Source organism: Oreochromis aureus, linkage group 22, assembly GCF_013358895.1.
Source record: "Oreochromis aureus strain Israel breed Guangdong linkage group 22, ZZ_aureus, whole genome shotgun sequence".
In the NCBI taxonomy this organism is placed as follows: domain Eukaryota; kingdom Metazoa; phylum Chordata; class Actinopteri; order Cichliformes; family Cichlidae; genus Oreochromis; species Oreochromis aureus.
The window spans coordinates 25,796,649-26,015,121 of record NC_052962.1 but is presented as its reverse complement, the minus strand read 5'-3'; the positions used below and the strand labels follow the sequence as shown (position 1 = coordinate 26,015,121).

Sequence of the window (218,473 nt, the reverse complement as noted above, 5' to 3'; positions counted from 1 at the left end):
TGCTTTTAATAGTAGTGCACATGCTTGAATAAAAGCCGTTTTCAATCTTTAAAAGACATTTCAAATTTCAGACTTCACTCACGAGTTTAGACCTAATTCACATGCTTTCAGTGGTTTCACCTAAGCCACTGGAAGTACCTAAGCCACTTACACGATTATTTAAATGCTTCTATAAAAATAAAATTTGAATTGTTTTTAATATTTCCATAGTAATGGGATACGTACAAAATGTCCTTGTAAATACTGCTTTGTTTAGCACAGTTTATCAAAGGGTACACAGTCTGCTCTGGATCAGCTGTTTGTAATAACCACGCAGATCTCTTGCTTATTTGCCTTCTGTAGACTAGAAACAGGTAGAAGCCGAGCAGCACGGAGAATGGGACCAATTAAAACCTTGTGACATTTGTTCTTCTGCAATTTGTTTTCTGAAAAAAAAAAAAATGCACCACACCCCCTGTCTCTATCACGTCTATCCTTCTATCACTGGTATCATCAGATGTGGGTGTTGAAAAGCCTTTTTGTTCCGTCTAGCTGCACAGTCAAGTTTCTAGGCTTTGAAGCTAAAGGACCATCTGGTCATAGAGAGGCACACCCTGAAACCCTCCGTTTACTTTCAAAAATGGCCAGCATGCTGCCTCATTAGTTTGCTTATCTTGGTATAAAGCTTTAAAATGTCAAAGCTATAACTTAGTTTCAGTTCTTTGAATGTCATGAACTGTGTGTGGCCCAATGCAACAGCCTGTCAATTATTTATTTTGGGGAAAGTCAGCCGTGAAGTACAAATCGTGGTCAGATTCCACAAAATGTCACCTGTAAACAAACCTGACTATCAAGATTCCTACTTGACGCTCAAGTATGACTGGGTTGCCATAGTATTTGTACAGGGAAACGGTGTGGACAAAGCTGTGAACATACTGAGCACTGATTGGTCAGGATCTGTGACTGACACTCAAGTGGGTGTACGGGGAGCAGCTGTGGCGCACTGTGGGTGGAACTGACACGCAGGACTTGTTGGAGGGAAGGTTGTACCAAAAAAAAAAAAAAAAAAAAAAAAAGATACACTACCTCCACTCGTTGTTACAGCTTCTTCTACAGGTAAGAAAAATAAGAATTCCTTTTAAATAATTTGTTTAAGAAATAAGCTGGTAACAGGAATCAGCTAGGACCTGGTCTCCTCCTTCATATGTTTAATCACAGGTTACTGTCATGAATTCTTAGATTCTCAAAAGCTATGCTATAGACTTTAAGTTTCATTGGAGAATCTCTATTAAACCTATTAAAATAAAGTTAGCATTATTTGTTTGTTCCTTGATGTTGGCTGTTAACGTCTTTGCCATTTCTGTTTTTGCTCACATTAGATACAAGCAAGCCATGGATTCTGAGTACTCTGACTCTTATGTAAGTAAACATTCCCAGAAGTACACCTCTGCCCCGTCTTCACTAAGAGTTATTGCTCTCCTCACTAAGACTCCACATTTGCAAATAGCCTTATCTGCGGTCATGTTCAGTCTGGCTATCTACATAGCAATAAAAGGTATCTATAAACAGGTGCTCTGAAGGTTGCTGCAATGTCAGGTTTAGATTTTAAATATAAAGAAAGCCAAGTAATACAATTCAACCAGTTTGTTTCATTAATATTTTCTGTTGAACCATCCCCCTCCACACACACACACACACACACACACTTGCGAGCTCCTAGAAGTCAGTAGTATGACATACTTCACATTCTTTAAATACAAGCGTAGGTGATCTGTATCGTTCTACAGCTACATACCTTCGTGGTATGTTCAGTATGACGTTACTTTCCTTATTACACATTTCACTTGATTCTTGCCACTCAGTTGTTTTATATATTTTATAGAGAGCGGATACCACAATTACTGTCCCCTTTTATTAAATAGGATATGTACTGGGGTACCCTTGGAACAGTACGACCCTACTCCAATTTCCACCCAGACAGAGATGTGACGGAGATCGTGACAGCGCTGGAAAACAAAGGCATTCAGTGGCATATGTTGAAAATAAATTCCCACTATTTCTTTTCACCCTTTTCTTGGTAATTTATTGAATATCGTGTATCTCGCTCAGATACAGTGACACTATTGAGAATAATAACCAATAGGAACAACGCCCAGAGGCAAGTAATTGCTCAAGTCTTTGAAGAGCTAACACATAAGGTGAGAAAAACAGAAACAACCTTTCAAAGAGTTTCAAAATGAAAACTTTAATGGTTTCGTGGAAAATATGAAGTGTAAAGTTGTCTCCTACAATAAAATATATTAAGCAATGAAACTGAACGTTGAGTTTCAGGTTTAGTAGTCACAACAGTTTAGCCTTGCTCATCTCTAACTTTGAAGTGTTTGCTGATCAAATAATAAAAAACGGTGACATTAAAGGTGTGAACACACCTTTGTTTAGCAATGGACTTCAGAAGTACTGTCACATGCACAATTGTAGTGTGTCTCACAGGGAAAGAGTACACCGTAGTGGGATAGTCAGGCGGGTTTTGTGTGAATCCACTCCCAATCCCAAGTATACTGTGGGAGGGGGGGGGGGTGTTTTTTTCCATTAGTCAATAGAGGTTTTTTCTACATATTTACTGTTTCTTTACTAAAACAACAAGAATAAAAAAAGAAAACCAGAGTGAAACTCCTAATTCAGTGTTATTTTATTTATGCATGTGGTGAATTAGGATATAGTAACTGCTCTGAAGAAAGCTTTATCTGGAGACCTGGAGCTTCTATTGCTGGAACTGTTGATGCCCCCTGTGGAGTATGAAGCTTACCGTCTCCAGGAGGCCATGGCGGTGAGTGGTTGCTTTCATTTTTAGGATTTTGGAATAGATGTTAAAACCGTTGTATGTCAAGAAATGTATATGGTATGTGTATGTATATGTATATGTATATGGTATGTGTGTGCAGGGTTTGGGCACAGATGAAGAAACCCTTGCGGAAATTCTGAGCACAAGATCTGGAAAGCAGCTGCAAAGCATCAGTGCTGCATACAAAGAAAGTAAGTCAAAGATCTTTTAAATGACCAAAAAGATTGTTTATTTAAGATTGGATGTTTAAATCCTAATCCTTTTTTTCTTTTTGCTCTTTCTGTTTTAGTGTATAAGAAGGATCTGGAAAAGGAAATCGAATCAGAAACCAGTAAAGACTTTGAGAAGCTTCTTAAAGCTTTGCTAAATGTAAATATTTATGTTATTGATCGTCACCTTTGACTGAATTATAACCAAAGAATTTGATCTACAATGAATGAAATCCTACGCTTTACTTTAGCCTGAATATAACTTTCATTGGGAACACAAACAGTACAGCTCATATTTGAAATTAAGTCCAGCTTCTGAAATTACAGCTCCTCGTGTTTTTTCTTTTTCTTTCACCCTCTCTCATAACAGAAAGGATGTGTCACTGGTGTGGTTCAGACAGACATTGAGGTATTATTTACTTTTATGTACAAACACAACTAAAAGGCACTGGAGTAAAAAGTATATTCGAGTGCTGTTTTAATACATTAAACTGTATACATCTACTGACTACTTAATTGTGAAATAGTTGAAACAAAACTGCATTTTTTTACTCCTTTAACCCTTAATGTGTTTCATTGTTATTATGTTTGATCATTTAGACTCTCTCTGCATCCCTAAAAGGGAAGAAAGCTGAGGCGGGACAATGGATTGACATATTGACTTCTAGAGATCTAGAACATCTTGACAACGGTGAGTATCACCTTTTTTAAAAATTCATTAATCTTTCTGTGTTAAAAAGTGTTTTGATGTTGTTTTTAAATCCCAATATCGTCATCCCCGCGACCTTGTGCATGATTGACAGTGTTGATGGGACTGGAGCTGGAGCTTGGGCAGACGGTGGATCAGATCATAGAGAAAAGGTTTTCAGGAGACTTTCGCTTGGGTCTGAAAATTTTGGGTAAACACAGTTTGACATACTGTTTGAACATTTATTTTGCACTTTATATGATTATTAGGTGGCTACACAATATTATCCTAATATTTGTCTTATCACAGTACAGTGCATTCAAAACCGTGATGCCTACCTTGCCACGAGACTTAAGACTATGAAGGTGAGATGATTCTGTGGTAATTTATCTATGATTAGCTGATAGAAGTTCATAAGACAAAATGCAGCATTTGTCCTAAACTATAGATATTTTGGGAGAAGATTTTAAAACTCCTCAAAGAGGGATTCCACCAAAATTCCAAATACCAGAAGGCTATATCACAGGGGTTATATCACATAGAACAAATGACATGCTGTCTGAGACTCTAAGATAAGTTTATCAAATGATTGAGTCCAGCTATGGTGATCCTCACATAGTGCACTTACACTATACTTACAAATCATCCATTTTTTAATTTGCATTCTTTCCTTACATTTAATATGTTATATATAAATACATCTATTTCATTTGCATATTTGCTTTAGCGTTTCAGTATTTATTTAGGTGCCCGATACAAGAAGTGATTTTAGATATGACTGAAATTGAAATAAAACCTATGTAAAAAAAATCCAGACTTTATGGAATCTAAACATGAAACATGAAATGTGCTAGCAATTCTTTTCAACTTACTTCAGCCATACTTCTTCTCAACCTCACAATGAGAAAAAAAAAACTAGAAAAACAGGCTTACACGGGAATAAAGGAAATCGAAGAACTACGAGAGGTGAACGTTAAGTTACCAACTGGTGTCTGATTGTTAAATCTCTTCAGAGTTCCTATTCGCAGTGGAAATAAAAGAGAGAAGGGGAAGCTGTGTAGTTCCTGGGTATTGAATAATTTTGAACTAAATATAACCAGATATTTGCAAACACAGTCTGCCCACAGTCATATTTGCATAAATTATTTCACACTACTGGTACATTTAGTACTTATTACTATGCCTGAGCACTGGCTTGGAACATAGGAAGTGCTCCTCCACAAATGCCCTTTTGTGACTCTGCAAAATGTGGCCATTGTTCACCGATATTAAACAAATTCAAAGATAATGTCAGAGAGTGAAAACACTGTAACTTCTGTCACCTCTAGGAAATACCCTGAAATGAACCGCAGACATTTTATTATTATTTTCAATAATTTGGGGGGTATTTCTATTATTTTCTGTTGCTTAAGAAACTCATAATCACTGTAATTTTATAGCGTTTATTAGAAGAGTCAGACACCATGTTTCTTTGCAGTGTAGTGGTTTAATTTTGATGAGTGGACATGAAAAAACAAACTTCTTCTGTACAGATGGGTCAAAATGACAAAATATACATCTGAAGAGACTGTCGATGCACTGTTTACCCATAATTCATTTCACTCTTACAGAAAGAGATAGTGCAGCAGATTATGGTGTCTCACAGTGAGGAAGATCTGCTCTGTATCCGAGCTGCTTTCATTAAATTAACAGGCACTTCCCTCTACACTACACTGCAGGTTTGTCACACAGATAAAATTGTAACAAATATAAAATATATAGTAAATATATCGATTTTTATTTCAAATATTTGCATAAATATATTGATGTAATTGTATTTTCTTGCTATTTCCCGTTTTTCCAACAGAACCACTTTAAAGGAGACTATCTACAGGCACTGCTTGCTATATGCCGATCTGAAGATTAAATAAAACCTACAAGTTTTAGATGCACCTCCTACTCACTGATTTGGTAATGTCCTTCCCAATGCTAGTACAAAAATAAGCTCTGTTTTGTGCTAATCCTCATATTGTATTGAATCACTTACTTTAGGTATATGCATTTTAAATATTACTTATTGGCTTGTACTTATAGGTGCAATATAATGTAAGGAGAACAGGTTATGGTGGCACTTTAATGACTGCAATTTGGTAATTTGTTTATATGACTTTAACTGTGTACTTCTGTGCTTCCTTTAATTCAATCATTCATTCAATCATTTATTAATGTATATAACATCATTAAATATGGTTTGTGTAATAAAGCCTTTTTATCACTTTCATTTGTTCTCAATTGTGTTACCTACATTTTTATTTATTTTTTCTTTCTTAAATCACAATCACTTTTTTTTTTTTTGCACCGTGAGTTTAGCTCTATTGTACTGCATGGTTCTGTTCCCCTGTATATTTAAGAAACGCATTGCAAAATTCTATAAAGAGCACATAAGATTAGGATAGGTCTACATATATTTTGTGTACAAAACAAAAAGGGGTCAGGATTTACCTTAGATGTTGTCCTTTGTTTCTGTGATTAGAGTGCATCTACATTTAATGTATGCAAGCTTCACAGACAATTAAACACAAGGCATGTAGAGCAAGAGTGGAAAAACAAGACAAAGCACAGAAGCTTTCACCTCCGAGCCTCCATTTGCAGTGGTGGTAGTCACTGTTGTTGTGATGTTTTGGGTTAGAGTTGTAGTGTTGTCCTGTGTGGCAGCTGTGGTGGCGTTGGCTGGGATAGCAGTTGTACTGTTGGCGGCTGGAGTGCCAGTGGTATTGGTGTTGGCCTGTTTGGTAGTGGTAGCTGTAGTGGTGGTGGCAGGCTGTTTGGTAGTTGTAGTGGTGGTGGCAGGCTGTTTGGTAGTTGTAGTGGTGGTGGTGGTGGTGGTGGTGGTGGTGGTGGTGGTGGCAGGCTGTTTGGTAGTTGTAGTTGTGGTGGCCGGGGTGGCAGTCGTAGATGTGGTGGCCGGGGTGGCAGTCGTAGATGTGGTGGCCGGGGTGGCAGTCGTAGATGTGGTGGCCGGGGTGGCAGTCGTAGATGTGGTGGCCGGGGTGGCAGTCGTAGATGTGGTGGCCGGGGTGGCAGTCGTAGATGTGTCGGCCGGGGTGGCAGTCGTAGTTGTGTCGGCCGGGGTGGCAGTCGTAGTTGTGTCGGCCGGGGTGGCAGTCGTAGTTGTGTCGGCCGGGGTGGCAGTCGTAGTTGTGTCGGCCGGGGTGGCAGTCGTAGATGTGTCGGCCGGGGTGGCAGCTGTAGTTGTGTTGAGTGTATCAGCAGTAGTGACACTTGGAGTCTCAGAAGAACAAAGTGGAACGTCATTTCAACAAGTGTAGTGACTAAAAGCACAACAGCAAAATTTCTGTCCCTATGCTGCCATCATAACCCATTATTTAGTCTGTTAAATGATTTCTATGGTATTTGGATGACCTAAACTCTCCTTGACCTATTATTTCTTTCCAGTAAGGAACTAATACATTAGATCCCAAATTAATGGTTTCTTTCTCCGAATGAAGTTAATCATTCCTCCAAAGTGTCTGCTCCACAAATAACTACAGTTACCACAAAACTGAAATTTCTTGAGTATATACTAGTGGAAGGAAAGGATAACTAATATTAATCTATAATGGTAAAACAAATGTAATTCTATTTTATTAACTTCTTTACCTTTAGATAGCCTTCTAACAATGTTTGGCAAGAACTTTTACATAAAAACTCCTCTAAATGTTTCAATCCTTTTAGACAAGTCAGCTCATTACACTCATGTTTGTGAAACATTTTGTATTCACACATTTTCTGCAATTAATGACTTTAATTTTTATTGACTTTTTATCAGTATAAAACTCAATAAAACATTTTTAAAAAATAGATCATTACCTGTGCCAGCAAAGCCAGTGTGAATAAACCCAGACACAATAAATCCATGATGGAAAGAACCAAGGAGGTAGATGCAGATGTTACAGAAATAGTTCTGTTGCACAAAAATCAGAGTATAATGTACTTTTGTGCTGAGTTTCGTTGAACCTTCTCCTTGCAACCTGTTCCTGACTTCAGGGACACTGAGCTTTTATACAATAATATCACATTTCAGGAGGGGTGGGTGTGACATAGTGTGTGACCTGGATGACCAGCATCCAGGAAGTTGTCAGTGTGTTTCTGAGTGTGTGAGATGTGCATGTATGTGCGCTTGTGTTTGTCCAAGGTATTTCCCCTAGTGCAATTTTAATAGAATTTGCATTAGTTATAAGCATAAGCAATAACAAGTGCCCAGAACTGATACTTTATTCACTGTGCTGAAAACATTAGGTGGAAAAAAAGAAATCCTTCAGCATTAAAAAGATCACACAGACAAGTGTCACAAATTTTTTAACCTTTGTCAATTATTTCCAGCGTATGGAAAGTATAAGTTCTTGTTACGCCTTTCAGCTAACCTTTACCTTGAATGCTTAAATTTCACAATAACACATAAACCTTTTAACACAACTATCATAAAAAATTGACTAAGCCGCTTCTTCCCGACTTGTATTTATGGTTCAATTTGTAACCTATGTTTTACTACCTTCCTTGTACTATTGTTGCTCCTTAAGCATCGGAAACACAAAACATTGACGTGTGCAGTTATGTCCAGTGTTGCTCTGTTTATCGTCAGTCCCTGAATCTTACTTCCTCCTGTTAGATGACCTATAACCCAAATGAGTAACAAAAACATTTGACCTTGAGCAAAGTTAATGTAGGATTACGATAAGTGTCAGTAATTTAAGAATAGTAAGGCATATATGGTTTCTCATTTGAGACAATAACAAACCTTTGACCCTGAAAAAGGGTTTGAAAACAACAAAAAGAGGCTTCTTAGTTTTCAGCTGCAATTAATGATGGCACTGAAAGAGTCTTACAAGCGTAAATGTCAATCTACAAATGATTATTATTTTAAAGTCAAGTTTCACTCACTGGCTTTTTTTACAGCCTTAACAAATAACCGTCTTTGTAATGATGTTACTTAGGCAGAAGAGGGCAATGGAGACTACTGAGTTTCAGATTTAAATTTAACTTCAAACATATCACAACAGTATGTGCATCACAGTTCATGCTATATCATAAGATGTTTATAGTTAAAATGTGGCAGCACGGTGGTTAACACTGTTGCCTCACAGCACAAAGGTCTTGATTTTAATTCCACCATCAGCCCAGGGTCTTTCTGTGTGGAGTTCGCATGTTCTCCCCATGTTCGTGTGGGACAAAGACATGCAGTTACTGGGGATAGGTTAATTGGAAACTATAAACTGCCCATAGCTGTGAATGTGAGTGCGAATGGTTGTCTGTGTCTATGTATTATCCCTGCGACAGACTGGCGACCTATCCAGGGTGTACCCTGCCTCTTGCCTTAAAACAGCTGGGATAGGCTCCAGCTCCCCTGCAACCCTGAAAAGGATAAGTGGCATGAATGCATGGATAGTTAGAAATGTGAAAAGAAATCCCAATATCAATGTATTTGTGTTATTCTGTCTTTTACTCTTCAGTAACTTCTCTTGCTTATTAGATATCTGCTAAAGTGTTTTTCACCTTTTATTTTATTCCTTTTATTTGCATGTTTCTTTTCCTTCTTTCGCAGACCTAATATCATATTGCATTGTCATTGCACAATGACTTATGTTTTCTAAGACAGAAAAACGAGTTAAAGGATAATGCACCGTCAAAATATGTCATCACTTAGCTGTTGCTGAGACTACCCCTAAAACATTTAAGAAGCTTGAAGCTTTCTCTGTATTATTTTTGTGGCTTTATATGACAGTAAAAAAGCACTTTTGTTGTGGTTGGTCTGTTTAGGTTCTATAAGTATTTTAGTTTGCTTCCACATAAATGTCCAATCTTGATCACACTGTTGTGCAACTAGAGCTTGTATTGAATGTAAGCGAAGTGAACCTCTGCACGTTTTCTTCAAATATTTTTTTTGCATCACAGAATACAGAGTCCTGTCTGACTACTTTTTAGATCAACCGTGCCAACAAAAACCTGATCCCAATGAAGCATACTCAACATTCATAATGGATATCTGGACTGAATTTTGTTTTCTTTTTTTGCCGTGGTGATTAGCACTGTTGCCTCCTGAGTTTGACTCCACCTTGTGGCCCGGACCTTTCTGTGTTGAGTTTGCATCATCTCCCCGTGTTTGTGTGGGTTTTCTCCAAGTACTCTGGCTTCCTCCCACAGTCCAAAGACATGCAGTTAGTGGGGTTAGGTTAACTGATGATTTTAAGTTGCATATAGGTGTGAGTGTGAATGGTTTTCTGTCTCTCTATATTAGCCCTGCGACAAAGTGGCGACCTGTCCAGGGTGTACCCTGCCTCTAGCCCTATTGTAGCTGTCTGACTCCAGCCCCCCTGCAACTCTGAAAAGGATAAGTGGAAGAAAATAGATGGATGGTTTTAAAAATGTGCAATATAAAAAAAAGACCAAAACGTAATTGAATTATTGTTTTTAAAACACATAATCACATATCCATTAAAACAATGCTCAATGCTGTTTTATTACCATTTATGTTAGACAGTGTTTTATGTTTAATCTATTTCACACATTAATGCACAGAGATCAAATAATTATTGTAAATTGTGTAAATAATTATACTAATACAGAAGGAAATCTTCAACATCACTATATTATAACATGTCTACAGGTTAAATTAGACTTAACTTACACATCAAGTATCACACAAGACAATAAACAGGTAATGGGTACAATAGCATAAAGATGTGGAAGGGCATGTCACCTTCAAAATAAAACAACTGAAATGTGCCAAAATATGCTTTGACATGCTTTTAAAAGGCACACGATTCTCCTTTACATGTCATCAGGCATTGTGCACTTTCCACTGTGAAAAGTGCTCTATAAATCACCTTTACTGACTTACACACATATCTGTTGAGATGCTATAGACTAGCTCTTTCACTGCCATCATCTACAACTAAATACAATAAACTCAGATTTGCTGTGTGATAAATACCTTTGTAGTCTAGTTCTGGCTCTGAGGCTCCAGATTGCTCACTACACAATGGCTTGAAAAGCAAAAGATCCCAACAGCAGAGCCACAGAGGTGGCGAAGTGGCTCTCTCCACTCTGGGTGCCGCTGCCAGAGCCGCTGTTGCTGGTCTGATTGTGAGTAGTGTTAGTACTCAATCCTGTTGATGCAGTGGTTGTCCCCATGTCCTAAAGAGCAAACCAAAAGAATTTATGACACTGCATTGTGCTGGATTTCACAGAGTATGATATTGTATACTTTACATGTAATAACTTTATGTTCAGGCAGTGGTTTTAATGCAATGCAATAACACTGAAAAAATGTAAAAGCAGGATAGTTTTTCCATTAAAAATGATCTTTGTTCACTGGTAAGGTTTCCTCAAGTATTTTTTTATTTATACATTTATTTATTTTAGTGTATGTGTTTTTCATATTTCTTTGAATTCAAAGAAATATGAAAAACAAAGATTTCCATTTGATTTATTTTTTTTGTACTTTTAATCTTTTTTGATCATTTCTTACAGCAGGTACTGTATTTCATCTACAAGTAAATACAATAAACTCAGATTTGCTGTGTGATAAATAACATTGTAGTCTAGTTCTGGCTCTGAGACCCCAGATTGCCCACTGCACCATGGCTTAAAAAGCAATAGATCCAAACAGCAGAGCCACAGAGGTGGCAATGCGACTCTCTCCACTCTTTGCATTCAATTCAGTTTTATTTCTACAGTGGCAAATCACAACAACCGTTGCCTCGAGTTGCTTTGTAGTCACCTTGGTTGACGATGCCCCTGTGACTGTGGTCGTCATGCTGGTGGAAGCCTGGGTGACGCTGCCAGAGCTACTGTTGCTGTAAGGTTTACTGTAAGTAGTGTTAGTACTGGATCCTGTTGATGCAGTGGTTGTCCCCGTGACCTAAAGAGCAAACCAACAGAATTTATGACACTGCATTGTGCTGGATTTTACAGAATATGATATTGTATACTTTATATTTAATAACTTTATGTTCAGGCAGTGATTTTAATGCAATGCATTAACACTGAAAAAAGTAAAAGCAGGATAGTTTTTCCATCAAAAATAATCTTGGGTCACTGGTAAGATTTACTCGAGTATTTTTTTAAATTAATTTAATGATTTATATATTTATTTATTTGTATATTTATTTTAGTGTGTGTTTGATCACATTTCTTTGAATTCAAAGAAATATGAAAAACAAAGATTTCCATTTTATTTATTTATTTATTTTGTACTCTTCATCTTTTTTGATCATTTCTTACAGCAGGTACTGTATTTCATCTACAAGTAAATACAATAAACTCAGATTTGCTGTGTGATAAGCAGCATTGTAGTCTCGTTCTGGCTCTGAGACTCCAGACTGCTCACTATACCATGGCTTAAAAAGCAATAAGTCCAAACAGCAGAGCCACAGAGGTGGCAATGCGACTCTATCCACTCTTTGCATTCAATTCAGTTTTATTTCTACAGTGGCAAATCACAACAACAGTTGCCTCGAGTTGCTTTGTAGTCACCTTGGTTGACGATGCCCCTGTGACTGTGGTCGTCGTGCGGGTGGAAGCCTGGGTGTCGCTGCCAGAGCTACTCTTGCTGTAAGGTTTATTGTAAGTAGTGGTAGTACTGGATCCTCTTGATGCAGTGGTTGTCCCCGTGACCTAAAGAGCAAACCAACAGAATTTATGACACTGCATTGTGCTGGATTTTACAGAATATGATATTGTATACTTTATATGTAATAATTGGATATTAAGGCAGTGATTTTAATGCAATGCATTAACACTGAAAAATACAGAAGCAAAAATAGTTTTTCCATCAAAAATAATCTTGGGTCACTGGATAGAATTCCCTAAATATTTCTTTATTTCTTTATTTATTTTAGTGTGTTTGATCAACAAAGATCTCTATTAGGTTCTTGTTGATTTTTGTTACTTTTATTTATTTATTTTTACTTTTAATGTCAAGTCTTACCTGTAGAGAGCCAAATCCCAGCAGAGTCAGGAAAAGCAGCAAAAGGAAAAAATGCTTCATATTGGCTGAAATATAATTTTCTCTTGAAAGCTAACAGCTTAAGATATCTTGTTAAAATGTGATTTGTTTTCTGTACGTAAAGGTCTTTGTTTTGTGCAATATGTGCTCTCTTCCAAAGCTGGCCTTTTTATATTGCATTCACATTGTTCACCTGTCAGCCTCCACCCAAGTGATGGACCACAAATGCAAAACTTTACACTGTGCCAAATGAAACCTAACCCATAGATGTCAGTGATACCTTCTCTCTACTGTCTTTCTTGCGTCTCAGGCTGCTAACTCGATGCTATTTTTATTTTTACAAGTGATTTTTTTTTTATTCTTTTGTCAAAATGTAACCGTAAACTTACTGAACAGTTTCAAATAACATGTTATTTTACCTCAGTTTCTCTCATCTTTTTGAACGAGGTACTGTTGTAAAGTACAATGTTTCACTGAGGTTTTTGTCTTTTGTGATCCTTTTTAAAGTACCAACAGTACATCAGCAGCTCCACAACTACATTTACTTTAAACTTTCAAAGTTCAAACAGCACGCTGATTTGTCATGCTTACAGTTAGGCCCATAAATATTTGGACAGAGACAACTTTCCTTCTCATTTTGGTTCTGTACATTACCACAATGCATTTTCAATTAAACAATTTTCAATTCAATTCAATTTTATTTACATAATATATATTGTTAGGTAGATCCTACAATAATACATACAGAGAAAAATCCAACAATCCGGTGACCCCCTTTGAGCAAGCACTTTGGCGACAATGGGAAGGAAAAACTCCCTTTTAACAGGAAGAAACCTCCAGCAGAACCAGGCTCAGGGAGGGGTGGGGCCATCTGCTGCGACTGGTTGGGGTGAGAGAAGGAAGACAGGATAGAAGACATGCTGTGGAAGAGAGACAGAGATTAATAACAAGTACGATTCAATGCAGAGAGGTCTATTAACACATAGTAAGTGAGAAAGGTGACTGAAAAGGAAAAACTCAATGCATCGTGGGAGTCCCCCAGCAGTCTACGCCTATTGTAGCATAACTAAGGAAGGATTCTGAGGCACCTGTTCCAGCCCTAACTATATGCTAGAAACAACTCAGATGCAGGTAAAGTGCATATTTCCACTTTCAATTCAATGGATTTAACCAGAAGAGTTCATAAAAATGTGACGAACTAAAACATTATTTTTAACACACTCCCTTCACTTCACTAAATATTCACATTTCAGGAAAATAAAATGCTCATTTCTAATACTTGGTTAAAAACCCTTTGAGGCTAATGACAGCCTGAAGTCTTGAACTCACGGACGTCACCAGATGCTGGGTTTCCTCCTTTTCAGGCCTTTACTGCAGCAGCTTCAAGTTTCTGTTTTTGTGGGCTTTCAGTCCAAAGTTTAGTCTTCAACAACTTAAATGCATGCTCAGTTGGCTTAAGATCAGGTGACTGACTTGGTCATTCAGGAATATTCCAATTTTTTGCTTTAATAATCTCCTGGGCTGCTTTGGCTGTATGTTTTGGTTCATTGAACATCTGTATTATAAAACGATGTCCAATCAATTTGACTGCATTTAGCTGGATTTGAGCATACAGTATATCTCTTTTTAAATCTAGCCTTTCTATTCTTGAGGCTTATGAGTAGTTTGCAATTTGCAGTGAACTCTCTATACCTACTTTCATGCAGTCTTCTCTTTATTGTTGATATCGATACACCTATCTCCTGGAGAGTGTTGGTCACTTAGTTGGTTGTTGTAAAAGGGTTTCTCATGACCACTGAAATGATTCTGCGATCATCCTCTGTTTTCTTTCGTGGACGCTCAGGTCTTTTTGCACTGCTGAGTTCACCAGTGCTTTCTTTCTTTCTAAGGATGTACCAAACTGTAGATTTTGTCACTCCTAATATTCACCTGCATGGAGAGCTCCTTTGACTGCATGTTGTCTGTTCACAACAAAATCTTCTAAATGCAATCACCACACCTCAAATCAACTAAAGGCCTTTTATCTGCCTTTTAACTAATAATGGCATAATGAAGGAATTGTCCACACCTGCCCATGAAATACCCTTTCAGTCAATTGTCCAATTACTATTTGTACCTTTTAAAAAGAGGGTAGTATATGTCCCATAAACCCATCATCTAATTTGAATCTGGATACCCTGAAATGAAAGCTGAGAGTCTACACATTACATTCGGAGACACTTGAAGTAGTTTAGTTTTTCCCCAAATAATGTAATAATATACATATAATAAGATCCATAAATACTAGGGGTGCAACAATACTCATATCGATATTGAACCGTTCGATACAGTGCTTTCGGTTCGGTACGCATATGTATCGAACAATACAAAATTTTTAATTTATTTTATCAACTTTTCTTCTGACGATGCTGTCTGTGTTGAGCGCTCAGTGGATCTGTGTTCGACTACTCCGCCTAGGCTACACTGTCGAATGCAGATCCACTGAGCGCAGCACAAGCTAGCAAGACTAGGCTGTATCCCAATTCAGGGTCTGCAGCCTTAAAGTACGCAGCCTCAACGATCCTCAAGGGCCGCGTACTCAAAGACCGCTAAGGCCGGAAGTGCGAGGCTTGTGAAATGGGACGGTCTAGCCTCCGTCGCTGCCCAGGTTGCCTAGCAACCATGATAGCTGGAAACGTGTGGTTGACAGAAATGAAGGAGAACATATTTTGTTCATTTGTTTGTTTGTTTCTACACGAGCTCTGTGTGATTTAATAAGTATCTGAGGCTGAGACCACAGGACTGTAAAACATGATTGTTGGCCTTCATATCTGTACTGAACAGTCATTTTAAGATTAGCTAGTAAATAACAATTAGCTAATGTTGTTCATGAGACTAAAGTCAGTGTAAATATGATATGGCCAATATTACAGTTATTATATTAATCATTATAAGTTATTACAGCAGTGAGTTTGAATTCTCAAATCAAATCACTTCTATTGTCACATCACATGTGCAGGTACACTGGTACAGCACATGTGAGTGAACTCTGTGTCAAATACTGAGCTTCAGTAAAGATTCAAGTTGCAGCTATTTATATTTCCTGTCACCTTAAATCTTTACTCAAAGACAAGTATCTTTGACAGTGTATATATAGATGTATTATATATAAGAGACAAATGTTGTTCCTTCAGTATGTTGGCATTACTAAATTTGGCTCAATGCTTACATATATGTGTAAATAGAAAATGTACGAGCTGTGATAACTGTTTCTTATAGAATGAAGATCAGACTGATATATTAAATATTCCTTTATTGGGTGAGAAAATCAGACCATGTCATAACTGCTTTAAGTCACACAGAATAGATATCAGAGCCTTAAACAGGCTGACTTCTGCTAAATGGGTCAAACTGGGCAGAAAGTACACAAACACATAACATCCTTATAGAATATGATGTAACACTATAGATCAACTTACCTCAGAATATATAAAGCATATAAACAATTACAGCAATATGATGCAACAAACACAGCAGTACTACTAATCCAAAATACTCAAAGCTTCATAGAACTGAAACAAACATTTATTTTTAGCTCCGTTCTGCTGCTGATACATACTTTAGGTTTCTGAATATTAAACTTGTTGCTGCCTTTCATAGTGTGTAACTTGAAGGCCCTGAGTACTTTCTCCCACACTGAAAACACTGGAATGATCAAATTATTTGAACATTACCTAATAAGACTGATTCAGGACAGACAATTAGTTATTTTAAACTTTTCTTGCAGTCCTTCACAAACAGGGAACAGTCTGTCTATTCTCTCCATCTGTCAGCTGCTGCTGGCTCTTCCTCCTCCTCTTCCTCACACACTGCTGAGTTTGTCCTGGTGGATCATCAGGGGTGCAAAGCCTCACAGATGATGTGCAGCAGTGGGTCCCTCAGTCCGTCCTCACTCTGGACACTTGCAGTTGTCACACATGGAAATCAAATGTGTGATAAGCTGCAGGATTCAAACACAAGTGTAACTTATAAATACATGTTCATACTTTTATTCCACAATCAGAGAGAAAGAAACAGAGAGAGAGTGCAGGACAGACAGACAGGTGACAGTCTCAGGTGTACACACTGCTACAAAACAGCACAAGAGAAGGAGGATTTAGTGTTTGTGTTATTACGAGTGCTAAACAAGAAGAGTTCCCAGATGGTGCAGTGGACACATGTGTGACTCCTGTGATTAAAGCATCTTTCTTTCAGCTTAACGAGTGAACCGTCAGCTCGTTCAAACACACGTTAAAGTCCGTTTGGCTCGACACCACCGAACAGAGGCAGCAATATAACATAGCTAACATTAACAGTGCAGTGAATCCTGCTTGTGCCGTCATATTCAGGACTGCACACCGAGCAGCATCACTGACTTTCAGCTTGTTGTGTTTGTGGATATATGACTGACTTTAATTATGCATAAAATCATCACATTCTCTGTAAGATTAAGGTCAACTATATATATATATTTTGAAGTAGAGGCTTTAAAACCAAGTTAACGCTGAAAGTACTAACATCATTAATGTCACATAACTTTGCCGACATGTGGCCAACAGTAATGTTTTAATGTTCTTCGTTATTAAACATTTGCACATAAATAAATGACATAATATTCAGTACTTACGTTTAACAGTTTACTCTTCGGCCGCTCCGCTTCTGCCGTCTGCGGCAAAATGATCCACACCGACTGCCGCGCTATGAATTGTGGGATATGTTGGGCCACGAAGTCTACACCGCCACAGCCTTAAAATTCAGGGAAATGAAGGACGCATTTGAGGGTCGCATTTCGAGCAGCCTTTGAATTGGGACAGCCTTGGGCGCGCCGCTGTGACGTAATCGGCCTTAAAATGCAGCCTTTAAGGCTGCAGACCCTGAATAGAGATTGAAAATGTGACGTCATTGAGGGGTAAAACCGCAAAGGATTGTGGGAACCCAAGGCAAGAGGTACTAGCGCACGCAGGCTTTCAATTGAAATAAGTTACACAGCGATAAAAAAAAGAAACAAAAATGCCAAGAACCTGTTGTATTATTAACTGCACAAGCCGGAGAACGACAGCCGCGTGAAGTCGACGGAAATGCGTTTGGTTTTTATCGGATTCCGGCGTGGAAGAGAAATTCTCCAAGCCATGTCTCCGAAGTCACGAAGAGGCGACGGATGGCCTGGATTGCCGCTATCAGAAGACCTAATATAACGTTCGAAAACACTCCACCTCACATGTTAGTCTGCTCCAAGCATTTCCACAACGGTAAGTGTTTTGTGGTATTTAATACGTCTTATATGGCGCTGAACAGAAATCATCACGCTATGCTCCTTTGTTTATTGTGGCTCTGTGTAATGTTTGCTGTATTTTGTAGGCAAACCAGCCTACGAAATGCTGGAATGCGATCCAGACTGGGCACCCTCTCTCAAACTGGGCCACACAGAAGTTAAAGCTTCTACCACTGCTAGATTTGATCGGTTAAAACAGAGATCGAAATCAAAACAGCCACGAAAAGGCCTGCGTTCCTCTGGGGCAGAGACAGCTCATGCAGGTGAAATCCATCCAGGTAAAATTGTCAATGTACATAAATAAATACCACTTTTTCCACATTAAGCACTGTCTTATTTTTGCACTTTCAATGATCTTGTCTTTGTCTGTGTGCATGTATGTCTTTCAGCACCAGTCACTACGGAAACTACAGCTGAGAGCCAACCACAGCAGATAAATCCAAAGCACGAGGATGAAGATCTGCAGGAGTGTAAAATGTGTTCTCAAAGGTTACAAGAAATAGCACACCTTCAAGAAGAAAACCTAGTGTTAAAAAAGAACTGTCCAAAAGAAATTAGACATGGAATTCTTGAAAGACGAGAACTCTAAAGTTAAATTCTACACAGGGCTGCCTTCTTTTGCTTTACTAATGGGGTGCTACAACAAATCAGCCCGAGCTTGCCAGACACTGACAGGAAAATTTCCCAGTTTCAGATGCTCTTGCTAACTCTCATGCGTTTAAGACTCAACCTTCCGATTGCACATATTGCACACCTCTTTGATATTAGCCGGACAACCACTTCCACTGTGTTTAACATTACTGTAAATGTGTTGTACGCTCACCTGAGTCCATTGGTGCACTGGCCTGGAAGACATTGCATACAGGCCAGTATGCCACACCAGTATGTAGAGATGTTTGGTGACCGGGTGACAGTTATTATTGACTGTTTTGAACTGTTCATAGAGAGGGCACAAAATTTACGTGCCATGGCGGAGACATATTCAACATACAAAAGTAGACACACAATGAAATATCTCATTGGGATCACACCACAGGGGACCATCTCTTTCATTTCTAAAGGATGGGAGGGGCATACAAGTGATAAACGAATAGCGGAAACTTCTGGCTTTTTACAGAAGCTTTCACCCGGGGACATAGTGCTCGCAGACCGGGGTTTTGATATCAGGAAAGTGTTGCCTTAATGGGTGCCACTTTAAAAATTCCAGCATTTACACGGGTCGCAGTCAGCTACAAGCAAAAGATGTGGAGGACACACGAAAACTGGCACATGTCAGGATCCATGTTGAACGTGTTATAGGCTGTCTCACGGTCCAAGTACACTATCCTAAACGACACCATCCGTCTAGGTTTTGTGGTGCCATGCGAAGGTGAGAACATGACTTTGCTGGATAAGATAGTTGCTGTATCATGTGCGCTCACAAACATGTGCCCAAGTGTTGTTGTAAAGCAAGCAAGTGATGAATAACTGTTTTCCAATTTGGTCTTGTTTTGTTGTGCAGCTATGTTTTTAACAAAATGAAATAATAATGCACAACGGTATATTATTTTGCCTTTGTCCTGTAAGCTTCGATAGTAACATGTAAAACTTGTCAGTTCTAAATAAAGACAGTCCTGATGAATGACTTGTGCAACACTTACTTTATTTGTATTGGTTCTGACACTGTATATTAGTACAGTCTGAAAAGAAAGATTGCGTATGGACATAAAGAGATAATAATTTACAGCACAGCTGTAAAGTGCAGTGGTGTGAGACACATTTATTGCAATTTTAACACGTTATAATAATTCACTGTGCGTAACAGAACAACAGATAACAAACCATAAAGTGCAGAGTACAGGAAGATGTGTCCACCTTAATGTGACACTAAACATGAAATCACAAGAAAGTCCTTCAATATAAGAGTTGTCTCAGAATGTGTGTAACTGAAATACTTTGATTAGTTTTCTATGCAAGCTTTTGTCTTTCTTTTTTTTTTTTGTCACGGTGACATCCATGTAATGTGGCCCTTGTGAAACACTGGTTTCTGGATCACTGTAGTGATTGGCCAAGAGCTCAGGCATCACAACTTTGTAGAAAAAATCCTGAGCGACAGGCAACATTTTAGTCCACAAGTCTATATCTGGCATCACACGTGTAACAACACAAGCTTTTGTTGTCCACACAACAATGTCACAAAAGTGTGACTTTGTAACATAGATCTGTGTTTGTACCTGCTTGTAGTAAATGTGTGTCTTTTTCAACTCAACCCTTCCATCTTTTAACCCCAAACAAAACCTGTCATCTTCACAGGCCTGCAGGAGGTTGTTGTTGCGGTGTTTATATGGGCACTTAATTTCCACACATCCTTCACCACAACATTCACATTTTACGAGCGCATCAGGGTGGCACCTAATTCTGGGAATGCGGGGGTTGATTATGAAACCACACTTATCAACTTTAAGTTCTCTATGCTGCACCTTTCCCTGTGAGGTGTACCACTCGCGTGCTGTGTTTTCATTGTCTCTTCCCACTTGAATTGTTGCGGTTCTTGGTTGGAGAGCTGATGTGACAGTTTTTGTGGGTAGCACACTTTCTTTACAGTTGACAACGCAGGACTGGCAGTGGAGGTGGACACAACCGCATGTATGTTTGACGCAGTGATTCTTCCTGCTCGTGCTGTGTGCCAAAGGTCACATTTGTGCTGCTCCCTGGTTTTCTCCTCCAGTGCCTCTGCCTCAGCCTTTGAGACAACGACACAGTGCTTCAGACGTTCACAGTGCTGCAGAAGGACAGATAGCTGACAGCCCTTCAACTGTGGGTCAAAGATGCGTAGCAGTGATTTGGGGAGGACACGAGGCTGGACAGGGTCAGCATATAGGTGGCAGAAGTCCTCCATAACAGCGCATAGGCCTGACCGGTTTTCATGCATGAGATCTGTGAGAGACTTTTTAATCGGCCAGTGTGCGCACTTGTAGTGAGCTGCCACCAGTGCGAGTCCGGATTTTGGGTTTAGGAGAACAGTCACTTTGTCCAGCACTACATGATTGGTCGAGTGCCCTTTTTCTTGCTGCACTGGTGGTGTAGTCAATTGTGTGGCCTGGTACTCCTTGCACTCTCTTGATGTTGGAGGGCATAATCCAGTAAGCTTTGACATCTGTCGGCGTGATATTACCTCGTAGACGCACAGTAGTGTCAACTTTGTAAAGGAGAGCCGCTACATGCACACACTCTCTGCCACACCAGCCATGCATGTGCAATGTGCACTTTCAACGTCCCCATTAGATTGCAGAATAACCCAGGGCTGAAGAGGCTTTTGGCTGAGGCGCATGGAGTGATTTACCTGAAACAGTCAATGCAGAAAAACATGTTTGTGAGGACAGAATGTACAGTAAATGTGTAGCTTTGCATAAATGGTAAATTGTCCTGGCAGAATATTGCGTATCGCTTCTGTTATTACCATGGTACATAGACAACAACATATACTTTTATTCACAGGATATATGACAGATTTTTGTCTCAGTGATTGCCCAGTACGATTACAGCATACAATATTATTATCACTGCTACATTTCTGTAATGCATACCATATATTCTTTGCACTACTAATTAATTACCGTGAGCTAAAAGGTCCTATTTATAAACGGTTCACGAATGTGTATTTATGAAGACGATTTGTGAGACGGGTAAACTTACCGTTGTGCGTACGATGGTCTTGTGCTCAACACGGTGCATTTCCAGGTCCTGTACCCATCCGTCCGTGAACTGCACCTGGGCCTGTTGCAGTGACCTGAAGTTACTAAAAACTTCATGAGTGTATGCACTCACTCCAAGAACCATGTAATTATAAATCTGAGCGTGGTTAAAGTTGGGCAGCACGCTGATGTCTTTTGTCCAGTCTGTGTGCTCGTAAGGGTCTAACCCTTTCACTCCTTTGATTTTTTCCAAGTACCTTTTCTTTGCCTTTTCCTCGAGTCTGTCTTTGTACGGACCGGCATTGTTCTCCTTCGTTTTGTACATTATTTTTTGGTGAGAAAAGAAAAAGCAAGACGGTATTGGAACGTGAGAAAAAACGTTTTGCGGTGCTGCAAATGCTTGCATTTGATGCGGTAATTTAAATGTCCTGCCTTCACCTCCCGGCATGCAATGCGCGAAAGTCACGTCTGTCAATCTCTATTGGGATACAGCCATAAGTTAAGCTCGTTGCAACATGGCAACTGCCCCAATGCTACCCGAAATTGAACCTCTCCCACCCTCATTCAGATCCGGCGTTTGGAACTATTTTGGTTTTCATGTGAAGTATGACCCTGATGGTAAGCGCGTCATGGACAAAAGTAAAACCCTATGTCGGACGTGCCACGCAATGCTCAATTACATTGGTGGGAACTAGTGCGTTAGCGCAGTTAGCTCGTTAACATGTTGACGCTGTCCAGCCTCACGCACGGGGCGATCCGCTGTAACTCGTTAACGGAGATTTGCCGCGTTATGGTGTTAGTGTCATTTTAACGAGATTAACGCTGACAGCACCAGTGGGAACACAACGAATATGAATGCACATTTACGCCGACATCATCCTAGTGCAAAGACAAGTGGAAGCAGACAAAAACAACAAGCACGCATGCTACAAACTTTACCCGAGTCATTTAGATTCTCCTTATGGGGACCTGATATGTTTGATTTCTCGATCTGATAGATTTATTTATTTTTTTATTATTTTGTTGTTTCAGCAACATTAAATTTAAAAACTGTACTTTTGAGTTAAAATATATATTTATAATTTTAATAAATGACAAATTAAAAAGGCATGAACATTTTTTTGTATCGAAAAAATATCGAACCGTGGCACCAAAGTATCGAACCGAACCGTGAATTTTGTGTATCGTTGCACCCCTAATAAATACATTGTTGGCATAACCTAATAGTGGTTAAACAGAGCAAAAAGAGAAACAAAACACTAAAGATGGTGCCGTACAAGCAGCATGAATTCAAATGTAATGTTGCCTATCTTTTTTACTATTAAAACCAACATGCAAATGGAGCTGTGGGTGCACCACTGCTGTTTCCTTCAGGTGAAACAGACCTGAGGTTGGGTGAAGTGTTCAGTATAATAAACTCTTCAGCCTCTGCAAAATATCATCATTTCACTTTATTTGCCAAAAAACATTAGTTTCCTTTATTCCCTTTTAGTATTTATGAATGAAACATAGCATTAATATTTGAAACACAAAGTCATACATAACTTGTGGATATTTGTGTAAAGGCAGAGAAAGACTCAGTGCAAACAGAGCACATCACAGCCTTAAAGTAGCAGCCATTTAATATGAGGCTGTAATAATAATGTAATATGTTTCCACAATATTTAAGGATTTAAATACAGATTCTGTACTTTCATACATTTATTCCAATGCACAGCAGATCAGAATAGTGACAGCAAACACCAGCAGCTGACTGCAGAACCCAAACAAAGGAGCAGATCCTCCTTTTGTCGTTGTAGATGAGACTGTGGTAACATTATTGCTGGTAGTCTCTGAGGAGGGCTGAGCGGTGGATGCTGTGGTTCCAGGTTTTTGAGTAGCCCCAGAGGACGCTGAAGACCCGTGTGATGAAGTGACATTATCTGTAGAGTGGGAGGTGGTGACAGATGGTATTCTTGTGGTTTCAGAAGTTTGGGCATGGGTGGCGTTTGTCGTGTAAGAAGCAGTGGAGTCCCATTGAGGTGTGGTCGCTGCAGGCTGAGTGCTTTGACTCGGAGTGCTGTTATTGGGCACTGCTGTAGTTGTGTCATTTGAGGCTTGGCCCTGTAAGAGAAAATAAAAGTTCATGGTGTAAAAGATATATCTAAATATTCATGCTCATATCTATCCAGCAACAGTGTTTTAGCTATTTTAAATAAATTGCAGACGTCAATGTCAGCAATTCATGTGGAACAATTTTCTACTGTAAAGTAGATCTAATTAAAAAACGACAAACGAGATAACATGAGGCATTCTAATTTATATCATATATGTTGATACACCGATTTGATATTGATATCATATACTTATTTGTCATACTTATCACTACTCTAAATTCAATTTCCATGTTCTTCTGTGTGCATTTCCACTCTGTGTCAAACTTCGTGGAATAAATAAAGCTTACAGATGTGTCTCTGTTTCAGTGGAAAATCCTCTGTAGGCACAAGCATGCAAAAGTTAGGTACACATTGCTTCAACAGTACGCGAAGCATGAAAACATTAACTCAACTTTGCATACCGCTGTGATAGGCAGGGCTGCAGGACCCGATTATCATGTTCCCTGATGGCCTAAACCTGAGTCCTGCTTCTTTGTTCTGCCCACATGTAATTCAGACCTATGCTTTATGTGGCATCTGATAAGTCATACTTAGTTTACTTAAATGTGAATCCTGACACAGAAGAAGAAAGCATTATTACGAACAAAATAAAGTAGGTTGGATATATTCAGTTTCACAGAATCCTAGCAACGCTGTAAATATAGTTCTTGTTCACTGATGCACTGATTCACACTAATTTCACTACTAAATGGTACAAAAAACACAGTCTTATCAAATTTAAGTACAAAAGTTGCATGTGGAGAAGCATTCTATAAAGTAACCAATGTTTGGGAGGGTTTTTTTGCCAGTCTCGAGACCTTCTCATGTAAAAATGTACAAGTCTGTAAGCGAATCAACTTTTAAATCACAATCTAAGAAAATGTCACTGTTTACACTTACAGCCTCCATGTGCTGAGAATGATAAGGTGATTCAATTCTACATCCTCAAACATGTACAAAATTAAATACAGTCAAAAGGTTTCGGTTGTGTTTCCTTTTGTTTTCTTGTCTTTCCCTGCGTTTGCATTGACTTTTGACTGAATTTACCTCTGATTTGAATCAAACTACACTTAAGCTAGAAAAACAAATGATTGTGTAAAAGCATGGTGACCTGAACTGGCTTTTTTTTTTTTTTTTTAAATAAATGCAACTTTGGTGAATTGAGTGAAAATGCCTCTTACCTCTTTGCCCAAAAACATAAAGGTCAAACAGACACATAGGAGAACTGTCCCGGTTATCTTCATCTTGGTGTTCTTGGTAAATTTGCTTTGTACTAGATGGCTGCTCACACCTTTCTGGCTCACCTTTTATACCTGACAACTCCCAGTAGTACTGATGCTGATAACAGAAAAAAAAATCATGCCCTGTTATATACTCTGGTGCACTTTCATAACATATGACAGGAAGTTAAATGTGTTTTAAGTGTAAAAAGGAGTAACGCTGTGAGGGCAAACTGCTTCCACTGCACTTTGTTAAAAGTAGATCATGTGCCTCTTCTAAACCTAAGGTTAATTTTTTTTTTTTTATAACATGGTGACTGCTTCCTGATACAACTCTGAAGCTGCTGAAACTATGCTGGAGGATGCACACACACATTTTTGTGACCACCACTTTCTCACTAGTGTCATATTACAGGATATATTATGTTACCATGTGTTATTTTGTGAAAGGTTATGCTAATAGGTTGGGTGTTTTGGGTACAGTTTTGGCTAGGGACTCACTGTGTAAAGTAGTTTTTTTTTCATGAAAGAATAAACCTTTATAACAAAATTTGCTGGGCTTACAGTAGTTATGGTACAAAAAGGTCTGTTTTTTTATATAGTAATCTTATGTGTTTTATATTACTAAGGATGGATCACATGAGGACTTGTGTGAAGTGGGAGGAAAAGGACATCTTGAGACTTGCTAGAGACCTATTAGAGCTGCGACTTCTTCAAATTACAGCTAGTTTTATTGAATTTGTCATTTGAATTTGAGCGTTCTCACTAACAACACAGCTCTCAGTGCTCAACTCTTTTTATTCATATTAAATTTCTAGACTAATAACCTTGGTCTTACATTTTTATGAAATCTGTCTCCTCTTTATATTTAACTTTCAGGCAAGGTCAGATAAGGCAGGAATAAACCCGAGGGTAAGTCAACAAAGAAAAACTGTGAAGCAATAAGGTCATTCAAGGGAAAGTGAAGATGGAAAGCTAACCAGCCCTCTGTAGTTATACTGATAACACAAGAATTCTACTTTACTAGCCTTCACATTTTGTATTGATTTTTTAAAATGCTAAATTACACACATTTGATTTCACCTTGTCTGTTGAACTCTTGGAATAACTGATGCAAACAGAAAGGAATGTGAACCTGTGATATTTAGTTTCTGATATAAGGTTTTACAAATATTTGAGGAACCCTATCAGGTTCAAAAAAATCTAATGTGACCGAATCATTGCGAGAGAAAGAGAAGTACTGTTGTTTTTCTGTTGTACTTGTTTTTGCACTCATTTTCCTTTACAAAAACAACGTACAGCTATGGTCGGAGGTTTACATACTCTCTTCATGGGCATAGATGACATGGTGATTTTAATCATTTCTTCGAATAGTTCTTTTTCCAGGGTGGAATCATTGTAACAGAATACATCTTTAATTAGATAAAAAAAACAAGAATTAGATGCACAACGTTGAATGCTGAGAGGAAATGGCGCCATAATCGTTTGCATTCTGTCACCTATTAGGATGTATCAGGTTCTTCTCACAGACACATGATTCTATCTGCAGAGAAATAAAGCAAATGAGTTTAGCTTGATAGAAAAAATATGGTTCAGTTTTTTTAAAATAGCCAGGTCATAATTTCTGGAAAAATAGACATTGGTGCTGAGGATTTCAAGTCTATTTTAATTCTATTCTATTTTAATGTCCTGACACATGGCTATACACACCAAAACAAGCCAAACACATGGCACTATAGTCCAAATGGAAAAATCTGTCATTTGAACTTGACGTGTATTGTCCCTTTAAATTTTAAGACTGATAGTCCACAGCTGCAACCCATTGCGCAAGTATTTAATATGTGAGTATTTATCAGGTGCATACTGGGTTTTTTATAGTTGTTTAACGAAAGCGTATGTATCCTGTAATGTGGGGGAAGTCAAATACAAAGCTAAAACTACAAAACATTTTAAACAACACACACAACTTCATTTCTCTCCTACCACCGTATTATTACAACAATAGAGAGGAAGCAAACTTGTTCCTGTAACAAATTATTCTGTAGGTATGAGATCACAAGTAGCCTTTTGTAGCACGTTATCAGCTGGTTTATCGCAGCACTGCGTATTTCCTGGTACCGGAAAATTCCGATAGCCAAATGTGCCAGGACACAATATAGCACAACCATTACAAGTGACACTCTTACATGTTTCCATGTCAGTGTCAGGTTTTTATTTGTTCTATTTTTATACTTTTAGAAGGAGTCTGAATCACTGCTTAAGACTCAATAATTAACCAGTCAGTTCTTTCCAGTCTTCTTTGGACTTCCTTTTTCTCTACAATGTTTAATGAGATTTTAATGATTTTTTATTGCATTGGTGATTCATCCACAAAGATGAGAGAATGCTACTATTTGATTATATTATGTACAGTAAAACTTAGGTGAAAAAGTGGCTCAAAAGGTAGGAAGGGCCCATTTGACGTGATTATCAGATGGTCTGCTTTATATTACATTGCATACACATATACAATCACTTAAAAAATATACGATAATGAAATATGCTGGATTTTATTAATGCAGTACACATTTTCCTTATGAATTTTAGCACCAAATACGTTTTTAGAATAGTTAATCAGCACAGTGGCTCCAGATACAACGTAGCACCGGAGGTTTGCAAAGTGCAGAGCTCAACCCAACTGAATTGCTGTGACAGGACCTTAAGAGAGCTGTGTATATATGAATGTCTGCAAACACCAATCAACTGAAGCAATATGGTAGAAACAAATAGGCCAAAATTCCTTCACAACAACGTGAGAAACTAATAAAGTCATACAGAAAACAATTATTTCACTGTTGTTAAAGGTGGTTCTAGAAGCTAGTGGCTCATGGGGTGTAATTAGCTTTTCAGAGAACTATATTGTCATTTGAAACCTTTTTTCCCCACAGGGTCAGATTTTTGAGCAATAAAAGATACATCTGTAAATAAATTCTGCTTATTAATTTTCATACTGTCTACAAACTAAACAACACTGAACAATGAAGGCTGCAGAGATATATATAGCATTAGTTAAATGTTCACAAGATGTTCATATCCACTGTACATTATTTACATGTTGATGTGTATTTTATCATGTTAGCACGCTAGCATTTGCTGTCAGAGGGCACTCGCTACTAAAATTAGTATCTTAAGAGACTGAGAAAAAGAAAGTAACAATTTTTTCCATGAGTTGTATGACTGTGAAGATACACAGATAAAAGTTAATGTTCTATTTCCACATTTTATAAACTTGGTCCAAAATATAATCTGTTATGAATATCAACATGTAAAATGTCTTAATCCAAACAACTAAAAACACTATAGAGCTAAACAACTAATGTAGCTTTAAAAAAAACTATTTCGTGTAAACTGGAAATAGGAAATTTCCTTTCAGTTCCCTTCAAATGATACTCAGGCAGACATGAGTGACTCAGAGGCAAATAATCTTTGTTCACGTGTTAAAAAAAAAAAGGCTCTGCCAATCAAAACTTTGATTGCTATAGTGATTGCAGAAGTGTTACAACTCTGAGGTTATTGGGGAAAAAGGTTATTTTTACAAGCTTGAATTGTACTCTTGACTGGAAATGTGACACGCAATTGCTCATAAACAAGCACCACCCTCTTGTTTGCATCTTTGAGGAGCAGGTTAAATGGTACCAAGATGAAGAACTACTTTAAGACCAAAGATGGCCAAGGGTGCTGATCATCAAGGATGACTTGGCTTTACAAAGATCTTTTACAAACACTGTCTGACATGGGTTAAGTGCCTTGAGTCAACTGTTGTTGTGTTTTGGCACTATATAAATAACACTAAACTGAACTGAATGAATTACCAAGTTGTGCACAGACTTCCCAACTCAACTGTATCTTCTATTCTTAAAGCAAAATAGCGACAGATTAAATGTGTGTATATTATTCAAAGATTCAGCCTTTTATTTAAATGACTTAGCTGAAGTTATCATTTTGAACAATGTGTGTAATAAATTCCAGAATTGACACTAAAAAAAAAAAGTATTTTAACAAGCAGTCTTGCTTTTTGAGCCCACTGTGGGTTAAAATGCATCTATCATTCATTGTTATCAGTATGCTCCTGTACACTGCGTGTTGAAGATCTCCATGCAGATCTTAAACCTTAAGAACAAACACAGAGTTCAAGTTGAAACGGTACATCAAACACATATGGAAATTATGGTGTGACGCAAAAACAAAGAGAAACATACAGGCAAAATGAAGTTGCAAAGTAGAATGAAACATTTTTTCTGTTTTTGCGTTGGATCTATTTTCAATCGATTTTAGGAAAAAATACAAGTATATAAACTACATCTTTTTTAAATCTGAGCTCTTTTTCCGTTTAATTCTCTAAAATGTTGCTCCCTATATCAGCCCATTTTACTCATGTTTGTTCAAAAGCAATAAAGTCTAAACCAAATCCTTGAAGGGAGAAGCTGTACTTCCTTGAACCTGCAGTTGTTGTGCTAGGTTGACTGCAACCTTTGAGCCTATATAAACCATGGAAAAAGTCATGCAACCAGACTCATCAAATAAAAAAAGTAGGTCCACATGTGACTGACAAAGCCAATCCTTTCCCCAGTTTTATTGGTCTGACTTGACAGCAAAGCAAACAAGTGGAATTCGTTTCACTTTGAGTCAAGCAAAATTGGTCTACTGTTTAAAAGTCTGACATATCTCCATCCATCCATCCATCCATCCATCTTCTTCCGCTTATCCGGGGGCGGGTCGTGGGGGCAGCAGCCTAAACAGAGAAGCCCAGACCTCCCTCTCCGCAGCCACCTCCTCCAGCTTGTCCAGGGGAACATCAGGCATTCCCAGGACAGCCGAGAGACATAATCTCTCCAGCGTGTCCTGGGTTTGCCCCAGGGCCTCCTCCCACTGGGACATGCCCGGAACACCTCACCCAGGTAGAGCCCAAGAGGCATCCTTGTCAGATGCCCGAAACACCTCAACACTTTTCAATGTGAAGGAGCAGCAGCTCTACTCTGAGCCCCTCCCCAATAGCCGAACTTCTCACCCTATCTTGCTCTTTCAGTCACTACCCACAGCTTGTGACCATAGGTGAGTGTAGGGATGTAGATCGAAACACCAATCAACTGAAGCAATATGGTAGAAACAAATAGGCCAAAATTCCTTCACAACAATGTGAGAAACTAATAAAGTCATACAGAAAACAATTATTTCACTGTTGTTAAAGGTGGTTCTAGAAGCTAGTGGCTCATGGGGTGTAATTAGCTTTTCAGAGAACTACATTGTCATTTGAAACCTTTTTTCCCCACAGGGTCAGATTTTTGAGCAATAAAAGATACATCTGTAAATAAATTCTGCTTATTAATTTTCATACTGTCTACAAACTAAACAACACTGAACAATGAAGGCTGCAGAGAGATGTATAGCGTTAGTTAAATTTTCACAAGATGTTCATATCCACTGTACATTATTTACATGTTGATGTTTATTTTATCATGTTAGCACGCTAGCATTTGCTTTCAGAGGGCACTCGCTACTAAAATTAGTATCTTAAGAGACTGAGAAAAAGAAAGTAGCAATTTTTTCCATGAGTTGTATGACTGTGAAGATACACAATGTGGAAATAATGTTCTATTTCCACATTTTATAAACTTGGTCCAAAATATAATCTGTTATGAATATCAACATGTAAAATGTCTTAATCCAAACGACTAAAAACACTATAGAGCTAAACAACTAATGTAGCTTTAAAAAAACTATTTCGTGTAAACTGGAAATAGGAAATTTCCTTTCAGTTCCCTTCAAATGATACTCAGGCAGACATGAGTGACTCAGAGGCAAATAATCTTTGTTCACGTGTTAAAAAAAAAAAAAAGGCTCTGCCAATCAAAACTTTGATTGCTATAGTGATTGCAGAAGTGTTACAACTCTGAGGTTATTGGGGAAAAAGGTTATTTTTACAAGCTTGAATTGTACTCTTGACTGGAAATGTGACACATAATTGCTCATAAACAAGCACCACCCTCTTGTTTGCATCTTTGAGGAGCAGGTTAAACGGTACCAAGATGAAGAACTACTTTAAGACCAAAGATGGCCAAGGGTGCTGATCGTCAAGGACGACTTGGCTTTACAAAGATCTTTTACAAACACTGTCTGACATGGGTTAAGTGCCTTGAGGCAACTGTTGTTGTGTTTTGGCACTATATAAATAACACTAAACTGAACTGAATGAGTTACCAAGTTATCCACAGACTTCCCAACTCAACTGTATCTTCTATTCTTAAAGCAAAATAGCGACAGATTAAATGTGTGCATATTATTCAAAGATTCAGCCTTTTATTTAAATGACTTAGCTGAAGTTATCATTTTGAACAATGTGTGTAATAAATTCTAGAATTGACACTAAAAAAAGAAGTATTTTAACAAGCAGTCTTGCTTTTTGAGCCCACTGTGGGTTAAAATGCATCTATCATTCATTGTTATCAGTATGCTCCTGTACACTGCGTGTTGAAGATCTCCATGCAAATTGCGTTTCCTTAAGAACAAACACAGAGTTCAAGTTGAAACGGTACATCAAACACGTGGAAATTATGGTGTGACGCAAAAACAAAGAGAAACATACAGGCAAAATGAAGTTGCAAAGTAGAATGAAACATTTTTTCTGTTTTTGCATTGGATCTATTTTCAATCGATTTTAGGAAAAAATACAAGTATATAAACTACGTCTTTTTTAAATCTGAGCTCTTTTTCCGTTTAATTCTCTAAAATGTTGCTCCCTATATCAGCCCATTTTACTCATGTTTGTTCAAAAGCAATAAAGTCTAAACCAAATCCTTGAAGGGAGAAGCTGTACTTCCTTGAACCTGAACCTGACTGCGACCTTTGATCCTATATAAACCATGGAAAAAGTCATGCAACCAGACTCATCAAATAAAGAAAGTAGGTCCACATGTGACTGACAAAGCCAATCCTTTCTCCAGTTTTATTGGTCTGACTTGACAGCAAAGCAAACAAGTGGAATTCGTTTCACTTTGAGTCAAGCAAAATTGGTCTACTGTTTAAAAGTCTGACATATCTCCATCCATCCATCCATCCATCTTCTTCCGCTTATCCGGGGGCGGGTCGTGGGGGCAGCAGCCTAAACAGAGAAGCCCAGACCTCCCTCTCCGCAGCCACCTCCTCCAGCTTGTCCAGGGGAACATCAGGCGTTCCCAGGACAGCCGAGAGACATAATCTCTCCAGCGTGTCCTGGGTCTGCCCCAGGGCTTCCTCCCACTGTGACATGCCCGGAACACCTCACCCAGGTGGAGCCCAAGAGGCATCCTTGTCAGATGCCCGAAACACCTCAACACCTTTCAATGTGAAGGAGCAACGGCTCTACTCTGAGCCCCTCCTCAATAGCCAAACTTCTCACCCTATCTTGCTACCCACAGCTTGTGACCATAGGTGAGTGTAGGGATATAGATCGACCGGTAAACTGAGAGCTGGGTCCTGGGTGAGGGACCAGACAAAGAAAGATTCAGAAGACCCCTATGAGTAGAACATCAAGGGAACAGTTCACACTGCCTCTGATAGGGTTACCTGGGCCCTGACCTGGAGCCAGGTCCAAGGAGGGTGCCCGAGGGCAAGTGGCTGGGCCTTAGTCCATGGAGCCCAGCCGGACACAGCCCACAAAAGGGACATGGGCCTGTCCTCCTGCAGGCCCACCACCCACAGGAGGCGCTGTAGGTGTCGGGTGCATTGTGTGGAGGGCGGTGGCCAGAAGCAGAGGCTGTGCTACCAAACGTTTTCTACTTCCTTAACTTATAAAATCCTTGTTGATAAAATTATTCAAAAATAAATAAATACTTGAAACCATCAATGACACAGCTAAAGCGTGAGTGAAAAATAGTAAACAAGCCATTTGATTTACTGACTTCAATATCCATTATATTAAAAAAAGACTGTTTTGATTAAGACATTGATCGACTGATTGTTTTTTTTTTTACTGTAAACACACTTTAAAAAACAAACAAACATTGCAAACAGAAGAAAAACAAACTAATAGGGGAAAAAATGTATGAATATCTCTGTATACCACATAATTTACATGCTTGAAAAGGAGTAGGATGACACTTTGCAGCTATAAAACAGTAATATGTAGGACATTTAAATGAACATGACCACACACATTCAATAAGGCTTTGCATACAACCTATCATAAATAGATTATTTTATAGCTGTTTTTCTAATAAATAACTTGATGGCTATCATATAATATTGAAATTACATTATTGCTGTCTTTGAATGAGCAATTGTATTTACTGCATACTTAGATTTTCCCTTTTACATTCATCCAGTGTAAGGTCTTGATACATTTTACATGCAAAATATGCGATACGTTTCAAGTGTGCTTTGGAATTAAATTGAATTAATTTTACCATCATGCTTGAGTAATGTCAGTCCAACATTAACATTTTCTATGATGAAATTAGTGGCATTTGATGAAAAGTGATGACTTTTAATGTGTTTTTCTCACTATATTTTTTTTTTAAAGTTTTCTCTTTAACAGCGCGAATTAAAAACAAATGTATATTTTTACACTATAGTAGTTAGCTAAAATTGTTTTGTTGTGTTACAGCTGATGTTTACCTTCAGGTATATCAGCGTCTACTGTCGCCATCTAGCGGTGGGAAAATTCATCCTATTTTTTGCCCGGAAGTGACGCATAACGTGCTGCGCTTTCTGAAAGAAATCAATGGAAGGGTGCCAGAGATCATGCTTTATTTAAAATAATAAGTAACTAGGCCCTTTTTTCACAAAGGCTGCAGCATCTGGGAGATATCTGTACAGCATTCAGCCAAAGGACGGTTTGAACTTGAGTAAGTAGCTTTTTGCACAGCTCGTGGCTAACTAGTTAGCTTAATTTGCTTGAGCTAGCATGTTTAGCCAGTAAGTTAAGTTTCCCTCCCTCGTCTCCATTGAAAGTACATTTTAAGGAGTTTCCTGCTTTTTTAAATATGATCTCGAAACGTTTGTAGTTGCTCTAATAAGCTTACATTAGAGGGTACATCCTTGCTGTGTTGAGAAAACGTATATTTACGCTAAAAAAAACATGGTACAAGACAAACAAACCTTTGTCTTGTACCATCGTATCCCCGCAGATTTGTGTGGATATGGCAGCTTCTTTACCTCAGAAGCCGGGGATGGCAGGGATGCCCCCACAGCAGCAGCAGCAGCAGCAACAGCAGCCTCCTCATCTTCCCCCCGGTGCTGCCCCAGGTGCTGGTCAGCAGCCCATGCCTCCTCAGGGAGCCCTTAGGGAGATCTCCCCGGTGTTCCTCTGCAGGATCGGACAGGAGACTGTACAAGATATTGTCACACGCACCATGGAGATCTTCCAGATTACACGAGCCACACAGGTAAGGGACACGAGGCTCATGCTTAGCAGCAGGAAATGTTTTCTTGTTTTAGTGTCAGGGACTTGATATCAAAATAACGATATTGTCGCATATCTATATGTAATATGAGTATAACACACATGTTCAGCTTTGTGTATGGGTGTATCATTAGCAGATTGATTTTTCTCACTGTTCATTTCTCATCCTCTTCTGTCACACTAACCATCTTCGTGTCCCCTTTCACTACATTCATGAATCTTCTCCCTTTCTTCCTCATTTCCTCTTGCCTAGCAGCTCTATTTTCAGCAATCTTTGTCAAGTATATCCATTATTCCTATCTGCACATGTTCCAGCCATCTTAGTCTGCCCTCTCTTGCACTCAATCTGAGCCATCCCTCTGATTACATTTCCAATGAAAATCTTAATCTTAACCTTGCCGTCTCGCGTCTCTTTCAGGTTGCATCTTCGGGATAAGATGTAGTCCGCCTGTATGCATCTTCCTCAAGTCTTATATGTCACCCTGTGTTCTTCCGTCTTCTTGAAATATGAAACCTCCTTATCAAATCTATTTCCATCACCCATATGTCTATTGCCTCCTCCTATCGCCAGTCTCTTACACTCTGACTGTGCTTACTGCCTTATCCAAATTACTCTGACATCCAACCTGTAGTGAACGCATTCAACATCACCTCTTTGATTTCCAGCTTCAATCCTGTATGTCACACTCTTCACTTCCACATTTGAGTATACCTCTAATTTCTCAGCCGTGGCTTTCTTCCCACCTGGTCTCATTCTCTCTATCATACCAGCCAGCTGTCTCCTTTTACCAGCCCTTGTCCCAGCTCTCACCTCTGCACTCCTGCCTCTTAAGTTCTCATTCATATTGATTTAAAGTCCAAATCTACACCTGTAAAGATAGTTTTTAATATTTATGTAATCTGAATGACTTTTGAACTGAATCAAGTGCAGCTTCAAATTCCTCATACCACATATAAATAACATTTGTTTTGTTTTTTAAATTAAGGATCCTGTTTATTTAATTTATTTATTGTCTCCTAGAAGAGAACAACATTGTCTTAGATTTAAAAAAAAAAAAAAAAAGCAACTGCCTAAACAAACTAGCGACTGACAACTATTAAAATAAAAAGTGGGTCATTGGAGTGTGAACACAAGGCTCTGTGAATGCCAATTTGGTGACCTCACTGACACTATCAGGGCACCAATTTGACCTCCTCCTGGTGGACTTAATGTACACTGTGTAAAACTATTATAAGATCAAGCTTTTGGCCATAATCTCCAGAGCTGTCCGTGTCCTCGTCCGTAAATGAGTGTAATCCAGGCGTCAGCCAATTACAATCCACACTTCTTGGACAACAGCACCTCTCACTTTTGGGTGCTTACATTACTGGTACACTCTTCCTTGGAACCTTTTGTACATTTGGCATTTTAACAGAAAAATCAAATTACTGCAGGTTTACTGATTGATTAGTTCAATAATTACCTGCTGAGTCACCAGTCTGCATTTTTAGATGAGCAGCACGGACGGTTACTCATATTTTACTACTACCAAAAATTGCAGTTATTGTTATGTCAACAATATTTCTTTAGCTTAAGTGGAGCAAATTGCACCACCAGCTCTGGTGTATGTGTGGCTGTTAACTGAGTGGGTGGTGTTTATGTGGCTAAAGTGGTTCCACTGTTCCCTGTCAGTCTCAATTTGGCCCCTCTTCTTTTCTGGCATATCTGCTCGGCATGCCTGTCAGCATCCCTCGTACCCATCCTCCCATCTCCATTTGAGCCGTGTTTCCAAATGTGCTTCTGTGTTTTTCAGTGTAGCGCTGACTTCTTAAAGCTCGTTCTTGCCTATTAAGGCAAACTCCTTTTTTTTTTTGTAACCCTTGCAGCTCAGAGAAGAAAAACACTATGCTTTTGTGTGGCCATGGCTTTTAGTTGGTTTTGAAAAATGATTGTCTACATGTCCAATGTACATGCAGTCATTTACATTGTCTGACACTGTCAGCATTTTCCTTTACAGAAAATGGGAAACCAGCATTACACTGCTGTAATTAGAAATAAGAATGTAAGTATTCCAAATGAATTCATGTTAGCTGTTGTGTTTCTTTGATTTAGCTTCCCAATGGGGTGACTCAGAGCCAAGCGACGTATCAGGACCGCTTCGGGAAGCTCCAGGAACACCTTCGGCAGCTCACTCTGCTCTTCAAAAAACTCCGACTGCTGTATGAACGCTGTGTGGAAATGACCTCTGACCTGAAGGAGGGACCAGCTGAGGTTAGAGAAGACCTTTGCTGAAAATTGGCTGTTTGGCTTTTTAGCTTCTCAGGATCTTAAATGACAGCACCATTGCAATACTGCTCGTGTATATATACAATTATACTGTAAGATAGGGGGAAACCACTATACTTGGTTTACATCATATGTACAAGATATGGGACTATCAACTTTTTGTGTTTGAATAGTGCAATAACGAATAACCCCAAAAGTTTTAAATTACTACTATATAACTACTGTAGACCTATGTTCTTTCTTTATCTCAGTTTGATCATGAAAAAAAATGCAATTTTAATCATGATTTGCCTCGACTGTGTCTTCAGCTTGTGCCGTACGCTGGAGAGGAGCTGGTTTCTGTCAGAGTGGAGCCCTGCAGTCCTACTGTCATCCAGGAAAGAAAGGAGGTCCTAGAGGTGGGTTTCTGTAATGTTCTTGTCGCCTTGGGAAACGATCAGCAGTGACGGGGCCTTTTTTCGGGGGGAGGGTTAAGTTAAAATAAAATAAATAAAAAAGCAGTACACACACAATTCCAAGTCCAGGATTTAGAGACTTGTTGAAAACATACGTGTTGGTGCCATCAAAGGCAGTATTACCTTTTGTTTTTTAAATGGTGCATTTTCCCAGTTTAAACATTTGATATGTTTTCTCTGTACTAATGTGAATTGTTATGGGTTCATGAGTTTACAAATCATTCTATAATAATTAATAATAATTGGTCTTGAAATTGATAACTTCCCACTGCTATAAAAGGACATCTTTTACTGCCTTGTTTTCTCCGAACAACAGCCAGAAAATCTATTACCATCACTTTATGACACAAACATGAAATCCTAAACAGAAAACATCATTAGCTACTAAGAAAGAAAAAAGGGTTGGCAGCAAACTCTATGCCAGTCAGCTAGTTTATTAATTGACTAATTGCTGCAGCGTTTCTTGAAATGGATTCAAGAAGTTAATGAATTAATTTCTCATATATTGTTTGGTGTTCCACAGTTTATTATATAATTTATTAATTGGGGACAGTGTTACTCAGCTATGCTGAAATGAGCAGAATAAAGTGGCTTTCAGATTCCTCTAGGTGGCAGTGCTGACACAGGCTAAACTAGCGTCTGGATTTTAACTGAAAAAACTCTGCATTATTTACTCATTCTGAATTGGGGTGTTGTTTTTTGTTAGAGCTAATATTTCAGCTGGGTTACAAAACTGCCTTCAGGGAGCCAGTGGCAAAACACTGGAAAATTCTGCCTGAGGCTGAGAGGACTGTTGGCTTTAGCATCAGCATCAGTAGAAAAGTATTTTTCCTCCAGGTGTGAGGCAGTGTGAGCATCACTTGTTAATATGTGATTAGATATTTCCTTCCCGGATTGCTAATATGCATAAGGATCTTACAGGCGATCGTTAAAGTCCACGTTTTCTACAGAGTTTGACTAATGGCCAAATGTCTTGTTGTTATACAGAAAGTGCGTCAGAAGAACCAGGAGATGAAGGTTCTGATGGACCAGATGAGGAACCTTCTGTGGGACGTCAATGCTATGCTGACACTTAGGAAATGATGGCTCTGAATGAGACTTGCGCACTTGTTTCTTAGCACTGCACTCCTCTGCGGGTGAACGAACTAGAAGACGGCAAAGACCAGGTGAAATAAGGGAACTTCTGTAGGATTTATGGGACCTTCCGCCTACTCTGAGCTGGCACTTCATCACTGAAACTCATAATTTACTTGCACCTTTTCATCTAAGAGCCCGTGTTGTTTGTTGTATTGGAGCCGATAAGGGGGAAATCATAAACAAGCCAGGAATAAGGTATCGAGTCAAAGCCAAAAACAGGATAAGCTGACACACTCCAATTCTAACAGTCATTCTCTTCTTTTGTATGAGGCAGCTGATAACCCAATTTTCATTTGGAAAGTGCTCTGCAACTGTTTTGTAACTACTTAAATAAGTTATAGAGTTTTATTTCACACTGATGAAATAATAAGTTGGAACCTGGATCGCCTCAGGTAACAAAAAGCATAGAAGAGAAAGGAGCCTAAAATGCCTACTCATGGTGTTCTACCTCCAGGTGCTGACTTGACACCAGACAGTCTTGAATTCATTGCAGGTAATTCTTCCACAAAGCACAGAAGCTGATCTGATATGTTTGTTTACAATAGGAACAATTGCCCATATTTGTGCTCTGTCAGTTGTAAAACACTGTGGGTTCAGAATTCCAATTGGCCCTTTGGCAGCTATGTATCTCAGGTGCTTTGTACATAAGTGTGTGCATGTGCTTAATGAGATTAGCTTCCTGAGTGCTAGACATCACACCTGTTTGCCCTGAGGGTGTTGAGACTTGCTTACCTGTGAATTTATTTTTGTAAACTGTACTACAAATGCTTGGTGTACTGGGTATTTTTTTTTTTTTTTTTTTGTAATAAACTTCTTTTTTTGAAAGAAAATGTCTGAATATATATTTTAAAGTCCTGCTTCTAAATCCAGGACGGGCCCACTCAGACTAAAGTATTAGCTCCACAGTGTCAGTCTCAACCCTGAGGGTGGATGTAGGAATGCATGAATTGAGATGATATATAAGTACATCCACCTACTCGTAATGATGCACACTCTGACCTTGACCTTCTGTATTCATCTTTACATAGCAGCAGCTTCTTTGTGTAGTTTGCCTACATTACAACAAAGAGCTTAAGTCCTCCCAGTCGTGTCGGATGCTATCGAGCCACACTTCTGATTCCTGTGATTGTGCTTAGTATAATACTCTTTATTAATTTATTTTTTAAGGAAACTCATCCTGTCCAAAATGGTTTTCTATATTTTATTTTACTTTGTAGTGGAATTGTACCTGCCACAATACACATTTTCAGCGTATCCATGGGAAAGCAAATTTTGCTTGACCCCCTTTGGCTTTCAAAATTGCCCTTATTCTTCATGGCATAGATTTAATAATGGGCTGATCTGAATCCCCTGTTCCATCTCATCACAAAGATGCTCTGGTGACTGTAGAGGCTATTTGAGTACAGTGAGGTCACTGCCATGTAAAAGAAGCCTTTTTGAGATTATTTGAGCTTTGTGGGTGGACATGGACAGCAGCAATATCCAGATGGACTGCCATGTTTAATTGATGCTCAGTTGGAGTTTGCCAAGAAAATATCTCCAACAACATTAGACTAACACCAGCAGCTGAACTGTTGATACAAGGCAGGATGGATCATGCTTTTTTCAGTCTGGTAAGCTCATGTGAACTATAAACGTAGTTCTTAGCTGACAAGAGTAGCGCCAAGTGTTGTCTTCGGCTGCTGTAGCCAATCTGCTTCAAGGTTTGATGTGTTGTGCATTCAGAGAAGCTTTTCTCGATATCTTGGTTGTAGAGAGCGGTTGAGTTGGCTTTCTAGCAGCTCAAAGCAGTCTGTACCTTCTCCTCTGACCTCTGACATCAACAGGGTATTTTCACACACTGACCTGCCGCTCTCCATTCTTTTTAAACTCTAAAGATGGTTGTATGGGAAAATCCCAGTAAACCACCAGTTTCTGGAGTTCTCAGACCAACCTGTCTGGCACGAACAACCATCCCACCTTTCTTCCCGACTCTGATTTTCAGGTTGTCTCAAACACATTTACTTCCCTAAGTTCATTGAGTTTCACTGGGTTTGCTCTGCATGACGAGCATTTATCTGCATATATTCAAAACAAACGCCAACTCGGACTACAAATGACAAATCCATGGAACAAAGATTTGGGCTGTTTTCCTACAGATTCTGGTTATTCATGTAAAGATAGTATTATTAGTGATTGGTTCCTCATTAATTACATGTGATTTCTATTTTTTGTGTGTTTTTCAAGAAACTGCTTGACAGTGTGATCTTCAGCAGTGTAACCAGAACTACATGATTCTTTTTATACATTTGTAGCATAACAAGATGAAAGACGGACACATTATAGCAGCCTCTCTGATTTCTTATCTTTGTTGCTTGTACCTTAAATTACAAGATGAACTTCGCCTCTACTGGAAATGTGGCCACACACTATGTATTTGGCAATTATGGGACAAAATATGTGAACATTCTGCAGCACGAGTCCAGAGTTTGCATTTATAAATCACTTTATTGGTCTTACAGTTAGCATTTTAATGTGAAATGATCTGTTTCCTTGGCAACAGTAACATGGAGACAGATGTTGCCAGCTGGAGTGCATGGCACCGATACCAGTCCCTTGGGTGCTCCTGGCATGAGATAGTCATTCTCTCCTCGTTGCCACTGCAGTAGCACTGACATTTGAAGTGTTCACAAATGTTCCTTTTTTAATTATTTTAATCGTCCTTTCTCAGCGAGAGGGCCAATCGCAAGGACTATTTTAAGGCCCCAAATTTCTCAAGACTCATGGAGGTTGGAGAAGCATTTGAAGTACTTTTTATAGACTCCTTTCTCTTAAGATCTTTACATAGTTCAGATCTCCTTGGGTCTGTCTTGATGATTGTCCATGTCACCAATAGACCTCGGTGCCTCTGTGTCCACTTCCCATGCAATCCTTGAAAGACATGTCTTGAACTTTCTGTTACTTATTAATCCATTTCTGTCCAAAATGGCTCGAAACATGACTTCAGCGCTCTCTAGTCTTTTTGTCCAGAAATGTTAGGCCCTCTCCAGGTCTTTGTACTTCTTGCGGAGAACAGAGACTTGATCTTTGAAGAGAACGGGGTCCAGGCGAAACTGAGAATGCACCAGGGGCATGTAGCCAAACCAGTTGGCAAAGGTGTTGATGCACTCTTGCCTCTGGTTGAAGTGTTCAGGGTTGGCCCAAGGGACGCTCTTCGTACCCTGGGAGCAGGACAGGCACATGCTATTTAGCATCCAATCTTGTTCTAACAACCGAGTCAAGAGGCTCCAGAGACTATTACTTTAAAGACAATTCGGTACCTACCTGTGGACTGGGGAGCTCCTTGTACTGCTTCCTTTGAGCCACTTTGATCGGTGGCTGGTGAGTCACAGCAGAGACCAGGAAGTTCATAAGGATGTCCTCACAGTTGGAGGTGCGATCCACCAGAGTCCGCAGAGACTGAGGCAGGTAGTGAGTGAACAGGTAGTGGTAGTACCTGTGGGGAAGTTGAAAGTGTTACATAAACATACATTGTATTCTTAAAGCAAGCAGGTAATGGTGCTTTATAAAAGAGATACGTTTAAAAAAACCCCATCTGACAACAATATTCTGCCACTTCTTCCACCAATGTGCTCTACCTGTCTCGCTTTCAGTAGCTCTAATGATAGTTTTAGCCTCTCGTACCTACACTCATCATACAGACAAGGGCCTCCTCTAACCTAAAATAAAACTGTAACATAACATGATTAACTGGAGGTCAAGCAACCATCTGTTAGCAGGGTTGGTGACCTCTACAGAGTAGATGGTGTGATGTATGCTGATAATATGTATCTGGGACAAGTTAATGATTTCTCCTCCGAGTGAGATTTAAGCTTCACGGTGCCCAGCCGACTAAACTCCACTGATGCAATGCATATGTTCTTCAATATCAGTTTTAGGAGTATAGCGCTTTCAAATTAGTTATCATTATATTTTCAGACTAAGCAACTGTCACTCTATTTTTTAAAGAAGGTTTAATTGTGCTTCACAACCAAAATTGGCCACATTTATCTCTATGTAAGTTGCCGCAGTTGAGTCTCGGAGCGCCGTCAGATCAGTTTACTAATATGATACGCAGTAAAAATTAGATGAAGACTAAATTATCCATTCCCCCATTGAGCGAGTCGTGTTTTATAGGCTCACTATTCATTGGTATTTTTCTGTTTAAGCAGTAAAAAAGGGTTATTAAAGTTGGCGCTGATGTGTCTATAGGCTTTAGAGATTCAGATTAGCACGACAAAAACGTGTTTTTATTGAATCTGCTGACAATAATGACCACATTGTCTCAAAATGTCACAAGGTTTCAACACCTTTTAAAGTCCCCTGTCTGTGGTGTAATTACATTCTCATTGTATAAGAACTCCCATCCCTCTCCCATTGCACATAATCGACTTCGTGCTTTTCGAATTAATCAAACTGCTTGAAGTAATCCCTGAGTAATTCACTCTCTCGCCTTCTTTTCTTTCCCCTCCCGCTCACACAAATACATAATTATTCTTGATGCCTTTTCTTTCTGTTTGATTGTCCCTTATTGCTCATCATGTTGATATTTGTGCCATTATGTTCGGAGCTGCTGGAGTTCAAGTTCTCCCTTGCTCTCAGTTTTTAATCTTTGAAGCAGTCTGTTTTGAGAATTTAATGTCTGTTTTGAATTAGTTTGTCAAATATTGCAGTTATTATAGACGAATATATCAAACATATTAAGAAGTCTCAGTACACCCTGGAAAATTGAATGAACTTTTAAATTTAGCCATTTGTGGGAGCTTCTGTTTTCCTGTAGCTGCTTATGGAGCTTGCACAACGGTAAGAACTTCATTTTTAACCATTGCCTCCTACAAAGCTGACTCAGTTTGTTAACATTTCTGGGATGTATGGACTCTACAGCCCTCTTCAGGTCTTGCCATAACCTCTCAGTTGAGAACTCGGCTATTCCATAACAATGATCTTCTACCTTTTCAACCATTATTTTGCTGACTATACTATGAGCTTGGGATCAGTCTCTTGTTGCCTCACCCAGCATTTTAAGGTCATGGACTCCTGCCCTGACTCGTTTAAAAAAAATATTGATACATTCTTAAATTCATTGTTTGAATTCAGCGACTGCACGGCACTCAATCCCAGTGGGAGCGAAACAGCCCCAAACCATACTCCCATGAGATTTTGTCGTTTTCCTTCCTTTAAACATGTTTTTGTCAAAATGCTTTAGCTTTTGTCTCACCTACTCACACAACCTTCAGGCTTGGTAAACTTGGGATCTGCCGTATTATTTTGTTCTCGAAAAGCATTGTGTCCTTAAATTAAGGCCATTCTATTGAATATCTATTTTCATATAGTAGAAATATGAACAAAGATTTCATTATGTTGCAAAGATTTCTATGATGGTTTTGCTGTTACCCTTGAGTTTTTCTCCGACCTCTCAGGATTGCATCCTGGTGTGATCTTTTCAAAGACAACTGCAGTGCTAAGCGAATCGATGAACAGCATTATGGGTTGTTATAAAAGATGCTGCAGTGGAGCTAATACTAAAGGGAATAGGAAAAGTAGCACTGAAGCGCCTTCTCTTATCATTTAGGTAATTTGATTAGCTCTAACTATGGCTGCCACCTAATTGTTTCTAAGCCATTTAACTCAGTTATGAACCTTTGTAGGAAAACCTTCCTTGCAACATTGATATGCCTTATTTATAGAGGACACGCCAACCCACACAGCCAATCTCATCTCCTTAACTGAAGCACTTGACTCCAAGTAAGAGAAACTGTAGGCACAAAGATTCACATACTTTTTCCAGCATAGATGGGAAAGATTACTCACATCTGTATGTGAGTAATCTTTCACATCCATGCTGTGATCGATACATGAAAGTGACATGTCTATAAAAGCGACTGAAGATCAGACCAATTAATGTAGAAATCACAACTCCAATAAAACGTTTTCCTGCTGTTATGTAATAGCAAATTAAAAGTCTTTTTTTCTACCACCGGAAAAGTGAGACAAACCAAGATTTTGCTGGGTGATTCAACTAAAGTGCCTTTCATTCTTCCTTTGAATTTGTAATTAAAAGACTAGTAATCCACAAAGAAAGTTTTCAGTTATAACAAATATGAAACAAATTATTAATTATTATTTTTTTCCTCCTGTGTTCATGCACCTGTGGTAGAAGGCAGCTCCAGTTAGGACAATAGAGTAGTCGTTGGTCCATTTGGAGGTGTAGCCCCAGGCCCGCTTCAGGGGATCCCAGAAGTGGCTTCTGGGAGGATAACCTACAATCCGCTCAGGGAAGCTCCGCCACACCAAGAAGGCAAAGTTCACCTGCACGTACAGAAAAGGAAGACTCAAATTTTTTATTTTATTTTTTTTAGAACTATTAATTTATTCGTGTACAGTATGTGGGCGCTTCTGGTGTATGTATTGTGTGTTGTACATGTTGTAGGATTAAAGAAATTATTTTACTGCTACTGTTCATAACTGCTACTGTTTCTTCAGTTAATGGTAACAATGTCCACACACCTCACTTGTCAGTAGGACCGTATCCTCATCCAGACTCAGCACTGCTTCCGTCTCTATGGCAACATGAGGTAGAAACCGACTGGTGGTCTGCGAGAAAAACAAAGTCACTAGTTTTAGCTCTGGTGCTGTAGCCCGTGGGATGGCTGGCTTGTGCTCTGAGAGATTATGAAATACAGTAAATCATGTTGAGTGACTGAGATGGGTGAATCACTATAGGTTTTGCCTTGGGAGGAAGAAAAACGTCTGAAAAGACACACATGGAAGAAGGGTTGAGAATGGGTAGCATCTATAAAAGTAAATGCTGCACGGATCGGTGGACACGTCAGATAAGCACGGATGGTAAGAAAGACCAAAAAAAGAGACATCAAGGCGAAAAATAGATTAGCAGATATAGACAGCGAGTGAGAGACGCATAAACAGACTGAGCAAGTGACAGTTTGTCATTCTGTCACTCAGACGTCACAGCAGGCTTCAGCTTGAGTTGTGAGTGGCACTGGCCCTCACCTTCCTCCTGCCATCTGTCACAGTGAGGGGGACAGGCATAGGAGGCCATTTGCTCCGACTGGGTGGCGGTTTCTCGCTGTTCCACAGAATAATGATCTAAAACAGAAGAGAAGTGAAGCTCATATATAACGTCGACATATAGATGCATTAGATTGATTAGAAAAGTAGCTGTCATCAATCAGTCAGGGATTTCAGAGGTATGATCCCTCACTATAATATGATGGTTTGCTCAATGATTAATCTTCATAGTCTACAGTTGCCTTAGGTACTCAAGTATCCAGACCACTTTAATTTTTGCACTCTTTTCCACTTCATATCGGTGAAGTTTAATTTTTGGTGCTCTGTGGGGTTTACGTTTGGGCTTTAACTCAAGAACCAATAGAAACTTGTTCTAAAATCAAGTATGTATGCTTTGGTTTATTGTAATGCTGAACAGGATTCCTGAGGGGTTTAATACAAATGAAAGTCAACACAGCCAGGCTTTCCCGGCTGATTTGACAAAACCTAAAAACCATTTGGAGGTAACCAGTATCACAACAGTAGTTAACAACTTTCTCTTATTAAGCCAGGCTTTCTAGTTCAGACTGTGCAACGTTCATATAAAAAGGTCATAGAACTCTTCTTCAACACAAAATGATCCCTATGAGTGCCACATACACCTACTCAGAGATATCATCACATAATGGTAAAATGGTGACTAAACAGTAAAATGCAATACTGTTGCAAAAACGCCAAGAGATTAAGGCTGCAAAAAACTGTTATTCTGGTATGTTAGAGCTAAAAAAATAAGCATTTTAATTCAAGTTAATCATTTTAATCGCTGAGTGCACTCTCGATGCTTGGTTTTAAGGTAAGATGTGGTTTAACTATGTGTACATAAAAAAAAAGAGTATTCCCGCAGCAGAGAATCTGCATTACACTTAAAATATGGTGCTTTGAACATAACCTGCTCATGACTGCATAGTGTTCAGCATCAGTGATTTATCCAAGTAAAAAGAGAAACTCTTTTGAGAAATAGAAAACGCTGACTTTAAGCTCGACGTAGCTTGCTAACCCACTAATCTTACTTTGTAGTTCACCCCTCTGGTCTCAAGTTGCATGTGCTCTTCAGCTGGTTTTCTTCAAGGACATCTCTGTTTTACTCAGAGCAGCTTTTCTCGCGACTTTTAGCATAAAGGCCTGATTGATGATGTGCTCCTGGGGATGGCTGCCCTTTTTTTGGCAGATCATCTAATTCCTGCAGAGAACATCTACTGACTTGTTAGAGTGACTGTTGGGTTCCAGGTCACTTTTGCGACCACGGCATTTCTTGCTTGGTTGCTCAGTCTGTCCAGACGCACAACTTTATGAAGAGCATTGCCCAAGTGTGGAAACTCGTCTTTTTTTCCCCCCAGCTGCTCAATTTTATAACCTGGTGAGATCTATACTTCACTATAATTTTGCCCTGACATCACTGAATCTTATATATGCACAAACTAAATTATGCACAATCCATTCAGTTTACGGCAGAAGTCATTTAAAGGGGAATTTGAAAACAGTGGGGAGCACTGCAGCAGGCGTAGACATGGATGCTTTTCAAATAAGAGATTTGCAATAAAGGTATGATAGGCCCCGTGATAAACAGTTAAGAAAATGAATACCTGAAAGGCACTGTAGTATGTTCTCAACATTTTCTGAGTTACTGAGTGTAGCTTAATAGAAACATTCACAATTATGCATTTCAAGTTAAACTTACGATTATAATATGCGCAAAAGGTGACTACTTTCTGAAGCAACTGTACACACAGTCCAACTTTTGCTTAATATTCTGAGAAAGTTACAGAAAGGATATCTCAGAGTATGTACCTGTGAGCAGTACTTTGACTTAGAAACCACCTGAAGTAGCTTCATGATTGGTTGAGACTGGGAGACCAATGGAGAGACGGCATGGATGACAGCAGTGAACTCCTGTCCTGGAGTGACTCCTGAGCAAAGTCATGAAACAAAGATGTGCACATGATGAAATGTCTTATCTGTCTGAACATGTGCAAGGTGCTGCTAATCTAAGCCTAATAATACTAATATTTATCTGTACTGAACATCATCAAAATAATTTCAAGCCACCATGAAGAATCTGAACATTTAAAACACTGCTGTAGAGAGCAATGCTGCAGTTTAATGCTGCCACAATTTATAAAATAATGTATTTAAATGGGATAAAAGAACAAAGTTTTGGCAGGAATGCAAAATTAAAACCTTTACAGACAAGAACTTGAGTAAATATTTGAGAATAACTTGTGTAGTGTTGAGTGTGGCGTCTTAATTATTCAACATCCTTAGCGTGCAATCAAGATTTGCAAGCTGTGCTGATTTGTTTAAATAAACTCTGCATTTACCTAATCCAAGGTAGTAGAAAGGGAAATGTGCAAGATGAGTGGAGTACTCTGGCAGGACCAGCAGACCTCCTGGGAGGTAGTTCCACATGTACTTGTTCCTCGATATGTGAGAAAATACACGGTCCTTAATGATCTAAGAAAGGGGGGAAAAAAATTGGATGAGGTTCGATGTGGGTTGCAGTGTGAGAAATACATGTTGGCTTTATGCAGTAAAGTGCCTGTTGTACTCATCTAGTATAAGCCTGCACCACACTCATTTTTTCCCCTTCTAAGCCAGTGCATGAGAATTTTAGAGTTTAATATAAACTGCACTGCAGTTCAAGTCCTGACACACTTGTCTCTGCATATTTTAGCAGTCTGTAATGACAGGATCCGTGTACTTCCCATTGTACACCAATAGGAGGTGTCCATGCAGCAGCAACACTGGCATCTGAAGTCCTCTGCCTCACTGACCTCAGGCTGACTGCACAGCTGTCTCTCGTGCGGAGGGGGTCCCCTCTACGTGCTGTATGTATTGTATATAACCAGCTTATCACTAACCTCCAGAACCTCTCTCATTATCCCTTGCACAAATTCCACACACCAAATTAACTAGGAGCTCCCAGACTCCACTTCATAAACATCTGATTATAAAGTCTACCACTCTGATTTCTTCAGATTTCAGCAGGATTAAATCTGTTGTTTACTCACATTTTTAGGTGCTAAAATTGACTTTATCAGAGTGTGCAAAAACTTCTTATATAAGGAGGTTTGGCATTTCTTTTTATGCATCATCTAACTGCTGGGCCAACCTTCAAATGACATTCTCTGAGCCAGAGCAGCTATCTTTGTAATGCATTTCTTTGCAGCTTGTTCAAAGACAAAAAAGTGAAACTATATGCACGCAGAGAAAGATACTGTAAGAACAAGACTGGACACTGGTGCTGGGAAATATGAAGAAAAATCCAAGGAGCTCTTTGTAACTCCTATTTAAGTTTTTTCTTCTACACCTGATGTGCAGCATAACAAAAGTCATAACAGTCAGCAGTAAAGCAGAAACTGGCAGGTTGAGACTGATATTTAAGTAATGATATATAATTTCTATACATTAGGGGATTTCTCTAAGACGGATCAGATGTGCCCTGCTTTGAAATGTTTCACAGACCTAATTCAACACAAAACTGAGATAGTGAGAGAGTGGAAATATAGACCATGGGCCAACCCTGTAATCATAATGATACAAGGGCGTTTGATTCAAATATGACAACTCTGCTGCAAACCAGTCTTCTGAAAGAGGACTGATGATACAGGACGCAAGCAGAAAAAGGCTCAGGAGTAGTAACTCCGCCTGTGTTTATAGCACCAGCTGTTTTCACTGGAAACGTTTGAGTTCTACACATTTCTAAATATTTCTGTATAGCAGCAGAGAAAAACTAGGTTTGCAGTACGACCCACACCCATGTTTGTGGGACACGGATCTTGTGTTGACACTAGGGGGTCAAAGCTTAATGTGATACAAGCAAAGCGGATTTGTAAATTCCACTCCCACTTTAGTCAAAACGCATTTGAGTACAGAGCAGGGCATGCTTTACCGTGAATATCCTTGTAACTGTACAGTTGTTTCTCAGTTAGATTCACCCCTTGCTACTCATGTGCAGTTTCAAAATATCAAGAAGGCAAAAGCCAAAAATGTTCAGACTGAAGCTTCAGAACGGGACTTTACTAACCAATAACTGATGTCACTGTGGCTACAGGCATGTGAAAAATAAAGTTTTTACAAGAGTTTATGCAGTCCAGTAAAGGCTAGGTATACCCCATGATTCAATGACTTTTAGTAATCCTTTTCAGTATGATGTCATTAGTCTCTCACATGATTGTAGAGGAATCTTGGCTGACTCCTCTTCACAAAGTTCCTTCAGTTCATCAAGGTTTGTTGTTTTTTGGGTTTTTTTCAGCACAGCTGTCTTAAGGTCGCAGCACAGCATTTCAGTTAGGTTGAGTTCTGGACTTTGCATCATTGCAATAACTTAATTCTTTACTTTTTCAGTCATTCTGTTTTAGATTTGCTGCTATGTTTGGGATCAAGGCCCTCTTGCACAACCCAACTGCATAGTTCTTTTAATAAACAGAGGAGATCATGGTCCGTTCAGTAAGTATACAAGGGCCTGATGTCTTGTGGGTGCAAAATAAACCCAAATCATCAGCCCTCCACCTCCATGCTTGACAGTTGGTATGAGGCGTTTGTGCTGACAAGATCTGTTCACCAAACCTCTCTGTTTTATAATCCTCAGACTAAAGTGTGAAAGTAACTGGATGTGTAGTAACCTGTCTCATCAGATAGTTCAGTAAGTATTCAAAACCTCAGTGAAGTACTAGAGCCAAACTGAAAAAATCTTGCCCTGAACTTACATATTACCTGTTAAGAGATCTACGTTAGTGTGTTAGAGTGGAAATGTCTGAAAGTGTTACAACAAGAAAGTGTCCTACATGCTATACCCAGGAAACAGTCCATCCTCTAAATAGTGAGTTTGGACTTTGCCTTTGAATGTCTGACCCTGGATTTTACCAACAACATCTGGATGGATTTTCTGTGGCTGGACCTTATTATCAAGAGTTTGTCCATTTTTGGCCTGACCTCCAGTGTGGTGAGGACTATCTTGTCCACCGAGGAAAAGTAAGCTTCCCACAACATCTGTGTCCTTTGTCGCAGAGCCAGCACTCTCTCGTTCCCTACTGCTCTCACTGTAGATGGCACCTGAAGACAAAAGAGGAAAAATAACATGGTAAAATTTAAAAAAAAGAAATTAAAGAGAGAGAAAACACAAATACGATTAAGATTTTTCCTTTGATGGTTGTCAATCTAAGGAAAATCGTCTAGAAAAGGATAAAAAGGGGAGTTGTTTAATTTGGCCCTATAAAACATTTGACACAGATCTGATTTAGGGGCTGTCATTCAGATAATGAGACCCTGATTAGTGAGGATAAATTGGGGTTTCAATGAACCACCAAAATTGATTTAATCACAGAGATCTGAGAGTTTTAACTCAAAGTGGAAGAAATACGTGTTAAACTGTGGGACGCCACAAAAATCTCCTCCTTTTTTGTAAAATTCTCCTTCTTATTAATTTTAGTGCATGTTAAGGACGGCTTCACTAATGCAGTTCTCACTTCATCTACTGTGTCTGCCTGCACTCAGCCTTGCATTAGTTGCGCTCAGATCGTAGACGATGCGAATGTCGGTGTGTAATATACGCCCGTTTCCAAGCGAGACTTTTGCAGGTGTGCAGAAATTCAACTGATGAGGTCAGCTCATTCAACCAATTCTGCCCTAATTTGAAAATGTCTCCCTCGCCCTGAGCTCCAGGGAGCTCGTGCCTGCTCATTAGCTGAATGCCAATTCATGTCCTCTATTGGTCAGGATCAAAGCGGATCAATGCAGAGGAGACATGATGTAATTTGTGTGTGAGGGAGAGAGATAAAGGTTGTAGCAGGGAGAGAACTGGCTTTTCTCACTCGCTGTTTATTTGTACGTCTGTGTAACAAGGCGACACGGCGAGGGAGCGAGTGCTTTTGAAATAAAGCTGGATTAAGGCCTTTTGGGGTGTTTAATCTCAAAGGAGCTCGAAGCTGTAACCACCACGTTTGATACAGGTAATGCCTACCTGGATGTTCTGGGTGTTTTCCAAGGTCCATGTTTGCATTTAAACTAAGCCAATCCTCTGCACAGATAGAGATAATACTGGCTATCAGTCTTTGTAAGCCTTACAAAGTAGGGTTTAGTAGTTGTGTTTTTCTTAAAAACTGTTTATTCTGTTAAAAATAAAATAAATGAACATCTGATTTAAAAATCGAAAGGTTGCGATACACCCTAGATCCCTTAAGCTTGCTTCTTTGTTGAATATCACATCCCTTCACATGTTTCCTCGCTACTGTTGCTGCCAAATAGTGGCTTAAGTCCAAAAGAAGGTGGTAAAATTTCTCAACTTTGCCTAATCCAACATGACTCCTTAACCACGGATACAAATCTCTGGATATGTCTTTAATTATAGTCATATATTCATCCACTAGAACTGAAGACGCCTTATTTGATGACAGAGTATAACTTAAGGGCTAGTGAGCCACCCATGAACTAACACAGTTGTATGTTTTCTTCTTTAAATTATGAAAAAAACTCAAGTATGTATTTTATGCAGATGTTATGCTAAGACCCAAAGCATCCCGAATGAACATCTGGCCATCACACAATGTCTGTTACATCTGTGTGTGGACACTTGTAAATGCTTATGTCCGTTACCTGAAGTAGTAATCTCTCGTCTCCCTCAATGACCGCTTGGTTCCACTGTATGACGTCAGAAAACGGCAGCTCCCAGCCGTTACTCAGCAGTACTGGGATACACGCCGCCTGGACACACACATACACACAGAAATAAGAATTTAAAGAGCCTTAAAGGAAACAGTAAAAATAAGAAACCGACTTGTGTAACGTAGGACAAAATATAAGATTTGAGAAGCTGCAGATGAAATGGGCTCCTTCTAGTTTCTTATAGCCAGGTCGCCCCTGATGGCGCTAAACCCAGGATGTACGCCTTTGTGGGAGAGAACATTTGCACGTGTGAGGCAGAAGCTGTAATCACGCCGCGTTACATACATAGCTCTGGCTGTGCACGACTGATTCTTGAGAATATATAGAGCCACCCAAGAACCAAGCAGCCCTGCTTTGCCAGAGCCTTCCTTTTTTAAACGTGTAGGTTGCAGTGTCATAGGTTGTTGTTGTTTCCCCAGAGAAAAGCGGATTTTGAAACTGGTAACATGCAGAGAATGCCATGTGAAATTCACGCTTATATCCACAGTTGACATCCAGTGAGTCAAAATAGGTTCCTTCTGATTCAGCCCTCCTTAGCTGCTGGCTTGGGCTCCCCTTTGGCAATAAATGCTATAGCTTGATATACTACAGCTGCATGAATACAATGTAGTCTGTAGGAGTGCAGCCCCAGCTGCTTGGCACTGTGATATCCCAAACTGGGCAGATAATATGATCAATGCTTCTGTGTGTGTGTGAGAGACCCTCACAGAGTGGCTGGAATGAGTAGTAACTTCGTCTCTACTTTCCCTGGATACTCCGGAGGTTTGTTAAACACTGTCATTCATATAGATGCAAACACAGATGTGGCTGACAGGGCTGACTCACTCCACGCTAATTAGGTACAACCACTGAGGGGGACATGTGTGGGGAAAGAGGAACACTGAGGGAAAAGAGAGCGGCGAAACTAAGAAGCAGTTGATGCGTTACAGCATAATGCTTCATTGAAGTGGATTTTTGATGTTGTCTTATTTCTTCATTTACTGACAGGTTTTTGATGTTGTTCTCCTTTTTTTTGCTACCCTTGCACCCCCCTTTGGTCTTCCCCTCTCTGTAAATCTATCAGATTTTCTCCTTGTGTACTTGTTTTTTTCAATTTCTGTTTGCAGCACTTTCATCTCATCCTGCTCAGTTTTTCTTTCTACTCGCTGTGGTCTAGACTGTTGGTAGATCTGGGTTTGTTTCCACTTTTTTTTTTTAATTAAACCACCAGAGAGAACAGCATCGGCAGCTGATATTGTAGAAATCAACCACTCTCCCTGGCCCATCGAGACTTCCACGCTCCGGCGTTCCATCAGAGAATCAACCTGCTGAAGGACACTCAAGCAGGACCTGCACGTGCATGCGTGTGTGGGAATTAGCACCTGGTTAGAACAAGGTCAGATGAAGATCCTCGAGTGATAATCCAAGGCCTTTAATTTTAATTTTGCAGCAGCTCACCGGAGCCTTCTCCCTGAGAGATAAATCACTGTGAGGGTGAGCTTCAAACGTTTTAAAGCCCCCTCTGCCTGGAGGTAGAGGAAAATGAAGGCCTCTGTGCTGTGTAGTTGTTTTTGGTTTGTTTGCATTGGGAGACGAACAAGGGGGCTCTGAGCGATGGTGTATGTGGAGGAGTGTGCAAATGTGTGTCTGTGTGTGTATACTGGAAAGCTGGCAGCAAGTTTCCTACCACAGTGGTAATTGCCAGTTCTTCTGTGGGCTTGGCTAGCACCAAAAAAATAATACAAAAAAATGAAAAATGAAAAATAAAGAGTACACAAGCGAAAAATCTTAAAAAGCGGCTTGAAAGGAAGAGAGAGAGAGGCCAGTAGGGAGGAAAAAACAGGAGAAAAAAAAGGAAGGCAAAGAGGAGAAAGGGACCATGACTGCTGCCTGCTGCCAAGCCGAGTGGGTTGTGTGTGGATTTGTCCATTCAGCAGACATCAGCGGTGGGGCAGGCTGCCACTCCCATAGATGCTTCCGGACTATTCACGCACAGTTAGAAACACACACTCACACACACCACGTAGCCCCAGAGAGCAGTGCAGCCAGGGAACACTGTAGCAGCCAGAGAGTTCAGTGTTCGGCAAAGCTAAAAACAGCCACTGCTGCTTCCTGCACTGGTGTGAGACCATCAACTTGGGTGGCAGAGTGAGAACTACAGCACAATGTTTAACCGTTTAAACCATTCTCTCACTCCACTGCCTGTGGTTTCTTTATTGTTTGTGTGCTTGCACATTTCACTGATGGACTTAAATGAAGGATTCTAGAGTTTGTATAAGTGCTCGCTCGCGTCTGTGTGTGTTAATGGATCCATTTTAGGCTAAAAGGCCTTTCAAATAGCAAATAAAGACTTTATGGCTCAATCTGCATTCAACATAGCACAAAGGTCTGGGGCAAAACACTTGCAGATGTGACCATTAAGGTGTCAATAACCAAAAACACTACATAAACCGCAGCTTTGGAACATAAACATTCTGCATTCTTTGCACTTCCCTGTTGATTGAACGGTAGTATGTGAGATGGAGCTTGTTCGGCATGAACGGTTTCAGTGCGGTTTAGTTATTCTAACAGCGTTGTGGGAAAATCAGCAGATAATGCTCTGATAGTTACTGTGTTAGTATATTACATGTGGGATTTTATCTAATTGTTTATGCAGGATTTAGTAAAGTCCTGAAAATAACAACAGGGTTTTGTAAAGGGAAAGCTTCTGAATCATCTTTTCATTAGTATGTTACTACAAATGCTTGGAAATAATTACGATTGGTAAGCACATAGAGTCATGTGAAAAAGAAGGTTTTCACAGGACTCTGTGCAGTCCAGTGAAAAACCCCATGATTCAGTAGAAGTAACCTTCTAGAAGAAGCAGCAATAACTCAAATTGTTTTCTGTATAACTTTATCAGTCTCTCACATTGTTGTGAAGGAATATTTGCCCATTCTTGTTTATAGAATTGCTTCACTTGATTGACGTTTGTGCTAACTCATTTATCCGCAGCTCTCTTAAAGTCCTGCCACTGCATTTCAATCAGGTTGTGGTCTGGACTGTGACTGGGCCATTGCAGCACCTCGACTTTTTTATTTTGTTTTCAGCCATTCAGGTGCAGATTTACTGCTGTGCTTGGGATCATTGCAATGTTGCATGACCCAATTTCAGCCGAGTTTTAGCTGTCAGACAGTCAGAGTTCATGGTCAACTCAATGACTGCAAGATGCTCAGGCTCTGTGCCTGCAACACGAGCCCAAATCATTGCAACTTTACCAACTTGCTGACTGTTGCTATGAGGTGTATGTGCTGTGTTTGGTTTTTATTAAATGTGGTGCTGTGTGTCATGGCCAAACATCTCCACTTTGGTCTTGTCTGTCCAAAGAGCAGTGTTTGCTCAAATACAGCTTTGCAAGTGTCAGCTGCCATGTTGTTTTTAGAGACAAGAGGTTTTCTCCTGGCAACCCTTCCAAACAAGCCATTCTTGTTCAGTGGTCTTCTAATTGGACTGTCGTGAGCTTTTAAATTTAACATGCTAACTGAGCCCTGGGGAGTGTGAGATTTGTAGTTTGTAGTTTATCCGAACATTCCATGGAGTAACCTTGTTGTGAATTTGCTAGGGCGTTCACTCCTGGGAAGACTGGCAGCTGTCCCGAATGTTTTCCACTTGTGAAGAGTCTTTCGCACAGTAGAATGATGGACTTCAAATTATTTAGAAACGTCCTTAGAACCCTTCCCAGATTGATGGGTAGCAACAAATGCTGCTCTGAGGTCACTGTTGATGTCTTTCCTCCTTGGCATTGTGTTAACTCACACCCGAATGTTCCAGACCGGCAAACCAAAACCTTTGCTTTTATAGAGGTGCTCACATTTGATCATTTCATCAGCTGCATTTTATTAGTATTCCCTGGACGCTTTAACTTCTTAATACGTATAAAAGCAGTAGGGGTGGACTTTTTCACAGGACTGCAGAGACTCCTGTGAAACCTCTCATTATCACACTGTACGCCTTTTGCATGAAACATAATAATGTACGCTTGTTTGAAACCAAGTTTAAATTGGCAACATTAACCATTCATAATCAAAAAGGTAAAAATCTGGCATGATAATAAGATCATCTAATTTGCTTCATTCAGCTCCTGTTGGTATCTTAAGCAAAGAGCCCACCAACTGTTAGATCCTGACTCAAATAACACTAAAGCTCATCGGTACATGGAAGTGTGTGATGTGCATGAGCAAGAACACAAAGATAGCTAATCTCCAGGAGAAATCAATAAAACTGTTGAATCTTTAAGCCCTTATTTCGCATAGTAAAAAAAACCATTTGAGATGACTGGGCCTTTAATGTTGAGAAATTTAGGTGTAAATCATGAAAAATGACCTCTGAGACTTTAAGGTGAATAATGTTCATAGTGAGCATTGTGCACAACAATATATATTTACCTGCAGTGACTCCAGGAAGCGGAAGGAGCCCAAGCGCCGACCTCGAGGCACCAAACAGAAGGTGGAGTTGTGGAGGAGCTCCTGGTAATCAAACCTAGCAAAGAGCAATTATAACACATTGTTAGTCTTTATCAACATGTATATATGCAGAGGCAGCATTCATTCCTTATTAGCAGCTGACCTTTTAATCCACAGGAATTATTAAAAGCAGGCATAGCGAGACATTTGTCATGATTCTGGTTACCTAACCAAGCTACGCAGAGTTTTGTAAGACAGCAGAAAGGTGGAAAAAGAAGAAATGTTATTGTGCCTGGAACCAGTTAAAGAAGAAACTAAAATCTAGAATTAGTGTCAATATTAATATGCTAACTGGCATATTAATATTGATACAAGCAGAATAGTTTTGTAAAAGCAATGATGATTAAAAGCGGTCACAGTGTGAAGGCCTAATCTACTAAAATGATAGCAAACAAATCGAATAAATAGTCTGCCAATGTGGCAGCACATGCTCCCTCTAATACATCAAATTTAACATCTGTCACACATTAAATAAACCAGGATTTTTGTGGCTTTTCATTTCTGATATTTAGTCATAATGGCTCAGATTATGTGCCGTCATAAATCTTCCCTCTGCAGACACGTTGGCACCAGTACAGATAGCTACTGCATGTTGGAAAAGTATCTATCACTGAGCTCATAAGTAAATATGCCCTAATCTCTCTTCTCTGTTGTAGACAAGATGACTTGAACTCATGCCAAGTAAGAAATTTTGAGTGGACCCCTCCCACTGGCTGAGGTCCACTGCCTCATACTCGTATTTCATACATCTACGATGCACAAGATGCCAAATGGAAACCTCTGAAACAATACTCTCCTTCATACCCTGAGTGGAACGGCAACGGTCGAGTGGCGTAACGGTTTCATGGTAAAGAACTGCGGGGAAGAGTAAACAGATGAGGAAACAAACGGCCTCTTAAGCGAAAGTTCAACTTTCCCCCTTCTTTCTTCCTCCTCCACATCTCATCACTCCACCTCCCTGTTTAAGTCCCGCTCTTTTTCCCCAGCCCTCCCATGTCTCGGCATCCAGCGCTCGGCTTGTTTATTTGCAGCAGAAACATCAGTGCAAAATATGCCTCCTATTAATCTTCTCGGTCCCTTACTCATTCATCTAACCCTTCATGAGTGACAAGATCCAGTCTTCCTTTGCTCCCCAGATGACAAAATTGGGCTTCCATTGCTCATGTTGGCAATGGTTAACACTGGCACAGGCAGTTCTGGAGTTCAAGATCTGAAAGGATGTCACTGTTATAGCTCAGCGTTGGCTGCATATCCAATATAAATGTGTCAAAACACACCGAACAGACACACGCAGACCTACACAAACACTGGCATCAGTTTACTGAAAGACAGGCCTGTCTGGCGTTAGCTCCAGCTCCGCTCTGATATTCCTCCACCTGTTGATGGAGCTGACAGAGAGATATCTCCACTGTTTTATGCACATGCATACGCGCGTGGGTGTGCGATGAGGATCTGTTTGCATGTACAACAGCACCAAACTCCAGTGAGCAGCGCTGATGTACATTTGAAATTAATCTTCCAGCAAAAATAACCGTCATGACTGTTAAAGAGATTTGCACAATGTATTTCTGAGGATTTGCTGTCCAAATCTTGTTCCAAGCTCGAGATTTGGGTAAAGATATGCGTTTAGTTATGCATGAGCAAATGAATTTGTAGATTGCATCTGTGAAAATGTACAGCTCCTCAGTGTATTCGTGTGTCTGAGCAAAGGGAATAAATAAATGTGTAAGTGAGAGTGTGTGCCGCATTCAAAAGTCTTTTCTTCTGGAGGAAACACACTGAGGTTTTTGGGCTTGCTGGTCTGAGAATACACGGATATTCTCCTAAACTGTGTATATGAGTGTGCACGTGCCGTACATTTTTACGAATGCCTTTGCATGCATCGTATCTAATGCGAAACAGCGGGACCCCGTTGCATTTTTTAAATGTAGTGAGACCGAGCTGGTTAGCCTGACCCACTTCTGTCTCTGGGTTCTGCTGCTTCTGCATCCCTGCATGTGTTTTAGTGTGTGTTTGATAATGCATAACTGCGACTCAGCTTGTGTGCATGCAACATGGTCTGTCTGCAAATCTCGCAGTCTGCCTAGCTGGCTGCTGTTCTTTAATGAGGGAATGCATCGATGCAGGGAACAAGTAAATCATTTAAAAGCACTTTGTTTTCAACGACAAACAACCAAGCCTGCTGCCTCTCCTTCAATCGCTCTCATTTTCTTTGTTTCTGCGTCTTTCCTTTGACCACGCATGTGTTTATTGATCTCCTCTGTCATACAGAGTCCACACGCAGATGTGCAAAGTGGGCAGTGTAGGTGTGTTTGTGCAATACACACAGGTTTTGATTAAGTAATAAATGCACATCAATTAACAGGAGAATGAAACATTTTATAATTCTGTAAGGAAAATGTGATATCACAAAAACATGAAAAACCAGTCCCACATAAACAAAAGCATACCTTTTAAATTTAATTCAACACGCGTGAATGAAATGTTGCTTATTATATTGCTTGAATTTGAAAGAATAATAGTGCTGTCCCTTTCTTTGCATCACCCTGTGTCCCTCCGGTTTAGGTTAAAAATGTTTTCATTCTTTGCATATTTCTTCCGTACAAGTCAGTTTGTTAAATTTCTGTTTGGAAATCTAGATTTTTGGGCACTATCTGCTTCCAAGCAGTCCCTGTCCTCGTGCCACACTTAGAATGCCCCCCTGCAAGTCCTATTCTCTAAGTGCTTCAACCACCATCTGGAACATGTGCTCGATCACTTCCACGGTGTCAAAACGATGACCCTTCACCTCATATTTTGTACTGAGGAAAAGGAAGAAGCCGCAGGGAGTCAAATCTGGTGAGCAGGGTGCTTTGACACACTGTGAGCAGGCAGACACTGACATAGTGACACGCACCACAGTTCAAGTTGTTTGCACTGAATGTTCTCCCTCACACCCGTCAGAACTTTGCAATGCAACTTGGTGCTGACAGTCTAACCCTTGGGGATGAATTCATAGCGCACAACCCTCTGAATGCTGAAGAAAAGTGCAAGCTGTTTTTGGCTGAATAAGTGAGTTTGTCACGTACCTGAGGCCTCCATCACGTTAGTTAAAATTCATGTCAAAATGTAGCCACGTAGCGGTCCTTCACATTCATTTTCATACACACAGATTAGTATCCCTACTTTACATTAGCAACGTATGACAAATGTCCACAACCGCACATCAGCCTGCCTACACTACACAGCAGCTGAGCGGCGAAATTTGTTGGTTTGTAAGTCGAGGAAGCGTCATTTTAAATGAGAACATAACCATGTGTATGAGTGAATAACTCTCTTCTGTGAGTGGAGTAGGTAAACCCGGTGAAATAACAATGACTCACTTTGTATTAATGTACGAGTGTGTGACTGCATGGAGGTAATTCTATACTGTGCCAAAAAAGGAGTGCACCGCACTGGATCCCCTGCATGATAATGTGGGAAAGCATGTAATGTGCACATAACGATCTGCATTTTCAGTATTGTGGAGTGAAGTATTGAGGGTTTGAGGTTAAAGTTATGACCTATTACCTATGATTTTTAATAGATAAACTTCTGCACATCGCATGTTCGGGTCTTCTCCTCCATCTCACAGTCCCTTCCCCCCGTTTGACTACCACAGGGTTTAGAGCCGTCAGCTGCTCTTCTCCTCACCTCTGGAACTCCCAGATATCCATAACACTGACTCTTCCCCCACTTTCATATCCTGTCTCAAAATTCACCTCTTTAAACATGATCATCTTCCACATGAATCCTCTGTTTTTAAATGATTTTATATAGTGTAAACTTGTTTCACTGGCTTTTCATATTCTCTTGCTTTTTGCTACTGCCGACTAACGGCACCAAATCAAAATGTGATTATAAGCCTGTGTTGCATGTGCTATTTGTTTCTGCTGACCTGAGACGGATGGAACAAGTATTTATTTGGGCAATGATGCTTATTAAATGACTTAAACTATCAGTTTTCATTTATTTCAGAACCACGCTAGTTATTTTGGTGCATGTGTGAAACTTGTACTTAACATTTTGACACTAGGTGTTGTCTGAATACATTTCCATCTCATTTGTATGCCCTTGATTGCATATTGAGTGTTTGTGGTTTTGTGATGAAGGGTTCTGATTATGTGTACATAATCTGTAGAAGTCAGCACTGCTCTGTGTTTGAATTTGTGTGTGCTTTTGCCTATATGTGTATAAACACACACACACACACACACACACACACACACACACACACACATCATCCCAACTTTTTTCCAATCTCCATGCCTCCCAAGAGAAGAGCTATAGTTAAATATTAAACATCCAATCTACGTAGATGGATAAGAGAAGTTGATTTGTAGTCAAGACACACACTCACCCTCTCTTTTTCCTCTCTTACAAACACACACACACACACACACACAGATTTATGCCTGATATCTGCATATTTCTATCTTTTTTAATATATATTTTTGCCTCATACAGTCACAGTCTCTCTCGCTCCCTCGCTCACTAATGTGCACACACAAAGTGCAAAGTGCACAGCAGTTTTTCTCTCTTTAAGTCAAGTCATTGGGCTCAGTATGATACCCATATCATCAAAGCTGTGTTTACTAAGATGGCACCACTCTGAGTCGCCGACTGTGTGTGCACGCCTGTTTTGGGTTGTCTGATAAGCAAATCTGCTTTTCTTCTGCCCTGTCATCTCCCGATTCCTTTTCTCTCACTTGCTCAAACATCAGCTTCACCCTCCCTCCCTTTTCCTTTCCCATACATATACATATATACATATATACACATACATATATACACACATACATATATATATATATACATACATACATATATACATATATATATATATATATACATATATACATATATATATATATATATATATATATACATATATACATATATATATATATATACATATATATATATATACATATATACATATATACACATATACACATATATATACATATATATATATATACACACACATACATACATATTCACTTTTCCTTTCTGTCTCCTTCACCCACACATTCTCTCTCTCATTCTATACTAAACACTGACTAATGAATATTGACTAAGTGTAAGCGGAGAGGTGAGGGATGGAGGGAAAGAGGAGGGGTAGGTGGGGTGGATGCTCCTTGACTGACAGGAGCTTCTGGTCAGTTGATTTCCACTCTGCTTCCTGTAAAGGTCAGGTGTCGATGGAGCGTGAACGCGTTCCAGTATTTGTGTGTTTGCATGCGTGAGCACGAGCGCGTGGCTCACAAAGGTTATGGATTAGCTGCCACGGCGCTAACAGGCCACTGCCTGTGCATTTCATTCTCATGTACACCTCACCGAGCACAGTATGACCTGCATGACTGGACTGTCTCTGTAATTTCAGCACAAGTCTTACAAATTACAGCAAAAACTGTAGGCCCAAGCAACCATCATTTACATGTTTCATTTAGTTTTTTGTAAAATGCATATTTTGTAAAGGACCAATTGACATTTTGCATCAAGACAAATGAGAGCTAGGAGTAATGTTTAGAGGGGAGACTGGGAGTTTCTGATGCTGAAAAATCCAGTGGAATAATATCCAATAATTATGGCTTATTCTCCAAAAATATTCAGCATATCCAGACCTCTGCTGCCTGCCTGCTTAGTCATTCAGAAATATGTATGTAGCCAGCTGCTTCAGCCTCTGGGACTGAAGAGGAAGGGAGGGTCGGACGCGAGTAAGCCTCAAAACTACAGCTCTGTCTGCAGGCAATAGGTCAGGCACTCGACACTATAGCTTACAATAAACCTGCCATCAGATGGAAGCAGGGGCAGACATATTACTGTTGTATTTTATTGTACAATAGGCATTATTTGGACAGTAAAACACTGGGAGTCAAAACTGAAATAAGACAAAGAGACAAGTGAGAAATGTGAACAGCATATTGTAAAGATTAGAGGGTGAAAAAGCCAAAAGATGAGGAAACAGTAAACAGAGAGGGCGCAAAGGCAGGAAGTTAAACAGAGTTCAGGTTTCAGTGTGCGGAGGAATGAGGTCTTCTAGTATCCTCTTACAATACACAGAAACCAAAGGAGGGAGACAGAGACAAGTGTTCGTGTTCTTTGTGTGGAAGATGTCTCTGTGATGTCTCACAGTAGCAAAAGTGCCCAAAATCTTATCATTTTTTCAACGCTTTTCCCTCCTCCTCCTCATCTCTTCTGTCTTTATCTTTTTTTTTTACGCTCCGCTAATCTCTGTGTCAAGGAAAAACAAAAACAAAAAAAAACACAAAACTGGGCTGATGTGTGTGTCTGTGTGTGACAAATCAACAAGAGGCAGGGACAGAGAAGGTGTATCCCGATGTTAAGTCCTCTCCTGCATCTGGTGCAGGAAGGAACCATCTTTCACGGACACGCAGGCTCACTGCCTGACAACAGCAGATGGACAGATAAGCTTCAGTCCTTCAGCCACGCCTTCTTCTTACTATTCACTCTGCTTCCTTTTACAAAAATATTCACATTTGATTGCATTTTCAGTATTTCTCTGCAACTCAGTTCAGCAAAGAGTTAAACATGAGGGGATCAGTGCAATTTGGGATTAAAATAACGTAGCATAAATTTAAAAAATACTGAGAAGTCAGTCATAGTGCAGATCATCTGCTGCATGACAGTGATATTAAGAATGAAACAGAGACTCGAAAGCCCAAGATGCACAAGCGGTAACACAAGTAACTACAGGAAGACGTCTCAACACGGTGATATTGAAACGGTGTCAGATTTTGAATCTCATCCATCCCACTGGAACACTTTTGTCTAGTGTTGAGTGAATCCTCCATGTGAACTGATATCTGCATGTCACTGACAAGCTACATATCAATAGTGCCACAATTTACAAGAAAGCTCTAACCTTGTCTTTGCAAACGTGCTTTGTGGTGATTAAAAACATACATATATTAGTTTGATGTGGTACCGCACTTCAAAACGGGAAAAAAAGGGATATTAATAAAAAAATCACTTGAACTTGATTTGATTAAAAACTGGCTTTTAAAAATTAACGTAGGCAAGATTTTGCTCATCAGTTTTGGCATGTGTTTTTATTGGTTATGACACTTTTGTAGGCTCACACAGTTGCCACAGTTGGAATTCTAAAAAATGAATTTGACCTTTTTTTTCCTGCCAAAATTCAGACTGAATAATTTAACTGCAACTATTCACATGAAATATCTCTTCACTTCCAAAAGCCCCGTTTTTTTCATGAGATGAAGTGCATTTCGTTTTTAAACTTAAATTCATTTCTTGCTACAAGCTGCAAAAACGACACTGGCATATTATTTTGACATCCAGTAGAAACTCCGAACCTCCTAATGTCTCCTTTTTTGTCTGCTACATCTAAAAACAGACAAATCATGGACCCAGATGTCAAATAATCCGATTGGTGACACAAGAAAAGCAATATCTGTATGCAGGCTGAACCATATTGGCATTTCTGTCAAAATTCTGTTATTGTGACAGCGCTGCTGCAATCCCCAAATTTCTCTCCCTTTTGGTCTATCCTCCCCCCCTCCCACAGTTCCTCGGCCTCCTTTGCCAATACACAGACACACCTCAGAGTGCTTCAGGTATTAGTCATCCACCAGGGCTCTGACATGCAGGCTAACTGCCAGCTTTCTCGAGACGCTTGCAGAAAAAGACAAGGCAGTTCCTTTTACTGTATCAAAAGCCACCATTCCTCTGTGTCTCTTTGCTATCTAGCAGCAGACTCACTAATGGATTTTCTGCCATGCAGCTTTGTCTTCCTCAGTTACCCAGAGTCATTAGGGCCGACCTCTGGAAACAGACAAGGGGGCGATTTCTTTGGATGAAACTGGTCACCGTTTCCTCTGGGGTAACAACGAAACTCTTCAGCTAGTATAATGAACTGTTTATAATTTCCCTTTATAACCACCTTAAGCTTAAAAGTTCCTCATCCTAATGTGCAATACAGAGAAAACACACATTATTCACTAAAAAAGAAAAAGGAGGTAATTCACATACCGCATGTGGTCTTTAACAAAAACAGGATTACATCAAGTCAGAAACTCTCATCTGTATGTCAACACCCTTCACAGCATAAAGAAAACTAGGATCACCTGCTACCAGGGGGGTAAGTTATTATACACTCCTATCATTTCTCACAATTTGCTAATGCACAACCTGTGATGAAGAGCTGTAAGTTTGACTGTTAAATAGCTATACAGTGCACATCATTTTTCGTAAAAACAAGAAAACATAAATACTTTAGAAATATTTGTGAAAACTTAACTCAACTGGAAACGACTGAGTCTTTTTTTACCCAGATTTGAACCGGCACACTGGATTTTTCTGAGACGTCGGAAAATAATCAAGCACAACACAAAAAATTTGAAAATTCATGGACTACAACAATAATTATATCATAGCATCAAAAATATCATTTTTATTAAAGAGCTGCCCAAACTGTGAATTAAAATATACAAAAACATTAGAAATTTATTCTGGTAATAACCAGTGATGTTAATTTAGTGCAGCTGTGGCATGAACCTTACACTGGGTGGTGCTGCTCTAGTAAATCTTTCTTTTTTTTTGCATGGAAGCACTGAACTCTACTTTTACAATAATATTTATTATTGAAAAAATATTAAAAAATGTAAAAATGTGCTGTGCATCATTGTGTTTTATGTTTTCGAGCATGTACCCAGTGTAATACACCCAGTGTGAAGAATTTCCAGTTTCTGCGAGACCGTTCTCATGCTATAATGAGATATTTTCATGTTAGGGTGGCATATTTCTCTCATTACTGGATACTGGATAATTACAGCGTCTCCAGTTACCGCCGCTTTTTATTTAATTAAAATTGGGACCGCAGTTTTTATTCTTCTGTGTAGGCCACCTCATTTTTTTTAAATTATTTTTTATCTTCTTTGCTTTTTTATGTTGCTTGATTTTCCTTTTGCCTTTTATATAAAGCACATGAATGGTTGCTGAATGATGCTACAGAAATAAACTTGGATTACCTTGGTGATTAATCTGCTTAATGAGAAATTGTCCTTACGTCACATCTCTCATTATTACACAAACAAAATATTCCAATTAAAGCTATTTTTCTTTGTTACCCAGTAATGTGCTATTATCTGTATGTAGTAAAACTTTGCAGGAAAAAATATGCACATTCCTAAAATGTAATCACTGATACAAGTGTTTGCACCGTTATTGCATGTTCACCTACTTCACATACTTTTGTCTGCTTCGTTTAAACACTCACACTGCTGTATTCCCGTCATTATCTCTGTTTACACTATAAAGGTCCTGAACTCTGCTAGACGAGCCACATATCCAGTCCAGCCCTTTCTGTTGTTGGTTCTGGACTCAGTACTTTGCTGCACAGTCGTCCATCATGTACACAAATACACTGACCACCAGGAACCCTGTCATTACACATGATCCCTTCTCTGGTGAGCATGTGCACTAGCTTCTTTTGATATCACTCTATTCTCCTCATTGCCTCTTTGTCTTTATCGTTTCCTTGTCCTCTGTCTCTCGTTAATTACACAAAGACGGGAGGACTAAGCTTTCTAATCTGATGGGCACGACCCCAGCTCTAGCTGATCCCTTCCTTAATGCTTTTACTTATACCTCAATACAGAGCTTACACACACAAACACATCTACAGGCATAGCTGACACACCAACAGTCACAAACAGATCCACAGGAAAAAGGGATTTGCATCTTTAATCATGTATTATATCAAATAAAAGGCAGACAGAGTGGATCTGTCATTATATGATTCATAATGTGTGTTTAACTTTCAAGGCTCGTAAAAGTCGTTCCAAGGATTTTATAAATGTTGCAGAGAATTACGTCACCGTTCTCTTGAAAAGTGGACAAACCGATGAAACCGAAGAGCCGAAACGGAAAGGGATTTTTATTTTTACCTCCTGCATCCATTTAATAACAGAATTGTGGTTTTATGCAGATTACAGCTACATTAAATACTGCATTTAAAGTAGTTCCAGCAAGGCTTATCAACGTGCTTTTCACTAAATCTGTTTAATGTACCCTTAATTTTTACAAAACCCATGTTTCCCATGTTTAGCTTAAATGATTAAATAAAAAGAGCAGCATAAAATATTCCAGTTTTTAAGCAAAAAGCCCCTGAAAATATTACAAAAGACAGCAGCTTAAAATTCGGGTTTATTTGTGCAAGCTCGGCATACATACACAGAGGGGAAGACCAACTGCAACTGGTGGTATTTTGCTCTGCATTGGCTTTTAAAATGGTTTCTATTTTCTATACCCGAATGTATTCTGACATGTTAGGTCCAGCATTTAATATTCCATCTCTGTATTTCAGAGGTGTACAAAATACAATGTCCTGTGAGGCTACAGTGTTTCTCTGGGCATTAACTTGGGGGTCAGTTACATGAGGAAGAGCGAGGGTGTGACAAACTTCATCATGTGGGGTTGCTGGTTAAATATAGAAATGGGAGCACAGCTGTCTGTCCATTAGGCTAAAAGCACAGCAGGACAGGAACACGACCATAAAGACATTGGCCTGCTTTTTCTCTGAATGATGAGAGGACGAGTAAAAAAAAAAAAAAAAGAAAAAGACAGGAAAAAAAGGATTCACATGTCTGCGAGACGACACTGAAAAAGGGGCGGAAGGAGAAACAAAAAAAGCAAACTCAGGACAACTAACACAGTTTGGGTTGATTTAAAGACTTGCAGGTGTCTGTATACAGGTAAAACAATATAATAAAATAATAAAAAAGTGTAAATGATCAAAAGGTAAAGGGGGTGGAAAAGAGGGAAATAGAACTATGTTTTTCTTTATCAAGTGTTTGGGCAAGCCAGTGAATGATCCTCTGATGTCTGCCAAAAACATGTTGTGTTATGATATGACTGCTGTGGTAGACTTATACCAGATTTACCTGAACTAGACCTTATTTTTACATAGCTGTCGCTGTTTTTGACTTTACAGGATCCCTTTGCTCGTGCATCATCGTTACACGTTTTGTCACCCATTTCAAGTGAGAAGTCGGAAATCTTGCGTTACCACTCAGATTTTCCAGCTGGAATATCCCCTCCAGTTGGAGTTCCCCTTCGGAAAGTTGCAGAAGTCACACTAATGCTGACTTTGCAATCCAAGATGGCGGCATCAAGCAGAAACAGTAGTGAAGCTGTAGAGCCTGTCATCTGTATGACCAATGTTACACATTCAAGACTCGCTAAATAAGCCATACACAGGGTTTATTTTATTACCTTATTGACAGGATACAAATCGAAATGTTAGGCTGGTTCCCAAATAGCTTACTAATATTACTGCGAGCTTTGACAGTAGTTACGATATATTAGCTTAAGCATTTTAATACATCTTACACATATATAATATTTTAGTCTATAAAAATTAGTTGATTTTACAATTACAATGACACTTGCATCACAAAAAACTGTAATATGTATTTCAGGGTAACAGCTGAAAATAATTTTTACCCAACTCATCTGCACTAGTTTCTGTCTTCTGTGTGTAGTGTTTCCTGTGATTGTGGGTTTCCTTGCTCTTTATCAGCATATGGGAATAAACAAGAATGCTTGTAGGCTATGCTGCCCTTGTGAATTTTGGATGAATGACAGTATAACAGTACCGTATGGTAAAAACAGTACTGCAATACTGTAATAGTAAATTTTAGTATTGAAAGGTATCTGCATTAGTAGCAAATTCTTCGGTTTTTGATGTTTAATGGCAGTAAACAGATGCCAGGTGCATTGCCACAAGCTTCTAGTGCTGGTAAGGAATAGATACAGTATCTATCCATCCATTCATCCATTTCCTTCCTATCCAATCTAGATTTATGGGGGGCTCCCTGATGGCAGCTGGTACCTAATGGGGCAAGAAGCTGGGTACAGCCTGAACAGGTCGCCACTCAATTTAGAATCACCAATTAACCTAACTCCACCCGGAGACAGCTCATGCAGACACAGGGAGAACATGCAAACTCTATGCACACTATTCAGTTTATTTTGTATTTAACAGCTAATGTATACACCTTTATAGACTTTTTTTCTAGCATTAAATAAGATAAGATGCAACACACCTGCTGAAACTAGTAGATAAGCAGATTTTATTACCTTTCATCCAGTTGGTATTGCTTTTTACCCCGTGCATTTTGAGTCTTAAAGCGATGATATGCTGAAATGCTAATGGATTGGTAGTAAAGGCGCTTAAATGAGAGTGGTATTGATGTAACTACTAACAAAAAAAAGCAAGTGAGCATATTTCCCAAGAAACTTTTGTCCCTGGGTTTCTTAATAGGATACTCCAGTCACTCAAAAAGCATTTTGTCTGTTCTTGAACTCATAGAGGAGCAAGAAATAGACATAGTAATTCTTCACAGAGGAAAGAAAGAAAAATCTATCAAGACAGAAATATTCTGGTCTATTTCGAATAAGAAGAAGAATTTTGCAGATGCAAGTTTTAGCTCACTGGAGAAAGAAAGGTGACACAAATTTAAAAAGTAAACAGGTTGCTTCATCATTTAAAAGAAAGGTTACATACATATAACTGCACTCAACACATACAGCTATAATATTTTTGCACCGAGGAAGTGCTTTACTCTGTGCTTGTGAAGAGGAATATTAGACAAGCAAGAAACTAAGAGAAAGCAACGGCCGACAGGAACAGAAAATAAAACGCAGCCTGAACACTTTTCAAGGTAGGAAAAAAAGAAAGAGAAAAAGTCAGTGTCTCTATGCCTGTCCGCCTCCCCCAGCGTGCAGTAGGTGTCTGCTGCAAGTCTAGCGTGACTGATCTGAAATCAGGTTTTCAGCCTATAAATATAGAGCAGAGCAAGGCGAGGACTCTTCCACTTCTCCTGTTTTTCTCACCATGCAAGTGCGTAGGCCACAACCCCACTTTCATGTTCCATTGCGGCTGGATACTTTACGCCGCGTGCCCATCCCAGAGCGAGCAAAGGAGGACGGTGACAGTGGGTCTCGGAAAACACTGAAAATTAGAGGGTTTTTTTTCATTACTTCGCTTCATAAGTAATGATGGTGGGAGAGATGGATACAGGAGGCAAGGAAAGAGAGATAGGCGTAAGCTAGAAGCAGCAGCAGCCAACACGCGTCAAGACGGTCTTTTGGGTGAGACGAGATAGGAATTATTTATAGTGAATTTACACATCAATGACAGTTTTCTCCCCCTTATGATTTCTCTGCTGCATGCTGAAAATAAAATGTGTTAGGAACTTATATGGATGACTGGAAATTGTACATTTGTCAGCGTGTACATGTGTATGTACGAAGGAGAGGCAGATAAAATGTGTGCACGTGTTACCCTCTGCCTTTAATTGTGTACTGTAACCACAGGGAAGAGCCAACAAATGCTTTGTTTGTCTCCTGCTTGCCTGCGAATAGCCAAATTTTGGAGCTTGTGATGAGACAAGCCAACTGGCACCTCGCTGCGTTGTCTATTAACAGCGGAACACGCGCACACACAAAAACCATCAACTGCACCACTGTCATTGCTGGACCGCCTATGGACTTTTAAACTCGACAAACAACAGACATTACATCAGGGAGAGCAAAGCTGCTTTTGAGAGCACAGTGTCAAACACACTGTCATTAAAGCTATTTTAGCTCTCAGCAAATACTCCTGCGTATAGACAAGCAGCTGTACTAATAGCGGTGGTTGAAACGCCCATACACAGGTGGGGACACAATAGGTATGGCTGTCATGTAGCAGCTCCTTTTGAAGTTAAACAGGGAAAGTTTGAACTTGCAGAGACTATAGGATCATTAGTGTATATACATAAAACCCTCCTTTCATGCACTCACAAAGGCCTAAATAGCTTCTCTGTTAGCATAAAGGACATGGCATGTATATTCTCCCTGCTGAAGTACAAACATATTGTGGAAACTCAACCGCAAGAGTTTCCAAATTCAGTTTAAACACTAGTCCCACTTGCTTTATTTTCTATATACATGAACATTATATCACAAGAGATTAACTGCCACCCTGCAAAAATAGAGAATGAATCCCATTTTGCACTTCAAATGGCACTGACCTTATGCTTTACGACAAAACATAAAACAGTGGACGGCTGCATGTTTTATGGAGCCATCTCTAAATAGAGCCTCTATTCATAAAGTCTGCCCATTTATCGTAAACCTTCACGGTCAAATAAGTGGGATTGACTCTTCCAACTGGCTTGGCTAAACTTATGATTGAATGTCTGTGACCGGTGGGTGTTCTGCAAAGACGTTTTTTGCACTGTTTTGGAAACTTGTGACTAATGACTGTTTCAGAGGAATAATATGTAACAGTTTCATATTTGGCTTCAAAGTCATTTTGATGGTACACTTACTCGTGATAAGGTGAATGGCATTGCTTTCTTTGTTTTGACGTTATCTAACTTGCGTGCACGGGCGTGATACCACAGGATACATAGATAGATACAAGGCTCTGCTGGTGCAATGAGCTCTGGTTGCATGGAGTCAAGAGAGAGTGATGTAAACAGAAAGGGGAAGCCAGCTGGGCTGTTACCAGAGCTAAAAGGTTAGCACAACCACTGTCGGGTGACTATTCCTTCACCTTTTCCAGCAAACTTTCACACACATAAGTAAGCAGTAAATCAGACTCCGTGCGACAGTCGATCTCCAAGTGGGCTGAGACTCCTGGACACAGAAAACCAGTGAAAATCGACACGTCATAAATACATTTTCACAAACTACTCTCTGATTAGCATCAACCATCCAACTGAAAAGAGAAACCTTACATGTCACTGGGTCAAATATGCATTTGATTCCCAAGCAAAACATAACTTAGTACATGGTGGAGAAACGCTTGTTGGCAAGCACAGCAGTAAGAAGTTTCTTGTAGTTGGTTTGCACCAAGTTTGCACGTCTCAGGATGCGAAAGGTGGGAAGGTGAGTGGTGCTAAGTGAAATGACTTTTGGGAAACAAGTGTAACTCAGAGAATGCACACTTAACACTAAATTGCCTGTTATGAATAGTAAAATTGCAGGTGTGTATAGAGATGATGGATTTGTGTTTGTTAATCGAATGTTATTTTTACAGAATCCTGTCATTACCATATGTGGCCACAGAGGCCACTGTTGAGCAAATTCTACATTCACTGCATTGTGAAAATGAGATTTAAATCTACTTTTTTCATATTTCCATTCAGTGGAGTGTTACATATTTCAGATGATTTGGAGATTGTGGCATAACAAAAATACAGAGGAACAGCTCAGGTCGAGTGATTTGGGGACAAAGTAAAAAAGGCAAGGCTGAGATGACTCGGATATGTGCAGAGGAGGGATAGTGGAAGATATGCAGAGGTTTGGTGTGACAGAAGAGGAAGCTAGAGGTAGCGTGAGATGCAGGCAGATGATATGCTGTGGTCAGCATCTGAAAGAAAAAGGTTTTTGGTCTCGTAGCTTAACTATTTTCAGATCACTATTCTTCTTCTCACTAACTTTGTTTCATGTTCAGGGGTATTTCCAGTTTGTTAATGTGATTACAGCAGGTTGGTTGGAGGACTTGCAAATCTTAAACTGCACTGCTATTACATATAGAACAAAAAAAAAAAAAAAAAAAAAAAAAAAAAAAAAAAAAAAAGGAAAACAGTATGCAAAGATTTAGCATGAATGAAAACATCACTTTTTTCCTCCATGATTTGCAAAACACCAAAGTGAAACATGCGCTATAATTGCACGATATTAACCCAGACAGACTTTTTTCTGATGAGAGGGGGATTGTTATGCATTGTTGAGTGGGACTACTTAAGATCGTTGAGGAAAATTCTCTGCTGAGACTCCCTGGTGTGAACATAATCTGCTTCTGTGATATTTCACCCTCTATTAATAGTCACACGGTTTAGGGGGTTTTGCATATTTCATTCAGATGTGTTCTGCACCCAATGCCATCGCAAAACTGTGAGTCATGATCAAGCACGGCTTAACACTGATCTGTCCATGTAGACTGTTATTATTAAGCAATCTGTTTGACTCGAGCACAAGCACGACGTCTGGATACGTAAGAGGAAAATAACAACAAAATCTGCAGGTGTTGGTGAAAATTTAAACGACATTCCTCAGATAAAATGGGAAAAACATATATTTTTAAGGAAATAAAGCTAACATCTAAAAATGTTCTGCTTGACAGTTTTCACCTATGGAACATATTTGGTAGGCACACACAGGGCTTATATTTTCGAGAGGGTTTAAAGGATATCGGAGCTTGCTGTGACCCTTTCACCGGTGAAGGATATTGAATGGACAAAAGACAGTCTGAAGTGGGCTTGCTGCAGACGTGTGCAGACAAGTGGAGCGGAGAAGAGAGAGGACCAACAACACTGAAACAGACAGTGTGGGATAGGCAGAGAACAGATGTGTTCCTTTTGTAGGGGCCATAAACGTGAGCCATTCAACTCTGAAGATGGCTGAAGGGCACCGAGCGTTGTAAATAAAAGTGTGAAGACGGATACGATGAAAAAATGACTGCACTGCAACAGGAGGACAGAAAATGCAAAAGACAAAACGAGCCGTGATGCAGAAAGAGGGTAGAAGTGCAAGAATTAAAGCGAGCAGGGTGGAAAGAAGGAGAAGGAGCAGTGGGCAGACTAACTGGTCTCTTTTCAACAGCAAATGTGCGCACAGTGAAATCCATCACTGAAGGTACGGATGGCAGCTCATCTACTCTGCAGCCTTTGTTTTATGGCATTGACACCACCACCGCTGCTGTGTTTTCATCAGTCAGGGCCCTGACACCAGCCCCAAGGAGTCGCACATAAACAAGCATACGTGTGGGCAAGGATTTCAGCGCATCTGCATATTTATGTACGACTGTTTGTGTGCGAGCTCACACTTGTTAGTCCCTACCTGGTTGTAATGAGTGATGCAGTGTGTTCCGAGATCTAAAGATTAGTGAGCTAGACGCTACAGCAGACGAACAAAAAAAAAAAAGAAAGAAAGAAGCCGCAGCACCGTCGGCCCCTGATTAAATCCTTAAAATACTCAAGTAATCTATATAAGAACCTCAGTGTGAGGCCGCCATGGTTTTTTTTCATTTCTAGTTTGGGGGATTATAGTTTTTCTTTGTGGCACAGGCCTTGCAGCTCCGAGGAGTTTGTATTTCAAGCACTAATTCTTCATGCTCTAAGGACAGCAGCAATATTTCCTAAAGAAACTCCCTGGGGTGTTTATTTAGGCCACAGATACAATAGGTAGTACCATGTTCAGAACTTACAGAATTGCAGAGGTACACTTTTAAAGAAAATACCTTTCATTTTCTCCTGTAGCTGTGTGTAACAAAACTGGTAATTACTTAACTTTTCATGTATTTTTTTTAATCTAGAGAGCAGATTAATTACTTGCATTTCAGAAACACAAGTCTTTAATCAAGCAGAATCGATGCATACTATTTCAGCTTTTAAATCCAATGGTCTTTATTCAATATATTATAGCACAAACTTGTGTATGAGCTAACGTGTAATATGTCATATGGCCAAAGTAATAAGAATGTTGATTCCAACAGTTGTATTGTAAGGTAAAGTCCTCACAATAACACACAGAATACCCAAATAATCAGACGATCCCCTATGAGCAAAACTTGGTGACAGTGGGAAGGAAAAACTCCCTCTTACTCCCTTTTACTTTTGTCATTCAACCCCAAACTGTTGTTATACTATGATCAGGGGACACTATCTGTCTAAGAGTCCTTGCTTTTCTTAATGATGATTGTGGATCTGGCGCCAGACTGTCTCTGTAATGTTACGTGTTTGTGCGCTCATTATGTTCAAGAATTGTGAGGGTTCATGACATAAGATTTGCAACTTTGTTATCACAGAGCTAACCTACTGAGAGTTAAGTATAGATTGAAATGTCATCGTTAAAATTAATTTTAATTATGCTGAATGGTGACCTTTATCTGAAATAAAGCATCCCTGTTGTGTTTGAGCTGCGCTCTGAGAAGAAACTAAACAAAAATTCTAATATATATACCATATATATAACTCTTATATGCCCTGTTGTTTTTTATCCCCATTGTACAGATCATTATAATGTACTCCTTGGGTCTTTCTGGCTCTGACCATACTCTCCATTCCTGATATTTTTCCAACATAGAGCAAAGCACAAATGGAAAAAGGCTAAAACATTTGTGCATGCAGTGTCACGAGTCCTTCCATTAATGCATGCTGACTGATTGCATGTGTTTTCCAAACAAGACACCAGGCATGAGGTGATTACATGTGGTGCAGTGGTTAAAGGATGACAACAGCTTGGTGTTCTGAAGGCTTTTCAATTACTCAGATTACTACATTGAACCTGCGCATTTGTATGTGTGAGTCGCTCGGAGAGTACAGAAGCCATCTGGCAAAGATTAGGGAAGCGATATGAAAAAAAGAAAAGAAACTATTTATTGTTGCATTACTTTTTTCTGCCTTTCTTATCCTGATTTATGTTTCATGACTTCTGATTTGTCATGTGATTCCCATTTAGGGGACTTCAGTGTTTGCCATGAATCATTGATGAACAGCGATCCTGCAAATTTGAAAAGTTATGGATTATTTTATTGTGTATTTGTATATAAAAATTTAGGCCTCATTGGACCAGTAAATCTAACGCTTCGCTACGTGATTGTTTCTTTGTGTGGAGTATATGAGATCCTGTATAACATTATAAGATCAGTATATAAGCTCCTGTAACACAGACTGCTCAATAAAAAGGACAAAACACAAGGGCTTACATCAATAGAAACAGTCATATTTTAAGTATGTTGGTTTGTGTGTGCGTGTGTGTTTGGGTGTGTGTGTGCTGCAGGGCAACAGTGATCAGTGTGTGCATGTGTCTACCAGCATTCGTCCCTACTTGATCAGTTTTACTGCTTCCAGGCAGAAACACCATCAACCACAGACTCTTACGAGGTCGCCCGCTTCTCTGGATCGCAACAAAACAAACAAGCACACATAAACACACTCCAAACAGCTCGACCAGGCGAACAATACACACCCACACACACATTACAAAATAAACTGCAAAGCATGTGACCCCAATTGATCTAGACACACAGTGACCTCAGGTTTTACAATGACCCAAACACATCACAAGCCACTCCCCCCCCACACACACACACACACACACTTACTTCTGTGGGAGACGTATGGAATGTCTGGAATTTGCTTAGCAGTAGATAATTTAGTGGAATTCCTATCACATCTTTGTGTTTGTGTGAGTCAGCCGCATTGTTATTGTTGTTGAGTTTGTGGTTGTATTTGTTTATTTTGATCCATATTAAATGCACAATAGGTCAGTATGGATAGTTTCCTTTACTTTAGGATTTACACAACTATTTGGATGTTATTAGAAACTATTATGAATATGTATACTACTTTGTTTGGTTAAATGCTGAAGGACATGGAGTTCTTAAAGCTGGACATAGGATACAATTAGCCAAACTTAGCATTAAGCAGCCAGGCTAGCCATTTCCTCTATTTTCCAGTCTTTACGCTAAACCAACCCGATCATCTCTCCTGTATCACACTGAATGGACAAATTTGAGAGCGTTATTGATCTTCTCATGTAATGCTTGAAAACCTATAAGTGAATTTCCCAGAATCAAATGATTCCTTCAATGCTGTTTCCTCCACTGATATAATGTTCTCTCCCCTTTATAGCCTGTCTCTATGGTCAAAAAAGCAGAGCATGAACCAGACTTCAGATTACAGGCATGACGACAGACTTGAAAAGCTATTGGCTTCCTGAGTCACTAAGCCTAGAGCTGCGGCCCGACACGGGTCACAAGATAAATCTGTAGGATCATAGAAAAAGAGAAAAAAAAGAGCTTTTTCAATACAAATTCATATTTAATCGTATAATAATCGACTAATCTTTACTTTGTTCTTGTTCGTTATAATTAAGGCCAATAAAAGTTGTTAAATTCTGCCCAGCATTCATACAGTTCCCCACCTGTCTAAAAATATAGCACATTTATTTGATTGTATATGTTCTTTCTAGTCACATTACTTCCAAGGTAGGGTCACCCTTGGCTCTAGGGTTCAGCTACTGCTTCCTGTGTTACTACACTGCCTTTTTATAGAGAACAATTTCTCCACTAAAAATAGCTACGATGAACTATGTTAACAGGAGCAATGTGAGTAATGCAAGTTTTCTCAACCGCCTGCATCACTGGCACAACAAGGAATAACAAAGGTTACAGCTTGTAGCTGCCCCGCGGTGGCCTTTGAAGTTCACTATAAGGTTGTTGTCTCTTCAAGGACGGCGAAAGGTCAGCTCCCCAGACAGCGGGCTGGTGATAATGCAACCATAGGTTTTCTTTTCTAACAAAGGACTTTTGAGAATAGCGACAACATTGGTTCCTGTTCCATTTACTACACTCAGAAGTGATTTGTATCCTTCACAATTTAGTACGGTTAGTTTACCTTTTCATAAAGCTTTAAGTTGATAAATCTGAATTGTTCCATTTCGACATGAGATTTGATATAAGACATGGCACAGGCTGACTGGTCATTCTAAATTAGTTGTGAACTATTTTCTCTGAGATATACTGGTTCTCACCAGTTATCAGCTGGGACAGACAAACTTAGTTCTATCATTATAAAAATGATACATTTTTATCTCACTTTTCTTCTTCATATACGTCTTTGATTTTTGTAGGCTAGCCTCCAACTGGACTCGAACCTGTTCAGTAACAGATTGTTATTGTGTGGCCCAGCCTCAGAAGGAGCAAAACATTCTGGTTGTTACAGGGAACATTTTTTGCACCATTTTCCACTCTCAAGCTAACCTTGAAGTTTTATCTCTTCGGCATTTTCAGCCTGGGCTGATAGTGATATTTATGTGTAAACAGGACACTGCTTCTGGATCAAAGTAATTTGTTACATGTGTTTTTTTCTTTTTAACTAAAACTCCTTCCTGCCAATGAGGTTTGACATGATAGATGATAGGAAAGCAACAAAGCTATAAAACAGATGGGATTTTTCAGTCGAATTCTAACACAAATGTTGGATTTTACTTCTTTTTCTTGTGATAGCACTATAATTTGGGTTCCTAAACGGCATGCCATCCTTATCATCTACACTCAAAGCCTCTTTTGATACAGAACACCGGCGTTCTTCAGCTACAAGCTAAGCAAGGGTCAGCCAGTCTTAGATAAATATTGTGGCACTTAGAATTAACTATATACTCTACTGTCAGTGTGAAGTCTGAGTTGATACCTAAATAAACGGACATTACAAACGCAATGACTACTAAAATTCATGGTTTGTTTCTTTCGCTGATTTTATACAACAACAATTATAATTGTGATTCAAACACAATCGCCTCTTGTGTTTTACGGGTGTGTGCGCCTCACGGAGGAGCACACCCATGTCAAAAATCCTTTAATTATCGATGCCCTTTTCATGCTGTCATTTAATTGGTGGTATAAAATACAAAGGATCATGCTGATAACTTTCATACAAACAGCAGTTCGAATGCAGAGCTTGCAGTAGTGGAACTGAAACTTAACCTGGAGATCTAAATATCCGTTCCACCCCTGGTGAACACACGCATTGATGGAAAGCAGGCCAGTGGTTTTGAAAGCGCAACGGTTTAACAAGCACTGACACTACAGGGGTCCGACTCAGTCTCGCTCACAAACGCACACATTCATGCACACGGTCTCCGGCTTCCTTATTGGCCGTCCCATCCACAGCTTGTGCAGCTCTCGATGCAGTGAGATGGGAGACAGTGGGTGCTGTGTGGGGGGACTGGCCTCACTCCAGAAACTCTCCAGAACATTCCATTAAGAGACCGCCGGCTGGCAGGCTGGATGGTTGCTGGTAAACAAGCTAAACAACAAGCAACAACGCAGGCTCTACATAATTCCTACGGAGATAAAAAAAAAAATCCATTGTGAAAAGGGGATTAACCCATGTCATACTGTTCCTGTGATCTCTGACAATTCTGCCTCAATTTGCAAATAAAAGAAAAGGTCTGCTTTCAAAGGCTTGATTATGCTATCAGTGGAGAGCTGCTCTGCTGATTCTATTACGGTATTTGGGATAATTTTACAGGGATAAGTGCTCATTTTACGGTTCTGAACCATCGGTTTTGTAATGAATGTTATGCTTGTTTTAATGTTATAACTCGCCTATCTCAGGGTGGATATTCACTTCAGTGGCACGGTACTTGAAAATGCAGCGCTTGTCCTTCAGCTGTATTCCCGTCATAAAAAGCTGTAAAGCGCTGCCACCAACAAAATAAATTAGCAAACGCAAACACCAGCTGTTGACCAGACAGCGTATGATTTGTTTCCAGTTGGCTTCTTTTTTAATGGTAAGTTTTTGTAAGCAGTTATTGCAGATCTGTTTGATAGCTTGATGATGTAGCAGCAGGGGTTAAATGAGGATTTGCAATACATTGAGCTCTGACTGCAGGGTTCACACTGGTTTGCAGCCGAGACAGTAGTGGCAGTTTTTGTAACTAATGCAGGCAGCATTAAGAAACCTCATGAGCACAACAGCATAGACAACAAATTCATTTACTCTGAAAAAAAAGAACTTACCTTGAGTTATTAAAGGTCTGTGCCGTCAGCGGATTCTCTCATAAAACAAAACCGGCTGACCCTAAGAGGGAAAGGCTCTCCCATTCATTTCTAGTTAGCCAAGCTCCACATGATTGACAGCAGCTAACTTATTGAATCTTCTCACTAATTGCTGCTGTTCCACACACATCAGACATGGCATTTTGTGCTGTAGTAGCACAGAGTGGGCGGAGAGAGCCAACAGTCATTTCAATTTAGAAAACTATGGGGCTGAGTCACAGTTTAGGAGAGTATAAATCACTTTCAACAACAGAAAACTGAATGTAGCTGCTATATTTGTGGAACATATCATAGAAATATACAGCTGAACATTATTTCTAAGAATCATGTGTTGATATAGCATGAAAGAAAATGATAATTTAATAAGTTGAAAACAAATATGAAGCTATAGCCTTGCAGAAAAAGCTAATTTGGCTCTGTGCAAAGATAAAAGTAACCTCAGTCTGAGCTTTTAAGTTCTCAAGTATCACACATTTGATTTCATTTATTTAATCCATGCAAAAACTTGTGAAAAAATCAAATGCCTGCCTGAGCCAATCACAGCTGTTCCCTGCAGCTTTAACTTTCCTGGATGTTGTCTGGATGACCAACACCACGTTAAAAGATAAACAACAAAATTCAAAAGTGAAGAGCCTCAAAGCAGATCATCATCCGTTACTTCAAATCCAGGGCAAGTGATGTTAACCAAGAACAAATTATATGCACAGAGTCTTGTAAACTTGCACTTGTACTGCAAAGCAACCCAACTAATTTATTCAACTGCAACAACTACACAAACTGCTCTACAATGAATGCATCAAGGCCAAGAAAGACAGTGCACTGGCTGTTAGAGTGAATCATTCAACATCAAACATCCATAAAAGCAAGACCGTGCAGCCTGTGCAGTTCGCAAACTCGCACTGAAATCCCTAAGCAATCGCATTCGGCCAAAGATATATGCCCACTAAACATGGTGAGTAATGAAAGCTTCAGGAAAACTTGAATGGACAAAAGATATGTTATTCCCCCGCGCAATTATTTTCCAAAGTGGCAAAACCTGCACTGTACGCAAAACGCTGGGGAACAAGAGAGGGATCTCACTGATGTCAAGTACTTGCTACAAGTTGAACTCACATCCATCATTCAGGTACAATGAATGGAGTGAAAGACTATATTTTGCTTTTAGGGAAGTAGTAGGAGGTGCACTTAGGTCAGGTCAATAAACGCCATATCTGTCAGCAAAAGAAGAAGGTTTAAGTAACAGGAAAGTAGCACAGTGTAAAGGTGAGAGCAGGGCCCTGAGTTTTTAATTTCCTGTCAGGTTTTGGTACTTTTTTCCAAAGAAATGCGCTGAATAAATAAAGAGGACCAGTTTTATTTCGCTGCAAATATTTGTACGTAGCAACAGTGTAACACAACATGGATGTGAAAGCGGTGTTATGCTTACAAGACTGTGCAATAAACACATTTTCTGACTGAAAATCATTGAATAAGTGCGATAATGAATCTCAATATGGATCAAAATAATCATAATAGTCATTTTAGCCATATCTGATGGTCACACACAATTGACGTTATTTGGTAATATCCATTCACACCACATATTCATAGAAATCTGATAGAGATTTAAGCTTTTACGCTCCACCAACAATCATTCACTGAAGTTGCTTAGCGAACACTTAGTTTGGATTATTTGGTTTTAATATACAGTAGATTATGGCTAAATGATGGTAATTACATTTGGTTGTTTACAGGGTTGTTATTTTTTTTACTGATTTTTTCATGTTGCATTAATTGTTTGTACTTGGTTTTCATGAGTTACCTGCCTCCTGGTTCAACACACCTGAGGTTAGAGCTGGTTTATAGGCAGAGACCAGCTAGATGGACTTAACAATATGCTTTGACCACATGGGTGAGAACAGGGTTTCTTAATTGTAGATATTGACCCTGTGGTTTCCCTCTTTGCAAATTGTTTACTCTGCTAGTACATACAGTATGTTGAGCTAAACGGCTCTTGGTTATTAAGCAATTTTTAGTAGAGGTCTGTCTATTTGATCTTGTTCATGGGTCCACTTATTTAAAAAAATTGATTTAATTGAAAATGCATTTCCTTTGACTGCTTGGTCCCTTACACCATAATTGTGCACGTGTACTTTATACACCTGGATAATTGGACGTTTATTTAGAATAGAAATTGAAAGACGACATTTTTTAATTAGTGAGCTTCCCAGGTGTCAGCGGGTTGTTTTAGACTGAGTGCGAGCAGCTGCTTCCATCTGTTTCTGGTAACTGTTCTGTTCACTACGTTACACTTCTTTGCTGAAACTTGTGTTTAGGATTTAACTCTTAGAAGGAAAGTATAAAAGCATCTAAATTCTGAAGTATTTTTCAGTGTTAAAAATGACTCTTACATTCTTATTTACCTTTAAAAATAAGAAATTCTGTTGCAATTTCTATATAAATCAAAATAATGTGAGTTGTAATGTCTTTGAAAATATCTTGGTGAGCGACTATATCAGAGCAGTTGTTATTTTTTGGTTGTTTTTTTTTTTTTTTTTCGAGAAACAGAGACACGAGTTGCACATTGATTGTAGCACCGCTAGACAGCCACCACAGCAAAAGACATCTCCAGCAGAAAACACAGATAGATTAAGCATCGACTAGAAGTTAGAGGTGATTGAATCTCGCTTTTATCGATTTCCCAACCCCTCCGGAAAAGCTGTGTGATGCATGCAAATAACCAAATGAGTCTTTGGATGTGAGTGTTTGACCAACTGTACGATCTAAAATACTCCGTGTATATGTTATGATTACGCATTTATATCTGTTTGCATCTTTAGATCTGTGGTTTATGTGCAACTTTAAAAGCACGAGCATATTGTCTATGTGTGGTTTCCATGTGTGTTATTCTGGGTTCATGTGTATGCAAGTGATTTTGTCTACTTCTGTGTGTCTCTAGATAAATGCATTGGTATTCTAGTGTCTATCTATTATGTGATTCTGTGCCCGTCTGTGTGTACTTCAGTTGTTTTCTTGTGTGTGTATGCCCATGAGTGTCTATGTCTCATCAGAATGAGCAGACTGTCTTTGTATTCCCCAAAGTGGGTGTTGTGCTGCAGGTTTAGGTTCTTTAAGAATTCATAATGGACCTGTGATTAATGAGTAAAAACACAAGTAACAACAGGAGGTCCTACGGAATGATTGAACCCCACTGAGCCTGCTATTGTTAATATGTGCGCGTTTTAGTAAGTAATGCTGAGGATATAATCCGACTCTGCATGATATCTCTATCAAACAGACCTTCTACGCAGACATGCACAACAATTAACACATCCACTTCTCATTATCGCCATCGCTCCTCAAGCATCTGTCCGTGCCTGATCCTCGACAGTTTAGCTGTGAACCTAAAGTTGTATTCAGTGCAGTGTCGGTATCCGCGCATGTGGACTGAACGCAATCAACTATTATCGCAACATGAATTCTGCTTGTGCCAATTTAGCCACCACATCTTTTGATTATGATGGCAGTGTGCAAGTTTATTGTTACGATCTTTAACAGATGTCAGGCGGGACAAAAAGACCCAAGCAGACAGACGATAACACAGGTTGTAAAACTAATTTACAGTTTAGTCAAATGATCTAAACATTCTGCAAATGTCTATAATGAGTCTTCATTGTTGGGTTTCTGCTTGTGCTGCATGTTAACAGATAACAGCTTTGAACTGTCAGAAAATACTCCAAAAATAAAGTTCAATTCAATCTCATCTTGAGCGTTAGACTGGAAGTCACATCTTACTTTACAAAGTGAAACTCAGGTGTTATCACGGTAAGTAAGTAATCAAACCACTGATTCATTTGCCCTAAAAAACAACAGGTTAAACAGGCCTGAATCACAGGGTAAAACCTGAAGAAAGCAGCATTATAACATATGTGATCTATTAGTTTGTGAACTCCTCCATCAGGTCAATCAGGTCACACATGTGCATATTAGACCCCTAAAGGTTCTCATCTACATCAGGCATTGTGCTGGCTAACAAACACATAGACCATTAGACATCACCATCTGCCTCCATCTCACCCCATAATCAGATTTGTTGTCCAATATATCCATTATCCTTCATCTGCTCACATCCAAACCATCTCAGCCTTGTCTCTCTAACTTGTTTCTAAACCGCTCATCCACCCTGGATGCTCCTTGCAACTTCACTCCTTCTCATTCACACACATGTATTTTGTCTTGGTTCTATTAACTTTCATTCCTCTTCTCTCCAGAGCAGGGGTAGGGAACTCCAGGCCTCGAGAGCCGGTGTCCTGCAGGTTTTAGATCTCACCCTGGGTCAACACACCTGAATCAAATGATTAGTTCATTACCAGGCCTCTGGAGACAAGACATGTTGAGGAAGTAATTTAGCCATTTAAATCAGTTGTGTTGGATCAAGGACACATCTAAAACCTGCAGGACACCGGCTTTCGAGGCCAGAGCATACTTCTACCTCTCCAGGCTCTCTTCCACCTGCTCTGTACTCTCACCACAGAACACAGTGTTGTCTGCAAACATCATAGTCGATGGAGACTCCTGAATTAGCAACTGTAAGTGGGCAAGCCAGGCCTAACAAACCTAACCTGCATTACTATGCATACACAAATGATGCTGCTCCTTGTGTCCATGTCTATAGCGATGACAAGTGGTTACCAGCAGGAGCACATTAAACATAACATGCTAAGAAATGCAGCAACCCAGTAGAAAAGAAAGGGAAGCTAAAAAGAAAAACATATGCATTTGATTTAGTGGGTGTTAGCCAGACCTTGAAGTACCACTTGCACAAGGTGCTTTAAAGACTTCTACAGTCCTTAAAACACATCATCAGGTTCAAGTTTTGTGAGCAGTTTAAGCTAGTTAGCAGCAAAAATCTACCAGTGACCATTTGAGCAATTCAGTCAACAAAAATCACTGATGTCAGGTTCAAATGAGACGACTCAAAGTGCAAGCACAGAAAGCTTGACAGAAATAGTAACAGTAACTAAATGAGGCCTGGCCTGTAGCTGATCGCATGCTGATAGCAGATATAGTACAGGAGCATCCTTTGAAAGCACTCTACCCGTGTAGTAAAGCCAAGAAAAAGTGATTCATAGGTGATTCTTCACCTTCACTTTTAGACATTCCCCAAAAATAACAACCCCACAACTCTCTCACCCGCTGAGAGGATCACACACTCATGACAGCCCTCTTGCTCCTTTCCTCCTCAGTTCTCCGCCTCCCACCTTCTGCGCCAACGCCAGGCCGATATTTCCCTCTCCTTTTAAATATTTCACTTTCATTTTAAATAATTCGCTCTCATTTTTAGCATTGGCAAAAGCCACAATGCGCAGCCGAGCCCACACACGCGTGCTACACAAGCACACACAAAATGAGGCATAAAGTTAATTAGACATGGAGCTGAGAAAGAGCGTCTTCCTGCTGTGACACAATCATCTACACTGCACCTCTAGGGAAGAGAGGGCTTGGAAGTATGTGTGTGTGTGTGTTTGTGCATTAATATACGCACAAATACACCCCCACATAAGCTTACATACATCTAAACAAACATATAAATGCATGCAGGAGAAGCAAAATATAAATCAGAATGCACCCTGATAGAGAAACACACATACAGAACTAACACAGCATCTCAGATTCAATTCACTGCTGTGAAACTACCTAAATTACAGCAACACGCAGAGTTCAATCATTATCAGGCATCATAAACTTCTCTCAGATGCTACATAAACAGTTCAGTGAAGATATTTCATCGACTACCTCCCCTGACATTCTCTGCCTCTTTCTCGCCAGCCTTTAATGTCTTTCTTTCTTTGCATCAAGGTAAAGTCAGACTGCTGTATTTTCTTTCAGTCCCTGCCTGGTAATGGTAAGGCATGGACAAACAGTTCCTCAGAAGAGTTACCTTGTGATGTCCTGTTGTTTACCCTGCCACATGCATCCGCAGCTCACCCATGCTTTGAATTCACAAAAGCCTTTTTAGGTCCGCATACCCGACAAACTCTTTGAGTGCGTGTGTGTCTCTATACTCTCACAGTAAGAGTTTGACAGGAAAAAAACGGGTTTGAAATAATGCATGATGCAATATTGCTATATGATGTAATAACATTTTATATTGTTATGTAATAACAACCGCATTCTGTCAAACTCTGATGAATTTTTTAATGAAACAGCCTGAATGCAACATGTAATACACGACTGCATATTGCTTTTCAATGCTAAAAATGTGCTTGTTATGTAATATCCATTCAAAATTCATTAATAAAGTTGTTCTTGGTGTTATAATAACACAAGTTCATATCATCAGGTTTCATGTAGTGTGTGCATAGAACTGATGCAAGACGCTGGGTGTTTCCACTGGAGTTGGTTGCCAAGGTTCTTTAACTCATCTGTGATGATGACGATACAGCAGGTGTGTAGAGCACCCATCCCTGCAGCAAGGTTGAATTGTTGGACTGCTTTAGTAGAACTGTCAGCAGGCAGCTGCTGAAAAAGTCCAGACCGTTGCACTTGCCACAGAGAGGCAGGAGGTTACTGTGTTCTCATTCTGAGATCCGCTGTGAAATACACTCAGCTGTTCTGAGCACTTGAGAGGCGAATCCATCCAATCGGGCTCAGAGGGTCTTGTTTAGTGGACACGTCTACGACTTGAACAGGAAAACGCAGAGAACTGAGGGACTATAGATGCAGAGCTTTTTTTATCTGGAGACTGAATTACGTTTCCACAGTAGCTTCTGCAGAGCCTGCATGACTGTGCAGCTTGGGCTAGTTGGTTAGCAACTTCTGGTTTAAGATCTTGAGTTTCTGGGAGCAGCGAACCCATGTGCATGTGTCCAAAATGTATATGTGAAGGATGGAAGCAGTCTTCAACTTTTCCTTTGGCTAGTTCACCTTCAGGTCAGCTTCAACTTGGAATATGAGCAGCGTCTCTCTCAGCTGGTCGATTGTCGTGCAGCGCATCGTTAAACACGCTCTACCACAATTCAAAATGACCCACTGAACCCCTCCACCCACCCATTTACACTTAGAAACATATTATTGGAGACACAATGTTATGGTTACTAAGTTCCCATAACAATCTTTTTAGCAAACCTCTTTGCGATCCGCAAGACATATCAATTCTGAAAACAGTCCTCACAGTGCCCTGACTCTATTATTCCATCCTGAACTATTTATTTATTCATGATCTACTTCTTAAGACCATTGTTCTGCCAAGACTGAAAAGGCTGGCTCTGGTTGGTTGGCCTAGGTCATTTCATGGGTTTCTGCAGACAAGTCCCAACATTTCACAAGATTCTGGCAAAAAAAAAAGTTCCATAAATCATTTGAAGGAAAAGCTTAGGATCACTTGCAAACATGAGCTTTTAGATAGAAAGAAAGAAGGAAAAGGAAGTTTAAAAGCATGTAAAATATTCTAGAAAAATAATACTCACCAATCACAATCAACAGTTTTTGCTGATAGATTTGTGTAACCTTTTAACCCCCCTGCCTTCCATTTGAGTCCTTCTCTCCCAAGTCTGTGCTTCTAAAACTGCATGTTTTCCCTTGTTACACCTTGTTATCTTTATTCCTGTAATGCTCTTTCACATTCAAATAGTCAGAGTCACTGAGAACAAAGATTATAATGAAACACTTGTGCTGTCCTTGTGTGAGGAGAATAACTGAAGGAAAATAACAGAACAGAACAAAACAAGGGAGGGGCTCAGGAGGGAGATGTCCAAATGTTTGTTTATGCCTAATTGGGACACAGATGGGCCAGTGGCCATCTCGGATAACGTTCAGTATGAAGATGAGGGAGAGGTACGTGAGGGTATGAAACAACAGATGTCATAGAGGTACTGCTGAGATGAGGAACATGAGGGGGTAGGGGTTAAAAAGATACAGGAGGAGGAAGTAAAAGAGTGTGAGAGAATATCAAGACTAAAACTGAGGGAATGAAAGAAGCAGAGTGATGAATTAAAGTAGTAGTGGGACCTCAGGGGAAGTGGATATCCAGTAATTAAACAACAAGACTTGTGAGCAATGTGTGGCCGCACTACAGAAGTCCTCATGCGGCTCCCCACTGAGCAACATTCAAAACAACACATTGCATCTAATTAGAGAAACATATTAGACATAGCATTCCTACTGAACCTGCCTAGTAGGCTCATAAAAAAGCTGAAGTAATGCACAAGCATACATAAAAGGGCATATCTGACAAATATGCTAATACGTTTCATCGCATTGCTAGTGCATTGCCCAGAGCTAGAGGGGCTGATATGAATGCAAAGATCAAAGTTGGTGATGAAATGGACAAAAAAAAAGTTTTTTTAAAAGGAGGCAATCGCATGAAATGAGCCTACTCGTACCCGTCTGCTGCAGATAAACGGCAAGCCAACACTCACAGTTTTGCTGTGTACAGTAAATAAAAAGTGGTGGGAAAGATTCACTTTCAAGGTGACCTCAGAGCTTTCTGACTTGTGATGAGCGTCAGTCTGTGGCATTAACTGAAAGCAGCAGTAGCTTAAACACTGTAGAATCAGTTGTTTTAATCTCCACTCAGGCTAAATTGCAAAGAGGCATTAAAGCAGAAATCTGGGCAGCGTAATTTAGTGTCATCAGCAGGCAGCTGGATGTGGATGAGCCAGGCAAAAAGTTTCAAATTACTATTAATTTGTACATTTTAATTCACCTTATTTTGTTTAAACCAAAACAATGAAATAAAGGGATTCAGTGAAGCAGAGTGCAACAAAAATATTTGTTTATAACAACTGGGACTAATATGAAAAGTACTTTCTATAATTTTACACAAAAAATTGTGAAAAAACATCCAAAATATGCCGTGGGCTGAAGCTGTAATTAGTGGGTAATCATTCAAGACGATCCTAATTCATTAGCCGTTTAAACGCGAGTAAAACAAGTCGACTACTATCAACAAATTTTAAAAAGACAGAAAACATTTATAACAATCTAATGGAAGGAGTTAAACATTAGCCAAACGAATATTTTGTGTGTTCCAGGAGCTTATATGGAATTGACAATCACTTTCCTTGTTAATCAAATTGTCTTTTACATGTCGCTGTCATCCAGTTCGGTCTCACACTGCCAACATAGGGTACAGCCCCTATTAAAAAAACAAACAAAGAAACTGCACCAGTAAGCACAAATGTCATCTGTTTACTTATCATCATGCTCGACTACAACTTCCCTTCACAAAGAGAGAAAGCAGCATCTGTAAGGCTCGAAGGTCCCTTTCAGCCAGCAACTGCTGTTTTACATAATTAAAAAAATGGAACGATAGGTTTAACCGACTAGCAAGGGCAGCAATATTTACACGTCCAGTCAACTAGTCGCACAAATCCTACACAATCGAATTATGGGTGTTGATGCTGTTGGACGATGATGGTGGACAAAATCTTAAAGATGAAAATCAGACAAAAAGAATGAATGCACATTTATTGTGTTGACATGCTGACAGCAAACAGAGGAGTGCAACTGAATGGACCACCATTCTTCTCATCTGGCAGCACGTTCAGACAGAGCATCACCTTCATTCATCTTTAAGTTAATAAAATATCCAAAAAAACAGAACAGCTACGCTTGCTTTCTGTAAGAACGCTGACAGCGATACAGAAAGGAAAGCCGGCTGTTTGATAGGGTGGATGTGAGTCAGGTGGTAGAGTGAGTAGATTGTCCACCAATCAGAAGGTCTGTGACTCTCCATGCCTTGGACAAGATACTTAACCCAGAGTTGCCCCCAATGCATCACAGAGAGTGTGTGTGTGTGTGTGTGTGTGTGTGTGTGTGTGTGTGTGTGTGTGTGTGTGTGTGAGAGAATGTTAGAAAGCACTTAGCTATAGATAACAGTGCTGGGTGAATGTGTGTGATGTGGTGAATGAGATTTGTAGTAGAAAGCACTTTGAGTGCTCATCTGAGTGGAAAGGTTTATGTAAGTACCCCACCGGTTACCAAAGCGAGAAAAAGTTCAGAAACTCAAACTGTGGGACAATGAATATCTATATACCTGCTTATGTATCCTGTGGGAAACAGTAAAGACCGACTTGGCAATGACTCCATTAAAGAGTACAGAGACACAACCACAAACATCAATATTCCTCCTCTCCCTCCTTCATTCAATCAGAGGGAAATTCATTATGATTCTCCCCAGCTGTCCATCAACCACTCCCACCAGACTCAGGTGACTTGTCTTGCTTTTTTTATTTAATTTTTTTAACATATTAGCGAAAAACTTGCAGTGCCTTGTCACTCTCTCAACCCCAGCTTTCAATTTCCTGTGGGTGGCTGACGTCTGCTGGCTGTCAAAGCAGCATGATGCTGGATATTTGATGTCACTGTTATCTGTTTTAAGCGGGGCGGGCTAGGTTGTGGTTTTTCTACTGGGGACCCTAAAGCTCTTGGGAAGAAGTACAGAGAAGAGCGGGAGATTGAAGTCACTCCAGCTCCCGCCTCAGAAGCTGACAGCTGAGAGATTAGTGGTTAATTAAGTCAGACTAGTTGACTGGCATGCAGGGAACAGCCCTCGAGCCAATCAGTTTCGTTTGGTTGGAAAACAAGAGGAGAACTACCTCAGCCTCTAGGGAGAGCTCAGTAAAAGAAATCAGACTGTAGCCAAAAGCAGCGAGAATACTTCCTGACTCCACGGCTTCTCATCCCTCCCGCACATCTGGAAAGGCTAGATAAGGAGCATGTAATGAAAACAATATGGTGATTGACACCTAGCTTGCTGTGTGCATATTTAAAGCTTTGCAAATTTCCAATTTCAGGTGCAGAAAGATGCGAAGAAGAAAAACAGTGGATCAGAGGGGAGGAAGATACAGTATGTGACACTTGAGAATGAAAGCAACAAGGAGAGAAAAACACAAGGGAATGGAAATTTGCATGGTGCATTTTCAAAATGTCACGCCTCAGTAGGAACATAAACACCATTCTCTGACCTCAGCACCGGGGGCAAACACACACACACACACACACACCACCATCGCACATAAACACCACAGCAGTTGCCTTTGATAGCTCCATCAAAGAGAACTTTCTGATTTTCAAAGACATGGAAATAGCTCTCGAGTTACATCAAACATGAAAATCACATCAAAAGGAAGGGCGAGCTGAATTTTCACCTGGAGTAGGTCATCGTAATCTAATTTATTTCAAATTTGGACTACTTATGTTATCCTCAGTTACCGTCACATTTTGTTTTTAGTTCAAATTCTTATTGAAGTTGGTTTATGTGCTTTCTCACCATGAATAGATGAGAAGATGCATGGAAGACGGGAAATACGAGGCTCCCGAGCAACCAGGAAGCTGAACACAAAGCCTGGAAACTGCAGGCACAAGTATTTCCAGGATATATATTTTCGATAGTGAACTTTGGATATTATTTTTATTTTTCTGACCCAGCAAGATTTTTTTCGTACTTGATAATCTGATGAAAATAAAGCCAAGATCATTTTCCCGGAGCTCTCTCGATCAGGCCCTTCTAACCCGAACTGTTGTTTCGCTTTTGTTTTGCCTCCTCCAACAGCAGGGCTTTTTGTTTTGTTTTGTTTATTGCAGCATAAAGTTTCAACAGCTCTTCCTGAGTCTACCCTTTCAGCTTTCATATCCAGTAGCAAACAGCATGCAGACAAATCTAAAGGCCAGCGGTGTCATTGTTCAACAGCCTCTCCACTGAACCATCAACATTTACCTCTTAATGACCAATTGCCCTTTAAACGAATGTGTTGGTTTATTATTATCATACTTGTTTTTGTTGTTGTTGTTTTTAAGAAATATGATTTACACTCTTTCAGCAGCAGTGGAAAAATAAATTATGCATGTTCGGGCAATGATTTATTACACTCAAATGCACAAATAATAGCCCCCGTGCATTTCATTGAATAATTCTGGCAGAAAACATATCATTTACATTTGGTTTACTCGCACCACGGTACTCCTGCATATCTTTTTTTAAAAGCAAATATCAATACAAGCCAAACAGACTCTACCCAAAGACTGAAGAACATCCTTTATATTTTAGTTTTAAATTTTTCCGTCTCTATAACTGTCTAAAGACCAGCTCAGGTGTAAGTTCCCTTTTCAGTACTGTGTCCTTGGTGAAGTTACCACAAACACAATTCTAATGGGTTTAGTTTAATTGTAGCCGCTGTGCTTTGGCGGCTGACCCACCTGGCAGGCGGATGATGAATGAGAGGAGGAATGAGCACTCTTATATCGCAGTGAGGGAACAAGGGACAGGAGACATCTGAGAGGATGAGGCAGCATTGTGGCCTTAGGCGTTTAGTGTGTGTGTGTTTGTGTGCGAGCGATAGAGGGAGAACACACGAATTTACGAATAAATACAAACCAGAAAACCAATATTTGACTGCAAAATAAAGGCATTTCTCCCCTGGGTATTTGTTATAGCCCCTCTTTTATTTATATAGTATATTATTTAGTGTCTTCCTCTCACCCCTAGGTTTTGTGGAGTTGGCCGTTTTTCAGTTGTGTCAAACTAAGCTGGCAATAACAGGCTTCACATTCAATTTTTTTGTACATATATATGATTTGCTGCACCAATCACAGCTTTGCAGCAGCTGGGGGACTCTAATCAGGAGGTACCTACGACTTAATGAGCAGCTTCATGATTGAACCCAGACCTCATTTCATATTTATACACTTATATGAATCCTTAGATGAAAGCGCCTGCGGATGAGGAGGGAATAAAGCTGAATTTTTGAGTCATTGTTAAATTTAATTTGTCTGTAGTTTATCATTTCCGAAAGTTAAACCGCTGCAGAAGTTTTCTCTGCAAACTTTTCACAGCCCGTGCGCACACACTGCTGAAAGCACTGCTCAAACCATCGCTTTTGCCATCTCAGTTCACTTGGCACTTGTAGTCTGGCGCTGTCATCATTAGCACCACTTGCCACAGAGATGAGTCTGCCTCACTGTTAGCTGGCAGCCGCCCTGCAGCATCAGAAGGCTGAAGGGTTAAACACGTCTGGCCGGGACAGTGGTTGGAACTTAGAGAGGCAGAGAAAGCTCAGAGAGAAAAGGAAACATTAGGGATGAACTAGTGCAATCAGCCCAAGGCAGAGCAGAGGCTGAGCAGGGTTCAATGAATTAGCACTATCTCTTCCCAGCATAGATCAATGGAGCATTACCGTAAGAAATAAGGGGCGACGGAAAGAGGGAGGGACGGTGGAACAGAGGCGAGGGGGGGCGGAAGACCGTGAGAAAGAGACAGTAACGAACCAAAAATTGGTCTCTGCCCTGAGCATGCTTTCTCTCTCTATGTATCCCTCTTTCTTTTCTCCTCTCGAATCAAACAGGAAGATCACAGATTCAGGATGGCAGGTTTCCAGCCAATAATCAATGAGAAAAACTATCTGAATACAAATGAAGGCCTGATTATGGGTTTAATGAATTAGGAGGTTACGAGGCTAATAGCACTATTGTACACTCACAGTTAAGCAGCCCACACACGTAAAATCAAATGTAATTTTCCACAATCTCAGGCTAATTTCCATTGAAATTCAGACTTTTTTTTTTTGTCTTGGACAAGAAGCCTCTGGGTGTTTTACTGCTTTTGGCCTCCCACTATAATTCCCTGCAGTTTAGAAGAAATAGAATTCAGACATTATATCCATGTGCCCATATTCATGTCTTTTTTCTGTTTTCTGTTTATTTTCTGCATACAGCCTGCAAAATCTAAACAAGCTTTTTTTTTTTTGCCATTTCCGAATAAAAAGCCCTTTGCTGACTACCCGACATTAAAATTGCCCAAGCTAGATTAACCACTCGGAGGATTTAACTTGGCCTTGTTAAAGCTCCTACTTTTATCATTTCATTGCACCTGGGTTTGAGTTTTTATATAAATGTGCAAATGACATTACACTCTCTGCTCACTGTCAGTTACCTTAGAGCTACGGGGGAAATGAAACTCGGGAAGCAATACCTCAAAAAACGTTACCATATGACTTCATAACCCGAGGTGTAGTGACAAATTGAAGTAAAACTCTGAATAAATAAGTCTAGCGTGCTTTGATTAAAATCAAGATATCAAGAGAACGAGATAATCTACAAGAGAAGCAGTCCAGATTTACACAGCGTGAGGGTGGAAACGTTTGGATGAACATGTTAGACGCTGTTCATTGTTAAGTAGTGATGACCGGTTAAGACGACTCATGTCTCCAGTCGAGCTTCAGAGATGTATTGACAATGTTCTGCCGCCTGGTGATTAAGACCAAAATCTTACAATTACTACTACTATTACGCTAAATGTACATAATCAGTAGGAGTTTTGATTGGTCATCTACTCAGTAGGGTCTCTTAGGCAGGGGCGTCCAACTCCAGGCCTCAAGGGCCGGTGTCCTGCAGGTTTGAGATATCACCCTGGGTCAACATACCTGAATCAGTTGATTAGTTCATTAGCAGGCCTCTGGAGAACTTCAAGACATGTTGAGGAGGTAATTTAGCCATTTAAATCAGCTGTGTTGGACCCCTGTCTTAAGGTATATCTATTGAATGTATTCTTACAGCCATTTTGGAGAGTTTTCCAACATGGAAATGTTTTTCTGAGCCATTCAGAGCTAGACTTCCTGGTGTTTTTCAGATCATTGTCCTGTTGCATAACCTGAGTGCGCTTCACCTTCGGGGTATGAACTGATGGCCAGACATTCTCCTGTCAGGATTTCCTGGTAGAGAGCAGAATTCATGGTTCCATTAATTATGGCAAGTCATTCAAGTCTTGAAGCAGCAAAGCAGCCCCAGACCGTCACACTATGACCACCGTGTTTGGCTGTTGGCATGTTCTTATGTGTTAGTTTTATGTCAGGTGTAATGGGACTCAAACCTTTAACAAAGGTTAACTTTTGTTTTGTCAGTACACAGAACATTTTTCCAAAACTCTTGGGATCATCAAGATGTTTGGAACATGTGAGAGGACCCTTTGTGTTTATTTTGGTCAGCAGTGATTTAAACCTTGGAAGTCTCCTGTGGATCTCTCATGTGTTAACAGTGACGTTAACTGAGCCAAGCAGTTCTTTAGATGTTGTTCCAGGTTTTTTTGTGACATCCTGTATGAGTTGATGCACTCTTGGGGTAATTCTGATAGACCGACGATTCCTGGGAAGGTTGTCCACTGTTCCAAATATTCTCCATTTGTGATAATGGCCCTCAACTTGGTTGGAATCCGACAGACTTAGAAACCTTTGTAACCTTTTCCAGACTGATAGATGTCAGTGAGACAGGTTCTCTAACTTCTTGATTCAACAGGTCTGGAAGTAATCAGGCCAGATGTAGCTGGCGACACTGAATTCAGTTTTCTTAAAAAAAATGTAGTTAATCACATTTAATTCATGGTTTAAAACTGTAAAATAACATTTTTATTTACTTGGGTAATCTTTGTGTAATATTAAAGTTTGTTTGATGATGTGAAACATCATCAAAAAGTAAATCAGGAATGGGCAAATACTTTTTCACAGCACTGTACTTGATTCCCTTGATGTTTTAGAAAACCTCAAGCTGAACATATCACTTAATTATGAACCAAAAAAAACGTTTGTTAAGTGCAGATTAGTGCAGAAATCAATACTGTCAATGTGCCAGCGTGCCACTGAGTAAGACACCTGCAACTATGTCACTTTCACCACCTGTTCTGCAGCTTCTTCTGACCTCGTAGTGAAGAGAAATTTGCTGCTGGGATCGATAAAGCCACACATGTTTAATCATCATTGCATTAACCTATGATGGCATTCTGGCAGTGGGGGCACTCTCACGGGAAGCTGCATTTTATGGGACACTAACATTATTACTCCTTCTGGCTCATTTGCTGCAGTCGCCCCGTAGAAAACTGATAGCTGCAATGCTCAGAAAGCACACACTCATTAGCTAATCCATTTTCTCTTTTTCTCTCTCTGAGTCTGTCGCTTTCACTTAGTGGCTTACACACACACACACACACACACACACACTCTCAAATCCTAATGCATTTACACATGCACTAAACCACTGGACCTTTTTGTGTACGAGACACACAAACGAAAAATAACCACTCATACACACTCCACCTTCACAAAGAAAAAGTCCATGCCCCAAGGAGTATTGCATTCCAGGGAGAGTGCCTCCATAGATCAGAGGGTGTTTATTGGCACCACAGAATCCCTTGAGTTCATCAGGCTCCAGAAGAAGAGAAGGAAGTGCAGAGACTGAATATAGATTCACTCTCCCACTGTCTGCTGAGCATGCCCGTCCACTCCATCAGGCCAGACCCTATTAGAGGCCATGATGGAGTGTGACAGAGTGTGTAAGTGCTTCATGTGCATAGTAAGTGGGCAGAGGTAGGGTTGGTGTAGGGAGAGGGTGTGTAATGCATTGGGGATGTACCAAACACTCTTACTGCAAACACTTAAGTGTATCTAAATTGTCTGAAAGCTTTAAGTCATCTAGGGAAGCCTGGATCAGCATAACGGCTGGTTGCTTTCTTTTTTTGTGTGTTTTTTTTTGGCCCATTCACTACTTATTTCATAGTATTTCAGCCTGCACATAGATTAATAGTGCCCAGAAAATGGATACACAGTTGATCCCCTGAGGTAATAAGTGCAACCAGCAGGTTAACACTGTGAGGGGTGTAAAAGACATTTTAAAAAAAGGGGGTTGGCATACGAGCTACAAAGAGGACACAAGAGTAATCTTTTTGAAGTGAATATAACCAGAGCAGTGCTCACACACTGAACCTGATCGAGTTACATACTCATATAGAGAGATAGCAAGACAGCTGGATGAGCAGCGGGATGACAGACAGCAGTGCAGCAAAGTAAATTCTGCAGTAAAAGCGCCAGAAATAGGGAAAAAACTGTTTTCCTAAAAGATATGAACAGAAATAGACAGTAGAAAGCAAGATGACAAAGAAGGGAAAGAGAGATGTGTTATTATAGGATGAAGACTTATCCTATAATAAGCGAGGTCGCTAGACGGAGAAAGAAGCAGAGCGCTCCGGTTACTGGCAGCCAGTGGACAGAGAGACAGTGATAACCAGGGGACAGCTGGAAACACAGAAGCAGGGCCAGGAGAGCAGGGCACTGCCAGACGGGCACACGGCGAGTAACATGAGCAGCGGCCTGTGTGACCACTCGTGCTTGTGCTGAAAGAACGATCGAGTAGAAAAAAAAGAAGCCGCAGCAAAGACGAGAAAGAGCGGACGAGTGTGTGAGGACATGCAAGGTGCACGTATGTGTGTAATCTGCTGCTTGGCACTGGGTGAAAGGTCGGGAAAGACACCGAATGCCACTACTAGACAGCTAGAGGTCATTATAGTAGATGCCAACAGCAAGCTAATAATAGTAATGGTACAAACATACACAGCAGTGAATAAATAGATCAGGACAAAACTGAATGACCCCAAGATAATTGGAGAGGAGAGCATGAATAAAAGTTAGAATACACATGTAAAGTTCAAGTCATCAAATGCATCATAAAAACATGAGCACACTCCGGAAAAAGCTGTAGCAACTCTAGTAATCCTTAAATTTTCATTGATGTTTTTTTTAAATGTGCACAACTAATGATTACCTGTGTCTCACACCGCCATGAACATACTAGGCTCAAAAACCTATTTGCACAACACTAGTATTACCTGGGAACCATCGTTTTTTTAATTAATTTTTTTGTAATAACTACAAATTTGTGTCTCTGATGCCATGCACATTTTTTACAAGTTTGTAATTTATGAAGTACAAATTCTACTGTGTTTTGTGTGTAAATGTGAGGAGGCTGCTGCGAAGCAACATAGAGACCCACTCATATGAGTAGCAGACTCAAATCTCAGATACAGTAATACATTTTTCTATTTTTCATCGAGCTCAAAAGTTATTATGTGGCAGGTGAGCTAGGTTTATAATGCAGACCAAAGATATCAGACAGTTAAAGCAAATCACAGACTCTGCTGATCCCGTGTGGATGAGGTTGGCTCATAATACTCCTCCTTTGGGAATACAACTTAAGATGGCGAACACGGTAAACAAGTTTCACAATAAACATTAGTGTGTTCGTTTTGAGTTAATCTCTACAAGCAGCTATCTGCTAAAGATTATTTAGAATCTGCAAGATACAAGAGTTTTTGGTCCTGAAAGATTTATGATTTCTGTTTGCAGTTCACTCACACTGTGTAGAGGGCAAAAAGGGAGGAGGCCCCATGGGGCAGGACATGTGTCTGAGCCATTTTCACTAAGCAATGAGTGACAGATGGAAGAGAAAATTTTGACCAGTGCACCATTAGTTTAAGAGTTCAAAAGAGAACCCCAACCTGCGTCTCTCTCTTCTTTGAGCTTCTTGGAGCTGCTAGCATGGCATTGACTGACGTCTCCTTTACTATGCAATATTTTAAATGACATTAAATGTCGCTATATTGTGACTATGCAGTCCCCCCCCCCCCAACAACGTGCCTTTGTGCACCTGCTTGCTGAGAAATGAAGATGCACACAGATGGCTTTATCATTAAGTTCATGGGACAGTGCACTGGCTGACTTTGGGCTTAATATACTTAATGGTGTATATAATGTAAAGGAAATGAGGACTGAAATGAGCATCAGATTGGAATGAGTCAGGGCCTGCTGTAGTGTGAAGGGGGCTCGGTGTGCCGAGGTTTTAATCTAGAGAGGAGTCTTTTGGGCCAAGCAGGCGGAGGCAACATAAAGCCCATTTTTCACACGGCAGGCAAACCTGACAGTGTTTGTATATTCGGTGCTGTGCCATTTGGAGGAAAGCTGTTTTGTAGCGTGCTGTAGGTGAGTGTTCAGTGTAGTAGGCCATCTGACAAGAAGAGCAGCAGGCCATACATCACAGACTCGGAAGTGAAACTGTGGCTTGTAGAGTTTGTGTCTATGTTGCAGTTTCTGAGAGACTGCACCGCAAAAGACATTTCTGGAGCGACTAAAGGGAAGCTTCTCCCTTTACTTGTTTTCCCATTCATCAGAGGTGATGAGGAGGGAGACGAGTGAGAGGTTCAGAACCCACCCCGGCATGGCTATCATTAAATAAGAGCTCAACAGCATAACTCATGAGAAATTCATGATCATCTACACATTCTTCATCTGCTAGGTAGCAGAATAAAAGCCCTTATCTGGGGCACACATACTGCATTGTCTGCTGTTGGGCTTGGCAACAGTAGCGCGCAGATACTGATGCACACACTTTCCATCCAGTAAAGAGTGCATTGCATTGCAAAAGAAGCAAATAAAAAGGTGACTTTTTTTAAAGCATATCTTCTTTCTACCCTATCTTCATAAAAATACAACAATTAAAATGAGAAAAAGATCTTTTGTCACTCGTTATGTCCACTTTGTCCAATAAATGCAGGCTTTTCTCCTCTGGTCATAGAGGAGTTGGTTAAACAGGACAAGAGCAGGAGTATTGTAGGTCTGATTTCAAAGCCTCTCTGATATTGTAACAGTTTAAGAGAGAGACTGTGTTCCACTGATGTTCTGGCTGCCCTTTACAAACTGCTATTTATTGATCAAAAAGTACCCAGTGTACTCTGTTAATACAAGTACCTGAGGTAACAGTACGCTATACACTCCTCAGATAAGGGCACGCGAGACAGGTCACGATCCAATAAAGTCCCTGAACTCTCTGTTATCTACTTCTAATGAAAGTTCAAACACCAAAATGATGAAGTGAAGTGGAACTGAGGGAGCCAGTTCGGAAGGAACACAAACAGAAGAGAAACACAAGCATGTCACTTTATAGAAGAAAAAAAGAGTTGAAAATGACTCAGTTTCAAGCAGGATTTGCAGCACAGGTCAGACGGGCTGTGCCACCCATGTACGCCTTTTCAAAGAGCAGAACTGGCAATTAAAGAGCACATCTTGTACTGAGAGGCTACAGCAAGCGGAGAGCAAGGCTTCTTCTGAGAGAACTGTCTGAATATTTGTTTCTGGAAGAAAGAGCTTTATTGTCTGCACTGCCCACACACAGCGTTGACTTGCATGCAGCGCAGGTAGCACAAAAACTAATTGGAAAAAAACTTTTTTCAATCTAACAAGCGACGGCTAGTTAAATTTCCCTTATTCTTGTGATAAGTATGGCCTCTATTCTATCCAGCCTTTATTGTGATACTCCTGCAAACACTGTGGCCAATTCTTGTGTAAAATAAAGGATCAGTATTCAAATAAGCATAGCATATCAAAATCAGTCACTTCAGCACCACCCTTGTGTACTTGCTTTGTTTTGCTTCTTTTACACCTGCTGGTGCTATGGAATGGGTGTAATTTCCTATTCATAGTTTTCACTTTCTACCACGTCATTATTGGACCTTCAGGGCAAAGCAAGACTTTCCTGCGTTGCCAAAATGCCGTGCAGTTGTTTAATTAGTTGCACTAACAACATACTCAGCTTTTCCCCACTGTTAGCAAAATATAGAGAATAGCATTGCATGCAAACGCAACACACACACAAAAATAAAAAATATTACTGCTTTGCTACCACTGTCCAAAATAGTATAAAACATGGATGTAGCTTCCAGGATGTAAAATAAATAAATAAAAAATGAATCAACCCAATCAAGAAATGTGTTAAACCTGCATTCTGTTTGAAGGCTACATGGTGATAGCTGTGTTTGAACCTCTGTAAACACTTTCCTGTTGAGTTTTGGGTCAAACAGGATAAGATAAGATAAGAAATTCTATATTTTGTAAACATTGGTCAAAAAATCTTTCAAAATGAAGCATTATCCACGATTAATAAAACCACATGCTCACTGGCTGAAAAGTGGTTACCCAATATTTGTGCAGTTTCACAATCAGACCTGCCCCTACTCATCGCATTACATTTTTTGCAACCAAGATGGCCTCCATGGAAACGCTTACCTCAAGTCTTCAAAGCCAGACAAACCAATGGGTGATGTCCCAGTAGCCACCTCCATGTTTTCTACTGTCTATGCTACTGTCCCAGAACGTAGTCCACAGTGAGCAAGTGATATAGTTAAATTACAATGTCCATCTGACATAGAAACACTAGATTACACCCCATGTAATGAACAAGCTGCATGCTCTCAGTTAAGTTACACATTGTGGGACTGGTTACTTTCCCCTCTAGTAGACATGGTGTTCAAAGTGACACCTCTGTCTCAGTAGAGTATGGATATATAGAGTCAAACATTAATTCAAATTATATCAATAATTTAAGCTAAAACAATAATCTTGAAAGCTGACCTTGTAATTTTGATTAAGTAGCTTGCAAAAAACTAGGTGTATGACAGTCAGTAGGCTGCAGCTTTTATTTTAATGTGAAAGATATTAGTGTCAGAATATTATTATGGCTCCGAAAAATGTATCACCCACTAAGTGGAAAGAATTATATATATATATATATATATATATTATTAATTAGGCAGTGCTACAAACACTCAAATAAAAGAATGGGGCGTAAGTGAAATATCAAGTAATTACACTGAAGGTTATCAAATAGTTTGCATAAAAACATATTAGAGCGTGCTTGGGTAGCCCCCCATCCAAATCCCTGTTTAACCCCAATACCCCCACCGCGTTATTAAAAAATGAGATACACAGATCATGTTAATGTTGATAGTGCCGCATATATTAGCGAGTCCTTTGAACCCTCCAGTGGTCGGGATTATCACTGTGTATCAGTCATTCATCTGAAGACCAGCCAATCGGAGCCCTTCATTCTACATCAAAGAGGGCAAAAGAGAAGCAGTTATTAAAAAGCCTTTTCATCTTATTGCAAACTTACACTACACAATATTTTCTGACCTAATTTTACGGCAGATATCTCAGGCAATTTGGGCGTCCTCTGAGAAAGTGCTTGGGAAAAAAAAATTCTTCAAAATGTGTTTGGGACAGCCTAATTGCAGCGAAATCTGGTCTGAGTGCTGCGTGTCTTTTTAGTAATGATTTGCCTGCTGGCTTCTTTTCACATTAATGGTTTGAACTTTGAAACCTGAACAATTTCAGCATTCTTTGTTTCTGGTGAGGTCAGGTGGTTTAAATGAGTTAGCCATACAGAAATGTGCCTTCCCTTAAAATTCTTCCCTTGACGCCTCACAATTTTGATGACCAAAGGAAAGAAAGACTGAGATGTATCAGCAATCACATACCTCCCTTCCCTTGACAATGACTAAACTACAAATGCTCACAGCTTGTGCTAGTTGGGGTCAAAGGTCAAATAGATGCTATTAAGAAAGAGTAAACATGTGAAAATTGGGCCTCTGAGCTGGAGGCTGGCTCCTTAACTGCATAAGGAATGAGAAATGTCTCCCTCCACATTTCTCTCTCTTTCTCTCTCCCAACTGCATTGTCATTGTCAAAGCTTTTACGCTCCAGTTGGCCTGGACAAAGCAAGCACAGTCGCTCCAGGCTTTTTCTGCTATGATCGCCACGGTGTTAGCCGGGGTTGATAAAGGGCTCGATTAGGGCACTGAATGGGCACCCATTAAGAGGACATCCACACCAGTGAGAGAGCCCCTGGGCTAAACGGTCTTCCTTGAGAAACCTGATATGCACCTGACAGAGTGGAACCACCCACTCACACTTACTGGAGTTGTATAGCTTTGCTACGACTGAAGAACGAAGAGCTGAGAGCGGAAACAGCTGAATGAGTTTACTCACTGGCAGAGGTTGACAGGAAAGAACATTTTCAAGGCCAAAGCAAGCTTGAATCTTTATACGCTAAATCTGCTATATAAAAAAAAGACCAATCACATTATAGATAGTTATAGTTTTTTTCTACTTTTTGTGGAACCTAAAGTCATTTTTAAAAGATTTTTAAAAAGTGTTTCTGCATACAATTTGACTCCCAACATAAACTGCACAATAAATTCAGATGTAATTTGCCATCGGGCAAATGTTTCATCCCCAAGCTATAATCAGTTCCCCAAAGAAGAATCTTATTAAATATGGCTTTGATTAGCCTTCTGCTCTGAATTATTTCTACTGAAAAATTAGATTCACTACTCAAGTCATAACTAAAGTTATAACTTTAAGCCAAATCTCCCGTATTATCAGTGCGAAACAGAGCCATCGTTGAGACGGGCTCTGGATAAGCCCCCTCCTTATCCAGTGTGTATTAAAGATCCTGAGCTCCTTTGGAATAAACTGAGATGAACTCTGTCAAGATTTGTTTAGACATAGTTTGTAACCGCGTGACCTCAGAAAAAAATACTACTGCTTCCAAACTCCTGAAGGCTATCAGAAGAAAACGGAACTATTTTTAAACCATCGCTGTTTTCACACGTGTGAACGCAGTGAGGTCAAACCGCAGACAGAGGATTTTACAGGTAAGGTGATCCAGTTCGAAGCACCTGGATAATATTTGCTACAAAATATGACAACGTGACTACACTTTATGATTTATGATCAGGTGCCTCTACTGACAAGTGAAATGTTTTAGTTTAAAATTAGATACAGAGGAGCTGGAGTGTTACAAAACTATTAATGTTATCTGAGCATTTAGTTGTATCTCACTTGTCTTGGACCTTATTCTAACAATGTTACCATAAAAGACTACTCTCCACTACAACACCACTAGAATTTGCTTGACTGATGGTAAATAAAAAGTTTATCAGTGATTTATGGGCACTGATATACTTTATGAGTATTGGAGAAATGTAGGCTGCTATGTTGTAAAGCTCTCCGGTTTATAAACCATGCATATTCTGCTGATGTTACAAAGTTAGATGAGAAGGAGAAATCCACTCTTGTACCTGTCCATTAAGCACAGCATGTTATCTTGCAAAGAACAAGGATTCAAACAGGGGGAAAGTTAGTCTCCTTTGTGCAACAATAAAAAAACTCTGATAATCATCTTTCTTATGCTCACTAACAGTTATGTTACATTTTAAGTCAGTAGGTTTGAAAACTGGAAAACGGAAACCTAAATGATTTATATACCACTGATAACCCATTCACGAGGTACCTTAGCTGAAATACAAAAATCAATCCATGATGGATGTAGGAGACGGAAAAAGGTGCACAGACAGATATGCAGACAGTGGTCAAAACTTTGTAACTTCTTGAAGTGTGGATTAAATAAAGACATTTCCCCTTGTTACTTTTTGCATGGTGAAAAAAGGGTTTATCAAAACGTGCATGGGGTTCGGGAGAGCATGGCGTCAAAACTGGAATGCATAGATTAGCAAGTCAGAAGCAAAAGGGGGTACTGTTCGTCAGGGCTTGTATGCAGCATTTATGCATGTGATTAGCACAATTGCATGCAGGACAATCGTGTGCAACACTAAACACACAGCTGTGCTGTCAAAAAAAGTTTGCCTTCATGGAGAAGCTGGGTCTTTTCATAAATTATGCATACCGGAGCTCAGAAAGATGGAAGGAGGCCTGCAGTCAACTGCAGGACTGTATACAGTATAGTCTGAAAAAAATGAGAAAAGGAAGGAAATATAATGAGGGAAAAAAGTGAAGGGGTCGTGTAGAGGATACATGCAAAAAAAGGTGTAAGTTAGGGGGAGAAAGAATGATTACAGTAAGCTGTAAAATCCTTACATGTGTGTGTGCAATTAGATTTGCTGTTGTTTTTAATGTGGGGATTCAACTTAAGATCTCTTAAATGTTAAGTAAAGCCTGTGTGGTGCAGATGTGTCTACCGTTTTTTGGTTTTTTTGCTGCTGGAGTTTTCCAGACCTGATGCAGCACAAAGCTGCTGAGACCTGAGCTGACTCATGTAGGGCTGTGGCTCCAGCGTCGATGGTTTTGCTTGGGTGACAGTGCAAACAACAAGCTTTAGTTACAATAAATGCCCTCTGACAGGACGGATAAATTACAAGCTATTTTAAACAACTGAAGAAGCAGGTTTAGTAAAAATTCAAATGGAAATAATAGCGTTTAGGAAGTGGGAGGTTTGAGGCTTTGAGTACAGCGGTTGAGAAAACAATGGCTGCATAAAGACTGGAACGCAAACATTTAAAGACAAATGATAAGCAGGTTGCGACTGGCTTATCCTTTATCGGAAATACAAAATGTAATTCAGTTCTATGTGGAATAAAAGTTGTTTTTCAGTCCAGATGAGCAGCGATTGGAAACTTTCAAAGACCACTGCCAAAAAAAATCTTTTTCCAAGTAAGAAATAGAGCCAAAGGCATCATTTCCACTAGATAAAGTGAACTTGAATTGATTTGTGACCTTACAAATGTGCCTCCCTCGCTCACATTTTTGGCTAAAACCAATAATAACCATCTAAATACTAAGAATTGAGAGTCAAATCAAGCTTACAAATTACTCCTTGGCCAAGTGTTATCGGTCCACAATAATTCCTGGAAGTGAGATCACAATATATGTTACAGAAATAAACAGAAAACTGTGTGCTCCGTGATGAAATTGGGAGAAATTCCCTATTTTTTTAACCTAAAAGAGACCAAGGTAAAAGAAAAAAATCAAAAGGTGTAATTATCCTAATACTTAAAACCAGTATTGAGGCTAAACCAGCCTCCTTCATACTTTAATTAAGACAACTTCTTTTACTTCCACTTTGGTCTCCACCAACTGCAATTACACAATTCTGTCTGTTAAGCTGCCAGGTTATGTTAACTAGATAATTAATCAGAGCTTTTGGGGCTTTTTATAATGAGATGAGACAACACTCCTTTCAGACATTTTGAAACTTGAAACTTGTAATCAAACCAAAAAAATAACATTAATAAAGACATTAAAACTTGTTAGAGCTTAGGGGAACTGCATAATTTCATTAGTTGGGTCTCAGTCACACAGGGCTAGAGACTGCTTGGTGACCCTATGGCAACCTCTGATAGCTAAAGCAAAGTTAGCATTTTGCTAACTTTGCTAACAGATGCTAACTTGTCTGCAAGCAAGTTTTTAAAACCAGTACCGATATTTGGTGATATTTGCAGATAGTTTTCCTTTCTTTTAGACAGATGAAACATAAATATGTTGGTGTTTATGAGCTCTTACTAAGACACTATGACAATGCTATTAAATAATGATTGTGTTCTATTGCTTGTTTATGGCACGCTATGCCCAGTGCTTCTCATTTTAGATTTCCAAACATGTGTTCCCAACATGGAAGTTGCAGAGTGCCCACTGGTGCACAAAGTATGCAACATCTACACTCATAACATGGTTGAAGGGTGTTTCGTCTGTCTTAATCCATCGGCCATGTTAATTATTAACTTATTGCCCAGTATTGATATATTGAGATAGATTGTTCTGACTTTATTCTTCAGGCCAATCATTAGTGACACCTTTCCACATTTCACAGCCATCAAATCCACTGTTACTTTGAAAATACTGATTATAATGGATTTAAAGCAAACTTAAAACCAGCAAGTTTGTGAGTGAGCCAGCAGGTTAATCTTAAGCCCTGGATACAATTTGAGGCACTGTCTAATTTAATATATACAGGGAGTGCAGAATTATTAGGCAAGTTGTATTTTTGAAGAATAATTTTATTATTGAACAACAACCATGTTCTCAATGAACCCAAAAAACTCATTAATATCAAAGCTGAATGTTTTTGGAAGTAGTTTTTAGTTTGTTTTTAGTTTTAGCTATTTTAGGGGGATATCTGTGTGTGCAGGTGACTTTTACTGTGCATAATTATTAGGCAACTTAACAAAAACAAATATATACCCATTTCAATTATTTATTTTACCAGTGAAACCAATATAACATCTCCACATTCACAAATATACATTTCTGACATTCAAAAACAAAACAAAAACAAATCAGCGACCAATATAGCCACCTTTCTTTGCAAGGACACTCAAAAGCCTGCCATCCATGGATTCTGTCAGTGTTTTGATCCGTTCAGCATCAACATTGCGTGCAGCAGCAACCACAGCCTCCCAGACACTGTTCAGAGAGGTGTACTGTTTTCCCTCCTCCTTGTAAATCTCACATTTGATGATGGACCACAGGTTCTCAATGGGGTTCAGATCAGGTGAACAAGGAGGCCATGTCATTAGTTTTCTTCTTTTATACCCTTTCTTGCCAGCCACGCTGTGGAGTACTTGGACGCGTGTGATGGAGCATTGTCCTGCATGAAAATCATGTTTTCTTGAAGGATGCAGACTTCTTCCTGTACCACTGCTTGAAGAAGGTGTCTTCCAGAAACTGGCAGTAGGACTGGGAGTTGAGCTTGACCCCATCCTCAACCCGAAAAGGCCCCACAAGCTCATCTTTGATGATACCAGCCCAAACCAGTACTCCACCTCCACCTTGCTGGCGTCTGAGTGGGACTGGAGCTCTCTGCCCTTTACCAATCCAGCCACGGGCCCATCCATCTGGCCCATCAAGACTCACTCTCATTTCATCAGTCCATAAAACCTTAGAAAAATCAGTCTTGAGATATTTCTTGGCCCAGTCTTGACGTTTCAGCTTGTGTGTCTTGTTCAGTGGTGGTCGTCTTTCAGCCTTTCTTACCTTGGCCATGTCTCTGAGTATTGCACACCTTGTGCTTTTGGGCACTCCAGTGATGTTGCAGCTCTGAAATATGGCCAAACTGGTGGCAAGTGGCATCTTGGCAGCTGCACGCTTGACTTTTCTCAGTTCATGGGCAGTTATTTTGCGCCTTGGTTTTTCCACACGCTTCTTGCGACCCTGTTGACTATTTTGAATGAAACGCTTGATTGTTCGATGATCACGCTTCAGAAGCTTTGCAATTTTAAGACTGCTGCATCCCTCTGCAAGATATCTCACTATTTTTGACTTTTCTGAGCCTGTCAAGTCCTTCTTTTGACCCATTTTGCCAAAGGAAAGGAAGTTGCCTAATAATTATGCACACCTGATATAGGGTGTTGATGTCATTAGACCACACCCCTTCTCATTACAGAGATGCACATCACCTAATATGCTTAATTGGTAGTAGGCTTTCGAGCCTATACAGCTTGGAGTAAGACAACATGCATGAAGAGGATGATGTGGACAAAATACTCATTTGCCTAATAATTCTGCACTCCCTGTATATGACAAGACTTGATGAAAGCACTGAGGGGAGAGGACCGATGTGTGGGATTAGAAAGACATGAGCTTGAGAGGAGGAAAAGAACGGAGGATGGAGTGTAGAAGTGCCAGAGAATCAAGGCTGCGTCTCATTTCCAAGTATTCTAAACAGAGACAGCAGATATGGGCCACACAAACCACACACACACACACAAACCACAGCATCTCCAGAGGTACAATTTCACAGGCCCTAATTACAGTGGGCTGCAGCATTTCTTATTCAGTTTGCCAAAATCTTAAACTGCACTTTCTCATATTGCATTTACAGATCCAGGCACACACATACATAATTATGCATGTTCCCACCCACATATTAATTTAGATTGCGCTTGTGCGGAAGTAGTAACTACGCTGCTATATTTTTTTCAATGTTTACCAGTAGCTAACAACAGCACTACCTTCTTTTCCAGCCTTGATTCACTTTTCATCAACTGCACTGAAACCCTTCGTAGTTTAGGAATTCTTACACATTTGCAAGCACACGACAGCTGAACAGATTGCACCTATCCATTTCGAATCACACAGGCTTGGGAGCATTGCTGCAGCTTTTCCTTCTAACTTTTAGGGTAGAAAATTCCTTCAGTTCTGTTTTGCCCGATTAGTATGCTACATTCATTCTGAACTCTCACCCAGGTTCTAAAGTCTGATTGCTCGCTCTTTCGCCTTCAACAACCTCAGCCTCCTTCAAGGGAGGTCATCAATAATCACCATCGGTTTCCAACTCAAGAACTTATATAAACCAACAACGCAGTTAAAACTAACAGTGAAGTACAGCATTTAAGCGACTGAAATCTCCTCCTCCTCCTGTGTTATCCATCTTTGGTTAAGCCACCACCAGTTCCACTTCACAAACACACTTCTTAGCTGGAAGTTTAGAACTCAGTGTTTTTGGCGGCACCTTTTGTACGTTTCTCTCCCTTTCTTTCTCCCCTCTCTCTCTATTTTTCGCACTCTTGCTCATTTACATTCACTGTACAATGCAACCAACCCAACCTTTTCTTAGAGAATTCTATAAAGCGAGGGAAACTAGGCCATTAGGCTGCAGCGCTGCTTCTCCCTTGCTTCAACTATCGCCGCTATTCCAATTCCCAGTCTTTCTCTCCCACTTTGCCACCCTCCCTCCTGCCCTGTTTGATACTCGCTTTTTCCTCAACTTGCCTGCGGTATCACCCAGTCTCTCTCCCCCCCTCCACCTTTTTTTTTTTATAATCTTTATCACATGGCATTTTTCTTTTCTTCCTTTCTATCTTGCTACTCTTATGCCTTGGGTACCACTGTGTCCTATCTCCAACTTGTCTCTTTTCTATTTCATTCTGTATTCCCTCCCTATCATCCATAATCCATGTACGCTCTCTCACACACACACACACACACACACACACACACTCAAAGTTCCACACCAGTAAAGTCGAACCAAAAAATATTTCCAGGCACCTTCTGTTCCTATTCAGATTTCCTTTTCCCTATGGCACATTTTAATGGGATTCTTTGGGTCCAATTTACCAATTGTTCTGCACTTTTAACGAGTGACTTTGTGTTAATAGAATTGGTGGCGACAAAGGTATTTAACAAACCCTTAAAGAAAAAAAGTACTTTGAGGACTTCCATGGAGATACCAATTTTCCCTTAAGCCAGGAAAAGTGCAACACTTATACACAATTCAACAAAAACACAATATAACCTCAACATTTTAGAACAAACCGTCTTTAAACCTAAGCTGGACACATAGCTTTTATTAATAATGCTTTTGAAACGGCTGCTGTCTGGAACGGTGGCTGGAGGAAAGGTTGTTGCTTTGTTATATTATGTATAAAGTACAAAAGTGTGTAGCATGAATTTATCGAAAGCCTTGTGTGTTTTATTTATTTTTTATTGTAAAGCAGTTTAATTTTAAATGTGCTATATAAATAAAATTTACTGACTTACTTACATTTTAGGAGCATAAAGACAAAGTAAAACAGGTAAAACCTCTATTGGTGTTACACACAGTAGGTATGGCGAGGTATACTGAGGATAAACTTCAGACATTTGTATGAAAAGGTATAATTTCAACTTCTGATGCTGAAAAAACATCCTTGACGATAGTGTTGATTTTTTTTCTTCTTTCTTTTTTGTTTTAAAGTGTAAACAGAAATGAAATTATTAACCTTTTAAACCTCAGCAAACAAAACTAAATCTATCCTCTAGAGATGGCAAGAAGATATTTTTTTATATTTTTTGCTAAATCTATGGGCCGAGCCGAGGGTCAAAATAATTTTGAGTTGGTGATATTATGTTCAAGACAAATTTCACAGACTGTCTGTAGGCTTAATCCTCTTGGTGTAAACTACCGTGAGTCAGTGAGGAACACAATTACCTTAACACAAATTAAGCTACTTGTGTTAAGGGGTTAATTTAAAAAAAGATGCAATGTATGGATGAACTTGTTTACTTGTAAAAAATATTGCTTTCCAATTTGGAAACTGAGCCTATGAGTTGTGCAAGTGTATCACAGTTTAGGACCTTCAAAGTGTAGGACCTTTGATCTTCACAGCTTTTATATTATTCCCTCAGTTGCGATGTTATTACCATTTACGCATGCTGTACACCAAACTGCTAACATTCAGACTCTTCAGTAAAAAAATATGTATTCTATAGACTCATAGACTAAAAAGTTTATTTTTTCCTTTATATCCACCAGCTATGACTTTATACTGAAAAGCTGTTTAGCAAGAGATCCATTAGCGAATGTAATCTCATTACCCATATAGCATTTCTTCCTTATAAAACTTCATATATCTTTACTGGTAAAACAAAATGAGGAGTCAGTGTTTACCCAGAAGGAAACTTTTTTGCATTCCTATCATTTTCTCATTTAAAAAAAAAAAAAAAGGGGGGGGGGGGGATTTTTATTGGGGCAGAAAAATTATGTCATGACGCTCGACTGTTCGTTCCATCTGAGTCCCCCCCCTTTTCCTAGGTTCCTCCTCCCCCCCCCCCATGGGTTGCTTATGTCACTGATTGTCCAGGTCTCTCAAGGCTAATCTGCTGGTGTACCAGATGCAGGCGATCATTAACCTGGTGCTACCTTCTAAGAGCCTCATTAACCAAGACACGGTCTCAAACGCGAACACAAGCTCATGCACTCCTGTGTATAGCAGTGACAGTCACAAACAAAGAAACATGCTTTCTCAGTGACTATTAGGAGCACAGCAGTCGCTTTTCAGTTGCATTTTTGATCAAAAATAAAGAAGCAAAATATGTAACTGCAGACAGATTGAGTAACGAGGATGTGTTGCTACGTGATCTAAATCTTGCTGCTGCAGTTTTTCTTTCCTTCTCCTGTTTCTTTGACACGTCTTAATTCAACGGCCACCACGGTTCTCATGTTCTCCCTGCAGAAATCCCCCTTTTTCTTTCCCCCAGAGGGAAATTCAAAGGATGCAACAAGAGAGATGATCCAGCACCTTCCCCTGCTCCCATCCCCTCTCATCTCTAATTCACCAGAGAGAGAGAATTCATACAAAAGGAGAAAAGGTTTCTTTTTAAACCAGCTTTTTTAAAACTTTTTTTGTACAAATGACAGTTGTCTCACTTTGCCTCCCCCATTCGCACCCTTGCACCCTCAGAGCCGTTGCTCTAACACAGATTTATATTGGAACTGCCTCTCATCCCCCACCATCCTCCCTACCTCCTCATAACCCTCCCACCTCCCCACCCGGTGTTTAAGTAGTGGGCTGTGTGGAATAAATGAGTTCATTCATAAGTCTTATGGAGCTCCATCCCTATGCCACCCAGTCCAATGTAAACAAGCCTAAGGTATAGTCTACAGCATGTTCCTGGATCAGATCAACCAACTATGGAATTTGAAGCAAAATATAATATATTGTATAGTGTGACATCACAACTTTCCATATTCATTATATTAGTATACTGACAATGTTGAACTCGAACTTCTACCTCTAATTCTTTTCCTGCTCTTTGCAGGAATCCATCATCTCCTGTCTCCAAATGTTCTGCACCATCAGAATGCCATGGTATGTTTCTATGAACGGACAGGCACTGACTTTATAATGAGAAGCTCTGTCAGCACTTCAGCTGCAGAGACTTTTATTACAAAGTGTAAGTTCAGCAAGTGGGAAGTGAAAAAGAGAGGCCCGTGTTGTTCATCTCTATGTAAATGCTACTGCAAAGAATAATAAAAGATAATAAAAATTGCACAAATAAGTAGACTATAGTCACAGAATTACACTACTGAACATATATTTGATTGCTCCATACGAAATGATTACATTTATTCCTGCTTAATGAAAAAAAAGTTATTAAAACTTGATTAATAAAACTCATTAAGAAGCATGGAAACAGCCACTGGGGTCTACAGCTACTCCACATTTAATACGTCCATAACAATTACCAGGGTGTAACGTTTTCTTTACAGTAAACAGAAAAAAGACGTGTTGATGCTGGATTTCAGGCTTTTTGTGCACAGGAGCACTAATTATTCTTCCTGTAAACCAAAACCTGAATGTCTGGTTGATGTTGACCTTCACCTGTGTGTCAGCTGTAAGGCAACCGTTGGCAGATAAACCTGTTTTGATTCATTTGGCCTGGGATAGATCTTAATAAGAAAAAAAAATAAGTTGTGTTTTTTTTTTTGCAACTGAATCAAAAGCTGAACACCCAGCAAAAATGGAAAAAGAAAAAAAAAAGGTTTGCATGTGACTGAGGTGTGAACAGCTTATGCTGATGTTTCACAATGCACAACTGTAAGAAACGCACGATGAGAGGTACTGATCAGCTCCGAGGCACATGGTTCTAATTGACTGGAAAAATATCGAACGGGTTCTCGATCCCCATCCCCGAGTGTGACAATTTACTGTCTAGGCTGTAACAAGTGAGCAAGAGGGAAAGAAAGCACAGGGAGGAAAAGACATGTTTATCAAGCTGCTGCTGCGAAATGTACAAAGCAGATGGGTGTGTTTCCAAAAGCTTTTCATTATTAAATCGACAATGGGATAAAAACCACTGGGTGAAGAGCTTCAAACAGCACACAGGGCTTCAGTGGAAATATATATTTTGTTAGTTGTGACATTGTTCAACCAGTTTTCACGTCACATCCCGACATTAATATGTTTTAGCAATAAATCACTTTAGATGTTGCTGTAAGCTCATTTCTCAATGCGTTTTATCCTCTCCACCTCTTTGTCTTGACTTAAGTAACAGTGACAAGCATTCTTGGTGCAACACGAGCAAGAACATCTTGCCGTGAAAAACATGGACGGTGTGAACAAAAGAAAAATAGCACCCTTAAACCCAACAGCAGTTTATTATTAACAGATTTCAGAAAGCCATTCTTTGCGCTGACCTTTGCTTTGGTTCGTTTCACACAGCAGTTCCAGTTGTAATTCATTAGCTGCGGCTATGCTTTTTCCTGGACTTGCATTATTACACACAAAACACAAAGAGGAAATAACTGCACGTGCACTTTGGCCGAATTCCCTAATTTGCCCATCTATCACACTGTAATATATTTAAAACCCTAAATAGTAAGGGTGCTCAAGGTCAGTTACCACAAGTTAGACGCATTACAATCACCGTTTAATAGGACTAATATAATTTAAGAATAAAAAGGATCGCTGGAAGTTGTGACCTGAATCTAAATTTCCAGAGACGTGAGTTAGTGTCTAAAATCTTTGATCTAGGATGCAACTGCCAAATATCATAAGCTCAGGCAGTCAAAAAGTGTGCAGCAATAAAAGAGAGACAAAAATAACCAGTGGGGCACGAAAGCTACCCCTGACACTGCTTGTAGAAAATCAGCTACATCTAAAAGACCAATAAAACAGCATGTAAAGTTCAAACGGGAAGGCAAGCAGAACAACCCCATTGTGTATTTCTTAATAAAAAATATAAACCTTTCCACCATTTCTTATGAATCCTTATATAATGCCACATTGACTCATACGCTCATCGTGGCCCATCTTACCTCTCGTATTCCAGGTTGTCATGGTCACAGCGGGCGTCTTTGTGCTTCTCCCAGTCCTTCCCGTGGCGGCATGTTGTCAACGACACAATGTCCTTGCCATTGTGAATGTGATGGAGCGCATTTCTTGTGTCTGAGCCGATGCCCGTTAGATAGCGCTTCCCTTTGAACATCAGCAGGTACTTCCTTCGTGGTGGAACTGTGTTCCTCACCAGCCAGCCCCGCTCTCCACCCTTCTGCGGGTGATCCTTTGAGAAGAGAGGGATGGAGACATCGAAGCCCGGTCTGAAATGTTCTGTGTTGAGGCTGGCTTTGGCTAAGATGGCCTGGCCAATGTTGAAGCCCAGGTCCTCTGTGTAGTTAGGCCACGTGCCTGAGTACAGGTTGAAAATCAGATGGTTCCGCCCGTCGTTCCACAATGGGTAACCACGGATACGTTCATCCACATTGGGCACAAACTGTCCTGATAGCTGGTCCCTGTCTAAGGTGTCTATCCCAAGCACGAACAGACATGCCTCACGGGGGTCTGAGGTGTAGTATCGTGACTCGGCTATAGATGCTAAGATCTTCCTGTAGCTTTCCGACACGCGGTCGTTTTTCTCAGATGGATATATGTACACTCTGAACCCTTCCCTTCCTCTACGGCGACACCGAGAGAAGTCAAAACAGGTCTCCATGCGACAGCGGCTGTCTTTATAAATGGCAGACCATGCCTGGCGCCGCTGGCGGGGTGACTCTGCCATCCCCGGGTCTGTCTGAAGTTCATCCAAGTGGGCATAGCGGGGCAAAAAGGCTCTGTCGGTCCAGTTGGGCCAGGGGCGCATCACATCACCCCGGTGGCGTGTCAGCAAGCGGAGTAGACGCAGCTGGACTCCTCCACCCCAGTAAAAGAGGACCAGCCAGCAGCACGCACACAAGCCCAGCAGAACATACTTCTTACGCGCCTGCATGAGGGCCTGTGACAGTCTCCTTTTTCCCTGCTCTGTCTCGCTTTCGTCCTCTGTTTTTACTTTCCTTGTCCCCTCAGCTCTGTAGCCTCACAGGGGTTTGGGACTAACTTGCAACTTCTAACAAGGAGCTTCTAATGGAGGACAATGTGTTAACAAGGACATCGCTGCCTCTGAATGTGGCCCAGTCCACTTTGCCATTTAGAAAGGACAGTCTAAGTTACTGACTCCCCTCTTTCAGTCTCTTTCTGGCCTTCCCATTTGCTCTCAACTGTACGCTCAGATGTGTGTATTAGCCCGCCTCTGCTGTAGCACGTGCTGCTGCTTTGTACATTTCTTCCGCTGTCCAGCCCGGCTGAGAGTGATGAAGGGTGATTTCTCCGCTCTCGCAGGCCAAGCTTGCTGCCTCATGGTGCCTGGCACAACTGCTGTCTGCAGGGGCCCTCCTGGGGAGAAGTAAACAAACAAGAATACACATCAGTACACAGAGCAGCATCACAGCTCTGCAACCAGCACTGAGAAACACACTGGGTTATAGTTGTTTAACTGCTGTCTCAGCAGATGCCGTAACTAACACTTTTCATAGCCCAGTGGGTATAGCTTTTCATTTGGGTTAGTCATATGTAATCTGCAACCCCCCGATCACATTTAATACACACAAACACACATATAATCAAATAGCACTCAAGTACCACAGCTGGGTAATGTTTCACAGGCAGCGGAGGGTTTTAAGCTGTCAAAATCCTTCTTCGGCTGGAGCTCATAAGGAGAAAATTGGGAAAAGTTAACTCAGCGCACTTTCAAAAAGGCATCCAACCGAGATCAGCCACACATCAAAATCATCTTTTCGTCAAGTCTACCTTCATCCTTCTCCGGCTCCCACACTCCTATAAAAGGGATGGCTATTTACAGGCTCATTTGTACTATGATGTGCGCCCACTTCTGGAATAGTCTTCCTGTGATAGCATGAGAAACTGGGAGCAGCTGACTGGGCTTGATGCTATCGAGCTCTTCAAGCTCCAGTTGAACTGAAGCAGATACAGTTGGGGTGCAGTGAAGGAGAAAATAAGACGGCGTTTAGCATCTAAAACTGAGATTTGGAAACACAGCAGGAAAACATAACCGCTTTATGGCTCTGAGACGTCCATTCACCGCGGACGGACTGAGCGAAGGCTTTTTGTAAATTTGCAACGGTATTTTTTTTTCACCAAACATCCCCTCATAACTCCTCCAAACTTGTACAGTACCTACAGTGTGTGTCTGTGTGGAGAGCACACCTCACAGTGAAGGTCAGTGTTCTTTCTGCCAGCTGCCACACAAAGGCAGCTTTCAGGCCTCACCTGGCCACCCTCTCTCTACCTCTCATTCACATTCCTCCTTTCTGCCTCTTCTCCAGCTAAGGAGAAGCTAGCCTGCCTTCTCCTCTTGCAGCAAAAACAAGCAGCACAATGACAGTGTGGGTAAACAATGCAGGTTTTCATTCCTCAAACTGAAATATAGCAGGAATGGAGATTTGCATGTGAATTGCTGCGCATAGTTAAAATTCTAATTAGTATGTATTTTACTGGGTGAAAAGTGTGAAAGAAATCAAACATTTTGGCAGTAATTGTTTCTTTAGTTCCAGCTTTTACTAAATATCTCAAGGCTTCAATAAACTCAAGGCTTCTGCAGTTTATTCAACGACAAACTGAAATTCCTGCTCTGCTGTGAGAGAAATACGTGACAGATCGCGCAGACCTCTGTGTTAAGAAGAGCTTTGAATGTCACAACTAAAGTTATTTGGTATATTGTTTTTGCTGAATGAGTAGCTCAGATGACAGAAAATTAATCAACTGATAGCTCGAGCCTTTCATCAAGCAAAAATGTTCAGCATTTGCCGTTTTCACTTTGTGAAAGCGAGCACTCGATGTTACTGCTTGTGTATTTTTTGCTAATGTAATAGCTTTTGGCCAAACAAAAGCATCAATTTGAAATGTCACTGCAATTTTCATCATCGACATCTTTTGTTCCCAATTATTACGAAACAATCGAGGTTAAAGCCCTCATTGCAGTCAAATAAACACGCACTAGATTTCGGGTCACTTTCTATTAAAAATCCCCCAAATGTTCAGATTTAGAGAGGAAGAGAATATAGTAGTAAAAGTCTTAATTTAAGCTTCATTTCTTCATAATTTGCAAGGAAACAGTCAGTATTTGGTATGACCACCTTTATTCTCCTAAAATTTCTTTAAGTAGTCTTTAGGAATAGTTCTACGGGCTCCTTGAAGGACATTCGGCAGCAATATTCATGTCTGGGCTCTGGGCAGCAGCATTATTATTACTACCTGGGCAGTGTATTTGGGATCACAGTACTGCTGAAAAAAATGTTGCTTTCCAGATGGTAGTGAATGTTGGGTTAAAATTTAATGGTACTTTTCTGTGTTCATATTAACATCACTTTTGACAAGATGCCCAAACCATGACATCACCTCCACCATGTTTTAAGAATGGCTGTACCTCCATCCTGAAACCATTTCAGACGGGGCTTCAGTGAAATGGATCAACCAGATGTCACGTGTCAGGTATTTGGTGGATTTTTTCTTATTTCTTAAGGACATGACTTTCAGTTTTTCATCTGCTGTAAGTATTTTGTTGTTGTTTCTGGTTTTTAGCAGTGTGGCTTCTTCTATTGTCCTCCACTTGTCCAAAATACAAAGAAATAATGGAGTGACTCAAGACTTTTGCACAGTGCAGTATATTAATAATATTAACTCAGATTCATCATATGGTCAGTTGCCCAATCAGTACACTGAGCTGTGGTTCTCTTTGCTACAACATGGTATGGAATGCTAAACAGCGCAATACTAAAAACATTTTCAGTTTAGTCCCACCATAAAATACGACTTTATTATTGTGCTTATCAAAATTAAACAGCAGAGGCAACAAATTCCTGAAAGTCTGACTTTGATTAAAGTAACAGTAAATGCTTGAAAGCGTGTATGCAGTCTAACTGTTACATCTGTGCTCATAAGACTTGTGTATAGGACTTGTGTGTGTGCACCACTGCCATGAGTGAGAGCCACAGCGCCCCAGATAATTCGGGTCAGCTAATCTGCCTGTGGAGATGTTAGTGGGTGGTTTATGTCACCTCCTGTGTTTCTACTTTTCTGGCCACAACTGAAATGCAAGCAGTCCAACCTAAGGAGAAACAGACACTTGGGATCCCATTACATGCTCCTCATCAATAATTCACTGGCTTCTTTAGTTAAGGCATTGATTTTCCTTTCTTTATTTTTTTCATGCTTTATGTCCCCTGCCACCAACGAGCGCAATTAGGCCTCAGTTTTATTCAGGATACACTTTGGTGAGAAATGAGCTCTGTCCTGGTGATTTGTGGTTGCAGGGATAATTGATAGTGATGGCGGGAAGGTGTAATAGAAAAGTGATGGAAGGTATCATTATAATGATGGTAATGATGATGGGCATGAAAAATTGATTCCGTTGCCTTATCTAATCTAATGCCAATGCACTTCGCATAAGGACGCCATTGCTTTTGCCCAACCTATGCAGGAGTCTTCCAAAAATAACAGTCCCATAAGGATATTGATTTTAGTGCACCAAGTCTCTCTGCATTCGTGCTGGATGAACAAAATGAATTTCACAATAAGACACCAAGACACCATCTCGAATTTGAATTGATTTCAAATTACAATACAAGGAGAAATATCAGACGAATATCTGAGGCGGTTAGGTTTCAGGTATCAGACTGGTGGAGGATAATAAGCGAATTGAACAGTCAAAGAATTTATTGTTACAAGATATCCAAGTATGTGGAAGCCTCTTGAGCTCTGCTGTGCACTTTTGTATCCAAGGACAAACTGTACAATGTCAAAGAGCGGCTATTAACAATAAGCAATAATGATGATAAAGGCATGCATGCCTGGGCCTGACCAGCTCTGATAGCACCTTTCTACTGCAAATAAGGTGGAGGATGCAGACATAAAGCTGCACACATAAACACAAGTAAGTGGCTTTAAGTGGTGACAGTCCCTCTGTCATGGATCGGTGATGGATCATTGTGGTTGGGTGACTAGCACTGGGGAAAAAAAGCCACAAGGCTCATTGAATAGAGGGACTTTAACGTGGAAAGATAGGGTTCAAGGAAAGGTGAAAGCAGAATTCAGAGCTCTACAATTCAACCCTTGGTGATTTATTTTCCATCTACACCTCCTTACCTCAGTTTATTCATCAAGTCTGTATTTTTACTTTCCCTGTCCTCTCTTTTTCCCACTTTACCCAAGTTCACTGGAGGGTTTCATTTAAACAATACATGTTTTTTGCACCATTTTAAATGTGCAATTTTTCATTCTCTAAAGAGGGATGATGACAGGCATGAAAAACTCGGAATCACAGAAACGAGGAATACACTCAGTGAGGCCAACGATTCTTTGATCATCCGCTTGCCTTAAGTGCAAAGACATTTCTAGGCAGGTTCATTAGAATGTCCTGAGCAAACAATGAAATTGTGTTACAGTGAGGTGAATAAAAACAGGACTGGAACAATGAAATATAAAGGTTATGGTTCATGTATCCGAAGAACAAGACAAACCAGTTTGATACAGACTTTTTTTGATACTTGGTAAGTTCACCTACTTTGCCTTTCTAAACATGCTACGCTTCTAGCATACTCTGACTGAATCTAACACTCACGGACAGCTTTCTTGGGTGCGTCTGTTATTAACATAAATATCTAATTAGATGTGATCAAAACGACCTGCTGAAGTTCAAACTGAGCATCAGAATAGTGACTTTGAACATGGGATGGTTTTTGGAGTCAGATGGGTAGGTGCGAGTATTTCAGAAGCAGCTGATCTACTGGGATTTTCCCACACAACCATCTCTACGGTTTACAAAGAATTGTCCAAAAAAGAGAAAATATCCAGTGAGCAACAGCTCTCATGGTGAAAAAGGCTTTATTGATGCCAGACAAGATTGGCCAAACTGCTGGTGTAGCCATCCTCTGAAGGCTTTGTGACATCAATGTCACAAAGCTCAAATGATCTCAAACTGGTTCAACATTGAAGAAGAGTTGTACTGTACTCAAATGGCCTCCACAGTCACCCGATTGCAATCTAGTAGAGTACCATTAGAATATGATGGATCAGGGCAGTGGCATCATGAATGTTCAGCTAACAAATCTGCAACTGTGTGATGTCATCATGTCAAGGTTTCTGGAACCTTGTTGAATTTATACTACAGAGAATCAGAGGCCAGTAATAGCAATGGTGCATTTAATCAAGTGTCTTGTGTTTGTAAACACCAATTTTAATACCAGTTAAAGTTGATTATTTTCCATTAATAGTCATTCGGTTGTATTACCCTGTACATAATTACATGTATCACATTGTAAGTGAGGGAGTCCACCACTCCTAACCCTGCCCTGAACATTCCTTTATAAGCACCAAAGATTTCCATATATTTTCATCCCATTAATATCAGCTTCACTGTTTACTGCTGTTTCTTTTCACACTGTAAAAACAAAATATAATAATCACAAAGGTTAGGAAAGACCATTTCAGGTAATCAAAGTGCCGGAACAAAATGAGAGAAGTGTCAGTTTTTTGGCAGTTTTTAAATGGAATTAATGGAATTAGAAATAGCAGCCACGGTGAAGTACTCTTAAGGATTAAAGCTTCAAACGATTTAACAATCTATTGACGGTAATTTAATTTGGAAGCAAACCTGCCTGATAAATGCAATAATATTTGGAGGACGTGGAAATATTTAGTCAAAATCTGCAAATGAATAGTAGATAATAACAGAGGAAGGAGAAAAGAGCTCAGCTCTGAGATCGATATTCTATGGGCGATGGCTGGACCCAGTCCCTATTCTTCCTGCCCTCAATCTCGCTCCCTGATGGCCTTATGGGTGTCCCTAAACTGCCTCTACCTGCTGCAGTTTTTCAGAGAACAACACGATTAAGTCATTCAGGAAATGGAATTGAAATTTGTCATCCCATGTCTCCTTTGAATTGTGTTTGCACAGCAGCTTATTCAACTGTGGTTATACAGGCTTTGATAGAAAATGAAAACTGACTTGTTCTGAAATGGATGTTGCCGATGATGGCCTTCTGCTAGAAATTCAGCATTTGTCAATTTGCGTTTCTCTCCCACCAGAAGGGATATTTTTATAAAAGAGGTTTCTGTCATTCGGTGACAGATTGGCTTTTTCCTTATTTGCTCAATTTGATGTTTTCTGGCCACAGCACCAGTGCTGAGCACAACTGACATTGTAAATGCTCAAAATGAAATCCACTACCATTACAGTCATTCTCTGTATGGCAGAGTCATTGCCACTGTCAAAGAAGCAACAGCAGCATTATTATGTCTAAAATGATTTGGGCAGACATAGTGCAGCTTGAAAATTGACACTAGATGGGCAAAATTCTGGGTAAAATGAGATCTCCATCCCTTCCCAAATGATACAGTTAGACAGTCCACCTGAAGGATGAAAGCCCACCACAGCCTGAGACGCATCCTGGGGGATTGCCCTTTGCAAATACAAGTGATTTCAGTGAGTTTTTGTGGTTGTATGCAAGCATATGTCAAAACTATACTTAAATGCACATCTGGCGTGCATGTTGTTGCTGGCCTGCTGCTGGCGATATATTAGTTCAGCAAAATAAAGTGTTCTGAAGAAAACACAAATCTTGTGGTGAGGTGAAAGGCTCAGTCGAGCTAAAATTAAACGCTGGACCCTGTTATTACAGGCCCGAGAGATGTGACAGCGTGACCGAGGACTAGAGGATCATTGCACTGCGTTGTTTATGTTATTACAGTGGTTACCGACTGTTTTTCGCGTGTGATCCTTGAAATGAAACCAGTCTCTACTTGTGATCCCTTAATACTTGCATATTTCACAGACTACGGAGGCCAATTCAAGGAATGAGTCATATTAGCTTCTTAGGGTGCTTTGCATGTAGACTGTTTAGGGTTATAAAGCCCCCCTAGGCTGGAAACCGCTGAGTTAAGTTGACAGTGTCAGCAGAAGCAGGTTAGAGCTTTTTCTGAGGGTGACCGTTTTTAAATGTAACACGCAGCAGTAGAGTAAGTGTGTATCTATGGTCAGGATGCTTTCACTTAATGTAAAAAAAGAGTTTTTAAAGGACTCTATACAGTCCTGTGAAAAACTAAGTACACCCTTAACACCAAGTACTGCTTTCATGGTATTAAAGAAGGTGAGTAGCAGCCTGGTAATGCTGATCATTACCTATATTAAATGATCAGTCAGCATGAGCACATCTATAGAAGCAATAGTTTGGGCATTTTGCTGGTCTACAGCATTCAAATGTGTGTTAACCAAATGGCACAATCTTCCCAGCAGAGGTTATCCCAGGATATTCACTTCAAGGTCAGACTGTGGAATGCTCAGAGCTACATCTCACACTCTAAAGGCCCCAGTTAGAAGTTCCTGACAGTACAATTAGAAAGAGAGTGAACAAGTGTGGCTTGTGGGGAAGGGTACTCTCTATAAAGAACAGGGCAGCACAGCTTAAGGTTCCTCAAGTAGAGATGGAGGCTACGATGCTACAAGCTTGACTGCTCATTACAGCTTTTGTTAGCTGTTCAAGTTTCGGCTCTGGCTGTTGGGTTGGGATCTACTTGGCCTTAACGTGACTCTGGGTACCTCACTGACTTTGTAGTAGCATGCTGTCTGTGCTAATTTGTAAAGACCTGAAGTTGAGTCAGGAGTGTAACGCGGATGAATCTGCTCTAGACACAGTTTACCATTGTGCTCTCGTCCTTTTGTGCAATAAAGGTAAACACAATGCCTTTATCCCCGCTCCTCAAAAGTTGTGCATGGACATTTGCATTCTCAATTGCACTTTTATCAGGAAATGTTTATAAAAGGGCTATGGAGCGTTGGTGAAAATGGCTTTTGTGTATGTTTCTTTGTACTTTATATTCTTGGTGTTTTTCTCTGGCATAATAAATCTGAATACCTGGAAAATAAAAGCATTTCTATAGCTTTTTCAAAACATAAAACCTGATTAGGAGTCAGTGAGTATGAGGGGTTTGCCTGTCTGTAGTCACATCACTCAGTCCGTGAAGGGCTTCCGCCTTTGACAGACCTGCATTAAAGGCTTGGGATGTGATCCATGTTCCATTTTCTGTCCTTACGTACTGGTTGCCCTTTGAAATTGAGGTGCTCTTTACACTCCCACACACTGTATGCATATATAAGCAGATACACACACACACACACACACACACACTTTGGTCTTTGCTGAACAAATGACTTTTTACTTTATAAAAAAATCCTCTCTCTTGCTGTCTCCACGCAGCTACTGAAGTCTTTTTCCATTAGCTCGACCACCTCAGAACCATAATGGCCATAAACTTAATCAAGCACCGGTTCTTTTATGAGGCCGTTTTCATAATATGGATAACAGCACATTCGTCTCCAGCTTAATAAAACCGCATTGCTCCGCCTTGGCCAAGGTACTCCGACACGGTTAATAAGATGTTTACCTCAGGCTGAACGCCCTGCAACGGAACCAGCCTCCAAACCACGCTCACATTCCAAACCCGGCGTAATTACAAGCCTGGTTGATTAATTATGTCTCAACAATATGCTGCACTCCAACGCCACAAGGGCTAATTAACAAAATGAACAAGATGGGCAGGAACACTTATTAGGAAGTTCGAGCTCACTCTCTGAATTTGGCAATGGTGTTTACAGTCCTAAAACACGGGGACAGAATATGTGCGGATATCACACAGGCGGAGAGTAACAATAGCACACCAGTCCAAGCATGTAGAGTAAAAGAGCCTTCGGAGGACACTGATACAGCACAGTGGCTGGCTGTGCACCTGACAACGCACACAGCAGAAACAGCATGCAGCCGAATCCATCTGCCTTATTAACCGGTCCTGCTAACAGTGCATCTTACCTGCGGCGCATCTTATCTCTGCAGCTTCGGCCCAGAGGCAGTCTCATCACAGAACTCTAATCAGATGGGACTATAAACAATCTGACCTTGACAACACCTGATTAGATATACGATCTGACCCTAGGATAAGAAAGAAGAACAACATTCCAGGCAGAGAGGTTAATCAGCCCTGCGTCTCTGACATGTGAAATTCGAATAAGAATTTCTCAATCTTGTGGGGAAAATACTTTTTTTAAACAGTCTTTTTTTGTTCAACTGACTGCAGCTTTCACAAGAGTAACAAAAAACATTCTTTAAGACATTACACACACTTACACAAGGAGAATGACCAACAATAGAATACTAAAACAGATAGTCAAAAGGTTGCACAATGCAAACTCCAAACTCAGCCCACTTAAGGAACGTGTGATTGGAAATTCCTGCTGTCCGTGGAATATGCATTCCATCTAGCTTTGGCAAAGGCTTTGACATGACAAGATTTGTGAGTGTCTTATTCACGAGGGAAGGTATTACAGAACCATCATGAATGAGAAATCCCATTAAGATGAGGAGGTTGCCATTACAAAAAATGTCATTTCATAAATCAAATGAAATCCATGTACAGCTTATTGTCAAGATACAGCCTCCCCTGAGAGCCTTTTGTTTTTTGGGGAGGGTTTTTTTGGAACCTCAGTGATAATGACAGCGTTTTGTTTGGAAGCAGCGAGGTCACCATCATTTTTCATCATAAATAAATAAATAAAGAAAAAAATAACTAGAGACTTGTAATTAAATGCTACAATGAACTCTGCCAGCCTTGTTTGTTTCTTTGGGATTCATTAATACGTGGAGCACTTAGTGGGATGTGAAAGCAGGCAATCTTTCCAGTCTTTCCTGAGCTATTAGCTAATGCAAGATGGGCATTAGCTAAGACAACTGGGCATCAGAACAAAACAATGCCATTTAGAGTGCATCAGAAGATGAGCAGGTGTTTTTTAAAACAGCACTAAAGGAGATGGAAAGCACTTAATTTAGAATTACCATTGTATTTTCGGGACTGAGAATCATTTTGCCGGGCTCCCTGAATGAGCCTCTCAGGAAGAAGTCATAATACAGTCAGTGATATGCACACTCCACTGGTGCACACATGCCTTGTATAATCAGTGTGCCTGTGGTCTGTTCACAATCTCCATCAAATTAGAAAAGATGTCTGGAAAGACTTCATACTGGAGTAAAAGGATTCTTGTTTTGATATTACTGCCAACTATTTTGCAAGCGGAAACAGTAGGACAGCTGAACTACATTACTTAGCTTAATATTCTTGGATGGTGGCAGAGCAACCCGCAGCCCATCTGTCCAGGGGGAGAAGCCTGTGCTGACTTCCCCCAATATCCCAGAGATATAGTTAGAATTACAAAACACAGCTATATACGATCCTATTGTATCAAATTACACCGGAGTCAATAGAGGCATCTGTCATAGTGTGACACAGCAAGGTGTGCAAATCTCACTGTCAAAACGTGCCACAGAAAATCACTGAGATATGTGCTCTGTGCCCCCCCCCCCCCCGAACCAGAACCAGAACCAGAACCATACCTACAGCTGCGCTTTGAACTGTTGATCGTGTTGTCTTGCGGCTCTGCCGTAGCCCGTTTTTTCGGATGACACGAGCTCTGGAGGCTCAAGACACCAACTTCTCCTCCGGAGCCTTGCAAATCCGGAGCCTTACAATATGATTAAGTTCCCACCTTCTGGCACAGCGCACACTGTACGCACAGTCCAGGCGCTTCCAAAAATAAAAAACATAATATTAACAATGCCAAAGCGGAATGTCCCGCCGCCGCCCCCCCATGTCCTCCGAATTTCCCAAATCCCTCACAGCGTGTTCTCCTTTATTATTATCCAGCATGCACCTCTCTCCGTCAGAGCACCATGGACAGCCTCCCCATCACTCACTACTGCTCCGACAGCAACCTGGTTTTACATGCTGCCAAATACAGGCAGCCTGGTAGTCTCGTGTAATCCAGGGGTGGACTGAAGTGCCCCTGTTGCTCTTAGAATGACTTTAAGCGTCAGTGACCTTATCGCATTAATTGATAAAGAGTCGGTCTAACAAGTCTTTCAGATTTACGGTTTCGTATGATGGTGAGGGCTGCTACGAGCACTTGAGATTCCCGTGTCAGTGAGCAGCGAGTAACAAAGGTGCACTGAGCGCTATGCAAACAATACATCAGTGGCTAATAGCAGTCAGCTGCCGCTTTCGAGCAGATAAACGCACTTTACAGGCTATTATCCCGGCTATCAGTGCAAGTGCCGTGATCATAAGCTGGTGGACAGCGAATCTGAAAGCGTTTTGCTTGAATTTTTAAAGAGCGTGAGCTTGCAGCGGTGATTTACGCCTTCAGGACAGAGGGCAAAATGAAAGAAAAAATATGAAATACATATTGCTACAGAAATTATTTCTTAGATGTCAACAGAACCACCTGCTTTAATCTTACTGCTCAAATGCATTCTCAGTAATCACAGCCTCCTCTAAACATAGCAGCAATTACCCAGTACAATCCCCACTGCGCCCCGACTTCTCCCCAACAGAGAGCTCGCCCTTACCGGGTAGCGAACCACGCTCTTCTCCTCCCCACTGGTGATCTTCCGTTTCACACCACGGCCAGGCATTTGCCAATCAAATCAGCGTGCAACCAAAGCTTTCCCCTTTGGGATATGAAAGATGAATATGCGTGATAAATTGTCCATTTTTCCATATCCACAACAGTTCACGCTCGACCCGCCCCCGGGCGGCGGTGATTGGTTCAGAAGCTCCTCGCCGTCTTCGTCGCCCCGTAAAGAAAAACACACATCTGGACTCGACCCTGCACAGCTGGAGCGCTTCGGAAACCCCGAATTACGCACAGGAATTGAACCGACACAGAGGAACGTCACATTTTCTCGTGGTTCATTCTGAGTGTTGAATGTAGTACGCTGTTTATTTTGGCTAAAGATAGCAATCTTGCCGCCTTGGTGGGAAGCATTGTTTCCAGTACACCAGTGTAAACAGAGCCATAAGCAGGTAACAGCTCTTTATAAGGGAGACCAGTATAGAAGAATTACCTCGCTTCAGCAGTTCTATCAGCTGTTTAAAAATAGCTTTTCGTTGATGGCCAAGTTGAGAATAGGCTACAACACATTATTACTCTACATTAAATTAGAGTGCAGCAAGATGCCTCTTTTTTTATTTTGGCAACAGACAAAGACTTATATCCATATAACGGACAGATTCTACAGCTTTATAATATCCGTTTTTTCCTCTTGCAAACACCAATAATATCTAAATTCTCCTATGGACTGCCGCTGTGTTCTATTAGCCTATGTTTGTGTGAAGTAATGTCATTAAATGTTACATGATTAAATTTCCACATCTTTGCATGTTTGACGAGCTACAACATTTTTTTTAATGAAGTAGAAACTAGGGAAAAAAGACCTATGCCAGAGCGCCTCAGTGTAAAACCGGGATTTCTTAAACACTTGCGCCGCTGTGCGTCCGGAAAACACCTTTCACTTCCGTCCTTCCGTCCTTCCTTATGAATTCTTATTGTCTTGCTGACAATATCGTATCACTGGAGCCGTACCAACCCAAGCGTGGAGAGAGGCAGGCTGGGCAAGCGAGACTAATCACTGTGCAACAGTCCAGAGGCTTTCTGAGGATTAGTGACAGCTGCCACAGTTTGAATCGTGATTGCAGCAAGCGTTTACAGAAAAGGGAAGGAAAGAGAGGGATCAATGATGGAAATAGTGCATTATTTATATCGCAAAGGAATACATGGGCAATTTAAAAAGCAAATTCTGGTATGCATATCGCAACTCAAGATAGAATTTATATAGCATTCTAACATAATGTTATTTAATTAAAAACGAGAATAATAAAAATTCAGAATTACGAGGTAAAATGTATATTCTCATATGAAAAAAGAGTGTAATGTTTACTGTAGTCTGAAAATAAAATCTAATATTTTACGAGACGAGCCTTTATGAAAAAACCCTGCGTACCCAGAGACATTGCATAAAAGGTACCATCAAATTAGCCAAGAGTTCTAATCACACATACAACATTCGCATTGTCTTCTTTTGTTGTATTCCTTTGCTTAATCTTGAGCAATGATTTAAGAACGAGATACTGTTACTCAGAATGCTGATTTGTCACATTTTTCTGACGTAACATGAATGCATCATCAGGCTCCTCCCAAACCAGAAATAAAACCCGCTTGATCTTTATTTTCAAAACCTCGTTTCATTCTCCCAGGCAAAGCATTCCTTCTCGCACTTTTTACACTGAGAGACAGCCTACCGAGAGTTCAACGAAACGCCTCGCCTTGCAGGCAAAACTCGGGGTAAGAATTCAGGCGAGCCTCGCTGCGTTTATTGATCGGAGCGCTTGCCCGGTCAGCTGTGCTGCTGAACAAATATTAGCAGTCTTCATTCAGGAGAGACACGCTTTGAGTTTACGGGAAAACATGTGCGGTTCTAATGTCTTTTTACGAGTACTGTGGTTGTTTTTATGCCGTGCTATTGCAAGGTAAGCGAGGATCTGACATTGTTATGAAACTATTACATAGTTATTAATTGCGCTTAAGAATGACGCTTTAACGACGCTGTTATTCAAACCATTTGTTTGGTTATAGTTAGTTTATAACGTGACAACAAGCTCGTGCAGATCCACGATTAATGCAGATGATTATCTACCAGAAGATTCAAATGACCCATCGGTTGGGTTTTGTAACCCTGTATGCAGGTGACAGCTCATGGACCACACGTGCTTACATTTTGCGGTTGCTGTAGGTGTCTTTATGTGCAAGACCATAATCCTGTGCGGATCATGCATTCTCTTCCTGCCTCCAGCCACATGAAGTGGGGTTTTTTAACAAACAATTCTTTTTCTCTTTGTCTAGCTGCTCTCCTTTAACCGCTGATCGGCAGGCAAACATAACCAGCATGCTGGGACAGCAGGCAGATCGGGTCATGGCCCTCGGTGAATGGGAGGAACGCTGGCAACAGAACAAAATCGGCTTCCATCAGCCTGAAGTGCACAAGTAATGACCCCACTTTTTTATGTAGTTCAGTGGAGTACGGGTGCAAAAGTAGCCCAAATGCATGTAAGACTTATGAAGATTACATCAACTATAAAGGTGCATCACCACCTAAAGCTGTGTCCTGTTAAAAGCTTTAGAAAGTGAGCTTAGATTATCTATTTTTAAGACAAGTACCATCAATACGGCTGATCCAGACATCACCTCAACATGAGATTGCAGCAGGAATGTGTATTTTGCTGTTAATACTGTTTTTTAACAGGATGCTGAAGAACAACATTGATAAAGTTCTCAATGGACGAACAGGAGTTCGCTTCTTCTTCCCTCTGTGTGGGAAAGCAGTAGATATGAAGTGGTATGAAAACATCTTACTAAATTAAATTAAGTTGATCAATATTAGTGTCAGTTGTCATCTTTGCTAACCCTTTTTTTTTCATGATTCTCAGGCTAGCAGACATGGGCCATTCAGTGGTTGGAGTGGAGATTTCTGAAAAGGCTATTCGTCAGTTTTTTGAGGAGAACAACATGACGTACACTGAGGAGCCTGTGCCTGCTATACCTGGAGCAAAGGTTTACAAGGTTGGTGAACTCCATGTGTGCAAACACGACCACTAAATGATCTAAGCCGAGGTAGTCAGTGTTAGTGCTTCTCAGCAATTCAGTGTCTTTACGCTGAATATAGTTTTTTATGGTGATGCCTGAGTTTATTATGTGCATGTGAGCAGCTCTTTCTTCTGAAAACCGTTTTGATCTCAGTGAGATTTTGGGCAGAATGGCTGCAAGCTACAAGAAAGATATATTGCTTACTTTAAAACAGACACAAGTTGTTCATCCGTGCTGTCTTTTGTTTTTAGAACTCAGAGAAAAACATCTCCCTGTATCAGTGTGACCTGTACAACTTCTCCAAGTGAGTAAACTACATATCGTTTTGTGCTTTTTAAAACAAAATAATTAAAATATTGTTATTACAATTACTTCCTTTCCAACTTCACAGTTCCATCGAGGGTCAGTTTGGAGCAATTTGGGACAGGGGCTCTCTCGTGGCCATCAACCCAGGAGACAGAGAAAAGTAAGATGAGATCATGACCTTCATTTTAAACCCTTAAAATGAAATTTATTTCAAAATAAATAAACTCTAAAACATTATGTTTTACACAGTTTGACACTGTATTACATGTATCCATGTTCCATGTCAATGCTATTATGCAGGTACGCTGCCCTTATTATTTCTCTGATGGCCAAAGACTGCAGATACCTCCTGGACACTTTATTGTACAATCCTGATTTATATCAAGGTATTCTATATATCGTTTCTATATTGTGTGTGTGTGTGAGAGAGAGAGAGAGAGAGAGAGAGAGAGAGAGAGAGAGAGAGAGAGAGAGAGAGAGAGAGAATAAACATTAAAAAAAACATATTTTTGAATCTGTTCATCTCTTAGGGCCTCCCTTTTTCGTGCCTGACGAGCAAGTACACAGTCTGTTTGGTGAGTTTTATGAAAAATAATTATAGCTTAGCATTTCTGCACACAATCATAAAGTCAGTGCCAACACATTAACCGAAATACAAGTGATAACTAATAGATTTGTGAAAATCTTGGGGTCTTAAAGGATAAGATTAATTAGAAACATTTTTAATTGTGTATTATTTTGTTTTACTTTCTTTAAATTCAGGGAGCAGCTGTGATATAGAGTTGCTGCAGTCAGAGGACGCCCTCACAGACAAACAAAGAAACTGGGGACTGGATAAATTTACTGAAAATGTGCACCTCATCACGCCAAAGAGCAACTAAAGACTCTGAGTTTGGAGAAAGAAGAAGAAAATCCTGGGAAGGAAAAATAAAGTCAAGTGCCTGAAATTTGAGGGAATTTATCATTCTCATTTTTATTGTTGTTGTTATGGATCAAATAACATGTTAATAAAACATGATCATAGAACAAGATGTCTGGTGTTTTTAATGAGTTTTATAGCCGTTTAATTGTTTTTATGACTTTTACACTAAAGAAAACCACATTGAATTCAGAAAATATGAATTCTATGAGAAACAATCCACTGATTTTAGAATATGTCGACATATATGTGTGATAAAGGCCAGCTCTCAGTAACAATATGTTCCAATATTCCAATATATTCCTAGAAATGCTAAAGAGGCCTTAAAGTTAAAACTGCAAACATAAAGACTGTGGGAGTCACCCCTGCAGCATAAACCTTTTATTCAGTGGTGGCTTTAAGCATCCAGCCTTAAGCATCTAAGTTCTCTAATGCATTTCAAACAAAACTCCATTGTGCATTATTAAAGATAGTATTAGAATTAGTAAGAAGAACAAGATAAGATTAATACGATTTTATAACCTCATATACTGGTCATATATTTGCACATACACCTGACAGATGCTATACACTCGAGTGTAAGCACAGAAATACAGCAGCACAAGCCTGCTTAGTGACAACCACCCTCATCCCTGCTTTCCTGCACTGGTTTATGATTGTTGGTGTTGTTAGTTATTGTGCTGCTTACTTGTAGTTAATGTGTATATGCATAAACACCCTCACTGGATACTTTATTAGTACACCTTGCACATTAGCCATGTTGCACCAACTTTTTGCAATCAGAAGTGCCTTAATTGTTCATAGCATAGATTCAATGAAGTGCTGGAAATGTTCCTGAAAGACTTTGGCCCATATTGACATGACAGCGTCACACATTTGCTGCACATTTGTCAGCCACTGTCATCTCACAGGATCTCACGGTCATGCAAAAAACAACTTGAGATGACTGGAGCTCTGTGGCATGCTGTGTTATCCACCTGAAAGCAGCCATGGGAAGATGGGTACATGGTCGTCATTATGGCTTTGACATGGTCATCAACAATACGCAGGTAAGTGTGGCATTTAAACACTGCTCAGTTGATGCTAAGAGGCCCAGAGTATCAGAAACGTTGTCATCCCAAACACTAGTACACCAACGCGAGCAGCATGGACCACTGATACAAGATTATTTTTCTACATTACTCAATAGCGAGCACAGATTATGGTGTCTCCATGCAACTTTTAACCTTCACTGTTCTAGCTGATTCTTCTGTGATTGCTTATCCTTCCGTTTCACTGGGTCAAGTTGTGCAACATCATGCATTTACTTTAACCTCTCCACCAATAACCCAAAGAAATGCCCACCTAAATTCCACTATTCCACTGCACCCCTCTCACAGTGGTGCATCCCATCTGTCGTTATTCATTCAAGTCAGTGATTTATACTTGGTATTTAAAAATCATGGCTTATGATTGACTAGGGGATGATTCTTTGGCAGATGACATTAGTACTGCACCCCAGAGATCTCCTGTATTCACTTACTTTCTAATATTTAAAATGTGCAAAATGTATTATTAACCAATTACATTTTTTCAATTTAATACATAATATGCAGTAACTGTCACAATGGTTATTAGACAAGTGTACAGGCCTCTGTTAAAATGTCAGGTTTTTATGATGTTAAACAACGAGGCCACAATAAATCATTTCAAAACTTTTCCCACCTATAATGGGACCTATAACCTGTACAATTCAACTGAAAACAGACAAATCTGTTAGGTGAAAAGTATTAGGAGCATACAAAGAGCTGGTTGCATAAGTGTGCACATCCTTAGACCAGAAATTTAATGATGCGCAGCATTTGGTCTTCTGGGGTACACACCTGCCATCAATGAAAAACCTTCTGATTAACTCTAAATAAAGCTGTACTACTAGGAATTTCCCGACATTTACTCAGTTGTCTGCTATAGCAAAAGCCGTGGTTCACTGAGAGCTTACACAGCATCAAAGAGAACTCATTGCTGAAAGGCATCAGTCAGAAGAAGGGTACAAAAATATTTTCACATCATTAGATATACAAGAAGATGGTGAATGCAGTCATCAAAAAGTCAAGAAAATATGGGACTGCAGTGACATCACAATGAACTGGACATCCCCCAAAACTGATGAAAAGACAAGATGAACACAGCAAGGCTGCCAACAGACCTACAGCAACAGTAAAGGAGCTGCAGGAATTTCTGTAGTGATACTACACGTGGCAAGAATCTCCTATATTCTTTCAAATCTCCACATCAGGACTTGCAAGATGGAAAGGCTTTTCTGACAAAGAAAAACAAAACAAAAAAACAATAAAATACAGTTTCCCAAAGCATGTAGTAGAAAATGAGTTATGGTCTGATGAAACTGAGGTTGAACTTTCTGGATATGATTCCAAACAGCAGATTTGACATAAAAATAACACTTTACATCACCAAATACCCCCCACCATACCCACGGTGAAGCATGGTGGTTTTCAGTATCATGCTTAGGGGTTGCTTTTCTTTAGCTGGAAGTGAGGCTTTAGTCAAGGTAAAGTGAGTAATGAACAGTTCCAAATCCCAGTTCCTTTTGACCCCAAAGGTGCCTGCTACAGGTTTGAAGCTGAAGAGGAATTTCACAACATGAACTCCAAGCATGCATCCAAATCAACAAAGGAATGGCTTCACTGGAAGGAAATTAAACCTTTGCAATTTCCCAGGCAGAGCCCAGACCTCACAATCTGACAGAATTGGAATGCATTCGCAAGGAAGAGCGGGCAAATATTGCATAGTCACAATATGCCAGGCTGATAGACTTCTACCGAAGAAGTCTGAATGCTCTGAATTTGTTTAAGGGTGTACAACCCTTTTTTGTTTTGAAATAATTTATTTTGTCCTCATTGCTTAACATTACAAAACCCTGGCATTTCAACAGTGGTGTCTACACTTTTTATGTCCACAGTACATATGTATCTATGTATATCTTATGTATCAATGTCAGACTTCAGCACTGATTCAGTGAAATAAGACTGCAATCCTGTTGATCTTTAGTTGTGTTTTCAAATTGTTTCAGTACTAACCAAGGGTCCAAAAGTGATTAAACCTGTGTTCAAGGGTTATTCAGTGATATTTAGATTGACAATACAGACATCATTTTAACATAGTTTCAGCTAATGTTCTGCCACCTGGGTTGTTTTTAACCATGTTGGTGCAATATAAAATGATCTAAAATCTAATTTTGTGAAACTTTTACATTTTGTTATAATAGTAGCAAGCAAGCAAGCAAATTTCCATGATGTCAAATGTAGCTGTTCAAATTAAAGTTTTTTTTTTTCTTCTTTTAACCTACTTTAAAAATTATATTCGAGACATTGGCTTTTTATTTAAATTTATTCGGTCAACCTGTGCAGTGATTTTAAAACTTGGGGGTGTTACATGTTACATACAAGCATTTGAATGGCTCTATTTACATAGAATACTTAGATCTCCCATTTTTCTTATGTACCTTGAATGCAACGCCAGGCTCCTCCCATACCAGAAGTAAAACTTGTTTACTTTAGGGTACTTTTTAAAAATACAATCTCAAGCAAACCATTCGTCTTCTTATTTTACTCTGAGAAACCCTGCTGGTTGTTAAACAAAAGTTCCCTTATAGCGAAAACTCAGGGTTAAGAGTTCAGGTGAGCCACGCTGCGTTTACTGATAGAACAGGGTGTAGGGTCTACCGGTGCTTTGCTAAATACATATTAGCAGTGTTCATTCAGGAAAGGTACGCTTTTGGTTTACAGTAAGGTGGATTATTTTTTTTAAATGAAAGTCTTATGCTTGATAATATTTTAACGATGTAAATCAAAATCACTGATTAAAGCAGTAAAACTGAGTTGTTACTTACTGAGTAACAAAAAAAAAAAAAAAAAAAAAAGTATAATACTTTTTGGAAACTTTATAGTTTGTTTTATAGCGTGACAGCAAACTGGAGCAGTTATGATAAAACCATGAGAGCTAGAAGGTCCCGAAAAATGATTTCCTATGTTTATATGTCTGATATTTTTGCTTATGATGGTAAAAACCGGTTGTCAACAATGTGTATATATAAGAAAGGGTTACATAAACACAATACATCACTCTTTTTTCCAAGTATCATCATGACTCAGCATTTTTGTGCCGACTCATTACAATCAGTCAAAGCCTTTTGAGAGAATCATCTTATATTTGCCCTCTTGGTCAGATGTCTCTTGAAAAATACATTTTTACCATCAGTAGCATTTTTTTTTTGATAAATAAAAAGTTCATTTTACCAAAAACTGCCTTGCTATTACACATTCATCGTTCATGAGACACATGTTTGATAGATTAAAGACTAAGAACTCATTTACAGTTTTAATAGTGCAATCATTTATTTATTAATTTGTTTACTTTTTGGCAGATGACCACATTTTGGCACTACATACAGCTTTATGGCTAACTGTGACTGCTCTGACTGTAGCGGATTACTTACCAGTAGGATCAAATACTCTTTGGTCGGGCATGCAGGGTAATTAACCTTGCATGCAGGGTAAATACTCTCTAAAGGCACATGTGTATATGTAGTAATCCTGTGCGGATCATCCATTCTCATCCCGTCTCCAGCTACATGAATGCTTTTCACAAACAATTCTTTTTCTCTTTGTCTAGGTGCTCTTCTTTATTCACTTGTGGTCGGGCTAAGGCAAACAGAACCAGCATGTTTGGCCAGCAGGCAGATCGGGTCATGGCCCTCGGTGAATGGGAAGAATACTGGCAACGGAACGAAATTGGCTTCCATCAGCCCCAAGTGCATAAGTAAAGACCCCACTTTTATCTACCTCAGTGGCGTAAGAAAGAAAAAACTGTGTCCCGAAATACTTTCAGAAAACTAGTCCAGACAAGGTACTAACGAATTATCAGCAAGACTAAATTAGTCCAAAGGTGTGTATCATAAAGCAAGGTTAAGGGCGTGTTAAGCTTAAAGTTTTACCTGGCTAAATCACCGTAGTAACTTATACATACAATACATAACTGTTTGGTAGTTGCAGTTTAAAATAATGTGGAAGAGCCTTATTTTTACTGATTCTCTTATTTACAACATGTTTTAAGTGTAATCTAGATTCTCTGCTGGGGGAATATATTTTATATGTCCAAGTGTTAAGCTGGAACTTCCTGAAACGCAAACTGTGTGTTGCATTGTGGGATTATTTAATCGTTAAAATTATTTTTACTTTGATGTGCTGACAAGCTTTTTACATTTCTGTAATTAGGCCAATGGACAGTAACCTATAATGGTTCAGTTTCAAACACTGAATTTGCAGCCATCACATGAGAAATAAATCGCAGCACAGAAGCACACTCAGCAATACAATAATTAACTTAAGTATTAAAATGTTTACTTAATTGCTCTGTGCTCTCCCAAGATTAACAATTTTCTCCTCCAATAATCTCTTATGTGTAACAGTGTTGCAATTTATATTTCTTTATGTTCTTTAAAGATTTTAATCAACATTTGATCATTGACTGATAACGTCTCAGGTCTAGGAAGCCGTGAAATGCCCCTTTTTATATTAGTGCACTCCTGAAGCAGAAAGCTGGCTTAACAGATGGCCATGATAACCATTTCCAAGATATCCGTTACCTTCAGATGAGGTTCCAGGTTTTGTCGAACCAGCTAAGACAAAGAAACCCTGGCTCTGGTGAACTTTGTTCCTAGAATACCCCTCAGACATCACCACCTTAATAAGAGACAGCCCTTGTTAAAGTTAGTGCTTTCATAAAGTTAAGAACTTTAAAAGATGTAGATATACTTGGTCAAATACAGAGGAATGTGTGTTTTGCTGTTATTAGATGGGGTGTTTTGTTTTCCACAGGATACTGAAGAACAATATCGACAAAGTTCTCAATGGACGAAAAGGAGTTCGCTTCTTCTTCCCTCTGTGTGGGAAAGCAGTAGATATGAAGTGGTATGAAAAAAATCTTACCAAATCAAATTAAATCTGTCACTTTTAGTGTCACGTATCATCTTTGCTAAACAGAAACAGTGCTGATAAACATAGTAACATTCTCAAATTCTCTTTTTTCGTGATTCTCAGGCTAGCAGACATGGGCCATTCAGTGGTTGGAGTGGAGATTTCTGAAAAGGCTATTCGTCAGTTTTTTGAGGAGAACAACATGACGTACACTGAGGAGCCTGTGCCTGCTATACCCGGAGCAAAGGTTTACAAGGTTGGTGAACTTCATGTGTGCAAACACGACCACTAAATGATGTAAAGCCAAGGTAGTCAGTGTTATTGCTTCTCAGCAAATGTATTTACATACTGTAATTATACCACTGCATGCTAGTTTTTTATGGCACTGCCTGAGTCTACCTTAGATATAAGCTGCTTGCATAGGAAATGATGTGCAAGCAGCATGCAATCAGGAGTGAAGTGGTTTTCAATCTGCTAAGTAATTGAAAAATTTGATATGCCTTCACATACAGCCAAGTTTCTTAGATAGTTAACATCCTTATTTAAAGAAATAAATAACATTCATCACACCAGATCATTATAACCGCCTAATATTTTTATACCAGCTGTGACTTTGCTCCTTCCTGCTAAAATGAGCTGCAACACAGCTTGAGGTTTGAAACACTCATTAGACTGAAGTTTCAAAGCTTTATTTAGTTACTCATAACTCTAACGATATTTTTGATTGTTGAAGTGAGGAAGGCTTTGGTGATGGTTGGTTGTTTTTTAGTCAATTAATGATATTGAGTGCATGTGAGCAGCTCTCACATGCACACTCTCACTTGCTTAAACCAGCGGTCCCCAACCCCCGGGCCTCGGACCGGTACCGGTCCGTGAGTCGTTTGGTACCGGGCCGCGAGAGTTGAGGCTCAGGTGTGAAATGTATGGTTTTCAGGGTTTTTATCGGTTTTCAGCGTTATTTTGTTATCGTTTTTATCGTTAACTCGGTTTTCCTGGGTCTTTTCACGTGTGTTATGAATAAATCTTCTTTTTTTCAGTACCGGCACTAGTTTTATTTTGTTGTATTTATCCGCGACACCTTATTGCCGGTCCGTGAAAATATTGTCTGGCATAAACCGGTCCGTGGTGCAAAAAAGGCTGGGGACCGCTGGCTTAAACCATTTTGATCTCAGTGAGGCTTTGTGAATATTTATAAACACAACTCAGTGATTACTAAATCATATGTGCTTCACTGTTCTACTAATAAACAGAGCTGTATGACTAATGTTACTCTGCCCATTTAAAACCTTCAAATGGCAACTTATGGCTGATGTTGTTCTGAAGGAACCACATAATAAACGGTTCACGTTCTTTATGAATAATAAAGTTAATTGATTGAAAAGTTTTGAAGTCAGACTAAATAAAAAAAAAAAAAAAATGTAAAAACAAACAACCAACCAAAAAAAATGAAACCAGATGTGGCCACAGTTGTTCATCCATGCTCTTTTTCTTTTTAGAACTCTGAGAAAAACATTTCCCTGTATCAGTGTGACCTGTACGCCTTCTCCAGGTGAGCAAACCACACACATGGTTTTATGCTTTTTGAAATTTCAAATAAATTCTTTTAAAATTACTTCCTTTCCAACTTCACAGTTCCATTGATGGCCATTTTGGAGCAATTTGGGACAGGGGCTCTCTCGTGGCTATCAACCCAGCAGACAGAGAGAAGTAAGATGAGATTAAGGCCTCATTTTAAACTCTGGTAATGACATTTATTTCAAAATAAAAGAACTTCAATTTCTAAAATGTAAATATTATGAATGGGTAGGAGCATCACATTGTTTGATAATGTGTTATATAATGTATCCATACATGGATATTCCATGCCATGTTATTCTTTTATTTTGCAGGTATGCAGCTCTCATTATTTCTCTGATGGCCAAAGACTGCAGATACCTCCTGGAGACTCTTTTGTACAATCCTGATTTATATGAAGGTACATTATAACCTTATGTCTGCACCTTAAAGAAAGGTACAGACTGTGATGCCGATGTTCCCAACAATCAGAAAAGGAAGACAAGCTTAGTGATACAGTTTGAGGTCAGCTGGAGCAATTTGGTTCAATTTTGCTTTTTGAAAAAAGGCAGGAATAAAGGAGCAGGCTTGGAGAAAACTGAGTGAATATTGAAGGACCTGCTGGCAGGTTATGGAAATGTGTTACTGTAGCTTGATTCCAACTATCTGCAGTCTTCCCATTGGCTGCAAATGTGTGTTTGTGTTTAAACAAGTATTGTGAGGTGAAACCTTATGCTTTGCTTTGCATTTGGTGTGAACGTTCCATTAGGGAGGTTTAAAGTTATTGGTGAATCTGTTCATCTCTTAGGTCCTCCTTTTTTTGTACCTGATGAGCAGCTACACAGTCTGTTTGGTGAGTACTATGAAAAATAATTATGGCTGAGCATTTATGCACACAATCATAAAACCACTGCCTAGAAATTAACCAAAATACAAGATAGATACGTGCAGAATTTGTTAAATTTGTGGGTCTTTTTTCCAGAAATTTCCTGATTTTTTTTTAATTTTTTTTTAAATTTCAGGAAGCAGCTGTGACATAGAGTTGCTGCAGTCAGTGGATGCCATGACAGACCTACAGCGACAGTGGGGGCTGGATAAATTTACTCAAAATGCGCACCTCATCACTCCGAAGAGCAGCTAAAGACTAGGATCCCAGTTTAAAGAGCTTAAGAAAGCCGATCCTGGTGAAGGAAATCCTAGCGAGAAAAGTAAAGTGCTAAATGAGTTATTTTCAGTTCCTGAAAGTCTTTAAAAATAATACCTTTAAAATGGAACAAAATGTTTATAATACCTCAGTTATTATACACTTTAAATAGGTTAATAAATAACTTATAAAACATTTACAAAATGTGTGAGGGTTTTTTACGAGTTTGATAGCAGTTTTTGTTGTATTTTTTTATTAGTTGTATTCTTTTAGGATATACTAAAAATAAAACCATATATAGAATTTAGGGGCCTTTAATGTCATGACAACCAATCAAGTGGTTTTAGAATACAGTGATACAGATCTGGTGTATTGCCACAAGTCAAAAGCTTAAATCCCAAGAGTCCTGTTGAGTTTATAAGTAGTGCTAATTACGACCAGTCACATCTACAGCATGTGACGCTTTCGAATTTAATTGTGAGCCAATGGCCAGTTTTCAGGAGTCAACAATATAAATGATACTGGACTCTTTCCTGGCTCTGTCCATGTGCATTAATCTAATAACATGGTGCAACTGTGATTCATCCATTTTAATATAACTGATTTGAAAAGAAAAGGTGAGTGAAGAAGAAACTCTCAGTGCATTGTGAGAGGTCCCCAGCAGCTTAAGTCTATTGCAGTGAAACCAACGCATCATTGGTACACTATAACATAAAGAAGGATGTGAAGTGGGACTAATAAAGGGTACTTACATTGTGAAACTTTTCCATATTTTTTGGTGAATAAATTGCTTCTAGCCATGATATCAATATATTTCCAAGTTTATTTACATCACTAAAAAAGAAAAATCTGATTATTTACCTTAAAAAGCTTCTCATTTTATGCAAGTCATTTGGCAAGTTTCAGACGTCACAGTTTGCCATCTCGCGTGACAAAAGAGAAATTCTTTGTCTAAAGAAGTTGGACCAGTTATTAAAGGCATGTGAGCTAGAAGCTTTGACTATCTTTTCTTGCAGTGGATTTGCACAATAGAAGATGCAGATTACTGCATCTCCAGTAATCTAACCTAATCTGCTCTGACTAACTACTGATTCTTTTGTGATCACTCACCCTTAGATAACTGCAGCTAGGTCTGGTTTTGTAACATCATGTGTTGTCAGCCCTGTCTCCAGATATGAATGTTAAAGTTTCTCGCTAAAGTTCTCATTATATCATTGGTCTTAGTTCAAACTGCCTTTTGTATGCAAAGAGGAGTCATAGGAATGACTGTAGCCATGTCGGTATGCTTTGCCCCACCTGGAGCCTCGTTTATCAGACGGACTACCGATGAATTTTGATAGCATACACGAGATGTAGACAACTTTGCATGAACTTTTCTAACAAAGTGATAGGAATTATCAGCTAAAGATATGAGAAAATGCTTGCCAGGCATGTCATATCATAAAGAAATAACCACTAGTAATAACCGCTGCTGTTCGTGCTTTGCTGAAAGGCATTAAACACTTTCTCAGACCTAAAATGACCTTTTTATTCATATACAAAAAATGTTTTTTGGGTTTTTACCCTCTCTCAGTACAATGGTATTTCTCAGTAAACCCTTGTTTAACCTGATACTATAATATATGAGGTGAAATAGCAAAACACAGAATATGCATAAGCAAAATTTACTTAATGCTAAATTCTGTAAATCAAGCATAAACACAACATTAGGAATGATTTTAATCTTAAATTCAAGTAGCTGTGATACATACATCAGTGGATGACCCAGCAAAAAGCAAGACTGGGGTTGGACTTCTTGGACACTCCAAAGAGTGATTCAAGCTTATGAGATTCGAGCGCTCAGGAAAGCAGATACTGGGTAAACACACAAGCTCTTAGCCAGAAAAAAAGAAATAAAATAGAAAATGGATATTCCAGAATGATTACAAAACACTCCACATATCCTTCCCTCTCTCTTTTTTACTTTTTTCACTATATTTTATAGTACACACATTAATGCTTGACTTTTGAAAGATGTCCAAAAATGTACTGACTCTTTAAACCCCTGCAGTATATCTAAACACAACAGCAACTTGTATGTTCATTTTAAATATGTTTTGACCCTTTTTTTAATTGCAATAAACCGGGACTGTGGGGGATTTAATGGGGGTGATGCGGTTTGTTTTGGGGGCCAAATAACGTTCACGAAGCTCTAAACCCCTGAATTGACCTCGGATGAACACTGAAGCTTTAACTGTAGTAAAATAAATCCTAACAGCATCATCGGGGAGAAAAAGTGATGTGTAAAACACTATGAACACCATTAGCACAAGGATATAATCTACTGATGGCCTTATGGGGTTATGTTGTTCGATTAAAATGCTTCTGCACGCGTATTAATCCAAGTTTGTTTGTTTTTGTGCTTTTACCGCACTCCGGTCAGCTAATTGAAATCAGCATCTGAAGGCTCTGACTGCCTCTGACCAGCTTTTTCGCCATTGGCTGTTGCCTGGATACCGTGGCTAACATTAGCAAACAGGAAGGAGCACAACGGAGTAAAAGCTTTCTGGGAAATTTGTGTAATAAAAAATGACAAAATATTTAAAGGATACCAAAAATGTAAGTTACCACAAATAAATGGAAGAATTCTTAAACTTTTGGACTTTTGTAACAAAAAAGTGGGGGAAGAAAAATAATCAAATTTTGCATTTCTGCCAGTAAATATTACCGCCGGTGTCTGGGCTGCTCCCTTTTCGTCGTTAACCTTTTGAAATGCCAGACTCGAAACTCGCCGTGTGTACTTTTCAGGTGAATATTCCCCCTTTAGGCCGCTGGATTTGGAATGATAAATCTAAAAAGCTGGAGTTTATCAGGTGAGGAAAGCAAGGCAATAAGCCACTAGTATACATCACCTGCGAGCATGAGAAACTGTTAAATATCACAATGGTAAGTTTTTCTCTTCGTTTCTAGTTCTTACCCAAGAGAAGAGAGTGTTTTGACGGCGAGTCAAACCAATAACAACTTTAAAGAGCTTCAGGAGCGAGCAGAGTGGTATGCGTGGGTCAAACAGTACCTTAAACTTGAAAATAAAAAGACTCTTACTTATTTATTTTTAAGAAATTCGTGATGTTTAGGGGACTAACCTGCACATGTTCATCTCTGCTGTCTCCTCAGGTTGGCTGACATATTTACAATGAACCACAGAGGGCGCCAAAGGATCAGGAGCAGACTGAGCCCTGCTCATTTCAATGCATACAGGTCCTCAGTGCTGAAGAGACAAGGGGACCGGGTCACCATTGAGGATGTTAAGCGCAAGTCCCACTATGATGCTGAAATAACTTATATTATGTGATTTGAGGTTCATTCTACAATTGGAGGACAGTTTAGGCTTCAAAACCTACATTAAACAAAAACCTTTTTAAAATATTTTTGTGTTATGTAGTTAAGAAAAACAATTATTAAACCATTTGTAAAGCTAAGGAATCAGAGGTACCTTTTTTATGAGATATTTTAGTAGCTGTGTGCTAATGCTTGACACAACCCTTAAGCTGCAGGAAAAATATCCATCAGAGAAATTGCTACAATATTAGGAGTGGCAAAATTTACAGTTTGGTATATCCTGAGAAAGAACAAAAGCACTGGTGAACTGGTGCAACGCAATAAGAGCTGGAGGTCCACAGAAGGCAACAGTGGTGGATGATCACAGAATTCTTTCTATGGTGATGAGAAACCCCTTAACCTTAAACAACCGAGTGAAAAACACTCTGTAGTAGGTAGGTGTATCAATATCCAAGTTTACCATAAAGAGAAGACTGCATGAAAGTAGATACAGAGTGCAAACAACTTATAAGGCTCAAGAATAGAAAGGCTAGATTGCACTTTGCTAAAACCCATCTAAAAACGCCAGCAAAGTTCCGGAAAAACATTCTTTGGACAGATAAAACCAAGATCAACCTCTACCAGAATGATGCCAAGAAAAAAGTATGGAGAAGGCGCGAAACAACTCATGATCCAAAGTGTACCACATTATCTGTAAAACATGGCGAAGGCAGTGTGATGGCTTGGGCGTGCATGGCTACCCGTGGCACCGGGACACTAGTGTTAGTTGATGATGTGACACAGGACAGAAGCAGCTGAATGAATTTTGAGGTGTTTAGAGACATATTGTCTAATCAAATCCAAATAAATGCAGAGAAATTGATAGGGTGGCATTTCATAATACAGATGGACAATGACCCAAAACACACAGCCAAAGCAACCCAGGAGTTTATTAAAGCAAAGAAGTGGAATGTTCTTGAATGGCCAGTTCAGTCACATGATCTTAACCCAACTGAGCATGCATTTAACTTGTTGAAGACTAAACTTTGAACTGAAAAGCCCACAAACACCAACTGAAAGCTGCTGCAGTAAAGGCCCAAAAATGAGGAAACCCAGCATCTGGTGATGTCCATGAGCTCAGATTTTCAACCAAGTATTAGAAATGAACATTTTATTTTGAGTTATTTCATTTGTCAAATTACTTTTGAGACCCTGAAATGAAGAGATTGTGTTAAAATGCTTTAGTTTCTCACATTTCCATGCAATCTAAAAGTCTGCACTTCAACTGAATCTGAGTTCTTTCATTTAACCAAAATTAAGAAAAAATTGTCTCTGTCCAAATATTTATTGACCTAACGGTATGTGCACATTTTTCTACCCATTGCTTTTAAACTCAGACCAGTCTTCACATAAAATGTCAAACAATGATTCATTTAGTTAGATGTTGATATTTTTACATCTACTGACATTAGATGGCTGTTTGTGATTACACTTTCTGTGTTGTAGAGGTGGCTGTCGGTTTGCTACAGGAGAATTATTTGCTTCCCATTCCTCTCCGCTTTCTGGAGTTATTGAAGTAATGAATTACATAATATGACATTCATTCAGAACATTTTTTTCTAGGTATCATATAAAAAAAGATCTCGTACTTCTGTGCCCTTGTCTTTGTGCAGGAGTGAGGAGCTCGATGAAGTCCTTATTACACTTCTTCTTTACCTGTCTTCCTTTTTCGAACATAAGACCCTGAAGAATAAATCTGTGCCTAGAGAAGTGTAAGTAGAGTACAAGCTGGTAAATTCGACCTTTGTTTGAATCCTGTTGTATTTTACTTACATGCACCTGTGTTTAATTCCATTTCGTGTCTCTTACCACTCTCTTTTTTCCCTCTTCGGCCCCTTAATGGTGATAGCAAGTCAGAACACCAGATGATGGCGGAGGCTTGGGCCAAAAAGGAGATGGCTCAAAAGATGTTGGCTGTCTGCTACTTCCGCCTAATGATGAATCTGAAAAGAGAACAGCATCGCCCATATCACAAGTGAGCAAACTCACTGAACAGCCGGTAGGCAGAGAATGTCCTCTTTTCAAAGTAATATTTTCACTCCGATGTTGTATACTTGTTATTGTATATAGATGTATTACTTATGATGATTGAACAAAAATACTTTCTGAGTAGCAATAGTGAGACTTTCTTAAAGAGGTCTAAGGAAGCCACTGAATAATATTTAGCTGAGATTATATTTACATCACTAAGAGCAGCATTTAAAAATGTTTTTATTTTTTGTTGTTTCATTTTTCTTGTTTGTTATCAGCAGTGTGGCTGATCAAGATTCCTGAAGCCTCAGTAATGAAAAAGAAATTGTAGCCTCTTTTACTTCTAAGGGTTTAGATATCAGATTATATACTTTTTTTTTTTTTAAGTTAGCTGGTCCTTTGCAGGCCTTAAAATTAGGTAAATTCAATCTTAGGTTTATAACAATGTGTCAAATTACACAGTGTCATTATTTATTTTACATAAACTAAACCCAAAATGCAGAAGCAATGTGTGAAAATGAAGTACAACATTAGTGCTTCCAAAGGAATTAAGAGGGTAAGTAGCAGTCAAGTGCTGCTAATCGCTTGATTACTTGATCATCAGCAAGTGTGACCACCTTGTTAAAAGCCCACATTTTGTCAGTTTGCTAATCTGTAGTAACACAATGCCAGTGATGAAAGACATCAGTCATGATCTTAGAGGAAAAAAGTTAAGCCATTTCCAAACTATTTAAAGTCCATCATTCTACAGTGAGAAAGATTATTCACAAGGAGAAAACATCCAAGGCAGCTGCCAATCTTTCCATTCGTGGATGTTTCAGCAAATTCACCTCAAGGGCAGACTGTGCAATTCTCAAAGAAACTGTCAAAAACCCAACAGCTACATATTAGACCAGGGGTGGGCAACTCCAGGGCTCGAGGGCTGGTGTCCTGCAGGTTTTAGATCTCACCCTGGGTCAACACACCTGAATCACATGATTAGTTCATTGCCTCAGAAGAACTTCAAGACATGTTGAGGAGGTAATTTAGACATTTAAATCAGCTGTGTTGGATCAAGGACACAGACCCTCAACACCTGTGAGTTAGCATGTTAAGTGTTGAAGCACTGACACACACAGAACACATTCACAAACATATCTTGAAACTACACAACTCATCTTATTTTATCTTTCATTAAAAATGACTTCCATCCTTGCTTAAACTTTACATTAAAACGTGTATGAATTTTCCATTGTACATATACTGTGCTTGGAAGACACAGGAGTAAAGAGTCTTTAAACATGCATGTTAGCATTACATCAACAATACAGAAAAAGCGAGACACTATATAAAACATAAATAAAATCAGAATGTAATAAATCTCATGAATTTTTATTTACATTTTACACACAGTCTCACTTTTTGGAATTGGGTTTGGGAGGAAGGAGTTGAAAAATATGAACTCTGGTTTTACTTTGCTCAGAGAGCTCATATCCACATACTTTCTTCCTTTAACTGGATTCAGGTAATAGGCACATTTTAAAGAATGCTCAGACCTTGATGCTAAATTTTTTTTAATGTATTCTTTCTGAAGATTTTAAAGGTTTGTTTGGATTTCTTTTCCAGTTTTCATGCTTATACTTTATCACAGATTGGCATGTTGTTGAGTACTGTTCTTTGTGGTGTTTAAATAGAGCAAATAATAGTTTTTTAAATATGGCCAGACAACTCAAAAATCCTAAACCAAAAAGTTAGGCCCTATGCTGAAATCATTATGTCATTCATAGTCAGTCAATACCAGTGTGTTGTTAATACAAAGATCCTGTGTTTATTTCTAGGAGGCAGATATCGTCAAATAGAACAGAGTGGCTTCTTCATGCGGTAATAATAATCTACTGCACTTGTTTCTCACATTCAAAGCTTACAGATCACTCAGATTGATATATTTTTAATGAGTGTTAGGAACTGTTCCCTATGTCAGTTGTCTAATTTGTTAAAATCTGATGAATATGGCTGGATGTTCTTAAAAAGTCAAAACTGTATTGTCACACCTGTAGACAAAAATGGGTCCTTCAGCTGGTCAGGGTCGAGGCCAGTTCACCATCTGTGAATGCAGGCAGCAGGGAGCAGAGCAGAACCACACTGCGTGGTGGTTTTGCCTGGTGTCCTTAATGAATTAGTTAGTGGTAGGGGATGTTGATTCAACACAGGTGCTTTGCTTTGACAGGTTCTCGCTGGTATTTAGCCAGGTGGCTTGACAAGGAGAGCAATGCCACGCTAACAGCAGCAGCCTATTGACTGCTCAGTGTGTGACCTTTTGAACAGAAATAGCTATTGTGACCTTTTCAAAAACACAGATGACTAAGGTGCCACCTGGGGCTTTGCTCTGCGAGTAGGGATACTAAATGTTTGTTCTGTGAGTACATGGACAAAATGTACAAATGTCTGCTTGATGAAGAACTGATTCGGCCTCTCTTTTTCTAGTGCTTGTACAGCTTCTTCTGCTACGTGGCCTGGGTGACGTTTGGCAGGAGGGACCTGAAGGACATCCAAGAGGAGGTTGGACGTCTTTTGTACTCTGACTCGTTTAACATGGCAGTGAAGAACATGACTGACGGCGACTCGGGAACTACCAGTAATGGTTCAGTGGAGACAGGAGCAACTCACTCTAAGATGAGACATAATAGTCTACTAAAACGAAGGTGTGAAGTAAAGGTTGTTTTGAGGCGTTACTAAAGAACAGGTATTTAAAATGCCTTTGAGTACACAAAAGTGTGGTAAAGTTATGCTCCTGATCACAGTCCTACTACTGTAATGTTACCATTCCATGTTTATTGTTTTCACCCACATGCCAGTCAGAAAAGGTTATAAAACAGCACATGCGATGGCCTTGCTGTATAATTACAGTATTGCTGAGGTTTTCCCATTTTTATATGAAATTCTTTAAATATTTACAACCGGTAAAAAGGAATCATGACTAGCGGGTAAGGCTGGAATCAAATTGTAGGTAAAAGGAGATCTTTATTCTGCTCTAACTTGTTCCTAAATTCACTCTTTTAAAGTTTAGCCCAGTGAATTCTTAGAAACCGACCAAACATCCAGGTTACCATTTCTGTTCATCTACATCACAGAAAAGAAATTGGTGCCTTAGGCCACTGGAACTATCATGTACACTTTATTGCCAAACATAATCACTGAGACCACCTGAGTGGACAGGGATGAATTAGAATTGGAAGGATGGTCAGTAAATTCCCAGAAACACACTCCTAAACCTTGTGGAAAGCATTCCCAGAGATTTGAAGCTGTTATAGCTGCAAAGGGTCGACTTCATATTAAACCCTATGAGTTAAGAATGCACGTGAAGCAGATGAGAGAATACTTTTGGCAATATAGTGCATCCAATGAAATCAGTGTCCGGATTTGCTGTTTGGAAATTAGTGCCTAAACAATTATTGATTTTTAGTATAACCATTAGTATGTGTAACCAGTCTTAACCTGGATCACCACATTACACTGCAAACAAGCTAATAGCTCGGACAATAAATTTGAGTTTGATGGATGCCATGTCTGACGTCTAACTGAAAAATGATTGATGTAGACAGATTCACGGCTTTGTCCAATAGGAGGGACCATCTGACAGCCTGCTTTGTGTAGCTCAGTTCTGTCGGACATGAGATGGGTAGTTTTGTAAGCTGTCAGAGGCCTGGAGCTCTTTCCTGCTGTCAGGTTGAAAGCAAACACTCAAAAGCCAGGCTTGAAGCTTGCTCTCCTCCTGAGGGTGGATGTACACAATTTGAAATGCTTTCATCACCCACAGAAAATGCTCTAAAACATCTGTTAGGCTATGTATTTGTTGTATTTTTTTTCTTTAGTATCAGCATCTGGATCTGGACAGTCTTACTACCATAACAGCTTTTCTGATTAACCACGTCAGGATATGTATTTAAGTTTCCACCATAAAGATCATAAGTATATATATTTATGAGAAATTGGTATGAAATGTGTCCTTTTCCATAATTTACACAGCTGTTGTGTAAATTATGTTGCTTGGATGAGCTTTCATATAGACAAATATTCATTATGGCTTTAGTGTTGTAAAATATGTAAACAGCTCCAGAGTTTGCCTTTCTGCTGTAAGCTGTGTAATTAAAATGTATTTGAGAGAAATGTGTCCACGCTGCTGTATGACACACACAGTCCTTCTCCTTAAATATGCCCTTTTTACACTTGCATATTTCCCTTGGGGGTTTAAATATAGAATGTCAATTTTATTTATTCATTTATTTAAAATGTTCACCTGTTCTGTGATTTGGCTTTTTATCAGCACATCCCAAAGGCACCCACTCCTCAGCAGCATAGTAAATCAGCGATCCCCTCTGATGGTGTCTCTGCTGCCCTCGCCCAAAGAACAGTCACCCCATCTGTTCCTGGGCAGCCGAGCCAGGAATCAGATCCCGCTGAAGGCCGAGTACTGTGACACCAAAGCCCTTATGGAGCAGCTCGACCAGCAGCTGGCCTCTGTCAGGTGATGTAGAACCTCATGTCCTTTGTGTTTTACTATGATGAGGGGCAAGGTGGGATGGTTTGACTACAGACGTATCACAAACAATAGTCAAGGCTGTGTGACAGAACACAAATGTAGCTTATGGCAAGGTTGTTAAAAGTCACCCAGAAGACAAAGAGACGAGTGTTCCTGTCAGTGTTTCTTGCGTTTAACCTGTTTTGATCCAGCTTACCTGATACCTACCTCTCCTCCTTACCTATTAGCAGGAGCTTAACTACTGCAAAAAAACTGCCTTTGGTTGTATAAATAGTAGGGAGATGATGACAGTGTTGTGCATTTTGAGTCTGATCTGGTTAAATGAAGTGTACTTAAAACTAAGTACACTCCATGATTCAGTAACTTTAACAATAACAACAAGCAATAACTTATCATTTTAGTTTTACCAGTCTCTCACATCATTGTTGAGGAATTCTGGCCCATTCTTCTTTACAACTTTGTTTATGCACTGCTCTCTAATGGCCCTGCCACAGCAGGTTCAGGTCTTGACTTTTAATGGGCCATTGCAACACCTTATTATTTTCTTTTTCAGCCATCTCGTTGTAGATTATTCCTTGAGATTGTCCTGTTGCATGACCCAGTTTCAGTCAGACAGCTGTCGGCCTCACATTTGACTCCAGAATACTTTGGCATACAGAGGGGTTCACGGTTGATTCAATGACTGGATGGTGTCCAGGTCCTGGCCACCCTCCAGGATGGGTGCAAAACAAGTCCAGATCAACAACCCTCCACCACTGTGCTTGACAGTTGGTATGAAGTGTTTGTGCTGATATGCTTTCATCAAATGTGGTGCGACTGACTGTGGCCACACATCTCCACTTGTCTGTCCAAAGGACATTGTTGCAGAACTCTAATGGTTTGAGCAGGACAACCTAAGCTTTGCTGCTGTTCTTTTTAGAGAAAATATTTGAGTTTTTTTCCTAGCAACCCTTCCAAACAAGCAAACAATTGCACAGTCGTGATCTTTAACATTTAACATGCCGACAGAGGTATGTAGAGTCTGAGATGTAGCTCTTGTTTTCTTGACATTTCTGAGCATTACAGTCTGACCTTGGCGTAAAGTTGCTGGGATGTAGTGAGTAATCTTTCTCACTGTATAATGATGGACTCTAGATTGTTTGGACAATGAGCTTAGAAAAACAGTGGTTTATCTAAGATTACTGCTGATGCCTTCCTCCTAAGGATTGTCTTAAACTAACAAAACGTCTGCTTTTACAAAGAGTCGCACTTGATCAGTTAATCAAGTCTATTAGATTAGCACCACCTGGCTGCTTCTGACCCTCTTAATTCTAATGTAAGCAGTGAGGGTGTTCTTAGTTTTTCATAGGACTGCATAGAGTCCTGTGAAGACTTTCTTTTTTCGACTGTGACTGACTGAAATGCAGGATGAAAATATAAAAAAATAAAAATGTGAAAAGGAAACCTGCAATCTTTAAGGCCATCTAATTAAGTTTTGTGTTTGATCTAAAATGTGGAATGATTCATAGATTTAATTATATAAATGGCGTTCCTTTTTTGTTATAAGTTATAGATAGTGCTATCTTGGAGGAAATATTATGTTTTGTTTTTTAAAATCTTTCTTTCATTTAATCAGGTTTGGGATTCTCGGGAAGCCTTTGGATCAATTCAGCCACAGTACACTGCTGCCCTGTGGACAACAGAAACCTTTTGACGAGGATAAGGACAAGGAAGTAGACAGTGATGTTAATAACAGTGCAGATCATTCTGGAATCTGTGCTCAGGGTACCGAGTTGTCCTTCGTAGGACACAAGTCGATGGCCTTTTCAGACATGGAAGCACCATCCACATAAAGATTAAAAACTGCACACTGAAAACCTTGCATATTGAATGACTTGCATGTGAATGTGTGTACTCTCAGTGGCCTAACATTTATTTGCACATCACACGGGTAAAGAAGGCAAAGAATGAGGTAGAAGCTGAGATTTCAGTCTTTCATGTGTGGCTCATTTTCAAAAATCATATTCCTGGACTGTTATCATACATGCTATTTGTTGGGATATGTCTCTGAATATAAATCTGTTTAGTGCTTCCAGCTGGTGGTGCTGTTGAATAAAATATAATGAAATCCATAACACTTTTGAAGGTCTCCTTTCTATAGAATATGAAATATATTCAGTTCACATAGAAAAATAAAGCAAGTCGACCTCAGCGTGCTCATAATTCAAACTAGGTGATATGTAAAATTATGCATGCTTCACACCAAGATTTTATTTATTTTAGGTCTTTGAAGGCTTTCCTTCAGTTGACTTTGTCATTATGGGTCCTTGTGCTGTTGGAAACAAGACTCCCAATCATGTGAACTAGTGCCACACACACACGCACCACCCTAGCCAGGCTTGGAAGCAGAAGGGGCTTTGCCTTTGCCCTAATTGGCTGTGTAATCTGGGACACCAGGAGTAGACTTAAACCCTGTGAGGATAGGAAAGAGAGAGCCTGGGAAGCATTAGGATGGGGGATGGGTCGCAGGATATAGTTTTAATTTCAAAATTTTGAATGTATTTGATTTTTACCCAAGTGCCTCTGACACAATTCAGTTTTTCTTGCTTGTTTTTATTCAGGTCACAGAGGATGAATGGTCTAAAGACAGGCACAGGGAGAACTGTAAAGGTCACATGCTACTCTTGTTCTTCTTTGGCTACCGTCTTTCCCCCCTGATGATTAATATCACTTTCCCTCTCTGTCTCCTCCCTTGTTCCTGTTGCCTTCCTCCTCCTCTAGTTCACTGTGGCTAATAACAGGCAAACTGACAGATACTCAGAGTGAAACCTGCCTTGTCTGTTAATGCATCTCTATCACTGACCTGGATTAATAATCAGAGGTGTTAAACTGGCTCAGGAGTATTGACAACTCAAGTTAAACTAAAAAGGCTGTTCATCAAAATGTATTCTGAGGAATATTTTTACTCACTTTGTGTGTAAAATTAGCTGTTTAATGACAGTCAAACTATTTGGAGATAAAACAAGTAAAGGTTTTTCATTAACATTTCTGATATAAAGAATTAAATCCCAGTATGCTTCATGATGCTTTTCTCTTTAGGTTTTAATAAAGCCTAATTTAGTTCATGTAAACCATCACATGACCATTCCTAGAATTTAATTGTGCCCCTGAAACCCAAAGCCAATTTTCCAAAACACAAGGAAAAAGGCATAATTAATCTGACTGTACACTCTCAATTCAGCACAGGGTAGTGAAATTAATTTTAATTCCATGCAAACAGCTGGAAGTTGTTTGACACTTCCTTCCACAGAATATTCTGGTGAATTATTTAAGTGCCCTTTTCAAGATCCGTTTTGAAATAAGCACTCCAGAAGTGATGTCACCTGAGAAAAGTCTTGTAATTCAAATGGTGTGTCTCACATCTTTTTTTCCCCCATGCAAGTGTTGAAGATGAATTAGTTATTGCCATGTCAGAGATTGATGCATAAAGTCAGCAGATCACTGTGTAGTGCATAAACAGCACATACATTTAACTGTATACTAGTCCCTGTTATATACTTTATATAGGAACCTTTGACCTTATTTGTTATCATCAGTTTAAGATTGCACTTTGCACAAAGAGTGGACTGTCAGTGTGGCTTTTAGAAGGTGACTAGCAAATGCTTTCTTCTCTGATTTTGGATGTTAGTGAGCAATTTGGAAATCTTGCTGAGTTGAAAGTATATGGTGCTTATATTACTGCAAAGGTACAAAACCATCTTCTTTCAGTAATGCTGTTTACCTTGATTCTCCTTCAGCAACTTCTCCCAACCCCTCAAAAAAAGGAGGGGGTGATTGCCTGCAACTTTCTTTCATGCACCAACAAGCAGAGTGCCACTTGTGTCAGGTGGAAAGTGGAACAGAGTGTTGAAGCTCCATCTCAAAGGCTTCTCTCTGATACGCTCCGGCTCCGATTTTTACCACCATTCGTACAAAAGTGTCTGCCACTGATTGAAATGTAATTAAAGCATACCACATTTGTCTAATAGCCTTTTAATAACACTCAGGGAATCTTTTAAAAAAAAATGTTTCCCTGGAATTTAGTTTTGTGCCCATACTTTGTGCCTCAAATGGCATTTTATTTCAGTGTTTTATTTTGTTTTAATATGATTAGATGAGGGAGGAAAAAACACTTAGTCTTGTGAATCTGAAGATGTCAGGATGTGTGTGTGTTGCCTCAGAGGCTTGAGCTGATGATTTGTAAACATGAAGAGTTCACTAGAAATGACACAACCTGTTATGGTGCAATACTTTACCAAGAGCTACCTAACACTAATGAACCAGGAACCACTCAATATACTTAATAAATCTGCGAACAAAGAAGAAAAAAAGGTGCGATGAAGGTGAATGCAAACATCAGAAGTTAAATGTTCAGCCTTGCTTTTCATCACAAACTGCAGAATTGCAGATTTCAGCTTCTAGAGAAAGTTGTCAACTCATACCAACAGGGGGAGACTTTGCCCATAGCATTACTTCCACCCATATTGTGAGCGTGTTTCTAACAGGGTGCTTTGCGCTTTATTCACATAAAGCCTGTTTACTGATCTCATATACAAAAATACAGCTGCAGAGGCTAATCAAACGTGTTGGTAAAACTGCTGCACGACAAACTCGAGGCTTGATTGTAAATTGGCGCAGTTGCTGAATTAAACTGTGTAATCCTCATTACGGTGCAATTAAGGATTGTTACGCAGACAAGGAGATAAATGGCTCATTTAGCCGAGCCTTTTATCCTCGTGTAGAATTGTTATCCGACCTCCCGGGTTGAAATAATAGACAATAGTAAACTCATTAAAATAAAGACTTACTGTACACCAATAAAACTACACGAGCGATTTGTTGTGAGTGTCGTTACTGGCTTGCTTTTGGCCGCTCGTTCACAAGTTCTCTCTGCGTCTCGCGGTGACTCGGTCGGAAGGAGCTCACGCACTCACCGGAGCGCCGGTGGCGCCGTGCTCGCGCTTCTACACTTTGCCCCCTTCTTATTTCGAGCGAGCGCTCGCGCGGAGGGAGAGCGAGGTGTCTCGTGCAGATTCCACTGACACACACACACACCGGCGCGCGGAGGACCTCGCTGTTAAACCGTGCGCATTTGTGCGGTTACATACATTTTGTAAGATTTTACCCAGCATAAAAAAAGAGAGAAAGGAAAAAAAGAAGTGCCCGGGGTGAGGGGAGGAGGAATAATCAAAACGCAACACGTATCCGGTGGGATCCCACTCCTGAGAGAGAGAGAGAAGCGGCAGGAGTTGGGTGCAAGGAAAACGAAGGGGAGAAAGAAGAAGAAGAGTGGGGAAACATCTGACATTTCGTTTGCAACAACGCGTTTTTAACTCTCAAAGAGGAATTATGAGGAACGTTTGGATAATTTTCACCCTCGGGCTGGTTGTTTTCCTCGCCGGGGAAACGGTAAGTTTTTTGGGTTTTTTGGGAAAGCAAACTTAAACTACTGGGCATTGAGCTGGGCTGTGAAGGGGGGCGAGGAAGGCGACTTGGGTCCACGTAGAGACAACTCGCTGCTGTTTGTAGCTGTTAGAGAAACCCCGTCAAAGCATTCCTTTTTTTTTTTTTAATTGCACGGCAAATAACGAGAAGGGTTGTCTAGAATGATAAATCGTTGTCAGTTAATCTATCTTAACCAGCTACAATAAAGGCTACTGCTGCCCCTGTGCTCAAGTATTCATTTCCTTTAGATTCAAGCCTGCCTTCGTTCTTATTTACCCAGAGGTGCTCGGCTTTAGTCTTCCACACTTTAATTGCCGTTATACGAGCAAAGTTAGGCTGGAACGAGGGGTCACTAAACTGGCTACGAGGTGCTCTGTACAGCTGTATTGCAGTGATTTCACGAGAATCTCTTAATCCCCGTGGAGACAACTGTGCAGATTCATGCCCACAGTAGTTGCATTATTGAGGAAATGTCATCATGACTGGAGACTGGAGAATTCTGTTATCCCCCCTTCATTTTGATGAGAAGAATCATCTTAATGATGCTTAAAAAAATCAGCGAAGTTTCCCTTATCTCTTCCCAGTTTCAGGCTCGAGTAAGTCTCCTAACTGAGTGGGCATCACCCTGTAAATTGGCTGGGTTGTTGGAATGACAGATTTTGGCACTTTTATGTGCAGCCTCTGTCATTATTGTCCCCTCCTGTTGTTTCTCTGTGGGTTGTGACTTGTCGCCTGGCACAGCGCCTCCTCCACTGTTAGAACCACTTGTCCAATTAGCTGATTCAGTCACTGTTGTTTTAATGACTCATTGTTTTACATGATGTCACCCCCAGAGTACTTTTTTTTTTTTTTTAAACATTTTTTTTATTTTAATGTTTTCTCTGTGTCTGCAAGAAACCGTTTGAGTCTTCACCATACTTTCACTATAGGATGCCAAGTTTTGTAAAGGTCCTCAAAATTTCAGTACAAGAGACAATTATACTCTTGAAAATGCATATAAAGTTGAACCAGTTTAGAATATACCAGTTCAGAAGTTTCTATTATAGACCTATAATGAAATTCTTGCTACATTTTAGATTCATATGAATAAAATATAATATCTGGCAAAACTTGTCACATAGTGGCATGCTTTTAAATCTTCATCAACTATTCATACACGCAGGCACACGCAGACTTTAACCTGATCATTACTGGCCTCCCTTTTATCAGTGTCCCCTAAAGGCCTTGATGGAAATTGACACGTGACATTGATTCTCAGTATTGGCACCGATGTTGACAAGTGGTTGATAACCTGCTTCAGGCACATCTGTCTGTGTGTTAATTACCCCACTACATCACAGAGGTATGTTGTAACACTTGGAGGCTTTTGAAATTTTAATGATAAAACTAACTGCTCCTGGCTTCAGAGAAGGAATTATATCACCACAGAGCAAGAGACAGGACTCTTTGTTACCCTGCAGTTCTAGGCGCCACTAGTGCCTCTTTTACTTATCGTGTTTTTGGTTTGCTGTCCTGCTCACCAGCTTGCTTGCTGAGTAATTCTTTTACAGCAATCTCACATGTGAGGTCCTTGCACATGCTAATGAAAAGACGGGTTTTGCCAAACCGTGCATGCTTGCTGTCGTCATATCTCTCAAAGATGATGTAGTGAGTGTGGACCTGTGGCAGTCTGATTGTTTCCCCTCACATTTTTCAAGGTCTGGAATCTCCAAGTTGTCATGTCGATCGGTTGGTCGATACGCTCTCATCCGAACAAATTGGTCAGACAATCCCTGGGGTTACTTTGATAAGGAGAAAAGCTCTACATCAATAGCCTTCCAGGATTTAACCCATTATCTTTAGAGCAGGCTACCTGTGGAAACAGGTTGTTTGTACCTTTTAACACGACCTAAACATTTACGTCAAGTCGGTCAAAGTGTAAGCGGCATGATCGTAACAGAGCTGATTAGTGGCGAGTTTGCATGTTAACCTGTTTGCTTTCAGGTGTTCTGTGTTACATGCTTGAGTAACCTTTGAGTGTGAGCATGCCAGAATTGGCATGTTTCAATAAGTTTGGTCTAAAAATAGTCTCGTAACAGCGGGCACATCCTGCAACAGCTTCAGGGCACTACCATATGCCAGTAGAAGGTGGATGTAAACCCTCCGTCTCTCTTTTAGATGTAGCTCATCTAGAGTTAACATGCAATTGTATTTTTGTTTGGTTTTTTTGGTTCCCCTACAACTAGAGAAAGCTCAATTTCAGTCAGCCAGGATTGTCTTTATTGGCTGACGACCACTACAACCTTACCTTTTGTCACGCCTCTGCTTCCAAGTATTTCTGTGAACAAGGAGGATGAGTTTGAGTGAAGCTAGGCTATATATCCTCAGCCCACCCCGCTGTGTTTTGGTGCACACCACTCACCAGATGTTGTGGTCTGTAATTTGTGTCATGTTTTGGTGGGAAGCGGGGGTGTTGTTCACCTCCCTTTACATCTGTGATTTACGGGTGGTGGGGTGGGGGGGCTTCTGAGTACTGTCTCGTTCTCAGAAGGAATGACTTCAGAGGAGGGCTGGATATTGTGTGAGCCTCGCTTCCAAGGACAGTCGAGGAAAAACTGGAGTGTGATGGAAAAGGGGAAAGAAAATTGAAGGATTAAGGAGACAGAGCTACAGTGAATGGTCCGGTTCAAATTCACGGGATTTTGTAGCCATTGAGTGGAAGATTTGACAGTTTTTATTATTTTTTCCTGGACATTTGTTGTAGACTTGCCCCATTCATGAAGATGATCTGGGGTGAAAGCTGTCTCGTCTCAAAAGGGCAAGTGAGGCTGGATCCCTATCCTCAAACAGACAAAAAGACACCCCAAGCCTGAGCCTTAACAATATTTCAAGGTTGAGAAGGGCAATGCAACAAATACAGAACTAAAGATGAAGCCTTTGATGGCTTTTTCAGGGAGGGGAGAAGGTGCTGGCTCTGTACTGAAAAGGATATGTTATCTAGGTCCCGCAGCTGTATTCAAGATTCATTAAATGACTAAAATGACTGTTTTGTATCTGCTGCTTTAATGGTAATGAAAGCAAAAACACAGATGTTAACTGACCTTCCTCACAACTTAAGCTTTTTTTTCCCAGACAACCTCATACTAGCAGAAAGACACAAATACACTCACACACATTATTCTTTCCTCGACCAAGAGCAAATAACTGACACTGTTATTACCTTGTGATTAGATTGATATGAAGGTTATGTTAATCTTGAACACATATTTCTTTCATATTTCATTCCCATCGCTCTTAATGCTTTTTTCTTTTTTTATCTTTCTCTCCAATGCAACTGAACTGAATGTGTTCCTTCTTTTTTTTTGCACAGCACAAGGCTTTCAGGGCCTGAATGAGGTGTGTACACTCGAAATTTCTCTCCATTCACCATTGTTAAAAACAACGAGCTTTTTTTTTTTTTTTTTTTTAAGCACTTCATTTCCAATAGTCTTCATGATGAATAAGTAAAATGCCTGTCTGCAATGCATGGGCAAAATATTTCTCTTATTCAATCGCTACTCAATCCAGAGGAGAATACTATTAAAGGAGAGGACCAGCAGGGTAATATATGCGAGAACAGAAATGGCCAAATAAGAAGGGCATTAAAAGGTAGATAAAGCCAGTATTGAGGATAAAAATGAACACGTACAAGCAGGAGCCAGATGCTGTGCTGCTGCTGCTGCTTATCCTGCTGTATATTTAATGATGCTCTTTTATTTTGCATCAGTGTAGAATTCCTCAATCTTAAAAAATAACCAGCTCACAGGGAACTGCTTGTGTTTTGTCCGGCAGGTTTTTTTTTAAAAAGCGGGGTGGGGGGCATGGACTTCTTATTTTTCTCATTAATCTGCCATTGACACACATGGGAGCGCAGAGTTTCTGAGCGCTGCAGAACATCCTACGTCCTCGCTAGTGTCTGACCCTTCAGGGGGCGCATTCACTCAGTCCCTGTCTGCCAAGCATTATGCAATCGCTAATGGACTCCACAAGAGGCAGGGGCTGCAAGACCACTGAAAGCACAACACCACCCCCACCCCCCGCCACCCTTTTTCCCTGAGTCCATCTGTGTCTATGCATGAACTGTTGTTTTGTCACCATGCTGGCGCACAAGCACGAGTAGATAAACACACATGGTCTCTTGCCTCCCCCTTGTTGTTTCTTTGGGTCCCTCTTCCACATTGCTCCCCTCTTGCCACATCTCTGCCTGCACGGTCAAGATGCTGTATGTCATTACCACTGTGTCTCAGAGTGGGCTGAGAACACTGTCAGTATATTCCCTCTCAGGCAGATGGAGAGAAATGAAGGAAAATAATATATATTCTTTTTTTTGTCATCCAAGATGGACTCATTTTTTTTCCCCCTTCTTTCCCTTCCCTTAAGGTGTGAGAGCTTGTATTGAATTTGCTAACATCTGCAGAACGTATGTGTGTTTGAAAGAAGCTGCCTCCCTCCCTCCCTCCTCTCTCCTCCCCTCCTCTCCCTTGTTGATGAGTTGGAAGAGGCCTTTGCTTTGGCAGCGGCTTGTGCATACTAGTAGAGACTCACAAATAGTCAAACTGTGGTTACTGTGCATGTTTGTGTGACCCTGTTTTTGCCTTTTTACATCCCGGTGTGTGCGTGTGTATGCAAGTTTATAGCCACATGTTTAAAATACACAGTCATCCCAGCCACCAGGGCATGGGGAAAACACATTAAGGTGATATGGCTACAGCAGAAATCAGTGACAGTAGTGCTGATTTGTGTTGGGACAGCCTATCTGGAGCCACAGCACTGAACAAAACCTTTTGCACGCACATGTCGCGATCTTTTTTGAAAATATTTAGACACAGCAAATCAGGACCATAATCCCCCTCTCCTCACCACCACCCGTGTTCCCACCCTTTTCTTCCCATTTTTCTTCGGTTTAATTAGCTTAGCAAATGGAAACTTCCTTGGCAGGACCGTGGTTGAGGGGATTGTGGCTGTGACGAAGAGAAATGGGGGGGAAAACCCTGTGTCAGGATGTCTGTTTTCTTCCTTTCTTTTTTTAACTGCCTGTTGCTTTACAGTTTAAGTCAGTAGAAGGAAAAACAAAGCGAGATCAAAGAAAAGGAGTAGGAGAAGAGTTTAACCCCATCTCTCTCTCTCTCTGTCTTGGTGGTGCAACAGTGTGCTTCTAATTTAAAAGGTTTTGTTTGGTAAATGCACGGCTTGTTTTAGGAATTTGCCCATACTGTTTATTTTGCCTACTTCCATAAAATACAATTTCTGCTTCTACATTTTTCTTTTGCTATAAGGAGATGATTTTAAATTGCATATAATATAAAGGTCTACTAAGCCTCCAGCCAATCACATGCCAACCAGTCCAGGAGTACATACTTTTCCATGGGTCGCAAGAAGGTTAGGCAAGTCTGTAACCTTCTTGCAACCTATAAAAAAAAGTAAGTGTTCCTGGACTGGTTGGCATGTGATTGGCTGGAAAGTCACAAAGAGGGTTTTGTACCAAAAGTGATTGTTTTGATAGTAAGCAGATTGCTCCAGTTGCCCATAGTTTGCATGGATGATGCCATCTTATCTGCAGAAACTCACCATTGACTCTCTGAGCTGTAGTGCTGCATGAAAAATTGTGACATAAACTGGAAAATGAAAATTTGGTGAGTAGTTTTCAAAGTCGGTGTCTTCCATGCGAACTGCAACTGACTTCAGCAAATTACTGGTGAACAAGACAATTGTGAGGAGGTTTTTGTTGCAGTACCATATGCTTTGTGCATCCAGTTTCATATTAGCAACTGTCACTGACCTCCAGCAACCACTTGCCAACTGGTTAGGGAATATGTGTCTTTCCCCTACAGCTGGTGGTTGCCAGATGGTCGCAGACGGGTGTCTGGGTTTGTGTAATTGAGGCCTTAGGTGATATATTGAGATTGCAATGATATTCAGGCGGTTGTTAAACATAAGTATCTGTTGAAATCAAGAGTGTTCATAGAGGACAAAGCATAGAAAAATGAACAGGATTTAAACATTATGCTGTTCCTGTTACTATAATTTGGGAATTCTGACATTAGACGGCCTACCCTTTGACTTTAACTAAAATAAAGGCTTTGCCTTTTAAGTTGTATTAAATATCATTAGTTTAGATTGTGGTCAGTTCAGGTTTTGGTGGCTGGCTTGTTAAATGATGAAATGAAATCAAATGCAGCTTGTGACGCTGTCTTGCCTCACTTTGTTCTGGTGTATGGACAAATGTGTTCCATGTGTACACTATCCAAATATGGTGGATATATGAAGCCATGACGTCAGCTAGATTTTTTCCATCTAACTCCGAAGATTGCTATGGAAAACAGCACGGCACATTTAACACATCTGTGCTCACTCATATTTACGAGCGCGCTTTATCGTTTCTAAAAGACTCCAAATTGATATCTGCACTGGCATTTTTCCAAACAAACATTTCTGCTTTAATGTCTGCTGTTTCCATTATTTCCCTCCTCTTGAGTCAAAAGAGCTCTGAATGAGCTAAAACATGTAAATTATGCTTTCTATGCAGGGTGTATTACCCACCACAAATTAAACTCCATGCAATCACTTAATTTAGAGCTGTTTTCATGAGGAAACGGTGAGATTCCAAAGAGTATTTGGGGAAGTTGATGAGCTGGGGAAGGGAATTCATTAGTGAACTCCCCACACAGCACACAACACTTCTTTCCTTTAAATGCAGGCCGGTGTGTTACCCAAGCTCAATTTAGTGAAAACCAGTGACTTTAAAGGCTCCAATTAAGTGCTCATGAATATTCATAATTGAGATGAGTTTGCCATTATAACGTGTCAACAAAAAAAAAAAAGGAAATCTTCCTTCTTGTCTCTGTGTGGGTAGTCTAAGTAAACTGCTGAATGCTTCCAGCTTTCAATAATTTCCTTATGAGCACATAACCTGTAATTTAATGTTAGGGCTTTTTTCCATAAGGCTATGGCTTAAAATGTGCATCTGTCTCCAGCATTCCATATTTTTGGCAGCAGAAAAACATTTTAGTTTTCAGTAGTGGTTTTCAAATAATTCCAGCTTAATTTCAAAGGTAATGGTTACTGACGATTTTGCTGAAGTTTGCTTATTTTCACTATTTTGATTTGAAGGAATTCTGATGTCAACACCCCAGATCTGTATCCTGAGTTGCTCTTGGAACCGTGGCAGACATCCCATGAAAGTCTAAACTCTGACCACATTCGCCATCCAGTTGAGACAGTGACTCATATTGTAAGACTGCATGAGCTAACAGTGGTTCAAAAGAGGGAAAATATGTAAAGGGACATTGCTATCCACTAATAAAATATATAAATAGTAGTTTTTACACACAGTCACACACACACACAAACACGTATACAGTATATTTACTTATTAGGAAAACCTTCTTACTTAATTTTGTTCTTAATTTCTTTTGCTTTTTTGTTTTTTTTCTTAAAGTACTGCTTTTTATTGCAGTACTTTATCTCTTAGGGTGGTAGTTACTGAGAAGTATATTTACACCAGTTCAGAAGCAAAATGTTTTAGCAGAATTAGGGTAAATTTAAAAGTCAGGGGAGTTCTGCAATGAGTTCTAAACTCACTGTCCTACTTCTCGTCCAAAGTCTTGCAGTAAAACAGTTAAATATTTAGCTTCTCTGACAATGCTTGAGTTTCAGAAGCATAATATGAATAGCAGCTAGATATATATACCAAGCAAGATTGCTTTTTCCTTTCTGCAACCCTCGGACTATAAATGGCCATAACAGGAAGGTAGCTGATTTTTAAAATGTGTTGTCAGAATTGCAGAAATGGAAAAGAAAGAATAGATGTGGTTTTATCACATGTGAGTGTAAATGAGAAGTGGTGTATGAAGAGACGGCCACCAAACTTTAAGGGTGTGACCCATGAACATGGAGGGAGATGGTAATTGAAGTGGAGGAGCCACTTAATCTTTTAATGTATTTGTAGCTTTCTTTACAAAAGCATCTGTGTCTGATGTATAAGCATGTTTGACTGGTGTGATCCCATCGCAAGGTGGTCTCTAGTTTTTCAACAGAAATGGAAAATGAATAACTTATAGCAAGCATGACTTAATGAGGCGAAACATGTGCAAACTATTACAATTGCGTAGAAGAAATTGACTTGCCTGCACAGTTGGCATCTTCATCAACATCTCGCCTGCTGTTTTGAACTCCACATTGGAATTTTCCACATTGTTTTGCATTTTGATACGGTCAGTATTGTTGAAATAAAAGTAAGATTTGCCAACACAATAACTGTGCAGCCCGAGCCTTATCACGCCACAGACGGTCTCTCTGCCATGTTTGTTAACATGATCAAAGGCACTAATGTGGCAAATCTACCAGGCGAGTTAATCTTTACTAATTCATTCTGTTAACAGCCATCTGTGTTCTCGGCACCGACTGTAAACCCTTTCAGCAGCGTTCAGCTCCCCGGCAGTCAGTCCTACATTATGCCGAGGGATTGGGTTCATTATTCAGGCCAGAGAGGTTTCAGACCTGGGAAGCCATATCATATGGAAACCGTTTCTGATTTTGAAATGCAAGTATCACTGACTGCCGGCATGTGTGGGGGGTTTTGTTAGGTTTTGTTGCAGGGTGACCCTTTTGATGGGTGGAAATTTTCAGGAAGAGGTATCTAGATAAACAGAGCCTGGCAGTCAGAATGTGTCATGTCGGCAGTTGGGTACACAGCTGACCCTTTGACCCGTTTACTGGAAATCTATTTGTGCACGGTTAACTACGTTTAGATCAGAGACATTGCCATACTTTTGAAAAACAAAAGTGAATGCTCCGCAAATTAATTTTAATCTCAAAACAAATTATGTCTGTTTGTTTTTTGTCTTGTTTTCAACGTCCTCATTCTGTCTTCTTCTTTCACCCATCCTCTTTGCCTATTTGGCTGTCTTTTTTCAAACGCCACCCCCCCAAAAAACTAAAACCCTTTTTGACAGTGACACCAGCCAAGGTCACAGCTTCACTTGTAATCCATATGATTTTCATGCTATGGTTAAACCCGTTTTCATGGTGTAATGAAGGGCAGCAGGGTGCAAAGCTTGATTACTTTGATGATGATAATTTGTTTAATCAAGTGATTGGGTGGCTGAGTGGAATGGCTGCATGACCGCTACCCTCCACTCTCAGCAGGAAATGCCGGAGCCTCCCAGTTTTACTCTGCTTTCACTGTAGGGGGTTTCAGATTCACCACAATAAATGAAATGGTGGATCTGAAGAGACAGTTTTCTACTGGCAAACCATGCAGCTCCAAAACTCATAACTCTTTGGCTAGCTTGTGCGATTTTGGACCAGTATTTGTGCTATCGAGAAAATTAGCTTGTTAGTCAAGAAGATGATTACAGAGGCTGTGAAAATGAGTGCGGTATAATGTCAGCTTTGGCTCCATAGGGATTTTTCTCGGGTTTAAGAATCTCTCAGCTTGAGCTCGGCAAACCTGTGTTACAAGCCACGGGAGTGGAGAGGAAGGTCTAACAAAACATCTCTGTTGAATTGCACCGTGAGAAGAAAACGCAGATTATCTAGGCTCAGCATCAGTAGGGTTGACTTTAAACTTTCTAAGTTGAGACAAAATCTGTGTCTTATTAGTATTAGTAGAATAATACCTTACCTCAAAAGTTTCATTGTTAGTGAGATGAAAAGTCTCTTTTACACTTGTGGCCAATGCTTAATAAGGAATAATTATCACCTCTATCATATAAAAAGAGCAAATGACAAGTTGCTGTAATTTTATGTGACTAATTGTGGCTGCATCAGCTCTTTCCTTCATCTTTTATAGCATTAACTGTGGAGCATCATGGTTTTTTGATGAGCTCGAGTGGCCTTGCCACATGTGTATATGGCAGACAGAGCTGCCTCCACATTTACTGCATCAGCTCTGAAGAAGTTATTGAAGATGGCTGTTTGAAGATGATTAGCAGCTTCTGCTTTTGTTTAGTGTGGTTGCACTTCATGTGTGACTCGGTAACCACAAAAAGCCTTATGACTTTTTTTTTTTTCTTTTTTTAGAGCTACAGTGCTAAAACTGTGCAACACATCTGTTGCCTTGTGGTGTTTTTTTTGATAATGGAAGCTTTTTAGTGTGCCACCACAACCTCTCCCAGCTTTCATGACATATCTTTGTTTTTATTTGATCAATCTTTAAAGTTTCTCATGCCGTGACATTGATTCGAGTTCATGGCTTCATCTCATCGCATTGTTTTTCCTGACTCCCCTAAGACTTGAGAGAAAAGCCATCTTTAAACTCATCTTTTGACTTTTCTTAACCACATAATGATTCCTTTGAGACCCTAGTAACCAGCCATCAGTAAGGAAGTTGAACCTGGAGCACAGGGTGGAGAGCCAGTTGGCCGGTCATCTCGGGACCTTCCAGGATCATTTCCTGGACCGTAGTTTTAAGAAACCACTCATTCTTGAAGAATTACAGCAGAATGGAGAATGAATTGGGGGGGGAAAAGCACAAGAGCAAAGGTTTGGCAGACACATCGAAAGCCATTTTTAGCTACAGGAATTTTGGTTGTGATTTCTGTCCTGCATCCAAAAGAAGGAGAACAAAAATCTCTGTCTTCTGTTATTTGGCTTTGTAATTGTGTGTTCTTTCAGACAAAAGTGTGTTTCCCATCTTGATAAATTGGCACTCTTTCAAAGTCTCGGCTTATTCTTTCACATACTCATTAAATATTGAAAATGCAGCTTAGCTGCGGTGGCAGCAGAACTGGGCCTATTTTGGGTGCCAGAATTCAATTATTTACATAGGACGGGAACATGAATAAGAATTTCATTTCCAATGACAAGTAAGGCCAGAAACTTTAAAAAAAGGTCACCAAAATACACCAAAGAAAAACAGACTCTGGTTTTGTTGCAGCATTTGATATAGACATCCCATCCTTGAGTAGGAACTTCTTTTTATTCAACAGAATATTAAAAAAACGCACAGTCCTCATCTAAAAGACTTTCCAGTGAGAGGCTAATCAAAACTGAAGTGTAACCCACCTCGCAGGATGCAGAATGACTCGAGTCATTCTTTCATATTTCTAAGCTCTCTCTTTGTTGTTTGGCTGATAAGACAAAAATGCATCGCGCATACAGCAGCTGGCCAACATATGTAAAACATGGAAGCATTTTTCCTTTTGTTGTGGATCAGTTTGTTTCAACTTGCACAGGAACTGAGCGCATGGCGCTGTGCTGTCTCTGTCAAACTTCACTCGAATGCACACAGATGTACGTTATAAATGACTTCCTCTTTGAGAGATTCGCATGATTTTGTTTTTTTCGTAACCCAGCATATGCCATAATATTTAACTGTAGGCTTACCTCTTCCTGTAAAGCTTTAAGCAACTAGCATTTGTTTGTTATCTATTTACAGCATTTGTGAATGGATGAATTAGTCCACAAAAGTTAAAAAAAAAAAAAAAAAAAGAGAAATTTTGAGGACTTCTTATTTTTTCTATTATAACATAATATGAGATACATAGAGGAAAGAAAACATGAAATCTAAATCCTGGGGAAGTTGGAACCACTTTAAAGTTTAAGGTTTTTGCTTATTAGTGATTCCAGTAAACCAACTTTTCAAAGTGATAGGATAATTAAACATTTTGATGAACTAATTAAATATAAACTAATTCTTTTAGCTTTACGTGAGAGTTGTTTGCCTTTACTCTAATTTGAGAGCAAATTAAACTGGTGTTAACACCAGTTTAATGTGACTTTAAGTAGTTGTGAGTGTGGTGGTGCTTGCATGCCAAGTGCAAGTGTTCAACACTGCTAAAAGATCCCTAATCTTTAGCCTGTGCTTCTTGAACCTTGGGTGACTTTCTAAAACTGCTTATCCATACAGGTAACTGTGTGGTGGTGGGGAAGTAAACAGTGTTTTTTTTTTTTTTTTTTACCAACACGGGACACCTGAATATGTAGCAATACATGTAGCACCTAATTAAGTCACCTATAGTATTGCTAAACAATTGGCCTCAAAATTTCTGTCATCCATTCACATAAAAGTGCTGCAGAAATTAAATCAGTACCGAGGTTTGCTAAAAACACACTTGCGTGGCATATTTGGAAATATTTAAAGGTTTTATATTGATGGAGAGTAGAAAAAGAAGAGTGTGGTTGCGGACCTTAAGCTGAGCCTGGAACACTGTTCAGCTCACCCACCCATAATTAGACAGTGTCATTAATGTGCAATTACATGAGTCATGCGTAGTCCACGCTGGAGCTCGTCTCTGTTGTGCTGGAGCCCACTTTGTGCCACCTTCTTTTTTGGTTCCATCTGTGATTGCCATCTTGCTCATCTTTGTTGAGAGATGTCCTGCCAAGAAAACACTTTTCAGATGTCTTCTTCTGTTGACCTACTTTCAGGATGTCTTTTAACGAAGGCTTAAATGCGCTATTATATCCCCCGCAACTCTTGACTTCAAAACTCTTATCAGAGCCTACATTTCTTCAAACTGACATGGCTCAGAATCCCTTCCAGTACATTAATTGAAGCCTGTGTCTTCAGATCTGGATGTGTTTTTTTTTTTTTTTTCATTCATCAAGTGAATTAAAGGGAACAATTTTGTGGCCATTATTTATAATTTATTCTAGCCCATGCCAACACATTACAACACAACTTGCATTTAGTGTTACCGTATCACTCGACTAGAAGGAAGCTCAACACGTCTTTGACAAATAACATATGGAGAAAACACAAACTGTAAAAATGAATTCAAGAAACCATCGAGGTTTTGATAATATGTGTTGTTAATTTGCTGAATCACACTTTTCTTTTATCCGGAACATAAGAGGTTTTCCGTTTCTCAACAGACAGTTTTCCTGGGCTTACATTAACCTGCTTGAGTACATTTGCATCACTCATCATATGACCTGGTGACCCAGACTTGATTAGGGCTAAAAGATAAAACCCTTTTGGGGTTATGTGTGAATTTGCGTACGTAGGTTACACTTTGTGTAACAGCAGAAGTAACAGTTATTTATTGATACTAAATCAGGCGGTTTAAATCCTGAAAACCTAAAATGCAATTTAATCGATGATGACTCACGTCCAGACCAACTGGCCGAATGACTGCACTGTAGGCGATGGCACTTTGAACTCTGAGACATGAGAGCTGCCCGGTTGCATGCACCGAGCATCAGTCATCACGCCGTACCTGCTGTTTCTCAGGCTCTGAAAAGTTTACACCTGAGTTTTATTATTTTTGCAGAAGCTGGCAGAGATCTGACAGGCAGCGAGCTGTCAGATGTTTGTTGCTTTTTCAGTGAGGGCAAGATGGAGAGCAGGCAGACACAAGAGAAAATGAAGTAGGAAGCGACAGAGAAATGTCTTGTTGAAACTTTAGAGAAGTGATTCTGTGCAACATTGAGAACCAGACTTCAGTCGAGATTCATCATAACAGTGGAACAAAATAGCTTATGTCTCATGAAATGCATAGCTTTAGCAAAGATTCAAAGTTTTAAGTGTGAGTTTACAACAACGTAAGACTGAATTACATACCATTTTTCTTTTTCCCACCTGTAATAACATTTTCTTAATTAACCTTTCCACTTGCGTTGCAGTGAAATTTTCACACATTTCACTCCATGTTTTTCTTCATACCTGTCTACAACTTGACTGACAGACTGAATACTTCTGTTCCTGCATACCAACAGTAACAACGTGCGCACACACCATTACACATCCAAACACACTCACTGCTGCTCAGGATTAGCCCTGTATAATGGGATCAGAGATCACCACCTGCCACTCCTCTCCCATCATTTCATCCTGCCTCTGCTCGTCCACTGTTTATCCATCACTTTAATCGTTACTGCCCCCTTTCTCTTTCACATTTGCTTTCTGATGGTTTTAATGTGGTGACATCTTTCATTAACCTTCCTAACCATCTGTGCTTCCTACCAGTCTTTAAATAGCTGCCACATTATTCCTGCTAGAAGTGATAGTGTGAAGGATTTATCATTATCAATTCTTATTTACCTCTACGCAATTTTCCAATCTGTTCTCCTCGCACCCATGCACCCGTGCCTCTCCTCTATCACTCCAATCATTCGATCAGGGGTTTCCTCCCCCTTGCCCTGTAGTCCTGTGGCTTGCTGACTCCCTTGAGTCCAAATCCTCTTAAGGAAAAGGCTTGGATGGGAATTCAATTGCTGCACCACAAGGATTGAACCAGATCAGCCAACAAAGCGACAAAATCGTTCTCCTTTCTCTTCCCCTTCCTTGCATGCCTCTGCCTCATCTCTCGCTCTTTTTTTCCTTCCTCTGGCTATAATCTTAGGTGATAAAGGCCTATTTGTCGGCGCTGACAGCAGTTACGGGATTGTCTTTCTGGCAGAAGGAATGTGGAGGCTCATTTTTTCCGCTGGCTGCAAAAATAGCCATACGTATTAAAAGGAATGGAAAATATGTTACTTTATTCTAAACTTTGGTTATCTTAACTGTCAGTCTGTTTTAGTTTGTGTGGTCTGGAAGAAATGGGTCAAACTTTGACCCCTGTAGCTCTCGAGAGAGTTTTCACATTGTGGTGTTAATGATCTGGCAGTGAAGAGCTCGGGATTCAAACTGGTTTTGTTGCCCCAAAGACACAACTTAAAAAAAACAAAAAAACTAACTGAAATAGTAGTGAACTTATGCATTTGCATGCGCACAGTTTCTTTTGCATGTACTCTTATGTTAGACCAGAAGGTGCAGACACATCGTGGGGGCTAAATATACAACACCACCAAGACACACCAGCCTTTAAAAGGGTGTGTTAATGGAAACCATGCTGTTGATGGCTTTGACCGCTAACAGCAGAAAGCTCTCACAATCGATCTATTCCCCAAAAAAAGACTTTTTTTTTTTTTTTTTTTTTCCCTGCAAGTTTTGAACTGGACTTTTTAAAAAAATTCAGTTTCCTAAAAATGATTGATTAAATAGCCTTTCTTGCAAGGAAAAAACTGCTTGAATGTGCAATGCCATTACTGAGCTGAAAGTGAATCGCTTCTGCAACTTGATTGCGGTAAGACAAGTTGATTAGCCTAGCTGCAAGTCTGCAGCACATGGTCAGTGATTAATTACACTGACCCCCTCTCAAGCCTGGAAGCATGTACATGCCATTGTTTTAAAGATTAAGGGCACTGAGTTTAGAACCCTTAGCAGTCTGCCTTTATGTTAGGCATAATGTGCATGCCAGAGGTATAACAGCTAATAGGAGAGTGAAGATAAGATGTTAAAGTGCAAAAAAAAAATTTTTTTTCCATCAGATTGAGCTCTTTTCAGCATGTAATTCACACAACAAGCATTTGGCAATACTTGAACAACAGCCCAGCTCAAGAACAAAGAGTCTATGTACAAAGAATGCTAAAGCATCATGGAACAAGTGCACACACATACACAAAGCCTAATTATAGTGATAGGGTTCAAACAAAACGCATTCCAGTAGTCTGTGAGCTTTGCTGGCAAAAGTGGAGTCAGTGGTGCAGAACACAGAGCTCTGGCTGCTCCAGTGTGCCTCTCAGGTGATTATGATTCTCGTTGTGTATGTATTCTGTTTAGAGAGTACCACACACATGACTACTTGACTCATCCAGCAGAAGCAGCACCTGTGTTAGCGCTGGGATGGCTGATATTGCAGGCTTGCTGCAGCTTGAAAGACCGCATTCATCCCTTTCCAGCGAGCTGACTGACAGACCGACTACCTGCTGGAAGAAATGTGTACAGTATGTACAGTATATGCGTTGGTTGGAAGAAAGATTGAACGCCATACATGTGCACACTGCATGAAGAGGTCGTTGAACGGGTCAAAGCAACTCTGATTATGGTATGGACTTTGAATGTGCTGAATCCAAATATGACAAAATGAAATAGCTGCCTGGCTCAGTTTCAACATTTATTTCCTTTTACATTTTGCACCTGTGTAGAATATTTTGACAGATATATATTCAATCATATAAACTTATGTTTTCTCATCTTTATATGGTCATTTGATTTCATAATACTTCAGCTTTCTTCAAAGAAGAATGGGTATGAAAGCGTCGCAGGGTTTTTCCACCTCACTTCACTAAGCTGTACTGAATTTATTTAGATGCTACACTGCCAGGTCAAGATGTCGTGTCTAGGTGGCTAATTCGGTTTCATCTCGTCTGTCTGCGGATGTCTGCACAACCAAAAGTATTTAATTATTTAACAGTGTAACGCTCCTAAAGAAGAGAGCCGAGGGTTAAATGCATTGCAGTCGGACACAATGAAAGAAAAGAAATAAGTGATTACTTGCAGGGTATATTAAGATCCTTAAAAAAAACAAACTTCCAAGGCTAGAGACATTCACTACAGCTGCAGCTCATACAGGCAGTTCATTTTCATTGAAACTGGATAAATAGTTTAGTGGCCATCTGAAAATTACTCCTCTACTGTAATTTGAGCAACTTTTGCTAAAATTCAGCAGTAATTATGTATTTTTGGTTGAGTCTATTTCATGAAAACTAGACTCAACCAACAATTGTAAGTGTTGTTTGACTCTTCAGTGTACTGTGTTCATCCAGAATTAGAAAAATGTATGTATTTTGGCTGTAGACCAACTTGTCTAACAATGGATATGCGACACTTCAAAAGTACATATATGCCTGTGTGTTCTTGTGTATATCAAAGGCATTGTACTGACGGTGTGTGTTTTTTCCTGTGGCACAGGTGTGTGTGTGTGTGTGTGTGTGTGTGTGTCTGCGTGCGTGTACATGCACAGCCGAGATTTATATCAAACAGCCTGATATATCTCAGCTCGGGAGCCTTGAGAAGCTTTTGAAGTTCTTATTGTTGTTGGCAAATGCAACTACATTTACTTGTGATTGTAAATAAAATATAATTCGATTCATCTGTCACTGTATGTGATATCCTGAATTATAAAGCATCCTTGCGCTCACTTTAAATGTTGTGGTAGTCAGCCCACTTTAATGAAACAAAATAAAGTTAATAAACAGTTAAAGTTCATCCTGTCATTTTGTTGTTTGTTGAGCTTGAGATCAGCGTCTCCGGTTTAGCCAGCAAGTCGTAAATCTGGTGCGATCATAAAAGGATTGTTCTGGCAGCATGTTACACCAGCAATAATTAATTCTTCTTGCGTAGACTGCTGATCATTTGTGGGAATGGAGATCGAGTGGTACGATATCAAATAGCAGAAGTGCAAAACTGTGCATCAGTGAAACATTGCTGACGGCAAAGAGGGGGGATTTCTACCGAATTTTCTTCATAGCTCATAGTAGCTATAGCTACACTTTTATTTATCCAGCCTATCATTTAGTACAAGGTGATTAACAAAATCAGCAATGATGCTTAAAAAACATCTTAGCCTCTAATACTACTCTCAATATGAAAAGGGATGCTGCAATCAGCTACTTTTAGTATTGATTTAAATGTCTGTTATCTTTGTCTGTGTAATTGTATAGTCAGTGAATATCACACTGCTTGAGTTTCAGCGAAAGATTGCAGTTATTGTGTATAATTTAAGCAACTTCTGTAAATCTAGCTCTGATAATGTACGCATGAAGGCATGCAAACATGGACTTCTATCACCATCTCAGATATGTTAACATCACCTTCTGTATATATTTCTGTTATCAGGATCGTAAAACATCACTAAGATGAAGCAGAACAGTGTGTTAAAGCGTTGAGATATTTACTCATGCTTACCCTGCATGGGGGGGAAAAAATCTTTTAATTTGGTGTAATTTGTCTAGATGAGGAAGCCTGTTGGCCAGCTTGTTTTTGTTTTTTTTCTCCACCATAAAGTCTAAATTTCCTGTCAGTAATAGATCATCACTGAGGTGTCTCACCATGTTCTGTGGAAAAAGAACAAAAAACGATTGTTTCTGATGGCTGGAGGGGCCCGACTAATTCAGTTATGTGTGTGATGTTTTGTACTTTTACAGTAGGACTCCATTGAATGAGAAACCTAACGTAAAAAAACATTTTTTTCCTCTGGATAGATGCTTTTATTTAGATATGATCTAGAGGGTGAGGCATTTATAGCTTTTAGTGGATATTAATATTTAACTGTTGATTTTTATTCCCTCTTGCTTTTACAACTGTAAGGGACATTGATTGATAGCAGTGTTAAGTATTTTGACATACACAGTGAGGACCTGCCTCTGTGTGTATGTGCTGCATGTATTTATGTATTAACTAGGTGGGCCCAAATTGCCCACCTATTATTTCTAGCGACCCACCCTGACGTAGCAGGCTAGGACTGGTCTTGACCCGCCTCCAAAGTGTATAAATCCCTGCTCTGGGAAGCGTTTAAAGGGGAAATTCCCCACCAATTTCAAAATATTAATTTCAGGCCATGTTCATAGAAATTTATGTTTACAACAGTGCAGTAAGAGGTCTTTAATTGTCATGTTTTCCTAATCAAAATTCCAGTATCCAACCATATTTAATTTGGAGTGATAGAAACCAGACAGTAAGCAGCAATTTCTCACATTTGAGAGGATGGATGCCCTTTTTTTTTTTTTCTTCTGAAATGATTAGTCAGTTGATGAAACATTTCATGTCAAGCAGCTAATCAAGTAATGAACTACTTGTTCCTGCACTAATAAGAATTTGGTGTATTCTCGCTGATGAAGAAAAGCTAATACAATTCATTATTCTGTCAGTGTATGCAACACATCACATGAAGCACATGAAGTCCAAAAATAATTGTGAAAATATTTTCCATCCATCCAGCATGTCCTGTGAACAGGCTAATCCAAAGACATGTGATAAAGAGAGACCTGTTTTCAGTCTTGCTTTCCTTTACAGATGGTGTTGGCACAGTCTGTAAGTATTCCTCTTTCCCAGCTTTCCCACCGTGTTGTCTGTCTCTTGGCTGCTGACAGCATCCGAACACAGAACAGCTTCAGTTCAGGACCGCATGCTACTCAACCACAGCACGTATGCCTGCATCAAGAGAGCAGGAAATCTTTTGGCATAGAGAGGTAGTTAAAAACTGCGTGTGCTTAAATAGGGGCGAATGTACGCACATGTTCCTGCCCACTGAGGTGAGCATTACATACCACAGCTGAAAGATGGGAGCTCTTACAGGAAATGAGGAGGGGGGGAAGAGTTATGCATGTTCTATATTGTACTTCCTCTAATATGCACTGCAGCTCCAGGGAGAACACACGCTAAGTTAGCAACATAACTATTAATTTCCTGCTCATGCATAGACAAAAGGCTTATGTCTCATATAGTGTGCACCTGTGGCCTAAAAGTTAAGCTAAGTGAGAATTAATGCGGTGCAGGTGAAACACTGCACCAATACAGGGCCCTGGTGCTGGATAGGTTTCATGTTGTTTTGGGAGCGAGTGAATAGAAGAGAGTTACTGAGACCTTTCAGAGACAATAGGGTTTTGTCATAATGCTTATGTTTCTCCCCAGGATATACTGCAGGCTTAGGTTATTTTGAGAAAGGTTGACCCAAAACCAAAGGTGTCCATTAAATAAATGTAGAAAGTACTTCAGTAAAGTAGTTAGTGGATGTGTGTGTTTCTGTTCATGACTGATGCTGTTGCTTTTACCTGGGATTTTTTTTTTTTCTTCTTCTTTAGTCCTGCAGTCTGCTCTGAAGGACGGTCATACAGGCCTACACAGTTTTGGTCCTTGGATTACAGCTGAAAAAAGTAATTGACTACCACAAAATGAAGGAAGAGAACTAAAAAATATCATGGTATTAAAGACAAAACAGCCATTGTGGATGCATCTCGATCAATTAGAAGATTAGATATGTGATGTAAGGATGCTTTAAAACTTTACAGAGGAAGCTAATCTGCCCCATTTAGTTTATAAGTGAGTAGTTTTGGAATATGAACAGCTTAAAAATCAAAGACTGACCAAGTAATCGTCTTTCCTTTCAGTAGACGGTTGAAGTGTTGGTAAAACTTTATTTTCTACTCTTGTTAAACACGTCGAGTCTCTCTTACAGCAGTTCACCGTTGTGTACACATGGCTCAGCTCCATTTTAAGAGCCTTTAAGTGGCTTGAGCCTCTGATATGTGGTGTTCATGATATGGGCTGTGCAATCACTTCCAGCTAAATGGAGAAACTGGATTGTTCACATGGTGCTGCTTAGTGGTTTTTGGGTTACTATCTTTCAGATAGAGAATATGAAACCTGTTTTATATAATGCACTTAAAATACCCTCGCTTACTCCATTTGCTCTTCTCTTCGCTGCTGAACGCAAGCTTTTTTCTGAAGCTTCATATTTCTCTCCAGTTTGAAGGGAACGGGGCTGTTCTGCCGAAGCAAATCTTACAGTTTCGCCGTTTCTCGGCACAAGAGATGACTGGAAGGTAAAACTCATTTTCCAGTGTGTAGAGTTTCACAGTTGACAAAGAATCTAGACTTTCCCGTGCATATCAGAAGCCATTTACCGGAGCGGAGAATTTTCCCCAATTCCCACCCGGTGGCCGTGCAAGCTCGGGAGTTATAGTGGAGAAGGATTCAGTGAAGGGAGAGTAGCAGTGCTCACTCGGCCTGGGAATCTGCAAAGCTCCTTCTTGTCCAAAAGGCAGTAAAAAAAAAAGCCAGTTACGGTCCATGAGCATGGATACCACAGCACTGAAGTATTTCTAAATAGAGCCATGTTGAAGCCACATGAGCTCCACATTGTTCCCCTCATTATAAGTTATGGAAGGCGCAGAGGGGCAAATTTCACAGTGAGAAGGTTTACATTAACTTTACATTAAATGTGATCAGCGCTCCAAGAGAAGCCACTTGACAGGATCAGACAGCCTTTAATTAGAGTGCTGAAATATTTAGTGGTCTGAGATGAAGTAACTCGGCTGTAATGTGTGCACAGCACGTGAGAGAATCAATATTCTTACACTGATGCAGCCACAGAGACCCATAAATGCAACACTGCAGTGAGCAGTCACTTTTTAAAATGCACGGATTTCTTACTTTTTTAAATTTTAGTGGATTGGACTGTTTCATATTAGTGGTGGGGGTTCTTTCATCTTTTTTTGGGGGGGGGGGGCTATGAAATTGACTTTCTTCCTGTTGGGAAGCAATACTGGGTAGGAAATCAGACTCACTCCAAACAGAGGTGCATGTGGCTTTGGTTCAAAAGCAGCATGTTATTGTAGGTAGGAGCCCACGTGTGCTGTTTGCATGGTACGAGCTCGAGTAATAAACTCTGGCAGCTGTGTTTGAAAGTAGCAATTAAATCCCTGCTGCCAGAAGGTGTTCATTGTTAGTGGGAGTTGTCAGAATGAACTTTGACTTGCTTTTGTTTGTTCTCGAAGAAACATGGCAGCCCTTCAAGGCTTCAGTTAGGCAAGATGGTGGCACTAGCTAAAATAAATGGCATAGAAACAACAGGCATACAACTGACATGATGCTAATGAGTAGCTGGTGTCATCAGTTTAGTTAAGCATGTTAAGAGGCCTCAAACTAAAGTGGAAAAATTCATTTTTTGTGCTGATGATGATGATTTCTGGAGATATGATCACTGATGTTTTTCACCTACAGATTTTAATGATATTCCATTCAAGAGATTTTAAGGTTTATGCTAAAAATACACTCACACAAAAGGCACAGTGTATGTTGCAATCATCACTAGGTTTCATTTCCTAGGTAACGGTAATGTCCATATATAATTCTACAGTAAGCTATAAGTTCTTTCACTGGACTTTCACTGGATATGCATGTCACTGGCATGTCCATAAAAATCACCTAATTCAACATTTCACATCCTGTTCATCAACAAAAATCCTCCAAAAGCAGGCAGTTTTAATCTGAGATACCCTCTCTGTAGGCAGAAAATTGTCTCACTGTGCAGCGAAGAGTTCCAGTAGCTGATCTTTCGTATTTCAGAAATCAGCGTGTTTGCTGAGCAGCAGAGGCTGAGGAAGTCAGGCGACACCTGCATGGAGCAGCAGCGCTCGCAGAAGGGACTGCCTCACTCGATTGTTCCACAGTTCAGAGCCATTTCCTTAATCTTTTATAGGGACATAAAGTTGCAGAAGGCTGCGCTCATCCTTTTTAATGGTAGTATGCAAGAAAGGGTACAGTATGAAGAGTGGAAGGGCAGCTCATATTTTTGCACCAAAGTAAAAACCCTTTGAGCCTCTCATCCTGAACGTCACAGAATAGCTTTTGAAGATATTCAAGCCCACTTAGTAAGGATACCTCTTGAGTTCTTACACACAGGTCTGTTCTCACTTGAAAAAATAAGTAAGTAAAAAAAAATTTACAAACATATATGGTGATGAATGAATATTTCATGCATTGCAAATGTGTGATTCATTAATGAGATGTCAAATATTTTTGATTCTCTGGTGCAGAGAAATGAGCAAGTCTTTGGGCAAAGTAGTGTTAGTAACGGTTATTCTTTGGTTTTTGTCCTTATGCCATGATTAGGTCAGCAGTAGATAAAATAAAATAAAAATCCTTTAATTGCATTTAAGAGTGGGTTTTAGTTGTTGGAAGGCCATGATCTTTCCCACGGTGCATCATAGAGCAAACATCCCTGGTAACTTGACTTGGAAACCATTCTCGCTCCAGCCACCCATCTTATGGGGGCGGGGAGAAGGGGGGGCTTGAGCCCCGTGGAATGTACTGTATGCCTTTCTGTGTCAGACAGTCGTTTGTTTTGGAATGGGAGACGATGTGAATCTGAGCCCAATGCACCCACATGCTGTCCTTGTGCTCAGGTTGTTGAGGGTGGGGGCCTTTCACCTACAAGGGCAATGTGATCTCATCCTTCAGGGGCAGTGAGAAATTTAAATGCAGGGGAGGGAGTGAGGGCGTTGGGGTACAGCAGCAAGTATTTTTTTCCGAGATGTCAAATTCATCAAATTTATTTTCTGCTTACAAAAAAAAATCTCTTAAATATTCTAAGCACATTGGAAGGAATAATTTCAAGCAATTTAAAGGTCAAAATGGCAATGTATGCAGGATTTTGATGTCTCTCATACCTCATACAACTGTAATCTTCAGTTACTAGACCAAAAGTGGATGCTTATGTCATTACGTGATGAGGCAACTCATAGAGAAGTTGATGCGAAAACTCCATAAATGTCAACTCCAGACTGTTGCTCTCTTTCTTATTTCCTCTCTGTCGGCCTCACTCCCACACACATGCTCTCACACACATGCTCACAGCGACTGTAACCCACCGCAACTCAGCTGGAATAGCTCCAGACCTTTAGGGCTCGGAGAGAGTTTGATTTGTGTTGACTTCCTGCAGGAACTCCCCCTCTCCTCAGCCCACAGCTCAAAGACTATCAATTAGTTCCTTATTATGATCCCTGGGAGGGCAATAAAACTTAGAGTGGGTTCAAAAGAGCACAAAGGCAGGCAGACAGACACACATGCGCGCACACACACGCACTTTTAACCTTTTTTGACCAGTCAGTGTTAGAGTTACAGTTTGGACATCCTCACTGGCAGTCCTGTGGGTGGCTGTTACTGCCTCTTCTTCCTATTTACATTTTCCAAACAATGCTCACCGCCCACATACATGACTCAGAGACCTGTTTTCTGTCCATCTTTGCTGTCAGCTTGTTAAACCTTCAGCAGGTGTTTGTGGGACCAGTGTGATGTTTGGATGTGTCGGGCTATTGGGGGAACATACATCATTTGCTTTGAGTATTTAAAAACAGTAGCTCAAGATAACTGGTGGTAGAGGTGAGAGGTGTGTTTGAGGTTAAAAAAGAATAAATAAGCATAATAATTTATTGCTAGTTATCACACTAAAGCTGCATTTTGTGTGTTGTTGTTTTTTTTCTGATTTCCTCAACACTAAAAGTTCTGCCAGTGTGTAATAATTTATCTCACTGCTTCAAGGTATTATAAAATGTCCCTCACTGTAGTTAGATAAATTATCATAGCAACGGGCAGCCTGGTTATTAATCGTAACTAGGCTGCCTGTTGCTATAAATTGGTGGTTACTTTAATGATTAGAGAGGTCACAGCAGCTATTTTAGAAACACACATGCGCACAGGTAGTGATTTAAGCACTACAGAAAATAATTATTTTCCATTTAAGAAGGAAAAATGAAAAAACAAAAAATAATCTAGACCAGAAAAATATGCTCGGCTTTAGTAAAGGGTTCAGATTTCTGCTAACACTATGACACAAAACATGATCTAACAGCTGTGGCAAAGTTCAGGACTCAATCTGAGACCGGCTGCTGTGTAAAAATTGATTTTACTGTAAGACTGAGTCTGTGTGCGACAGGCCACCTGCCCGAGGTAGAACAGTACAGATTGTTCTGTACTCTTGTAAGTATTGTTACGCTAACTGCTGTTACCTCTATAAACAGGCTCAGCTTTCTTATTTCCAGGATGCACATCCTATAGGAAACCCTATAGGGTTGCAAGTATTTAATAAACTCAGAGGAAATACTCCTGCAGTTAGCTGAAAACGGCAAACACAATTTCAGCCTCTGCTGCGGAAATTCACAAAGCAGATATAAATCATGCCTCATAAAAGAAGGAAAAGTTGATGTTATTGCTCTCTAGTACTGCCCCCCCCCCCCCCCTTTTGCCTTCAGAACTGCCTTCATTCTTCGTAGCAATGATTCAACAAGGTGCTGGACTCATTCCAGAGATTTTATTCCTTATTGACATGATAGCACTGTGCAGTCGCTGCATATTTGTCAGCGCTATTGGAAGGAGATCTGGTGACTGTGGAGTCCATTTCAGTACAGCGAATGAACTGTCGTGTTCAAGAAACCAGTTTGAGATCATTTGTGCTTAATGACATGGTGCATTATCCTACTGGAAGAACTACCAAGAAATTGTCCCCCACACCATCATACCCCCTCCACCAATCGCCTGAACCACTGATACAAGGCAGGTTGGTGTATTGCTGCTGTAGCTCATCTGCTCCAAGGTTTTGATGTGTTGTGCATTCAGATCTTCTTCATACCTTGGTTGCAATGAGTGGCGACTTAAGTTCCTGTTTCCTTCCTATCAGCTTGAAGCAGTCTGGCCATTTTCCTCCGACCTCTGAAGTCAAAAACGTCAAAACTGCTTTTCTTTGTGTAAACACTAGAGATGGTTAAGTGGGGAAAACAACACTTAGATCACATTTCTTTCTCATTTTGATGCTTGGTTTGAACTCCATCAGGTCATCTTGCATTAAGTTGGTGCATGATTGGCTGCTTAGATATTTGTGTTAACAACCAGATGAATGGGTGTGCCTAATCAAATGACTAGTTGAGTTTTGCTGTGAATCGTGCTGCTTTTTAATTGTAGCAAAATCTTGCGGCTGTTTCTGAAAGGACTGATTATTATTTGTGAAGTATTAATTAAGTGTGATTCAGATATCATGACCTTACTAAACAGAAGTGAGATGCTAATCAACTGTTGGATTTTTAATTACAGAATTTTTAGATATTAGTTTCCTTTATTGCATTATTCTTTTAATTCTCACTATAATACTTTGCTCTATGTGGATAAAATCATCCCTTTCTGCAACAGTCTTTTGATTACAGGTGATTTATTTGTTATTGTGAAACTAACGACTTAACTGCCCTCAATTAAAGTGGCTTTATCCTTAATTTTAAGGATTTAAACTGATGCAACAGGTTCCAGGACTATTACTTGGACTTCCTGACATTGGAAATAATGCCTCCACTAAGTGATTCTTTGCCTCTCCGTCTTCTTCTGCCTAAGGGTGTAGGAGGACCGTCTCGTGTGCTCCTCTCAGCTTGCATTCCCTCCTTATTTCTGCTGTTTTTGTCCTGTCTGCTGTGATGAAGTCCAGGATATGAAGGAGGCAGTGGGAGAAAAAGAGAGTGGGCTTGGTTTGTCGACAGGAGGGTGAAACAGGGCAGAGCACGGGTGCTGCTCAGCAGACTGTCCTGCTGTATTGACCTCCTCTATTGAACTGCAGCAGGCCAAGTAGAACAGATAAAGTCCAGCAGGCCAATCTGCCATCTTTACTTTGTTAATTAGGGATTAACACACTATTTATTTCACTGTGTCTTTCTTACACACACCTGCCCTTTGCGTATTATTGACGTCCAGGACAGAACCAAGCCGACAGCACGCTCCATAGAGTAAAGCTAATACAGGATTCACACGAGGAATGTTGATGTTACGAAACTTAAGAGATATTTCAGTAATCATGTAGTAAATTAGGACTTAAGGCTACATAGAACAATAGTTTTCATGAGTGCAGCCTATACATCCTTAAAGTTACTGGTAGATGTTGTTTTTCCTATTTTAAACCCTTTTTTTTTTTTTTTTTTCTTTAAATCACTTTTTTTTTTCTTCTCCTGCTTGTGTATTTTAACATTTCAGTCTAGCATGTCTAAGTGCTTCAAAGCCTAAACTCTTGCTGTGGTAAGCAACATCTTGAATGCTCACATTTTTTTTTCCTTTTTCCTCTTTTTTGAAAATTTCTGTGACATGTGCATTACCTCACAAACACCCCATGAACTAAAGAATGGTAATACAACTTATAAATATGTATGTATATTATTTATTATTAGTTATTCTCAGGCAAAGATGATGAATCTTATTACGTCTCAGCTCTGTGGCACAAGACGGCACATGGCAGGTTTCTAATTTGCAGCTATTTCGCTGGGAAGATGTCAAAAAGTGAAGCATCTCCATGCAGTCTAGATGACAACTAAGCACCGTAATGTCTTCCAACTGCATGCTAACAAAGTACGACATCAGGACTGCCAGCTTCAGATAATTATCAAGTTATTGTCGGTGCCTTTCCCCGCATCCTCCAACTCTGAAACACAGCAAACCTTTAAGAGCCACTTAACATTTAAATTTGTTCAATAATAAATCATTAATATGATGTAGCGCCTTCACCAGTGTAAATTTGCTCCCTGAAACAATGTCTAATAAAAGAAAGGAAATGTATTAAGCTGCAGGAATATCTGAAAGTGGCTAGTGTAAGTGCATATACTCCAGACATTCTGATTAAATATTGAGAAGGTACTCCTGTAAAGCACAAAGACGTGAAGTACAATGACAGTGCTTGAAAAGCAGAGTTTTTTCCCTTCTCTGTGGTAGTTCTTTTCCAGGCACCTTGCAGTTCTGTGGTATACTTAAAAAATAGTTAAGAACCAGAGAAAGCGTCAGACCAGCGAGGAAAGATCTGAGACGCTGTCTGTCTGCTGGCCCCTGTGCACTTGTTTTCCACATTTTCTTCTCTCTGAAGTTGGTGTTATGATGTGTGTGTCTGTGTATTCGTCTCACGCCTTCAAGATGTGAGGGCTGGATAAGGGTGTGTGTGTGTGTGTGTGTGTGTGTGTGTGTGTGTGTGTGTGTGTGTGTGTGTGTGTGTGTGTGTGTGTGTGTGTGTGTGTGTGTGTGTGTGTGTGTGTGTGTGTGTGTGTGTGTGTGTGTGTGTGTTCCTGTGTTGGCACATGCGCGTGTCCCATGGGCTCTTTCATGGACACGCATATGCTTGTGTGAGTGTCTGCATTCCTTTGAGGAACAATATTTCCCCTGGCCTGAATTGAAGTTGAGCTAATATTTGTTGTGTTTGGGGAGAGAGCGGTGTGTCAACAGTAGAAAGTGAGGACCCAGGCACAGATGAGATGGCTCCATTTCACCCGCATGTATCCTCTCATTCCTACTGTTCTGTCTCTTATAGAAAAAGAGAGGTGCAAATATTACATGTACATATAGACCCAATGCCTTTAAAACCCTGCTAGACATGGACTTAGTAATTTTTGACAGGCTTTTAGCAGGGCATCCTGAGGCTACAGGGTTCTCTTCAGCAGTGGCTTATTGCCCCTCGCCTCCCTCTCTCTTTTCTCATCCTCTCCCTCATTTCACCGCTACCCTCTCTTTTATCGTCACTCTCCTCTGTCATTGCCCTCCTTCTCTGTCATCTGTTTTGCACAATCCTAATCTTAAGATCTTCATGCAATCGTTGGACGTGTAGGTTAACCAGACAGTGACAGGAAAATGCAGACGGACAGACCTCCTGCTGGCTTATTAGTTCATTATCAGGCAGAGGTGCCAGATACGGCAGCTCTCCACAACTAATAGAGCATACATTGCAAGCCACTACCTCATTACGGCAGCTCGCCCTCCTTTTTGCTTGCTTTCATTTGCTCTGTTTTTGTCGATCCCTTTATCTCTTTGCCTTTCACTGTCTGTGAGCTTGGTCAGACTGTGTAGGATCTGCTTGTTAAGGTGTCCAAATGAGAGTGTGTGTGTGTGTGTGTGTGTGTGTGTGTATACGTGTGTGTATACGTGTGTGTACAGACAGTGCCCTTGTGTGTCCCCGTTTATGGGAAGGCACAAGACTCTAGTTATTCACCGTGATGATGAAAAGGTTTGGATAGTTCTATCAAGGCCGTGACAGGGCCGATTTTCTCTCAAATGAATAAGACAAAAAGCCAGCAGCTCTATGGTTTGGTATTGAACCTACATTTGGTTGGTGTAAAGGGTCAAGTATTTTATAACTCTTGATGAACAGCAACCTCTGAAGCCACAAGTGTTTACTTTAGTGACAGTGCCAACCTTCACAGGGTACTGGTTATACTACACCATGCCACTAGGAATGTATAACTGAATACTTCTTTCTTAGAAGGCCAACCTTTTATTTGTATCGGAAAGATTATGGTTCTCAGAAAAGTAAATATTCTTGTTGTAAAGTTCAAAAGATTAGTAATGTCGTTGTGGGCATGGTCTGGATTAAAGTACAAGGCATCGCCTCCACTAACACCAATTTGACTTGCTGCTGCAGTGAGACTCAGACAGACCTTTTGCACTATACTATCACACGATGTTGCATGGCGGTACATCAAAAATTGAACCGGGCTCATATCAGGGCATAGGTTCATTGCAGAGAATGAAAATGCTATTTCATATGGAGCTAATGTCATTGTTAATAGAGCAGAGTAAGGATGACTGCTGGAGCCTGGGTATACTTTGATTACGGATATATTGCTGTGCAAAAGCCTTCAAGAGCCACCCTTTATTCCTTTATATTTTGCTAGGAAAACGGGAAATAGATGCAGTGATTTACTGAAACATTTTATTGACACAAAAAAGAGTTTGTGCAGTTCCAACAAGCTTAAATGTGAGTATTTTGTTTAAACACATTTATTCTTCAACAAAATCTAACCCAGTTCTCCAGGTTTCTTGAAGGACATTGAGAGCTCTTCTTTGGATGTTGGCTGCCTTCTGTTCCATGCTGCGCTTTGGAAAAAACCTTATTGTACAAAAAAAAAGAATTATGCCCATCAAACTGTGTTACCCTTATTTGTAGATTCAGCTAAAGAAATGAGAACAGTGTGTTTATGTGACATAGTGTTGGTTTGTTGGTTCTTTGCCAAGTTGTCTGCTATGTGTAGACATAACACTGGTTCATTCCATGAGCCTTAAACAAAAATAAGTGGTTTAAAAAAATGCATAAATAAACATTCTGAAAAAGGAGTGAAAAAGCAACAAATGTCCAAAGAAAATCTTTGAAAGACCTCCAGAAAGCTTGGAGACCTATTGCTCTGGACCACTTTGAAAAATAACAAGAACTTCAGGCTCCTTGGAAGCAAAATAAATAAAGTAAATAGTAAATAATAAACAAAGTAAATAGCACCCTGTGAAAACAGTATAGTGATACTGTTTTGGATTATATACTGAACTACTGCCGGTCTAATTTTTTATTTTTACTGAAATTTCACATTAGTCTTCAGATTTCTTATTTCTTTTTCTTACTTATTTCCAATTTTTCCGATTTAATGGGTACCTTTTGAGCAAAAGGACAGTATATTGGTTTCTGGGTTTATAAGAAGTAATCTTTAAATTGATCTTTTGCTGTGTAATAGATGACTTTATGAAGTTGTTGCTAAAAGTTGCTAAGTTGGATAGTTCCTATTAGATCCTTATCACTACCCCTTCCTGCACTCAATCCTTTTTACAGCACTATGGGACTTTTTAGGTAACTGTTGCTTAGACTAGAGCAGCAACACAACAGTGAAGCAATGTAATAAAAAAAAGTGGGCTTCTGCAAATCTGTTTGGTAGCTAGTTTTTGGTGTGTGTCCTGCTTTAGCTGGTGGCAGATTGATGTCTGGGTCGGCGTAAAGCCTGTGATAAGGGCTAAAAGCAGAAAACAAACTGTAAATGTCACTGGATTGATAAAGAGAAAGAGAGCAAAGTTTATCAGACCTGTTGTGTCTGTGCACACACTTTTCTGTGTTAGTGATAAAGTCAGCTTTATCAAGTTTATATTGTGTAGACTCACAAGAACGCATGCTTTTTAGTTTCTTTGTCTCCCTGAGTGTCAGAGTCGCTGAAGTTTATCGAGGTCAGACCTTTTCGTCCTCGCCGATCTGCACTGATTTTCTGTTGCAGTGAAGCTTGCACAGTTGATCCACTCTAATCCAAAAGCTTTGTTCACACAGTTTTGTACCTACATGTCTGAAATATAAAAGGGGAAAAAAGTCTCTACATGTCTGAAAGGTAGCATAAATCTCGAGAGATTTTCCTGTCTGCTTTCGAGAGATGTGAGTGTCATTACAGTTTGATGTAGCCTTGTTGCAACCACCGTAAGCTCATAAATACAATGAACTGATTTTGCTTGCGAACTGTTTTGTTTTCTCATGAATAGTTACTATTCTTCACAAAAAGCTGAAACTCTTCACAAAAAATGATTCTACTGTGTATATAGTATACTATCACAAAATATATAACAACAATTACACCCCAAGATTTAAAAAAAACTATAATTAGCTACTAAAATGTATATCACTTTTCGTTTTATTCATTCAAGTGTTTAACACTTAGTCGTTCTTTGCAAGTTTAGTTTGTTGGTGTTATGTAACTCTAACTATGTAACTCACTCTAATATGTGTATTTAATTAATATTTATGAATGCTTGTATACATTTGTAAAACATGTATACTTATGCATGTGTGTGTGGCCTCAATCTCATTAGTGGTCTTTGTCACTATTTAATCTGTGGCCTACCTCCTTTCAGCCTATTGTGCCCATATCTCCAGTGCATAAAGGCCTATAGACCCGTGGGGGAGGGGGCTGTTTGGAGGAGAAGAAAGGTTAAGATAAAGTTGCTTTGAACAAATTCGCTCTTTGATCAGGTGGTTCACTGGTGAAAGGCCTTTATTCCACAAGTCAGAGCCAGTTGTGAGAGGAGAGATGGATAAACGTATTGTTCTGTTTCATCTCCCTTCTGTCTTCCTTTATCCTCTTTCACACTGCTGTGTACTCCCTGCCTCTTTTGTTATGGAGAGTGACTGTGTGGAGTCGTGAAAGAAAGGCCAAACACATATGTGCACACAATGACTTAAAAGCAATGCAGACAACGCTCGCGTTAGAATACTTAGTGTAATTGGAAATGCCGAGAAAGATCAGGAATGCAACTGAAAGGAAAACTTTTCCTGTCTCCTCTGCTTCTTTTAATTCACAGAAGTAAGAGCGTTTAATGTCATGCTTGAATGTTTGTTGCTTTTAAAGTGTTCTATGTCACTACAAGATAAATATTTTGCATTTTCGACTTCTGAGCAGCCAAAACAAGCAACTCAAACAAGCTGTGTTCAAACACGGAACATGTAAAACTGGTATAAATGAGAGGTTTTGGCCAATTTTCCTAAAAATAAATAAAATAACAGATTTCAAGACGAGCCAATTGATTTCCTGCAGTCTAACCTGTTTTTTTTTTCCCCCCCCCTTTTTATAATCATGAAAATATCTTTAGGGCAGACGTGGAGCTGTAGCAACCAGCTAAATGGTACAATACACACAGATGCACAGCAACTATGTATAGTGGGGTCTTTTGAAAGCAGGGCTATTGTTATTAGAAGGGGCAGGAAAGCCAAACACAGATTGGTGAATAGGACTTTAATACATGTTGCCATGGACACATTTATAACTAGTCCGGTCACACACGCTCAACACAACATGTACGTAGCAGTGTCTAACATACTCACTTACTGATATTTTTCCCAATGTCCACCTGGTGATGGAAAATCTGTTTTCTTATCTTATTTCCTGTTAGAATTTCAACTTACACAGCTTGTCAGGAGGTGCTTTCTAAACACACATTCACTGTCAGACCGTGTTCTTTTTAGCCAATCACTCCATTAAGCCAGAACACAAACATTCCCACTGCACTGGGCTGTTGTCTAGGCGATGATGCTGAGAGAGAAGCTACATGTTCTGACTGGATAGTCATCTGTGCTTCATTGAAGTCAAAGAAAGAACAAGTGTCATCTACCCCAGCAGTTTAGTTCTAGTGATGTCGATGCCAGTCTGTGCAGTTATGATTGATCTGTATCAGGATTTATAATGAGCAGATTGGTAACAAGTAAATTAATAACTACATATAAGATTTGTATAACTACAGATGTTGGGGAAATCTTTTTGTTTCGTATGTCGGAAAGAAATAAAACAAAAATAAAAAGGTATCAATCTTAAAAATTGTATACTGGCTGGGCTCTAATTTTGTGAGAATGTTATCATGTTAAAGGCAGTATAAATCTTGGCTGCTTAAGCTTAAAGGGTGATATGTTAATGTATTTTATGCATATACTGTGTTTAATGTGTTGAGAATTCCTAATTCGCAGTGAAGACTGCAACCTGTTATTTAGTCTTTGTATTTCCTTCTTCAGAAATTTCACTGATAGCAGTTTTGAGTACAAAGGAGGTGTTTATTTCTGGCATTTAAAACGGTAAACAACTAAAGTGTGCTAAAAGCAAAGAGGCCGTTAATAATGATTTAAATGGTAACAAAATAAAAAAGCTGGACACTAAATTTTGATTTAAGCTGGTGAATGTGTGAAAACAGGATATGTGATTATGTGAAACTCCTGCATGTTAGCAGTAAATCGGATGTATAAAAAAGTCACATGAGTCTTCAACTCCTTGTTATCTTGTTATTTTGCAGATAGCACAAGCACCCAAGATTCCCTCACAGGCTGATGACTTATACCTGGATGACACAGGCTCAGGAGGTTACTACCCTGAAGATGATGATGACTTTAACTCAGGGTCTGGCTCAGGTAAGACATTTGCACACATGCTGACGGAGTTGGGTGAAGACGCTCACTTACAGTCTTAGCAAGTAATCTCTCAGAGGCATGATGACATCCATTCTCCCGTCCACTGCTTGTAACTTTTATGAGCTCCGAGTTGTTTTGTTAGTTTTTTTTATTAACCAGCAGACTTGAGCTGTGTCATAATTTCTTTCCCCCTCTTATCTTTCCTTAATCACCTTCCTTTCTCGCCTTTGTCTATTCTTTGTTCGCTGCCTCTCTCTCACTCGATTTTAAATTAAGATTGCCTTGTCACTGAGACTGCTGTGGGCAAGTGTGCAAATTTTACGTGTCTTTTTTATTAGTTCTTTGCTCTGCTCGCCTTAAGCACCTTTATAACACTCATTCCTTGGTCAAAAGTAACTCTTTTTTTCGAAGAGAGTTGTGTAACTCCACAGAGAAAAGGTCAGAGTAGGTAAAAGGAGCCCAGACTGTGATCAATAACCCATTCAATACTGTACAGAGTGTATATCCTATTATTCTGCTCTGCCACTCTATATTCTATTGGAGATTAAAACTGCAAATACATTAAAATGAATTCCACCAGTGTGAAATTAAGCAAGACAAAGTGCGTAATTCCAGACATACTGATATAATGTAAATCCATATTTTACCTTTTTGCACCCACAAATCATAATCTTTACATTTTATTCTGTATTATAACATCCAGTGAAACTAACTTCCTATTAAGGATGCAGCAGGAATTACACTGACCAGATATACGTGTTTCTTCTAGGTGGTGATGAAGACGCGATAGAGGAATCAGTGACTGTCACTATGGTTTATATCGAGCCCAGTGTAGGACAACCTACCCAGGATTCCACAAAAGATTTCACCCCGAGAATGGACACAGACCCGGTTAGAGAAAAACCCAGGGAGAGCATACCAAGGAAACCATTCACAACAAAGGTAAGATGTCACTTACGTCTATGCCATAGAACTTTTATAACACCAGACAAGAGTTTAGATGGTGATGTTGCAGTTGGCCCCAAAGTGGGTGGGATTGGCAGCTGTGGCTTAGGTGGAAAGGTGGGCCGTCTACCAATCAGAGGGTCAGTGGATCGCTTCCCCGCTTCAATTGTGCATATTGTGCATGTTTTGAAGTATCCTTGGGCAACTGAATCCCGAGTTGCCTCCAATGCAACCATTAGACTGTGAGTATGTGTGTGAGTGTTAGATAGAAGTGCTTAGGTGTAGATAAGAGCATTTTATGAAAGTGTGTATGGTGGGGTGAATGAGACTTGTAGTAGAAAGCACTTTGAGTGCTCAAAGTTGAGTGGAAAGGTGTTATATAAGTGTCATTTACCACTCCCATTGTTTTAACTCACTTTGCTAAGCTAAATGCCGTTTGGGTGTTTAATTATAGCATCAAGACATATTCCTCAAGTACTTGCAAGGAAGCAGAAAAGATTATAGCCCCAAACATGAGCAATTCCTTTAAGGAGACATTAAGTGATTAAATGTCTTAAGTGTTTGTATCTGTTGGGATAAATAGAAACACCACCAGGGATGCTGCTGGTGGAAAATTCTTGCTATGAGCTTTTTTTTTTCTTTTCTTTTCTTTTTTTTTCTAAGCAGCTATATTTTATAATGCTACTTTGTGACTCAGTCATTTGTAATCATGGTGGCTCATCTGTAACTGTCGTGACTCAACAGAGAGTAACACAGTACCTCAGTATGTCTTTAGCTGACCCAGTATGCCATGAAATCCTCTATAATACCAGGAGCTGCGAGGTTGCTTTCAGGATAAAGATCAAGTGCTCATGTCAGTTCTCACTGTTTTTGCCCCATTGGAAATTATGGGGGATTACATCTCTCTTGGACATAATCACATATTCTGGAAGCATCCTAGATTTCATTTCTGTGTTGCACTCTTACTGTAACATGCTGGATGCTACATCTGTTTGGGATTAGTCGTCAAGGTCTCAACCCCCTAAGCCTACCTGGACATGTTCCATTTTTTCCCTCTTGCCACTGTCCGTGCCTCTTAGGCCAAACGCGCTGGCTCACTTCCATTTTGGCACCTTGCACACTTCTTACTGTTGTTTGATAAAGTACATGGGTCCAAATACTTTGCCTAGTTTTGTAGATGTTTAAAGAAAAACCTTGGGGTCACTGGCTCAGTTTTGGTTGCCTACTTTTCCAGGGGATTCCACTAATCTCTTTGGAATATCTGGATTTGTTACATTTTCATCTTTATTCAGCATTTTTAGATTTCACTGGCCAGATTACATTTTAGCCCCACCTCAATTTTTGAGTAGACAGCCATACTAAAAATTAGTTTTTCCTCTAAAAGGTAACTATTTGGGAAAATGCACACATTAGTTAGATGACCTCTCATGTGTCTGAGCTATTACTAAAGCCACAGCTAGTTAGTGAAGCTTAATGTACAGCATAGACTGATTACCAGACGCTACAATAACATGTGCTTACATCTGAAATCTTACATTTTCCTAGAAGCTTTACCAACACTGTAAGGTTTCAGCGAATCAGAAATTGTACACACAAACCCTTAACTATCAGTTTTTCTGTTAAGCAAGATAAAATAATTTGCTTGGTCCTCCAGCTGTTTCCATTCTTTATATGAAGCTAAGCTAAATGGGTGCTGGCTATAATTTCATAATAAAAAATACTGGACATGTTCGAGCTTTTTATCAGTCTTCTCATTTATCAAAAGTTCAAAGCAGGAAACAAAAAAGTTCCAAAAATATCAAACACATTCTTTACATCTGGGAATGAAACCTCAAATGGATTTGGCCATCATGCCAAGAAAAACATATGTACCCACATCCTCTAAAAGCAAAAAAGGAATATAGGAGGATGGAATGTGAAAGTTAGCAGTAAATAAGCTTGCCCTTAATTTTTTCTGCTTCTTTTTAAAAAAACAACAACAAAAAAAACCTTTCTTTTGACTCTGCCTCCACCTTCTCTTCGCCCAGGCACCAGTGCCAGATACAGAGGACACGCAGAGGACTAGCACGACTAGCGCCCCCGGCTCACCTCCAAATCCTGTTGAGGTCCACACTGAAAACCTCTTCCAGAGGACGGAGGTGTTGGCAGGTATGTGTCGTAGTATGCCAGAGCAGACACCAAACCAAATATACAGTGCTGTGCAAAAGTCTTGAGTCTCTTTTTATTTTGCTTCCGAGGAGACAGACTTTTTGTTTTTTTGAGGGGGGTGGGGGGAGTTTCTCAAGTGGTCTTGAGAAATAGTTCTTAAGGTTTTCGGATGGTCTTTTTGAACATTGGCTGCTTTGTGAGTCACTTTAAGCCCAGTGCTTCTATGTGACCATTTTCAGAAGAATGTTTTTTGTTGTTAAGCCACTTAACACTGACCTAGGTGCCCTTTCTATACTTGAAGGACTCATAACTTGAGGGATGAAGCAGTGTTGTTTCTACACAACAGACAACTTGGTAAAGAAACACTTTTAAATTGTATCTTGAGGCAGAGCATCGTTTGTTCCTATTTTGTTACTTGAATCTACAAAAAATGTCAAAGATAATCCATTTTGACTTGCATAAAATAGTATTTTTGCACAATCAAAGTGATTCCCAAAGAGCTTTTATGTTAGTTGAAAACCATACCTGCATAGAAAAAGACACAATGGGACACTATTAGTCGTGGATTGGCCTCCACAGAGTTCAACCTTAACATTATTGAAGTAGTATAGGATCATGATGACAAAGACTGGAACAAAGGGCAGCTAACATCCAAAGAAGAGCTTTGAATGTCCTACAAGAAGCCTGGAGAACTATTCCTGAGGACTGCTTAAAGAAATTACATGCAAAGCTTACCTAAGAGAGTTCAGGCTGTGTCAAAGAGTAAAAGTTGTTGGAACAAATACTGATTTTTGTTTATTCAAGCTCATTAGAATTGTAAAAACTTGACTTAAATTTCAGGGAGTAGGATTATATAGTATTCATATTTCCTTCAGTGTTTTTGATGTGCCAATTTGTTAAGTCTAGGAAAACAAGATACTTATTTTCCCAAACTGTTTGTTCAAAAGTTCCTCAACATCATTATGTTCTTTGATGTGTTTAAGTAGTCATTTATCTTTCCATCCACTTAGCCTTCTTTCATAATATGTTACATGAGCATATTTTCAACAAACAATCTCTGAAATCTCAGTAATATTATCCCTGAAGTCTCTCACCTGAACCACTCCTCAGAATAGCTGCTTCATAAATGTTCCTCTGTGGGACCTTGCAGAGTTCAGACCATCGTGGATGTTTCAAGTGTGTGTTACTTGGTTTGAATACATAAAAGAGGATGGAAAGGAATATTTCTGACTCAAAACCGCTGTGCTCTCTGATGCTGTATCTATCTCCATGTGTGTCTGAGGGAAACCTTGATTGGCACCTACTTTGTTGCGATATCCATCTGGTGTTGGCAAAATGCAGAAACAACATCAGCAAGGACAAATCAGGACAGCCTCAAAGACTTTTCCTTTCATTTCCCTCCCACTGATCAACTCACTTCATCTTTTGGCATATTGCTCTTGGATTGTGATAGGAAAAAATATTATTGCATGCAGTCTTTGGATAAAGTCTGAGAAAATTGAAATATACCTGGTCCTCTCCCCACTTCCCACCCCTGCAAAAACCCACCATCTTTCTCTCTCTTCTCCACCTCTTCTCTTCCTCTGGATTATAATCATTACTTTTCGTTCCCCTTGTGACTTCTATAAAAAGTAATTGCACATAATGTAATTTTCACTTATTCTGTCTGTATTGCATTACTGCTTCTTGGAGCTCAGCAGTTGGGTGTGTAGCAGGGTCTTTACCCCCGAGAGAGCAGGCTAGACAACAAGTGGAAACCTAAGGTGCAGCAGAGGGCAGATTGTAGCACCGGGAGAGACCCTAAATAGATTTAGGAGCTATAAAGGAACCTCATGCAGGCATAATTGAAAGGGAGGGATTTCAGGGTGGGTGGATCTCATTCAGAGTCCCCTTATGTTAGTCTGCTATTAGCCCACTGGTGCACTGCACAGTGTGTCCTCCACAGAAAGTCTAACTTCTAGTATCTCTAAACTACATTTCACTATCCTGAATGGATATCTTTGGGACATCTTCTTCCAGATCAGCATGTACTTAATGTATAATACAGGATGGCTGCTGAAAAACATGATATAGTATAACAGCGAAACATCCTGTACCTAGTTCAAAACCTGAAAACACCAATGGCAAAGGAGTCTGACAAAACAGGTCAAAGCCCGACCAGCACATTTTGTCTTTATCAGTCACAGTCATGGTGGCGACCCCGATGAAGGCGCCAAGCTAAAATGAATTACTCAGTTACTAACAATACATTTCTATATCCATCACGTGCTGCTGGAGTATTTTTTTCCCCCTTATGCTACATACATCAATAAATTTGCTCAAGAAATTCCTACTCATGGAAGGCACTGTCTTATACTCACTTTAAGAAAGAGACTGCTTTCTTTGTTGGGATATATAATGTCCTCACATCCTGCAATTTTTCACTATCGTAGCTGCTAAGAAATACCTCTTCCAAACAGTCAATTTAGTCAGATTTCTAAGCTATCTATATATATCTTTCAATATTCATACAATACACTAATACAAGTAATGCAATTAGTACAAGACGGTAGTAATACAAAACAATGCAATTTCTAGAGAAATTGCAGTGGAATTTTTGCTTCTGTTGGATTTGATCTGAGGCTTGCTGCTGAAAAGACGTAAAAATATTAGCAGTGGCTAACAAAGTTGAAGGCGATGGCACCTTAAAAAAAAAAAAAGTGGCTGGCAGTATAAAACGGCCACAGTGTGTGGACACAGGTGTACCTAACAAAGTGTCTAATAAGGGGAGGGGGGAGGGGGGGGGGGGGGGTGATGACAAGTACACCTAATAAGTTGGCCACTGATATACTTAATAAAGTGGCTGCTGGTGTGCCTAAAGTACCTACCTAGGTAAACTGACCAGCCACTTTAAATTTCAAAACATTAACATTGTACCAAAAGAATACTGGAGTAGGGGGAGGGTGTGTATGTAAACTGTATTCTGGCTCGGTGTCTCAGTCGCTCAGTTCAGGCGGAGAATCGAGTTAAAGCCTTGCCGTCCCGTTTGGTGTTAATGACCTGTTTTTGTTTGCTTTCCCTCGCTGTATTTATTTGCCTGACTTTTAATGATCTAGCCAATGCCACAGGCTTTTTCCTCTAAAACCTCAATCGGCAGTCACTGAACGGAATATAAACCTCGCTGAACCAACAGCAGTCGGGCCAACAGGACTGTGCACTAATCAAGGATTGGCGCTCGAATATCCTGCTAACGTAACGCTAAATTTTAAACTCAGCAACATTGACAGAGGTGAAATTAAACGTTAAAAAACTCATCGACTCTGTATCTCCCGAGACAAGTTGCAGTTTTTTTCCATTGACGTGAAGTAACCGCATTAGTCTGAGCAATCATTCGTGAGGGTTGCTGCCTGGTTTCAACACATTTAAGCCATCAATTTTCATCATTGCTGTTGAATTGCATTCATGCTGAAATTTGCTGCAGCAATTCCAGTAACAGCTGCTAAAGTAAACAGTTGTGTAACTGACTGCATATGATAGAAGACACAATTAATCTTAAAACCTATTATTTTGGACATAGTTAAGGTCTTATTACACACACATACACACACATTGATTTGAACTTCAAGCATTGATATTCACTCTCCATTCCTGTCTTTGCCTCTCTCAGCTGTTATTGCAGGTGGTGTTATTGGCTTCCTGTTTGCCATCTTCCTCATCCTCCTCCTGGTCTACCGCATGAGGAAGAAGGATGAGGGCAGCTATGACTTGGGAGAGAGAAAACCCTCCGGCGCAGCCTATCAGAAGGCTCCAACCAAGGAGTTTTATGCATAAAACCCGCCCTCCCTTCACCAGATCGACAAAATCACGAAGGACTGTCAACAGCACAGTCCAATAACAGCAAACCTGCTCAAACATGAGAAACAACAAAATGTTTTAAAGTTGATTAAGGTAAAATAGGAAAGCTTTTGCGTAGAGTAATGTAATTACGACCTTTTCTTTCTTCTTCTTCTTTTGTTTTTTTTGTTTTGAAATGAAAACCAAGCATTTCTCATTTAAGGCATCCGACTATATTTAAACATTTTGTGTATTATTTGAAAAGGCTGAAAAAAATTAAAACAGGATGTGTAAAGATGAGGCAACCGACCGCTTCTGTTTTCTGTCAAAGGAGCTGTTTTTCGTCGCTGACTACTTTTAACTGTAGCAGTATGTTATTTGTAAAGGAAAAAAAAATTAAAAGTGGAAATAATTGAATATAATTATTCTGTATCAAACCTACTTTCTTTTTTTTTTTTTCCTGTTTTTGTCCTAGCATGTCTGATGTTGATCTCTAAAAGGTGTATTACGTTAATTTATCTTTTTCTCTGATGTTTAAAAAAATGCCTTTGTAGTTTTAATGAAGCGCTTTGGTCTTCATATTAACGCTGTTAACGGTCAATGTAAATGTTCTCCCTTCAGGTTACAATGTTTATTATTTGCTCTCACATCAGTTTTTTGGTCAGTGTGAGCGTTTCATCATGTCTTGTTTGTTTGTATGTTCTGTTCTCGCTGTAGCCTCTTTTCTCTTTTTTTCAAAACACAGGAATTCGTCTTTAAAAGAAGAAAAACGTGTCAGGGCTCAAGGAAATCCACAAACCTCTCTTCTTCTTCTCTATTTAATTCATTCTCTTTCCACTTTGTACATTCACTGCTTTTGCTTTCCACTGTTGTTGTCCAGCTTTGTGTGTGTGTGTGTGGGGGGGAGTATTACCTCTCCGTGGCTTCTTGTTTTTTTTTTTTTGTTTTTTTTAGCCCATAGTCCCCGCCCACCCTCCTCAATGGGTCCCTCAAGTTTACTGACTGCACCCAAATTCTGCTAGCAAACTTTAACCTTTGCATTTCCTGTCTGTCTTTCTGTTTCCCCCCCAAATCCCCTCGCTCGTACCTTCTTTATAAACCGAGTACAGCCAGTTGAGCTGTCAGTCCTCCCCCTCCCTGGTTGCCTGGTGTCATTGTCTGTGTCCCATTGTAGATACTTTAGGCCCAAAGATTTACTCAGTGAAGGCGAGCTACTTCTTGGACACGAGGCTGGGGCCCAATCCTCACATGCAGTGCACATACTTAAGCAGTAGACCTTTTAGAAACCCAGTTTCTCTGACTCATAGATACATAAGGCTGCACAGATGTAAAACAGTGTTATATCAGAATAGTCTTTGACAAGACACCCATGTTGAGGGCTATTTTTTTTTTTTTTTTTTTTCCTTTGGTCAGTCCTTGCATTTCTAAAGAGCTTTCTCTGAGAGGTGAGGTTGTTTAGCAGGTTTAAAAACTAAAGAGGTTGTTTTGATGCCATTTAACATCTCAAAATCAAGTGTTTTAAAATGCCACATGTTGGCCGCTGTAGGATGGCCATGTAGCTACATCAAATAAAAACAGAGGTTATGGTCACATGACAGGAAGTCTACATTAACTTGCTCTTAAGAGACATTTATTTGTCAGGCAGGTTTGTGAAGTTGCCTTTTTTTCTTCTTTTTTTTTAGATGTACAGTAATGTGAAGTAGATGTAGTATCGTCTAAACTTCTAACACCACCCCCACATGCAGCTGTTCATCCCTCTACCTCTCCATCCCTTGTGTTCTTCTCTTCTTCTTTCTGTCTCTCTGTGATCGTTTTTGTTGTCTGCTTCCTTTGTCTTTTGTTGTAATAGGACCTAAGTTACTGAACTATACTGAAAAACCCAAAGACTCAAAGTATTTTACTTCCCATACCTACTCCCCTACATCGTGGCCACATCGTGTCATTTTCTCATCTTCTTTGTCTTCTTTCTTTTTCTTTCACCTCCCCTTTTTATTAGAGACCTGACCTTTGAGTCCAATTACTTATTAGTATAAGAAAATAAATATAAATATATATATAAATGTATATTCACAAATGTTTTAAACCTTCAAAGTGCCTACCATTTGGAAATGTACTTGCTCAAGGGGAGCACGTGTCGGGTGTGTACACAGAGGAGGGGTGTAAGCGACTTGACTGGCATTCTGTGAGCATGGATGACTGTAATGGTAACTTTTTTTTAGTCTTACAAAAGCTGACAGTATTGTACCTATAAGTTGAAACAACACTACTGAATAAACATTGTGGCCTAATATCCAACTGCTTTTGCCGTCTTGTTTTAAAAATCCATTTTCCTCTTGAATCTGTTGGTTGTAAGAATTTTCTAATCAATAGTAGCAACTCCTCACAGGCAATTAGGCGTTTTTGCTGTTTGTTACAGAGTGATTTTTGGTTTCAGGCAATTTACTCAGCTTTTCAAATATGGCAGTTTAGTGGGGTTTTCTGTCTCAAATGATAGTAGATTCAATATCTTATTAGACGAACAAATTTGAAAGGCGTCATCGTGACCTCTGTGAAAATTATCAGCATTTTTCTTGACTATATTTTTGATTGAGTAAGATTCACTCCATGGACAAAAGTACAAGGTCTCCTAAACATTAGACCTCTAGAAGCTGCTTGGCCATGGAAACTCATGCAACGAAGTTCCCGACACTCAACTGTCATGCTGATGATGACAGAGGTGGTTCTGATCTGCTCAGGGCTGAGTTGCTGTCCTTCCTAAATGCTTCCACTTTCAAAAAATTACATTTACAGTTAATCATGGAATATCTAAGAGCGAAGAAATTTCACAAATTCACCAAGGATTACCAAAAGTCGAATTCAGTGACTGGTTTAGAACAACCAAACAGAACACATTTTCATAATAAAAGAAATGATTAAACACCATTTCCCTCAATCTGCATTAAGTTATCTTCTCTCACTGAAACGGCTAAAAAAATAAAGGGCTCTGGTAACGGGTAACAATAATTAACTGAAAATGACCTGCTGTAAACCCACCTTTTCCTGACATTTTAGCTTATGAAAACAAAAGCATGTGCAACACATGTATTTAACAAAGTAAATGTACTTCTGTCATTTTCCAGTATTTTTAGAACTTTGACAGAAAGCAAGAATTTTCTTTTTTCCCGCTATCTCCATAATTTTGCTTGTAACTGCTTTGATCTCATTGCTCATACTGAGGCTGCTGGCTCGTGCTGGCTCTGAGCTCTGCATAGCTTTAGCTTTAGCCACATTGCCTTTGTTGGCGTTGGCTCGTTTAGCTGGGTGACGGTAATTTAAGTGTGAAATCTGCTGCAATTGCAAACATTTTCATGATGGTGCCCCTAAGACTTACTGTTTCTCCACTCAAAGCCTGTGTAAAAACTTAATAGCAATACATAATAATATCATGTTGGAGTAATAAAAGAAATGTATTCCCAATAGTGAAATTTTTGGTAAAGTTTGTGATGTTATTCAATGTTTTTAGTTTTTCCAATTTCAATCCTCAGAATTTCAGCAACTTCACCAACTTAAGGAAGCATGCATGCTAACAAAAAAAAAGGATGTAGCCACTGAGACATGACCTGCTGATTTGTTAACAAATTTTTTAAACAGAGAGATATGACTTAATCCAACTCCTGGAAAACTAGCCTGTGGTAATTCTACATTGACTCCAAGTGTGGATGTGAAGGCGTGTGGGTGGTTGTCTGCCATGTGATGGACTGGTGACCTGTCCAGGGGTTAACCTGTCATTTGCCCTGTGATATCCAGGATAGGTTCCAGCCGATGACCTTTGAGCATCAACGTCTCAGAATTTATGTCCATGCCTGATAACAGTCCCTGATAGCAGGTCACGAAAGCTGAGTACTATCTGACCTCTGGTTGAGAGTCGGTTTGTGAAGGGAGTCAGCTGACACATGCACATAAACGGAAAACAAAGAAAGCACAGTATGTTCTACTGTCAACCATATCAATCACACCTTTCCATTTTCGGAGGGCTCTTTATTTTAGCCCATATTTTAACATTTTTGTAAACATCTTTGAGCAAAAGTTTCTCTCTGGACCTTTTGGCAAATGATACAGAAAACAAATGCCTCACTTCAGATTCAATAACATTCTTCTGTTTGTGTACCAGTTAGACAAACATTAAAAACACGTGTTTATTTTTTGTCCCTCTAAGCCGCCTAATTGCAGTCTGGCTCAGGTCCATATTTAACATTATGGATATAAGAGGACAAGCAATCTTCTCATCTAACTCTCCACTTACTGGTAGGCCAAATTATTCCTTTGAAATACAGAAAAACTGAAGTTTAACTTGGTGGTGCATCTGGCGTGCTTATAATGGCAAAAAGCGTGTGGCTTTTAGTTTATATGCTTTCTGTTTTTCATAAATATCTTTAAGCGAGAACTTCTCCTGGGATCTATTACTGAATGTTTTGTCTGAAAAGCATTAACTACCTTAAAAAGTGCTCATTTGGCTAATTATTCAAAGGTAAGCTTTTCTTTCTGTGCTTACTCTGAAGCGCAAGATACCCCACAGCAGAGCTGCCCTCAATTTAAAAAAAATTGCCAGAGCATTTATAAATAGAGCACTGCACACTTAAAATGTGAGTCTGGCTTTAATACTCTATAGCACATTCGCTCTCTTAACATTACTTAAAGTCTAAGGGGATTATCAGTGTGCAGATGAGTAATCTTTATGTGGGTATGAGCTGCACCATATCATTTTGGTGCCCTAATCTCACCCTGTTACAGAGGGAGATTAGAGTAACAGAGGGGATTAATCTCCACAGGATTGCACATCTTGAGTGGTTCCGTGAGTGGAATGGGGGGAAAAAAGAAAAAGTGGGATTGAATCATCCTCTGACAAAACTCTCAGGAGGGAATGCTTTAGTTTCATTAACTGATTTAAAGAAAACACAAGGGACCCTCGTGCTGTTCACGTAAATGTAAATCTCCTCTCTAAAGATCATTAAAAATGAACAAATTTCCATCTCTTATTTATGAGAGAGGTAAATGTAGCCATCTTGATGATTAAGTAAGAGGTGAAAAGCATTGCATTTATTCCAAATCAAATTAAGGTAATGGAAATATTTAGTGTCTAAACACTAAGGAGGAACACAAATGTATATTAAAAGAAATCATCAAACAATGAATAATAGAAATGTTGCTATGCTAACACTCATTTGTTGATATGAAACTATCAAAATGGTTTGGTTTAAGGGAACTAGTGCTCTGGAAATGACACTGTGACTACAGAGTTCCTGAAACAAACTGCCTCCTAAACATGCTTGATTTTTTTATTCTCTAGTTTTAGTAGATATTAACCAAATATGATATGTGTGTTTTATTATGGTAAAATGTCTGGGTCCACGTGCATGTATCTTGCTTCCTGGGGATGAGGTGGGAGTACGGGGGTCCACTGGATACAATGTATAGCTACTTTTGGCTCTTGATATGTTGTTCCGAGCAAATGCTCATCTTCACGCTCCTTTCTATGGAATCGGGTCAGTATGTTCTAATAAAGTATGTGATATTTGCCCAGAGGGAGTTTATACAAGATATTTCAATAGGATAGGAGCCATTTAGGGGGTGGTGGAGCAGAGAGCCAATGGGAGAAGCCATTTATACTAAAGCTGATGCAGTAACAAATATTTCCCAACCCGTCTGCTGCTGAAGATATTTTCCAAGTGTTTGGCTTGTTGGTCTCAAGTTCGTGTCAAAGTGCAACCAGAATTTATGCACTGTTTGTGTTTGCTTTAGGTTAATGTAAGAGGTCACTATGTGTTTATGTCAGGAAGAACACACCGAGTGAAATATATACAGAAGGTATAACCATCTGTGTGCCACTCTTTTCCCCATGTTCTTTCTTTGCTTCCTTCGTTCCTTGCCCTTTTTCTTTCTGTCCTTCCTTGTACCTTTTTGTTCCTTCCTTTCTTGCTGTCCTTTCCTCTCTTTCCACCCTTTTGTCCTATATTCACCCCTCCCCCATTCTTTGCTTCTTCACCTTTTTCTTTCTCATCTCCTCTTCCCTCCTTTTCTTCCTGTATAGCTGCAGAGCTAATTCAATAAAGCTGCTGGCCATCAACTGGTAGTCAGCGCCAAACCATGCAGAAACGTCAAGGAAATGGCGTCCAAGGTAAACAGGCTGTCAGGCCTCATAAGAGCTTATGGCTGAATGCTAAGCCCGGGCCTGACCGGGATCGACACAAAGCATCTCACTGACCCAAACACAGAGCAGAGCAGCATAGCAAGCAGACACAACACTGCATTGCATCGGGACAATGCACCAATTCAAGCATGGGTCCTGCAAATTAAACTGTGCTAATTATAGTATTATGAAGCCGAAGTCTTGGTTTCAGCTCTAGAAATGTCTATATTCTTGTCTGGGTTTGGTCATAGCTGTTGTTGCCACAAGCCTCAGTCTCAACAGTCTCAGTTCTTGCAGCTGCAGCCTCGGCGACGTGGTGCTTTACAGCTTCAAAAAAAAAAAAAAAGCAAATACTCTAACGTTTACAGAAGTGTAGCCTAAAATTAAAGCTGAGTACCAAATAAAAAGAAAAAAAAAGAAATCTGTTGACATGTGTTATTGTCCACGGGGAAATATGGCACAGAATTATGAGCAAAAGCCAGCATAAAAACTCTTTTGGACACTGAAACAATAATATATATTCATTTAGCCTTAAAGCTCATTTCTTAGCACGATGGGGAACAGAAAAGAATAAAGTTGCTTTGAGAACAGAGCAACACATCAAACACTTGAAATTAATAGCAATCAGAAGAACAAGAGAAGGGTCTAGAGCTGTGGTACAGTCTCTCTGAGGCTGAACAATGGTGCTTTGATGAAAATACTAACTCTAGCATGATAACAGGCTCATGGTGTTAATGCTAGTATGCTTATGTTTAACAGTCTGGACAATAGTGGCGGATTTCTTTGGTCCACCACTATTATCAGCAAGATACTTTTATGACCACAAAATAGCATTAAGTCTGAGTCAAAGGCAAAGTATTTGCAAGTATTTTTTTGCAAAACATGCTGATGTTGTATAGATCCATCCATCCGTGTTCTTCCACTTATCCAATTCAGGGCAGCGGGAGTGTCGGAGCCTATCCCAGCTATCACAGGGTGACAGGGATGAGTTTACCCTCGATAGGTCACCAGTATACAGCAGGGATAACACAGAAAGACAGACACACTCACATTCATTCATTCATCTACATTAGTTTAGCGTCACCAGCTAACCAAACCCACACATGACTTTGGACTATGAGAGGAGGCCAGAGAACCTGTAGAGAATTAATGTGGACATCAGGAGATCATCCAAAAAGCCCCAAGATGGATTCAACCCGAGGACCTTTGTGCTGTAAGGTGACAGTGATAGCTATTGTATGACCAGTGCTGCTCTACTGTATAGATATATAAATATATTTGCTCAGCATCACCAAATTGGAAATATCTAACTGCTACTTTACAAAACTGTAGATTTAAAGCAGTGAAGGTCTACAGGGACATGTGGGACAGGATTTGATTGGCTGGACTGAGAGGGGAAGAAATAAGTCTCCATCAGGATGGAAAAGGAAAGCTTAATGTTAGTCTGTCATATAACCACTATATTTAGTCATCGCTGCTATGAGGAAACTTGGCAGTGAAGATCCTAATCTCTGTCCTGCCTAAGTCAGACTAAGTATTCTTTTGGTAAATACACTTTACTGGATTTAAAGTCTGACTGGTCCAAAGGGGCACAAGCAGCACGCCTTTCCTAAAAGCCAAGCATTCTCAGAGCCTGGGTAATGCACCACAGTGAGGGAGGTGAGCTCAGCTCAGTACTTCTCAGGATCAAAGGTTTAGTGCTCAGAGATGCTTAGGAGGTAAATCATGTCTAAATGTCGTGACGAAAACTGCTACAATGAGTGCCTTAATCTCCATCTCCATTATTATTGTTCCACTTTTTACAGCTCTGAGTCACGAATTAAAAAAAAAAAAAGTAGTTTGGATCTTGAGGGTTTGAAGCTTAATGGTGCTTTTTATAACAGGGAGTTTGAATGATCCAGTGGGGAATTTAGACTATTTTAATTCCTCGGTTAAAAGAGTAAACAGAGCTGGTGCATTGTTAGAGTGGAGTCCAACACTCGGGTGCCTTTGTAAGTTGGCTGTTGAGTCTGGCTCAGACATTTAGCAACTAAGCCATTATTGCTACACAAAGAACAACACATATGGGATGGAAGAAAAATGGAATGACCGACACAGTCTGGTAAGAAAAAAACAGGATTTTAGCTGCTTGCTAGCATTTCAGGAGTAACAGGAATCTAAAGTAATGGTAAATGGCCTGTATTTATATAGCGCCTTACTAGTCCCTAAGGACCCCAAAGCGCTTTACACATCCAGTCATCCACCCATTCACGCACACATTCACACATTGGTGATGGCAAGCTACGTTGTAGCCACAGCCACCCTGGGGCGCACTGACAGAGGCGAGGCTGCCGGACACTGGCGCCACCGGACCCTCTGACCACCATCAGTAGGCAATGGGTGAAGTGTCTTGCCCAAGGACACAACGACCGAGACTGTCCGAGCCGGGGCTCGAACCAGCAATCTTCCGATTACAAGGCGAACTCCCAACTCTTGAGCCACGATCGCTAAGTAGGAGGATAAACGTTTTAAACATGTTTGTTACTGTTGTTTATGAGAGATTTAACATGTTGCAAAGTGGTTTTTTAATCTTATTTGCACATAGAAATATATAATGAATAGATTTTTCTACACTTTTTGAGCTTCTTCCATAACACTAAGAGTTCACCCTGACTTAACCTCCGTCACGCTCAATTAAATTTCCTGATTGCACCGATTTATTGGAATAACCTCATGTTCCAATGACTCAAGCCATAGAGACGGCTTTGTGATATAAAGTAATGAGATTATTAGGACTCATTTATTATGTTAAGCTTTAAGCCTTTTGTGAGCAAACAAAACATCTTGTACTATGTTTCACTCCGAGGGACGACCGCTCCCTGAAAATACTATTCTCTCCTCGCTTACTCAAACAAAGCAGATGGATCATTTTCAACAACTGGGAGCCAATAAAACCTAAACATTCAGCTCCAAAAGCTGCAGCTGTCCCAGTTTTTTCTGCCATGAATTAGACTTATATAGGCTATGCTATTGAAATCTGGGAAGCTCTCAACAAACACTCAGCTCTCGTCCCATTTACCACCAACCTGCAGAACAAGCAGGGAAAATGAGTATTAACTCTCACACTGCAAATCAAAGTGAACAAAACCAAGTCTGCAGCCATGAGAACAGCTTTGAGAGGGATGGCGGTTCTTTATGCAGTTAGAAAGCTGACATGCTCGTGTTTAGGAGGTATAATTTTATAGTCCTAAATAGCACTGACGATTGAGAATGGCAGGACTGTCAGTGGTTTTGGTGCTTTTGTGTCAATCCGACCTGAAAGAGCGACACCGTTGGTATTAGGAGGAAAGGGTGTGGTGGTAGTTGCATTAAGGCATACGTTTCTCAGCTAATTAAAAGGTAATGGTATAAGCTGGGAGTGAGAACCGTTTTGCTGTTGTTATAACTTTGTACATCATGAGCAAACACCAAAGAAATCTCCCGCATATCTCCGAGACTCCAGTGGCTTTAACACAATGGAAGTATTTGATGACTCAGGAATGAGAATGGGCTTTGTGTAATTTGCTAAGAAACAGCTGTGCTGGTTAATGGAGAGTAAATCTGTGGTGAAGTTGAGAACTGTTGTGTGAACAAATGCTATTAAATCTGTGATAGCTGGATTAATATTTTGGCACGTTTGTGTTATACTACCCTAACCTGGCGTTTCCCCTAAGCTAGCTGCAAAATTGTTTGCTCTGATATACTTAACCACATTGAGAAAAGTAATAAAAATAGTCAAAAATAGGGATGGTAGATGTTTGTATGCAGTATTGTCATGAAATACAAACAATCCAATACTTTAATAGGTTTATAAATTCTAAAAAACAGGCAATTTTAGCTTATTGTTAGGTGGTTGCTAGGCAACGTTAAGACATCATGAGATCTGACTAGGATAAAAAACTACAGGGGCCTAAGATGCAACTGTGTGTCAAGTTTGGTTGCTCAGCTCTTGATGTTCTAGGAGGAGTTTGCAGACAAAGAAACAAACACACAGACAGACCAAGATTCTGTGTATTATAGTAAAATATAGAATCTCAACCCTCTATAAGGGTTAAGAATAGAGTTAATAAAAATATTTCCACGGTCATTAAGATTCATCTGGGTACCAAAAATATTTGCATAAAATTTTTATAGAACCAATAATGTTAGCCTATTTCAGTCTGGACAAAAGCGTCCCAAACATTGTGTACCCTTGGTTTAAATTCACTTCAAAACAGCAGGATTGCTTGCGGGATACTGCTTATTAGCAAACACTGACTGATGCAATTTCGAAATGACTAATAAGACCTTCTACACACACACGACAAACTTCATTTGGAGAAACAACAAGCCGCTCACTTTGTCACTTAATCACAGAGTTTCTTGATTAAACACCAGCTGATAATGAATGCCAATGTGACACCTTGCTAACTCCTGATAGGATTGGAAAATTATTTCAGTGAACTGAGCACCCTCACAGGGAATGACACACACTTCTCATCTTCCTCGACGATAGCCTGCAACGTGATATTACCATCATTTCATTAAAATGCAGCTTGCTCACTGGAGGTCCACTGGGGGAAAATGGAAGTTTTGTTTTAGATTAGGGTCTCTGTGATGGGGACGTTTATAACTATTATATCCTAATTAGATTTGAGGCTACGGGGGAGGAAAAGTCATATGGATTTCTGCTCAGAACTCTTGGGAACGCTCTCTTTTCTGGAAGTGTAATATTTGCTCCAGTGATGGTTTAATTATGGTTTTCAGTGGTGTTAAGGCCCTGTGATAGAGTGATTTAAATTATTCTGTGGAGAAGCATAAATGAAGTGAAAGCTGAAGCGCCGCAAGATCACGGAGGGAGAGGAAAGTTTATTTCAGGAGGAAGCTGTTGAAATCAGCTTTACAATAAAATACACAATGAGAAGGTTCAGTAAAGTCACAACGTGCTGACCTGTCTTTCTTTTATCTTTCATATTGTTTGATTATATATTCATCACAGACTTTTCAACCACTGAACTCAGGAAGACCTGGTGGACAGCCGCCTTTGTTCTTATAATCATTGCAGTGCTGTATGAAGCCTCATATTTCAAAATAAATCTGCTTAAAAAAAGAGGAATGAAAGGACGTATCTTTGAAGTCAAATCTGGACGCACGAAGCAAAGGCTGTTGGAGTTTTGTAGGCGGATTATCATAAATATATTTGTTTGTATGCAACTTTTTAAATAACTTACTTAACTGGACCAAGAGGAAAGAACGGGACTGTCAACTGTTACTGTTTGTATTTAATTTGGAAATTATGGTCTAAGAGTCTGGTGGGTGATTGGTGGAGCACAGAATTCAAGGAGAAATTTCTACAGTGAAGTTGGAAAATAAAAAAGACACAAAAACACTGAATTCTAACTTTACACTAGCTTTATGCTGTCTAGGGGTTGGAAAGAGCTGTGATAGCTCATGAAACATCTGCTTACACCTTGTTGAATTCAGCTGTGTAAATCTACAGAGAGCAGCAGCAGCATGGGTCAGCTGATGATAGCCTGGAGCTTACAAGAGAAATTATTGTGACTCATTTCTAAGTGATTCTATTTCCCCATGCTCCATCACTACAACTGATTATTGATTTCCCACATATACTCATTTTCCTGTTTAGGTGTGTAGGCAAAGTCACCCATCTACAATGTAGGCAACAGCAAATACAGCTATTCTTTATAATTTAATTATGACTTTATTTTATTATTGTAGTAACACATTATATAGTTAATAAATGAATATATAGTTAATATATTAACATTAGATTCTGTCCTTATATAGTTAATATATTAACTATATTATGGTATTCGTTTTAGTCTTATTATGGTGTACTTCTAAATTAAATTACCATGGCATTCATGTCCATGATAATTGTATGTAAACCAACTTTATACAAATATAATTTTTTAGATTTTTACATAAAATTATTATGAATGATATTTATGTACTGATGCTACTGTTAGTATACTGATAATAAGAGGAGCTGACAGTCAGATCCTGAATTATAACAAAAATTCAGGTACATGACAGCCTGAACGAACATCCAACTAGTGATGCAAAAAGCACGCTGCTGGCAATTCAGCGTTATCATTCTGTCCTTAAATTACATCTCAGTGTCACTGCTTTCACAAAGTCAGGGATGCATTTTCATCATTTGTGACAGACGGGGTCTCTACCTTCAAAGGGAACTCGTTGTTTTTGCTATTCCACCTGACAGATGTCCACATCTGCATATCCGCATATCCAATTAAAGCAACATGCCACTTTTGTCTTTCTATCTGCAGATGTGATTGCGTGTTTTCCCTGTCTGTGTAGTCTTCATCCTGCTAATGATCAGCTGTGCTGCTTTTTCCTCAGCACAGTGTATATTTCATCATGACATTGATTAGACCTGATGTGTTCACTGCATGACTGAAGCATCAGGAGGATCACATGCACATTTCATCATTTCTCGCTTGCGCTTGGATAAGTCAAATCAAAATATCTGATGCTAAATCGATTGATTTTGAGATCATTTTAATGATCGTATCAACATCGAACGTAACACTTGAAAAATCCCCTCTTCCTAAGCGCTGAGATTGACTTTTGGAGAACGCTGTGTTTTCATGTGACAGCTGATAAGTATTGTGGCACATCGCCCTGCCACGGTGGGCTTCAAACACTCCCAAGCATTCGTTTCTGCTTCTATTCTGCTTCTTCGCTCAAGCCTGTGCACACCTTTTCATCCGTCTCTGACTCAACCGCTCGAGCTGAAAACGCGACGAGCAAGACAACTTTGCTGATTAAGCTTGAGCAACAACAAAAGAAGAGAGATTCTAAGAAAAGACATTGCCCGTTTGGCTCGGCAGACGTGGTATTCTGCTGCCACGTCTGGATGATCTTTGTGTCCTTTTGTCTCTTCCTCGCTCTTCTTCTCTTTCACTCGCTTCTCTACCTGCTGTTTTTAATGGCTGACTGGAGGCAGAGGGGGAAAAAGGAGAAAGTGAGTGAGACAGACAGTGAAGAAAAGATGGATGAGGAGGATGAGGATGGATGGGGGCTGGAGGGAAGGGGAGGGGCCACCTGTCTCCAGGCAAGGCTTTAATGAAGAGCCTTTGAAGTTTACTATGACTGAGCAGCACCCGTGTCCTCTTCAAAAGCGACCAACATCTCTCCGAAGACACGCCGTCGTTTCCTCTCGCTTCACATCTTCAACCTCTCCCTCTTGATTTCCTTCCTTTTGTCTCTGTCAGTTCCATGTGAAGTCTTCTCCTCTCTCCTACAACTGCCTCCTTTCACTGCTGCTACCCCCTTCTCCCATTTCACCAACCCCCTTTCACCTCTTGTCCTCCTCTGTGATCAGGCCATGGATCATGTCTCTACTTAACTAACCTTGTGGTCCCGTCCCGTTAGCTCCACGACATTTAAAGCTCGTGATGTGATGGGATGTATGGAAAGCAGTATGCACGTGTGTGGTGTCAAAGGGGCATGTGTGTATATCTGCATTTTTTTTAAAGACATTCAGAAACACTCATGCATCCCTGCAGCATTCAGGAACAGATAGTGATTCTCTGTCCATCATCCCCAGGCACTGATACTACTCTGTTATCTCAGCAAAGTGGCTCCGTGGGCAACTTCACTGCTGTCCTCCCATTAATCCAACCCTCCTATGCGCTTCCTCTTCTTTTTTCTTCAGGTCGTCCTCTCCTTTTGCTTTCTCGAGCAGCAGCTCTCTATTTACCCAACCCCAAGCTAAATGATCTAGTATTCTCCACTGTGGTGGGCTGCTATCATACAGTATGACATCTTGCCTAGAGCGATCTATTAAGGCCATGTGTTATCAAATGGAATGTATACTCTTCTGCATATGGTTTGCATTTGAGCCGGGGGGAAGTGAACTTCAGTGTGCAGTACTGCGGATGTGATATAAACAATCATAATACGGTAGTATCAAACGAGACTTCTGGAATGTTTCAGCCCAATTTCTACAAAGTACCATAAGTATCAGTAACATAAACTACATAGCCAGTAGCATATGGAAACACACTCATTCACGTATTTTTAGTCTGGGGATGTTTTATATTGTTTGGACTTGGCCTCTTACTTGCAATTATGGAAAAATCTTAATGAGTCAGCTAACAATTATATGAAAACATTATAATAGTGCTTGTGTAAGTTTATGGGGTTTTTTTCATTTTACTGTTTAACATTACAATACGCCTGCTGGAAAATCAAGACCTGTAAGGAAATGGTTGCCAAACATCAGTCCCCTCATTACAGCTTCTGTGAGTAAAATTCAAAAATATGGAGACACTTTCCAAGAAAAAAGCAGGGTTTCATACCATCCAATTATTCACAACATCCTGTTCTATTACAGTAGCATTTGAAGTACATTCTAAACCAGATTCATGTAAGTTCAAGAATCTGCAAAGGTAGGTACACGCCTAACCAACCGCTGCAATACACCAGCCAAAGATGCTGGTTCCATTTTCTTCGCGGCCGGAGCTGATTGCTCTCACTCCAGGGATTCTTTTTAACCCTTTTACCCCATTGTATAAATATGTAGATGTATTTTTTTGAGATTAAATAGAAAAAAAATATGTTGTACTCATAAATATGCAATGATTAGAGTACAATTACATCTTCCAACAAATTGATACCATAAACTTTAAATAATTTAATTTAAATAATCCATTAAAAATTAATAGGAATGGGCACTGGTTTGTGGAAGCATGTAGCCCTGCCATCTCGAAAACAGTGGCTAAGATGGACATCACCCATTTTTGCATGTGGCTAAAGTTGAGCCAGCTAATGTTATGCTATATCCACTTCAAAGAATGTTACTAATGGCAGCTAACAGAGGCTAATAGCGGCTAACAGAGGCTAATAGCGGCAAAAACAGCATCACTTACCAGCAGAAAAGTTCAGGATATCCTCAACAACTCACCTCAGTATATCTGTCATCAGCCACAAGTGAGCTTGCCTGACTCATCAACCTGGGCTGTTTGCCTGGACTCAATTCACAAAGATTTACAGCCTCCGCGAGAGTAAATCAGCATGGACACTGAGGCAAACAGCAGATTGACAGCCTACACTTAGTATAGATAAATGGGGGGCCAGAGTTGTTTGTCCTACACTGGCCACGGTGGATAATATGCACTTGAAGTGCGAGGGGAAAGAAAACATAATTCAGTTGACTGCAGTCTGCAATCTACTTGCATCTAGTCGGTAATATTTTACATATTGTTTCTTTTGAAATGTCTCTGCCAATTTTTTTTGTTCCGAAGCTTCATCAACCTGCACATAGCAGGTAAAGAAGGCAGGAATTCAGACACAGGAATGACAAAAAGAATCGAAATTAATACCAGAGTATGCTCTGCTTCTACAGGGCTTACAATGCGTTTTGAAGGATATGGTTGTTCACTTACTAAAACAGAACTCTGCACTCTGAAAAATGACATTTTTCAGACATTTAAAATGATTTTTAGGCCTTAAAGATTAATTTGGGTAAATAAAGACAAAAGAAAGAAACGTTTCTTAAAAGAACAACAACTCTGTTATATGCTGCTAGCTTAGGAAATGACTTGACACTGATATTACGCTTGTTACACGAGTTTACCAGCAGGATAGCAAGACAAATCAAAGACTGAGATGGTTTGTTCTTCACCTGGCTGTGTTATTTCTGTCTTCATTCTCTGCGTCCGCGCAGTCATGTGCTGTTGTGTTTGTTGGGGCTGAGGCTGGCATGCGTGAATTTAACTGTGGATTTCATGGAGAATACACGAGGCCGGGGACGGTCAGTCAGCCACTGGCAAGCTCAGTCTGTGTGATTACAGCCTCCTTCTCATCCAGGCTCTGTTTTTGCGACGTGGCCAGCTAGAGATTAATGAGTTGAAAGACAACATTAGCACAGCGCTATGGTTCATTCTCACCTCTCTGCTTCTGCTCGGTTGGGCATGCTGCCCTCATCCATTTCTCTCCCCTCTCCTAAGCCATCTTCCTTTTACAGTGAAGTCAAAAAACCCTGAGTACTTTGAGTCTTTCTTCTATTAAAAAAATATCTTTAAAGGACGCGTTAATGTAAATGTTCCAGATCTTCCGTCGCAATATGGAGATAATCTTGCTCGTTGACATTTATTTTTTCTTTTATGGAAAAAAAAAATGCGCCACATAAAATCTCTTTCCACTTGAGAATATTGTGCCAAATAAAATGTCAGTGTGGGATGTCATTAGGAAGGGCCATCATGTTCGAAAACTGTACCTTAAATGTCTCGTATCATGAGACACCACATCAGTAATGACCCAAATTATAAAAGCCCTGCACGGGGAGTAAAAACCCGTTTTCTTTTTTAAGTCTTTCCTTTTCGGTTCTTTTTCTTCTCTATCGGCTGCTCGCTGAGGCAGCTCTCTGAGGCTTTGACTCCTGCTGTGCTTCCTCATGTCTGGAGAACAACTTTGATTGTTAACCCATAAATGATTCAATGAGTCATATTTTTAGGCTGGGGCCATTTTGAATGATGTATTTATCAAATGAGCTGTACAGTGCGTGTCCGTATCTGAGTTGGCGAGAAAATGTCTACCAATGGTAGTTTAACTTTAGTGCTTTTTAATGTTTATTTTACTGCCTTTGATTTGTGGATTTCTATTTCTTTCAAAGGCGAGGAGGTTTTAAAAAATAAAAAAGGATTTAAATTTGAGGAATAATTATACTGTTTAATAAAATATGGGTGCCCCAAGTTGGGATTTGCTGAAACTGTAGATACAGTTGAACTAAATAATTTATTTATGCAATTTAGTCAGTATACTGTACATGTAGAATGTGCATATAGCTACATGTAAAATATAGTATGTATCTTTAGGTTTATGTGGCTGAACTTGTACTTAATTCGAAACAATTACTCTGATTTGCATTATTGTATTTTATGAGTATGGGGACAGTTTATCACTCACTCCATTCATGTCTGAGTGCACTTTGGCTGCATGCAGTCTACTGCTAGAGTCACTCTAGGAAAGCTGGTAGTTGGTGACTGTGGAACGATCAAACTTATTCTGACCGGGAGCAATGAACTTGTGATTTCGTTGCCTTTGAAATGGCTGCTTTGAAGGCCGGGATCAGTTCTGTGACCATTTGCAGTCAGTCGATGTCTTCAGAACGACTTTGGACGAGAAGCAGATTAAATAGCAATAAGATGGATTCACTCTGTCAGTAAACTGGCAGTTGCATGCAATCTGTTTGTAATAACACAAAGATTACCTTTGAGAAATTGGCAAAAGTCCTAACTTTGATGCCATCTACATATAATGAAGTTATAGTGAAGTTCTTGACAGAACCTTGTAGATTTAAAACAGAAGTTCAGAAATAACCAGAATACAACGAGCTGGAAACCAGTGGAGTAGAGTGCCCACATACAGTATGTGTCAGATGAGTGGCTCATTGGCAGAAGCTGACTCAGATTAATTGCAACATGTTGCCAATCTGTTTGCATTTATAAAGCAGGAGGCAATTATTTGTTAACACCAATCTGTCTGAGAGTAATTACAGTCAGTCCGAGTCAGATTGGAGGCATATTGATTCCCAACAGATGATCTGTGCAATCAACTGCTGATCAATTGGTTGCTGCAACTACTTGCAAATTGGTCTTGAACAGCAAAAAAATTCATCACAATCACTGGGCAACCACCAGTTTTTCCTAGCTGCTAGTGTGTCTGAGCCATAGCTGCCCAGTTTTTGTTGAATGAAAAAAAAGAAAAAGTTGAAAAGGCAAGCTTGAAACTTAGCTACGACTCTTGACTCTTGACAGTTTATATTAGCTTAGTTTTAAAAATAAAAATCTGCATTAATGGTGAGCAGTGTGGTGTTGCAGTGGTTAGCATTCACCTCACAGAAAAAAGGTTATGGCTCTGAACATCCAAGTCAGCTGAGACCTTTCTTTATAGAGCCACTGCGCCTCTGTGGGTTTTATCCAGGTGCTCTGGTTCCAGCCCTCAATTTAAAGAAATGCTTGTTAGGTCAGATTCTCAAGATAAATCGATAGCTGTGGATTACAGAGCGTGATTGGTGGTTTGTCTCTCAGGGTTACGCCTGCGTTACTTGATATAGATTTAACCCTTAAATCTGTATCTGCTGGTGCCACTGAAGCACAAAAACAATGGCCCTCATCCTATGATAGGTGATGGGTTCCAGAACAGGTTAAGGTGGATGCTGAGGTTAAAAAAGATTCCTATTTCAAACTCCTTTTTCCGTACCTTGAAGTGTTTCTGTGCCTAAAAGTTACTATTAGAGATGAAAAATATGCCAAATACATTTTCAGAAGTTATTACGGGGAGCTAATTCAGGAAATGCCACCAAATGGATTATGTTAGAGAGATGAGAAGTCGTCATTAATTTTTGTTGCTCCAGGGCAACTCTAACTTGCTGGCGTACTTTAAGAAAGGAAAGCAACATGTAAAAGTAATGAAAAAAAAGAAGCCAACAGTGAAAGGAGAAAATATATTCTCTCAGTTATGACATAATCTATGCAGTAGCACAAAAGAATTTGACACTTTCAGTGGAAATCATGTTTCTCAGATTTGTTTTTGTTTTTTATCACACTTTGACAGGAAGTTTTTCTTGTTCTGCGAGACAAATGTCCAAGCCTGGAGAACACAATTTCTCCAAAGTTCCACACAAAAGAGCAAATGATTGAACTGTTCTTTGTTTATTTTCCCCACACAGCCTGCAGCCAGTATGTGGGCACTAATGTACCTGTCATCAGAACTATGGACCACACTGAAGAGAGAGGACCTACAGTACAAATAACACAGTAACCTGCCTCATTCATGTGCACATTCCTCTGACATGTGTAGACCTGTAAGACATCCGGTTGTCGAGGCGCGTTTTAAGGGAGAGAAAAAGAATAATATATATATATATTAATAATATAGTTGGAGGCATGGATTTTCTTAATGCAGATAGAAAAGGCAGGTGTTACATTTCACACCTAGACAGGGAAATACTGTCAAAGGCAAATGTTGCAACAAGAGACTGATGATAGTGCAAAAGGAAAAGTCAATGAAGTCTACGAAAAGGAGGCCATGGCTTTTAGAATTTCTGCACCCTGATTTGTCAAATTTTACAGGTCATTGCCTCATTTTCCAATATAAATTGTTCTTGTTTCCTAACTTTGTACATGTGTCTCCCAAAGTATTAAGGCTAGAGACAAATGCTGATCGTGAGTGTCGGCCTCATAGTCATAGTCACCTGTAGACGTTCTAGGCTCTGGTTGCCCAGGTAACTGATGTATTTACTACCAGGTCACATGCCAATCAACGGGATTCTACACTCTCAATGCAGGAAGTTGAGAAAAGCTCATTTAGGATCCCACCCACTGGTTATTTCACCTGTAGCTGCTTGAAGTTGCAGAATGCCATTCACCTTCTATGGTCTCTGGTCACCACATCACTTTCAATCCAGTGTGTATGTAGCTTAAGTCTAAAATATTCATAAACAGACAAAGATAATCGAGCACAAAGTGAAACTCAAATCATTTTCAGATTCGTTGCTGCAGAGCCACGTTGCAAATCTCCCGTTCCATCACATCCCAAAGGTCATCTATTAGAGTGAGATGTGGTGGCTGCATAGGGCACAGTGAACTCATTGTCATGTTAAGGAAACCATCTTCCTATGAGATTTGTGACATAGAGGGTTATCCAGCTGGAAACAGACATTAAAAGGGCTGGACATGGTCAGCAACAATACTCAGGTAGGCTGTGGTGATTAAACAGTGCTCAGAGCCCAAGAAGAGCAGTGCATTGAGATGCTCTTCTACAAGTAGACAGGAAGCGCTTAAGATTTGGCAGGAGATTTTTTAAAAAGGGGTGTTTTGGAAAATAATCTTAAGTGTAAAAAGGTCTGGAAGTTGCTGTTCAGATATGGAGCCCAGGTCCAAAACCACAGAGAGTAATCAAAGGAGCGAAAGATGACACGCTAAAGTGAAAGAACACACAGACCCCCTTAAAACACACATCCCTACCCACACTCACAGGAGCGTCTGTTTTCTTGGTTTTACTTTGAGGTCCACTTTTCACGTCTCAAACATCATGAAAAATAAATACGTCCGAGTCCTTTTGCGCAAGGCTTCGAGACTGATAATCGACGAAGCTGAAGATGGACTCTGCACGTTTCTCTTCTCATCGGAGTCTATTACTCCCTTTTTCGCAACAATTACTTTGACGAGCAGCAGTTGTTGTACGCAATGACACGTTTCATAAAGAAGAGGAATGGGAGTGGAATGTGCTCCTGGCTTCTCTATTGCTAGTTATTCAGATATGTCATAGAGTTCACACACTCTTTAATGGCACTTTTCTGTGTTTTCAGGTACCAAGCGCTTCTCTATTTATGATAATGTATTTCGGAGCTCCCCAGTTCTCATATTACCCGAAGCAAGTGGTAACGACTGACTATAAATCACATTTGTAGCGCGAGAAAGAGTGGGTGTTAGGAAGTGAATACTCTTTTTATTCCTATACTTCGGCGAAAATATATTTTTTCTTTCATTTCGCAGGAACATCAGATAATCTCCTAATGCTCTGCCTCCCTTGTTGCCTCTTCCTTTGGTTTCCTCCATTCCTCCCCCTTCTCTTTCTCTTACTTGTGAAATCAAGGCAGAATACACCAGTGTAGTACTTGGATGCATCTATATTGGGATGCCAACTTGTGTGTTTGTGTCAGAAAGGTTCAAAACATTGGGATTTTTCACTGCTGTGCTGTCAGCTTCTTATTGGTTGGTCTTTTCTAAAGTAAGCTGTGCTGCACAAACACATCTGGAGATCTGAGATGAAGGTACATTTTTGGAGAACTGCCATACGAATTTACTGTTTTCCACTCAAATGTTTGTACAATGCCACCAGAGATTTAAACCAAAAAAGTAATTACGCTATACTGTTTTTTGTGCCCCTGCAGAAATCATTTCGCTGTATGATATCATGTTCAATATAAATACAGAACCCAGAGTGACTGGTTTATCATAATCCTTCCAGCAGGAGTCTGAGCCGAGAGGAACTGCTGGTGTGATATAACAGTGCGATTAATAATTTTGTGATGCCACTACAGCTGTGGCAACATCCTCAACAGCAATGCTCACAATATTCATTTAAGATCTGCTAAAAAGGGCAAGAGACAGTATAAATACATACAGTGTTTCAGCAATAGTGTGAACACCTTAAATTTCCACATGAGTGGTACTAAAGTTTTTTTTAGCTCATTGCTTAGCCATCCAGCCCCAGAGGCATGCAACGTCTGGGGCTGAAAGTGCCAAAGGGTTCAAGTCTTTAAATGGTCAGTTCAAGGAAGTCAGTGGCTGTAGACTTCCAAGCTAATATAACCAACTTCACAACATTCTCATTTTCCCAATGAACAGTTCATTGGTAAAAAAGTAATATATCTCACCTGTTTATATTTTTAACAAGGCTGAAAGTTTAATTTGAGTATCAGGTGGACTAACAGTTAGTTAATGGATGTCTGAACTGTTTGTGTGGTGCTGTGGCCTTTTGAAACAGATAATATGGCTTGCTGTGCAGTTAGTTGACCATCCAAGAATTCTGTGCTCTGGTTTCGTTGACAGAAACGTTCTAGTGTTTTATTTGTCTGTTGCTAAGCACTAATTATCAGGTATCTGTGTCTATGCAAAGAACAGATACAGTCTATGGACACACCTTGTTAGCAAAGCTGGTGTTAGATTAGCACAACAAGTTCAGGCTCCAAAAAGAGGCTTCATGAACTAGTATGTGATGTTATGATTTATATTCCATCTATTATTGCATTTAAAAAAAATATACCTCATATACCTCTAGAAGTTGACTGTACATTACCCAGGGGGCATAAGGGGTTGTTAACTGGCACTCTTAAAACAAGGCTACAAGGTGAATTGAATTAGATGTGCTGAGTGGAAACTAAACCAACTTTGAATCAATTCTTATGTAACTCTGCACTGTTCCTAAAGTCCACCAACCACCAAGCTCACAAAAAAAATCAGTAGTTGCAGTCCTTGTGTAATTCTTTGCTTAGTTGACCTATTTATGCCCAGACACAGATAGTTTGTCTCTGTTGAAAACTGCTAAAGAGATTATGTTTGGACTTTGACTCCACCCTAACCTGTATCGCCAAATCACCCACTTCTTGCCACTCTCCCCAACCTCACACCCATTAGCTACACTCTTCTTAGAGAAAATTACATCTCTAGCTATGGAAGAAAAGCACTCTTGTAAAATTCTAGTGGCTGTTTGCGGGGGCTTATAAAAACAGACAGTGGCCCATTAGCACCAAATTAAGCGTTTACTTAGCATTGTGAAACTGGAGCCCATACGCCCATTTATTACAACACATCCCGCTGAAGTTTAAGGACAGGTAAAAAATGATCAGTGAACATCATAGTGTTTGTAGTGAAACAGTACTGCTCAAAGGTTTTGAGCCACCCCTCATTCCTTTATATTTTACTTCCAAAGAATCAACGGTTCTTGTAATTTAAGTGTTCTTGAGCAACAGTTACTAGCTAGGTGTTCTTGTGGTCGTTCAAAGTTTTTTATAGTTTACACAAGCATGGAATAGTATTTTTGCACAAGCAAGGCAATTCCCAAAGAGCTATTGGACAAAAACCTGGGATCTGTCAGCATGGTGTGCAGTGCGCCCTTAAAAACCTGAGGAAACTGGACGGGACTGAAGTAGGGGACAAAAGAAGAACTGGCAGACCTGAGAAATATCTAAAGTAGATCAAAGTTATGTCTGTGGAAAATAAAGAAATCAAGCTGTGTAGGCCTAAAAAGGACTTGAGAGCCCCCTCAGTACATTCTTGTACTGTTTGCTGAAACCTCAGTAAAAATCAGTGAGAAAAGGCTAAAGAACACCGAATTACACAAGAGCCACGCTGCAAATCAGGTCTTAGTGAGTGTTTACAGCCAGTCTGTAAAAGTACAGTGGAGGCTCTGTCATGGTTTTTCACTGGGAATCTTGTCAAAATTGATGAATTTACAAATTTAGAAAAATAATGTAAGATTTTGCACTAAAAGCGTGTCTGGAAGAACACACTATACCACACAATCAGTCATGAACTGGCCACCCTGGGAGCCTGGACCTCAACATTACTGAAGCAGTGTGGGATCATCTTGACATGGAACGGAACAAAAGGCAGAAGAAGAGCTTTGAATGTCCTTTAAGAAGCTAAGACAACTATTCCCGAAGACTACTTAAAGAAATGAAAGGAAAGCTTGCCTATAAGAGAGTTCAGGCTGTGTCGAAGAATAAAGGTGGTCACACCAAATATTCACTTTAAATCTTGTTTGAATTCAGAATTCAGAATTTTTTCTTATAGATTGTATTTCCATGTATGTTTGCATATGTTTCAACAAATCACTATTTATTCAATAAATCCAATTTTCCCAACATTTTTGCATTTTTGCTCAGAGCATAATTACTGCAGGCTTATGTGCTAGGTTGTTACTTTTTTTTTGAAAAGAATAAGCCTATCAAAGCTTACTAAAAAGAACATTACTTGATATGAATGACATGCTTTGCAGTATTATCCTTAGACGTAAGCACAATCAAAAAATATCAGCACATTTCCTGTCCTCGTGACTCCTGGAATAATCTGGTAAAAGTACTTTGATCTTTCAAACGAAACACAACCTTCACTCTGTTTACTTTCAAAGATACCTCTGGTGTCAGAAATCTAAGAGCGATGTACTTTAACCTTCAATCCAAAATTAGAGCACAAACAAATCAGGATCATAGTTCTTAACAAATACACACAAAAACCCCGACATAATGTGACGTCTTTTAAATTTGATGTTTCTCTAGATGTATTGGCTCTGTGTTGTATTTTGTTCCTCAACTATATTACCTCATGCATTTCCATCAATTATCCGAGGCTCACTGCTGTCAGAGGACCTCTGATATACAGACACAGATGAGGGACGTGGTTCTATTGTTACCAGGGTAGGTAAACTGCCCGGGGAGCAGAAAGGCTCCTTTGTTTCTCCTCTAGACAAGAGATGTGGGTGAGCCATCACTTGAAACACTCCTTGTCTAGCCTGCACACCCAACAGTCTCTAATAAAGCTCTCAGGTTTTGTATTACGCCCAATCATCATACCACGAGGGTGTGCTTCAGACACACTTGTGTGGAGCAGAGGACTGAGAATGAGCCTTGGATTGTGTCTCTAGTTTTAAAAGGGAGATTCCACTCAAATTAATCCTCTTTCATCAGTGTTTTATGTCAGCACCTTGTGCGTAAAGGGTGAGATTACGATCTTAGGAGAATGTGCCGTTGGCTATAAACGCACATCACAGCTCCTATGGTAAATTCTATAGCTGCATTTACTGGAAGAGAAGCGAGAAAATGGTTTTGTGGTAGAGGAGGTGTCAGACTGTACAGTTTACATGATCTATCTGTGTTGTTACGCAGAGTACAGCTGTGTTTTCACACTGAGTAATACGGAAAACTTCAAGTGCGTAATTGGGAATCACTGGTATTCATGACTGTTTGCAAGGAAGGAATACACATTAATCAAGATAAGCACGGCACACAAACACACATTAAGGCC

The 218,473-nt window shown here is 39.8% G+C and overlaps 9 protein-coding genes and 1 pseudogene across 21 annotated transcripts; 7 read left to right on the top strand and 3 right to left on the bottom strand.

The window, feature by feature from the left end:
- Positions 1-982: 982 nt before the first annotated feature.
- anxa14 (annexin A14) lies at positions 983-5,978 on the top strand. Of its 2 annotated transcripts, XM_031738137.2 has the most exons (13): positions 983-1,095; positions 1,359-1,398; positions 1,902-1,998; positions 2,089-2,177; positions 2,693-2,806; positions 2,922-3,012; positions 3,111-3,190; positions 3,401-3,439; positions 3,631-3,721; positions 3,834-3,929; positions 4,028-4,083; positions 5,329-5,436; positions 5,565-5,978. In XM_031738137.2, the coding sequence occupies exons 2-13, from the start codon at positions 1,372-1,374 to the stop codon at positions 5,622-5,624; spliced, it is 948 nt and encodes a 315-aa protein (XP_031593997.1). In that variant the 5' UTR covers positions 983-1,095; positions 1,359-1,371; the 3' UTR covers positions 5,625-5,978. The 2 variants fall into 2 exon arrangements, with proteins under 2 accessions (XP_031593997.1, XP_039462060.1); XM_039606126.1 differs by having other exon boundaries at positions 988-1,095; positions 5,329-5,978.
- Positions 5,979-6,129: 151 nt separating this feature from the next.
- On the bottom strand, positions 6,130-7,758 carry LOC120435928 (cell wall protein DAN4-like). 2 transcript variants are annotated; one of them, XM_039606128.1, is made up of 3 exons: positions 7,568-7,758; positions 6,682-6,986; positions 6,130-6,627 (listed from the first exon to the last, which is right to left on the bottom strand). In XM_039606128.1, the coding sequence occupies exons 1-3, from the start codon at positions 7,613-7,615 to the stop codon at positions 6,270-6,272; spliced, it is 711 nt and encodes a 236-aa protein (XP_039462062.1). In that variant the 5' UTR covers positions 7,616-7,758; the 3' UTR covers positions 6,130-6,269. The 2 variants fall into 2 exon arrangements, with proteins under 2 accessions (XP_039462062.1, XP_039462061.1); XM_039606127.1 differs by having other exon boundaries at positions 6,130-6,986.
- Positions 7,759-18,539: 10,781 nt separating this feature from the next.
- LOC120435529 lies at positions 18,540-19,210 on the top strand (annotated as a pseudogene).
- Positions 19,211-23,099: 3,889 nt separating this feature from the next.
- On the bottom strand, positions 23,100-25,140 carry LOC116318928 (salivary glue protein Sgs-3-like). Its single transcript, XM_031738113.2, has 2 exons — positions 24,985-25,140; positions 23,100-23,771 (listed from the first exon to the last, which is right to left on the bottom strand). The coding sequence occupies exons 1-2, from the start codon at positions 25,045-25,047 to the stop codon at positions 23,370-23,372; spliced, it is 465 nt and encodes a 154-aa protein (XP_031593973.2). The 5' UTR covers positions 25,048-25,140; the 3' UTR covers positions 23,100-23,369.
- Positions 25,141-33,705: 8,565 nt separating this feature from the next.
- zgc:114119 (uncharacterized protein LOC619273 homolog) lies at positions 33,706-39,101 on the top strand. Of its 2 annotated transcripts, none has more exons than XM_031738133.2 (5): positions 33,706-33,884; positions 34,167-34,424; positions 36,534-36,692; positions 37,016-37,105; positions 38,150-39,101. In XM_031738133.2, exons 2-5 carry the CDS (start codon positions 34,179-34,181, stop codon positions 38,243-38,245), a joined length of 591 nt encoding a protein of 196 aa, XP_031593993.1. In that variant the 5' UTR covers positions 33,706-33,884; positions 34,167-34,178; the 3' UTR covers positions 38,246-39,101. The 2 variants fall into 2 exon arrangements, with proteins under 2 accessions (XP_031593993.1, XP_031593992.1); XM_031738132.2 differs by having other exon boundaries at positions 34,128-34,424.
- Positions 39,102-40,766: 1,665 nt separating this feature from the next.
- Positions 40,767-143,800, bottom strand: LOC116318909 (exostosin-1c). 7 transcript variants are annotated; one of them, XM_031738077.2, is made up of 12 exons: positions 143,696-143,800; positions 113,096-114,485; positions 56,449-56,542; positions 51,977-52,084; positions 50,318-50,437; positions 47,704-47,836; positions 47,174-47,292; positions 45,329-45,424; positions 44,825-44,911; positions 44,466-44,626; positions 41,603-41,774; positions 40,767-41,499 (listed from the first exon to the last, which is right to left on the bottom strand). In XM_031738077.2, exons 2-12 carry the CDS (start codon positions 114,040-114,042, stop codon positions 41,314-41,316), a joined length of 2,223 nt encoding a protein of 740 aa, XP_031593937.1. In that variant the 5' UTR covers positions 114,043-114,485; positions 143,696-143,800; the 3' UTR covers positions 40,767-41,313. The 7 variants fall into 7 exon arrangements, with proteins under 7 accessions (XP_031593937.1, XP_031593936.1, XP_039461489.1 ...); XM_031738076.2 differs by lacking the exon at positions 143,696-143,800 and adding an exon at positions 143,476-143,582; XM_039605555.1 differs by lacking the exon at positions 143,696-143,800 and adding an exon at positions 141,652-141,758.
- Positions 127,181-129,968, top strand: LOC116318911 (probable thiopurine S-methyltransferase). Of its 2 annotated transcripts, none has more exons than XM_031738080.2 (9): positions 127,181-127,332; positions 127,891-128,031; positions 128,291-128,383; positions 128,475-128,607; positions 128,883-128,935; positions 129,023-129,097; positions 129,238-129,323; positions 129,468-129,512; positions 129,700-129,968. In XM_031738080.2, exons 2-9 carry the CDS (start codon positions 127,934-127,936, stop codon positions 129,816-129,818), a joined length of 702 nt encoding a protein of 233 aa, XP_031593940.1. In that variant the 5' UTR covers positions 127,181-127,332; positions 127,891-127,933; the 3' UTR covers positions 129,819-129,968. The 2 variants fall into 2 exon arrangements, with proteins under 2 accessions (XP_031593940.1, XP_031593939.1); XM_031738079.2 differs by lacking the exon at positions 127,181-127,332 and adding an exon at positions 127,357-127,517.
- On the top strand, positions 133,382-138,728 carry LOC116318912 (probable thiopurine S-methyltransferase). 2 transcript variants are annotated; one of them, XM_031738083.2, is made up of 9 exons: positions 133,382-133,533; positions 134,528-134,674; positions 135,733-135,825; positions 135,955-136,087; positions 137,328-137,380; positions 137,464-137,538; positions 137,721-137,806; positions 138,194-138,238; positions 138,408-138,728. In XM_031738083.2, exons 2-9 carry the CDS (start codon positions 134,577-134,579, stop codon positions 138,524-138,526), a joined length of 702 nt encoding a protein of 233 aa, XP_031593943.1. In that variant the 5' UTR covers positions 133,382-133,533; positions 134,528-134,576; the 3' UTR covers positions 138,527-138,728. The 2 variants fall into 2 exon arrangements, with proteins under 2 accessions (XP_031593943.1, XP_031593944.1); XM_031738084.2 differs by having other exon boundaries at positions 133,506-133,622.
- Positions 141,013-150,491, top strand: LOC116318923 (protein phosphatase 1 regulatory subunit 36). Of its 2 annotated transcripts, XM_039605557.1 has the most exons (11): positions 141,013-141,127; positions 141,317-141,381; positions 141,479-141,559; positions 141,683-141,819; positions 143,333-143,402; positions 143,500-143,598; positions 143,736-143,861; positions 145,675-145,717; positions 146,321-146,538; positions 148,161-148,361; positions 149,992-150,491. In XM_039605557.1, exons 1-11 carry the CDS (start codon positions 141,098-141,100, stop codon positions 150,206-150,208), a joined length of 1,287 nt encoding a protein of 428 aa, XP_039461491.1. In that variant the 5' UTR covers positions 141,013-141,097; the 3' UTR covers positions 150,209-150,491. The 2 variants fall into 2 exon arrangements, with proteins under 2 accessions (XP_039461491.1, XP_039461490.1); XM_039605556.1 differs by having other exon boundaries at positions 141,020-141,381.
- Positions 150,492-153,367: 2,876 nt separating this feature from the next.
- Positions 153,368-196,019, top strand: sdc2 (syndecan 2). Its single transcript, XM_031738087.2, has 5 exons — positions 153,368-153,803; positions 186,709-186,823; positions 187,593-187,765; positions 189,796-189,916; positions 193,563-196,019. Exons 1-5 carry the CDS (start codon positions 153,744-153,746, stop codon positions 193,724-193,726), a joined length of 633 nt encoding a protein of 210 aa, XP_031593947.1. The 5' UTR covers positions 153,368-153,743; the 3' UTR covers positions 193,727-196,019.
- Positions 196,020-218,473: the final 22,454 nt, after the last annotated feature.

Coding starts and splice junctions, on each gene's coding strand:
- anxa14 (XM_039606126.1), top strand. CDS start 1,372: ATGGATTCTGAGTACTCTGACTCTTAT. Junction 3,722..3,833: donor TCTAGAACATCTTGACAACG/GTGAGTATCACC, acceptor CATGATTGACAG/TGTTGATGGGACTGGAGCTG. Junction 3,930..4,027: donor CTTGGGTCTGAAAATTTTGG/GTAAACACAGTT, acceptor GTCTTATCACAG/TACAGTGCATTCAAAACCGT.
- LOC120435928 (XM_039606127.1), bottom strand. CDS start 7,615: ATGGATTTATTGTGTCTGGGTTTATTCACACTGGCTTTGCTGGCACAG. Junction 6,987..7,567: donor CACTGGCTTTGCTGGCACAG/GTAATGATCTAT, acceptor TGTTCTTCTGAG/ACTCCAAGTGTCACTACTGC.
- LOC116318928 (XM_031738113.2), bottom strand. CDS start 25,047: ATGAAGATAACCGGGACAGTTCTCCTATGTGTCTGTTTGACCTTTATG. Junction 23,772..24,984: donor TTATGTTTTTGGGCAAAGAG/GTAAGAGGCATT, acceptor TTTCTCTTACAG/GGCCAAGCCTCAAATGACAC.
- zgc:114119 (XM_031738133.2), top strand. CDS start 34,179: ATGGCAGCTTCTTTACCTCAGAAGCCGGGGATGGCAGGGATGCCCCCA. Junction 36,693..37,015: donor TGAAGGAGGGACCAGCTGAG/GTTAGAGAAGAC, acceptor CTGTGTCTTCAG/CTTGTGCCGTACGCTGGAGA. Junction 37,106..38,149: donor AAAGAAAGGAGGTCCTAGAG/GTGGGTTTCTGT, acceptor GTTGTTATACAG/AAAGTGCGTCAGAAGAACCA.
- LOC116318909 (XM_031738077.2), bottom strand. CDS start 114,042: ATGCAGGCGCGTAAGAAGTATGTTCTGCTGGGCTTGTGTGCGTGCTGC. Junction 50,438..51,976: donor ACGAGAGATTACTACTTCAG/GTAACGGACATA, acceptor TTTTGTCTTCAG/GTGCCATCTACAGTGAGAGC. Junction 47,293..47,703: donor TTTCTACTACCTTGGATTAG/GTAAATGCAGAG, acceptor GACTTTGCTCAG/GAGTCACTCCAGGACAGGAG.
- LOC116318911 (XM_031738079.2), top strand. CDS start 127,456: ATGTGCGGTTCTAATGTCTTTTTACGAGTACTGTGGTTGTTTTTATGC. Junction 128,608..128,882: donor CTGGAGCAAAGGTTTACAAG/GTTGGTGAACTC, acceptor TTTTGTTTTTAG/AACTCAGAGAAAAACATCTC. Junction 128,936..129,022: donor GACCTGTACAACTTCTCCAA/GTGAGTAAACTA, acceptor CCAACTTCACAG/TTCCATCGAGGGTCAGTTTG.
- LOC116318912 (XM_031738083.2), top strand. CDS start 134,577: ATGTTTGGCCAGCAGGCAGATCGGGTCATGGCCCTCGGTGAATGGGAA. Junction 134,675..135,732: donor CATCAGCCCCAAGTGCATAA/GTAAAGACCCCA, acceptor TGTTTTCCACAG/GATACTGAAGAACAATATCG. Junction 137,807..138,193: donor CAATCCTGATTTATATGAAG/GTACATTATAAC, acceptor TTCATCTCTTAG/GTCCTCCTTTTTTTGTACCT.
- LOC116318923 (XM_039605556.1), top strand. CDS start 141,281: ATGCCAGACTCGAAACTCGCCGTGTGTACTTTTCAGGTGAATATTCCC. Junction 143,599..143,735: donor AAATCTGTGCCTAGAGAAGT/GTAAGTAGAGTA, acceptor TAATGGTGATAG/CAAGTCAGAACACCAGATGA. Junction 148,362..149,991: donor CAGCAGCTGGCCTCTGTCAG/GTGATGTAGAAC, acceptor TCATTTAATCAG/GTTTGGGATTCTCGGGAAGC.
- sdc2 (XM_031738087.2), top strand. CDS start 153,744: ATGAGGAACGTTTGGATAATTTTCACCCTCGGGCTGGTTGTTTTCCTC. Junction 153,804..186,708: donor TTTTCCTCGCCGGGGAAACG/GTAAGTTTTTTG, acceptor GTTATTTTGCAG/ATAGCACAAGCACCCAAGAT. Junction 186,824..187,592: donor TAACTCAGGGTCTGGCTCAG/GTAAGACATTTG, acceptor TGTTTCTTCTAG/GTGGTGATGAAGACGCGATA.